Below are 258,398 nucleotides of genomic sequence, written 5' to 3'. Positions count from 1 at the left end.
CATCTCTTTTTTATTTTTGCCTTGACTCTCTCTTGATCATTTCATTTGAGTCAATGATTAAAGATCAAGTCATTATTTAACGGCAATCTTTCGGCACGCATTGCCTACCAAAGTCCCTTGCATTCCACAGCTCAGTTACTTTGATGGATTAAAAGAAAGAAAACATAATTACATAAGCCTTAAGGACACCAGTATGGGTGCGACTGCAAAGCTACACAACCACTGAAAATCCACACGGCAGAGGCTAGCACCCAAGGACAGCCATTGTCCTTGAAGGGTTTTCCTGGGGAAGCACCCAGACACACACACACAGACACACAGGTGGCTGCCACAGCACCAAACCTCCTTCCAACGTCTCTTCAGGGACCTGTTCCTTTGGAATCTTGGCTCATTGGTTGCAACATTCTCAGTGGTGGCGAGACTATGTTCTTTGAGTGAGAATGTGGCAGCTGGAAATAAAAAAAGCTGGTCATATAGTAGGAAGTCAAATTTGAGGATGCTGTTTGGGGGAAAAACAATACCACCAAAATGTTTTCCAGAAAGTGCACAGTAACCTGGAACATAGCAATGAAGCTCATCAGTAGGACACATTTTATTAATTTGAATTTGCACAGAATTTCTCAGACACATATTATTTTCTACTCTATTATCTCAAGCATCTGCTTGCCTTTATGGGGTGACCTTGGCTGAGAACTGAGCTCTCCACGTCCAACACATAAGACAGCCTTGCCTCCACCACACCATGGTCTTGGGGCTGTGAATTTGTCACAGCAGCATTTGGTTCTGGGCTGGAACACTGTCCTGGCAGCCATAACCTTCTTCTCAGAAACCCTTGACTTTGCTCATCTGTCCTCAAAAATGTCAAATGAACAAGCTTGATGGTTACAATTTTCACCAGAAGTCCATATTCTTCCCCAAAACTTTGAGTTTTTTCCCCTCAAGTTTTTCACCCCTTTATTCAAATGTAACACTTCCATAGTAATGCTTGGCACGTGGTATATCCGAGTGTCCCAAATGTGTTCTCACCAGTCCCGAGGACCACTCTCTTTATCTTTCTCAGTTTGCTTCTGTTGGATCTGTTAGACACTCTGGCTCTCAACAGTCCACCTCCCTGGGCACTGTTTACATGTGATGTAAAGATCTGCCTCAGTCGGCTACAAACAAGAGTCACTGTCGCACATCCACACGGAACAATGTGTGCTTTTCCTTGCCCCGTCCTCACCACTGCCTCTTGTGCTCAGACCAGCCACACACACACACACACACACACCCCTCATGACTTCTGGTCATATCTTGGATTTGCTGAGAACAAACAATACTCTTTCTGAATGCTTCATACAACTTCAAACATTTAATAGTCCATTTTAGACCCAGTGAAGGAGGTAGGACATGTCTAATTACTATACAAAAGACCCGAAAGCTCACTGAGGTTCAATGCCTCACCCAGTGTGACCCAGCGAGCCACTGCCGTGGGCGAGGTCTTTCCTGTCTGGCCAAGTGCTCTATCCCAGGAATTGACAACATGGGACTCTCATTGTGGAGCTGATCTTTATGTGCAATGGGTCAAGACCAGGGCCACCCAGAGAAGGTATGAGGCTGTGGGGGTGGAAGAAGTCTGTGAAGGCCCAGTGTGCTGCCAGAGGCCTGTTATTCAGGAGCTGAGCACACGGAATATGGATCCAGAAGGTAGAAACGATGTGAAGCAATCAGTCTAGAAGGAAAGGGCAGAGGGGTATGAATGCCACTCACCAAGACTAAAACCAGAGCCACAGGCCTGCTGTAGCAGGCTTGTAGGGACAAAGAGTTGGCCAAAAAACAGATTTGGGTGTGGCCAGGATTAAGAAATCTCAGAGAAAGGTCGAGGTGACTGAGCAAACGTGCCTAGCTGGGTTCAAAGTCCCCTACGCTCGTTATGATTGCGTCGCTGTGAGAAATGCCCAAACCTGTGGAGAATCTCTGTGAGAGCTTGTTTGAGCCAAACTGACCTCCTGTGCTGGGGAGCAAGATCTCAGATGCTGAGCTCTGTCCATGACGGGGGAGGGGTGGCGCGCCTCTTCTGGTCATTTTCCAAGGGCCTCGTGATGATTCTCGGGGGCCTGGCCCCCCCCCCGCTCTTCCCTGTGTAATAAAATGGCTAATCGGGGGCCTGGCAATGCGGTGCAGTTAGAGGAACAGGAAGAACCAATGGATGCTTCCAGAGTAACCAGCACACAACACTGCAAGACTCTGACAGGGGCAGAGGTGGCAGAAAGACTTGATGAAATACTTCAGACAGGACTGGCAGCTTACGTGGGTCTTGATGAAAGAGCAACTGATGCTCTCAGGGAGTTGAACGAAGAAGGGGCTCTGTCTGTGCTACAACAGTTCAAGGGGAGTCACTTATCGCATGTTCAGAACAAAAGTGCATCTTTACGTGGAGTTGTGAAGACCTACAGGCAGAGGGAGAAACAGGGGAGCAAGGCGCAGGAGTCTGCAGAGGGACCCGATGAAGCAGAGGTCAAGGCCTTGCTTGAGAGCACTGCTGTGCTCTGGGTGCAAGCTCAGGGCGGAGGAAGGGTGGTGGCCCTGCCCAGGCGGTGTGCACCCCGGCACGCAACCGGGCATGGGAGCAGAAGTCTTTGCAGGTAAGATACCAAGGGGTTTACATGAGGATGAGCTGGTGCCCCTTTTTGAAGAGGCTGGTCCCATTTGGGATCTACAGGTCTTATGATGGATCCTCTGGTCAGAACAGAGGGTAGGCATTTATCACCTTCTGTGGAAAGGAAGCGGCACAGGAAGCTGTGACACTGTGTGACAGCCAAGGAATGCGCCCTGGTCAACACCTCGGAGTGTGCATTTCCGTGGCAAACAGCAGGCTTTTTGTTGGATCAGTTCCGAAGAGTAAGACTGAAGAAGACATTGTGGAAGAATTCAGTAAAGTCACAGGTTTAACAGAGGGCTTGGCGGACGTTATTCTCTGTCATCGACCCAATGACAAAAAGAAGACTCGGGGGTTCTGCTCCCTTGAATATGAGGATCACGAGTCAGCAGCACAGGCCAGACGCCGGCTGAGGAGTGGAAGCGAAAGGCTGGGGCGGACCCAGTGGAAGAACCAGACCCAGAGGTCATGGCTAAGGCCATGGATGAAACGAATGGCACAGAAATAGAAGGGGGAGAAACTGAAATAGTCTTCGCCAAGCCACCAGCAGCAAAAGGGAAGCTCGCCAAGCTGTTGACAGGCCTCCAGGAGCACCATCGCCCTCCTCCAGCCGGGGCCGGGGTCGTGGGGGGGAGAGGTGCTCTGGCCACCCTCCAGATCGCTATGGCTCTGAGGACTACTGTGATGATTACTATGGTTACGGTCACCACGACTGCCGGGGGCTGCGAGGATCCCCACTGCGGCGTGACGATGGCCCTGCAGTAAGAGGGACAGGCGGAGGAGGCGGAGGGCAGGCGCTCCCCCCACCAAGGGGGCGGGGGCACCACCTCCAGGAGTAGAGCTGCCTATTCACAGAGGGGGCACCTGCGGGACCCCCGCGAGGCTCCAGGGGTGCAGAGGGCGTCCTGCACGACGGCAGAGGGGCGTGGGTCCCGTGGGAGGCAAGAGAAAGGCAGACGGGCGCCACCAACCTGAGTCCAAGCGCCGTCGGACCGTCAGCAACAGAACTGGGGCTCCCAGCCCAGCGCCCAGCGGCCGCCTCAGCAAGGTGGCGACTCTCCTGGGAACTACGGTTACAATAATGACACTCAGGAGGTTCATCAGGACACTGGTGGGCAACCGTGGAAACAGACAAGTGGGGGCTTGAAAATGACATTGGGGGGACACGACTGGCTCTAGGTCTACTCCATTCTTCAAAAACAAAATTGGCTTAACTGGCTCATCTTTAAGTAGCAGGCTGCTGCCATTTGTATTGGGCTGCAGAAATCACTATCGTGTATATATATACTCAAGTCTTTTTATATTTTCCTTGTTTCATAAATGCTCTTGACATGATTGGGCTTGCCGAGTTCCCTTATTCTGGGGATTACAGTGCTTTTACCATTTCAGGCTTCATTTTTAGCTCCCAAACAAGCTGAGCGCATTGTTAAATCATGATTTTGCAGAACCTTTGGTTTTGGACAGTTTCGTTTTTTTTGGATTTGAGATAGATTACGTAGGAGTATGGAGTATGCTGTAAATAAAAATATAAGCTAGTGCTTTGTCTTAGTAGTTTTAAGAAATTAAAGCAAACAAATGTAAGTTTTCTCGTATTGAAAATAACCTATGATTGTATGTTTCGCATTCCTAGAAGTAGGTTAACTGTGTTTTTAAATTGTTATAACTTCACACCTTTTTGAAATCTGCCCTACAAAATTTGTTTGGCTTAAACGTCAAAGCTGTGAAAATTTGTTCTTTGATGTGATTGTATTTCCAATTTCTTGTTCATGTAAGATTTCACTAAAACTCAAAAATCTATTCAAAACATCACCCATTTAAAAAAAAAAAAATCTCAAATGCTCCAGAGAATAAGTTTTTAGCTTCTTTTATGTATCTGAAATTAAGGAGGGGACATAAGAAAGATGACCTGAGGGTGGGACTAGGCAAGGTGGGGACGGGCTTACAGGATGGTCAACAAGATTATGTGCTCTCTGGAGGGTGTTTATTTAGCTTATTTCAAAGGTGTGTGAAGCTAGATGCCCAGAGACAATGGACAGAGCTTGTTTAAGGGAAAGATAAACCTTTTACTAAAAAGTTATATGCCTGGGGTGGACTGCCCATCAGGACTTGCCCAGTTAGAAATTTATGATCAGATCACCCTGTGAGGCTACTTTCCATAGAACCTTTTTCGTCCACAATTGCATTGTGTCTTCTTACAACAGGTAGGCATTGCTAGGATACCCATTTTATAGATGATAAAACTGAGGCTTTGAGAAGTTAAGTAATATGTTCAAAGTAACATAGCTAGTAAGAGACAGAACCCAGGACTGACAAAAGTGCAAACCTAGCTTCCCCCAGAGCTCTCTCCTGACTCCAGGTGGGCCACCACACAGGGCACCCAAAGGAGCCTGGAGGCTTGGCACTTGATGTTCTTGGAGCAAATAAACATTTGCTTGACCTTCACGTGGTTTTATCAGGAGAAAACAAAACTGTGATGGAGTTGCTATGTGGCCACACACCTGACTCACAGAGGCTGAATTAATGCTGAAGAGCCAGCGGCCATGTAAGTAGTAGGGCGTCTGCTGGAGTGGCTGGAGTCGGGGGTTTCCAGTTGAACGGTTGGCTGAGCTCTGGAAACCTGACTTGTAAGGATTTATACTGGGCTCGTCAGTGAAACTAAGGCAGGTAATCATTTTAAGGTCTTGGCTCATTGAGCCGAGAGACAAAGAGAGCTTTGTAGAGATCAGCAAACACCACGGGTCAGCAGAGCTCGCTGGGATCCTATACTGAGCGTTAGAGGCCTGCGGGCCTGAGAGTGGGCCCCGCACACTGGTCACCACTGTGATGATGACCCGGGCTAGAGCAGGAACGGTCGGGACCGGATACCAAGCAAAGCTCGAAACGCAGGGCAAGGGCACCCAGGAGCCCTTGGGAGCTGACTGTGGAGGGAGGTTCTGAGGGGTGGGTCTGATTCTCGGGGAGACGGGGCTGCACATCTGTCCACTGCAGGGCAGCTGGGGAAAGCGAGGGGCCTGGGAGGAAGTGCATAAGAAAGCACAGCAACGGATGAGCCCCGGGGAGTGAGGTTCAGGGCAGGACCCACACCCAGGGCCCCAGGGCCCCAGGCCCGAGGCAGGACCTGCTCCCGGGAAGGGTCAGCGAAGGGGAGAAGACGGTAATGGGACGGGGTAAAATATTGGGGCTCCCTCGCTGGGAAGTGGGGTTTGAGAGCAGGACCAGGGCAAGGTAGACGTGGTGAGGATTCAGCGTCTTCAGGTCCCCGGAGCAGGAGTCGGAGCGGGAAGCCACAGCTCTGGCGTCAGTCAGTGCTCCCCAAGGCAGGGGGGGGGGCAGGCGGCAAGCACACCCCACAGCCATAGTGTAGTTCACGGTCGGGATACAGTGGTTTCTTGTTCATTTAATATCTACTCAGCCAAACTAGACTCTTTAACAATCACCTGATCACCAAGCCAGACCCTCAGGGTGTTGTGGTCTCCACGTTAATATTGATTTGGCAACATTAATTGCACTGAGAAGATAAAAGCAGATTCCTGAAGGAGCCACGTGATTCATATTTTTTGTCAACACTGCTGTGACAAAAGACCACAAACTGGATGGTTTAGAAAAATAGAAATTCATCATCTCCCAGTTCTGCCACTGTGAAGTCGGACGTCAGGTATTGCCAGGGCCACCGTCCCTCTGAAACCAGTAGGGAAGGATCCTTCTTGCCTCTTCCAGACTCTGGTGGCCCCAGACATTCCTTGACTGTGGCAGCATATTTCTAATCTCTGTTCCTGTCTTCTCACGACCTCTTCTCTGTCTCTTCACATCGTCTTTCCTCTGTGTCTGTCTCCCTGTCCAAATTCCTCCTTTTTATAAGGATACCAGTCATATTGGATTAGGGACCACTTTGTGGGCTCACTTTAATTTTATTACCTTTGTAAAGACCTTATTTCCAATTAGGATCCAATTCTGAGCTACTGAGAGAGATTCCTCATACCTTCTTGAGGGGACACAATAATTGATAACACTATTCCCCCCTACCCATGTCATCATGGATTGTCTACACTCAGCCCTCCTCCAAATCTTCTCCCTGGAGGAGATAAGGGGGGCCCTCAGCTATGGCCACTGTCATGGGCTTCCCAGTCCCGCCGAGTGGACACACAAAGCCCACCTCCAGCAGGCGCCCCGTCCTGGTTTGATCACAGCTGCACAGAAGCTGTGCCAGTGGACACGATTAGACACTCCTCCTGAGAGGGTTCCTGGTTCTCAGGGTGGAGATCAAAGAGTTTTCTCCCTTGGAAATTGTCCCCACTGCTTTGTACACAGGAGGACTTCTTAACCCTGGTTTTCAAGTGGCCCTATGCTAGCTTTAACCTCTACAAGTTAATCATGTACCGGGCTTCAGCACCCAACTGCTAAAGAGCTTGCTGATTTCCCAAGGCTTGGAAGGACTTGACTTTGAGGTGCATTTCATAAGCCTGTGTCTGTCATGCTTTGCCACTGGTATCTCTTACTGCCAAGGTTGGCAGGAACCCTCCCTTCAACTGAGGCAGCGCTCATCGAGGTGCCTGCAGCCACCAGCAGTCCACAGGCTGACGGAGCCTGGTGGGTCCTGCACTTATGCCATTGTGTGCAATCAGGTGGCACATGGTTGTTCCAAGAACAATGTTCTGACACATGGTCTTCCTCCTCCAACCCTCCCATCCTTCACCCCTGGACACGGGAGACCCACCCTGGTCTTCTCCCGCTTCCTCACCCCCAGTATCTAAGCCATCACCCTGTCCACAGCACCCCTGGGATGGCCCTCAAGTCAGTTTTTCTCTTCCATCCAAACCGCTTGTCCTAGCGCAGGCCACCATCATCTCTCGACGGGTTTTTCTGGGGAGTTTTACTCTGGCTACACCACCCCAGTCTTCCCCGCCCACCCCGCCGCACAGAGAGGTCATTCTAAAGTGCTCATGTTAAAATCTGATCACACGTTTCCCTTAGTCTAAGGCTGGTTCTCCACACACGTGTCCTAACACGGCTGAAGGGCTCCTCTTGATCTGGCTCCCGAACCCCCCCCCCCCCCATATCATCCCTTGCTTTTGCATTCTGTCTGCAAACAGCCTGAACTGCTAGCAGTTCCCTGAAAGCTGCCTCCTCCTTCCAGCCTCGGGGCCTTTGTTAGGCTTCTCCCTCTGTCTGAGGAGTCCCTGGCCACCTCCTGCTGGGTCTGCTGTCCACCGAGCATAAAGGGCTTCTTGACCATGCCTATGGGATCCCTGAGACCCCCCGTGATGCGTGCATAGCGCTCGCCTCTCAGGAGGCTTTCCTGACAGTGTGACCGAGCTCAGCAAGCCTCTGGGTAACATCCCACAACTGCCCAGCTGCATCTCAGGCCCTGGCTCACCCTGCCAGTGGCTGCACCTTGGTTCTTGGGCTAAGACTAGAATGGGACGAAGTGAGATGATGAGACATTTGCCTGAAGTGAAATATGTGAGGAGTGCTACAACACTAAGTCATAAAGACAACATGTCGAAGCAATCTTTTTAAAAAAAATCAAAATTAATGCAAAAAATTTCCATGATAGAGAAACTGTCAAAATTTTAAATAAAAATAGGATCAGTCAGAGTGCTCAAAGGAAAAGTTATGGTTTGGGTGTTTATTTTAGAGAAGAAGAAAGGTCTAAAATCAGTGACTTAAGTTCCAGCCTCAGACAGTTAGAAAAATAAAAGCAAATTGAAACAAAAATAAATGGAAAGAAATACTAAAACAAGACAGAAATGAATGAAATAAAAAATATGCAAACAATAATTCTGCTTGTGGTAACAAAATTACCCTGCCTCAGAGAATAGGTATCTATATTGGAAAAAATACATGAAACCAACTACCCAAGGACTCAGAGTGAGGGAAAGCAAGTCAACTTCTGAGGTGGGTTGAACTCATAGGAAGCCCGGGCATGGGGGATGTTCCCGTCTTTCAGCCTTGCCCTCAGGACAGTTGCGGCTACGGTGTGTCGTAGGCCAACTAAAACTCCAATGGAATGTCACCATTTTTCTGGTTCAGGAAAAAAGGGAAGGTGTCCAGGGCAACCAGGACAACTATAAGATGGGGGATACTCAAGAAAGGAGAGAGCATGGGATGGGAATCCCTAATTCTGTGCATAAACTCTAGAAAGGTCCGTGGGTGACCACTGATCCGTATACACACATGGTTGACTGAAAGTCCAACTGAGAAGGGGCTACTGTGTAACCAACCATGGATCAAGTTTCAAGTTTAGCGTAACCAAGTTGATTGCCTGCTAAAAGACAAACATCAGTCCCTCCATGAGAACAGAACTCAAAGTCTCTACAGCATGGCTCTAAAAATGTTCAGGATTCAAGTCAAAAATAAAAGGCATATGAAGAACCAGGAATAAGTGACCTACTCTCAAGAGAAAAGACAAATTAACCAAGGCCAGCCCTGGGATGACAGTCATTAAAATTATGCTCAGTAAGTTAGAGAAAATAGAATGGAAATGAATGAAAACAATTTTTCAAAACTCAACAGAGATATAGAATATATAAATAAGAACCAAGTTGAAATTTTGGGACTGAAAAAAAATATATCTGGAATCAAAAATTTACCAGATGGGTTGAATAGCAAAATGGAAGTGAAAGAGGAAAGTATATGTAAACTTGAATATGAGTCAGTAGAATTATCGAAACTAAAGAGACAGAAAGAAGACAAGCAGTTAACAAACGTCAGAGGCCCACGGGATAAGGCTAAGTTCTGATGTCCAGGCAATCAGAGACCCGGTCATTCATTCTTAGACGTTACCCAAGTGAAATGAAGACATATATCCATTCAAAGACTCACGTGTCATTGTTAATAGAAGCTTTATTTCTAATAGCTGGAAAATCTGTAAATAGCCTAAATGTTCATCAGTAGGTGAACAGGTAAAATGTGATCTATCCATGCAAAGGAATACAATAAAAATTAGTGATCTCCTGATGAAGACGACCATACAGATGAAAATCAAGTCATGATGCGCAAAAGAAGCCAGACCAAAAGAGGACATGCTGTATGATTCCATCTATATAAACTTCTAAAGTATTCCAAGTAATCTACAGTGATAGTGAGCTAAACAGTCATTGCCTGGGGTCAGGGCTGGAGACACTGCAAAAGGGCCTGAGAGAACTATTGGGGGTGATGAAAGGTTCTGAATTTTATTTGTGGGGGGGTGACACTCAAAACTAAGTTCTAGAGATGGGCCGTATGACATAGCACTTAACAGTTAACATTACAGTTTTGTGCACTTAAAAGTAGGTTAATATGATAGATCTCATGTTAAGTGCCTTTACCAAAAAAATAAACAAAACAATAGAACACAGAAACATTTTTGGAAGTAATGAATAAATTCAGCACTTGGATTGTGGTAATAGTATCACGGGTGTAAGCGTACGTCCAAACTCATCAAGATATATATGTATAACTTTTTGTACGTCAATTATGCTTCAATGACCTAAACATACACACACACACCAGGACAATTTAAATGCATGCCGTTATTTTCTCCGAATTTTACTATAATAAATGGGATTAAAGAATTAATACGCATGCTAATCACTAGGGGGCTAGTTAAAATAGAGACTCTGATTCATTCGATCTGGGATGGGTCCTGAGATATCGCATTGGTGACAAACTCCCAGGAGACACCCAAGCCGCTAGTCCACGCTTAAGCTCCTAACGGAAGAGCATTTTATGAGTCTGCCTTCCACGTGTGACTAGCATCACCTCTCTCATTCTTGCAGAGCTGTGCCGTGTCCCACAACTTCCTCCTGGACGGTGTCATCAGCCTGGGAGTGTGCTAGTAACAGTGCACCTGGCGTTTATTAAGCATATACTAAGTGCTCACAGCTGCACATGAATTTACTCATTTAACCCGCAACGCCAAGGCAGGTGCTGTTATCACCCCATCACAGCAAGCGTCAAAACCAAAGCACACAACATTTAAGGGACTCGCCCAACGCCACCCAGCTGATACCCAGAAGAGACAGATTCCACCCTAAGATCCCACACCCTCCGCGGGGCTCATGGATCATCCTCAAAGAAATTATCATCCCCCAGGTGTGGCAGGTTCTGGCCCCAAAGTCAGAATGACTGACCAACCACGGCCCCGAATCTCCCCCACTGCCATGTTTTTACAGAGGCCTTCATTGCTGTCACATCAAATGCTTGGTAAGCACTTGCCTTGCGCCAGGCCTTCTCCACAAGGCGGTGGCTCGTGCGGTTCTGACCCCGCGTCCAGCAGCAGCGCCTGCTCTTCGAGCTGATGGCCGCGAGGGCCCACCGCTGCTCCTCTCCGGCTCCTCCGTCCGCCCGGGCCTGGGCTTGTGTTTGCAGAGCCAGCCCCACACTTCCCGCAGTGTCTCCTCTACCACAGAGCCACACGGTGGGAAAGCCACTCTAGGGACTTGCGAGGACTGGAGCTGCCCCGCCAATCCCTGAATCCCAAGGGAACGGAGTATTGTTCAGACATCCCTGCAACTGGAGGAAATTCCGTAGACTGAACGCCTGCTGGCTGCAAGTGAGCAGTTAGGCAGGACGACTCTGAAGTCCTATCTGCAGGCCTGTCCCACATTTCCACCCAGCCAGTCTCTAGGGGGAGAGCCGACGCCCTGGGCTCCCCACCCACCCTCCAGGAAGGCTCCTGATCGCTATTGTAACATTTTCAAAACTCCTAGTTTCCTGTGGCCTCAACGACCCAGGAACAGGCTGGGAGCACCCCATCTAGGTGACCCGGTGTACCAAGGTGACAAGGCAGGCCCGCCGGGAGTTTACCTTCTGCCCTCCCCTGCCTGGGACCTAATGCCCTTCAGATGCAACAGTGAAGCCCCCTCACACCTTTTGCTTGTGTACTCACCTGCCCCCAATAAAGGCACTTGCCCAGGTCCTCCCCCTCTCTCTGCCCCTCTCCATGGCCTGTGGTGCCTTCCCTCCAGGGCTGGGACTGTAAGTCTCCCACTTCCACATGCCTCTCTGGGGTGTTGCTCCATGTCTGCAGCAGACTGACCATCGAAAAACCCATGTCATGTAACAAAACTATTCCCATGTCATATAACAAAACTATTCCCTGCAATATGCGATCGCTCTCTCGGGCTGAGGGTAAGAGAACCCCAGGGCCCCCGGTGAGCCCCTAGCAGCACAGCTTGGAGAAGCGGAAGCTGGGGACAGAGAGCCGGCCAAAGGTGTCCAAGGACATCTGAGTGGCGCATCAGCAGTGTCCACTCCAGCGCACGAGCCTTCCGGGGCAGCTGTGAGGAGGGGTTTCCTGAAGGAAAGGTGGTAGATGACAGGACAGATTGGCAGTGAAGACAGAGCTGAACTGGTGTAACGGGGGCTCTGAGCGCCGATCTGCCCGAGGCAGGGGTGGATTGGTGGCCTCTCGGAGCCCTGATCCAAGTCCATGTCAGCAGGGTCGAGTCTATTGGGACTTTGTGGGTTCCGCGTGGAAGATCAACCACCAGAGAAACTGACCCAAGGGCACACTGGCCATGCCCACTTCCCAGCTGAGGACAACACGGCTGAAAACAGCCTGGACGCTAATGCAATACGGAATGTCAGCTGTAATTGAAAACAAAAATCAAAATAAAAATTGAACAGCCGGGCCAGTCCCGTCGCTAACCGAGCAGCACTCTGGTGAGCTGAGTGTAAATGCGTGAGAAGCACGTGGGTTTAATTTCCCTGGAAATTCGGGATGGCGAGCCCAGCCAGTTTGGAGTTGCTGGGTGTCTCCAGCGGCTGTTGTCAAGTGTTTTGGTCCAGAAAGAGCGAAACTATGGTCTGCGAAGCACGTCCTCCCTCGTGGTGGGACCCTCGCGTGCTCCAGGGGACTTCAGCCCGCATATTTCAGCTTCTGTCCACCTCAGTTACCCAAACGCTTAGTCAAGTTTCCTGGAGGTCTGGGAAATATTTTATAACATTTTTCTCAAACTATTTTTATGTAGACGAACAATGGGAAAGCTGGAAAGCGTGTATGCCAGACGTCTGTGCGGGTGAAAGTTCGCACTTTCAGGCAGGTGCAGGGCCCCGCATCACCCCGTATCAGGCAGGGGCGCAGGCACAGCGTGCGAAAGGACTGTATTTGAGCAGCTCTCGGAAAGTAAGGGGAACCATGGCCAAGTTCAACAGAGACAGGCTCGGGACCCCGGGAAACACCGCACAGTGCTCCGGGCCTCTCACCCCAATGTCAGCAGGCATCCCCAGTCGCCGCCCTGGAGTGCAGCAGACGGGCCGGTCCCAGCATCGCCACCCCCACTGCCCCATCGCCACCATGCTCCAGGTGTCCTTCCTTCTACAAGACACGTGATAAAGGAGATGCTTGTGGAACGCTGAGCAGGGGACGGCCGAGCAGCGATGGTGGAAGAAGCAGAGATGTGTCACAGGGGGGACGCCAGGTGCCATCTTTGTTTCAGGGACAGAGCCCAGACCACAGTACTTGTGGAACCCTAATGGGCCCAGCAGGAGAAGAGAGGACATGGCGGACCCCTCGGGTGTCTCATGATGTTCGTCTCAGGTGTATGGGAGACACACCTGGGGACTCCCAGAAAAGCAATTTGTGGCGGGGACTTAATACAGGGAGCACTTCAAGTGATGGAAATAATCCAGAGACTAAGGTTCATTAGGGTTTACTATCCCCAGGCTGGTGTGCAAAGAGCAAACAGGTTACATAGGTCTTTAAAACCACATTTATTCTGGATTTAAAATTAGAAGACCCAAGTAGGGTCACCTGGCCGTAACGATAGCAGCTGTCAACATTCCTTGGACTCCTCCGCATTTCCCAGTCTCCTGTGGGAGGCAACCAGTTGATGTCTCCCTCTCTCTCCCCTCCCCCTTCCACTCTCTCTGAAAAACAATGGAAAAAATATCCTCATGTGAGAATTAACGAATAATAATAATAATAATGTACATACTAGCTAAGGAGGAAAGAAAGTTCCAGAAAAGTTCCCTAGACACGCCTACACTAATGCTAAAGCTGAACACACCAACCTAACATCACTGAAAGAAAACCAGTGTCATCTTCCTCCAAACCAGTAAAACAGCAGCAAGAGCTAACATTTGTCCCCACAGTGAGGGATTCCCGCCCTAGGGTTGTGACCAAACGCAGAGCATCTGACTCTGGACAGATGAGAAGAGCAGTTTCATCTGTCACTCTCCTCACAGCCCCAGGCAGAAAGGTGCACACACCACGGGGGCCCACACAGGGCTTGCGCTGGGGGTCAGTGAACAAGCTGGAACTCCCGGGGCCCAGCTCTGCAGTAACAAAAAGGTGGCATGACCCCGGGTCCCACAGGCAACAGGATGGATGTGCTTGGCTCATTTGAATAATTGTGGCAGGGAACTGAATGATGCCCGCCGCTCGGGGATAGTCCAAGGTCAGGGTGCCAACATGGTCAGGTTCAGATAAGGGTCCCCTTCCGGGTTGCAGACCGCTAACGCCTTCTCATTGTATGGTCACTGGGTGGAAAACGGGCTAGAGAGCTCCTTGGGATCCCTTTTACAAGGGTGCCAATCCCTTTCACAAAAACTTCACCTTCATGACCTAATTACCTCCCAGAGGCCCCACCTCCTAACATTGTCACCTTAGGGTTAGGATTTCAACACATGGATTTCAGCAGGACACAGACATTCCGTTCATAGCAGATGCTAGTCTCCACCCAGCTCCTCCCCAGAGCAGACTCACTCATCTCTCAGCTGATGGGGGCAGTGGTTGCTGGTGGCTCTCAGCTGCACCCCTCAATGGGAAGCGCCACCAGCCACAGGACCTGCCTCGCCAACCTTATACCTCCTCCCAGGGGACGACTGTCACCAACGACTGGCTTCTGCAGGGACACATATATTCATGTCTCTTTCCTCCATTTGGAACAACTTTGAAGGGTCACTCTGGCTATGGAGCTCCTGTAGATAAACTGAGGCGCCAAATGTAGCTGCAATTTTGCATCAGTTTCTCCCTCTGCTCAATTCTTCCTTCTTCACTTCCTTAGATGGATGTCTCCCAAGAAAATTCCCCAGTAAACTTCCACAGCCAGCCCTCTGAATCTGTTTTCAAAGGCCCTATACAAAGACCCTTTCCTGAAACTGGTCTGATTGAGAGCCAGCCTGCTTTCAGCACAGTCCTTTCCCCCTGGAGAAACCAGTGCCCCTGACCCACTTCAAATACCACGTGTCTCACTGCCCTCCGCTGAAATACATCAGTGGCAATGTACAAAAATACCATTTCTCTGATTCAACGAGGCTCATTGAACCATAGGACTTCCTGACCTCCCCATCTGATAGACATTTCTCTTCGTGGTATTAGAAACAGTGCTGTGGCCGTGTGTTGGGATATCCTGAATATAAAATAGCCAAAGCAGTTTAGGTCACTGTTCTTATGGATGTATACAAAACGCTTTGCAAGGCTGCTGAATCCTTCAAGATGCAGTGTCTGAGCGTCAAGATGAAAATTGTATGAGATTCCTTTTAGACTTGGCGTGTTTTAGTCAATAAAATACTTAGAGCCTATTTTATAGAGTCACATAACCTTTATTCTAACTGTCATAAATCATCATCTCATTTCATCTTATGGAATACTGTATTTTGTCTTATTTGTTACCAAGAAATAGACTTTTTCAATCGTATGAGGAAACCATTTAGACATTAACTCAAAAATACACTCGGGAAGATGGATTTCTCATCATTCGTTTAAGGTGTATGTGAAGTATGGATATCAATGCAAAAAGTGATACCACCCATATCTGCCCATGTTTTCAAGAAATTAGTAAATAAGAAGAAAGAGTGAGGTACACAGGAGACCGAAGTATGTACTCTTTCCACGTGGGATGGGAAAGAAGCTTCGCCTCTCCTCCAGCACGACAGCCACACACTCGAGATTCCTGAGTAGGTCCTACCCTCCAGTGTGTTGATCTGTTACTCAGAAGAGCATGTAAGGCTGTCAGATAACGTGTCCTCTTCGGGGAGGGACCTGGCACAGAGTCCCCATAATGACTCACGCACCTTCCCGCCCAGTCTACAGAGGCTCCCCACGGAGGCTGAAGTGTCCCGGCTTCCTGACCAGGTGCCCTGGTGGCCCTGCCCCAGCACTTCCCAGCAGCCCTGGTTCCTGGCAGCCACGGTGCCTTTGCTTTCCTTCTGGGTCTATTTTTGGCCCCAGTTGTAGATTCCCCACCACAGGTTCCCGTTCCTTCTCCTCAAGGACCCTTATCTGTTTTCATAAGGGAGGTTTCCCTTGCCCGTCTCCTGGTGACTTTTGGGTCACAGCCAGTTTCCTTGCAGTGGGCCAACAGCCCACTCTGCTCACTAACCTAACAACCTTGTGTTTGCCTTTGAGGAAAAGAGCCTCATGTGATCATCGGAACTGCGGCTGGAGGACACACGCGGGCAGGGCCTCCAAGGGCCAAAGGCAACAAGGCCCATGTGAGGGCGGGGACGTGAGGTCACCAGCAGCCACCGCTGCCCCAAACACACCCTGGGTAGAGCCTGAGGTGCTCCTAAAGTGATCAAGGTTCCCATTCCCTCGTTACAGCAAAGTCAAGAGTCTCAGCCATGCAGAGGTCAGGCGGCTTAAACGGACACATCCAGGCTTGAGCCTTCCCCCCTGCATCTTGACCCCTGAGGTAATTAAGCTTGCAAAGTCTCATGCTCAGATCACATGTTTTCCACCGAAGGGTTTGAAGCCTGATAGAGCTCCAGAAAAATGCATGCTATTGTCTGTGGCAGCCATGCCTTTAACTGGCTAAGCATACAACAGCGCTTTAGTTCTGCGAGGTTATTTCATCCGTAGTGCCTAGATCTGTGGCCTAATAAGTGCTAACCAGGTATTGATAGAATGAATAACTACTCTGATTTGAAAGGACAGTTATAGAGCTCTTCACTCCTGCAAACAAAGAAAACCACTGGTTATCACCCCTGTCGCTCTAGCTTTTCAGAGTTTGCAAAGATTTCTTTGCAGAGCTTCATCGCCACCCCAAGGAGACATAAAGATCATCCCCATCAGCTCACCTGGACTGCCTTTCATCCCATGCCCCCCGACGTGTCTCATAGAAGACACGCGTCTACACAGTCAGGTAGACCAGAAGGACTGGAAATGCCGCCTCTGCGGGGTGAGCCTGTGTCTCCCAGGAGCATGCAAGGATAGGGTGGGAGGCATCCGAAGCCTCCCTCCCTGGCTAACGCCTCCCTTTCTGCCAGGCCAGCCTCAGGAGACCTGCAGGGACACATGCCGTCAGGTCAGGTATTTTGCCCCAGAGAAAACATCAGCCCCTTATTACAAGGATGTCGCTCATGGACCACCTCACTGTCTCTTACCCGCTTGTATGACGGGGTTGGGTCTCCCCCATCATCTTACTTCCCCTGTGGCTCTCGGAGCACGACCAGCAATACAAGGAGAGGGTCAGCCAGGACCCGAGCTGGCGGGGCGTGAACGTCCCTCCACAGCCATCATCGCAGCTTCCTTTCACGTTCCCCACCTCCAACTCCTCCCTTTCCCCAAACGATCACAAAACAGAAGCACGATTCAGGATTAGAGAGCCTCCGTGAAGCGCCCAGGCTGCCTACCGCAGCACATTGTCATCAGCGCATTTATAACCGCATTTATAACTAGAGTTTTGGCCTGGCTTTTTTCTTGGGACAGCTGACTTCATAAATGCCCCTCAGGCATCACAGACTAGAGTTAGGCCCCCGGAGCAGGGCAGGGATTGAGCAAGGATGAGAGAATCAGCCCCTTTCATCCGAAAGCCTCACAACCTGGCCCGTGCAGCAATCCCGCCAGTCTTTCCCGGTTCAGAATAACCAACAGTCCCTTCCTCACCCTCAATGAAGTCAAAGCGACAGCCTCACCCAGGGAAAAAGGCCACAGTTGACGTGGGTGAGAAATACCCTTTCCATCCGTGACAGTGGCCCGGGGGGAGTGGAGCCCCTGGTGAGCAGGAGGCTTACCACAGCTGAGAGAGGATGGGTCATTTCTGCTGACTCTGCCATCGCCCTCTCCCCCCAGAACTTCCTCTGTTATCAAACAGCGCAGAGCCAGGAAAAAGTCAGTGAATCGCGTGTTTACTTGGCAGCTGAGTGTTGATAAAATGTTGGCCTCGGAGTGGTTCTGGACCCGGCGACGGCGAGAGCCCAGGAGCAGGTGACAGCTCTCAAACAACCCCCGGTTCCGGGTGCCGCCCAGCGCCTGTCCACACCCCAGATGCCGGCCCTCGGGCTGTGCTTACGCGGAGTCCGCTTACGCAGGGTCACTTTGGCCGAGTGGCGTCCACTGGTGCGGGCCCCACAGCCAGAGCCCCGATGCCAGGAGAGATTAGCAGTCGGCCGACAGGAAAGGAAAGGAAGGGAAGGAACCAAAGGAGCAGCCCCAAGTCACAGACGCTGCCAGGTTGCTGGGCCGATAGGAGCTTGTGTCTACTTGTGGAAAATTAAAACCAGTCTCGAGTCCAGTGGAAATAATCTTCAGACCGTCTGAAAGCCAGAGACTGGAGCAGGGATTTATAGACATTTTTTTCGGATTGTGAATGCAGGAGCGCAGACTGTGAGTGGGGTAAAATAAGAGCCAACGTAAGGCTTCACTCTACTGAGACCAGTAATAATAATAACAATAACAATAATAATGACAGTAACTACTATTACGATTACTGTTATTATGATGACAGTGCATTAAATAAACCTCCACTGAGCTGTTTGCTCCCTTCGGCTGGTGTCTGCACTCTGGCTCCCTTGGAGTTTGCTGGGACCATGTGGCAAATACTAGATTCATGTCCCTCTGATGTCAAAAAGAAAGCAAGTTATCTCAAGTTTTACAGCCTGAATAATCTACTAGGGCATTAAAGGATTATTGATGTTTGCACAAAAGTTAAACCATCGCACAAAAGGGTATTCGCTCTCTGACTGATCTTCTCCCTGAAACCTAAAGGAATGAAAAGACCCGGAGTGTTGAGAAGCCCGTGTTTTCCTCCTGGCTGCGCCGTGAGTTGGCACCATGTGTTGGCACCGTGGCCTTGAGCATGGTACTGACCCGTCTGTGTCCTCTCGGGTCCAGGATGGAGCCGCTGTCTGCTGTGCCCACCCCGATGGGAGAGATGAAGTGTGCGTGAAGCCCTTCAAGAAGGATAGCGTGCCCCCCACAACCACCCCCCCGGGTCTGGTGTCACAGAGCAAGAGTCCACACACAGAGACACAGCCATCCCTGGATCGTCAGGATGCAGATCACTAGAGACTCTCTGGGAAATTCTTTCCAGATGGTGACTGAATCAGTGGGGCAAGAGTAAGGGAAAGGTAGAGCCATAAATGAGGCAGAGAGGGCAGGGAGCTAGGACTTGCACAGTAGATGCCATGATCCCGGCCCAGACCCCCCTCAATGAAGGACACTCTGCCCCAGCTGCAGGCGGAGCCACCCGCCCTTCCCAGGGGCCTCAGAGGCGGAGGGTGCCTGGCCAGGTGGCCCACGAGCAATGACAGGTCAGGAGGGAGTAGAAACGCCCAGCATCGGGTGTTTTTGCTCCCAGTCTCCACATAGCGTCAGCCGAGGCTGCCACCCGGGCATCGCCTCTTCCCACTCACGCTTTCCTCGCCCTCCTTCCACTAGCTGCAGTCTCTTCATGCACATTCTATACCCCAAATGCCACCTCGGAGTCTGCTCCCAACTGTGACAACTAGGAAGCGGGGCAGGTGGAATTATCCGAGACAGAGGGAAGGAGGGCAGGGACAGACGTCATCACCTTTCCTTGTCTGACTACGGCCAGACCCTGGCGCTCGGTGGGAAGGATACAGGAGTGAGGCTGCCACGGCTGGTGGCCATGCTAGCTGTCGCTCACCGCTGCGTGACCTCGGACCAATCGAACTCTCGGGGCCTCTGCTTGCCCCTTGGCCAGTGGGGACAGTAATGGTCTTATCTGAGACTTGAGCCCCTGTAAGGGTCTGTTCAGAGAATGGATGTGGATGTCCATGGGGAACCACAAAACTCCAATTGCTAGTGACCATTTCTCTCCCCTCCAACCAAAGCTTGGAAAGACATAGGAGCCTGAAAGGCAGAGTTTCCACCTGCCCTTCCATTCCCAGGTGGTAGTGTGATTGCAGGGAACATTAGGGGCTGGAATCGACGGGGAGGGGAGCACGTTGGTCATTAAACTCTCATGCAATGGGTAATATTGAGTACCTGCTACATGCCAGGCACCGTGCCAGTCCCTCACGGTGCTCACATGGGGATCATGGACACGAACTAAAATCCCCACAAACAAATAAAAACCTCCCACAGGGAAATGGGCCCTATAAGAGGAGTCACAGAGGGCCTCCCTGAGGAAGTGACTCTTGAACTGAGAGATGAATGATAGGTAGGAGTTATGTCGGCAAAGAAGGCAGGGAAGGTGACCCCTAAATCTGAGAAAATGCAAGTGCAGAGGAGTTCTACCCCCAACCTCTCACCCCCACCCCCATGTGGAGGGGAGCAGTGATCACAGGACCTAGAAGGGGGAGGGGGAAGCCCAGAGAAGCTGGGAGTGGGTTGTAGGACAGGGCTATAGAGGTGGGTGAGGACCATATGGGGCAATTCCTGGCAGGTGAGTTAAAGACTGTTGTCTCTATCATAAGTGCAATGGGGAGCCACAGATGGCTTTATGTAGAGCATTCAGATGATTATCCTGGCTGCACAGGGAAGGACAGGTGGGAGGGAGGCCAGAGTGGGTAACATTAATGAGAGCTGGCATTGTGCCTGGCACACTTATCAGTGTTTGAACGAAGTAGGCACCTACTTCAGGTACCATTAGGATCCTCATTTTAACCATGAAGAAACTGAAACACAAAGAGAATAAATAACTAGAATTCCAACCAGGTTATCTGGCTGCAAAGCTCCACATTTAACTACACAAAACTAGACAATGGGTAGACCAGATGGGTGGCTATTTCAGTCATCTAAGCTGGGTGACAGCAGTGGAGCTGAGAAGTGGGTGTATTTTGAAGATATGTAGGAGGTTAAAAGATAAGACAGAATTCAGTTGTGGATTGACCATAGGGACATGGGGGAGATGGTCTCAGGAACAGTGCTGAGCTGGAAGTCAGGGTTGTGGTGTTTTGGGGCTGGGACAGGAGGCATGGGATAGCATGAGTCCACTTGGACCTGCAGAGCACTGAGGTGTTTAGTGACATATGTTAGTATTGAATTCTTGAAAAGAGACATGGTTCTAACCTCCCACAAGATTGCAGCTCTCACTGCTTGGTTCTAGCCCATCTGTCAAATTCAGTTATTTAACATAAGATAGCTAGTGTGCAGACAGGGGAAGGGGCCACTACACTCCCTAAAGTCTCCTTCTGAGGAGTCCTCCCCCCCCCCCCAGCTGGATAGCAGCACCAGGCATGAAACCTCATCAAGCATGAAAGCACCTCCTGGGCAATGAGAGGGCAGGAGAGTGACGGGTGGTTAAGACCATAGACTTTGAGTCAGATTCTGTATTAGTTTGCTCAGGCTGCTATAACAAAATGTCAATGCTTGGGTGGCCTAAATGACAGAAATTTATATTTACATGGTTCTGGAGGCTGGAAGTTCAAATTGAGATGCCTTATGGTTGGGTTCTGGTGAAGGACTCTCTTTCTGGCTTGTAGACGGCCGCCTTCTCAATGTGTCCTCACATGGACTCTTCTCTGTGCGCCACGGAGAGAGAAAGATTTCAGATGTCTCTCTTCTTCCTATAAGGACACCAGCCCTATCAGATTAGGGCCCCACCCTTAGCATCTCATTTAACCTTGATTACCTCCTTAAAGGCTGTGTCTGCACGTTGGCCCTGTTTCAACACAACAGTGTTTGCAGCCTGCTTCCTTTAAAGGAAGCCCCACCTAAGACATTCGCTAGTGAGAGCAAGAGGTCAGGGCGGAAGGAGAGGAGTTTATTTGAAGAGAGTCTCAGATGCTGAAAGGTTGTTTTTCCATGTGAGTAATGAATGAAGCAACTCCCTCTGCTGCGAATCCCTCTCCTTCCCATCCCTGGGTCAGGGGAGGGTCAGCACCTCCTGTGACCCCCCCAAGGAGTTTCCTTGAGAAGGAACAACCACCGTGTTCTGCCTCCATTGAGGAGTTTTCTTTTCTGAGGCTCCCAGTCCCAGAGGCGCTGTACCCCATGTGTGTGGCCCTTCAGGGGTGATAAGACAGGCGGATGAGTCATACATCTTATCGCTGCCCAGGACACTAGGGACTTCTCACCTTGAGAGTAGGGCAGGAAATGGGGCAGCCGAGACCCTGATTTCATAGTCTGATGGCTGGAAGGAAAGAAGGATTCAGAGAGACCCCAGACCCTGGGAGGGGAAGTGTCTGCTTGTGAAAGCTTGGGGAGCACAACCGAGCCTGATTTGGGGACAGGGTTTCGTGGGGGAGGAAGACTTGGACGGACTGGTCTCCCCTTCCCCGCGGTCGGCTGCGCCAGCAACCCTCAAGGAAGGGACAGCATCCTTGCTGAGATGCCTCGAGGTTCTATCAGTTTGCATTTGAAACAAGTAGCTGTGGCTGCGTGTTTATCCATGTAAGAAGCATGTGTGGAGAATGCGTCATGTGTGTTGATTTGTCCCAAGCCTCCCACGCCTGCTGGGAATTGCCCCGTGCAAAAGCCCAGGCAGTGCTGGCAGCAACGTGCAGCCCCTTGTTCTGAACCTGTCGCCCTTTACATGAGCCTCCAAACGGATTTTAGAAAATAAAGCAGTCAATGAACGACATTCAGCAAACCTGGTCTAGACCTCCGGGACACTGCTGCCTAAACCTGTTCCTCTCTGCCTATAGTTTCACTGCGATACAGAAGTGGAAGTTCTTTTTATTTATTTTTTCAATAGATTTTTTAAAAAATTGATTTTTAGAGAGAGGAAGGGAGATGGAAAGAGAGAGAAACATTGATGTGAGAGCAAAACATCAAATGGTTGTCTCTTGCTCTCCCCCACCCCCCGCCTGGGGATGGAGCCCGCAACCTGGGCATGTGCCCTGACCGGGCATCAAACCAGCAACCCTTTGGTGCACAGGACGATGCACGACCAACTGAGCCACTCCAGCCAGGGCTCTTTTTATTTTTAAAATATGCTCCCCTGGGATATATTTAAAATATGCTCCCCTGGTGTTGAACAACTGGTCTAACAAGGGTAACACTATGAAAGGTACTTTAATGTTGAGTATTAATTCTCTAAAAAAATAAACAATTAAAAACTGGGCTCAAGTCTTGAGAGGGAGAGAAGAGACAAAAGAAACAAGTAGCTAAGTTTCCCAAGATTGTCACTGTCTGCACCTAAGTGGGTGGAAACATTCACGAGCACAGTTTTTTAAAAATAATAGTTTTTTTTTTTTAAGAAAAGAATAAAAGCTAAACTTATTTTGTGTGCCGGGAGGGATTGGAAAGAGAAAACCCCATGCACCTGACCCCTCGCTACCCTTTCACCCGATGGGCCGAGCCTCCCGTGTCTGGACCTCGCAGGCTGGGGCTCCTCAGGCACCCCTGCGCCCCTGTTTCCTGGAATCTGCTAAAAGAAAATGGCAAACTGGCCAAGATATTTGACTGAGGTTTGTTAAGAAAACATATTCTCCTTTTGGGCTGTTTTCTGAGAGGAGGGTCAGAGAGATGTGGTTTAAGTAAGAACATTGCTCGTGGACAGCTATGGAAATAATGACTCCTCGCTGTCCCGCGCGGCTCTGGCTGCCGCTGCAGGAAGCGGAGCGGAGCAGCGCCTGCAGATTACCTGGGACGGCGGGCAGGGTGCGCAGCGCCGAGAGGCCTGGAGCCACGGGAGCATCGCTCGGGGTCGCCCACCGGGCCGATTCCGCAGCCGAGCAGGCGCTGAGGTGCTTTCACGGGAGCTGGGAAGCTCTGCTTTCTGGGGCCTGGCTAGGCTTCAAACTGAAACAGGAGAACCTACTTTATCTGATCTGTCGCCCACACTCCCCAGAGAAGAACACAGTTCACGTCCCTGACATCTACCCAGAGTGAACCTCAAAGGGCTTATTTTCATGCTCTTTCTTAAGGTCATGTCAACCAAAGTCTAATCTGTTCAATTTGACCTTGAGCATAGTTTGAGGCAGTTAAAGTCCGTGGTATAAAAGCATGAATGGTTTCCGTAACTCGAAATCAACCCGATCAGTAATAGTAATGATTCTAAAGACGCAGATCATTTTAGTTGTTTGACCATCAGAATTAGTTTTTTCTCTCCGGTGTGTCTTTGCAGGAATCCTTTGTGGTTTGTTAGCGTAGGGAGCTAGCTATTGAAAAGGAAGGGAGCACAGGGAGTCAGACATCATCAAGCATAGTCAGCTGGGGAGCGGAAGCCTGCTTCACCGGGGAGCTACAGCTTCACGCACTCCTAGGGGGTCGCAGCATTGCCCCTGAGGGACTAACACCCCTCCCTGCCTCGTGTACCGAGGGAGGGCTGATTTTCAGTCTCCCCGGGGTACAGCCAGTCCATTCGCCCGGACTACGGGGGGGTGGGGGGAGACAAACAATAAAGGGAGATTCCTTTGCTCAGCACATGCCCAGTAGAAGCCATGATGGTGAAGGAGAAGGTCCTTCTACTCTGAGGCACACGCAGTAGGAACTAAGACGGCAATCATCAGGGGTAGGACCTAGCCTGCGAAAGGGATCGGATTGGATAAGGGACACAGGGCCCCAAAAGATCTAGGAAATGGGTATTCATTAGGGGGGATCCTGTGTAAGCCAAGGAAGAGTCGGGAAGTTGATTGGTTAGTTTGAAAGGGCACCTGGTCATTCTCAAGCCCGAGATAATACAATCCAAGTTTAACAAAGATCCCTCCCTCTCTCTCCCTCTCTCCCTCTCTCTCCCCCCCTTTCTCTCTCTCTCTCACACACACACACACACACACACACTCAGTAACGTCCGTGCTCATCCCGTTTGTTCACATGTTCTCGCTCCATAGCAGCCGTGTGGCCCTAGCAGCCACCTGTGGCCCAGCAGCCAGTTCATTCCCAGAGAGGGAGGGTATTGACGTTGGGCCTGGAAGGATGGGGAAGACTTTGGCAGGAAGAAATAAAGGGCCAAGGAGCTCTAGGTAGATGATTTTCCAAGTACCGTATGAGCCAACTGAGATATCGGGAAAACGGAGAAGCTAGAATGGTGGTGGTCTGGAAGACGCAGAATGGAGTGGCGGCGATTAGTGTCAAATGGCAAAGCATGAGCGTCTTCAGAAGCTAGGAGTTTGGACTTGTTTTAGAAAGCAGCTGGGAACAGAAAATGTATGAGCGAGGGCAGAGAAAGGGATCTGAAAGAAGCTTAGTCTGGTTTCGGCAAGGAGACTGGGGTAATGAGATGGATGGAGGCGCAGGCCACGGCAGAAGTCCGGGAGGGGCTAGAGAGGCGCTGGGGCGGCGGGGAAGGAAAGAGGAGGTGGCGCTGAGGAAGGTGCTCTAAGCTGGGAAGCCAAGCGCCTGGGCTTAGTCCCGTGTGACCAAGGTTTGACTCATCTGGCTCCCAGTTCCTCCAGGGCGAGGGGAAGAGGCTGGAGGAACCAGCATCCTGGACGGCAGAACCTCCTGTCATCCTGCCTGGACCTCGTGGGGAAGACAGCTTGACTAGTGTGGAAAAGAGGGACTCAGGGGGGAGATGACCTTGGGGATGGTGGTTCTCACAGTTTAGTGCAGGTCAGAATCACGTGGGCTGTTTGTCAAGAGGCGGGTCAAGAGCCCAGGACCCACCCCCGGAAATTCAGATGCCATCTGGGCCTGCCTTTGGCGCTGCAGACTTTGGGAAACCCTAACCTCACATCTGGAGTGTCATCCGGCCCCCTCAGATGAGAGGAATTTGAAGGCCAGCCTGGAAGGGGCACCTCCTACCGCCCCCGCCATCCAGTGTGAGGACTCCCCGCAAGGGGGAACCACCTCAACATCTCTCCTCTCCGCCTGCCTCGGTCATCCCCAGGTCTTGATGAGAGCCTGCTGAGCTCAGAGGATCCCCAAGAGCCAAGATGTGAAGCCGCAGAATTCAGAGCAGGGGGCGTGCCATGGCGAGGGGCCGCTGTCCCGGTGACGGCCAGGACGTACCACAGCCGGCAGCCCCTGCTGGCCCTCCTGAGAGCAAGGTGGGCTCAGCCAGCCCACATCCCTTCACCCTTTGACACCGCCTCCTGCCTTGTTGCCCAAAGCACCGCCCAGCACGGACACCCGGGAGCTGGCTGGAAACGCAGAACCTCGGGCTCACCCCAGACTCACGACTTAGAGTCTGAACCTTAACGAGATCCCCAAGTGGTTTCCTTGTGTGCACCCTACAACTTGAGAAGCTCTGCTCTCTGCCTCCGCCCGCGGCCCATGGTCTTCACGCCCGGGATAAAGCATGGAGGGTGCAGGAGGGGCGCGGACGGGGAGGGAGGGAGGAAGGGCCACTAGGCCTGGCCTCTTCCCGTCAGTCCTGCCACGACACACCTTTTCCTGTGTTCTCCTGCACGCTTTGATCACGTCAAGTAGGACCAGCGGGTGGGGAGTGTAAGGACCTCGAAATAAGAGCCCTCTTCTGTTTGCTTTCACTTCCTAAAAGGCAGGCGTAGGCCCTGTTCCTGTAAGAGATGCTAAGCTGCGTGGCTCAGGTGACGGGCTCAGCCACTGAGGACCGGAAGCACACTAAGCCCGGGCGGCCGGGCGCGGTCAGCAGGAAAGCCCGCTAAGCCGACGGGCTCCCACCTGCGAGAAAGCAAACACGGGAGCACACTGGCACCGGGGCTTTGTCCTGCCCTTTTCTTGATGGCCGCTCGCCAGCGGCTCCCTGCGCGGGCACAGACAGCTCCGCCTTCCCCGGCCGCGGGGTGTGGGCAGGGACGGCCGGCCCCGGGCCTCCATCCCAGGCTCCCGCTCATGTGCGCGCCGCTCCCAGAACCCGTTTCCTGGCGCGTGCGTTGGGCATTAAGATGACTAATGCCCGTCCGGCAGCGTGGCTGTGGAGAGGATTCGTTCTGGGACCTGCTCACCTGGTAGCCGCTCAACAGAAATGAGTCTCCTTTCTTAGCTCCTGCACAGAGCTGTGCTGGTCCAGGCAAAGGGCCTGGGGCTGGCCTCAAGGTCTCACGGGCTTCCTCAGCTAAGAAAGCTTTGATTCCCCGGCCAAGGCCTGGGCTAACACCAACGGAGCGGGTGGAGTGGTTTCCCTACGGTGGGGGAGCCCAGGAAAGGATTTCAGTGTTTTTGAAGCAAAAATACTAACAAAATAGGAGCCTAAAGACTTCAGGGGAGCCTCAGAGCGAGAGGAGCTGCATTAGCATCGTCTCTTTTAGGGAACGCCGGCGCCATCTCTTGGACAAAAGCAGCATTGACTCAGGTCCCTGGTAGGTTCAGCTGGTCCTCTCCTTTCTTCTCTCAACTGGAGTTAGAGCCCCTGGCTCCTCCCCAGAAATATGCTCTTAATTATTTCTTTATAAAGTTCTTGCATATCTTTTTCCACCCTCTCTTCCATCCAAACCTTTCTTTCTCTCTAGTTTCACTGGATCTTTGACTGGTATCTCCAAGTTTCACTCCTAGTTTCTAAAAATATAACTCCATCCAAACTTTCAAAGAACTAGCTCTCTAAAAGGGTTATGATTGTCATTTATCACATATAAATCCCAGAGCTGGGGCAGGGAGCACAGCCCTAAGATCCGGGACTCTGCTGCTAGACAGCTTGTGGCAGGGTCCCACCTCCACTCAGCCCTCCAGGCATGTGACCTTGGGTAAGTGACTTAACCTCTGTGTGCCTCGGTTTCATCTGTAAAACAAGGCTGACTGCAGAAACCATCTAGAATGGTGGTTGTCCTGTTAAATGAGTTAATACCTAAAGCACTGAGAACAGGTCCGTGATGTATTAAGGGCCAGGTGTTTGCTGTTGTTGGCTTTTGGAGGCTGTCCTCTCTCACAGCACTTACCTTAGTGGCATATGACTGCACTTGACTCGCAGGGTTACCCTCCAGGCCAGCGTCTTGTCTCTGCAGCGTGTGCAGTGGACGCGGTGGTCTGGGCCACACTGGGAAGCCCACATCATCAACACGCTGACAAGGCGATTTGGATGCAGGTGCTCTGCCAGCCTCGCTTTAAATCCACTGACTCAACCATGAGCCCCAGGGCCCATGACCAGCCACACCCACACCTGTGCAGAGGGAGCACCTGGCCCCTTGGAAGTGCTCAGCTCGTGGTTTTCTTCTCCATCTCTCTTAACACATGGGCTTCGAACGAACAAATGACAGACTGGATCTTAGGTTAAAATTACAGGACAATTTTCTCTCCTCTTTGACTCCACTCCTCAAGAATACACGTGTGCGCATTTCCCCTGTGTTTATAAACCACATCTGAAAAGGAGATGAAATAAAACATGGGTTTCACGGCCCTGGCTGAATAGCGCAGTTGGTTAAAGCATCGTCCTGATACATGAAGGTTGTGGATTCCATCCTTGTTCAGGGCACATACATGAACCAACCAATGAACGCACAAATAAGTGGGACAACAAATCAATGTTTTCCTCTTTCTCTCAAATTAATTAAAAAGTTAAAAAACTGCGAGAGTCTCACAACATGAACATATGTAAACAGGTTACAGGTGAGAGTGATGGGGATTCTGGCTCTGAAATGGATGACATTTTACTACAAAGGAATGATGTCTCCCTGTTGCACCAACTATCAAACATATAAACCTGTTCTTTAAACTTGAGGACACCTGGCAGAGAGGGTGAGAAAGCAAAACTGCCCTTCCCAGTGTGCAATGCTGCTGAGTCACAGACGCACCACACACAGTTACAACGGGGCAGGTCTGTGTGCTCTTTCCAAGGATCCGCAAAGGAAAGCGTTTTGTTTTTACTGGAAACATGACTGCAGCCCTCAGCCGGCTCTGGCTCTTCCGTGCACCTGACCCCTCTGTCCTGCGATAGAGGTGTCAGGAGAACACACAGTCACATGGAAGAGATTCCAACGCACCCAAGAGGGACCAGGCCTGGGTCCTGGAAGTCACAGCCTGGGCAGCATCTGCAGGGGGCTCAGGTTTCATTGACTGTCATGTCCCCCGTCCCAGCTCCCAAAGGCCCCCACTAGGTCTACTGACCTAAAGCTTCCAACATTGGCTCTTCTCTGGGGAACTGCCTCCAAATTCTCCTCATCAGTATGAACTGAAAGGACATTTCAAGGGCATTAGAGCTCTGAGATTGCAGCTCACAAGACCTACACACAGACACACACACACACACACACACACACACACACGCACACACAAAGTGTGCCCACAGGTCCAATCCTAGGCTCATGGGGGGAAGCCTGCCCACAGCACACTGGAGATGACCTAACAACTGGCCTGGAACTCATTCTAGAGAGATGAGTGATGCCTTAAAAATAAAATCTTTGACGTTGAGAAAGCTAGTGATGAGGGAGGCGTTGGGTCTGGGCTCCCAGCTGAAGCTGCAGCCAGTGCGTGCAGCTCCAGCGCCACCTGGTGGAAGCATGGGATTTTCCCCCAGCCCTTGAGCGTCAACCCATCACTCCCTGCCTGGCCCAGAATTCCTCTACACCAGTGGTTAAGGCCTGGTGACCGCGTAGTGTGTTCTAGAAATACTTCTCGCATTGTGTTTTCTTTGGGGAGGGGGGGTGTCTTCTCCAGTAATGAGGGGGAGAAACTCGGTCAATAAGAATTGGAAATATGTTTCAAAGGAATTAAGAGTTCTGAGATTGCAGGCCACAACCCACACATACACACACACACACAGATACACACACAGGTAGATACAGACAACAGACATGACACTCACATGCATAGACACACAAACAGGTACCATACACAGGGACATACACATTCAGAAACATAGACACACACACACAACATTCACAAACACAAGTGCGCCCAGTTTCTATCCCAAGTCCTCCCAGGCTCAGGGGGGCAGCCTGCCCCAGCACACTGGCTTCTCCTGATCTTACCATGTTCCAAGGGGGGGGGAGGGAAGCATGAACGTTGATGATTCTTGTTGGCCGAAGCTGCCTTATCAAGGTCCCGCCTCTGGTTTAAAAAAAACCCTCTCCTGTGCCGACCTCAGATAAGCCTGTGGGTCTGAGCTGTCCCAGGAGAGGGAACAATGGGACAAGCAGGAATCTCCAGTGGGAGGCAGCGTGGTTGACAGTTTACATTCACATCCTCTGCCTGCGGCCCTTATCAGGGCCATGGCAGAAGGTCCTGGGTCGGACTCCTCACACCTCCACCCCCGGCCCTCCTGAGGGGGCTGCTGACCCGCAGGCTGCAAAGATCTTCCTGGTGGGGGCCAGTGGCTCGCGGGGCTGATGACAGACTTGGAGGCTTTGAGCCTCTTTCCCAGCGAGGGAACAGGAAAGTGAGTGATGACGACCCCCAGATCACGACAGACACGGTTTCCCCACCCTGCGGGGCGCTGAGGTGAAGTTACAACAGGCCAGGCAGAGAGAGGATTCAGAGAAGATGCAGGGAAACTGTACAAACAACAGACCTAAGTGCCAAAAATCTGCGGGTCCTGACAGCTGCAGGGCAGGAAATGGCTCCCATCCGCAGGAAGCCTTGGCTTTAGGTGTGGGTGTGAATCCTGTCCTTCTGCGCTGGGTGACCTTGGGCAGGCCTCTTAACCTCTCTGAGCGTCAGCTTCTTCATCCACAAAAGAAGATGCTAATAGCATCTGCCTTGTCCTGGAGACCCGGGGAGTCAACAATACATGTTTATGGGAATAAAGTGGCTTCCCTCCCAGGCCCACCCTACAGGATAATACACCCAAGGGCAGGCACTGAACGCACACCCTGTGAAAAGTAATGTGGGCCTTTGTCAACACCACATGAAGGAGAGAGGGAGGCAGAGCTACAGGGTACATGATAGCAAAATTTACTACCAACCCCCGAACTTTACCCACTTGCCTGGCTCAAGTCCTCGGCGGCAGCAGCTATCCCAGCCTCCTTTCTTCTCCGGTCTCATCTCTCTCCCCCTAAAATGCCTCCCAAAATATATGCCACGTACAGTCAATTTCCCCATGACTCATGGCTCTCAGCCCTGGCTGCCCTGGATGTAGCTAAAAAAACCTTTAAAAAGACTGACACGTGGGCCCCAGGTCAGACCGGTGAAATCACAGTTTCAGTACTTTTGAGACAGGCTGAGGGACTTTATATGCATCTAGGGTTAGAATGAATCACTGTTCGAACTTTTTAAAATGTGAATCCATTTAGCACCTCTGGCTTCTGCGAATTCTCCTCCACGTGTCCATGCTTACTCACTGCAGTGGTACTTGTATCTGTGTAATCAACAGGTTGGAAATCATCACAATTCCTTCAACAGGGACAAGTCAAAGAAATCATGGTCCATCCAAGCAAAGGAATACCATGCAGCTATGAAAAAGGAACCAAGCAGCTTTCTCCAACTGATGGGGAAGGTCTCCGGGGCACATTTTTTAAGTGGAAAAAGCAAGATACACACCAGTGTGCGTGGGACGTATCCTGTGATACTTTGAGCAAAATGTCAAGGGAGATGTGAGTTTATATCCATGGTTTCTCGCATAGACATTTCAAAAACCATAAAAAGATACAAGAATTGAACAATAGCTGTTATATAGTTGAGAACTTCTGAATAGTTGTTGAGAAGAGACCTGGGAGGAGAGGGGACAGTGTGGGAATAAGGCTTGTCACTGTATACTATTTCATATGTTCAAATTTTCAAATGATTACTTATTCAAAAGTTGAGAATAGGTGAATTAAACAAGAGAGTAAAGCAAGGGAGGGGCACGGCTCACACCTGCATTGCCAGGGGCCCGTCAGGTGTGCATCGCACCTGGCACTGAGCCGTGGCTCAGGCATCGCCGCAGGCCGAGCAGCCCGTGGGTCCTGGGCCTTGCCTGCTCCCCCATGCAGAGAATACCCCCACCCTGTGGCTATGAACTTGGCCATGTGACTTGCTTTGGCTCAAGGGCTGCGAGCAGATGCCACCTCTGAGCAGTTTTACGGGCCCTGGCCTGGTTGGCTCTGGCTCTTTTCCCCTCTTCTACAAGAATGGATGTCCCAAATAGGGGGGCAGAGGGGGCTCTCCCTCAGCACAGGTCCTAGAACAAGAAGACACATGGAGCAAAGCCACACACGCACCTCAAGTCCTGCGTTTCAATAAATATGTTGGAGTTAGAGCACCTATCTCTGACCAGGATAACCACAGTGGGACCAGCTACAGAGATCCTGGATTCTCTGACGTCATGGGTGCCAGACGTCATCTACATTTGGATTTTGACATGGAAGTGACCCAAACTTCTACCTTGAATATGCCATTGTTTTTCTGTTATATATACAAACTTAGCCCCAAGTAACATATTTATCGGGTGACTAATATTTGCTCAACAGATAAAGAAGGAGAACTTCTGAGGGGCTAAATGTATACCCCAGGTCAAACGACCAGCCAGTGGCAGAGCTTAATGCCTGCCATTGGGGTTTGACAACCCACGGGAGTCCCAGTACAATCTTCAAAACCCATAATTTCAGGCTCCTGCGATGCCCCTTTATCACCTGGGGGAAAGTATTTCTTTAAGCAATATTCTTTAGCCTCAGAAAAACTGTGAGTCAACACAGATTTGTCAGTGGAATGAGAGAAGAATCAGCCAGAGATATTTCAGAAGCCGAGGGAGCACCGTGCAGGTCTGAGGTCAACCCCGGCTCTGTCAGCTTAGCCATTTGTAACGTCTACAGCAGTTTCCTAGCGTGGGCAGAACCACAGGCAGCAGTCCCAAGAAAGCAAGGTGCGTCGGTTATCTCTTGCTGTGTAACAAATCTGCCCTAAACTCAGTGGCTTAAAATAACAAATTTACTTTCTCCCAGTTTCTGTGGGTCAAGGATTCAGAAGCAGCCTAGTTGGGTGGACCTGGCTCAGGGTCTCTCATGAGATTTCAGTCAAACTGTTGACCAAGAGTGAGGTCATCTGAAGGCCTGACTGGGGCTGGCAGCCTGGCCAGGCCACAGTTCCTCACCCCACGTCCCTCTCCACAGGGCTGCTTGAGTGTCCTCATGACATTTCCCCAGAATGAGTTACCCAAGGGAGAGGGCGAGGGGAAGGTCACAACACCCTTTATCCCCTAACCTGAGAAGCCACGCACTGGCACATCTGCACCTGCTCCATTCTCTTTACTAGCAGCTGCTCACTGATCCTGGCCGCACTCCGCTCTAGCTCTTGAATGGGGGGGCCCCAGGGGACTCATATTAGAGACACGATGCTGCACAGGCACCATCGACAATAACTAGCTGACGGAGGGCGCTTGCAGAGGAAGCAAAGGCTGCTGGGGAGCACCGGGCCAAGGCCGCTGGGCGGGACGTGAGCTCTCGGCCACCTCCCCAAGGGAACCGGTGTCCCCTGCAAGAGCGGCCGGGGCTGCGTTTCCCGGCCCAGCCACTGCTCCCCGCGGGGCGAAATGGAGGCCTGCTCTGCGCTTTCTCTTGTTATCACACTATTCAAAAAACACTCGCATTGGCCGGTATGTCACACCTACAGAAGGGTGCTTACAATGAGCAACAGGGCAAATCAAGAAATCACCGCAGCGACGGGAAACGATGTTGCCCGGCCCTTAAAGCCCTATCATCCCTCCTTGACCCCCCTTCTTCCTGCTGAGAGACGGTCCCTATCTTGACTTTGAAATAACCAGCCCCCTGCTTTACTTCATATATTATTTTATTCACCATCGCATGATCTCTAAACAGGGTACTGTTTGTCTCTGCCTGCTCTTTGAAATCTAAATAAATAAAACCACACTGTATATGCTTTCCCACTTGCTTCTTTGACTCAGTATTAAGTTTTTGAGGGTCATTTATTGCTGTAAATACTTCCATTACACGGCTATACCAAGATTGGCTTATCTAATCTAATGTTGATGGGTTCTTGGGTTGTTTCCAGTTTTTATTATTGTAAGTATCTTGTAGGGACATTGTGGTTCGTGTATCCAAGTGGACTTGTGGGAGACTCCTCGTTTCCTTTGGAATTTCCCTACCAGAATTTTGGGTATACAGTTTATCTGTTCTCCAACGAATGCCAAAGAATGCCAAGCTGTTTTCCAAAGAGATCGTGCCAGTCTCCATTCCCAGCAGGCGTGCCCGAGGGCTTCGCCGTCGCTGCTCTCGATTGGACCTTATGTTTGTCAATATGGCAGGTGTCCAATGGACATCATTTCGGTCTTAATTTAAATATCCTTGATCCCCGGGAGCTTGAGTACTGTCCACGCATTTATTGTCCAGCATGTTTCCACTCTTAAGAAGGCATTCAATTCTTTTACATATTTTTCTGCTGTTTTTTTCTTATTGACTTATACATTCTAATACTGGTGCTTTGGTTAGATGGGTTACAAATATTTCTCTCAGTGCACAGTTTGTCTTTTCGCTCTAATGAAATCTTTTAATGAAAAGAAGTTTTTAATTTTAATGTAAAAATTTTGTCAGTATTTCTTTTATAGTTTATAGGTTTTGTGTCCCGGTTTTAAAAAATTCTTTTGCACCTCAAGGTCATCAAGACTTTTTCTGTAGTATCTTTGAAGTCTTTTTTACTTTTGCACTCTCAATTTTAGTTCCTGACCACATGTGAGGTGCTATGTAGCAGGGCAATGTATTTTTTCCCCAATACGGATGTCCAGTTGTTCTAGCTCCATCTATTAAAAAGTCCATTCTTTCTACACCGATATTCAGCCTCATTTCTGACTATATCAGATAGCCATCTATTTTAGACTTGTTTATGGACTTCTCTTCTGTTCTATTGATATAATTGTCTCTTTCTGAGCCATCTCCTACTGTGATTCCTAATTACTGTAACTTTATAATAAGATTTAGTATCTGGGCTTACTCTAGCTGGCGAGTGTGTATGCAGAACTGATGTTAGAAGCAGCTTAAAACAGAATAAATAAGTTCTCTTTTACAGTCTAGTTTAGAAAATGCAACCTAACTTTGGGTGGTCGTGTCACCCCACCCCATGTCCTGTCAATATGAGGCAAAATAGTTGAAGAGTAGAGCTTTGAGGGTCAGTACTCAGACAAGCATTAGTTCAGCCTCCTACACCTTGGGTGAGCTCAGAAAATTGTTCAATCTGAGGGTCAGGATTTTTCGTTTTTAATTTGTATCGTGAGGATGACTGGAAGGAGTCAGGAGACAATGCATCTGAAGGGCTCGCACAGTGTTGTCCCCTCAGCTCACGAATGCTGGGTCTTCCACATGTCACTGCGGTCATCTCCAATCCCTGGCGTGCTTTTCACATGGGCTTCTGCCCAGCCCAGCTCCCATGTGCTTTGAACTCGATGTGGATTCTGACATCATTGTTAAACTTGGCCCATCCCTTCAGCCCGGTCTTTGGGATCCTGAAATTGTCCTTTCAGCTCTCAGCATCTGGAGTGGTCTTCACTGTGCTGTCTATGGCCTCACTCTAGTAAGGTATGGACAAGGTCAAGGGCAGAGACCTGGGATCTGTCCCTAGGACCTCCCTTCCAGGTGGGTGTTGTCTTTAATTAGTACTCTTTGGCCAAGTCCACTCAGCCAGTCATGACCTTGTAAAACCCTCAAAACTGTTTTATGAAGTCCTCTCAAGATGAAATTCTGGCTACCATTTTTTTTTTTTTTTTAGGGAGCATGTTAGTGTCCAAGAAACATGAAAAACTCATTTCTTTCTTTCGTTTTTTATAAAGTTCTTACATTTAACATGCTTCCTGCATAATTCTGGCACAAATCATTATCAAGTAATATTATGTCTTGCCTTGCCAGGATAATATTTTATAAAAAATGTTTATGAGAAAAAATGAAGCTATTTTGCTTTACAAAGTTAGTTTAAAATAAAAAGTGTAAGTTAGAAGAGTCTGTATAACTCTCTCTCTATATATAGAACTTGGGCTGGCTTTTAAATAAAATCAAGAGAAAATTAAATACTATTGAAAAGCACTAGCCCTTACATTTTCAACATAAAAATTTGCAAATTGGTCAGAGAAAGACCATCAGACTTGCTCAGAGAGGTCCACATTGCTGGTGAGAAAAGGATCCATGGAGCACAGGGCTTCAGGTATATGGAACTTAGAAAACGACAGAAGATATACTTACCTGTAGTGTATGAGCAGAATTCAGATATGGACCCCGAGATTTCCATTCCCTGGTGCACATGCCTTACATAATCTTCTCTACTGGATGTGAGTGGGACCTGTGAATATGAGCGATTCTAACTCCCATGATTAGGTTACATTCTATGGAAAAAGTAATTTTTCAGATGTAATGAAGGCCCTAATAATTTACTGTGAGTTAATTTTTTTTTAAAAAGGAGATTATCCTGGGTGGGCCTGGCTTAATCAGGAGAACCCTTAAACGAAGTCAAAGACAGTCAAACTGAGAGAGTCTCCTGGTGGCCTTGAAGGAGCAACTGCCTTGCTGTGGAGATGGCCATGAGGGAAGGACCCTGGGTGGCCTCTAAGAGTTGAGAGTGGTTCCTGGCTGACAGCCAGTAAGGAAACGGGACCTCAGTCCTACAACCGCAAGCAACTGACTACTGCCAACAACCAGTGAGCTTAGAAAAGGATCCCAGCTTCAGATGAGATCACAGTCCTGGCTGACTCCTGCATCGCAGCTTGGTGAGATCCTGGGCAGAGGACCCAGTTACGTTGTGTCTGGACTTCTAACCCAAGGAAACTGAGATAACAGATGTGCGTTGTTTCATGCTGAGGAGTTTGTGTTCATTAATTACTCAGCAGCTGGTAACTAATACATACAGGAAGGTTATGTATAATAGTCGGAAGGAGAGTTGCTCAAAGGAAGCATAACCCAGGATGACACTTCCAGAGTAACCGGCTTAACCTCATGGTCGATCTCCATGTGGCCATAGAGAAAACTCGATGGGATTGAGATTTCACACTGAACATACCACACCTGGGCACAGGTCATCTCTTCCACGAACTTCATCAGGTGTCAGATCACCTGTAAGGGATGTGGGAACCGAGCTGGGTTAGAACTCATGCCTGAGCTTCTGCTTCAGCAGGTCTGGGGCAGGGTCTGAGGATACGCGTGTGTCTTACAAGTTCCCAGGGGGAGCTGGCGCTGCTGGTCCGGGGACCACACTTTGAGAACCACTGATCGTGATAAATGAAGAGGTCCTAGTTACCTTTACTATTTGATTTCTGTATCCAACCTTTTCCTCATTTGACATGAAAGCATTTTAACAAGATTTCTAAAAACAAGGTTAAGATAAATAGAGAAGGAACAGAACCTGATATACCTTCGATAGTGCAAAGTGTTTTTAATTCTCTAATTAGTCATCGGAAAACTTCTATTTGGAGGGTGTGATGAGAGACTAAACAAGGTTTTTAAAAAACTACATTGTCTGTTTCCACAGTTAAAGGTCCATTTCGGGACCAAGGGACACCCGTGTTTTCTCTTTGCCATCACCTTCCCAGCTCCAGAGCACCAGCTGTCTGCCCTGCACCTGTCATCCGAGGAGCGCCCCCCCAGCACCCCACTCCCAAGTTTTCTAACTGCACCAGTCCCTGCCTATGGCCTCACCTTGAACCCTGGGAGACGTGGCCAGGACATCCGCCTGGGAGCCAGAATGAAGTTCTGGCTGAGCCTTGGGAGTATACAGGTTCTGTGAAGTACCCCGAAGACTGAGATGAGAGAGAGGCCGCATCTCCTGCCAGCAGAAGTGAGACTACGAGGGGGTCACGAGAGCACATCAGGGCAAGGGAAGGTGTGGAAGGAGCAGGGAGAAAGGTTCCTCGTGGAATCAGGAGCACGAATTGGAAAGTGCTGTGAAACTAGATTACGACAGGGGCAGAGGGTCGACGTTCTTTCACGACACAATTTAAGAATGATTTATTGGGGAGGACTCGGCATTATCAACCTATCCAGAATCACCATGTGTGTCATGAGGCTTGCTAATAATCTGGGGGTGGGGTGCCGGGGAATCTAACGGAAAACATCTGGTGGAGTTGAATATGACCATCATGCCTTGTTTCTATTATTTTGCTTATGATGCAGCCCTGAAGGCGTGGAACTGAGTGATTATCCGAGCACATCTGTATTTCTATGCAGAATGTAGGTGCGCCTTGACTTTGCACCCAGAATAGAAATGACTGATCTTTTCCCTCGGAGCAGTGTGAGTCCCCCAGCTGCCAGCTCTTGTGCTTTTATTTATTTATATTTTCCCCCTAAGAGATAGAAGCACTTTGGGGGGCTTTCCCAGGCTCCTGGGAAATGATTGATGGTGGAACTTCTTTTAATCCAAGTAACACAGTGGGAATGGGATCCCACCAACTTTGAAGACCCTGCCAAAACATCCACAGCACCGAGGCCTGGCAACTTCACTTAATCACAGCTCAAGGACTGCAAAGTGCTCAAAGCAAGCCCCAAACCAGCTGTGCGAGGGCCCAGCTCAGAGACGGACTCAGGCTGAGAGGTTGGTCAGCTTTGCTCCCTCACATTGCTTCGTGTCCTGCCTCTCAAACTGCTGTCACCTTGGCCAAGGTTGGCACACAGGAGAGAAAGATGTCAAGGCAAACTGACTTTAGATCAGAGAAATACACAGTGCCTGGGAAGATCTCAGGCCCGGGGCTGGTGGATCCCACACCACGGCACCCAGACGATCCCAGGGAGGGAAGATCAAGGCCATGGGTAACCTGGCGAGATCCTTGGAAAGAGAAGGCAAGTGGGAAATGTAGAAGCTGTCCCTTGTTTCTTTAAAGTGAGGGGCTGCAGCTATCCATGGCGCTTTATTTTCCAACAGTAATAGAGTTGGAACCAAGAGTAACAGCTTGTTCACTGTTCAGCAAATGTTTCGTGATCACAGAAAGAAGTAAGGGTGATTTGTGTCCCGGTGCTAATCGGGAATGTCTCAACGACAATCTCAGCGTCAGAGGCATGACTACGGAGGCCCCAGGAGGAAATCTTTGGTCTTTCTGCTCCAGGAGGGACCAGGAATAAAAAAGAGTGGGCAAGGAGGGCCTGGAGAGCCGATGCTGTTTGGGTGCCAAACATCCTATTGGCTTGGCTCTCACTCCTCAAGTTCCTGGAGATGTTAAAAGTATAACACAAAACCCACAACATTCAGCACAGGTTTCTCTCAGGCAACTGCAGTCGCTAAAAAAGTGCCAAGGCAGACTCCCGGGTAAGTCGGATTCGCCATGCTAGGCCAAGCTTATTTTATTACATACATTCTGCACTCTAAGATCTAATAACTTCATATTGTAAACATTAAGCATACAGAGTTAAGTTTCAAGGCCACATTATATCACTGATTGTCTCTTTTGTCATGTATCTTTGGCTGGCCGAGATCAACTCGTAGTGTATAAATGCATAAGTTATATAATTATTATATAAAAAGGGGGGGAAAAAAACCGCATTGACGTGTGTACTTCATTCTGACAAACGCACAGCGTTCGCGACTCGAAGGGAACACTGGAGCCCGCCTGGCCCAGATGCCCGGGTGATGCCGGAGTGCGGCGGCCAAGAAGAGCGTCTCTTACCTGACCCCGTGGGGAACAGGGCCCCCACGAAACCATGCCGTCCCGAATGATTCTTTTAAATATCAGACTATTCCAGTTACAATTTTCTTTTGACAAACAAACAAACAAAAAGAAGAGATGCATGTTTTTGTGTCTGAATCCTACCGCCTCCCCTCGCTCCATTCCGCCGCGCCGCGTCCCCCCGGCCCCCGCTAACACTGGGTTTGGCGTGACACTGACCGCATTCAGCCTCAAGTCTCCGCGATGCCTTCTCCGCAGCCCCGACCCTGCCCTCAGTCCGGCCCGCACTGCTTGAGGAGCCCTTGCCCAGTCCCGCCTCGGCCCGCTCGGCCCCTCCGCTCGCTCGCACATCCCCCAGCCCTCGCTCTACAAACGCATCCTCTCCACGCACGTGCTCAGTCCCGCCGCTCGGCTCCTGTTCCCGGAAAACTGGAAAGGAGGTGGACCCTCTGGGTGGTCTTCACAGTTTGAGAGAGCTGGCCGCCCTCCAGCCAATGGAATGACTCCGATTTCACCCGAAACAGCCAAAGCCGATGAGTCCCGTATCAACGCCTGTTGCACAGTCTCTTTGTTTCTTTTTGATATGTTTCTACTTTTAAATACAGGTAGTTTTCCTTAAAATGACTTTACGAACGGTATGTTAGGTCCAGACTGTGTGACCTGTATTGCTTCAGTTCAACCCCGTTTGCGTTAGCAGGATCCCAGACTCTACTCTAAAGGGTATACACGTCTCAAGACCGCTCTCTTTGGCACTTCGTTCTATGACTTCATGCTTCTACGTACAATGTCCTTTACAAGGCTGGCCCACAGATTATCTGTCCGTATGCGTGACGTTTTTGGCGCCCTCTTATTTCTGCAGTAATACTTTGGTAATTCCCTCCCGCTAAGAGTCTTTGGATCTCGCCCCTGGCTTCCTTCCCCAGCCCCTGCCAAGCTCCCTCACTCCTCTCGAGGCACTTTTTGATTCCTGTTTTCCAATAGAGTTTGTGGCAATGTGTTGGCGACTGTGTGCTGTTGGGAAAGGCCTCTCTCGGGTCTTTAGTAGTAAGTGCCCAGGTGAGAAGGCATGTGGCTGGCCGGGAGCCTAGTGTTAGGGTAAATACCTCCAGTCGGTGAATTCCAGTATGGGTTTGGGGCGGCAAAAAAACTGGAGGACGTCACGGGGAGGGCCGGAGGGTGGGGAGCCACGAAGTTCATCTTCTGTGGGTGGGCGTGATAGGAGCCCATGTAAGGGAGGTCCGAGGGGTACTTGTAGAGAGATGATTCTGGGGGGTGGGGCTGGAGGGCCTGGGCGATCCCATGGAAGTCGAACTTGTAGGCGTAGCGCTTCCCGTGGACTTTGGTCATGATATTTTTGTCATAGTAGTAGCGGAGGGCGCGGCTGAGTTTATCGTAGTTCATGTTGGGTTTGCTTTTCCGTTCCCCCCAGCGCCGGGCCACCTCGTCGGGGTCCGTCATCTTGAATTCCCCGTTGGTGCCTTCCCAGGTGATGCAGTTGGAGTTGGAGCTGTCGGACAGGAGTTCCAGGAGGAACTGCCAGAGCTGGATCTGCCCGCTCCCTAAAGGGGGGACAGGAAACAGACCAGTGAGGACAGGTTCCACATAAAGGCGGTGTCTCTCTAGTGGCAGAAGTGGGCGCTACTGGTGCACCTGGGTCCCTCTGCCAGGTCGGTGCACCTGACCCTCAGATGCTGGGGCCTCCCCTGTCCTCCAGATAACTGCCTGTGGCTAGACAGGAGCAGCCCGTGGGCAGAGGGACAGACCAAAGCCCCTGGGGACAGGCCCCCCTGCCTCAGGGAGGGGCCTAGTCTGTGATGCTGTTCATGCTCCTGAGGTTCCCTGTGATCAGACTGAAGCAGGGGTCATCTAGGGCCCCAGTGTCCTCAGCTCTTCCCTGGCCTGCCCTCCTCTCCCCCCTAGAACACGCCCTTAGTTAATCACATTCATAAGGGTCCTTATTCCAACTGTGCATCTAGGGAACCTGCCCCAGACGATGATCCTTGGTGACTATCAGGCGGGTCACAGACCCAAGTCCTTCATAAAAAGCAGGGAATTCCCAGGGGCAAAAGGACGGCAGGTTGGTTCCGTCCATTCCTGACTTCCTTAGAAGAACAGCCAGGTCAACGTGGTGTTTTGGTGGGGGCGGGGAGGGCACATTTTTCCTATTTTGTGAGGAAGAATGTGCCATGATGCTGATGGCAATAGTGACTTCATGCCATTTATATTGGCCAGGTCAAGTGAAATAATAAAAGTCAGATTTAGGAAATGAACCTCTAAAAAGTTTATGGAAAGAAACAGAGAATGGAAGTAAACACCGTTATTTCTAACATAACACTTTGCTGGCACTCAGAAAGCCATTCTGTCAAAACTTTTCCTAGAACAGAATTAACCCCCTCAAAATGAGGAAGTTTAGAAAAGAGCTGGCACTTTTTCAAACCAGATCACCCATTTCCAGTATTCAGGCAAATGCATCGTAACGGAAACCCGCGAGTGTGCCCCGGGCTGCAAGGCCAACTGTGCTCAGAAGTTTCCACGAGAAGCACACAATGAGTGACTGCAAGTCCCCGCGGGGAGCGGAGACACACTCCAGCTCGGTGGAGGAGATCTCGTCTGGCTGGGGTGCACCGTCAGAATTTTCCTGACCCCACGGAGCCACACAGATGTAGCTTCTATGTTCCGTTAAATTCAGAGACAAATAGGGCACACCATTCTAGCCACTGTGTTATAATACTTTAAGATGATTTATGACGCACTGAAGGAGAGAAACGTAAATACTGACAGTAATACTGAACACCAGGAGAAACGGAGGTGTGTCCAACAGATTTTAGATGCTTTTAAAATGCATGGGAGGCAGGTCCTTCCTCCTAGACTCCAGCTGCAGCACTGCCTGGGGCTTATGACCACAGAGACTACTTTATATTGTACTATTAGTAAGAATCTACAGACAATTAAATGGTTAAAGTCCACAGACAGATCAGATGGTTAAAGTCGCTTTAACTCACAACCATTCAGGGAACTGATGTAATCCAAAAATCAATTACAGGCCCTGGCTGGTGTGGCTCAGTTGGTTGAGCACTGTCCCCTGCACCAAGAGGCTGCTGGTTTGATTCCCGGTCAGGGCACATGCCCGGGTTGTGGGCTCGATCCCCAGTAGGGGGCATGTAGGAGGCAGCCCATCAATGTTTCTCTCTCTCTCTCCCTCCCCCCTTCCTCTCTCTCTAAAAAAATCAATAACAACATATTTTAAAAACTCAATTACAAATTCATTTTTCACTCAATGCTTCTCACTAGCTCCCTCTATAAACTGTCCAACTCGTAACTCCCTGTTTCCACGTTGGTTACATGGAAATGGACGTGTTTGTGAATCCATCCACACAGGAGCTTCCTGAGAAAGGTAGGCCTCGGCTGACTGTGTTCTGGAAAGTGATCAGGTTCAGTCCAGCAACACATTTGAAAGGTATTAGCAGCTTGTAGTGCATCACAATGGGAGCCTTTGCTCTCTCAGGATGACATATTCAAACTGTTCTCAATCAAGTTTTCTTGCCCCCAACGTTTCATTAATATGCATTTTTAAAAACACAAGGAATGGGATGGGAGAACCATATGGTTTGAGTGTATATATTGTAACCAAAGGATTAATACTTGAAAAAAAAATCCCATATGTGACCTGGGAATAGGGGAAAACATGGATTTTTGATTTAGCATCTGACATATGCTTCAATATAAACAGAGATCATCTGAAAATAAATATTCACTGTCAGCCTCCTTCTGCGAAGAGAGCAATTCCACAGATTTGTATAAATACACAGACTGCCCTAAGCAGCCAAAAGAACACTCAGCATCTATTCAAAACTTGGCATTGCCTCTTAGGAACTGGTCCCTTGGCCACCTCCTTTATAGATGTGTATAACGGGACCAGTGGACAAAGCGGCTCCCATCTCTCCCACTCTGAAGCAGTAGAAAGTCAGGGAGTAACCCCCCCGGGACAGATGAGCACTCCTCACGATATACCCTAAATGAGCCTTCAGGACACGGGCCCGGGCCTCTGCGCGTTTCTAGGGTCTGTGGGAATAAGAGATCTGTAAATAAAGTCCACCGGTTTCTGAACCTGAGAACACCCCTGTAAATGCAAAATCAGAGACTGTTTATAAAATGGACCGTTATGCCCAGTTCATTAATCGTTAAATCTGACACCGGTCACCAAATCCACCGCATCCTGAGTCCAGAGCACAGCTTCCCACCGTGGGAGGCTTCTCAAGGCTGCGCCACGGTAGCCGAGAAATCCCAGGCAATGGGAAATGAAAGGAGTTTCTCACAGCCACAGAATTTCAAAAGCAAACTATTCAATTATTTTATTGTCAAAGCAATAACGGTGACTGTGCAGTAGGGTGCATTTCAGAATACCGGGTAGGCTCCAGGACATTAACACCCAGGCTTCGGAAACCTAAGAGCGCCTTGGGTTGCTCACTGGCCAAACCACAAGTACCGGGAGACGCTTTTATAGGCCACGATCCTCCAGCCCCGGCATCAGCATCGGGATTGGCATCGCCACCGGCACTCAGGAGCCCCACACCCGGCACACCTGTCTTCCCCCTCGGTCTTGGTGACACCCTTAACAACAGTAAGGAGCAGTTGCTTCTGCCCGGGGCAGGCCTGGACGGTGCGGGGAACCAAGGGGCGGGCTGCCCACCTCCAGGAGAGCCGGCGGGATGGGGGCCCGGGCTCAGGAGCGGCCGAGAGGCAGGCCTTTCATTTTTCAGAGGAAAGAAGAGAAACACGGCAGCAAAGGGGTGCAGGCTGAGCACGAAAGGGCAAAACGCCTGAACGGTTTGTAAACCACAGAGCAGAGCAGGGAGTGAGTCAGCAGTTGTGGCACAAGCAGGAGGACTGTCCCTGAGCTAGACACTGTGGGGACAGCTAACAGAGAGGCCCAGCAGGCGCCAGGGTGGCAGTTGCTTGGGGCCACTTTCTACAGTAGCTGGGGTCCCGAGAAAAACCCGAGTGCAGCGTCCACCATGTGAAAATTGAGGCAGCGGGCGTGTCCGGGGGAAGCTCAGCCTGGGCTGAGTGTGGCTCAGAAAGGACTTGCTGGAGGGGCAGGCTGCACAGTGGCTGCAAGGGCCACTTCGGTGTCAGCCCTGCCTGGCTGGATCCCGGCTCTGCTGCGTACGGGACCTGGGGCAGCTCACCCAGCTCGCTGCACCTCGATGTCCTCATCGGCAAAACGGGGGTGACGGTAAGAGCACTATCTTCAGGGTCACTGTGAGGATGAACTCAGCAGGTGGACGCTGTTATCATCATTGGTTTGGGCTGAAAACTCGAGTTTAAAGGAAGGTACGCCCCTGGCCCAGAGCTGGAGACGGCCACTGACAGCTCCCTGCGTGCCAGGCATTGTTCTGCACACTGTCCACGTGTTTATGTAACAAGTCCCCGAGGGCCACGTGATTGCCACTGAGAGATGAGGAAACTGGAGCCCAGAGAGGTAGGTGACTAATCTCACATAAGGCCGCCAAGGGTCGGAACCCTGCCCCAGGCTGCGATCCTGAACCACTGCGCAAACTTCTCTCTACCCGGTTTCTGCCCACACCTCCACAGTACCCTCGCGTGAGTCCTTCCCAGGTTGTCCCCTCCCTGGGCCTGGAGCTTGGATAGTTCGCAGTGGAAAAGTGGACACTCCTGAACGTCCTAACAAACAGCAAAGCATCCCTAAAACTACTGGTGTCTGGCTGTGCATGAAGCAGGATGCATTTTCACAGCCACCATGAAACTCTCCAGTTATCACCTGGCAGCCACCGAACAGAACATGACAGAGCTCTTTCCTGGAGCCACATGAAATGCTCCGCCAGCCTGGCGGGGCACAAAGGAGCCGTCTTATTCACGACATAGTAACACAGGGACACACTTTTTCCAACAGGAGCAATACGGGCCAAAGTGCATACCAAATGCATACTTGGGATGGAGATGCTGAGACGCGGGTATCACCTGTGCATTCATGCTGGGTGACATCATCTTTCCATTTAAAACGAGTGAAAAGAATCTGCATTGTGTAAAGAGCAAGGCAGCACTCGACGTGATGAAGGATTTATTTTCCAGAGAACGGAATACTAGCCTCAAACAGGAAGAAGCATTCATAGAAAGATAAAGGACATTCTGGTGTCGGGGGAAAGGCCACGTGGATACAGCCGAGGTGGCCTAAGGACAGATGGAGGGAAGGCCTAATTCATCACAAACTAAGTAAAATAAGTCTTTATATTCAGATCAGAAGCTGGATGCCACCACCTTCCCCAGGCCCACTGAGGAAGGTCTCAGGGGTAGAAGGGCCGTCCTTCGCTCGTGAGATAAGGGCCACTGACCAGTTAGATACCAAGACATCTTCCAGGCCTCCTGGCTCTGCCCCAGGTCCCAGGTGCCTCTACCTACAGTGGGCATCCCAGCTGTGGGGCAGAGTGTGCCACTGTGAGAGCTGAGGCTCTGCATACGGGTCGGCGCTCTCTGTGGCCCCACTGTCTCCCAAGACACACCTTTGAGTTGTGACAACATGGGAGTGGACATATGTTTCGTTTGGCCAACTTGTGTGAGTGGGAAGGCAAGTTTGGTCCGTTGGCGCCCCTGACCCTTTCCTCCCCTCCATCCCTGGCCTCAGATGCATCCCATGCAGCTAAACAGCTGTTAAACCGTGGCGATCCTCCTTTCTCTGCTCCCCATTCTCCAAGACCTCTCCCCACTCAGGGCAGTTCAGGGGGAGACAATGAAAACAGACTTTGCAGGTAGAGAGTCCAGGTTCAAATCTGGTCTCCCCTCTTATTAGCTCTGTGACCCAGGTAAAGTTACCCAACTTCTCTGGACCTGTGACTCCTTCTGTAGGATGGAGATAATGAACTCCCAGGGCTGCTAGGAGATGGGCCCACAGGCATAAGTGCCCACCCAGCATTATATGGGGGGGGGGGTCCATCAGAGTGTTATCTCACATTATTGTGTTAAAGTCCCCAATGTTTTGGCTTCCGTCTTTTCCTCTCTCTAATCTATCTTGGACACTGCTGCCAGATCAGTCTTCCTAAACATTACTGATCATAATCATCTCAAAACACAGTAACCATTTTTATTCAATGGCTATGGAGGCCACTGCAAATGGAAAGCTGACCACAGGGACGAGGAGGGGCCGAAGACCCAGGAGACATGGCCACCAGGTGGACGCTCACATATGAGGAAAGAGCCTGCGGCCTCCCTGGTTTGGACAGGATTGTAAATTACCTGTGTCTTTTTCTCCACTGGCATGTAGGCTCCTAGAGGGTCAGGACAATAGCTTATTGTTCTTGCACTTATTTATCCAACAAATAATTATTGAGCACCAGGTCTAGGCCCGGGGGAGGGTAGTAAACAAAACAGTCCCTTCTAACCGGTCAGATGCTTCAAGAATACTTGCTGAATTAGTTAACATTAAGTAAAATAGAATGCAAAGATGACGGACTCTCCATAATCGTATTTCATGTTCTCTAAGTATAGAGTCCTCTGTGGGGAATGTATGCTGATCGAATCTGAATTTTTCCATTTCCAGCCTTATTTGGCCTCAATGTTTAGGAAATATACATTCCAGCTTGTGCCTGAGACATCCTGGCATTGAATCTGCTGCTGAGAATATGCGGCCTGCGCTGCGAATTTCTGCAGCACAGCTGGCTTCAATCTGAATATAAGCGAATAAAACAACTTGGTTGGCACTGACAGTGACAACAGGTGGCGATCCTTGGCAAGGTACAGTTTACAAATGGGCCAATTACGAATCCGTACTTCTTCTAGCATCTAAATTGAGACACAGACCATTCATTGAAGATAATCCTAAATTTGAAAACTTATGGTGGTACTTAGCATTCTCCTTTTTGAAATATAATCTGACTGCTTGTGCAGTAGGTTGAATTGTGCCCCTCCCCCAAATTCACATATTAGCATCCTAACCCCCCAGAACCTCAGACAGTGACACCTTATTTGGACACAGGGTCTTTACAGAGGTGATCGAGTTAGAGTGAGGTTAGTAGGGTGACTGATGTTGTTATGAAAAGGTGAATTCAGATGCAGAGACACATATAGAGAGAAGACAAGTGAAGAGACACAGGCAGAAGGTGGCCGTCTACAAGCCAAGGAGAGAGGTGTGGACCAGGTCCTTCCCTCACGGCCCTCAGAAGGAACCAACCCTGCTGACACCTTGATCTTGGACTTCGCCCTTCAGAACTGTGAAACGATAAACATCTGTTGTCTAAACCTCTGTCACCCGTCTATGGTCCCTCGTTCTAGCAAACTAGGAAACTCAGGCTGCTTGGACTAGGTAATGGTGCTCTTTAAGGCAGCTAAAATCTTAATTTATAACCTGACCCATTTTTTTTCCCTTTGGGCAAATAATCCAGTGATACCTACACTTAAAATCTGTTCAGTTGAAGGAATTTGTCAACATGGCAAATTTATCTTTCACAATAGCCACTATCACAAGGGTAACTCTGCAAGAGCAACAGCATCAACCGTGTCTCACCTGGATTTGCAAGGCGGCTACTCGTTGGTCCAAGAATCTGATAGGGATCTACGGCAAAATGAAAAGAAGTCAAAACCCAAAGACACAGCCATGACTCGCTGAGCCGAAACTGCAGGCCTTATGCTGAGCCTCCTCTGCTTCCAGATTGCAGAGCTGAAAATGTGCCCCATACCAAGGTCGCCTAGCGCCACCGCCACTTCCTGTGTTAGATAAGATGCCACAGCGGATCTGAGAGAAGTCTCTTGCTAAGGGGCTCCTCATTTGGCTGAGCTCAGATTTGGCTTGGGATTCACCTAGCCCCGTGCTCCCTCCAGGACATAAACAGGGCAAACGTGTGTAAGTCCCCAGTCAGCAGGCACCATGTTGGCCATGCTGACACCACTGATAACATCAACCTCCCACCGTGTTTCCGAGTAGACTTGGCACCAGCATTGGTATTGCAGCACCTGGCTGTAAGGTGACATTAATAGAATTTGTGGGTCACAAAGAAGCAGCCTGTTGCAAGCAGAATGTTTCCCTCCACATTTATTGTATAGATTCTGGAGATGTTTTAACAACATCTCCAGTCATCCTACTTGAGGAGGCTGACCATTTAATTTGTCCCCATTTTATATATGAAGTAGTTGTAAAAAAGGCAACGTAATATGAGTCTCATTCAGAAAATGACACATTTTAGAAATATGCTACAAAACCTGTCCTTCTCTAATGGCCACTGAGAGGCTCCCTGAAACATACCTAACTGAGGCCGCTGGTCTTCAGTTTTGGGAACTGTGGAAGGAGACGGTTGAGCAGCTGAAAATGCAAAAATACGAGAGACAATTAGCTATCACTAATATCTAGCCACTAGTCCCTGATTCTGTTGTATCATCATTCCATCGACTATCTTAGTAACATAAGTCTTACTTTTATAATAAGAAACATCTTATGGTAAGGAAAAAATTTCCTTTCTCATGAAACCAAATGTAGTCCTTGTAGCAAAAAAAGAGCATTTTATATTATTTTAAAAATTTATTTGTACCCCACTTTTTCCAAAACTAAAAAAATGACAAGAATTTGAGATGGCTTACAAAACAGATTAAAGTGAATCAGTATAAAATAAGTAAAGCAAAACGAAATAAAGCAAGGGATGCTTTCAACATGGCCAAGGTTAGGAAATCGCTCAGTATTTAATCTGTACTCAAACATCCCATGAGACATGAGTGAGCGCCTGTTGAAATACATCACATCAGCCATTTTCCCTTTGTTGTATAAGTAGATATAACCCCAACAGAGAAAGAATTGTTGCATTTAAAGACTAGTTGTGCTTTTGCTGCCAATGGGACAAACACTTTCCATGTTGAAAAAGCACAGATTAGCTACAGAAATTATTATTTACTCCATCAAGAGGTACCCACTGTCTTGTGACACACAGATTCAAGGCAGTAGGGGCCAACACTATACCTTTTGACTGGGAGGTGGGGTGGCCATGACCGGTCCAGGCTGATCTCCTGGGTGGTTCATAAGGTAAATCTGTAAAGACAAATAAATTGACTAAAAGATCAATAACGCAATTTTACAACAGATATTTTATATGTTGCTTGTCTTGTGTTTATCTGAATAAATACTGTGCAAGAAAATCCAGTAACCCAAAGAAATTTTCAACCTGGATTCCACTAGATTTGGATTTTATTTACAACTTCTAATTTTGTATATTTTATTGACCTAACATTTCCACCCATTAATCTGAAAACTCCCAACGACAGATTCTCCCAGAGCTTGCTGACTCTTCCAAGGTAATCTCCTACAACCACAGGTCATGGCCATACAGAAAGTTCCTCCCAATTGAATTTGTCTGCCCTATATCCACCCCTTTTTTATCTTCAGGACGCATCCCGAACAGAGCCCACAACTCTGACGAATCGGCCAATCCTTGCCTGAGCTCGGCAGCTCAATCCACTAAATGATGCTCACGTTCCTTTCCCTTTTCCTCCCCTGAAAACGAGCACTGCCTTCTCCTTGTTTCCCAGCTGCCTCTCTCGGCCGCCCCTCACCTTCTGTTTATCATCTCATCCATCTATGTTAGATCGGTCCTAACTGTCTACTTACTTTTCTATGCAAACGTCTCCTTTTCTAAATGAATTTAGAATTTCTCTAAAATAAATTGCATGAAATAAATTGCAGGACTGAAATAGCAGTGTCCCCACAACATGTCAGCAATCATCATAAGAGTGTAAGTAGAGACCAATAATGTCTTTGTATCTGTCATGGGTTACCACGTGTCCCATAAATCCTTATGCACTTTGCATGTGCAAATTTAATAACTACTTCTGCATCCTCAGTGCATGCTCTATTAATGGTTATGAAGACTCTAAGTCATTTTAAGTTTCTTTCAAAAACATATTCCAGGAACATTATTATGCATGCTCGAACTGTGCATATACAAAACTGCTTCTACCTGCCATCTGATTACAGAACCATCGCAACACTAGGTCTCCTTGGATTGATGGGTCTCAGTTCAATGCCATGTGTCACTCTGGGCCAACTGAGAAGCCACAGCCAGATGTTTCAGCGTGAATCCCGCTGCCAGACGCCTGGAGATGGCTCCAAAATCGCACTTGGAGGGCAGCGCGATGTAACATGCTTTAAGCCTCTCTTTAAATAGATATTTAACCGTATTTAAAATTGGCAATTTGGTGGGTCAATCTTCAAAACGCTGGACTACGTTGCAGAAGATGTGTCTCTTCCTATTTTCCTATCCCAGAGAGAACAGCAGTGAAATGCAACGTGAAATTCAACACAGAGTCGCCGTAATTTATTTGGTCTGTCTGGCTACACGTGTCTCCAGTGGTGTGGTCGGTGAAATCCTACCCTCAGGGCTTTGGTTGAGCTGGATGATTTTTGTTTTTAAACTCCGCTGTTGCTCACCACTCCCTGTCGGCTGGCATTTTTGCATTTTTGGACCGCCAGCCTTTCCCACCCAGCTCCTCAAAAATCTCACTTTTCTGGTGTTGGGGTTGCACATAGGATTTAAATCAGCAGCTGCTATCAATTTATGACAACATTGCAACTTAAGTCTCTGGGAGCACTTTGCATACGGATTCTTATCCAGTTGCATTTTGTCTAAAAAATGGTTAACCAGAGTTTCAATTTGAGAACTGTCTCAGAGCAAAAAAAACCTATTAGTATGGCAACCATAACAGCATCTAGCCCAATCCAGGAGCAGAGACTTACACGCCTGCCCTATTTATGTCCCGGGATGGAGAGAGCTTGGGGCTGGGAATGCCAGGGGCTTCTGTTTACCAAATGAGAGCAAGATAATAGAGAAGTAAGTTCTAGATCCTTGTTGTTCAATGTGCGGTCCGCACACCAGCAATACTGGCAACATCTGGGAGCTTGTTAGAAATTCAGAACCTCACTCCAGATCTACTATTTCAGAACCTGTGTTTTAACAAGAGCCCAGGGGACTGGGGTGCACATTGACACTTGAGAAAGCCCGTTCTAGACCATTCCCATTGCTCTTTTTTAGAAGGCTGTGTCCCTGCAGACGATGATTTCAGAAATACTATCTTAAGTGTGTGAACACAAACAAATGTGTGGAGAGAATTCTAGATTGAATGGTTTCGCCTAAGATATAAGAACGCTAATAGAATTAACAGCAACTGTCAGTAGGTTAGTTTGCTACTCTTTCAAACATAAAAAAAGTATTGCTTTTTTTATGTTTTATGTTTATTCCAATGTGACTGGAAAAAATTAAACACTGAACTACTAATAGAAAAATATTTTTGAAACTTTCCTTTTTCATAAAATCCTCCTTTGGGTATACAACTACATCCACCCTCCCTTGAAAAGAAGTCAGGGCCTAAACAACACCAAGTCTGACTTTGGGCCAAGAATCTGAGCGGTTTACGTGAGCGATGACTACCACGTTCATAAGCACGTTGCCATGGAAGGTAAGCGGCTCTGTTTGCCTTCGTGACGTCCTGGTGCAGCGCTGCCTTATCAGCTGCCGATCACATGCTGGGGCCCCCAACCCCCCCCCCCAGGATGTGACATGAGGAACGCTGAGCTCAGCCTCGCCAAGATGCAGCAGGGCCGGCGGCGACCGCGTCAGCATGTCCGCCCCTCAGAGCAGGGACAGCAGAGCTCTGTTGAAAAATTACTGCTCCCTGCACACCGGCCGCTTGGCCCGGAGGGCTTCAGGTAAGGATGCATTTCACACTTAATTCTCAGTGGCCGCTTCAGTACACTCTCCACTTCTCTTCAACCTTGATCTTCAAGGCAATGAACTCTTGGCAGAAGGCCCTGCGTTGGGGAAGGTGGATATCTGGCAATGATCCAGCTATTATTTTCTATAAAAGACTGTGTGTAAAATCTGAACTTTGTAAAAGCCATTCCAGAGGCAGCCCAGGGTTACACAGAAGTATGTACATGCCATGATCTGGACCAAAAAACAAGAAGCTACAAATAGGGAGTTCGGTGTTGGCTCCTCCACACTGCGCCTCGTTTATTTACTGGGAGCCAGGATTGGTTCCTGATTCTCAATGCCTCTCCTTCCCCCACCAACCTCCTCCCTAGACATCGAGTGGCCAAGACAACATCCTCTGGGCCCTTCCTGCAGAGTTAGTTTCACCAGGTTTTATATTCTTTCTCAAGCTCACTGGAAAATGGCCTTCTGGCTCTCTTGACGTCCACCTACTCACTTTATTTTTAAAGGGCCAGAACCTGGATCATGGGAGAGTCATGCTCAATCTGCAGGACCCACCCGACATTTACAAGGCAACTCTGGAGGTGCCTAGCTGGGCTAGACGGGAAAGGGTGAGCCTTGCTGGCTCTCAGGAAACGTAGAACCAACGGCAAAGACAGAAAGACCAAAGGCTGCTGCCCAGAATGAATCTATAACCCCAGTTTAATGGGAGGAAGACTCAGAGTCAACCCTAAGATGATGAAGTTGCTCCTGTTTTCCTCCAGATCTCCCTACAGTCTTCTAAAATCCTCCATCAGTGACATGGCAATCTGGGGCATTTTACCTTCCCTTCTTGTCTAGGTTTGCAGACCTCTGGTGATATCATAGCTACAGGACAGCAACGAATGCACGCGCAGCCATTTGCTAAGACACAGGCCCTGCGAAGCACCCACTGGGGAGAAGGTGCGTCGCCTCACTGTCTGGCGGTGCCTGTGATGTTGAGTGGCCACTGCGCTGCGAACTCTAACGGAGGGATAATTTATAATCCAAGAAACCCTTGAAGAGCAGCCGCTGAAAAGTGAAAGTCAAGGCAGCACTTGCAGGCTCAGCTCTCCGTTTTCTTTTGATAACATCCTAGATGGGTACCATGATGCTTGAGTTGCCATGGTGATGGAGGAGGGGAGGAGGGGCTTACAGAATGTCCACTTCGGCACACGCGAGAGCTTTCACGGAAACTGCCCCTAAGATGCCGGGGGGGTGGCACATCTCCAGGTCAGAAACCAGCTTACAAGTTTCTGCGAGTCAGACCTGTCTCTGTTCACGCCACTGGAGACCTCAAGGGGCCTGGGCTCCGAACGCCTGTGTTTAGCAGGGGAGGAGGGATACGGGGAAAGGGAATCTGAGAGCAATAACTGACAACGTGAGCAACACGTGAAACATGTGTTTAAAAATGGGTAAAATAATGCTCATAAAAATGGAATGCAAAGTGATGTGCTATGTGCCAACACTTTGTAAGAGTGGAGGAGAGGCTGCTCTGAATCCTAATTTGTAACACAGGGATCAGGAAAGGGGGTGCATGTCGAATCAGGAACATTTGGGAAACGTTAATAGGAACAAGCATGGGAAGAGAGGGGTGGAGGGGTGGAGGACTGAAAGGTCCGTATGTGGTTATCCGAAAGGCCTGCCTCCAAAAAGTGCCAGCTGATTCCGGGGAAAACTGAAATGCCACAGCGACTTGACAGGGTGAGCAGTAAGGGGACTCTGGAATAAGTGACCCATTTGGGAAGTTCAGCCACAAAAGGGGAGACTGGGGGAAGCAGCCCAGGGATAGTTACTCAAGGCAGGAAGGAAGGAAGGAAGGAGGGAGGTGGGTGGGAAGCAGGACTGGGCGGCAGGACTCAGGGGGAAGGAGTACTGTTTCCATGGATGTGGGAGTGGGGAAGTGGAAAGGACACCATGACCACGACATAGCCAAGCAAGAGTGCAAGGGACAGAACTCGGGTCTTCATCCCAGGGGCTCAAGGACTCGCCCAAAGGAAGAGCCAACACTCACCTCTTCTGAAAGCAGAAAGATGCCCACAGACCAGAGGACACGGTCACACTCCCAGTGACCCCTCCCCCATGACTCCTGCAGCCTTGGGGATCAGCTCAGTAATGTCCACACCCCCTGAGCTGCCAAAGCGATCCCCACTTATACTATCACAGGCTGTCACACTCACAAGACCCTTCCTTCAAGGTTGGTCACTGCTCCGCCCAACGCACACAAATAATTCTCTTCTCCAAGGTCGAATCCCTGCATCTGGCTTACAGCAAATAGTTCTCTGCTGGTTCAGTCTGGCTGAAATTCTCTTTAGCTCCGACATCACTATTTTTATTTCCTTTCATAAGCACAGTATAGTCATCAAAACAGGCATATGTGACACAAACTGAGTCTCAGAAACATACTCCACTGCTAATGGAGATATGGAAGTGCGATCTCTCCCAGGTCACATTCTAATGATGGATGCAAGGAAAGACATTATCGGAGCCACAGGAGGTGCATCTGAATTTTCTGCCCTCGTCTGTCCCTTGGCTGAAGCAGAGAGCTGGTGACCCAGCTCTCACCCTCCCAGCCACTCATCACCTGGATGGGCCCTATCTTCCAAATCCACCATATCCTCAAATATGGAAAAAAGCAGTCCCAGGATGCACAGTTCTATCCATGTAGCAACAAGCAGCCGCCAGCTGCTCTGACCACTGGGCTGTACCAACTCCTTTGGCCGATGTTGTAGTCGTTTGATACAACTCAACACCCGCTCACAATCCCTGGCTTTTGTAACTCGGTCAGAAGCATCCGTGAGATAGCTTCAAACAAACAAACAGGCAAATCCTGGCCAATGGTCTACAGATAGCTTTTTTTTTAAGTAAAGATGGAAATATTTTTAAAATTGCTCACAAAACCCAAGGAAGCATTTAAGTGTAAACTCGGAACGCTCTAGAGCTGGAGGAAAATGGGCCCCTGTGTTTTCCACTCTCAGTACACAGGTGGGTTTCCAGAGGGCAGGTCTAGTTTATTCAGGACCCTGGGTCCTGTCCAAGATCGAGTGGCCTGTGCGATCTCCCACAGGACGGAGCTAACATTGCACTGGGCTGAGCCGCCCCGCCAGGCTTCTCAGGGCAGGGGAGCAAGGGTCTACTCAGTGGTTAGAGAGGAGATGGCCAGTGTGAAGCCACTAGGGCAGTGACAGGGCAGGGGCAGGCGGGCAAGGTAATATCTAGCTTATGGGGCTGTGGTATGTCTGGTGAGGGGACAGATGTCTAAGGCATACTGTCCCTTGTCCGAGATGCCCTCCCCTCCCTCTCCACCTGGCAAACATCCACCCCTCCCTGGCCATACCGGGTCCCCTCTGGGAAGCCCCCTTCCCCCTCCGATGGTGGGGTGAACTCCTTCCCCCCCTGCTCCTGCAGCGCTAGGGTTCGAGGTGGTGCCTCTGCGGTAAAATCAGGACCACTGCTTAAACATCACGACTTTCATGGGACTTCCTCTTGCTTTGTGCTGTTCCCTTAAGGAGCAATATTTACACTCAGGTCCTTCACTGAACTCAAAAGCGGATGGATTCCTGGTTGCCGGGCACCCATGAGGCCACCTTTGCCCATCTGCTTTCCAAGCAGCTAGTTAAGGGGCTGATCTGCTTTTAATTCCACAGGGATTAAAAGGGCCCGTGAGCATGATCTTTGAATGAAATTAGGCTCCAAACCCACAGAGGCAGAATAGGACTGTTTGGGATTCCCTTGGGGTCCAGGACCGGCTCTCTCGGCATCACGTGACTTAGGTCACGGACCTCACGGGCCATCCTGGGTTGTCTCTCAATGAACAGAGCGCACAGGGGTGTTTTCGTACCTGGCCTAGTTGTAATTCTTTGCGTAGCTTCAGGATATACTGAAGTATTGGGGAAAATAAAAGCTGCACCCCCTGCAGACAAAAGGAAAGACAAAACAAGTGAAGGTCTTTGGCTGTGGTTGTCGGTCCCTCTCAACAACAGTGCCCAGCCTACTCTGCCCAGTGACAGGAAGGGAGGACACCTGCTGGAACCTGCTGTGCCACATTCCAGCGGGAAAGGACAATACCCAGGTCAGAAGCAGATTCTGAAGGTGGAAGCAGACATGAAACTCCCTGAGCCCCGCTGGTTAGAAGGTGTCTCCTGTTTTGATTTTACGGTTTCTTACTGAAGCCCATCCTGGTGTCCTGCCACATGCCCAGCAATCTTGGTTTATTCAAAAAATTCTATGGTGGGTGTTTTAATTTTGAACTTGCACACACAAAAAAACCCGTAAAACATTTTACAGAGCCCTTGGAAAGCAGTACCAAAGAACTGTATGTATTTTGCCAAAGAATATATGGATTTTATTAAAAATAAATCCACATCTTCATTCGAATGCATGTTTTCCCTTTCTGTCTCTCAATCAACACTCATGTGTTAGCAGAAAATTTTCCCCTTTCTCAGCTCAGTCCACCTGGAGGTGGTTGTCCTGGTCTCTGGTTGCTTCTACGTTTAAGAACAACAAAAATAATGAAATCAGAGCTTTCTGGAAGCTTTCACTCCCGGTTCAATTTTTTTAAATGACTGAAATTATCACAAAATATGTGTAGCTCAAAGGTGTTTTCCTAAGAGGGGGAAATCACTTTGTCTAAGTTATTTGTTATTTCTGGCCACAAGGTCATTACTTTGCTAATGAGTGTAACCTACGCTGGTAAAGTATCCTACCCAGGCAAAGCATTTTTTCCCTTACTTTAGATTAAAAGCACAATGTTCTGAATACTGAGGAATAAGATCAAGTGGCAATTCCATTGTAATACTCAAACCTAGACTCCCGTGATACATTTTAAAATAAAAAGGCAAGTATCTGGAATACGGCTGCGTTTCTAGTGAGGGCTGACCATTAGTGGGCTGGCTGGCTTGCAGGGGTAACCTGAGCCTTGCGGGCACTTGGCTGTACCCCTGGCCTGGGTGGTGGCAGAGGGTCCCTGCAGGTTGAGCAGCTGGGGGGGGAGCCTGTGCCATGCTCCTGCAGCTGTCTCCATCGGGAGGGAGGAGAGGGGCTCCAACCTGGGGCACATTCATCCGCAGGAAGCGCAGCCTTAACTCTGAGCCTCTGCTACGAGGGCAGGGAGGGAGGTTAGCCTGGATGAAGCACTATGTTACACTCTACCGGGCTCAGGCAAACAGAAAAAATAAACAAATAAAATGTAAAATCCATGGTTAGAGACAGAAGAGCAGGTATTCGGTTAGTAACTCGTTTCTTGTCCTCCAAAATTGTAACACAGCTTCCCTTCCAACAGACGCTCACAAAAAGCACCGACATTCCCTCTGACTGAGTTTCCCAAATGCGCAAAGTCTGTGCCAAAAGATTAACATCCAGACACGTGGCCTAAAATTTAACCCAGAGGAAAAAAATAAAACTCCTGCTTGTCCTAGTCAACCTTCCTTTAAAAATAAAAAAATTTAAAAAAATAAAAAAGAATGCCACGGGCCCCTTTATTTTGGACATGCTCTTAGTTACCGCGGCCTGCACAGCGCGTGTTCCGGGACTGAGAGCGGAAAGCACCCGGCAAACCTGAGCTGAGGCTGCGGCTCAGGGCTGACCCTGCGCGTCTCCGGGTTAAAGGAGTCACGGAAAGTGGGGGGGTGCGGAAACCAAAGGGCGCCCCCTGCCTTTAGGCTGTGGCACCCCCAGCACAGCACCTCCTGCCTGTCAAAATCCCTCCACTGTCCGCCTCTGCCTCTCCTCCACCTCGCCTCTCCTCCACCTCGCCTCTCCTCCTCTCCTCTCCTCGCCTCTCCTCCACCTCGCCTCTCCTCCACCTCGCCTCTCCTCCACCTCGCCTCTCCTCCACCTCGCCTCTCCTCCACCTCGCCTCTCCTCCTCTCCTCTCCTCCGCCTCTGCTCTCCTCTCCTCCGCCTCGCCTCTCCTCCGCCTCGCCTCTCCTCCGCCTCTCCTCACCTCGCCTCTCCTCCTCTCCTCTCCTCTCCTCTCCTCTCCTCTCCTCTCCTCTCCTCTCCTCTCCTCTCCTCTCCTCTCCTCTCCTCTCCTCTCCTCTCCTCTCCTCTCCTCTCCTCTCCTCCGCCTCTGCTCTCCTCTCCTCTCCTCTCCTCCACCTCGCCTCTCCTCCTCTCCTCTCCTCGCCTCTCCTCTCCTCTCCTCGCCTCTCCTCTCCTCTCCTCTCCTCCGCCTCTGCTCTCCTCTCCTCCGCCTCTGCTCTCCTCCACCTCTGCTCTCCTCCACCTCGCCTCTCCTCCACCTCGCCTCTCCTCCTCTCCTCTCCTCGCCTCTCCTCTCCTCTCCTCGCCTCTCCTCTCCTCTCCTCGCCTCTCCTCTCCTCGCCTCTCCTCTCCTCCGCCTCTGCTCTCCTCTCCTCCGCCTCTGCTCTCCTCCACCTTGCCTCTCCTCCTCTCCTCTCCTCTCCTCTCCTCTCCTCTCCTCTCCTCTCCTCTCCTCTCCTCTCCTCTCCTCTCCTCTCCTCTCCTCTCCTCTCCTCTCCTCCGCCTCTGCTCTCCTCTCCTCTCCTCTCCTCTCCTCCACCTCGCCTCTCCTCCTCTCCTCTCCTCGCCTCTCCTCTCCTCTCCTCGCCTCTCCTCTCCTCTCCTCCGCCTCTGCTCTCCTCTCCTCCGCCTCTGCTCTCCTCCACCTCTGCTCTCCTCCACCTCGCCTCTCCTCCACCTCGCCTCTCCTCCTCTCCTCTCCTCGCCTCTCCTCTCCTCTCCTCGCCTCTCCTCTCCTCTCCTCGCCTCTCCTCTCCTCGCCTCTCCTCTCCTCCGCCTCTGCTCTCCTCTCCTCCGCCTCTGCTCTCCTCCACCTTGCCTCTCCTCCTCTCCTCTCCTCTCCTCTCCTCTCCTCTCCTCTCCTCTCCTCTCCTCTCCTCTCCTCTCCTCTCCTCTCCTCTCCTCTCCTCTCCTCTCCTCTCCTCTCCTCTCCTCTCCTCCGCCTCTGCTTCTCCTCCGCCTCTGCCTCTCCTCCGCCTCGCCTCTCCTCCGTCTCTCCTCTCCTCTCCTCTCCTCTCCTCTCCTCTCCTCTCCTCTCCTCTCCTCTCCTCTCCTCTCCTCTCCTCTCCTCTCCTCTCCTCTCCTCTCCTCTGCTTCCGCCTCCGCCTCCGCCTCCGCCTCTGCCTCCGCTTCTCCTCCACCTCTGCCTCTCCTCCACCTCTGCCTCGCCTCTCCTCTCCTCTCCTCCACCTCTGCCTCGCCTCTCCTCTCCTCTCCTCCACCTCTGCCTCGCCTCTCCTCTCCTCTGCCTCCGCCTCTGCCTCCACTTCTCCTCCACCTCTGCCTCGCCTCGCCTCTGCCTCTCCTCCACCTCTCCTCTCCTCTCCTCTCCTCTCCTCTCCTCTCCTCTCCTCTCCTCTCCTCTCCTCTCCTCTCCTCTCCTCTCCTCTCCTCTCCTCTCCTCTCCTCTCCTCTCCTCTCCTCTCCCCTGCCTCCGCCTCTCCCCTGCCTCCGCCTCTCCCCTGCCTCCGCCTCTCCCCTGCCTCCGCCTCTCCTCTCCTCCGCCTCTCCTCTCCTCCGCCTCTCCTCTGCCTCCGCCTCTCCCCTGCCTCCGCCTCCCTGGTGCACTGACCGTCCCGCGCTGGGCCTGTGAAGCACGCGCCCTGCGGCCCCCCTGCGCCTGTCCTGGGGGGCGGGGCCAGCATTACCTGTGTTTCTAGCATGCATTAACCGTGGAGAGTTTTGTAAGGCTTTATCAACATCATCTGAAGTCAAATGTGGAAGAGGAGCTACAAAACAAAACAGCAACATCAAAATGAAAAAAAAGAGAGAGTTACCTTCCTTAAAAAAAAAGAAAAAGAAAAGAAAAGAGAAAAACACCCCCCACCCCACCCTAACGGCACTGGCTGCCCGAGAGCTCCCCATGGCCCTGCTCCTGTTAGCGTGTTAAAACCGAGACGGGGGCCCACGTGTGATCCCGGGAGTGAGTGGTGGGGATGCCAGGCAAAGCATTTACACCAGTTTCCACCACCCCACGGTGCCACTGCGCTCGTCTCCCCGACCATGCTCGATGTCTGAGAAAGGAAAGCATGCAGCAGGCTGTGGGTTCATGCCTCTCGTCGCCCCTGCGCCACCTGCTTCTGCAAGGTCCAGCCGCCTCTCGTGAGACCAGGGGGAGAGGCCCCTCACATGTTCCAGCGGGACGTGACAGGGGAGTCGGTTCAGCTTTAGAAAAGATAAACCCGCACTCCCCATCCAGTGGGAGCTTTTCCATAGGCCTCTAGTTCATTTGGGGGCACCGTGGAGACAAATGACGTGTGACCAGATAAAGGGTCCTTTCCCTTTGATTTTCTCAGTGGAGGGGACCCTAGAGGAGGCAGCTGAATGCCAAGGTGACCTTCTGGCGTCTTGGAAAAGTGCCGAGTACGCCCCAGCCCACGTTCAGCTGTCCTATCACCCTCCAAGCGCCCAGTTCTCTAAGATCCTCAGTGGGAGCTGGGTTAGGGCGGAGGTGCTCTTGGCAGACTGAGCAGACTCTGCAGCTCGGGGCAACGAGACCTCGCCCACAGGGGCCTGTCCCGAGTGGGGCCGTCTTACTCTCTCTGAGGTAGTGGAGGTGGGAGAGTAGGATGTCGGCGTTGTAGCTGGGGGTGAGCCTCTGGAAGTCGTCCTTGGTCATCTTGCACAGCTCCTTGCCGTCGATGTTCTGGAACAGTAAGACGTCCACATCCGGGAGGCCGTACTCTTTCACTGCCCACTCCAGCCACTGTCGCACGTGGTCCGTGCTCCATAGCGTGGGATCTGAAAGGGGGTGGAAACATACGAGGATCAACTCCTGGAGACGGATTTTTGGGGCAGAGTCACGTCCCAGGGGGGCTTCCCGCCAGCCACAGTCCCTGCTGTGGCTCCAGAAGCATGGCCTGGGTCAGGCTCCGGAACAGGTCAGGGCCTGGGCAGGCTCCGGGACAGGTCACAAAGAACGTCTGGGGGAAAGGCAATGCCACCCGCTGACTCACACACACGGATCACTGTCCTTAAAGTGAGCGGTTCTGGAAGCTTAGGCTTCTTCACCCCACCTGCCCCTCTGTTGCTCAGATACTCCAGAGCGTCCTGCAGGGATGGGGGGGGTGGAGTGTTCTTCCCCCCCCCCCATTTATTTTCATTTTAATTTATTCACTTAAAATAAATATTAGTAAATGGAAAATTTCCTTGGAACACCGCTGGTATCTTTATAAGAAACTATGAGTTAGCAACACATATCAGGAAGATGCTAATTACAGATTACAAAACATCCAAAACAGTATTTATACAAAATACTGAAAAACACTGACCACAGAGTTGGAAAGAAAGTGCAGGGAAGCCAAAACCCTAGCTCCGCCTGGGAGCTGGTATTTCTGAGAGAAAGCTGTCAGTTACACGCTTTTCCTGCGGAGAACTTGGTTTTCAACTAACTCGCACCTGCAGGAACAGGGCTGGCCAGGGACTCGCATTCCACAGCTGTGGCGCCCAAACGCCCCCACAGGATGCAGGCAATGTCATCACGCTCCACCGAGTGTGAGGGAGGGGACCCTGGGAGGACCAGGAGGGCAGGGCCCTGGGGAGCAGGAGTAGGCGAGCCCCAACAGAAACACGAGCCAGGACACCCCACCCAAACACCTGGGGGCTGGGTATTCAGGTGCCCACTGGCGGGTGGGGCTCCTCCCTCATGTCCCTGAGTCCTGGGACACCTGGGCGGGGAGCAGGGGCCCAGAGCTGTAACCCCAGCGCCTCTCAACTCCGGAGGCTGCTTCTCTTTCCTATCTGTTTTACATGTAAAATGGGAGCCTTGACCTCAGTCTCTGGACAGGCCCTTAGGGGTCAGGATGCCCCGGTCACACTGAGTGAAAAATCCTGGCGTGGGAATCAGTCATCCTTTCGAATCACTTTTTAGCTAATCACTTTAGACCTTGCTTGGTCTCACTAACCGGGCTGCTCACGGACAGATGGGGCCTGCCGCGTGCTGCTGAACTGGGTTTTAAGTTTACAGAGGCAAAAAGTAACAGTAAAAATTGCCAGAGAGTCAGAGCACCGGAGCTCTCCTCCTTCCCTCCTCTCTCTGTTTTTTTAATTAAATGTACTTGGGTTACATGTAATTAAATGTATTGGTTAATAACGTTATACATTACGTAAGTTTCAGGTGTACGATTCTGTAATTCCTCACCTGTCTACTCCACTGTGTCTCACCACCCCAAGTCTAGAGTCTCCTTCGTCACCACATATTTGGCCCCCTTTACCCTCCCCCTCCCGCCGCCCCACCCCCTGTGGAAACCACACTGTCGTCTGTGTCTGTGAGTCTGTTTGTTTTGTTTCTTGCTTTCTGTTTTATATCTATCCCGTGTGGGTGAAATCATATGGTTCTTGTTTCATATTGTTTCATATCTTTTATAATAGAAAGAAATGATTTCAAGTCCAGTACAATCTACCCTCATCCCAGCCCCCACCCCCACCCCCGCCGCCCCGACACACACACACGCGCACACACACACACACACACTGAAGTTGGTGCTTATGTCATGGTTATCCAGATTTCAATACTTTTACCAAGTCAACTATACATATTGTTTTGTGTACTTAAAGTTAACACCCATGGCATCTGATTTGCTTCCGGCTCTCAGCACTGTTGTTTTCAAGATGCATCCAAGTTCATGTATGTAGGTCCATTCAACCACTTAACGGCTCCTTGGGCGCCCCTCCCGTATAAATATGTCCAATTTACTGATCAATGAACATATCCCTGTGCCCGCGTGCGTACATGTGAAGGGATCTACATGGGCTCACGGCCCCGGGTCCACACTGGATTCACGGGGAGATGGAAAAACTTCTGCTGCCTTGTCTCACCTTTGGAGATCCTGATTTAATGCTGGAGGGCAGCCCAGACACGAGGGTTGTGCAAAGCTCCCGGGGTAATTCTAATGTGCAGCCCAGGCTCAGCTCACGCACCCCAGGGCCTCACTACTCAGGTGTGATCCTGGGACCAGCAGCATTGCCATGGCCTGGGAGCTAATTGGAAATGCGGAGTCCCGAGCGCCACCCAGACCTGCTGCATCAGGTTCTGCATTTCCACATGCTCCTCAGGTGACCTACGTGCAGGCTAAGTGTGGGGAAGCTCTGGCCCGGGGTGCGTACCTAGATGTGCAATTGCTGGGTCACAGGGCGCGGGCACCGTCAATGTCACCAGCTATTCTGGATTTCAGCCAACATTCTAACCCTCACACTCTCGATTGGCAATCGGTGCACAGACTCCGAAGACTAAGGCGGAGGCCGGCCCTCCCGCGGAGACAAGAGCATCTAGGAGACCCCCAGCACTGACAGCAAGGCGTGCCTGCGCCTCTGCATCCAACACATGGGAACGCTCTGCGAGTGAAGCCCAACGGGAGGCACGCGGTTCGCTCTGCAGCTGGCTGGGGCGCACATGCCCTGTCACTGGGTCAGGATTCTGCTTTCAGGGACAAAAGGTGCACAACTCCAGTCTGCGGACACAGGTCTTTCTTCTACCTTCCCTCCTGGCCGGTCATGATACCTCCCACAGACGCACATGGCACTGTGGCCCCAGGCACCCTCACTCAGGTCCCCCTCGTCCTCGGCTCTGCAGGAGACAGTGACGACCTCTCAGCCAGAGCCTCCCCCACGCACCGTCCTCCCCAAGGCATGTCCTCGGAACTCCACCACGAGACATTGGCCAAACGTTGCTTCTTTTTGCTTTGTTTTGTTTCGCCTTTAACAACTCAGGAGGACTACGTGTTGGTGTCACTACTGCCTAGAAATCAGTTCATCCCGGGAATGCGTTTTCTCCTCTTAGTGGCAGAACCAGATGGCCTAAGGATGGTGCATAAACTCCTTCTGAAAGTCACTGGGTTCGTGCCACAATGGTGAAAAGACAGTCCAGTCTCTCCACCGTCCCTCCCTTGGTGCGCCGGTGCTGGGTTTCCCTCCCCTCGCCAGGTCGCCACGGCTCGCTCACTGCCCCGTGCGGGACGCCGAGGCTAATTCCTCCGCCTGCACGGTTCTCGTCTCTAAGCCGCTCTCTTCGGCGTTTGGTGGAACAGCCGTTCTCCTGCGCTGCGGGTGCGAGTGTAAGTGGAGACCACCTTTCCGGGGAACCCGATGGCAACACCTCTCAAACGTCTTCTTAAAGAAATGGGTGCACATTCTCTGACCTAAAAATTCCACTGCTAGAAATTTATCCTAAGGAAATAATAGGGGATGTAGGAAATGGTTTCTTTCCAAGGATGTCCTTTGTGGAGTTGTTTATAATTGCGCAACACTGGAAACACCCTAAATGTCCGACAGAAAGAGAACTGGTTACATCGTGCATTTAGGAGCGCTGCCTGTGATATTCAGGAACTAAAGCCTACGCTGCTAAACATATTTACTGATATGGACAAAAAACTCCAAAGTAGATTCAGCTAAAAAGTCTGAATACACTATGGCAGGAGCATTATGTTTTGCAAAGAAATAGAAATAAACATCTCCACGGAAAGAATTTTGGAGGAACATGCAGCCAAATGGCAACTATGAACACAACCACAAAGCAGAATTAAATCTGTGTTATCCAAGCAGGACGTGGAAGTCCCGAGAAGTAGCAACTAATGATGCCCGGGGAAAAGGCTTCGCCTGGGTGTGTGTCTTGAGCCTGCATGAACGAGAAGGGTTTTGACAGAGGCAGGAGAGAAACCCTTCATGTAGGGCAACAGGCTTGAGCCCAGCTTCATACCCGCATAGGCGTGAAACACCTGATGCGCAAGGGAGACGTGAGAAAGCGCGCGTGGCTGGAGAGGAGGGTTTACCAGGGGTCCCAGCCGCAGACTCATGGGGATGGGGATGGAGATGAAATTTGGGGTCAGACTGAGGGGAGCCTTGAGTATCTTGCTAAGAAGCCTGGTCTTTATGATCTAGGAATTTCAGAGTCCTTGACAATGTCTGAGGAATCAAAGAATGTTTTAAATCACACCAAGCGCCACAAACTTGGTGGTAAAATAAAAATCTCTCTCGGGAGCCAGAATACCCATAGTGAGGTCTCATTCAACCATTTACTAGATGTCAACGTTGACCTCTCTGGGATGCGTTTTCGTTTCCGGTGGGTAATTAAGTAGTGAACGGTTAGGGGGATAGAAAAGTAAATGAGATAATGTACGTGAAAGCACTTTGCCAACATAACATATTGCCCAGGGGGAACGCACCCCCACGCTGGCTTCTGCACTGCAAACTCGGCTAAAATGAAATAAACAATCTATTATCGCAGGGCAGCCTCTTCCTTTGAACGCAAAAGTCTGATTTATCACTTTATTTTAAGAAGCTCTTGGAGGTGCTTCTGTCAGATGAATCATGAGCCACCGAAGATAAGTTGTTTTGTTTCCAGCCTCCAGTCCAATTGTTTTGAAAACATCTGTGTCATCATTCCACATTTCATGGACATCCGTGTGGTAAATCCCGATACCGGGTAAGAGGGGGAAAGCAGCCACCTCTCTCTGAAGCCTCTTATTCGTGTCTTAGATGACATGGTTAATATCCCCAAGTTTTACGAATGCTATTTCAGTAAATTGGAATTTAAAGATTAAATAAAAGCAAAATGTAGAGTCCTGGAGTTGCACTGTTTTCTGTGCTGGGTGGCTGGGGGGTGGGGGACAGTGGGTGGGAAAAGGGTTGCATTTTTTTTTTACATTTCCCTGCAACTGGTTTCTGACCTAGTAGATTTCTGCTGTTGCCAGGAAAATATTAAGTAGACATTTAAATTAGCCAAAGGATATCGCATTGCTGAAGACATATTGTACACGGTCATGAAACGGTATCCCTCGTGCAGGCAGACATCCTGTCTCAGAGACCCCTCCAGGGGAATGAATAATAGTAATAAGCTTAAACAACAGCCACCTTGGTGATAACGTGAGCCCTGAGTGGCATTTTCCTTGAACAGCATCAATGCAAAATATTGTCTTCCAGATAGAAAAATTGCCCTTGATGTTGAAAAAAACTACCATAAAGTAAAACGTACCTCTAAGGCACATCACAACCCTATGAAATCTTTGTTTACAAAACCAAGCACTGAACAAGTCTGCCCATCTGCTGTCCAGCCTCTACTCAAGGTTGCTTCAGAACCTCTTGATTTCCAAAGATATGGATGGGGGTGTTATCATTCTGATCATTATTAATTTCTAACTTTGTTGCACTTCGGCTAGTGAATGAGGTCATATGACACTGATTTTTTTTTATATCGGTTGTTTCTTTTTTAGTGTCCAATTGTATGGTCAGTTTCTGCAAATGCGCCTTCAGTGTTTAAAAAAATTGCAAAATCTCTTACTGTTGGGTGCAGGTTTCTATTAATAACCATTGATTCAAAATAGGTAACGTATATATAATTTCATATCACTGGTTTATCAATTACTGAGAAGGGCAAATGAAAATCTCTCACTAAAGTGGATTCGTCTGTTTCTCCTGCCAGTTCTTTATGTATTTTGAGCCTATGTGATTAGGCATATACGAGTTTGTCACTGTCATATATTTTCGTGAAGGGAACCTTTTTTCATTATGTAATAATCCTCAATTATCGCCAATAGGGCTTTCTGCTTTCTATTTCCACTTCTGTCAGCTTTATTTTGATTAAAATTTGATAGTATGTCTTATTCAGTCTGTTTGCTGTCGCTCTTCGTGTTAGATGTTTTTGTAGATAGTACATGACTGGCTTAGAAGTGTTTTTAAGAAATCTCACTCTCTGTCTTTAATAGCCAGTTTAGTCTACTTACTACTTACATTTGTAACTTATTTAGCTGGTTTCTACAACCTTTTTTGTGCTTTCGATTTACCTTGCTTTGTCTGTTCTGTATTTCTCCTTCCCAAATGTCTAATTCGATCTATTTTTCTTCATTCCTTTTTTTTTTTTATTTCTCCACTGGTTTGGCTGTTTAACATTTTAGCTCTATTTCTTTACTTGTTAATCTTTAAACAAAATGCATTTAATCATCGAATATATCCTTTCCCCAAAGAATGCAAGGAATGTAGAAATATTGACCTCTTATCTCCCACCCCTGATCTCACATAATATTGTCCAATGTTTTTACCCTGCTTTATAGCTGTGCTCCCATGTTAGGAAGCTGTGGTTGTCATTTTATAGCTGTGTCTCTTTAATCTGCCCTCATAGTAACCAATGTCATTGGTCTCACTTCCTTCTTATATCTCATTCTTTCCCCTAGGATCCATTTTCTTTCTTTATTAAATCTTTCCTTTTCTGAACTGAGGGTAAGTTAGCAACAAACCCACTCTGAATCTTTACTTCGCTCTCAACTGACCTACTAGATTAGACTGCACTCTTAATAAATGTGTTTCCTTTGCTTTCCTCTGAAGTTTAGTTTATTCTCCTAAAGGCATATTCTAAAGCACCTATTGGCTTCACTTAGCTACTAAATGGGTCTGTGGCAGGAAAAACAATAAAAGGTTAAGAGCCCAGAAGATAAGCTCCAATTGTGTCCCTGTCTCCTGGGTCACTGGAGATTGCTCTCCTACCGCCCTCTGCTCTGTTTCGTTGCTGAGCAGTTTGCGGTCCTGATAACCGTCATTATTTGCAGCGAGTCTGAGCTTTGTCCTTAGCTGGCTTTACAGCGCTCTGTCTTTGCTCTCCCGCAGTCTCACCAGAATGTCATGGCTGCGACTTATTCTCATTTTTCCTTCCCTGACTAGTGCTTCCTGTATTTGGAAAACTGTCTCGTTCGTCAATTTTGGAAAAGTCAGCTTTTATCTCCAAGTATTTCATCTCTTTCGTCCTGTTTCCTCCTTTCTGGAACTTCCATTAGGTCTGCGCAGGACACGATCACGAGTCCTTCCCACTCTGACCTTCTCTCATTTGTTCCACCTCTTTGTTGCTGCTGCAGTCTGAGGGCAATCTCAAGTGTACTTTCCTTCATTCACTCTTTGTTTTTTTCCACATGTATTGTCTTATTTAATCCACTCAGCACCATGCACAGCAGGTATTACTGACATCCTCATTTTGGTGGCAAGAAAATGAAGGGACAGTGAGATTTAAGTGACTTCCCAGATCCCGGAGCTAGGAAACGCCAGAGTTTAGAGCTCAAGTGTGTAATTCCCGATCAAGGACTCTTAACCATGAGCTCTGTGTGTGCCCCCTGGGCTGCCGTGTGGGTCCCGCAGGTTGTCTTAAACACAGAATGAACCAAACCAAAACCATCTGGAACATTTTTTCCTACATTCATCAATAGCCACCCGACCAATCATGCTCAATCGAAGCTATTTTCAATTCCATTCTTCTCTTCGGTTTTCAAGAAAAACAGACAAAGCATCACCATGGTAGAAACGTAAAGGGTCAGTGTGAGCAGGCCTGGAGATTATCTGAGCATCTCCTCCACCCATCCTTCATCGTGGGCAACTTAGCTTCCCTAGTTTCAGCTCCTTTATCTGTAAAGTGAATAAATGCTACCTAAAATATAGGGGTGTGGGGCTTAAGTGAGATAGTACCTTTTTTACAAAGTGCATATGGCCAAGTGCCTGACACCTAGCGGGCACTCAGTAGGTGGTAGCTGTCTCCATTTCTATTTGCATGAGCTCAGTCACACACATCACCCAGTATCCTCAATAGCTACTCAGCTCATAGCTTAAAAATATAGTTAACACTGACTTTAGGATTTAAATTGTGGCTGATTTGCTTGTTTAGTTACTTTATTTATCATAGAAGGAATTTAAACAGAAGCTTTTAAAACACATTCTATAATGTAGACATAGTGGGAGGGATTATTGGGAGTGTTCAGTGGCACGAGAAAGAATAATAAAGAAACGTGTACTTTTACCGTCAAATTCTTTAAGTACAAATGAGCAATGGTGGGAAGTGGCTCTGTTCTTACCCGCCTGTGCACAAGTCCCTGGGAAAGTGATTTCACCTCCCTGGGGCTCAATTTTCTCGTGTTTAAAGGAAGAGACTTGTGATAGTATCTGTCAACGAGACCTGGTCACCAGAAGCCCAGATACTTGGTTCAACGTTATTTCTGGGTGTGTCTGTAAGGGTGTTTCCAGAAGAGATTAGCATTTCAATTGGGGAGAGGACCCTCCCCTATGTTGGTGGGAGTCCTCTGATGCGGGCCCTGAACCCGACAAAACCGTGGAGGGAGGGAGGATTCCAGTTCAGCCTGGCTGTGGAGCTGGGATGATCTCCTGCCTTCAGTCCTCTGGCTTTCATGCCTTAAGACTGGACTGAAAGCTCCACCATCCACTCTCGAGTCTCCAGTTTGCAGACGGTGGGTTGTGGATTTCAAGACTTCTCAGCCTCCGTAACCACCTGAGCCAATTCCCCGTAACAGATAAATGACAGATGAGAGATTGATGGAGAGATTGGCTCTGCTTCTGCGAAGAACCCTGACTAATACAAAATCGAACCAAGAGCGTCAAGCCTCTCGCAACCACAGCTCCTGTGATTCTGCGACTCCCACTGACTGAATCTGGACTACAGGACCATCGGCTCAACAAATGCCGCTTACTGACCTCTGCTTCTGCTGTCTGGTGATTAAGATCACCAACAAAAGACAGAGTCACCAACCCATGGAGCTTATAATCTAAGAGAACAGGCAGGCTCCTCAATGACTAGCTCTACTAAGCTGAGAGCAGAACGTGTTGGCCAGCCGGGCCCGGTCAGAAGCACGCTCTTCTATCACCCGTCGCTCCTCGCTTTCAGAGCCCAGCCCAGAGATGCCGCGCTCAGGGAGGGTCCTGTGGACGCGACGGGAGCCCTCTGCCGGTGTGAGAACCTGAAGTCCCGACTCCCGACCAACAGGCTCACCCTGGGCATGTGCTGGCTGTCACACCGGGCTGCTCTCTAATGTCACGCCCTCTGCTCATGGAGTATGTCACAAGAAAGGCTGGTGAAATGCGGTGTTGCAACCCTGGCAAGAAGGGGGTCAGTCTACAGCCTGGATGGGCTCTGAGTGGCAAGTCCTCTCTGAGAAACACACTGTTTTTGCCGGGACACTTCTATCTGAAAACAGGAATTGTTTCTCCAAGTGACTCTTTTTATCTTGGCTGCCGGGAAACTCAAAGCCATATTGGAAGCTTAGCCACAGCATCGTGGCAGAGCCTGTAGCCAAGAGCTGCATTCTCCTTCCTCCATGTGAGCTTGGCTTTCCACTAATATTTTATTTTTATTGATTGATCTGGGGGGGAGGGGGGGAGAGACAGATTGATTTGTTGCTCCACCTATTTATGCCTTCCTTGGTTGCTTCTTGTATGTGCCCTGACCCGTATCCAACCCACGACCTTAGTGTATTGGGACAATGCTCTAATCAACTGAGCTACCTGGCCAGGGCTCCACTAATATTTTGAATTGCCTTAGTGCTAATCCCTAATTTCTATTCGAACAAAAGTCTGGTTCATGTGTTTACCTGTAGTTTAGTTCACAAGGCATCTTGACTCCTCAATGGAATTAAATAGTATATCGTGTTTAAGTAAGGATATAGGTATATTATAGAATATAATTCGAAACAAAATAAAGTGTTGTAATGCAAGAATTGGTAAGATGTAAGAGAAGCAAGTTGTCAAAGGGTCAAGGGTGGCTTCCCAGACAGGGTGGGCTTCGAAGAGGCCTTGAAGGATGGGAAGGCTCTGTGGGCACAGAAGGGAGGGAGGGTCTCCACCCGGAGAACAGCACGGACCAAGACTCCAGGTTGTGGTAACGCAGCGTCCAGACTGAGCAATGTGAAGGGAGGGCAGGACAGGGCACAGGAAAATGGCAGAGGCCGCAAAGGGACTTAGGAATCAGATCGTGAGGGTTTGGTACAAAGGAAGGTCTTCTCAACCAGTCATGTTTATATTTGTCTCATTCCCCAGATGCCCTGAAACATCTGTCTGAGTCACTCACTGGAACCCTTAATCACACTGTCTCCTAATGCCCCCTGAGGATGGGCCCTACCTACTTGTCCTTACCTACTTCTGACAGGTGTGGGTCATTTCCTCTGTGACTAGGGTGAGTGACAAGTTCTCAATGAACTTCCACAGCATGGAGGGTCCGAGTAAGACACAGGCGAGTAGTTTCAACCAAGTGTTTGGGGGCCAAGAAGAGGGGATTTTAAGTTGCATAAAAGCTTTTACTCCTGGTGCCTGGAACATAGTAAGTGCTCAGTGAATGAATGAATGAATAAATGAATGAATGAATGAATGAATGATGAGAGTAAACCAGTGAAGAGATGAATGTGGCAGCTTTATATCTCCTAGACTCCTGATTACCACAAGAGTTTACGCTCAAGGTGGATATTTAGAAAATAAAAATCGAGTCTTTGAAAAGCCTGATGCATTAGCACCCATTTTAGGGAATAAAAACAGAGAAAAAGAAAAATCTTTCAAAATAATGCAAGCTGCTAAAACCAGAGCTCCTGTTGCACTCCAGTCAGCATTTTGCAATTTCTGAGAAAAGTGGACGAAGACCGTGCCTTCCTCTTCGTTGGGCCTCCTGGTTGGCACATCGCCGAGGGCAATGTCGATACCCACAAGCAGCAGGGACTGCCGGAGGCACACGGGGACATGCGGGGACAGCATCCCCAAGGTGGAGGCTTCATGAGGCATGAAGCGGACTTTCCTTAGAACCTATTGGTTCCGAGGTGCGATGGGGGCCCACTGTTTCTAAACACTGCCCTGCGTTCACAGCCCCGTGAGGCAGAGCTGGAAACATCTACAAGGCGGTTCCAGCCTTGAACTCACGTGGTCTCGCCGCTGCTAACACAGTGAACTGCACTCGGGCCTGGTGCTGCGCTGGATCCCACTTGTCCAAACGGAGCTGAGCGCGGACACCAGTGAACATTGCTGAGGTGCCTCCTCCCCTCTCATCCTGCATTTTGTCTTTAGTGGTCCCAGATGTCCTTGTGAATGCCTCGACATGTGGCCTTTTCCATATCTGCTGTGCCAGCCAATGATGAGCCCAAAAACACATCGTAAGGCAGAAGCCGTAGGAGGACAAAGTTCCTTCCTGCCAAGCGGATGAGTCTTTTTCCTTTGGATGCCAATGTGAAACTATTTTCTACCCTTCCTTTCTGCCATGTCTTCTTCTAAAAGGGACACCTCATGCCCTCATTAAGACTAGTTCACACGTAGTAAAATAAGCTTGGTTTAGTGTCTCCCATCTAGATTAGAGCGTCTTGTACCTCATTACACATGAAAACCATCCAGGAGTGTGTCCATGCAGAATCCTCACCCTCCCGCCTGGGTGCGGAAAACCTGGAAACGTGCATTTTAATATCATACGTTTCTAGTCAGGCTCCAAATTAAGCTGAGCCAACAAAGAGCCGTTTAACTAGGCCGCAGGTGTCGGGCCCTCTGATTACGATGGATGTCACTGAATGACGCTCTGATGTACAGCTGTGTAAGAAAGAGCCAACCCTGTGAGATGCAGACCTAGACACACAGGTATGCACACCAGATAAGTAGATGATGCTAGATAGATTGATAGATAGATAGACAGATAGATAGACAGATAGATAGATGATAGACAGAGAGATTAAAAGTACAGATGTGATTTATTGTCTAGCTAGTACACTGTGAGCAGCAGAGGTACAATCCAACAATTTTGCCAGGACAATAGGCATTAGCCAGGGCTTCCTAGAATGCCTGGTGCCCTACCAATAAGTGCTTCTCTCAGGACTTCCTGTAATCCTCCTATAACCAACCAAGAAACACATCTTTTTCTTAACTCAGAATTAATAGCTGGGATGTCTTTCCCACACTAGTTTTCTTTTATCTTATGGATTCAGAGTCACAAGTCCTCTGCGCACTGCCTGCTGACACCTTGGAGCCAAATAACACCCACTTTTTGCAACTGTGCAGGATTTCAATGTTTGCACATATATATATATCTCCTCACTCCTGGCTTCACTGTCTGTTCTTACTTCAGCCCATAAACCCTGTCCATTTATTTTTTAAACTGATTCCACCTTGCTCTTTGGTGTATATTTGTGTGAGCTAACCTTAAATTCATTCTGCAATAAGGAGGCAGAGTAAATATGTGAAATAAAGGAATACATATTTATCCATTAGGGATATTTTATGAGTTTCTTTATAGGTCTTGAGTTAAAGATAGTATCAAAAGCAAGGACTTCAAGAAGTGAGGAGTCCAAGTACAAAAATGCCCTCTGAGCCCAGACAGTCCCAGGTCCTGTTTTGTGCCCCTCAGTCTACCCACCAATTTTCTGGTCAGTACATATGAGGACTGTTTTTAGGTCTAGGACATGAACATTGGTATGTAGCTGATGGATGGTATAAATAGTTAGAAGTAATAATTTTTCATCTATCTTTATGATTTGAACTCCTGAATTAATCGGGCATCTAACTAGCGAAACTATATGAACCATCCGGAACCAGGTCTGGAGAATTCTATCTCTGTACGCAGACTACGATATGCCCAAAATGTGCCTGGGGGAGGCCTGGATCCCGGAGGGAGGGGGCAGGTGCAGCAGCTGACAGAGCTGCCCAGGTCCTGCAGCCCCACCACCAGCGTTGGGAAGTGATGTGGATTGTGCCATGCGGCCGTGTGTGTGCGTGCACGCGTGTTCACCTGTGTGTCTGTGTATGAGAACACATACATGAAGCTTGACCAATAACTGAAAGACACAGCTTGCAAAATCAGCCACAATTAGCTCTCTTACAAACACTATTAACTGAATAACTGCCTGCATTCGTATGAAGCAACCCTGGGCGGGAGCCGCTGAAAGAGGGCTTTCCTCAGGGCTGAAACCAGCTTTACACAAACACTGTGAGCCAATCTGCACGGCCGCCCTCCACCCGCCAACCGGCCGAGCGCGAGGGGCCGGCCTGCTGGACGCTCTCGGTTAACCGGTGCTCGGCCGCTTCCCGCGTGACTCTCTCCCGCTCTCTAAACATCTCACTAACACAGAAAGCCTCAGGTCTGGCCACTGGGAAGGACACTGATGACATCGAAGCATAGCGATGGCGAGGCAGAACCACGGCCTCCCTGGTTGGAGGGTGCAAGTGGCACCGGGCATTCCCTCGTGGGCCTGGACTCCGTGAGGAATCCCGACCCCAGGACAGCCTGAGATGCCGCCTCCGGATCGCTGCAGGAACACCCAGTCGAGGGCAAGGCCCACTGAGCAGCGACTGCGACGTGGCCTCATGAGATTTTCAGTTTTACGTCACCCATTTCCTCCCAGGAGCTTCAAGTCCTTCCTCCTGTCACCTTTAGTTGTGCTAAATAAATAAGTCCGTGGCATTTTCCTCAAGCTCAGGGTCACTGCTTTGGGCCAGGTTTAGAATAAATTCCGTGGTCAAGACTTACTCTGGCTCTCGAATCTCTATTGCAGGCCAGGGAGAGCTGGAATTTTAGATTCTAAGAACAAGCTGTATACTGCTCCTAACTGATTATTTTCCCAGGTAAGAAATTTTTTTTAAAAAACCAACAAGGTTACCATTTATTATAAATAGCACAACATAAAAGAAAAGATACTTAACACCAAATAATCTCAGAGAAAGGGCAATTCCTGCCTCTGGGTCACTTTCCATGGACATCCCCCCCACACACACACCTCTTGGGTGACTTTCCATGGACATCCCCCCCACACACACACCTCTGGGTCACTTGCCATGGACACCCCCCCACACACACCTCTTGGGTGACTTTCCATGGACATCCCCCCCACACACACACCTCTGGGTCACTTGCCATGGACACCCCCCCACACACACCTCTTGGGTGACTTTCCATGGACATCCCCCCCACACACACACCTCTGGGTCACTTGCCATGGACACCCCCCCACACACACCTCTGGGTCACTTGCCACGGACACCCCCACACACACCCGTGAACATTTCCCCACAGCCTCACAAACTTCTGCTGGCTTCCAGGTACCGCTCCTGCCCTGGACCAAGGAGGCGGCAGGCGCCCCAGGCAGGGAGGGACAGCTCAGCCACCCCTCGGGGGCACTTACCCGCCGGCACGATGACTCTGCGCTCGTTCGTGGTCATGTTGGGGGGCGGCACGTGCTTCTCCTCCATGTAGCTGCCGTAGCTCATCCCGACCACGTCCGGGCCGCTCACCATCTTCCCGCCCTTGGCCACGCCGCATTCGTCGGGGGAGTTTCTGGTGGAGAAGAGACAAATCCGTCCATTCCTGGGGCAACCACAAACCACGGCGCCCCGGCCTTGCAGGGAAGGCGGGGGGGGGAGGGGAGAAGCGACAAGGCAAGTATAGTGCCGTCGGGGACTGAAGGTGCCCCCCCAAAGTCGGTGTGTTGAAGCCCTAACGCCAACATGATGACCTTTGAAGATGGGGCCCTTCGAGGTAACTAAGTTTAGATGAAGGTGTGAGGCGAGGCCAACATATCGGACTAGTGGGTCCTTACGGAGGGCAGGGGACCGGCGAGCTCTCTGCGCCCCGGGAGGACACAGAGACGCCGGCCCTCCCAACCCAGGCGGAGGGCTCTCCCCAGGCACCAACCCAACTGGCACCCTGACCTTGGACCCCCAGCCGCCAGAACTGTCCTCACAGAATGAATGTCTGTTGTTTAAGCCCCTCGCCGATGGTATTTTGTTAGGGCAGCCTGAGCCGACTAGGACAGCGCCAGGCTCGGGCACAGCGCGGAGCAGGCACGTGGGGAGCAAAGCTGCCACCTGGCTTCTATTTCTTCACCCAAGTCCTCCTGAAGCTGTCATGTCAAAACTGCATCTGTGACAGCTGATTGGAAACACGTGCAGAAAACAGCGAACTGCCGTTTGTTCTCGCTGCGTGACGGTAAACAGGCCACGCACGCAGATGCTGGGGGCGACACTGGCACGCAGATGCCGGGGGCGACACTGGTACGCAGATGCTGTGGGGTGACACCGGCGCTCTCAGAGAGGCTCAGCCTAGAACAACGTTCCTCTTTTTCAAAACCTCAGAAGGAAATCCTTGTGCGGAATTTCAAACTCCAATTTCAAGCCAATCTTTAGCTATGTGAGACTCACGATGTCCCAAGCTCAGGTGCCAGCAGGCAGGCAGAGAAGGGGGTGGAAGCTGGTGCCCCGGGGGTTGGCCCCCCAGGGCCCTGGGGCTGGGGTGTACAGCCAGCTGTGGGGACACAGAAGGGCCTCAGCCACTGGGCCCTGGGAACAGTTCACTGGGCTGCTGTGAATAAGGAGGCCACAGCCATTAGGATATGGACAACCTGCCTTTCTGGGAAAGAAAAAAGGGAATTTTTTTGAAATTCGAAAGTTATAGGACATGGTAAAACTGTATCTAAAAAGTAAATTCCAAGTGGAAGATCCAGCTTAACCAGGAAACAGAAAAATCCGTCCCCTCCTTCTGAGATGGCTAACCCACAGAGGGTTAACCCAGGATCACTGCAGCAGGGGGTCTTGGCATTCAGGTAAATTGCCTCTCAAGTTCTACCCTACAGGTGACTTTTCTTCTTCTCAGGAACCCATGAGTCTCCCCTGGATTTTAGATTTCCCTCCCTATGTGGCAGGCCTGAGGTTGCGGGTCTCCTCCACACTGTTGGTGGGAGCTGTGCAGCCACCTGGCACGGACTTGACCTTCAAGTCCGAGAAGGTCACAACCATCCAAGGCAGGAGGGCACTCTCTGGGTGGCACAGGGCAGAGGTGGGATGAAGAAGGTCATTCCAGACCCAAAGGTCATAGCAGGGAAGTGGACAGGAAGGGCAGACCCAGGGGCTGCAAGGCTCTGGACTGTGTTTGTTCAGCATCTGCGAACTTTGAAAATATAGATTTGTTCTCAGCATCACTTGCTCATGTGTCCGGTGCTGATGGAGGGAGCCCAGGGCCGACCATAAGTGAGGAGCAGTTAACGTCTGTGGATGGAGGTTGCAGCTGGGGCCACCCAGCACTGAGGCTCGACCGCGGGCCGGGAAATACACTGCCCTGGTCCAGGGCATCCTCACAGCTGTACTAACATGAAGGAAATTTAAAAATAATAACAGCCTGCGTTCCCATGGTGCAGACCCGCTATATTTCCAACGCTGCCTACACATGCTTTATTTCCTCTTGAGGCAGTTTTTCCTGGCCTCAAACATTTATCTCTAAAAGACCCATCCTAGTATCAAAACATGGAGTGTCTTCACTTGAGCCTTAGTTTCCTATCCCTTTGGAAAATTCCATCAATTGAGCGGAGCGTATGTTTGGGTCTATTTGCCTCAAGGAGAGAAGTTACTAGGGGAGAGAGTTAAAGGGATTTGGTTCTTTAGGGAAAAGACTAGATGCAACTCAGGAGATGAGCGTAACTCAAGCAACAACTCTAAAGTCCAGGATGAGCACCGTTCCGGGCCATTTACTCACCCACTTAGATTGAGCACCTGCTGTATACCAGGCACCCTAAGTTTTCTTCTCCAGCAAGGCAGTTAACTATCTAAAAAGTTAATGGTCAAAGAGATGTACAGAATTATAGAAATAGGGGACTTTTGGGAATTATGGATGCTTCAGACCAATTCTTTCATTTTCTTATAATTCTTAACAGTTTAATTTCCATATCTGAGGACAAGTGCTCTAGGCATGGATCACAGTAGTTTTCCTATGGTTGTAAAATAGGGCTCCATCAAATCCAGAGATAAGATGAACTATTAAACTGCATTGTCTGGAGCTTTCCAAAACTATGTGTAAGTATTTCAAGTTGGGACAAATTTAGTAAAGTTCCTTTGTTTTCACGTTGTAACCACAAGACATAATTCATCTCACAACGCTTCCTCATCCCTGCTTTCACTGTAAAAACAGAAAATCAGACCCTAATTTCAAAAGTTGCACCTTCAGGACAATGAAAACATAGTCTTTTTTCCATTGTATTTTGTTTTAGTTTCAGAGGAAGACGGATTGGAACTATGTTTTTGACCATTTCAAATAGTTTTTGTAATAAATCTAAGGGAACTCCAAGCCCAGGGTGGGGAGAGGGTCACCCATAGGACCACATGCTGGACTCAAAGTAGGAGTTCAACAAATATCGGTTAAAGGGGCCCAAGGTGTTATGTTCTCACTTTTCAGTCACTTCCCCTTCCTTTCATTCTTGGCAATTTCAACAGCAGAAGAGTGGGATCTAATAGTCCTCACAAGAGCACTCTGGGATAGAGAACCTGTTTGAAGAAATAATGGCAGAAAACTTCCCTAACCTGGCCAAGGAAAACGTCACACAAGTTCAGGAAGCACAGAGAGATCCCAAAGAGGCCCACAGCCAGACACATCATAATTAAAATGCCAAAAATTCAAGACAAAGAGAGAATCTTAAAGGCAGCTAGAGAAAAGCAATGTTACCTACAAAGGAGCTCCCATAAGGCTGTCAGCTGACTTCTCATCAGAAACTGTACAGGCCAGAAGGGAATGGCAGGAAGTATTCAAGGTAATGCAAAACAAGGATCTGAAACTAAGACTACTCTATCCAGCAAGGCTGTCATTCAAAATACATGGTGAAATAAAGAACGTCCCAGAAAAGAAAAAAAAAAGGCTAAAGGAGTTTATCACCACCAGACCAGCACTGCAAGAAATGTTAAAGGGATGCTGTAATAAAAAGTAGAAATAGAGAGAGAAATATAAGCATAAAGAATTAAAATGGCAATAGATGACTGCCAATTAATAATAATCTTAATGTAAATGGATTAAATGCTCTAATCAAAAGATGTAGGGTGGCTGAACGGCTCAGAAAACATGACCCATACTTATGCTGTCTACAAGAGATCCACCTCAAAACAAAAGACTCACACAAGATGAGAGTGAAGGGATGGAAAAAATTTTTTCCATGGAAATGGAAATGAAAAAAAAGCTGGGGTAGCAACTCATATCTGACAAAATAGACTTCCAACTGAAGGCCTTAACTAATCACTCTTAAACATAATTTGGAGAATTACGGTCAGGTGAGTTGAGAGCATGAGCATTGACTTAAAATTGACTGTATTTTGAATAAATGGTAAAAGAACATGGTGAAAAATATCAAATAAATTGGAAATTTTACTAAATATAAACTAAGGTGAGAAGTCAGCTATATCACCAAACCCAACGGTCTCTTATAAGGCTACAGAATCAGAGGGCTCGAAGAACCCCCATTCCTGAGCCCCAGGAGTGACTCTCTAGAAGCTTCTCGGATACACCAGTGTTTAGCTATGTTAATACTTTGTTTAAGGAGATTCGATCATGTCCCTCTGCAGCTCCAGTGGTATATTTATGTGTATGTGTGGTGATTTTGAAGATATTTTATTCCTCTACCCATTCTCAAACTATGTGAAGTTTGTAGTGGGTTATAAAAACACATACAAAACAAAACGATAGCCTAACTCAATGATGGAATGGAATCGAATGGAACATAAGGGCAGAAGAGTCATTAATCAAGAGATAAAATCAGCACACTGAGTAAGCTTCCTATTATAGCTGCTGGAGGTAGGACATCAATGTGTCTCTGAGCTTCCTACCAGCCAAAGCAAAGAAGGCAGTGAGTGCATCCTGTCACCATGCAAGGACTCAAGAAGAGAAAACCAAACGAGTTATTTGGCAGAAGCAAAGCTTTTCCTGGGCTGAGACTAGAGAGGAGTTTCTCTCGTGGCTTCTCCTGAAGGGAACTGGTTGATATGGCAAGGCTGTTCCTCCTGGCATCCACAGCAGATCAAAGAACATTCCACACAGTGGGGAGGGGGGGCAAAACCAGGTGCTCCCAGCACGCAGCTCTCAGCTGCTTCAGTCACAAAACTCAAGGGACAGTGTGTCCTCAGCCAGCCCTTCATACGTGCCGTTTCTTGCTTTTGAAAAGAACTGGCTGACCAGAGAGATGAGTGCAGAAACATGAAAAGAATACATGAATAATTTTTAAAGTGAAACGATCTTGAGAGATCAAATGCTAGAGAGTCCAGTTTCTTCAATTTTCTGGTTTCTACATTTTAAATTCAAGTTTGCCTCCGAGAGCACCCAAAGTATTGTGGGAAAACACGTATTTGGTTGGTCTTCTCTCTGGTGTTTGACTCATGCGAGGGATGGCTCCAAACTCCTTTCATGTAGTATTTACTTTATAATAAATATTTAGGTAAAGCGTTTAAAATGGTGCCTCGCACATGATAAATGCTATGGGTTGGTTAGCTGTTACTCTTTCCATCAACACAACTCCATGAGGTCAATACCTGCAGCAGGGATGTTACAGGCGAAGCACAGAGAGGCTGATACAGGTCGTGCCCAAGGTCACCTGACCAGCAGTGCAGCAGCTGGATTTGAGCCTAGACCGCCAAGGCCCTGACTCTAAACACTTGACCGCCACACTATAGGATCTCACCTGGCAACTCCATCTGAGGAGTCTCTTTCACAGACATAAAACACAACTGAACGGACCCTCAGAAGACTCAGCGCAATGTTCACTGTGGAGTATTTTCAATAGAATATCGTGGGAGTAGCCCTGAGGACAGTCATGGAGAAGGTACAGATGGGAGCTCAGTGGGGGCAGCCACATGCAGGCAAAGGTGGAGCCTCCTCGGAGACGCAATATTTACTTGGATGTACATATGAATTTTGAGAAGTCCGGATATAAAAAAGTTGGTCACCTCAATTTACAGTTGAATGTCACATGCTCCGTCCCCAAACTTCCTTGAGGGCTCAGCATGGTGCACGCTCCGCACAGGTGATGGGCTAAGGCTCCTGAGTGTGAGAGGGGGTCAGAGAAGTCCCCGAGCTAAGGGGGCAGAGAGGGAAGGGTCTGACTCAGCTCGTGGGCCTGAGCAGAGAGGATCGAGGGCCAGGACGGGAGCTGGGCCACTGGGAAAGCAGTCAGTCTAATTTTGCAAGATTACGTGGAACACAGCCCAAGACAAAGCTCCCTTTAGCTGCTCCCATACGTAATAGCTTTTTTGAAAAGGAGTCATGTGCCTGTAAAAAAAATCTACCGAGAAATTAAAATCAGGGCTTTGGTTTATGAAAAGCAAAATGAACTTGGCACCTGACGTTGGTTTTTCTCGCATCAGAGTCTTCCTAGAGCAGGCGGGTCCCATCATGGAAAGAGCCCGCGGTGAAGTGGCGCAGACGTGGCCGCTCGCTTGGCCGCCTTTACCCAAGAACGTCAGGGCCCGGGCGCGCGGGCACGGTCAGCCCGCGATTCCCCCCAGCGGGGCACGGAAAGTCCACGGGAGTCAGCATCGGATCGGGGAAACCGGTACGACCTCTGGAGGGCGGAGCAGCCGCGGACCCCTAGGGCACCCAGCCTCCCTTCAAGACCGCCCTCCTGCCTGTCTCTCAATTCCTCCTGCGCCTGGGGACAGTTCGCCGCCGCCCTGCTGCCCAGCACACGCCGGCGGGGGGCCCCGGGCTGACGTCCGAGTGATCCCCAAATACAAACCCACGCCGGCCATGTGCAGCCCAGCCCTTCCTTGACCCGTGGCGCCTTCCGATCAGTTCACACTCCCCGGACTGGCCTCGGCCATCTGGCCCTGGACCTTGTCGATTCATTTTCACTTAACAAGTGTTTATAGAGCAAGGCCGTCTGCCAGGAACTGTCCAGGTGTTGGGGATACGAGAGTGTCCCTATTGTCCTAGTGGCTGGGGCTGCATGGCTAAAGCCCCTCTCCCCACACTCTGCCCCAGGACACCCCAACCCACGTCACCCCCAATTCCTATGTGGGTCAGCAAGCTCCTGGCAACTCCCATGCCGTCTCCGGCCCCTTCCTGTTTATTAGAATGTCACCGTCTTCACGTGCGTCCTGTAGTTTGTCGGGTGCTTTCACGGGATGAAGCTGCAGGGGAGCAATACAAAGGTTTCTTTGGCGGCTCGACCCTACGAGCCCAGGGGGTCAGCCGGGAGGGGGCTCACAGGAGGCTGCCAGGCAGGCATTCCAGGCCTGGCTCAACCCCGAGCACAAAAACTCCCTTCTCACGTGCTTTTCTCCCTAAGAATCCTGAAAGCACACCCTTGGTCCTAATCGCCCGAACAAACGCCTAATCAAGTTTTATAGCGTGAATGGAGGTAAGTCACCACAAAAGGTATTTTTAGGAGCTGAGACAAGGAGGGGATTGTCTGGAGAGCTCGGGGGTAATTCTCGGGCCTGTTTTATTTCTGAATCAGAGGCGATGGAAAAGCTGCTTCAGGGCCCACGGCCCGGGCAGCGGGTGGAGCTCGCAGTGATTCATGTTCGACTCCAGGCTCAGCCCACACTGTAGACGTCTGTGTTCACAGCTGAGCGTTACTCTCACCCTCACTCAATACCCTCCCCTACACCTGGCACCTCAGCCTCTTCCCACCGGCCCTGCTGCCTCCCCCTCTCCGAAGCACTGAAGACTAAATTAATTAAAAAGTCTCCACCAACTCACCGACAGGGAGTTCTTTGTCCCTAAGAGGGACTGGAAGTTTCCCTAGGAAAAGTCTCATTATTTAAGTATATATTTATATACAGGGTGGGGCAAAAGTAGGTTTACCATTGTACATACACAAAACAGAGTTTATTCTCGTATTATTACTTATTATTGTATTATTTCCCATACAAACAACTGTAAACCTACTTTCGCTCCACCCTGTATGTCTCTCCATAGCTGAAATAGGTATTCAAAAGACCACCTGACATTTAGACCTTGAAATCTGGGGGGAAACACATCCTTTTGGGACTCATCACTTGGAAAAGGAATGTTCTATAGAACGAGATCTCTACAAACAGTTATGTATTAAAGACAGGATGGGACTTATTTCCTAGCTTGTGAATTTTCTCTCTTTTTTTTTTTTTTGGCTCAAAACACTTTCATTTCTCGGAGAGGAAAGACTAAGCCTAATAGCCATTATGGTGCTTTGGGTTTTGTTTTCATAAGAGGCTATGTAAATTCTGGTTAACCAAAACAATTTCCCTTTCGAGACAAAAAAAAAAGAAAGGCAAAGCAGTCCCGGTGCCCACTGTCAACACCCACAGAGACCCTGTGGGATTCACCGGCCTCCTAGTGAGGAACACAGCTCCTGGGCTCTCTTCTCCTACTGAAGGGATGGTGCCTGTCATTTGTTTGACCTCCGAAGAGATGGCAAAGACAGACGGGCGGAGGGCCTCTGCCTCCCTCCCTCCCTTTCCCCCAAGTGAGGCTCTCTCAGCCCTCGTCTCAGCTCCGCAGTCCATGAACTGACCACTACAAAGACACAGGCCCCCAACAAGCTGGACACGCTTTCGCTCACTGACCTCACTATCACACTTTGGGGAAACCGCCAGCTTGCAGGTCTCCAGCCCTGGGCCACCCACAGCTTGGAAGGTGGCCGAGCTTGACTAGAAAACCGTCCCTGCCAATCCAATCCAGGGCCCTGGGGCAGAAAGGAGCAAATACAGCCGTAGTGGTGTATCTCACTGTCCTACACTAATCCATAGAGTCTTAGAGAAAATGTAAGAAAATATACATGGAGTCAAATCTCAGTGAGTCCAAGAAGGAAGGCATGGAGAGAGAGAGAGACTGGTCCCAGTGGGCCACTTTCAAATAGCAAATACTGAGTGTTGCAGGTAAAATGAGAAAACTCGATGGGAAAAGACCGTCAGCCAGGATTCCAGTCTGCAGCTGGGAGCTGGGCAAAGCACCTCTTCCATCACAGTGACAGACAGGTACTTGAGCAGCCACCACCCTAAAATTGAGAAGTCTTATTTTTAACTTCAGCCCGACAAACATTTAATGAATGACCGGCGCGCTCAGATTGCATGTCTTGCTCACACTTACTACTCTGAAGGGGTGGTGTGGTTGGGAGATACCTCACGAAGATAAGGTAAAGGTGAGAGCAGGTGAGTTGACCTGCTGCAATAAAATAAAATTTACTTCCGTTAGGAAATTTTTTACATGTGTAATATATACAGGAAATCAAAATAGTGTTTGGATTTAATGCCTCTCAGAATATAAGAGAACATGTTGCTTGTCCAACACCTGGAGAAAACCCCTGCTGTCCCAGCGGACACAGAAAAGACATCCAACTTTAGGAAGAACCCTGAGGGGGTGAGGAACCCCTCTCTCTCTGTCTCTCTCTCTCTCTCTCTCACACACACACACACACACACACACACACACACACACACACACACGTACACGCACACTCATCACCTCAATGCATTTCCTGCAGGCAGAAACTAGTGTTCGAAGAAGAAAGCTTGGGAAATGCATCTTGACTCTCCTGGTTTGCGTGGGATCAGGTGGCACCATCGAGATGGAACCCGTTCATTGACCCCAGGTTTACCTCCACTCCTCTTCCCCATCAACTCTGCTGCACCTTCACCGTATGACTATGCTCCAATCCTCTAAGTCTCAGAAATAAAGGGTGGGGCAAAAGTAGGTTTATAGCTGTGAGTATGGAAAATAATACAATAATTAATACATAATAATACAGGAATAAACTCTGCATTTCGTATACTCACAACCAGAATCCTATTTTTGCTCCACCCTGTCCATATAGTTAATGATCAGTGGGAACACTCTACCAAGATGGATAGGATTACCTGTGAGATATTTTACATGTAACAAATAATTGCCCGGGACGCTGGTATCCTGGACCCTAAGATGGCAGTTTCTACCAGGGACCTTCCAGAAGTCTGGGAATCAATCTCTTGATGAGGTTCACTACGGTCCTACGTTGGCTTGAATTCCACATGAAGTACCCACGCCATGGCAACGCTCAGCATCAGAGTGATCATCCCCAGTTTCAAGAAACTGGACGCACAGAAGCGAATGGACTTCGCGGAGCCCAGGAGAGTTACGGCATCGCCCAGCTCCCTTTCAGGCACGTCTAGCGTCACTGCTGATCGACATCCCCTCTAAGGTGCTGTGACTTGGCACCTAATGGAGGCCACACTCGAAGTTGACACAACAGTTTTCCAGCACTTATAAAAACATATTTGGCATAAAATATATATATATGTAGCAAAAAGGGCCTATTATAGATGCAAAAGAGTGGAGAACACCCTAGGTGTAGAGTCAAACACCCTTGGTTTGAATCCAAATTCTGAGTCCCTCTAAGTGGTGATCTTGACTTAACCAGAAAAAGCCTGAGCCTCAGTGTCCTCATCTAGCCAATGCGGACAAGCCCCCTTCACTGGGCTGCTTGGAGGGCGAACAGGGCACTGGGGGTAGAGGGCTTTGTAGGGAGAGAAACACTGGAACGTGTGAGCTGTTCTTAGGACTGTACGCCGGATCGTGTAACATGTTAAAAAATTATCCTTTCTTTGTTCTGAGATTTTATATTCTTCTTCCTGAATATATATGGGGTATGATATCATAATTGAAACCAACTTTGCTTTTCAAAACTACATCCGATGAAATGCTTTTGAGGGCCAAGGATCGCTCTGCATTTGATAATACATTCTATCTGACAGCACAGAGAAGTTCATGATTTTGGGCAATACGAGAGCTCGGTTTTAAGTGCAAGTCAAGATGAGAAGCAGTGGTGAGCACTGAGAGAAGGGGACAGAGGAGGGAAGGGGGGTGGGCGGGTGGGGGTGAAGGACGAGTGGCTATGACACTCCATGAGCAAGGGCATATGGCTTGGACGTGTGCTAGTGCCTGTCCACTAGTGACACTCTCCCTCCATGCAAACATAACACAGCATTATTTTCCAGACAATAAACCCTGCCATGTGTGTGCACGCCCCCCTCCCGCAGAGCCCTCACGCCTGGAAAACTGAATTGCACACCGCATCTTCAAAGCGGGTTCATGGTAAATATACTCCCACTTTTATCGCCTCTGTCCTCGATGCAGAACCATCGGGGAACACATTTTCTCAGCATTGGCCAATGTTACTGCTCAAGGGCCCCGCTTTCTGGAAAGACTCTTTGGAGAAGCAGGCCTGAGCCCCACTTGGCCTTTACAAGGGACAGGGGAACCAGGAGAACTGGAGTCAGCGGTCTCCTTACCTGGAGCCGTTCACCTGGTTCGGGTTACATTCCATCTTGATGGTGACCCTGGCCGGGGGTTGAGACAGCCAGTCCTGCTGAGGGACGCGTGGGCTCATCTTGGATGTCTGTCCATAGTCGCCGGAGGAGGACGCGGTCATGTCCGTCTTTGCCAGGTGCGGCGTCCCGTAGGCACACTCAAACAACGACTGGTCCTCGCTCACGACCGACAACGCTTCCTGCATGCCCAAAGAAACGCACAGTCAGGACGCAGCCGCACAGGCCCGCTTCCAGGAGCGGCGGACCCTGCATTCAGTTCTAACCGGGACCGCGTTTTAGGCAGTTTTACGGTCTACCTTTCAGAAGCAAAAAGTAGCTGGTCTCCCTCCCTCCCGACCATAGGAGTTGGAACTGGGCGGCCTGGGAAAACTTTTATGCAGGTCTCCAAGCAGCCCGGGCTGGACTGCAGCAGTGCAGAGAACACCCACTTTAATCTCAACTCAAGGAAGTTGAATTTCAAAGGTCTTCGAAGACATCCAATTGCACGTGTCACTATTTGACAAATGCAATCTATAATTCAAGCAGACAGGGTACAGGATGGCCACGAAGATTAAAAAAAGAAAAGCGACGGCTCACACCTACGCATCTGGCACAACTGCCACATTCCCCGGGGATTCTAAGGAAGAGGCACTTAGAAGGAGAGTGGGGGGGACATGGGGCACCAAAGGACAGGCGCACAAAGATATGAGTTTTCCCACTTCGAAGTTATTAGCTGCAATAGACTTGCAAGTGGTGCGTCCGTGATGGCGAACATCTGGATGATAAATGAACCAAAAAAAAAAAAAAAGAGCTGTGAATTATCCAGATGCCTTCAAATACCAGGATGTTTAAAATATTTGGATCACCGATTAGCGTTCTTTTTTTCCTTCCTTTCTATTGACATCTTTGCTCTTTCGCATGATTTGGTGAGAAGAAATAGAAATGTGTTATTGGTGGATCATTCTTCCGTGGTTTTAAGTCAAATAAGTGGCCAGCGTACGGCTGTGCTGACATTCTACCACCAACTCAGCAAACGCAAGTGTGATTCGGAAATTTCAACTGCGTGAAACATACACTGTGCCACAACTACACGAATAACTGTGAGACGATCCAGTGTTGGTTTCTATCATGCACACACAAAAAATCCACGTGATATCTCATTTTTTATTTCCGTCTGTTGGCGAGCTCAGTATTGCTCTCAACTCGTGAGATGCAAATGATGGTTGGATCCCACATTTTTTTTTAAACAGAAACTTTGGAGACAGAAGGAACTGTAAAGACCGGCTCATCCAAACTTCTCATCCCCAAATGAGAAAATCTGAGATCCAGAAAGATGCATACCTTGATGTGAGCTGCCCAAGGTCAACGGGGCGTCAGTGACGGAGCCGACTTGCGTGTCTGACCACCTGCCCTCCTGCCCTACAGCCCACGATGCCCTTCTCACATTACCCGGTTTCCGATACATGCTGACATTCACACTCCTTCATATTCCTTGAGTTTATATTTAAATAAACAAGGATGCTTCCCATTAGCAATAGAGCCTTAAGAAGCAGCCTTTCCAAAGATCTCGACCTCCCTCCTACCCAGAAGGGTCAGAATCTTTACGGAGCAATTTCACAAACTCGACCCGGAGCGCCCTCTGCCTCTCTACCCCCCACCTACCCGAGGACCGACTCCTCTCACAGCTTCCCACGCGTGTGAGCTTCAGGCCATGAATCGGTGAGTGGGGGGAACGACCCGAGCAAGCTCCGTGCTTTGGCTCTCGGAGTGATGGCCACGGGCCTGTGCCTATATAACACTCGCCACCTCGACTTCTTTAAACTCCCTAGAGTCCTAGCCCTGCGATACTTTGGGAAATGGTCAGCTAAGGGTTTACACGGTAACACAAAATGTACAAAGGATAGGTTGTGATGGCCAGAGCCAGGATCAGGCACAAGAAAGAAAAAAAAGAAGGCATTTCGGACGTACAGCAGCATCAAAGACATCCACCAACAGGCAGCGACTGCTTGGGGCACCGGCACAGTTTGAGGTGCAAAACCGGGCAGGGTGATGTGGAGGACCTGAGCTGCAGGGCTCTCTCTTCTGGCCACAAACAGAGCGAATGAGTTTAAGGAATCTAAACTCACAGATGCGGGTTTCGAAGTAAAATGGGTACCATGGATTTAGGTAGATGTGCTAATTAATCGAGACAAAAGTGACAGCTTCTTTAATCATTTTGGCAAAATAGACTCCCTTCCTGTAGTGGCACTGGAGAGGACGGTTTTACACACCAGGCCAGGCACGAGGCCGAGAGGGCCCCTTCTCCCGCCGGCCCGGGGGACTCCACCAGGGCTCGGAGGGGAGTCACACACTCGGTAACGTCCGCGTCGGCTCACCGACGAAGAGAAGCATGCACGCACGTGTGGTTTATATCAGAAATTAGCAAAAACAGGCTAGATACAAGAAACGGGCTCGTTTTAAAATTACAAACAAAAACGAAAATGGCTTTCACAACAAAAAGCGTAACGATGTTACAATATCAGTATCTCCCCAAGAGAAATTAGGATGTTCTTGCAAACCCATCTAATGACCACATAAATATAGCCTGAGATTTTGGCAATGGGCTGAAATATCAGAACTAAGACAAGGCCACAGTGTGTGCTCGGAGGGGGAGGAGCCCAGGCGCACATCTGGCAAAGCATCATTTCAGCACATGGCTTTCTAAAGAAAGGAATCAAAGTTAATTGAGATCGATTTAGAAAAAAAAAAAAAATGTATGAAAGCTAGAGATAAGGGAGACACACATCTTTTTCTTCCTATCTTGGAGTTCTCCTCAAAGTTAACATTGCGAAAAAATGAGAATGGTATTTACGATTCAGAGTATCAGGAGTTGCTTTTTCACCAGAGGAGAAACTGTCTGAAAACGAGGCTTCAGGATAAACATTTCCAAAGGAGTGAAACCTGGGCCGCATCTCAGAAAGACGGAGCCATCAAAGCAGCCCCACAGTGATTCTAACCAGCCCGGGGCTGTCCGACGCTCGGAATTAAGAACAGGCCAGGGAAAGAGCAAAGAGATGAACAAAATCTCTCTCTCTCTCTCTCTCTCTCTCACACACACACACACGGGCACCCCCCCAATGCAGCAGGGGGAGTAAGAGAAGCCGCAGGGTGATTCTGGAGACCTGCTTGGACAGGCTGATCTCTACAAGAACACACGCTACACACCGAGCGCATCTCTTCGTTCATCCACGTGACTCCGCTGTATCCTATGCAGGCTGCCCCGTCCCTTTGGTTCGAGTCTTAATGACAAAAGCGGATTCGGAGGATTCTCCAGCCCAGCGGCCCTGGGACTTCAAAGCTGGGAGCGGCTCTAGCCCAGCAGGATTAAAAGCAGAATGAACGAGAGCTCCGAACGCAGGCTGGTAACCAGGAGCACATGAGTCCCTCCACTCGGGCTCCGCAAGGGACTTCCCGGCCTCGAGCGGCGCTGTGCCTGCCTCCCTGCCTGCCTGCCTGCGGCCTGGCTTCCCTCCTCTCCAGGGCCACCTCGCCTACCTACCTCCTACCCGCCAAAGGTGTCGCCTTAGTTAACGGAACGGGTCTAGGATATTCTCCCAGAGCCTCCGGCCAGCCGCGGGACTTGGGAACTGCGCTGGTTGCTTTATAACAGAGAATTCAAAAGAGCCAAAACCTGGCAGGAACGTGGCATAATAATTTAATATGCCTGCCTCTACGCTGCTATAAAAAGACCTGAACTTTAGACTGGTGTGTGTGCGTGTGCGGGGGTGTTTTTTTCTGTAGCTCCGGGAGAGCTGGGATATTCTGATGTGGCGAGTGGCAGACGACCAATGCCATTTTTTATGAACTTACGAGAAACACATAAATTCTAAGCAAATTGCCCCCAAACAAAAGGGCCCGCTGTGTTCGTGTCCAGCGTGTGCGGTTTCATTTGAATACTAGGTATACCAGTAACGTGAAGATGCTTCCTCTGGATTCCGGTCACGATAGTTCCAGAAAGTGGAGAAGACGCAACTAGATTGTATTTCATACTGTAAGACTAAAATACGCTTTTATTTTTAAGTAACTAGATTTGGATACACCGAAGGATCCAAAATGTTTAGATTAAAATCTAAAAAAGAAAAGGAAAGTAATAAGTCGAATGCACTTTATACGCAAACTACCACTCCCAGCCGAAGGTCCGGCTGCCTTCCCAAAACAGATGGCTCTTCTGAGAGGCTCCCTTACGGCAAGTGAAAGAATCAGAAAATAAGGCTCTGGGCTCCGATTTGCTTCTAACGTGTGCCCGGTGGTTCATAAAAATGCTATCATGTTAATACAGAGAATCCAACACACTTAAGTTTTCATGACAAGCTGGGTGTGGTCAAGTGCCGAAAGCAAAAGCATCTTAAAGCAGGACGAGCTCCCTCCCGCGGCTGGAGCCGGTGAAGCCTCCAGGGGGAGTGGTCCTTAGGGAGTTTTCAACCATTCAGGAGAGGCCAGGACTGGGGACCCAGGGGCCTGGATTTCCAGATCACCCTCTGGTTTCCTCCAACGGTTACAGGAATGAATGGGAAAACTAAGAGTGACCAGCACGCTAAGATTGCGATCAGCGCCTCTGATGATAATTCTAATCAGTGTCCTTGCTATCACGACGCCGTGCCCACTTCAGGAAGCCGGGGTCATCGTCACCGTCACCCAACAGCCCGCCTCTCCACGGCAGTCATCTCATTACCACCCAATGCAAAGCCCTTCCTGAGACTCCCCCCAAACACACGGCCAAGCAGGACTCGGTCCGGCCTGGGGCTCCTCGCACGACATACACGCGAGGTCTTCAGCCACTGTCTCTGGACTCGGAAACAGCCCCTCCGGCGTGTAATGAACCAGGTGACCTGGTGGGCACTTGGCACGCAGTATCTTTTCATGTCCATTTCACCGCTTTTAAGACAACCCCGTTTCCCACGGTTCGCCGGCTCTGAAACCCGGGTGCACCTTATAATCAGTGGCGTGTCACCCCTCACTGGCAATGCTTCTTCCCCCTTCGTGGCAGATAAAATGATGGTTCGTTTTATAACCACCGGCTTCTCACATTTAGGAACTGCGGCCACTCCGTCCCGACAGTAGTCCTATGGGCTCGGTGGTCACTCCTGCCCACAGAGGACGCAGGACTGCGGAGGAAGTCAGCAGCGAGGGTGGGCACCGCAGGGTTTGTGTCCCTGAGAGGAGTCCCCCCGGCGGGACACTCACACTGCCGGGTGTGAGAAGAAAGAAGAGGCTGGGCTAAGGGAGGCCCCAGGCAGAACGTCTCCGCCCTGTCTTGTGGCTGTGGAAGGAGCAGAGCGGCTGTCACAGAGAAGGGATGGAACCACCTAGAAACCCAGAGAGGTCGGTAGCAGGAGAGGTGGGAGAAGGTAAGGGGGTAAACACCCCGACTCCCCGGATTCGGGATGGGGTTAAAGGGCCCGGAGAGTAAGTGGAAAGTCCTCCAAAACCAGTAAATGACCCTCTAAGTACAACATGCTCGCCTCTGAGCCTAAAGCATGCAGTGATGGGTCCCAGACACGCCTCACTATTTCTCACTTGATCGTTGAAATCAGCAAACTGCTCTTTTCTTTGGTTAATCAGACGACCCAGACCCAAACTGGCAGCCATATATTGGGGTGCATTCATTGTGGGTGGATGCCCGGCTTCTGTTAGCGAGTAACACACAGGACAAAGGGGGCAGGGAGGCCCACCGTTTATAAATATGCTTCGGCCAGTGCTACCTGGAGGCCTTAAGCGGGAGTCTGCAGACTAACGACACTGGAGACTGTTACGCTGTCTCCAGCCCACGTGTTCAGAGCTGCTCTTCACGGCAGAGCAAGTGCAAGAGAAGCTTCTGGGAAGTCTCCTCCTAATCCCATTTCAGGGAGAAAAAAGCAACATAAACGGCAGACAACACACCCGGGAAGGCCTCCCCCATCGCCATTCACCCAACGCCAGGCCAACCCACCCCCAGGAGGTTTAACTCTAAATACTCAGAGCCAGCATCTCGTGCGACGAGTAACTTCACCTGACCGGTGCGTCTGTTAATTATAGCGCTGGGAAGAGCGCCATACGCCACAGAGGCCTTGTCGAGCTGGCTGTGAATCATTTTGCCCCTTCTTGACATTATTTTCTTTTCTGCAGCGGAGGAGACATTAAACCATATATTAAATGCAGCATCTAGCTTTGCGCTCACGTTTTTCTCATTTAACACACTGCTATTTTAGTCCTTCAAAAACATAAAAAATCTTGGATTAACCTCAAAGGAAAAATGTACATAGGCAAATGAAGGCCATCGAAAGAGCGTATTTCTCCAATGTGGTATTACTTCAGTATCAATCAGGTTTACAACTTGTGATGGCAGCCCGGCGCTGGGAGAATGAGACCCGGGACTGGCCTGAAGGTGCGCGCATACACGCCTACACAAATGTGTGCACGTATACATACACGCATATACGTAAGTATACACGTATGCATAAACGTATACACGTATACACATATACATACACACGTATATACATATGCATAAATACACACACATATGAACACCTGTATACACATACATGCATATACACCCATATACATGCATACACAGATATATACACATATACAGACATATACACATATACATATATACACACATATACACACATAAACATATACACATACACATAAACACATATATACATGCATGCATATACACCCATATACATACACATGTGCATACGTGTACACATACATGCCCATCTATATGCGTCCCTATTTGTTTTGTTAACCCGGCACCTTAGAGGACCTTCCACGTCCTTGCCTTTTGGCTTATCCTCAGGGCAGGTGTTGCCTAGATGGGGGGAACCCGGATTCTTCCTTTTCGCCTCCCTCGCTCCTCCTTTCTGGCCCTGGGAGGCGCATTCCTTCCCCTCAGCACATCCCTTCAGCAGAGGATGTTCTGGAGACCGGTCCCCTCGGGACCCTGAGTGGAGTCTCCCTGCTCTGAACTCATGGATTTCTCCTTGGCTCCGAGCAGGCGTGGCGCCCCCGGAATCCTCCTCGCTCCCCCCTTTATCAAATATAAGCATTTTCAGGGCAGGATCCTGGCGTGTGTTCCTAGCATCGAAACAGCTTCTCACCATCACGTGTTTGTGGACACTCACAGTCACCACGGCACTAAGGCAAGGGGTCCACGCTGGGCGACGAGGGGGCTGTGCTACCTGCCCCTGGCCCGACGTCTGCAGCCACGTTAGCACAGGCGGCAGGCTGTCCCTGAAACCCCCGAGGCTGGAACTGGGGACCCCACACAGCCAGGGAACTGACAGGAAAACAGGACTGTGCTCCACGTCCTGCGAGCCAGGCGTAAGGGAGCCTGGCGGAACCAGAGGCCCAACAAGCCCGACTTCCAAGCAACTCTGTTTCCTCTCCGTGCTCTGCAGGGCGCGCTTTGCAACGCCTGACAGCAGGACGAGATGGGGCCACAGCCTGGCAAGCGGGGGTCCAGGGTCTCAGACACGCGAGGGAGCAGGTCCTAGAGAGCTACAGCTCGGCACAGTGCTGCAGTCAGCAATGCTGCGTCGCACCCCTAAAAATTTGCTGCGAGGTTAAATCTTATGCTAAGTCGTCTTACCCCAAAAAGAAAATAAAGAAGTACATAAGGGGAGAGGAAGTCAACGTTCAGAGGTGATGGATGTGTTTACGGCACTGATTGTGGGGACGGTTTCAGGGGTGAAGACACATCTCCACTCTCTGCAGGTTGCATACATTAGGCACGCACAGCGTTTGGTAGGTCAATCAAGCCTTCACAGGGAGGCTCAAAAACAAAAGGAACGCTGTGGAAGGGACGTTAATAGCTTCTTTGTTCTCCCGCAGAGGAACACACTTTTTTCCCACAAGCTTCTTTCCTTCGTTAGCGATGAACAGAAAGTGTAAAAACATGTGGGACAACATCCTGTTTGTGTGTTTCGAGTCTGGGTGCGCGCAAAGGGTGCAGCCCAGCGCCTCAGGTCCCTCTGCGCCCTGCTGGGTTTGTGCGGGGCTGACGGGCAAGGCTTATTGTTTTTCTAACCATACTCAGCAAATGACACTCAGAATATTCATCAAGAGCCTCCATCTTATTTATATACCTCGATTTAAATAACTCATTTGATATGCGAAGATCATTTTCATTTCCCTTTCTGTAACCAAATTTAGGATAAACATGGGGGTGCGCCCAAATGCAGGAGACGGCACCTATAACACAGTGGCCCTGCAGCTGAGATCAGGAAGACCGAGTGTGAAGCCCCATCCTGCCCTTGCTGTCTGGATCCCCTAAATCCACCTTCTAACAATGTCCCCAGTGGAAGAGGCGGGACAGCGCACATCTGCATATTCAGGTTTAAGTAGAGCTGCATTTTTCTCCTGTGAGCCTCAATCTCTTCAATGACAAAGGTGGTATTGATGACAGCTGCCCAGCCCCCAACCAGGGTTCCTAAATGGACCAAATATCCTAGGTACGTAAAAGGCTTTTTATTAACCTGACACTTGTATTTTAATTAGGACACGTCAGAGAAAGTTGATGTGATTGCCCCAAATTCTCCACGTGGTTCGAGGCAGTGGTTTGGACCATCCATTTTCAGTCTAATTATTCTAACGAGCCAGATGCCAGGAAGAAGTACATAGTCTCTGGTATGCAATTAGCCACTTACTTATGCTTTGTGAGCTCTAAACTTAAAAATCAAATGTCTTTCTCTAACGGGGGGGGGGGGGGGGGAACGAGCATCTTATTGTCATGAGCACATCTGACACTTTAGCCCCACGGGATACAGTCTCTTTGGTCCCTGGCCCAGTTCGACAAGTGGTTTTTTTTTTTTGGCTGTAATTCTGTTTTAGTTCATTTGATGCCTATTAAATGTATGTTTTGTGCGGGAAGGAACCTGGATGCCCTACTCAAAACTGTAGCCTCACTGCTGCTACACTCCCAGATGCTGTTTGGGTTCTCATAACTAGTGGATGGAGGGAGGGAGAGGGAGGGGGAGGGGGAGAGGAAGAGGAAGAGGGAGGGGGGAGAGACAGAGGGAAGGAAGGAGGGAGGGGGAGAGAGGGAAGATGTTCTTATAATCTTTATTTCCATCCCTAGCATCGTGCATGGCACACACGGATGTTCCTCAGACTCCCCCCCAAAAAATCTTTTCCAGGTTTTGGGATCCATGATGCTTTTTATTTTAAATTTTCCCTAAAATCTTATGGTGTTTTTAATAAACTTGTACAAGGAAGGGTCTCTACGCAGCCTTGCTAGGACGCTCCCAGGACTTCCCCACCTTTCTGGGCTGCTTACTCACCTAGGTGGGGTGCAGGTGCTTAGGTTTCAAGCCTCCTAGAGGACTCCCGAACAATGCCCGCAGGCCCACAGGGTGTCATAGTCATTGGCATCCTTTCTTTACTGAAACAGTCCTCGTGTGAGCACGGGGGGGGGGGGGGGGGGGGGGGGGCGGCGCCTGGGAATTATCCCTCTCATCCTCAGAAGGAGCTCCGTGAGAAACAGGCAGCTCTCTGCTTGGCCCTTTCAAAACACGTCCATCTGCTAAAAACACAGGGTGTTGCACATCTGGAACGCGTCTCACCGTGGGTCTCTGACACATGGATCCATTGTTCTCAATAAAATTCCAAGAATTTTATTCATGAGAAACCCTGGCACAATGGAAAACCCTGGCGAGCAAAGCAGATGTCTGGCCTCCACCCACCTCCCGAGGCTGGCTCAGTTCGTTTCATCAGGTGTCCGCGCCGTGCCTTCTCACTCTCAGGCCCAAATTTCCCATAACATGGGGGCATTTTAACAGCTTTAATTTGAAAAAAACATCGATGCAGTTCCCCCAAATGGGCATGTTATGCCAGATTCAATATGCCAGTGTCAGGATGGGCACCTGTGAATTTTAAAGGCGCTGTGGCAACACGGGGTCCCTGGTGTGAGACCCAGCTGTTGGCTCAGCTCAGCCACTCAGTGCCACTCATGCCCTGGGGCCTTGACCTCCTACCTACAAAGTGAGGGTCTGGTCTGCTGGGGCTTTCGAAGGTCCTTCTTGCAGCAAAATGAAACATAGCTTACTTAACTAGTGACAATCCCCTCCTGCCAGGACCAAACTGGGAGCCCTACCTTCTCCCCCTTGGAGCAGGGATGTGGGTAAGGTGGGCAGCTGTCACTGTGGACTGGCCAGAAAGGTCAGACATTAACTGTAGGCTCTTTCCATGACGCCCTGGAATTAGCTTCCCACGTGCCATGGACACCTTCCCTAATGATGAGACAGCAGCCGGGTCCCTGAGAGCCCATTTCTCGTCTTCAGGTGCGGCTGGGGCTCATCTCCTGCCTGGGAACTGGGCTGTTCTGCACATAAAGTCCACAGTGACAATAAAATATGGTTCTACTCACCAAAAGTCTTACAGAAACGGGGCTCTCGGGCCGGGAGAGGAGCACAGGCCTGGAGCCCCTACCCTCCTCCAGGTGCTCCAGGGACCCCCTTCCTTTCCTTTCCATCCCGTCCCCAAGTATTTGTTGGCACAGGCTGTGCACTGCATTAAGCTGACAGGAACGCGGACACTTTCTTTTTCTTGGACGCCAGCTCCCACTGTAGAGAGAGCCAAGCGCTCGCCCACTGTGAGGGTCCCATTGCTGCCAAGCTCTGATCCTGGCTCCGGGAGTGATGACGCCTCCCCCCCGCTGACGGGGCCCGGGAGGCCCCGCCTGAGCACTGCAGACTTTCCAGCACATAAATCTGCCCGGGGTGCAGCCCAGGAAGGGGACCGAGAAGCCAGGGTATCAGACCTTCGTTCACGCTCTGCCTGGGCTCGTGTCTCTCCCATGATGTAGCTCAGGGCTGTAGGGACACCCTGTTGTCGAACACGCTCGGGCCCCAGCGAGCTGGCTGCTGGCAACACTTGGATCATTTTTATGACTCTGGGACCGTTGATCTCCAAACCTAATACATTTGAATTATTAATTGAAAACGTGTCCAACAGTTTCAGACGACACCAGCGCACCCCTGGCACTGGAGCCCCTCTGGAAATGGGTCTCCTTGGGAAGCCAAAAGCAGAGTCTATGGATCCATTCATACCCAACCCAACCCAACCCAACCAGCAGAACCGTTCGGTGGCCTGAGAACCCTAATGAAGCCTCCAGAAGGGTCCACACCTCGGTTTTGGGTTGCCTCTTTATTTAGGACCTCTATACTTGTTACACTGAATGCCCCAGAGGAAGCAGAGCCAGGATGTCCATGTCTACCCGTCTTTTCCAGGAGAAAGAGGAAGTTTCCAGGGCCACAGGCTGTATGCGCCCCTGTACAGGCCCCAAGCTGCACAAAGACACTCACTGCACAGGTTAAGGGGTGGACACTTGGCCCTCCAGGCCTGTGACCTGAGCAGAGCCACCTCCTCTCAGGGGGACGGGGTCTTCTAAGTCACCTGCCCACCTAATTTGCATGATGAGCTTTATGAGGACGTCGCCTGTGGCTAAGTCTACTTAAAAGGGCAACTTATTGAAAACAAAAGATGCTGTGTGTTCCCTGTCGTCCAGCCTAGTGGACCGGCCCCGACCACTGTTGTAAGCACAGGTGCACTTTAAATGAACAATTAGCACAGGTGTGGAGGACTGTGCAGCCGAGGTCAGGGAGCCACAGCTGCCAGTGTCAGATCTGAAGCTTTAAGCTCCTGACCTGAAAACAAGCAGACGGGAGCCCCTCGAAAGTCCTGGCCAGTGGGGAATCAGACAGGTTCCCAGGAGCCCGCCATCTGAGGCTGGATTTTTTGTTAAGCATTTACTGCTGGTAGAGTCTTTCTAATCTCGCAAGGCACTTCCACGCATCTGTCCACCCATGTGGATCACTAAGGATCATTTATTTTCACTGAGGTCAATGTCTCTAACCTTCATTCTTCGCTTTCAAGCAAAAGAGTGTGTGTGTGTTCGTCTCGGTGTCAGCGGGTAGGGGGGGTAGCTGGTGATGAATGGGGCTGAGCATGCCCACACCCCAAGTCTTGCAGTGTGGTCCGGGGCTGCCCTGCCAAGATCAGCAGTGAGCTCTTTGTAACACCCTCAAATCTACACTCCCAGCCTTTCCCTTCATTATCCACTCAAGGGCAGGCAACAGAAAAATTTTTAAATTCAAAATAAACATGTAATTTCTAGAGTGAATTAGAACCTTGCTTTTCAAAGTCTGATGCCTGGACCAGCAGCACCGGCAGCACCTGGGACCTTGTTGGATGTGCAAAACCCCAGGCCCTACCCGAATCAGAGTCCGGGTTTAACAGGTTAACAAGTTGGTGAACTGCATGTACATTATGTTTTGAGAACTGGTTTAGAAGGCGGTAAGTGCTAGAAAAAGAAAGAAAAGGCAGAGCTGAATGAGGAGGGTCAGGAGGAGAGGTACAGATGGATGCTTTTACTATAGAGTGGTCAGGGAGGCCCTCACGGAGGAGGTGAGGCCTGAACAAACTTGAAAGGAAGGCCAGTGGATCCCTGGGGAATGAGCCTTCCAGGCAACAGCAGCAGCTAGAACAAGGCGAGAAGTAGTCACTGAGGTCTGCGGGTGGGACACTGGGTTCAGGGACCACCAGGGAGGAAATGTGGCCACTAGAAAGGAGGAAGCAAAAGTGGGTGAAGTGAGAAGGAGGTGAGCCAGGTGAGGCTGGGGCAGGAAGAGCCTGGAGGGCCACTGGCAGGGCCTGGGTTGTGCTGGGAGTGAAATGGGAACCTCACCAGATACTGTGGCTAAAAACCCAGGAATTGTCTTCTTTCCTGAGGTGTATCAGTATTTTCCACCTTGTAAGGTCTCCACAAAAGAAAATTCTTTTAAATTTTATTATTTGCAGAACTGAAAGGGATGGGAATGCAAGCACGCTGCATGCCGTGTGCACACCAAAGCCACACCTACCAGAATGTCAGCGACATCCTTTGTTCCCTGTGCAGCGGGAGCTTCCATCTTTCTTTACTTTGGGAAGTCAGAGTATGTGCTTTGCATTCAGAGAGGCTGTAAATGGCCATGACCACTTTTAAAGGGTTTTGCACACAAAGGAAAATACCTCTGGAGGTTTCCTGTATCCTTACAGAAGGTGGCCCTCAGGGAGACAGACCTCAAGGGGAGCAATAGCACCATAGTGTCCCCTGCCCCCGAGTCACTGCTGACCATGCGGCAGCCCTGGTGTGAGGTCTGCACAGTTTATGGAGCTGGGGGACAAATGGCAGTGGGTGGCCTCACTTCCTCTCTGCTCTCCTCGTGCTGGAGCTGGAGTGAAAGTGCCGTGGCTCCAGCAGTGAGGCAAATGAGCAGCCGTTTCCTCTTTAAACAAAATGATAAACTTGCTTTAGGAAGGAGGCATTTATTTTGTGTTTTTCATTTATGTAGAGCTGGCATACAGTATCGTATCGGTTTCAGGGGTGCAATGCAGTGATCGGATATTTATGCACCTTCGATGCAGTCACCACACTCAGTCTAGTAACCATCTGTCCACCTGCGAAGTTCCACTGTTACTATTTCCCTTCACTTTTCCGCCATCCGCCACCCCCACCCTCCTCTGGCAACCATCAGTTTGGCCTCTGTTTCGAGGAGTCTGTTTTTGTTTAAAAGAACTGCTTACTGCTCCACCTACCTATGGAGAGCCCAAAGCTAGAGCTCCACCTGGCAGGCGCGCCTCCCGTTAAGAAAGGGTGGCTCCCTTTTGCTGCTGAACTTTCCCCCGTCACCCACACAGGCCTCCAGGCTGCTCTGAAGCCAATTTTGACTTTCAGTCCATGGTCTGAGTGTTAGTTTCTTAGGGCTTCGAAAGAAAAAAACACAGACCAGGGACTTGATCAACAGAAATTTTTCTCATAGTCTGGAGGCCAGAATCTGAAATCAAGTTGTCAGCAGGGTTGGTCCCTGCGCCAGGCCTCCCTCCCCGGCTTATGTAAGACGGCCGTCTTCCCCATGTCTTCATGCCATTTCCCGCTTCGCGTGTCTATCCACATTCCCCTTTTTATAAGGACACCAGTCATGTTGGACTAGGGTCACCCCAAGGACCTCATCCTAACTACCTCTGTAAAAACCCGATCTCCAATAAGGTCACGTTCTGAGGCTCTGGGGTTATGGCTCCAACATATGAATGTGGGGGAACAAAATCCAGCCCACAACAGTCTGTAAGCTCCAGGAGAGCAGACGATATGTCCATTGCGGTCACTGCTGGACCCCTGGGCCTGGCACAGGGCCAGGTACCAGACTAAGCACCATAGGTCAGTAGTTCTCAAAGGGTGTTCCAGGAACCCCCAGGGGTCCCCAGACCCTTCGAGGGAGCCTGCTGCTCAGCACTGTTTTCAGGATACACGGTTATTTGCCTTTTCGGCTCACATCTTCTCACAGGAGTGCAATGATTTTTCCTGGGCCACACGACACCTGAGAGCACAGCAGACCTGGCGGCAGGTCTGAGAATCAGCTGCTCCTCAGCCAGATTAGCAAGCACGCGAAAGGCTGGGACTCTTATCACTCAGTATCTTTTTGGAAAATGTAGTTATTTTTCATAACATGTTATTAAAATTAACACATAATGGGTTTATTATTGTTATGCTTAAATAAGTTCGTAAATTAATGTCTCAGTAACATCTCGGTTTTGGTTTCTAATTCAGTGAATATCAACTGCTCTAACCCACCTAAGCAAAGGCTCTTTAGCATCCTCAATAATTGGTTGGAGTGTCAAGGGTCTGGGGACAAAAAGTTCAAGGGCCACTGCTGACAAAGTGGCTGAGACAGTCCATCTTCTCTGATGTAACCCACAGCCTTATAGCAACAAGAGGTTTTATAAAGAACATATTCTAAGTAGCCAAGTGTCACAAAAAAACGAAGCTTGTTGGCCAACCCCTTAAGTTGAAGACCAAATTCTCATTTAAAAAAAAAAAAAAGCCAATTTCAACTCTCCCACGATAACACTTAGTGATGTGTTAACTTCGGACCTTTCATACTTAAACCACCAAGAGTCAGGGGGTCGGCATTTTATGTACCCCAGCTGCTGAGGGCCAGCCCCCAGACTAACACTGGACGGAATCTCCCAGAGGCAGGCTGCCCTCCCCATCCTGGCTACCAACTACCTACATGCCTCCGTTTCCAGCTGAGCCTTCTCGAAAGTGCTGTGTCTATGGCAAAACAGGAGGTAACCTGTGAGGGACCCAAGATTAGCAGAAAATGAGCAGAGGCTACCACCTACCCACTGCCAAGCTTGAGACACTGGTCCCGGGGTGAGAGCTGGAGAGCCAGGCACAGACTCCCTGCCTTGGGACATTCAGTGCATCTCTGGATTGGCAGGTGGCACTCCCCAATGAATGACAGGGGCCAACAAATTATGAGGTCATGTGTACACCAAAATGCATGGCTCCTCTACAGGAATGCAATTCCCCCATGTCACCTTTCTGCCCCCAGATAAAATCCAACTTCCCAATGTGTTCTGGCCCCTAGAGACACTTATATCCTGCAAAGAGGGGTCTGGAGCTTGTCATTCTTACTACCTCCTCTTGCAGTCACTTGTTAGTGACCTGCACAATGAAGACAGCGTCCGATCACCCAGAAGGGGCAGGCGCACTTGGCAAGGCCTCGCCTGCACGATGTGGGCGCTGCTGGAGAATCCTGCTATTCCACTCACTCAAGAAACGCCTGGATGTGCTGCTGAGAATCGGCATCCACTCTTGGGATTCAAGCCACTGAGTTAAGGAGCTTGTTCTTTATCTGGATGAGGTCCCATCTTGTAGTTCAGAGAAAGAGCCATTAAATGAAAGTGGAAACAACGCGCCACATAGACCAAAAGCAAGAGGCGAGTCAGCGCAAAAGTCTTGTGCTGCACACGCTTCCGAGGAAACATGCCAGCTCCGAAGTGTGGCCGCAGGGAGGAGCTGAGGTCCTGCACTGTTGCCCCAAACAAACCTGTCTCCTCCTGGCAGGCCCTGCATCTTCCGTACACTACTCAGTTCCCAAAAAGCAGCTGAGCACCAAAGTGTGACATCAGAAACACACCTTTTCAAAGAACCAATAAATGCATTATCCTAACCAGTCAGGTGTGGCGGGGGCAGGTGTCTGCGGCATTGGAGGGGAAGCAGAGAGAGGCGGTCAGGAGGACGTGTGTCAGGATTTGGAACATGCAACTAAGAAAGAACCTCGACAGACACATGGAGAAGGTTCTATAGCCGTAAAAGCGCTCTCCTCAAATCGCCAGTTTCAAAGGACTTGGATCTCAGGCCAGACAGAAATCTAGTGACTTGTACCTTGACTTGGGGGCTCCCAAGAGTTAGCCAGTAGTTATACCTCAGGGCTCAAAGAGCAGAAAAACCATACAAATTCAATTCATACAATCAACTGGTTAATTCGAAGTAAAGGCTGCATATTGAAAAAAACAAGGTATACTTTTCTGGCATATGATGCAGACGTTGGCCTAACTGACGAAACATACAAGCACACATGCAGTGTATGTGTGCGTACGTCACCCATGTGCATGGCTTCACGCACACCCAAGTCTCAGCCATTCATGCCATGGCCTGTTTCCCGCTCTGGGAGTTGCTAAAGCCTTTGTTTTTCTCCTTCCAGCTTCCTGCCTTCTTAAAACCTGTCACTGGCCATCAGCCAGTGGCTCGAAGCTCGTATAGAAAGGGAGGAAAGGTGAAACCACTCGGAGTGCACATGGTGACTTGTCGGTGCTTTAAGTGGCAGGTCCTGGTGGGGGCCAGGAAGGCCAGGTTTGTGGTTGACAGCGATCAGGCTGGTTAATCAATAGAGCTTATGTCCCAACTTAACTGGCACGCCTGCCTGACTTCTTATTCTCTCCGGTTGGCCTGAAGCTGTGCAAAGGAAAAACGTGTGCTTCTGCCCTGGCCGGTGTTGCCCAGTGGTTGAGTATCATCCTGTGCACCGGAAGGTCGCCGGTTTGATTCCCAGTCAGGGCACAGGCCCAGGTTGCGGGTTTATTCCCTGGTTGGGGTGCGTGCAGGAGGCGACTGATTGATGTTTCTCTCTCACATCGATGTTATTCTCTCCCTCTCCCTTCCTCTCTCTCTAAAATCAATAAAAACATTTTAAAAATGGGTGCTTCTCTGGATGTGGGGGGCTCGGGGAGCACTGGGATTAGCATGGTCTCAATACCGTGAGCTCAATTGTTTTCTAAACGCACAAATTAAACTGAAGGGAAGCAGAGATTTTCAAAATGCCCAGAGCACTGGCCTCGGTTCCTAAAGATGTTCTCCTTGGCAAGGATAATGGAGTGACTTTGAGGGTCTCGCTGTCCCGGTGAGCACAGGTAACGGAACTTCAACGCATGTGCCAGCAGAGGCAAGAATGGAATGTTCTAAATTCCCTTTTGGCAACTGGAACCCAAAGCGAGCCTTGGAGGGTCTTCAGTTCGCCATCGGTCCACCCCAAATAAGCCTGCCAGCTCAGCAAAAGCAGTGTGCACTCACCATGAAGATGAGACTGGAAGGCCTGCTCCCAGCCCCTGGCCCAACCTGAGACCCCTGATGGAACTGACCCCACTAGGGTCACATGATCTGTTTCCCGTGTAGAAGCATTTCCAAGAAAAACGGTTTTGGTCAGAGAATCCAAGCCACTTGGACTGAAGTCCAATCCCTTCTTCAGTCTCTGGACATCCTTGTTTTTAATATTATAGCTATGAGTCCTAAACTCAATTAATTCACATGTCAAACATGTATCGACTCATTTTAATTATTCTCTTTCTTTTCTTTTAGGAAATATTATAAAATATTTCCTCTTAGGCAATATTAATTTGTAAGAAACTCATGTTGACGACATGATGTTAGGGTAGGAATTATAACCCCTCGTATCCCCTCCTATACGGCTCACAGAGTATGTTCACTTAACAATCTCATTTGGAGCCAACATAATCTTTATACATCACTGGTATTAGCTCTTGTCATATTTGTTGCAATGATTTCCCCAGTAATTTGTCTTTTTTCATCGTTTGTATTGCACAGAGATGTTTACAACTTGTGTACACCATCACTGCACCCTCACGGTTGATTGGTCTGCCTCAGGCCGTTAACCTGTGGGCTCCTGGAGGGCAGGGATGGAGCAGATTCACGTCTGTATCTCCAGGGCCCACCCGGAGTCAGTAAACGCCCGCAGCCCTACTTGGTGACTTCCCTTCTCTGCAGCTGTGTCCTGATGTGTGAAATGGGGATGATCACTGCACATCTGTCTCAGCCGCTCTGACCCATATAGCACAACACAATGTCTGGCACTTAGTAAGTACTTTATACTTGGTCTCTATTTTTATTGCTGTTGCTGCTGCGTTGTGATTAAAGTTTGTGAAGGTGAGCTCACATACACAAGTGAGTGGGACAAAAGCTGGCAGGAACAAAGGACTACCAAGGATCCTATACCCTGGTCCGTAGCTTTGTCTAATCGACTAAAGTTGTAGGATCGTTTTTTCTAAATTACTTCCATTAACATAATGTAAGTAACAAATAACAAAAAATCATTTACTTGGAAGAATTAGGTGTGCCGCTTTTCCCGTCCTAATTCCATTTACCTGACCAAACACATTGGACGCGCACACCCCGGATAGCTGAGGGGCTACAGGGGCGGCGGGATCTGCCCCCCACATTGCAGGGTCAGAATTCCGTTTGTGAATCTGCTTCCTAGGCCAAATCCCATAACGGGAACCAAAAGAAACCGCCCAGCTTTCAGAATATCAGGACGAAAGCTGGAAGTACAACCAGCTTGGGCAGCATTATAGTCTCTCCACTTCTTTTTCTATGAGGCTATTAAAATCGCCCTACAGTAAGAGCAGAAGGTTTAAAGCAATGCGCTTGTTGAATCCAGAGCAAGTTCTAAAACAAGAAAGGCCAGAGAAAGACAAATACCAAGCAATTCCACTTATATGAGGAATCTAAGAGACAAAATGAACAAACGAAACAGAAAGAGACTCACGGGGGGGTGCTGGGGGGCTGGGTGCAAAGGGGAAGGGACTGAGAGTACAGGTGGGTAGTTAGCGGATGGTCCTGGGATGTACAATGTGGCCCAGGGAGCACAGTCAGTGATATTCTAATAACCACATATGGCGCAGGTGGGTACTAGACTTCCCGGGGGATCACTCTGGCAATTATAGAAACGTATCATCACTACGCTGCATACCTGAAACTAATGTAATACTGTAGGTCAGCTATAATTCAAAAATAAATTTTAAAAACTTAAAAATTTAAATAAAACATGACAATTAGATTTAAAAATTAAAAAAAGAAAAGAAAGGCCAACATGGAAGACGGGACGGGGCTGGGTTTGGAGCAAGGATCAAGCGATCTGTTCAGAGCCTGTTGGGTCGGAGGTGTTTCTCGGACAGCGGAAAATCTGCAAGCTGCTCCCCTTTCCCACCCAGCCCCCCGTTTTTGCCATAGGTTACTGGGCACTGACGTTGCTTTGGGTCATGCATACTCGAAGAGGCCTGGGATCATGTTCACGTTTGGCCAATGAGTTCTCAGACTTTTAATCTTAATGTTCAAGTTCAGGAAAGAGGGAAATTAAACAAATAAAATGAAGCAATGATGCCAGAATACTTTTTTTACTTGTCGAAAGCTAATTGTAGTCTGGTCGTTGAACAATTTTGTTCCCGGATCAGGATCTTTAATTAGGTTTGAGACTCACTATGAATGTGTGACAGAAGTAGAGATGGGATAAAACATAAATGTTTAATGTGGTTGGGGATGTCCGGAAAGAATGAGACGGGTCTCTAACTGCTCCAGCAATCTGACACTCCTCTAGGTGTCACCCTTCTCAACAGGAGGCGCTGTCGGAACTTTGGGCGGGCCACCTCCCTCAATCACGTGGGACTAGGCCACATTTCGAAGGTATCCCTGGCTCTGCCCACTGACTGCCAAGCCGCTCCCTCCAAGATCATGCCAACCCCAAACGCCCACACATTCCCAACCGCCCGCCTGCATGGGAGGCAAGAGGCGTTTGCATCTAGTTGAGACCCAAGGTGTAGTCATTTCTTTGGAGCTTTCCTTACCTTGCCTTATTTTAATACTTAGATCAAGCAATAAAACTACCCATTTTTATCACTAAACTCCATAATCTAATTTTAGTCTTCATACAAATTAACATTTATTTTTAAAACTCTAATGTTCCTGTATCATTCACGGGCATCAGCTGTGATGAACACATAAGCTATAACAAACACATAAACCAGAGAGCTGACGTAGCACAGACTGCCAGCAATACAGGCGGGCTGCCGACAGCACGGAGTCCCCAGGACCCTCTCTAGCTCACAGTCTGGTCTCGTGAAAGTACACGCATCTCAATGAGAGTATGCATGGCTAGTGTGGACGCACACTGGACACACCCGAACGTAAACCCGGGAGGGCGGAGACTGTTTCCCCGGGACCAGAGCGACGCCGGGCACACACGAGGCAATGCGTATGAGTGAAATGACGCCCTATTATATGCTGCCTAAAGTGCTCAGATAATATATTTTGTTCTAGAGCTTTATGAAATGAATGTTAGATTGACCATTGTGCAGACATTTACTAGGTTATATGTGGAGAATTTTCCAGTTTAATGAACAGCTTTCGGCCATTATCTCAGGTGAGCCTTCTACCCACTCCACAGGGACCTAGGAGAGGTTTTAGGATCCCCAGTTTATAGATAAAGATGGGTTGTGTTCTAAAAGTTTGCTTGTGAGTCTGTTTGTCATTTCTAATGCTCTGACTGTCCCACAGACACGTGTCTGTTACCCCCACTGAGCTAAGCCTACTGTGCAGGCTCCTGAGAGAGCGGGAGCCCTAAGGTGAGGGAGACGGAGCGCTGAGAGCCAGGAGGGAAAGGAAAGAAGACGAACATGTCGAGAGAGGCATTCGTAAATCATACCGCTGGGGGAAGAAAGAAGTCACACTACTTATTGCTCTTTTTCATGACCTTAGAAGAAGGAAATGACTGCACAGGGACCAACCTTGAGCTCCGACCTGAGGGCCGATCCCAGCTTGTCTCCCATGTCTCGGTGTTCGCTGTGCTCCATCTCGAGGAGCCCCCTGGGAAGGCCACACTTGAACCTGGCTCCGTGGGCTGACCTCAGCTCCCAGCCTGCAGACCCGGCATGAGGCAGGGCAGCGGGGGTGGGGGGGAAGAGGGGGGCTGCCAATGACCCGAAGACCTGCCTACTTCCTTTGGAGCTGGGATTCTGAAGTACAGCATGTTTCCAGAATACAGAACAGTCTGCAAAAATGTGCTTCAAAATGAAATAGGAGAAGTGTTCGAGAAAGAAAAAGAGGCAGAGACGTGTCAAAAGGATGCGGGAACCAACGGGAAAGACAGAGAGCTCCCGGGAGCCAACATTAGGACAAAGTGAGCGACAAAGTAAACAACGAGAACTGGATTAAAACCCAAAGAACAACATAATATCCACATGCCTATACTGATATAAGTGAGCGATGGGGTTCGAGCAGTAAGCGGGGGGGAAGAGACAACTCTTCTTTATAGAAGAGTCCCAGATAATAGACATAGAAGGAACGTATAAAATCACCCCCAGAACTCAGGGTCCTAACCGCTGTCGGCAGGATACTCAAATTAGTGGGTGACACTTTAAGGAGAAACAGGATATCTGAGCACCCTTGAAGTATCTCCCGTAAAATATTGGTCAACTACTGTTGTTATGTTAACACATGTCCACAAAATCTCGGGTAATTCCCCCTCCAGGAGGCGGCATTTAACGCCCCTCCCCTCGAGTGGGGCTGCGCAGAGTGACCTGCTTCTCAGGCGTGAAGTATGGAGGGAAGAAGCAGTCACGCTGTGGTGGGGAAAAGGGGAGACGCCACCTCAGCCCAGCAGCCCCGGTCGGGCCACAAGCAAGATGACACATCGGCATCACGGAGCTCTGACTGACGCAGTGAGACGGGTACACGGCGGCCCAGGGACCGTCCCCGAGCACCCACAGCCTCCGCCTAGACGCGGAAACCCCAAGCGAGGGACGTCCCACCGGAGACCTGAGCAGGGCTCTTCAAGGACGTCAAGGCCATGGAAAAAAAGGACCCAAAATGACACTGGCACAGCTGGGAGACAAAGGCAATGCGGCCTCCTGCCCCGGAAGAAGGACACCAGTGGAAAATTGGGGGAATTTGAATAAAGCGCAGTTTCCTTAAAAGGCGGAGGTGGCAACTATTTTCCTATCCAGAGCCAATACTTAACGGTAAATATTTTCGGCTTTGCAAGCCACGAGGTCTCCTTGGAAACTATTCAACCCCGTCGCTGCAGCTGGACAGCAAGGGCAGCATGTAAATGAATGGGGGGCTGCGCCCCAATAAAACCTGACACACAGAGCCAGGCAGCGGCTGGGCTTAGCCCTCGAGCCGGGTTTCCTGACTCCTGACAGTAACGGGACCCACGTCAATCTCCTCGTTTTGACCCCTGCGCCTGGTTGTGCAGGATGGCAACACCGGGGAAGCGAGGCGCAGAGGACAGGGGCTCTGTGCTACCCGCAGGACTCTTCCGTAAATTGAAAATTTTTTTTCAAAAACAGTTTTTTAAATGAAGTAGAAATAATCTGGGGATTGTGGGCCATTTTTGGATGGTCTTGGTCACCCCTAGCCTGCACTCCATTCCCCCGGTGACTCCACGTATGGGTCATATCCTGCGAACGTGGCCAAGTCCGAGAACTGTTCTCGGTGTTTTTTCGGCACAGAATGAGAGGGAGCAGACTCATTACGTCACACGAGTGCTGAAAGCGGTAGCAGGACATTCTTCCTGAAAATGAGGGGGTCTGCGCCTCAGAATGGATCCCCAAAAGGCACAAGGAGGGGTGGCCCTGAACGGCGGCAGCCCCGGTGCCTCCGCTCACGGGAATGCCGGGCGGGCCCGGCGGGACCAGGTCAGGCTGCCGTCTCCCAGAAGCGGGACAGCAGCAGCGCGGAAAGTGCTCTCCTCTTCTAGTCTAACCCCTCCGAACAAAGCTGAGACCCGCTTCCCCACCGCCCAGGACCAGAACCACCAGAACTAGAATTCAGACCTCGGGGCGCTCATCCCTGACGATGATCCCCTTCTCCAAGCACAGCCCGAGGGGGGCTCAGTGTATGAAGCAGGCAGCCTCACGGAGGAGGGACACGGGCTGGGCCTGAGGGGACAAGGAAAGGTTTGCCAGCACACGAGCAGGGCCTGGAAGTCCCCACCACGCCGGAGAACCCTGCCTGTGGTCCCCGGGTGCGGGTGGTGGGATGCAGAGGGTCTCTGGTCTGAGCCCATATCTGCTTCACTGAGCTGCGTGACCTGTCCCGTGGCGTGGGGAGCTGGGAAAGGGACTTCTGCAGGGGACCGGCACGGCCAAGTCTGTGTTTTGGAGAGAGGACACCAAGAGTGGAGGTGGGTCACTGAAAGGAGGCTAACATGCCCGAGAACCAAGAGGATGAGCTGGCTGGACGCTGCGGGGTCCACAGCCCCAAGCCCGAGCCTCCAGGAGCAGGCGCCCCGCGGGGAGAAGGCAGCTCTGGTTCTTCCTCAGCAACGGCGGAGAGTGCAGGTCCCCGGCCCTCTTAGCGGGAAGGACCGCGGTCTCCAGCCTGGGGCGTAGCTGCAGCCATTGCAGCGGGTTCTGAACCTGAGGTCTGACACCGCCAGGAAGCGGATTTTTTCCTTGGTGTGTACCCCCTGGCTGCTCAGGTTGAGTTAAGGAGGTGCTAATTACCTCTGAAATGTAAATTTATGACTCAGATTTCATAACGCAGAGGCAAAGCCAAGTACACTCTGTCCTGACTGAGCCCCGTCGAGCAATTTCCTGCATTGGTTTTCCAATCACCCAGGCCCATCTTGACGTCACGCGCACTCTGTCTGGGCGGGGGGTCGATGAAGTCGCTTAGCCTCAGTAAATCCCTTCTTGTATCTTGCTTTTCTGTGGAACACTGAGCCCATTTTTTTATATTAACATGATCCTACGTTTAATTCCATACATGAAACTGTTTTGTGTGTCTTTTTTAAGAATCCTTTAAATAAGACGACAGTTATTGTCGCCACCAGAGTGTTGAGATAGGAATGATTCGAACTGAATCTTACCTTGACGAACGGGAAACTGACTCAACTTGGGGAGCGTGAAAAATTAAGAAGCATTTACAAACGTCTAGAAGGAAACATCCCTCACTTCACGGAAAAGGAAAAATAGTCGAGATTGCGGAAAGGGAGGGAGACAGTCTGGCGATACTGTTATTTTATGAAATGAGGTTGCATTTTAATGGGTGGTATAGATATTATTTTAAAGTTCACTTAAGTCCTACCTATGTAAAGCAAATGAGTTTGGAACAAAACAGGTATACACATATTTTTAAAATATTTTATACATAATAAATATATATAATAAGTAATAAACATGTATATATAACACCAGAAGAGGAAGGAAGTTGAAAAAATAAGCTAAGGGTGTTTTTTTTCCCTTCAGATGGAATGAGATCAGGGTTAACAAAGAATGGTTAGAAGCCTACTCGCAAGTAAGTCTATCTTTTAAGGAGTATTTCCTTCCCACAAACAGCAGTGAAGCTGGGAGGGAGGGGCAGTCCTTGGTGAGGCCTGAGTCATTCACGGACTAACTGTAAGAGGTGAGGCCCATTGTCGGTCTTGGAATCCACTGACAAAATGGTCATGCCTGACAATTTCCTGTCACTTCTCCCACCCCCACTGCCACCCCCACCCAGCACTCACTGCTGTGCATTCCTTAGAAGACCTTGGGACACGGGAAATGGCCAGTTTCTCAATAGGAAGGGAGAGCACCTGCAGATGGGTCCCACTCGGCACAACCTTTACAGGTGTTCGGAGACGATGCAGAGTCTGCCTGCTGGCCAAGCATCTTCGGCTCAGGTGAGCTCAGGCAACAGAGCCCTGACGGGCCCCTGGGGCGGGCCTGTCCCCTGCTCTCAGCGTCACAGTCCGTCAGAGGCCCAGAGGAGACCGTGCACCAGCAACTCGAACTCCATCCTGTCTCCTTTCTCTTCCTCAGCTTTTTGCCCTGAGAACCATGCACTTCTTGTGGGTTTAAAAATCTCACTGAGCCACGTGATGGCTTGTGGGACAGATAAAACAGTTGGTCTTGCAGGGCCACGGAAAACAGAGATTCCTGCCTGGGCGGAGGGCGGTGACTGTCTGCCCCTTGTTTGAAGAATACGGAAGCAGGGCACAGTGAAAGGCTTAGCTCCATCTATTTTATTCTGGAGAAACACTGTGATAAGTCTAACCAACCAAAATGTCTCTGGGCTTAATGATAACTTATCCTTCCTTTCTTCGGGGAAACAGGCGACTCTAAGCAAGGGAAACAGCCAATGCAGGATCTTCGTAAGAATAACCGCTAACGTTACTGACACGATCACAGCGTGGCCGGCTCTGTGAGAGCTGCCCATGTGAATTCATACATCTAACCTGCACGCTAGCTGTTTAAAGTAGGAACTGCCATTATGCCCACTTTAAAGATGTGGAAACTGAGGCTCAGCACGTTGCCTGGAGCATAATGCTAGTAAGCGTCAGAATCCTAACCCAGACGCCTAATTCCAAAGGGTGTGTGTTTGACCTCAGAGCACACTGCTCCAGTGGCCCAGGACTGAAATGTCTGCAAAGGCTCTATGGCACAGAGGAAACTGGAGACTACTGAAAACCAGCCCAGCCCGTGGAAAGAGGCAATGTATGGAGATGGGAAGAAGAGGGGAAGGGAACCTATATAAGTTTCTCCCCATGACTCTAGCTCTGGGTTCCCGAAAAGGGCACCTCATGGCCAAGTCATTTCCCAGTCTTTTCACACCTGGTACAAGTCTGCCCCTGGAGACAACATAAGCAGATGGTCCTCTTTGTTAGAGAAGAATTGTTTTTCTTACGGTTTCCTCTGAGAAATTAGGCTCCAAGAGCCTGTGGTGCCCACCACCTGTAAACAGCTCCCCTCCCCTCCCCTGCAAAATACAGTCGCTGTTCTCAAGACATCCAGGCCTATCCCTGCCTCTGGGCCCCTGTTGCTCCCTCTGCCCATGACACAGTTCCTGGGACATCCAAGCCTTGTTTTCACATTTCCTTAGGGGCGTCCTTCCCCCACCACTTGATCTTTACTGGGGCTCCTGCCCCCCTGTCACCAGCCTGGGTCATGCTTGCTCCTCACCTCCTGACATAGTCAGTTGTCATTGTTCCACAATGTTCTACTTGTCACACCCTCCCCCATCCCTACAGGCAACCAGTGAGCCTGTCCCGCATGCCCATGGCCACAGTGGGTGCCCAAGAGACAGTAAAAAAATAAATGAGTTGATTCGCACACTCCAAATCTCACAGGGATCAAAAGCTTCTTGGCCATGATTGTGGAAGAATGTCTTGAGACAAACCAAAGAAATGAAGCTACTAGTTATCAAAAAAAAAAATTAAAATCTGCCCACTGATTTTAGGCAAATACGTGGTGATGGTATCTCAGAAACCCGTTATTAAGCAGAAGCCTGAAATGCGCACAGGAATTAAATGCGGGGGGTGTCTCAGGAGAGGCATCTCCGGCCACAGAATTCACTGCAGACACTGCACAAAGCTCCCCACCACAGCAGTGGGGCCCAGGAGAAGATGTGATCAGAGCACAGTAATGAAACCTGCAGAAGCAGGCGCAGGCCTCCTGTCTCCCGTAAGAGCAGGTCCTGCACCGAAGAGGCGGCTGAGTGCCTCGCGCGATTTCAGGGAGCACTGGTCTAAGCGGCCCAGCTGTCCCCGCTGTTTAGAAGCCTTAGCCTTCGCAGCACCCCTGAGATGTGCTCTCCTGGAGATGTTCCCTGAGATAGGACACCGCTCGGCATTGTTTCCCCGCGCACCAGCATTCATATCCCAGAGTAATCCACCCTTCTTTCAACGGCTGCTGACAGCTCCAATCGCTGGGCAAAAATCAGTTGAAGGAAAGGGAAGTCTTGTCGGAAATGAGATTAATCTTGTAACGAGTGTTCAGCCCTGATAACCCATCTGGGCACACAACTGCTTAAACTGGAGAGCAATTAACCTTCACCCGACAAGCTCTGTCCAACCGTTATAAACATTAAAGAGACAGAGGCCTTCCCCCCCGCCTTGTAGACTAAACAACCAGATTTGAATTTCACGTAAACGGCCTCTTTCTGCAGATGTGCTGGGATGACAAAGTCCAGGGGGAAGGTGAGGCTCAGCTCTGCTCTAGCTCAGGTAGCTGGGCCGCCGTCTGAGCAAGCTGCAGCTATTCGCATGAAAACCGCTCGGGGCATTCTTACATAAAGCCACTAGCTCGGGGCGTTGGACAGAGTCGGTTTCATGTGGGAACACATCTGCTAATGGGAGCACACTTGGGTGGTGTGTTCTTTCCTTTTTTTCTTCTTGCCCAACAGCAGGAATATTTGCACTGAGCTATCTTCTCTCTTGACTCGATTCCTCTTGCAAGCCCGACAGGTATTTGCATGAGTGATGCAGTTGTGGTCACAGAAGGGAGGTGTTGGGGTTTTTTTATCTCTAATAAGTTATTCACTTTCACGGGGAGCAAACCTGTGATCTCACCTTATCTGTGTGCGCTGGCCCATGGGAAATGCTGAGTGGTTGGGACCCTACGGCTAAAAATAGCTTTCACAACACTGAAGAGAAATCTCGGAGGTCATACAACTTGCCACTCGGGCAATAGCTGGCTTTAGCATTACTTTATACTGAGCCGCTGCACCGTGTCCATGGTATTAATGATAAAGGATCAGACCCATCTACCTTACAGGTCGATACAGACCAATGTGGGTGCATGACACACCCCACACAGGGCCCTGAACACGAGCAGTTAAGCACAGATGCAAAGGAACCTGAGGGCAGATGCTCTGTGTAAACAACAGGTCTGTCTGCTAGTGTGACTGCACTTAGGTTTTACCATATTCTAAACAAATTTCTCTCTCCCCAGTCTTCATGATGGCCAAAGACAGCTCTCAAAACAGTCCATCTTAACACTAGATCTTCCGTCTCCTTCAAACCCTATTTCTCTTTTTCCAGAAGCTGAGTCATGACATCCAAGGCCGCAGGGATGTCTGTACTCGAAGGCTAAGTTTCCAAGGTCTGCCTCCCTCACGCTGGTCTCCAGCCCGGCCTCTAATAACAGCACTAGGGAGTGACAAGACAAAGGTGTACACCGAGGGCAAAGCGTCCTGGCCCAGGGTCTTGCGTTCCCGGCTTGCACTTGTGCGCGTCCCTGCCTCCTCCTGCGTGCAGTGGGAAAGAAGCCCTTACTCTCCAGAGCAGGAGCTGGGAAAAGAGAGCACATGGGACTGACGCCTGCTCACAGTAATTTATACCATCTCTGCATTGGCAGCAAGTTACATACAAGCAAAGGATTCCATGGTCCAACTCTCCCAGCCACGTGGGAGCTTCCTGGTGCCTTCGCCCAAGGTGAGGGGGGATGAGCTACAGGCACCTGAGCTGGCCAGCTTTCACCCCCAAGTGACCATCGTGTGTCCTTGGAGGAGACAGGGGCACACACAAACAGCATGGCAAGAGCCCCTGATCTGGTTCTCAATGTAAATCTACATTTCTTTCCCAAGTAAACCTTGCAGAGCCTTCCAAGTAAGCGGTTAGATGAAGTTCAATTTTTGGCTCGGAGTCAGATCCGTTTGACAACACCTAACACCAGAATGTCTGCGGGCAGCTCCAGTTCCTGGGCTCAAATCCTCTGTGTATGTAACTTCAGCAGGTACCAGAGGCAGAAGACAACAATGAAACCGTAGCGCCTGGGCAGAAACACAGGCCACGCCACCGTTTTACGAGTCCGTCTTAGAAGCATGTGCTCAACTGGAAGACTTGAGGGAAGACGGACACGTGCATAATTCTTAAAAGGTGCCAACAGCACCTTCACCCATTCGTCTGGACGGAGCAGGTGGCATGAGGATAACCGAGGATGACCGGCTGCCTGAGCAGCAAATCCCCACGGGACCGAGGGGCGGGCGGGGCCCTAACCTTGGTGCACTTCTTGACACTGACCGAGCAGCACTGTGAGATAAGGGAAACCGCAGCATCAAACTCGGTATCTTGTGAAACTGAAACGGCTGCGGGGTGAACACTCTGCCTGACAGTGATTTTTGTTTTGATCAGCGATGACATGCCTGACGTTCATGCTGTGAAGCTGTACAGTTTTTTCAATGAAACTCACTGCATTCTCATATTCCAAAATGGTATCTACACGTAAGTGATTTACCCGTACGGAGGAACGTAAGGCTCCCAGCATCAGCACCTCAGGGGCTAGGCCTCCTCAGCGAGCGGCGTCCTGCTCTGCTAACAGGAGAGCGCCGTCCAGAAGAGAAGCTGCCACCCTGGAAACCCATTTTGTCTCCTTCCTACCTGCAGTGGATTAAACAGTGTCCCCTCTGCCACATCCACCTGGAACCTCAGAAAGTGACCTTATTTGGAAAAATGATCTTCACAGGTGGAATTAAGGTAAGGACTGAGACGAGATCACACTAGAGGAGGGTAGTCCCTAAATCCAACAAGAGCATCCTCATAAGAGACCCAGGAGGACAAAGACTCAGAGAAGACGGCGACCTGAAGACAGACTGGAGTGATGCCGCTACAACCCAAGGAACACGAGGGCTGTGAGAACCACCAGGAGCTGGGAGGGGGCCTGGGACAGGTTGTCCCTCAAAGCCTCTGGGAGGACCCTGCTCTGCCAACACCCTGATTTGGACTGCTGACCTCCAAAACAGCAAGACAATAAATTTCCACCGTTTTAGGCCAGCCAGTTGTGGAAATTTGCTATGGCAGCCCTAGGAAACTAATATACTGCTGGGGATGGTGTTTTTAACAAAAGTGTTGCTGTTTTAGGGCACTCCAGGGCCCTTGCTTTGATTAATAGAATTAGTACAGCTTTCAGAAGTACGCCAGACTATGCCAAGAATCAGGGACCTTCCTGGTTCCAGAGACCCGAGAGCCTGAATTTTTCAGGATCCCACTGGTTTTGTAAAACCTTTTCACGGAAACTCCCCTGTCTGACCATGCCCTGATTTTTCTGCTTAGGAAAAAGGCTCCTGGTCCACTGCGGGGAAATGTCTAGTCCACATTCTAATGACAATCATGTGGGGATGTGTTTTGACAAATGTCTTTAAATCTCTCAAGGTTTTGTTTGAAAATAATGTTAGAAGTTTTAAAAATGGAAATTAAAATATAATTTCTTTAGCATGTTTTTCCGACCAACATTTGTGGGCAAATTAGTCCCAATTTGGATTGCTTCATGTCTACTCCCAACAAAAGCCCTTTTAATTATCCTAAAAGATATTAAGAGTGTAGTGATCCAAAGTATAATTGGGTTGGGAAACACTGGAATCCTAGATAATCAATCGGGTTTCTTCCAACTTTTTTTTTTTTAACATGTGTTTATTGATTTCAGAGAGAGGAAGGGAGAGGGAGAGAGAGAAACATCAATGATGAGAGAGAATCATCGATCAGTTGCCTCCTGCACGCCCCCTACTGGGGATCAAGCCCGAAACCCAGGCATACGCTCTGACCGGGAACAGAGCCATGATCTCCAGGTTCATGGGTTGACGCTCAACCACTGAGCCACACCTGCAGGCTCTTCCAACTTTTTGACTCCCAAATAAAAACTGCTTCCTTTTCTTCAACTCCTAAGCAACTAGATGATAGTTCTGCTGGGAGAGGGACCAAGTCTTTAGTCACATACACTGCTGAAGACATACTTCACCCAAGGAAAGATTTCCCTCCACACTTGGTCGTTCACTCACATGCTCATTCATTCAGCGAATATTTATGGAGAAGCACTTTATATGCCAAGAACTATGCTCGGCCCTGGGGAAACAAGGTGAGGCAGACTGTGAAATTGTTAGATTGAAACACAGTTCATAAAAAACAATCTCCCCAAGATAAAAGAATACTTCAGGTTTTACGAAGGTCACATTTTCTTTGGCTTATATATATAACAGTTTGACCAGTAAGGCTCGTTAAGTTAAATAATCTATTGGTTAAACAGAACATTTCAGTAGGAAATTCCATTTTATTATCTGGCTTAGCTAAATTGAATGTTAAAGGCTATTAAAGTTAATCATTATTATAAAGTGGATTATCTTGCAATTGGATACAAAGAGCTCAGCTTTTCATGAACATGTTCCAGCACATCGTTGCTATTGCAGATGCCATTTATATAACAATGACAGTGCTGGAGGCGCTGCCCAATCACCAATGAACATTGAAACCCTTGGTGTGGACCATACTGGACACCAGTAGATGTGTCCAAGAGATTAAGTTACAGCTTCACTGAGAATTCAAAGGCGTGGCTACAGCAGCAAAAGAAAAGCAAACAGTGCCCATCAGAGTCCATTAAACACAGCTTCTTATGACTTCAGGGGTTTGTAACACTTGAACAGTTAGATGACCCAATGCAAAGCCCCGATATGTAAACACTGGGAGGTGTGGCCTCTCAGTAAAAACAAAAAGCCTGCTTGGGTTGTGGCTTCATCCAGACAAGTGTCATGTAACAAAATGCAGGCTCTGAAGGCTGGATTTCTGCTTGTAGGTGTCAGTGGGAAGTGTCTCCAACTCTGGCCCAGCAGACACAGCGAGAGCTCGTAAGTCACGTGCTCACAAACGTTCAGAATCCAACTAGATTCTGGGCGGCTGCACCACCAGCCCGCCTTCCCAAACACGGGCAGCTCTTCAGGTCACACACGCACTGACGTCTCACTAGGCATTCGAATGTGACCACAGAAGCATGCAAGATACTGCTCCCAAGACACAGTGATAATTCTCTCCTGGTCAAGAAGCATAGCTTCTCTCATACCTTCTAGGGACCACTAACATGATGCTTTGCATGTAAGAAGTCAATAACTGCTCACTGGCCTGGCCGGCGTGGCTCAGGGGTTGAGTGTCAACCTATGAACCAGGAGGTCATGGTTCAATTCCCGGTCAGGGTACATGCTCGGGTGGAAGGGGTGTGCAGGAAGCAGCCGATCAATGACTCTCTTTCATCATTGATGTTTCTATCTCATCGTTGATGTTTCTCTCTCTCTCTCTCTCCCTCTCCCTTCCTCTCTCTGAAATCAATAAAAACAGATTTTAAAAAAATAACTCCTCACTGGATTAAGCGAATGAATTCTTTATGACATGGTATCAGGTACCACCTCACTAACAAATGCGCTCACTCATGCATTTATCATCCAAGCAGATGTTCACTCACTTATGGAATATTTATCGCATAGACATTGATTGTTTCTTACCAGGCATGGTCAGTGCAGATACAAGACTACAAGACAACAGCTGTATAACTTAAGGCGCGGAGCACTAAACTTTAACAACCGGTGTGGCGAGAGTCTCTGGTGGTCAGTAAGGTCCCATAGATTCTGAATGATGGACATTGACGGGCAATGTGATCACTCAGTAGATGCCTGCTCTCCTTCTCTAAAGAGAGTGCCAGCTCTAGTCTTTAGTTCAAAACAGCAGTTGACTCCTTCCTTCCAGTCCAGGGCCACTCCAGACACCAGCTGTCATTCCACATTGTATGAACTGGTCCCTTCACTGGCACAGGACAGAGATGAGGCTCAGGGAGAGACCATAGACATCTCACAGTCCCCTATCTTGGTTTTTTATTGGAGCCTCAAACTACTGGTCTCTTGAGCTCATGAAAATGCAGCTGAGTTCAGCTGCTCGAAGTCTGGTTAACATGTTGCTTAAACCAAGTAAATGGACTCTCGATGGTGACTCTACTATGTTTTCTCCACTATCCTCCAAGGAATAGCATGAGATAAAAACAGATAACATATAGGGAACTACTTGCATCTCTTTAGAAGAAACTATAAATACCCAAAGCATATTGGAGGAGTCCCTTCAAAAGATGACTCCCAAAATCCAAAAGAAGAAAGTCTTAAAAGACTCTCGATGATGTATTATCAATCATTTTAATTTTTTTCTAAATTTTTATTTCCTAATCGCCTACAAAAATTATTTTTGAAATGGGGGAAAAGAACACAGCTTGACTGTGGTTGTCTGAATAATATGTTACTCAGTGGATATACTGGACCTGTACTCACTTCAGGCTTAAAAAAAAAACAAGCCCAATCCTCAGGCGGACGGTGGTGATTCTCAGGGGGAATGCCAACAGGGGTGCCACTCCATCTGGCACCAAAGATGAGTGTGTCTGCTGGACGGCCCTGCCCCAGCATCACACACTGAGATTCCCAGGGCTCTGGAACCAGTACAGCCTCGGGAGGTCAGAGCAGTCATTGTGCAAAGCAGCAGCAGTGAGGAAGCATCTGGAAACATGTTGGGGGATTCAGGAGATGCCTCTCAGAGTTTCACTAACAGCTAACAAGGCTGCACCATAGAGGCATGGGGGGAACAAATGCAGAGGAAGAGAGCAGTCGTCACTCAAACAGAAGGACCCTGAGGTTGTACAGTGAGCCAAGGTATATAAACAAATGAGTCCCCCAAAGAGAATACCTCTTTGGGTCATTTCGTGTCAACTCAACCAAAGTACATGTACTGAGTGTGTAGATAAAATCACTGGCGTATATTCACGGACTAGCACCTTCCTAAGACATGACTGCATCTAACCTTGTCTGGCAGCTTCTCGGGGTCAGTCTCTCTGCCTCCCTGCCTGTCAGTCATCCTCACCTACAGAATCTGTGCTGAATGAAGACTGTCCCTTGGCCCTTTAGTCCATTGCAATGCAAAGCTCACAGGCACTTTCTCATCAGAGGAGGTGTTTTACCAAGACATGAGCCAACACTTCAGGGCCACTCTGTTTTCTGATTATCTCAGGGACCCACGGGCGATCTGGGTGGAGCCGCAGGTTTCCTTGCTTGCAGTAGGTAAACATCGCTCGGTGGCACTTTGCCAGTGCTTCAGTTGTGTGGCTTTCGGGTGCTATTTATTTTATTTAGTTTATTGTTCAGTGTTACTGTTTGTTGACTTGATGTATTTTTTCCCCTACAAAGGGGCCAGTCGGTAAGGGACACATCCTGTGGATGGATAATTGATGATTCCCTATTGTTCAGTGTTTGTGTGGTGTGCTTTTATTTGCTCTGGTTCAAAGGGCCTAAACAATGCACTCATTGGGATTTAATAACCAGTGTAAAATCAGCACAGAGAACAATCTGTGCCCTGAGATTTGTGTACCCAAATCTGGTGATGTTGGCTTGGCTAAGGAAAGAAAAAGCTAAAATGACCGTTACACTCAATAACCAGGGGAAAAAACTTCCCACTGGATCTCAAAGTGGCTCATTTCCCAGCAAATACAAAAGCAGACTCGTGCATCGTTCCCTGTGATAAAAAGGAGGCCGAGGTGCCTGCGGGGCACGCAGCTCACTCACAGACCTATCTAGTCCAGTTACACTCTTCTCCCTAGAAACCAGCAATGGACAAGACCAAGGATGAGGGCCAGGGGCTGAAGCCACTGCTTTAGAAACACCCTATTTTTACCTACTTCAAGACAGAGACTTCTGCCTGGGCATCTGCAGCCCGGCTACTCCCCTAGGAGAGGCCATAACGAGCGAGCGGCCGCTCCCGCAGAGGAAGTTTCCACCGGAGCCCTCCCCGCAGCCCGAGGCCCTGGCCGGCCTGGCTATCTGCGTCGGAAGCGGGCGCAGGAAGTATCTGTCTACAAGCCCTTTATCCTCAAGGTAATTGCTACAGCAGCATTTTACTGTTTACCAAAGCAGTAAACACGGGGTCTAAAAAAAGATGTTTTCCATCTCCCAAGAACAAGGCTTGAAAACACGCACGTGCACTTATTTCATAACCCGCTTCTTATCAAAACTGTTTGCAATCTGATTGTGCTTCCAGTAGTGAGCGAGCCCCTGCCACTGGCTTTCTGGGTAGGACAGAAGGGGCTGTCTCAGGGGCCCAAGACACAGGGTGGCCTGCTCCACTGGGAGCTACTCTAGCAACGCCAGGGCTATTTCTCTGCTCTGCTTAACACGCGCTTCACAGAGCTCACGGTCTTTGGCCTCACAGGTAAAGCCAGCAGGACTCTCCATGTTCACACACACCGGTGGCACGGATCATTCAGAAGTCACAACGTCACCTGCACTGGACCTTGGACAGTATTTTATAGGTGAATAGAAATGTGCTGCGAACTCTAGGAGTTCACACAAGATGAGGTTGAGAGGGAGGAAGCAGAAGTCGAGGTGTAGCTACTGCTTTGGATGATTCGCCCTCGCCCAGGCAGAGCCCCCCGCTCAATCTCTTTATTTCTTTAGTCCAGATTCAAGGTTTGCAGCCAAACTGTGCCAGATTTCCTGGGATGGGGGAAGGGACCCAGTGCCTGTGCGAGGCATCGCAAAGCGGGTGAAAGCGGGTCCGAGAGGAACCCCTGAGCATCTGGGGTGTTCTAGGAGCTCCTCCTCCTCCTCGTTACGTTATAAAACCTCCCGCTGGCTCGTCAGCTCTCCCAAAGCAGGAGAGAGAGGAGGGAAGGGACTCGAGAGTGAGACGCACAGAGGGAAGCAGAGGGCGACAAGGACTCGAAGGTCTCCCAGCACCGGCTGTGCAGAGGCCGGGGCAGGCTCGGCAGGGAGCGGCCCTCGCACCGAGCACGCGCCGTTCTGTAAGGGTTTTATTTCATAATAAAGAGACAAGAACATGTTAGTCAGAGGAACACTGGCTACCTAAAACAATCTCAATTCACAAACTGTAGCAGAAATGGAAAGAAAAGTAAAGCTTTTATGGATTTCCTGATTTTAGTCCTGCAGGGAAAATCTGACTTGAATGAATAATAAAATTCGCTGACACGTATTCAGGACTTCACATGTGGGCCAACTCCATTCATCTCACCATAACCCCGTGAAGCAGAAACTCCTGTTACAATGGAGAAAGACCCAGCTATTGTGAGCTAAGTGACTCGTCAAGGAAATGCGAGGAAGGCCATTTCCCTCGATCCCAAGAAGGGACAAGGCCAGGAGAGGTGAATCCACCTGCTGAGGGCCCACAGCATCAGGCTGCAGCTCCAGCCACCAGCTCCCAGGCCAGCCCCTTTCCCCTTCCCCTCACCAGCCTCTGCATCTCCGCCTCCCTTTCCTCGCGAGCAAGATAAGGCCAATCCCTTCCCCACAGAGGCTATTTTAAGGGTGCCGTGGAGAAATCGAGAATCAAGTGCCTCCCTGGGCGTAAGATAAATGCAGGCTGGGCCTGCTCCGGTTAACCTTCACGAGCCTGCCGCTCTCAGCGCACCAGGTAACACATACAGACGACACAGATCCAGAGAGGGCTTCGCAATATAAAACCACATACATTTCTTTTTAAAACTTGGAGCAACATCTTGGGAAATGTGCCTCAAATTGAGACACAAACTAATTGTGTTGGCAAATTCCAAAGTGTTGTTTCAACAGTTTCCTCTTCCTCAAAGGTGAGCATCGCATGCATACGGTTAACCTTAAACAATGAAACTGGGCAAGACCCAACGGGACCCCAAGGGGAGGGGATGGCAAACCCGCCATTGGCTGATGATTGGAATTCATGGCCTTGGGGGACTATGAAGGGGGGGAGGATTCTCTCTTTTGTGCTGGCTCTGTCGATAGTTGTTCAATGAAAAAAACCCAACAATTTGCTATGCTGTAACTTAAAAATGGGAAGAGAGACGTTAAATCATGGAGGCAGAATGGCTGAAAGGTGACTGTGCCCAACACAGGAGTATGGGTTCTTTGCATGATATGTTCTAAATGTTCTTTATTATATTCTCCAGAATTCCTGTTGTTGTTGTTAATCTGCACCCGGGGATGTTTTTTCCATTGATTTTTCAGAGAGAGTGGGAGGGAGGGGGAAGGACAGAGAGAGAGAAACATGAATATGAGAGAGACACATCGATTGGTCGCCTCCTGCACGTGCCCCGCCTGACCAGGGCCAGGGATCGAGCCTGCAACTGAGGTACGTGCCCTCGACCAGAATCAGACCCTCGACCCTGCAGTCTGTGGGCCCTCGCTCTAACCACTGGGCAGCACCAGCCAGGGCATATTCTCCAGAATTGGACACGCATCATCTTGAACAAACACCTCTGAAGAGGCAGCCCTGATGGTAATGTTATGATTGGACAATGATGTGGCTTTAAAAATAAATAATTCTGCTTGGCCTTGGCCTTTCTTTTCTAAATGTCTTGGGACTTATCTGTGCGCAACAGCAGATCACCCCTCTTCCCGGAGTGAGTTCCACAAACGCCCCCGAAGGGCTCAGTGAGGCCCGATGGAAAACTGTGAGCTGCACTTTCATGTTCGATGCCAAGAGGAGGGTGAGGAAGTTGACACTCGAGATGAGGAAACTTAAATCAGCAGCTGGTCTGGGATCTAGAACCACTGCCCCTTGGAAACTGCCAAATATGGAAAGAATTCTGGGCACCAGGCAAATATAGCATCTGGTGCTAGGCCTTCAGCTCCTGAGTTTTCTGGCACTTTTTCTCCATCAGCCACCAAGAGTACAATCATTGTTGCCTCTGGACCTTTTTTCATACAAGAGCAGTAACATGAATTCGCCAATTATAATATTTTCCATTATTCAATGAGCTGTATCACTATATCATTGAGGACATCGTTTTTTCCTGCACAGCAATTTAATCTTTGAGGCTAGGGCCAATAGCAGCAGGAAAAAGAGATCAACTGATGATAAATGGAGGGGAAGCGAAGAGATTTGTGTGACTTGAGCAATACTCTCAACCTCTTTAATCCTCTCTTGGTACAAAACCCAGCAGCATCCAGGTTGCGCGAGTACCACATGAGATCACAGGAGCGCCCAGCAGAGCAGGGCATGGAACCAGTGGTCCTGATGATGTTCATTGGGATTATAAACTCAAGATACAATAGCTACCTTTTAAAAATATTTTCCTGTGCTCTTTTAAACATCAACATAATTCTATTTAATTTTTACTTGACCAGGAGAACTAGGTCTAAAGAAACAGGACTTCTATTTAATGCCTACGATACCAACGTTACCCTGTTTAGAACTGCGGGATAAGCTGCCCTCCGGGAGAGTATACTCATTTTCTCTAGGACTTCAAAGGATCTTAACTAAAAGTTATTTTTTCGATGAATTTTCATTGAACCTCTACAGTTTGCCAGTCACTGCTGGGGACACAGAAGAGATGGACAGGACTGTCACTAAAGGCAGGCTGCACAGCTTACGCGGGTACACATGAAGGTCTGTGCAGGGCTCACAAACGCAAGCAGAGCCAGGAGAAGGTGCTGACAAGAAAGAAACGAAGCAGGAGCGAGTGGACAGGATGAGGAATGATCTTCAGCTTCGTGAAACACGCCTCAGCCAAGTTCAACAGGGGGAATACGTGGGAAAGAGGTCTGATAAACAGGAGTGAACGAATGAGGGAGAAAGGCTCCGGGGAGGCCCCAGGGGCCACCAGCTGAAATGGGACGAAGTGCTGTAATTAAGGAAACACAAATAAAAGTGAGATTCCATGCTTGCCGATCAGGATGGCAAAGATTCAAAGGGTAAAACATTCAGAGTTGTTATGCGTGCAGGGAGCCTGGCCTCATCTGTGGCTCAAAGACGTGGAAACTGGCACAACCCTTCCAGAGAGGAAACGGGCCAATTTTTTTTTAATTAGCAAATATTTAAATTTGGCAGAGACTTAAAAACTATGCATACCCATTGGTTCAATAAGTCCTTTCCTGAGCACCAGTACTAATAAAGTGAATTTTTAAAAATTAAAGAATGTATTGCAATGTAGTTAGTGAAAAACCGAAAGCAGTATTATTTCCTACAACATGATACTGGTTATATAAATTATTATTTTAGATGGAATATACTTAAGCATAAAAATTCTGTTTATCAAATATTTTGAGTGACACGGGGAACTGTTTGAAAAACAATGTTACTGAGAAAAGCAAGACAGGTAGGCAGAAAGACAGACAGAAACACAGTAGGGAGACACCAGATGTTAGTCATTTTCTCTGGCTGAGCGGGATTAGGAGCAATTTGTATTGACTTTGCAATTTTTTCCCCCTCATTTTCTCTACAATGAGAATGTTTTAGTACTATAATTTGTACAAAACAACAAAGTGCATTTTTCAAAATTACTGAGAATACAGAAGAGTGGAGGCCTTCCAGTACCCTGCTCCTGCCCCAGTCAGGATGGGGAGGCATCGCGGGCCTCTGCCCTTCAGCACAGAGCCCGCAGCCTGCCAGCTGCGTGGCGCCTGCCCAGTGTCACGCCCTTATTCAAGGGTGCGACAAGCTCCCGCCTCCTGACCTCCCCCGGCTGCGGCCTCCCAGGCCCAGTGTGCCTCCCTGACATGCACAAGGGTCCCTGTTATTCTGCCTCCTCAAAAGCTTTGGAACAAAATCTGTGTGGCTCTGGACTTCGCACCTGAAGCGGGGTAACGGAAAAATCGAGAGAGTTCAGAGCCGGGCCAGAAGGACAGCGCGAGTTCTTAGGAACGGACTGATGGCAGCTGCCGTGTATTGAGCACCTACCAGAGGCTCTCCCAACCTTCACTAGCACCAGCACGAGACAGGACAGGACAGCCATTATAATCCCATTTTATGGGTGAGGAAACTGAGGTCAGACAGGTTAGGTCCCTTGCCCAGGATGGTCACGTGACTTGCATGGCTTCAAATGCAGGTGTCTGTGGCCACAGAAGATAAGAACAGAGATCTCAGGGCCAGAGAACAGCTGTCCTCATCCTGCCCTAGCAAAAGGAGGGATGAGTCCCCTGTAGCATTTGAGTATCCCCTGGCCTTAGAGAAAAGATCCTGCCCCAGTGGAGCGTGCTACCAGCCCTGGAAGGGCTGGAGACTGTCACCATCCCTTCCATTGTCACAGAGCCCCCCCTCCCCCCCCCAGTGACAAGAGATGAAGCCATTCTCACTCCTCGTAAGCCGACGGGTTGATGAAAATCATAAACCTGGAGCTATTAACTCTCTGAGATCTTACACCTCAGAGAAGCTCCCTAGTTCCAGCTGTCCCAGGGCCCCAGAGCCCTGTGTCCCCTCTGCAGCGGCCGCCCAATCAGTTCCCGAGTTGCCAGGTGGGACTGTCTGCTGTGGGGCTGCACGCCCAAAGAGGGACGCTTATCCTGAAGCTCTAAGCAGCAATATTTTCCCTGATTTACTTCATTTTTATGTGTGCTTTTTCAAGAGACGTTAACAAGCACATGCAGGAGTGTGTTTGTGGGGTTTTCTTTTAAATAAAAGTGTGTTTTGCAAAAAAACAAATACTAATGAAATAATCACTTGAAAGAAAATAGAATTAAGAAATGGTTCAGACTTTCAGAACACTCTCTGAGAGCTTGGCAGTCCTCTGTCAGGGTATTTCATGGGAAAGGGTACCCACAAATCCAGTGGCTCCCCATTCCGCTCCCCGGGTGACTGAGTCAGGGAGCCCTGGCCGAGGGCACACGCAGGCTCAGGGAGCTGGGAGAAGCTGCTGCTTCCCCAGAAACCAAACCGTGTTTGGAGCCACCAGGAACGCACGAGGCGAGCCTTTTTAAACAGTGGCCTGAAATTCCACTTTTAGGCAAGGACAGGAGACCAGGGCTTCCTCTGGGGACATGGTATCTGCAGAGCAGAGCATCAGCAGCATCTTACATAGATACATCCCTTCCATTGTCACAGAGCCCCCCCGCCCAAGTGACAAAAGATGAAGCCGTTCTTACTCCTCGTAAGCCGACGGGTTGATGAAAATCACAAACCTGGAGCTATTAACTCATTCACCACGTCCATCAAAATCCTCTGCGGAGCTGAACTTTTTTCATAGAAACCTTAGTTTTTTAATAAGCGTCTGTGTTGACGCCTAATAGCCAATACTCCTGAGTGTCTGCTGGGTGCAGGGCATGCCGTATGTTCTTAAATTAACACTTCACGGTGCAGTTTCCATCAGACCCTCCAGCCCCTGTTAAGTCAGGGAGCAGCCTGTTTGAGCAGCTCATTGAAGCAGCCAAGCTTCTTGCTCAGCGAGCCTCTTCGTAACTTTCCACACCGGGCGGGACCCCAGCAGGCTGTGTGCTTGGCTGGCTCTCCACGTCCTTCAGCCCCAGATCGCTGGGATCAAGGAAAATCCCCACCCTCCCATTTTTTTTAAAGACTCGAGACCATTAAACTGTAGAATCAGGGGCTGTTACCGGGGGTTCCTGGACCACCCAAGGAGTCTGGGGACAGCAGGACTTTCACTAGAATTGGCTCCTCCTGTCCCAGGCCCTGCAGTGCACCGCCTGCCCGTAAACGCGGCCTTCTGAGGGGGCCTGCAGGCTTCGTCAGACTTCCCAAGAGGCCCGGCGCCTAACAAAGGGGTCAGGGAAGTCTCGGGGGGTTGGACTAAAAACCCTAACAGAAACACAATCAAGTTCCAGGGCTCACAGCAGGCCCTGGAGTCTACAGGAAAACGGGGGGCTGTTTTGGGGGAAGCGGGGGAGGGGAGTTGAGTACCCCTCAGTGTTGTCTGGTGGCACAGAACCAAAACTGACCCGTGAACTGCACGCGGGGACCTCACCCTCAACGCCTGTGTGTTTTATTACAACGCGTCATCTGACCTTAAAATCCAGGGCCACTTAGCGATAAACGGACACTGTCACGTAAGCTCCTAAAATTCCTTTACTTCTTCCAATAAACACCGTGTTCCCAATTCCAAACTGATGGGGGGAAATAACGGTGAGGATCACAGAGGCAGGGTGAAAACAGTTAGCTTTTCCCAGCTCCTCGTAGGGCCTCATATTAATGCGAAAAGGCCCCACTCCGGTGTGGAGCGCCAACTGCAAGTCAGTGCAGTTGATTCTTCATCGACTGATGGGTTTATTTACTGAAAGAACCAAACCTGGAGTGCGTGCGAGACTGGAGACTGCCTGTAGGAAAAACCGTTTCCTAATTCCAGGGCACAGCCTCAGCTTTCCCTGGGCCGAGTGAGCTTTGCACTCACATCATTAAAACATAAACAAGTCAGTAAAACCAACTCATGACTCTGCCCAGGAAGGTTAACAGAAACAAGTCCTAGAGGAAGTTACCTATAAAGGGGGGCGATTCTGTTTTAAGGGATTAAAAGGAATTCACTTGACGTCATTTTAAAAGCTCACTTGAGATACAGACAATGCACAGATAATGCACTGTAATAAAATGTGAAAGCAAGCATAGTATCCGAGACAAGTGGAAACTATTTCCCAAAATTTATTCTGAAAGTCACAAAACCTTCCACCTTCGAGAATAGCTTCAGATCTTCAGAAACGTAAAACCTGTGTTTTGCAAAAAGTACCCACCCACCCACACTCTGAAGAACGGCCTGTTATTTTCATGGTCTTTAATACACGGCTTTTTTGGAAATACACACACACACATAAAATCGTACTCAAGCTATTCAGGCTTTACAAAGAATATCTGATTCAATTGCTATGAAATATAAACTTAATTAAAGGAGAAAATACGGATAAAAAGGGTAGCATTCTGGGCTATAACGTAATTTCTGCTCAGATAGCTTTCTATGAGAGTTGCATTTCAGCAGGTTCCAATCCCTGAAGTGAAAGAAAAAAAAAAACTCTCTAAGGTGGAAGTCTTTGATGCATGAATTCTTTTCTGTATTATTGAACATACCTTGAAAAATAAAACATACCTTGAGAGAGAAAACGGAACGGAGCTTCTGAAAAACAGTTTATACGATGGATGTTCACTGAATCCCTTAATACAAACAATTTCAGATTACCAAAGGACCAAACCAAGGAAGATTTTTGAAAACGCCTTGGCCCAATTCTGGACAAACTTCCATTTTCATGAGCTTTCAAATGAACTAAAACCGCTGATGAAAACACAGCCTAGTGCCTCTCACCTCTGCGCCACCAAACAAAAGGCAAGCAGTCACTAAACCTACCTTTTCCCTCCTTTCAGGATCTGCTGCTGACTTTTCTCATTTCTACAAATGTCGCCAAGGCACGGTGGCCTTGAACATATTTTAACAGAGGGCACTTCATGGACTCTTTGCCGCTGAGTTGCACCAACAATTAATCGGTTTCACTTCCAGGAATGAGGCCACATTTAGGTTTCACCTATATAGATTTACACCCCCGTTCACCTCTGTATACTATACACCAGACACATCTGCAAGAAAAACACATCAGACCTCACACCCCCCGGCACAGAGAACTGAACGAACAGGCCATTCCTCTCCGGTTCCCGCAAACCAAACATCCCTGAGAAGAAAGTTTACTCACAGTGCTCAGAGAGGTAGGTATTTTATTAAAGACAAACACATAACCGAACAAACTGAGTCACCACCATTTGAGTTAGGAGAACGCTCCCTTCTCAGCATGAAGGATCCAAAAAATCAAGCCAACATCTGCACGTCCCATGACCAGCAGCCGCTGGCCAGGTACCTCTTCAGCTCCACCTGGACGGGCGGGCATCCCTGGTGCTCAGGACTCACTCCCCACAGCATCCGAAAGATCAACACTGACAAGCCCATCCTCGCCTTCGACCCTGCCCTCCAACCGCTCCGAGGCCACTGCCGTCCGGCAGAGACACGGCCGGACCGTTAGGGAGAGTCAAAGAAAATGGAAATTCGGACGCGCTCCGAAAAGCCTTCGCGGAAGGCATCCACGGCACTCAACAGTGAATTTAGAAACCCCAATTTTTTTCTGAGTTTGAAGTTTTTAAGCCGTGCGGATGGTTGGAGTAGGAAAAAGGAAATTTACTACGCAGTGCAAAGGAAATCTTGTTGTCCTCTATTGTGGCAGTGGGGGTGTTGCCCAATCCCAACTTATCTGCCTTGATAAAGGAAACCAAAGAAAAGAGCAACAAGCACAAGATTTTGTCAAACGAAAAGGAACCCTTTCCTTACCTTAATAGTGCTGGCCATAATGCGATCAAGTTTATTGATCGTTAATAAATGTTAATAATAATTATTGCTTCTCTCTGACCAGAAAGTAGTTTTGATGAGGTTGTTTAGAGCGGATGAGATTGTGCTAAGTCTGGGAAATGAAGTCAGCCAATGGCAGGAAGAGGTTTCTATTGGTCCTGGCCGCCCAACCCGAAGAAACAGGATATTTGGGAGTGGAGAGATAAGAGCCCCTGAAAACAATGTTGTTTTTCTTGATGATATGCAGCCAGGAGATTTTTTTTAATTATTAAAAATAAAGGCAGCCACTGCCTGTGACTAGGCCTGCCACAGCAGGTGTGACCTGGGGTGCCGCCGTGTGACACGCTGGGCCGAGGCAGGATGCAGGTGTGGCGGGACTCCGAGTGGCTTCACAGGGCTGCCTGCACCTCGGGGACCCGCAGCTGGGTGCCAGGCCCGCGCAGCCCCCAGCTCGGGATCTGCCACCCCACTGCGACCCAGGGCCGGAGCCTCCCCTCTGCCCCTTTCTCCTGAAAGGAAACCTCGCGGGTAGAACGGATTTCACGACGAGGTTTAATAATGGCCACTGGCTTGCTGGGTGTTCACCACCTTCACTTATTCTGTGTGTCCAGTGAGTGTCCTGAACCCTTTCATTTTTTTTCCCTCCAAACACGTCATTTTTATTTGCTCCACAGTAAACCCGCTGAAAACACAAAAGCGCTAGAATTAAAGCAGGCGAGAAAAATAGAGGAAAATGAACCTGTCAAATCCTTGCTCTCAAACGTCTAGTTAAAACCCAAATAACGAAAATCACTACAAATGCTTTAAAGTGTCAGCGAGCTGGTCCCACTCCGGCGAACGTCAGACCACAGCCCGACAGGACTGTTGCACACACAGACGCCACGCGGGGCCTCATCGGGGCGTTAGGATCCGCGCTGCGAGTTCAGGGCCACGCGTCTGTTTTCCACCGAAGGAAGTACAGCTCATGGAGGCCCGAACATTCCTTAGAGGGCTGCAGGCCTTTAATTACTCATTTTCAGGAAATTACTTGTTCTCTGGAAGAAACAACGTTTTGCTTTGAATCTAGCTACATAAAAGTTGGACCAGTAAAGAGGTGTGGTCTCAACAGGGGACCCGCAGAACACAATGGCCCGAGTCCTGAGTCATCCGGCAGCCCCTGCTTTCGGAGCTGCGTGTCGGAGAGTTGGTTTCACTCAGATTCCAGGCCTGCGTAGGTCAGAGCTCCCGAGCGTGTACGTCTTCTATTGTCCCATGACTTCCCCCTTGAGTTGAGGATCAGGAGGAAGAAAGAAGGAAGGAAAGAAGAGACCGAAAGACCTATAAGGACGCAAAGAAAGAAAAAATAAAGAGAAAATAAACGAAATCTCGTTCTGTGTTAAACTCAGAATCTGACAAATCCTCAGCATCCACAGTTCGAAGGGATGTTGATTTCCGCTCTTTTCATCTCCCAACAATGAATGAGATGGTGGCAGGCTGATTAAAATTTTGTTTCCCCTAAAATTTCAAAGTACTGAGCTGTTTTATCTGGGTAGCTTCCACTGGGAGTCAGGAGCCCTGAGAAAAATGCTCTCAGCTCCTCCAAGGTTCCTTGTCTTTTGCTCTCCTAAGAAGCATTAATTTAAAATGCCAACTGTGGTCCCGCAGTAAGGAGGGCTCTGTTATGGATTTCCCATCAAGCAGCCGTAAGTAGGATGACCCCTTCGCTAACAGAGTTGCCAGGGAAGGAAATTCTGCATGGAAGTGTCGCCGCGGACCCCTGGTTTCTAGGCCGTGGTCTCCGCAGCAGCAGGAAGCCCCAGCATTCACACGGGGAACAGGCCTTCTTCGAGGGTCTGCCCTCAACTCCTTGGTTCCTGCCTAATTCAAAGCCGTGAACAATGACGTTTTTTTAAACTCTCTCTTTGAACATAATTTCAAACTTACAGAAAAGTTATAGGATAATACAAAGAACTAATATCCTTCACCCAGTTCCTCCAACTGTTGGTAATTTACATCATTTGCTCTGCGTTTCCTCTCCCTCTTATTTATGTAAAATGCAGATATGTATGTATTTCTATTCCTTAATAACAATAAAGAAAAAAAGCACAAAACCAGATGCTATTGTTCGATCTATTTCCTGAAGAGTCTATCCATCAATTTCATTATGTCTGATTTTTAAAATGCATATAAATTTTAAAAAGTGATCTAGTAAAAAGCTAACTTTGAGATAATGAATTGTAAAATCGTCTTCATTTCGAACGACACGGTGTCTGGCTGATTCCTGTCCTCTTCAAAAAGAAGTCCTGAGTCTCAGAGGGGCAGAGCAGCCTCCAAGCCCAGTCTCTTCCCAATGTTTAATGCAAGGTTCTTTTATAAAAACAAAACAGAACACTCTGCTGGCTATTGATAGCAGAAGGCACAACTACTAATTAGAATATAGTAACGCAGAAACGGAAACCATTTCCCAAACATTCTTCCAGGCGAAAAGTCACCTGAAGATGAAGCTGTCACCTCAACCTCCCCTCTCCCCTACCCAGGCCTCTGCCACCTAATGGCCTCAGTGCCAGTTCACTCAGCACCGAAGGACTGGGCTTCCCTTCCAACTAGACACATCCCCTCCTTGGAGGCCACCCTTCGGGCCACCAGGCAGATGCTTTTCCAGCCCCCACGCTGGACAGGGCACTCCCCCTCCCAGCATGTGCGTGAGTGAATGGCACATTCCCACTTTGTACTTACGCATCACGGACTCGTGACCGTGACTTCACAAAGGCCTGCGTAAACCTGTTCACGTCTCACTCCAAATACAAAGAAGGGAACGATGTAACGCAGACCACACATTTACTGTAACGATGAAAGGGGCACCTTTCACAGTGGTCTGTCCTCAAACCACGTCTTCCCACTTTCTAAGGACTCAGCACAGTTGCACCCTGGGGCTCCTCCTCACTTCTGCACGTGGGGCCGACGGCAAGAAGGTGGGGAGGTGAGAAATCGGATGAGGGGGATGTAGTTCCAGAAACGAGGCGTGAGTGCAGCAAAGAGACGAGGGGCCACAACCTTAACTGGGACACAACAGGAGATTCGCGCACAACTGACTGGTCCCATGTTGAACATCCATTCAATGAAAAGCTCATCATCACTGAAAACACTGCGGGAAAGTGATACGGGGATGAACACTTGGTAATACGGTAAATTATGGTATGATGCCGGTAAGTTACAAATCAGGTTATAAAGGAGAATTAGATCACCGGCCATTGGTTAAAAATAATTTTTTAAGAATGTTGTAGTTTAGCCTGGCTGGGCGTGGCTCAGCGGTTGAGCATCGACCTAGGATCCAGGCGATCAGGGTTTGATTCCCGGTCAGGGCACATGCCCGGGTTGTGGGCTCGATCAATGACTCTGTCATCATTGATGTTTCTATCTCTCTCTCCTTCTCTCTTCCTCTCTCTGAAATCAATAAAGATATATTTAAAAAAAAAAAAAAAAAAAAGTTGTAGTTTATATACTACAATACTAATGGCAAAGAACCTTTCTTTTCTTTATTGCCCCCTCCCCCCGTCTCCTTAGGTTCATCTATATTTTCAAAACATTTACAATAAACATACATTACGGTTAATGTAAATGTTACATAAGTAACATGTATTATTCTATGTTTTTTGTAAAATATCTGCGTCACATGAGCCCATGAGCCCCACAGTTGTCCAGCTCCCTCTGCGTGCTCACCAAAACCCACACTCCTATTGTCTACAACGAGAACAGAGTAGCTCCTTTTGATTAACTGCAGTAAGGAAACCCAGGAGACACCTGTATTTTGTGACAGTCATCCCTCCAGCACTAACCCGTCCAGTCAATACCGATGATGAAGAGCCACTTTCCAGGCCAGGCGCTCCGGCCGGCACTAGGAAACCAGGGTGACAGGGCTTTGTCCAGTCGCGGGGAGTCTCCGCGCTCAGGAAGTCTGTTAGTCAACTTAAATTCCGCACACGCAGGACTGCAGGGCCTGGGGCCGGCCCCCGAAGCCCAGGCTTCGTGAGGGGAAAACAATAGGACAGAAGTGCTGGATAGCGTTCCTAAAATGACACATGAATCTTAAAATGCATGTCTGGACTATTCATGAGATCCCTGCGGAGGATGTCCCGAGGCTTTCTGCCAGGGCCGGGCCTGAGGCTGCGGATTAGGGTCAAGCCTCTGCACCGGCCCGCACAGTGGAAAACTCCATCCTTGGTGGGACTTTTCCACCTGTGGCAGCTGGAGGACTTGTCTGAGAACATATGCAGCGCAAGGCCCTCTGAGACCCCGAGGCCACTCACTTTACACTGCTCGAGGACAGGCCCTCCACGCATGAGACCGTGTGTGTGCACACGCGCGTGTGGCATATTCTCCAGCGCCACGTTAAGAAATAATCCGATTACAATTTAAATAACAATTGTTTCAACACTTTCTCGAGGTGGTTAATACTCCTCAGCGCCTTGGCTGATTTGAACGAATCCAAACCAAGGAAATTATCACATACTAAATCCTCGACTTCTCAACACCAGCCGCAATTTCCTTCATTGTGAAGCACGTGTCAGTTCAGCTCCAGAGGCTCCAATGGAGCAACGATTTCAATGAGCACAATTTCCTAAGCGTCGCACATACTCTCACATTCTGCCAACTCCGCTCTTACCCAATTCCATATGCCTCCAAAGGTGCGGGAGCATTAGAGCCTGCAGCAGGGATGCTAACTATGTCAATTTGTTACTCCTGGCTTAAAAAAAACCACAAAACTCTAAGGGCACAGTAATTATTTTGACATAATAAATTAGTTTAAAGGAACTTGTAAATTTCCTGTTTCAGTGATTGTGTTGCCATATACAGGAGTGGGCAAAAGTAGATTTACCGTTGTGAGTTGATTCTTATATTATTACTTATTATTTATTGTATTATTTTCCATAAGAACAGCTGCAAACCTACTTCTGCCCACCCTGTGGGATTTGGGAACCATTACACACATGTGAAGATCATTATCCACATAACTGGGCACACAGGAGCAGAGATGTGACAGTCACCAGATTGCCACAGGTCACGCCAGGCTTGCTCTAACACCCATGCCACACAAATTGAGGGTGCACAAAGGCATGTGGCCACCCTGCCTAGAGCTTGTCCTGCTCCCGTCCCCTATTCAGATCTGGAGCATTGTGTCCAGCTCCTGTCCTCGGCCGTCCTCCCTGGCCACCCTGAGAAGTTATCTGGGGCTGTTGAAATTAACTTACATTTTGATCACTAGTGAGACTTTCAATGTGTTTTTTTATTTAATGTATTGATCTCACTTATGAGATACTGGACATCAATATTTACAGTTGTCTTGGTCTGGAATTATTTTATAAATTAGCTTTTAAAGATATACATCCTCCTTCTTAAAGAAAGACATGAAGTTGCACTACAATGTCAGCAACTGCTGGAAACTTGCAGAGGAGCCTGGATTACAGAGCCACGCCCCCCTGTGCTGGCTGGAAAGGCTGCCTTTAGTCTGAGATTGGTGTGGCCATTCCTTCCACATCACTACATTTGTTTCTGTACGTGCGAACTTGTTTATCTCACAAACAGAATCGGAAGTGAGGCCCAGGAACAAGATGTGTGTTACAAATGCATTTACAATCGCAGGAGCATCGTCAGGCACCTGCAGACGAACTGGGTCCTACACCCACCAAGGCCAGGCCTGTGACAGCGCGGGAGCCTATCTCACCATGGGGGCTGCTGAAATGAGCCCTCTCTGCACTGTCCCCCCTCTGCACTGTCCCCCCTCTGCACTGTCCCCTCTCTGCACTGTCCGCCATCTGCACTGCCCCCTCTCTGCACTGCCCCCCCTCTGCACCATCCCCTCTCTGCATTGTCCCCACTCTGCACTGCCCGCCATCTGCACTGTCCCCTCTCTGCACTGTCCGCCATCTGCACTGTCCCCTCTCTGCACTGCCCCCCCTCTGCACCATCCCCTCTCTGCATTGTCCCCACTCTGCACTGCCCGCCATCTGCACTGTCCCCTCTCTGCACTGGTCCCTGTCTTCGCTGTCCCTTCTCTATTTTGTACCCGCTCTTTCTGCAAAGTGAGGTAGAGGATCCTTCCCTCTTGGGGGTATGAAGTGCCATTCAAGTCAAGGCAGGCCAGTTCCTTTCCAGTTCGCCCGTCTGCGAATGTGTTTAATCTGTGTAAATGCACTGAATGGAATCGAAACTCTCCCGTGGGTTAACTCATAGTTCTCATCTAATCCCAATACCGATCTCAGCACACACTGCGGGAAGACCTGCAGTAATCAGGGACTAGTGAAAATGTTCTTTCTGAAGGTCCTGTCACTGGGAGGCCAGGAGACAAGCCACCCTTTGCCTCGTGCCTATGATTTCATCCTTTACTTACAGCTACAAAAATGATCCTGCCTCAAGGATTTTAGGAACCAACCACCTATTGGCCAAAGCAGCGCACTGCTGTGTTTATCTGCCAGCCAGGCACCAGAAGTCAGCGGGCGGGCAACTTCCCTTTGACCGGCTTGCATCGCTGTCACTAGAGGGCGCTAAAGGTCCCTCTAAAAGGCCCTTAGAGGGACTGCGGGTATGCCTCCTCCTTGACTTCCCATTTCTGGAATTTCTATTATTATTCTACAAAGTTGTCTCATTTTCATCCATTAAAATTAAAGTCCAAATTTCATCCCTCAGAAGTTGCTTTTGAAAACTGTCACTCATTCATCACTGTGGGACGTAAGGAAATGCGCGTCCCAGGAGCAATGGTAAATCACGCAGGTCTGCACACGAGGCCACAGGCTCCCTTCTCCTCGGTGAGGCCTGACCATGGAAATCGTGTCACTGTTCTCCACAACTATGAGCAACTTCAAAACCTGACAAATATTCTGCTTCGCAACAATTCTAGATGGTTCAATCTGTCCCCAGGACAAGTTCCATTGAACAGACGGGTAAGTTTTGAGAGCGTTTGTTTTCTCTGTAGACAATACTGGGCCCCCTGCCTCAACTCAGGTAACGTAGACCCTTTCTAGAAATGAGAACTGGAAGAACATGGGTCACACTACATGCAGTCTGGGAGAGGTATTCTGCAGCACCTTCTTTTATTTAAAAATGTGGTGTAGCCCTGGCCAGGTGGCGAGCATCGTCCAAACCACCAAGAGGTTGTGGGTTCAATCCCAGTCGGGGCATGTAGGGGAGGCAACCGATCGATGTTTCTCTCTCACATTGGTTTTTTTCCCCCCTTCTCTCTCCGTCTCCCTTCCTCTCTCTAAAATCAATAATACATATATGTGTGTGTGTGTGTGTGTGTGTGTGTATGTATCCTCAGGTGAGGGTAACAAGGGTGTGGTATTTTGGGGTGTGCTTATAGTGCATCACTTATTAAAAGGGTATACAGCATTAAAGCATATATATGAAATTAAACAAGCTTTAAAACTAAATGTGAGGGCTTTCTTGGAAATAATTTTGCAGTCACACTGACATCAACAGGTTAAATACTTAAAGCAAAACGCAGTGCCCTGGAAATATTTGCGAAACCAAAAAGGTAACCAATTTTGCGACTTTGCTCTTTTTGTCCTCCCGTGTACTTAAAAATACCGGTAGTATTCCCTTCTGTCCCTGCACTTGGGTCCGTATACCAAGGAAGAGCGGGGTCAGTGGGTGACAGCCTGGCTGTGGGAGGCGCGCCCGTGTGCGCGGGGCTCGGACCGGCGCGGGGAGGCACCGGTGCTGCGCGTTTTCCTGGCTCTGCCGGTGGAGCAGAGGTTCATTTGCAGTGTGCTCCACGGAAGGACAGTCAAGGCGCAGTTCCATCTGCTGGTCTGTGACTTTTAAAGGGAAACAGCCCTTAGGTTTGCATGTAAATAGCGCAGCGTAGATGGGACGAGGTGCTGTGGACTCCGCCCAGCTTCACCGGGACACAGCTCTCGATCAGAGACACTGGCAGGAGAGAAGGGCGATGCCAGGCTCAGCACACCAGCACCCAGTGATCAGCTGGCTTAGGTGGCAACTGAGACTGTGAATGCAGAGCTGACTCCTGTGTCAGCAAGGGAAGGACACAAACGTACCCGGGGCAGAGAGGGCAGGAAGCCGGGTGACATCCTGGTCAGAGGCCTTGGCTCAGGATGGCAAGGTCTCAGCCCGGCTTCATGCTCACCTGCTCAATGACTGAATGAATTGTAATTCCTTGCCAACTGTCCATTTGCAAATCAGTGAGTAACTCTGCAGGTTCATTCACAGACTAAGAGCAGCAAACCCCCTGGAGCTCCCAGTGCTCTGTCACAGGGCTGGCACTCAGCAAGTATTTGATGAATGAATGAATGAATGAATGAATGAATGAATGAATTAATTAATGAAGCAAGCATGTCCCTAGAGCACTGGGGAAGGGCAGTACTGACTGCGCCAGTGGCCAGCCCAGTAGATGCCCTCAAGGGCCCAAAGTATGACTTGAACTTGAGACTCCACCAAGATAGGGAAGGTACTTCTGACAGTGAGAGGCCTTGTGAGAGGCCCAGCAGAGTTCCACACCATCCCAAGCCATCTGTGGCTCACCTGAGGAGGCTGACCAGGACCAGCTACGGCCAAACCACCACCTGTTCCTCAGTTCTGAACAGAATGTGCTCAGCATCTACCGGTCACCTGGTTTTCAACTGCTTGCTGACCAATTCCTGAGAAGATTTTCACTCGAAATTAAGATGAAAGCTGGTACTTAAGTTTTAAGCCACCTTTGTTCCCCCATCACACACACAAAATAGATGATGCCAATGATGATGATGGATGATGATGACAAATGAATGAATGGATAGATGAATAGACAGACAGATAGAGATGGATGGATGGACGGATGGATAGATAGACAGATATAGATAGATGGATGGATGGGTGGATGGATGGATGGACGGATAGATGGACAGACAGACAGGCAGACAAAGATAGATGGATAGATAGATACATAGATAGACAGAGATGGATGGATGGATGGACGGATGGATGGACGGATGGATGGATAAATGCAGAGAAGGAGACAGAGAGAGGCTGGCCATCTGCCCCACCACCGTGCTCTTTCCCCCAATAGTCTGCCAACTCCTCTCCTAAGTGCCCAGGCCACATGCACCGAGTAACTTTAGAGGTGACTTTCTTCAGCAATTTTTCCAGAAGGCAAATGGTCTCTAAGAGACTTTCCAATGCTAGAAGTTACAGAATTTCCATCTCAGTAACTGACCTAACAGTACCTGGCAGTGAGTGGATACTCAATAAAAAAAACACAATCTAACTGAATGAACAAATGACTGACGGACTGAATGAATGAATATGTGCCTTCTATTTTGCCTCCATCGGTGATGCATTTATAGCAAACTTACCGGAATTTCAAAAAAAAAAATTCCCTTTTGTATATTACTTAGCCGTTACAATCTTCCAAAGTAACACTGACTAAAATTATATCCAACTAAACTATTCCAGCAACTGGGTTGATTTTCACTTGTTAGAAACCATCAGGATGGCAGACTCACTGCATTTCTAGACACCTGCCATACCCCCATGGTCAACAGAGTTGCCAACATGGCCCAATAAGATTTCCCATCACACATTCCCTTCTTACAAGGTGACGCTGACACTGTTTCCATCAAAAGCTGGGGTCCATAGTCCCATCCCTCAAAGCTGGATGGGCCTGTGACTAAGCATAAGTTCAACTAGGTGACTTCCAAGGCTACCTATAAAGGTGACACAGCTTGTACCTGGTTTTCTTGGAAACAGCATTCTTCCACCTCACCCGCCATACTGGAAGGAAGCCCAGGCCACATGGAAAGGCCATTTGCAGGTATGCCAGCCACCGGTCACACCAACAGCCACCACCAACCTCCAGAGGTTGAAGGGAAGGAACCTTCTAGATGCCTCCAGCCCCAACCACCACCACTTGATTGCAACTATCTGAGAGACCCTGAGGGGAAAATGCCTACGGCAGCCCAGTCAACCCCCAAACCACGAGGAAACAAGGATTGACATTATCGTTGTGACTTTAAGCCAATACGTTTTGGAGCGATGTGCTACATAGTGAACGGTGACTGGGACGCCATCAGAAGTCGCCGTATGCAGGGAGATTTCTGCAGCAAGGCTGCAGGGAGCTGTGAGATGACCCGTCCATGCAGCGGATCTTCACTGGCGTCGGCTGTATGCACAGCTTGGTGTCAGGCCCTGGAGGCGCAGGAAAGAAGGAAGCGGCCTTCAGCCAAACAAACAAAAAACCTCACATATTTAGCTGGAGAGGGGGAAAAAAAAAGCCAAAATCACCACAGCACTTTGACCCAAGAGAAAAGACAAAAGTTATGACCATCGCAGCTCTTCCCCTCCTCTTCCGCCCCCTCCTCTCTCCGCTCATTAAATGTCTATGTGCCGCAGGGTCACTGGACCCCATCCGAGTGGGACACCCCCATCCCCGCAGTCTGCTCCCGACCTTCCTCCTCAGCCCCCAGGCATCAGACTGCTGGTGCCCCATGCCCGTTTTCTAGAAACATCTCTGCCCGTCAACCCCAGACTGCTTTCCCAGGGAGACGTGGGGAAGCTGATTTCTCCCTCTGTGACTCCCACAGCAATGCGGGCGCTGGATCAGAAGCAGGGGGCGGGGAGCTTCATGGCCCCGAGTTACCAAAAGAAAGCCCGAGTGTTCAGAAGGTGCTGTTCTTACACTCCCTGGAACGCCAGCTCCTAGAAATCAGGGGCCCCGTCCCGTGCGGTCTCCGAGGCCCCCAGACGCCAGGGGGCTCCCATCCGTCAATGTTGACTCTAACGAGAGCCGTCTGGAAGCCGCACTGGTGGCCCGGCCAGCCACCGGGCCAGAGCTTTCCCGTGGGCCCAGGACACACGGCCGGTCTCTTTTCCAAGAGCCACAGTCCCGGGTGCCCCTCCCCAAAAGAACAGGCGCTAAGCAGCCACCTGAGCAGAGCTGTCCCCAAACATCCACAAGGCTTCATCACGGCAGGTCAGCTACCTCTCTGCGAGTCTCACGTGCTGGACGCCGGGCGGAGACGCGCTGCTGCTCGGACCCGAGGCCGGGCGCCCACACTCGCCTCCCAGACTGCGCTGGGCCTGGCGGTGCTTGAGTCCACGCTACTTAAAGCTGTTCCCAGCGTTTTCATCGGGCATGGAAACCATTAATGTGTCTCACACGCCACTCTCGGTTTTATGGAATTCTTGCACCGGGGAGCTCTTTTTATTTTATTATTTGCTTTAACAGCCAGAAAACTGGGAAGTTCACAAAGAAATTTTTCAACTGCCTTAAGTGACCCTTAACCTAACAGGTTTTGCCTAATCTGTAAATTGGAGTTAAAAGTCTTTCAGTACCTTTGGAGTGGGGGGCTCTTTGTCTTTACCAGAGCGGGGAGACCGCTAACAATGGGGCTACACAGACCTGCGCCTCTCCGTCGGTTGCCGCAAACCAGAAACAGATGTGAAGTGTCGGCGGCTACCTCGTACTGACCCAGGGAAGCTGCAGCTAATCCGGATCAGTCTTAATAACTCAAAACTGCCACCCTGTAACTATCTAATTTTTTTCTCACTTACAAATGCAAAAGAGAATTGACAGGACGCATTAAAATCCATTTCCCTCTGAACACATACAGATTTTCTCCGATAAGGCCTGGGAATAAAAGCTTTCTCCACTGAACTGTGCGGCTGTCATCTGTGTTTTCGTTTAAGCGGTCGTTGCCTTTAACAAAATAAGACCTGGAAGGAGAGAAATTATACTGGAAATCAGATATTCCTGTTGTTACCTTTCCCCACGATGCTTGTAAATGTAAGAAAACCCAGAGGTTTAGGGTGAAGACTCGAGCAACCCAGAGTATTTCCCTAACGCGGAAACCATTTTAATCTTCATTCTCCTGAATGTTAAGCCGTGAATATAAGTGAAGGAAAAGCATCCATAGATACAGGAATGATTCATAACCTCCCAAATGAAGATAGACACCACCCTGCACTAAATATGAACATTCTATCAATAGTATGTCTATTTACTGCATCCGGGAGGGACTGTTTTAACACAGAATCAAATATAAGGTTGTTGCAGACACTGAATATTGTTTTTTACCTTAAAGCAGGCACAAGGTGGAGTGGCTTTAGGTGCCACTAGATGTTGATTGACTCTTAGCACTTGTAACGATGGCAGTTACACTGTCATGCTGTGGGACCCCCTAGTCCTACACCGAAATTAGCCTGACGCGTACGGAGAGGTAAGAGGAAGGGTGAGAGTCACACGGCCACATCATCAATGTAAGGCTGTGGGCAGGAAGACCTGAAACACACCAGGATTTAGTGTATCACTAGGAAAGAAAAGAAAAATTCTGCCAAACAAAATTAGCCATAACGCACTCTCATTCATCAATTATAAGACACATCGAATTTTTGAACACAGGTACGTGTCTTAGAATAGCTGCGATGCGGTGTACTTATGAAAGAACGAATCACGAAAGCGCTCAAATGTCACTTGGGAAGGACTGCAGGGACTCTCGGCCTCGGCACTATCGACGCGCTGGGCTGGATAATTCTTTGTTGTGGGGTCTGTCCTGTGCACTGTAGGCCGTTGGCTGGCATCCCTGGCTTCTTGATTCCAGTAGCACTTCCCTTACCCCTGGTTATGACAATCAAAACTGTCTTCAGACATTGCCCAATATCCCTGAGGGCAGAAGCAAAATCACCCCAGTTGAGAAACACCGTAACAGAGCAATTCACAACGTAATTCAGTCTGTGTGTAAATGACAGGCCACCAGCCAACTGGAGACGGTACTGCTGCGTGAGCCGTGGTGACCTAAAAAGCATCACACAAACAAGCGGGTGCACGTACAAGAGTGAGTGTCGGCCTTCCCAACCAACAGGGCGTAAAAAGAGTTGGAAAAGTGTTCAACCTCGCTCATCATCAGGAAAATGCAAATCAAAACCACAATGAGATGTCACCGCATACCTGTCACAATTTCTATTTTCAGAAAAAAGAAATAACAAGTATTGGTAAGGATGTGGAGAAAAGGGAACCCTCATGCACTGTTGTTGGGAATGTGAGTCAGCGCAGCCTCTACGGAAAACAGTGTAGAGGTTCCTCAAAAAGTTAAAAATAGAACTTATGATCCAGCTATTCCACTTCTGAGTATTTACTCCAAGGAAACAAACTATCTTCAAAAGGCATCTGCACTCCCATGTTCACGGGGGCATCATTCACAACAACCAAGACATGGAAACATCTTGAGTACACATCAAGAGATGAACAGATACAGAAAATGTGGTGTCTATATACCGTGGAATATTATTCAGCCATAAAAAAGGAAATCCTGCCATTTGCAACAACATGGATGTACTTGGAGGGCACTATGCTAAGTGAAACAATTCAGACAGAAAAAGATAAACACTGTATGGTATCACACTTATATGTGGAATCTAAAAAACAAAACAAAACCAAATCCATAGATAGAGAACAGGTTAGTGGTTGCCAGAGGCGGGAGGAGAGGGGTGGACACAATGGGTAAAGGTGATCAAAGGGCACAAACTTGCAGTTATAAGTCTGGGTCCAATGTAAAGCATGGTGACTATAGTCAACATTACTGTACTGTATATCTGAAAGTTGCTAAGAGAGTAAATTGTAAAAGTTCTCATCACAAGAAATGAAACATGTAACTATGTGTGGTGATGGATTTCAAATTTATTGTGGCAATCATTTATGATATATACATATGTCAAATCATTAGGTTGTACACCTAAAACCAAACAACATTATATGTCAATTATATCTCAATAATAAATACACAAAAGAAGTTGGATGAGAGCAAGTCACTATCACAAGATTTCACAGCTTATAAATTATCCAATAAATATGAAAAGAAATTAAAGAAAATCAAAGTAAAGAAGCCCAAAACACTATATCTGGGCCTATCCATATGACAAAAATGAAAAATAAAGATTAATGTTTGCAGCACTGGCAAGAATGTGGAGGAAAGAGCACTCGCATTCATGCCTTTTAAGAACATAGATCAATACCTCATCTTTGTCCTTTGACTCAGCAATCTCTATTCTAAAAATAATCTATAATTATTAAAGACATTGATTAAATCATCTAAATCCTTCTTAAAAGAAAACCAGAAAATGAAGAAGAAAAATTTCAGGCCCAGGTTGACTTATCAGCAAATACTAACACATTTAAAGAAGAATTATGCCGGCCTTACACAAATTTTTCCAAATAATATAAAAAAAGGCAATGCTGGTATCAAAATACTAGCACATAATGAGAAAGGAAAATCATAGGCTGATCTCACACATAAATACAGATGCAAAAAAACCTGAATAAAATCCCAGACAACCAAATCCAACAGCATCTAAAATGGAATAATGTATACCATGGTCAAGGTGGGTTTATTCTAAAAACACATGGTTATTTCAATCAATGTAAATTATCAAATTTACATTGTAAAAAAGAAAAATGATATGATAATCTCGCATAAGTGAGGAAAAAGCATTTGATAAAATCAATAACAATTCATGATAAAAGTTCTTAGTAAATTAGAAATGAAAGAATTGTATCAATCTCATAAAGGGCACCTATCAAACTACAGTAAAGCATGTATTTTAGTGGTGTAATGCTCAAATCCAGCCCTTTGAAGCTGGGAGAAAAGACAAAGAGGCTCCCTATTCCCACATCTGTCACAAATTGTACTGGAGTCATAGTCAGTACATAAGGCAAGAAAATGAAATAACATGCCAGGATTTGGGGAAAAATAGATAAACCTTTATTAGCAGATGACATCAGGGTTTTTTTTTTAGATAGAAAATGCAAGAAAATTTAGAAATGAATCATTAGAATTATGAGTTTAAGAAATCTGCTAACTATAGGTCAATACAGAAAACTCAATTTTATTTCTATATATCAGCACCAATAGAAAATGAAATTTTAAAATACTTTTCATTAACATCAAAAATATCTTAAAATATGGGAATAAGTCTATTACATGATGTGCAGGACCTTTACACAGAAAGTTACAAAATATTAATGAAAGACCTACATAAATAAATAGCTATACCATATTCATGGATTGAAAGACTTAATACTGTAAAGATCTGTCAATTCTCTTCAAAAATCAACAATAGATTCAATGGAGATCCTATCAGAATTACAACAATATTTTTGTGCAACTTGACAAACTGATTCTAAAATTTATACAGAAATGTATAGGGTCAAAAATAGATAGGATCAGGATGCTGTTAAAGAGTCAAGCAGGCTAACCTGTTCCACCAAACATTATTACAAAGGCACAGTGAGTAGGTCAGAGTGGATTCATGCACGCATAAACAATCAAAACAATGGGAAAGAAAAGAGAGCCCAGCAGTAGATTCACACATCTATGGGCACAGGTGATTTCTGGCAAAGGGGGCACACAAAGCACGAAGAAGGAAAGAAAATCTTAGAAAACTGGTGCTAGGGAAATGGGATATCCACATGGGAAAAAGAAACTTGACAACTAACTCATCCCATCACAAAAATCACTTCTGGGAAATTACAGCTATAAACGTGAGAGGCAAAAACAATAACATTTTTGGAATGTAACATGGAAGAATACCTTCATGACTCTGGGATGAAGGAGAGTTTGTAAGACACAAAACACTAAGTATAAAGGGAAAGAGTAATCAAAAGAAATGCAGTGTAATTTAGAAGTGTAAGAACTTCTTTTCATCAAAAGACACTATTAAGAGAATAAAAATATAAGCCCTGGAATGGAAAGTGACATTTTTAACACATCTGACCTACTATTCATATCCAGAATACATAAAGAACCCTTATAAATCAATAAGAAGACATACAACCCACTGGACAAACAGCGATGGAAAAGAGAGAATTTTGCCTCATGCAATGTATCAAGTCCACTTTTTCCAGGAGGGAGGAAGCGGGAGAAGGAATATGAAGCATCGCAAATACTTTTCATGGCCCTCACTACTCCTCAGTGGGGGTCACCTCCTCCGCGAGGACCCAGGAACTGGAAGGAGTGACCCTCAGGGACAAGTGACCCTCACCCAGAAGTGGCCCTCAACGAGGAGGTGGCATTAACTTAAAACCTACACAACAAATAGAAACCATTTAAGAAGTGGAGAAGCTGCCGTCCAGATGAGGGACCAGCTAGTTCAATATTCCTGAGCCAGGCATAAGCCTGGCACATCAGAGAAACAGACAGAATTCTGGAGCGCCGCGTGCCAGGGCCGCGTAATTTCATCCGGCGTCTGCAAGGTGGGCAAGGCCGCATCGTATTGAGGAGTTTGGACGTAGTCCCATGGCGGAAAGCCACTGGGCTGGAGATCAAGTAGAGATTGTGGGATCTGATTGACATGCTCTAGGGGCTCTCCAGCTGCTGCCTAAAGGAAGGTTTGTCAGCGTGCACCAAGGGAAGCTGGGAGAGCCCAGGTAAGATGCTACTGCATCCATCCAGGTGAGGGACCAGGAGCTGCGGGAGGGACAGCAGGCAGGACTGGCTGATACACTGGAAAGTAAACGACAGAGGATCAGAGGCGGTTTGTGGTTTCTGGCTGTTGTCTGGTTTTACTGCCTGGCCTTAGCAAGTGGGAAGAGAGCATTTCCATTTTACAGAGATGGGGGAGACTTGGAAGATACACGTTTGGGAAGATAGATCAGGATTTATACTTAAAAGTCGAAGGTGCTTAGAGATACGCACGTTCAGGTATCAATTCAGACACTGTTATAAGCGGGGAGGTGAGACTGAAATGTGGGTGGTTTTCAAGCCATGCGATTTTAGCGGGGAGAGGCTGAGTGCAGATGATGACTGAAAGGTGATTAAAGCTGAGCCCTGAGACTGTCCATCACTTAGAAGCCGAGCAGAGAGAGAAGAGCCAGCCCCCAATTCGGTAGCGCAGAAGGATTTCCACGCAGCGCTGAGTGCCCATCGGAGATTTGTGGTCACAGATGCAGACGGAGACCAGCAGCCTAGTCCTGCACGTTTTCTCAGCCAGCATTCAGCAGCTCACAGTGCAGCTGCTGTACACGGAGCAAAGGCCTGGCCAGTCATCATAAAGCCTGACCAGGTGTGTCTATTATTAGCCCAGCTTTACAGCTGAAGGGAAGAGGCACAGAGAAGTGAAAGTAACTTGCCCAGTCACGGCAACTTGAGAAATAATCACGAGATAGTTCTAAGTGGGGAGTAAGAATGGGAATTACTGACTCTGAAGCAAAATCTTTCTAACTCGGTATTTCACATCCTTAAACACCATTGTAGTGCTACCTCCAAAGTGGGAAAAAAGGTACTCGGGGACAAAAGCAGCTCATAAAAAGGAAACCTACAAAGGACAGACAAGTGTGGAACTTAAATGAAGAACAGTATCAGGGTTACGGGGAAAGGATCCTCTGTAAAAATACGACATGGTGCATCCCAGAGTGATGTATAAAACGAGAGAGGAAAAGGGACAGGAAAAACCCTCATTGAGTATGTTTGCGAGAAACCATAACCCAGGTTTAGAAACTTGGAAACCAAAATAAAATCGTAAACAACTTAAGAAATGTTTTAGGAATTTGCAGCTAAAATTAGACACGACAAAGCTCCTCTGAGCAGGCAAGAATTAGGGTCTTGCAACTCCAAGCACAAGGACTTCACTGGGCCATCGGGATCATGGTGAGTTTGACCAGGTGAGCATTAAAGGTGCTCCGGGGAACACCTGCAAATCCAGACACCTTTATGTGTGAAATTCTTCATCACACTTGCAATCTGTGGTTTGCACACGCCCAGGTTGCGGGTTTGATCCCTGGTTGGGGCGTGTGCCTGAGGAAGCCGATCAATGTTTCTCTCTCTCTCTCTCTGCCTCTCTCTCTCCCTTTCTCTCTTTCTAGAATCAATGAAAAACACATCCTCTGGTGAGGATTTTTTTAAAAACTGGTGTGAATGAAATTCAGATATCTGTGGGTAAATGTGATAATTAGTCCTGTCATCAGCCAAAGTTCTCAGTACATAGGGTTATAACTCATGTTATGTACAATAACTACCAATAGTACCAGATGCAAATGAAGAGTTTCTATTAAGAACGGCTAAACTCTAAACCTAGAGTGGCATTAATAACTTTTCATAATATGTGGTCCACTTTCTATGAATAACCTGCGAGTCCAAAAAAAAGGTTGGCTTTTTAAGAAGTGGTATGAACACGGCCTGTTTCATATGTAAATGTTGGAAAAATATAAATTAAAATACATAAAATAAGATTTGTATTTTTTCTCTAATGTAAGGAAAGATTTACTTGTGAATTAACGGTCTTCACAAAATATGCATTTTCTGTTTCCTGTTTCTTATTGTATCCATCAATTTACTAATAAAAGGTTTTGTCTTGATTTACTAACATTTGAAAAGATGGATTATATTGGTATTGCAAGAAAAGGATATCATAAATTAAAAATCCATACATAAACTGTATTCTCTTATTTGCAATATGACAAATGATTGTGTGAAATCACAATCAATAAAGGCTCTTTGAAAGTTATAAAATTGATTTGGCCAGGATGGCTCTACTAGCAATGTGAAGACACTCCACCTATTTTTAACTATCAATTTATAGTGCAGATCTAGCACATCAAACTATTTAATTTTAATCAAGCAATTATCTATATGTGGCTTCATATTACAATGTGAAAGTTCGATCAAATAGTCCCAAGGTATTTATCAAAGTTCAACACAGGCCCTGTTTCATAAATCAATTTCAGACTAGACAAAAGGAATGAGCGAGTTCTTGTTTATTTCATTATTTTCTAAGCCAATTCCACAGACAAAGGTACTATTTCTCATGTGAATTTTCGGTAGAAGTCTGAGCCCTCTTCCTCTGACAATCTGTTTAGATCCGATACGATGGCCATAAAGCAACAAAAAAGCATAAGCTCTATTGAACTATTTCTCTTGGACATAAAATATGTTTGGGGAAGAAATGAGTTGTTCCATATGAGCTACAGCAGTTATTTCTTATGTGGGAGCAACTTTGGCTCCGCAACATGGTTTATCAAAGGAGGCTTTGTATCCGGGTGAGACCAGTTTTCCACTCAAATCATTTCATTAAATTCCACTGGATCACACGCTTCCAGGTTCCCTCCCCGAAATAGGGCCGACGGTTCTTAAAAAACTCACAGAGGTGGCAGAGAGGGCATGCTAAAAATAACGCGGGCTGGTGTTTGTATCCTGTCTGCAGTAGCTCCTACCTGAGCATTCAACATCTCCTAATGAGTTATCAGACAGTTGGTCGTCTATGCAGATCAACAATCCATCGTTAGCCATAATTAGCACCGTCTCATAGAAGCCAGAGAGTAGTGTAATTGTTGCTATAGCTTATAATACACCAAGTCTGTATTTATAATAAACATTCCAATGAGTATCTGTCACTGACATCTCCTCCAAAAATACTCAGAAAAAAATTTCCAAGGAAACACCTTCTCTTTTCAATTTCATCTAGAGACTACTATTGGTTATGACAAAAATGATACCCACCACTAATTTGTCACAAGCCACGAATCAGTAAATGCTTTGTGTACATTAATCATCTGAGTTAATTCTTTCAACAATCTGATGAATTATGTGCTATTCTTCCCATTTTCCAGATAAAGAACCGGAGGCTCAGACAGGCTCTCAGTCCTTCACCCAAGATCAGAAAATAAGAGGCAGGGCCAGCACTGCAACACAGACGTCTCCGACCATGACTGGGGTGGTCATCCGGAACATCTTCTCGGAGCTTCCCCCCCGGTTTATGTTCTGTGCCTGATTCTCACTCCATTCATTATTGTAATTCTCAATAAAATCCCAGTTACCCATGTGGAATGCTCATCTACATCTAGCCCAATTTGCTACTGGGTTTCAATGTTATTTCATATGAAAACAATCAATAACAGAGAGGGTCTGGATCTGGTTTCAAACAACATAATTTGAAAGGAATTCACTGAAAGCTCCAAGCAGCCCAGTGATCTCCGACCGACCAGTACCGTGGAAGGGCTCCTCGGGTACCTCCACGCTCCTCTGGGTGCCTCCTTCCATCTAAAAATACACGTCTGGCTCCCTCTGCTCCCGAACAGAAACAGAGAGATCCAGTGTCCACAGGCGAGGCTGCGCTTCTAAGAGGCACTTTGTTTTTGTAGGTGTTCAAGGATTTGGAATCAAAGCAGCAGAATTATTAAAATTAATCCAATTTTCTTTCATTTATTTTGTTAGCTCATACCTCTAAAAGATATATTTTGGAAGGCACCGTTCAACCCGACCATTTACAAATCAAAGCCTTCTTTGGAATCCCGGGGACCTAACCGAAGCTAGACGGTGACACTCTGCCAGCTCCGAGCCCTCTCCACTGGAAGGGATATGGAATGTGCTCACATTTAATTACAGTGTCAAAAATCTAACTTAAATGGCTTTAATCAACTGCCAGAACTATGAGTCTTTTTGGCTTGAATTTCTATAAACACAGGATAAATTCAAATATGTCACAAAGTGGCGGCAACGCGTTGACCACTGGACTGGGAGTTATGCAACATCTCGCCGGGAGGAGAGTCGGTATCTGCATTTGCAAGGCCCTGCCGATCATTTCCAATGACTGTCCACAGAACTGGCCCCGAGCTCAACGCCCTCCCTGCCCTGAAACCCTTTGGCCACGGCCACAGAGCCTGAGCAAAGCTGTCGCTGACCCTTCCTGCCAAAAGGCCCCTAACGTGGAAGAGAGGCGAGGAAAGGTCCCATAGCCTCCTGCCAGGAATCTGTGGGCGAGACTCACTCACTGGGGTGAGGGATTGGCAGGGAGATCTCTAAAGTGCTCTCAGCCTGCAACACCCCCTGTCAGGGTCCTGGGGTGGAGGAGGCGTCTTCGCTTCCCTGAAGCTCTAAGCTGTGGACAGTCACCGCTCGGCTGGCGTGTGGCCGACGACAGCGATGCAGGCAGGCTGCAAAGCAAGCTTTCTCTACGCAGCGATCCGACTTCCATAGGATCCACTCCAGAGCTCACAAAAGTCTAAAAGGAAAGTTGAAAATGTAAAGACCTGCAAGAGCAAATGACCTTCAAGGTTTCCATCTAGGATTTCGCAGCTGAGCCTAACCATGACACTTCCCGTGTCAGAAAATGCTTATGGTATGAAACCGATCAACAGTGTTCTCCTGGGGTGGGGGCTGACCCACAGCCCGTGACGAACATTCAGGCCCGGAGAACGACGACTGGCCCATCCGCGCGAATATCGGTAATAAACGGTCATACACTGCAACTCCGTGCCCCTGGGTGGTGGGCAGGGCGAGTGGGCTTCCGGCTCCTTCCCCAGGCTGATGGTGGAGGCGGTCACCGCACACGTGCAGCCCACGCTCCGTCGGGAAGCTTGAAGCGCCTGCCGTCGCACATCTGGTGACCAGTGGTGTAGCTTCCCCATGAAAGAGATGTCAAGGCGTCGTTATTCAAAGTGACCCTCCCTGCATCGGGATAATCAGAAACAGCTCACAAATAAAATAAGATGCCTCGTCTCCGCTAGGTAACCTCCCACGCCTGGTGACATCAACCCGACATGTGGCGACACAATTTTTCCACAGCTTGTTGTGGGTTTTTTGTTTTTTTTTCCAAAATTGGAATCTGGCTAAAGACTAAAATTACCCCTTAAAACAAGGACTGACCCTTCCCTGACACTGTGAAGAGGGTCCGTGTAAAGAGCGCCTCGCACCCGGGACCTGCCGGAGGTGGCGTCCTCCCCCCTCCTTGGGTGGAACGTGCTGTCCCTTCGCTGGTCAAGGTCCTGCGAACGGCCTCCCCGCGTCGGGAGATGCAGTTCTTAATTGTTTTCTAAATCTGGCTCGGATCTATTAAGTCAATTGCTATTTTATATGTAGCACAGGGGCAAACAGATCTCAAGAGATTAAAAATCATGTTCTTGTGGTGTTTTTCATAAGGGCTGCAAATTTGAATCCAATTAGAAAAATCATGGCAGGCGGACAAAACAAGAACAAACAGAGCCGGGGGAAAGGGCCACCGCGTTCTTGAGAGTTCAGGGCCCCCGCGAGGGCGCCTGGCTCCAATTACCGCCCCGTCTCGGTGACTCCGGGAGGCGGCGTCCCCAGAGCCCGAGTGCGCGGCACAAACAGAACCCGGTCCAGAGAAAGCGGCACAGAGTCTTCCTCCCAACGGAAACAGCTGCGTAGACAATGCAGCTCGTTTCAAGGGAAAAGACTCAGGTGAAAAGGTAAGAACAGCGTATGATTTCTCTTTTGCCTCTCGATGCAAAGCCACGCTGTGTCCGCGGGAGCCACATTTTGTATTTTCTACATTGCTTTCAGAACGACAGTGGGTTGCAAAGAGAACAGAGCGAGACAGAAAGAGCTCAATCCTTGTTCAGACAACCCGAGGTGACAAAGGGGACCGGCTCCTCCCCGTTAGTCACAGGTATGGACGGAAAACCAGGGTCACTGCCCACATGGAAGTTTAGACAGGAGAAACTATTAGTATGTGAGTCAAAGGTGCTCGTTTCTGGCTTTGTTTGAGCTGCAGGGGAAAAAAATGCCTTTTTTTTTTTTTTTTTTGTATTAAGACATACCAAAAAAAACATAAGAGCTGGAGATGAAGAGTGTATTTAGGGGAGAGTGTTTGTGGGCTTCCATTTCAACTGGTGGAAAATCATTTCCAAAGCCGCTACTAAAGGTTATTTCATAAAAGTGAGAGAAGCCTCGACGCCTTGTGTTGTTTCTTTATCTGAAACAGGTGACTGCAGAGGATGCTGGGCTGGGGAGCGGTGCAGGAAAGGCCGGCAGGAGAGAGGCGACGGGGGAGCAGCTGAAAGCAAAGACTTCCGACCTCAGCCCCAGGCCGGGGAGGGCGCGCAGGCTGGGAAGGGACATCCCAGTCACCCGAGGGGCTGGAAAAAGAACAGAGCTTCGAAGACACTGCCTTCGGCACCCCCTCAGCCCCTCCCGCCTCCAAATACCTGCAATCCGATCATCTCTGCAGGTAGAAGGAACTGTCACCTGATTCTCCCTGGCGATTTACGCATGAGACAGACTCAAAAGAGATATAAAGAAATCAAGTGGCAAAATTACACCAACTGACCGGATACGCCTCCATCAGCTGCCATCTTACTTTAGATAATTTTTGGGTAAAAATTAACTTCATAGTGAGCTACAGTCTCCTGAGGGCACTATCTCTCTTTCGTCTCTGTGTTCCCCGAACCTGGAGGTCAGCAAAATACTTGTTGAACTGAGATAAAGTCAAGTGCCTTGAGATTTCAGATTTTTAAATTAAAGAACATACAGAAAGTCCTCCTTTTGAACTGGACTTATTCGAACCCAGGGTTAGTTCCCAGGTGACGTCCCAGAACACCTTTTTCTAGAACCGTCACCAGACAAGATCATCAGGAACCTTGAACTCAAGCCATCGCGTGGCCAAGGCGATGGAAGGGCCGCCCGATGCGGAGCCCGGGAGCCGTCCCCGCGTCCCGGCCCGGTCCTGCCGTCAGCAGGTCAGCCACGCTCCTGTGCAAACGCCAAGAAGTCAACCCGTTTGAAAACGCACCTCTTCCTATTTTCTCCTCTCTGTGCGAACTCAAAGAGGCCTCACATAAATGATCAAAGACTCCTCAGTGGTTCTTCCAAGTGCACATACCGGCGAGGGCGGCCACACTTCAGTACTTTTCAATGAATCTTCTCCAGGGAAGGTTTGAGGATGCCTGCCAACGGAGCGTCCTGCCTCACAGCTATAATATCCCTTTAAAAGGCATTCAGCTTAAATTAATATATTTGGCCAGACAACTGCATTAAAATTCTTGTTATTTTTTCTGTTATAATGGGAGCCTGTGGTATGACTAGTCTTCTTCAGAAATCTGGGGAGTTATTGCTTCTCTCTTGCCCGGGGAGCATCATGTGTTTTCCATTTGAGTGCGCTACATGGCAATAGCTCATTAAAACAAACAGGCTATGCGAGAGCCTTCGTATCAAGCCACAAAGGGCGTAAGCTCACTCAGGACGTTTCAGAGCCTCGTAACTCACTGCAAACCGCTCTTAGACCAGCTGCTCAACTGACATTTAACTCTGCTGGGTGATGTCACAGTATCCGCGCTCTTAAAATTGCCTGCCTTCGGCAAGTATATGCTTTTCTCATGCAGTAAGCCAGGGGAGTTTCAATAGTAAAGAGACAGTTTTTTCCTACACCACACGCACACTCACACACACCAAACTTCACTTCTACTTTTACTGCAACAAGGAGTCACAGTGCATTATGTGCAAATCAATCCTTTGCAGCGGCCTGTCTCCTGCTGGACAGCTCCTCGCTCCAGGGTTTCCGGACACAGACAATACCCAGGGTCGCTTCTGGTTCGCCTTCTCTGCGCACAGTCTTTGGCTGCCTTACCTACTAATCTTAACCTCTGCAAGGGCCTGTCGGTCATTATGGACAGAAGACCACTTTTAAGAAGAATTTCTATTCTTTTTCTCTTAAGGTTTGGGAGAGGAGGTAGTTGTGGGTGTCGCACCGACGTTGCTATTGCCAGAACAACGCTGATTCAAAGAGGTCTCCAGAGTCACACATAAGAAGCCTCTGACTTCAAAATATAGTTTGCTTCGAAGAATGATTTCTTAAAAGTCACCGACTGACTGAAGACAAGCAGGTGGCACCTCAGTAGCTTTGTTCATTAATCTTAAATAGAGTTTTGCACCTCACAGCCGTAAGGATGCTACTACAAAAACAAAAACAAACTGACAGGCATTGGCGAGGGTGTGGAGAAGCTGGAACCTTTGTGCACTGCGGGTGGGAAAGCAAAGTGGCACAGCTGCCACGGAAAACAGTTCCGCAAAAAATTAAAACAGAAGTAACCTACAACCCAGCAGTTCCACTTCTAGGTATATACCCCCCAAATTGAAAGCAGGGTCTTAAAGAGATATTTGCTTACTCATGTTCACAACAGCACTATTCACAACAGCCGAAAGGTGGGAGCAACCCAAGTGTCCATCAGCTGAATGAATGGATCAACCAAATGTGGTCTATCGGTGCAGTGGAATATTACTCAGCCTTGAAAAGGAAGCAAATTCTGACACATGCTACAACACGGATGAACCTTGAGCACATTACGCTAAGTGAAATAAGCCAGGCACAGAAAGACAAATACTGCTATGACCCCACTTCTCTGAGGCACCTGGAAAAGGCAAATTCGTAGAGCCAGGAAGTAGAATCATGGTTGCCAGGGGCTGGGGAGAGAAAGGAATATGACATTATTGACTCATGGGTATAGAGGTGCACTTTCGTGAGATGAAAACGTTGTGGAGATCGGTTGCAGACGATGGGAAGATATTTAACATTACTGAACTGTACACTGAAAAGTTAAGGCGGGAAACTTTATGTGATGTGTATTGTACCATAATTAAAAATAAAAGATTTTTTTTCACACCAATTATAGGCAACACCTGACGTATTACACTGGTGACTATTGCATGATTTTCAAAGCAGCTCGCCCTCCTTCCCTCATCCATTCCTTCAGATGGCAGGTATTTATGGGTAATAGCCCACAACGTGTAAGCCTATGAGCCTGCAAGACCCACGATGAACCAGGGGGGCACCCTCCACTTAAAGACCTTAAGCGACATAAATGCTGGTGATAAAAGTGTGATGTGTTCACCGCTGAGAGCTGCTATGCGTCCTAGGTTTTTCAGTTCAATCGCAACTTCAACGTTCTGCCATGTCGGCCCCAGAAGTTCACTTGCATTTACAAGTTAAAGTGCTTGATTTTGGTCCAGCCTCTGTTTTCATAAGAGAGATACAGACAAAATGCTATGAACTTCGTGGGTAGAAGAAGCTTCCTGTTAAATCCACATCTTCAACCAATAAGGAAACACAATTATTTTTTTTTAATCAACACCATCTTCTCGGGGCTTTTTCACATCTCATCTTCTCTGCTTCTCTGTCCTGCCCAAGCAAGCTGTCTCTGGGCCCAACCCTAGGTTATTACAGCCAAACCTCGTTTCTCGAATGCCTCCCATCTTGAACAATTTGCTTCTCAACCTGACGAAACCGTTCATGCTGATACCTGTATGACCAGTCAAGGGTCTCTCAGGCGACAAACAAAGGAGAGAGCTCAGGGGCAGACCAGACCATGGGGTTCTCATTTAAAAATGCTAGATAAATAAAAATTGTGCAGTTGGCCCTGGCCGGTGTTGTTCAGTGGTTAGAGCATTGGACTTCACATGGAAGGGTTGTGCATTCAATTCCTGGTCAAGGGCAGTACCTGGGTCACAGGTTTGCACCCTGTCCCCCCTCGGGGGGCCCATTCGGGAGGCAACCGGTCAAGGCGTCTCTCTCATATTGATGTTTCTCTCTCCCCCTCCCTCTTTTTCTTGCTGTTTCTCCCCCGCCCACTCCCTTCCTCCCTTCCACTCTCTGAAAAGCAATGGAAAAAAATATCCTCAGATGAAGATTAACAAAAACAAAACAAACCAAAAAACTGCAATTGGCTGTGCAATTGGCTGTGACCAATCTGTACTTAGAAACAACAAACTGGCTAGGCCGAAATGATTTCAATCCTGAAATTTCTTTTTGCAAGTTAAGTCTTCGCTTAACAACGACAACAAAATGCGTTGATAAATTTAACACATGTACTTTTTTTGGTCCGTAAAATCTCAGAGTTTAGTGCTATGGGAGGAAAATAGAATTAAAGGTATGCCTGAATATTCCTGGGTCGGGTCAGTCCTCCTGCCTTCCCAGCCCTCGGACGATGGAGAGAGGAATGTGTCCTGAGTGCCCTAGTGGCTTAATGAGAAACGGACCTACCCAGTCACTACTCCCTTTATGCCCGAGCTGCAGTGGGAGAGGCACTGTCTGGGGCAATTCCAGGTTCCTGCAATTGGTGTCCAGCCAGAGTTTGTCCCAGGACTAACTGGCTAAGGCAGGGACCGAGTCTGTCTGTTTCCATGGTTTCAATGTAGTCATTAGTCTTGCAAAGTCACCAAGTGCCATGCCCTTTGCTTTCAGCCACATGGCCTGGTACAGGCTGGGAGACTGAGGGACAAGAGATGTCCTGGGTTCCTGGCTGTGACCCAGATGTCAAAGGAGCTCTCCGTGTGGCTCTTGCCCGAGCTCACGGTTGACTATGTGACCGCCTGGGCAGCTGCTGTAGTTCTCTGAGGTTCACTTTCTACTCTGTAAAACGAGGCCGAGTTCCTCTCGCAGGTGCATTAACCCTTTCCCTCGGGAACAGACACTGAAGGTGAGGCTCTTCCCCAACCGTGACCGTGATCTTGATGTTCTCCTTCTACACCCACACCTTAGCTCACTAAACGTCTCCTGGGCCCACGGAGACCTCAACAAAAACAGGAACCTCCAGACCACCACTGTCCCTGCGGGAGCACCGGCCACGTGTGGCTACCGACCACTTGAGAGGTGGCTAATCCACACTCAGAGGCGCTGTAAGTGAAACGCACGCCGGATTGTGAAGACTCAGACAAAAGAGAAAGTAAAAATCTCATTAATCATTTTGATACCGATTAGGTACCGAAAAGATTCTACTTTGGATATAATGGACTTTCCAGGCAGGTACTTTTTAAAGAAAGTATTTAAAGAAAATACATGATTAAAATTAATTTCACCTAATTTTTTTTTTTTTTTTTTCTTTTACGTTTTGTAATGTGGCTACTAGAAAATGTAGAATCGCTTATGTGGCTGACATTCTATTTCTACTGGGCAGTGCCGCTTCTAGAAATAACTGAGTTATTTTTAAGCAGGGAAAACAGAGAGAAATCAATGAGTAAAGACAAACAGTTAAGAATTAGAGGCTTTTAGAAATCATCGCTGTGTTCTCTGGCGAGGCAGCTCAGAGCATCTTCCTGCCCATCGCCGCTGCTGGCTGCTGGCTTCCCCTCGCCTCGGGTGCGCAAAGTAACACCTCAAAGCCTGGTTTTTAAACATCACTCAAATTATCTAGTGAAATTCACGGAGCATGACAAAACCATTTTAAAGTGAGCGATTGAATTGCATGTACACATTCACCACGTTGGGCCACCACACGTCAATCCGCTTCCAGAACCTTCCTGTCATCGCAAAAGGAAACCTGTACCCATTAAGCAGTCACTCCCCATCTCCCTCCTCCCGGCCCTATGTTTTGTGCATAACTGAGATGCCCTTAGCTAGAAATCAAAATTTAAATAAAATTGTTGTCAACTATGAGCCCAAGGTGAGTGAACGATTCACTGTCTCTCAATGTCCTGACACGGCCCGATTCACCTGGAGCGCAACGGGAGACGCGACAAGAACACGCACCTACCTCTCTCCACTTCCATGGACTGAAACCCGCGCCACAGAGCGAGGCCCCCAGGGCTCAGGTCCCATGATCATCGGTGAGGCTCGCTGCCCCGACACGGCGCTGTGCGTGTAGACCCCGCCTTCTGGAGAGTTCCATCACCCCCGTTATCCCACCTAACCTCCGAGGAGCCGGGCTCTGCTCTGTGAGCCTCCTCCGTCTGCCTCCGCAGAGCATCTGCCACGTGCCGGCTGCCTCACTGCCCTCCGAGCTGCACGTGCGGGGATGGCGACGGTGGCAGGCAGCCCGGGCGGGCCGGGCCAGGAGGCCACCCGGGGCCCACGTCGCCAACGCAGCGATTCCCAGGCAGCAGCGGCGCTCGGGCTCTGGCCGGAGCGTCTTTCCTGGGCTGTCCCTGCAGCGCCCCGGCCGTGGCAGGGCGGGGGAGGCGGCTGCTTTGCACACTCAGGCTCACTTACCTGGACGCAATTGTGCGTGGAGCGCGCACGGAAGACCCATCCTGCCTTTGTAGGCGAGGTTTGCGAGTGCTGCCAAACCCATCTGGATGAAAGATGCCATCCAATTATAAATTCTTATTACTCTTTTTATTGCCTTGTAAGAATTCTGATGCTGGCTTTTACACGCCCATGTGTTTCTGTTTAAGGCGTTTCATTCAAATCAAATTTGAAGAAAAGTCCAGATTACCCAACCAAAATGACCGGAGTAAGAGTCCCTGCAATCGCTTCGTAATCCAGGTAAATTCAGAGCCCGAGGGCGGGCTGCCGGGCCTGGGCTCCCCTGCACCTCACATGACTGGCACTCACTCTCCCGCGCTCTGGTGGTAACAGGAAAGCCTGGTTTCACGCCCTGGATTGCTCCCGGCAGCCTGAAATGGCTGGCATATCGCTGATATTATCCGAGACGGCAATCACGGCATGAATTTTAAGGCAGTAAGTCAGGCTTAAATAGAATCTTGAACAATTTAAAATGTATTTTGTGAATCACTGAGATGAAACCAGCATCCAACTTATTCCCAAAGAAAAGTTTTACTTCTAACTGACTTGAAATCTTCATTGAATAAAATATATCATTTGAGGCATACTTAACAACAGAACTTGAGCAATTTAAGTCCAATTCAAGTCACGCTTCTTAAAAATAGATCATCTAAAAATAGCAATAGCTTTGAAGTAAAAATACTGTGCGTCACCCGTAGTTCTATTTCTTCATTTATCAATCCATCAAGACGCCCTGTGATTTTTCAACATAAATTACTCAAATTACTAACTTTTCTTTGCAGGTATTTTCCAATGGCTTGTTTACAAATTCTACTGATGGGGCTGTTATGATTCAGCAAAGGCTAAACGATGTTTACAGGACAAATGACATCATCACCATGACAGGCTTAACTGTGTTTATACCACTGGGTTTAGGGGGTCTTCAAAACAGGGCTTTAAAATCTTAGTTATTATGTAGCTTAATGTGTTCCTGATGTTTCTGAAGTAACACATTCTAAAAATAGAGAAGCCGTTCGTTAAAAGAAGATGAACTACTTGTCTGATCTCTTACACAGGACTAGCTCACGCACGCCCCTCCCAGGCAATCTGACACTTGAACCGTGAGTACCCTCAGAGTGAGCAAAGAAACCAAGAAATGACACAAGTCATTACTATCGAAGAAATAAATGGGTATTTTATAAAAAACGAAAAGGAGCCACAGGAGTATAAGAAATTTCTATTTTAGAAAACTTACTGTCCTCAGTTTAAAACTGTTACAAGTTTTTTAAATGTTTTTGCTCCCTGAGATCCTTTGGATGAAAGTCCTCGAGGAGAACCTACCCAACACGTGGCCAGAGAGTTTCTATCTGAACTCCAGTGATGGAAATTCTGTCCTTAAAACTTGGTCCCTGCCCTGGCAGGGTGGTTCGGTTGGTTGGAGCACTGCCCCATGCACCAAAAGGTTGCAGGTTCGATTCCCAATCAGGACCCGTATGGGAGGCAACCAATCGATGTATCTCTCTTGTGTTGATGTTTCTCTCTCTCAAATCAATTAAAAAATAAAAAATAAATAAAAACACACACAAAAGTACTTAGTCCCACTGGTGGGTGGCCAACTGGAGAGAAATGATCTCTCTACGGAGCTGAAATTACCCTTTCTGTAAGTATTCCCATGAATGTAGATCTGCCCCAGTCTAGGTTTACAGAGGACAAATATAATTTGTCTTAAACACTATAATATCTAAAATGTTTATCATGCTCCGCAAAGCCTCTAATCACCAGATCAAGCATCCCTCACAATGTCCTGGGTTGGTGTGATTTCAGATCCCTGCCCCTGGTCACATTCCTGCAATCACCTTCCATTCACCAACATCCCTACTGATGCACCGACTATGTATGCAGAGGCGAGGGAAAGCTAAGAGATTACACTGAAATGTCAGTGGAGATTATTTCTAGATAGAATTAAGAACCATTTTTATTTTCTTCTTTACGCTTCTCTGTGTTTTCCCAGCTTTCTACAATGGGCACATGTGACTTTTACAGCCAGGTAATTCAAGAGTCACTCATTCGTCGACCACTGAGCAGCCACCCTGCGTGGGAACTGCTGTGTAAAGTGTGTGAGGTCCCAGCCACAAGCGAGCGCAATGGAATCGCCCGCCCTGTGAACTCACCTCTTCATTGGAGGAAACACGCCGAAAAATAGAAAGAGTAAAGTTAACAGCATGTGAGGAGGCGATATAAACCCGAGAAGGGGAGTAGGGGTGCAGTGGTGGGGAACACTGCTAAACAGGATGGGCAGGGAAGGCCTCGCTATAAACATGGTAAAGGCCTAAGGGAAGCGAGGTTAGAGCCACAAAGCTATTGAGCAGAACATTCCAGAATAAAAGAACAGCAACTGCAAAGGCCCTGCGGTAGGAACATGCCTGGAATGTTTGAGAAACACAAAGAAAGCCTCTGTGGGTGGAGTCGAGAGGACCAAGGAGTCAGCATAGGAGATGGGGTCAAAGAAGCAATGGGGTCAGACAGTGCAGGGCCCCATGGGCCACAGGGAGGACTCGAGCCTTCACTCTCATTGGCGTGCAAGGCACTGCAAGGCTTGCAGCAGCGAAGCGATAAGGCCCAAGGATGTTTTAATAGGTCCCTTTAGCTGCCCATGGAGAACAGGCCCACAGAAGGTCAGAGCAGAAGAAGGGAGACTGGTAAGGGAAATGGAGTCAGGATCCACATGCGAGGCAGTGGGGGCCGGGCCAGCAAGACGCTGCAGAGGAGCGGTCATCCTCCGGATTTCCACGGCTCGGCCAACAGCATTTGTGGAGGAAACGCAGTTACAAGAAACGTCTGGAACTAAACACAACCGTCCAAATGTGGTCTTACCAAGGCAGAGGGGCGACGCGATTTTACATTTCCTTTCCCAGGGCATCCTATTTTAACACACACAGAAATCCCAGAGACAAGCCAACCGAACACAATGAAAATGACTAACCAAGGTACACAGCCCATGTGGGGTTTGACCTGAAGAGGGTAGAAAACCTCTGAAATTCCTCCCACTAACCGCAGCCTCCTCTCCTTCCATCCTGCCCTGGCCTCACTCTTTCCGAATCTCCCTGTCTCCTTGGTAAGGCCCCTTCATTGACTGGTCTCATATTTTCCCAGATCCTTTATCAGCTCATGGTTTCACTCACCTCCCAAGTCAACCCATTATCCTCTGACTCTACCCTGAACTCTCTCATCTCCTTACTAACCAGAGGCTTCCCGCCCCCCATCTTCTTTCCTTGTCATAAACCCAGAAACTAAGCATCGCTGGAGAAATCATACAGCTCTATCGGTTGGGTCTACCACAAACCCCGTCATTTTAAAAATTCATTTGGAATTTGTTCCCATTCCTTAACTTTATTTATTTCTAATTCACTTCCTATGTAATATCCAACACAGCTACTGGAAACCTATTTTCCTGCCTCCTTGCCCAAACCTACTGTCCCTTCACTCACAGAGGATGAATGATATTATTTTTTATTTTGTGGAGAAGAGTAAAGCCACAAAATTGAAGTTCCTTCAATGCGAACCTTTCGGGCTCAAGAATTCTCAGTAAGCTTCACCCATATCCTCGCCTCTTCTCTGGACTCAGGTACGTGCCTTTCAAAATGTAACCCCCCACCTGTGCCCTCGAAACAGGCCCTGGCAGAGTTTTCCGGCGCGGTCCCCTCCACGGCCTTTTCGCTTCTGGAGCTCCCACGTTTCCTTCTGCGCTGGCCACATTTGCCCCTGCACTAGAGAAATATCTTCTGTCCTGGAACAAATAATCCAAAACATCTCCTGCCTCCACTTAAGCCAACGTTTAATACCTCGCTTTTCCCGTGTCAACAAAAGCTAAGTGGGCCTGCAAGGCGCTGCAGCTCTCAGGCACAAGGACAAAGACGGGAGAGCCCTGCCTTCTCCACCCGATTTCTCCCAAGAACCGCCAACACATCTTGTCATCTGCCAGCTTTCCCTTTAGCTACTTGCAAGACGGCTTCCCGTGCGGCCCACTGGAAAAGCGTTCACAACGTGCCCACACCCTCACCAGGGTGAACCGCCCCTCGGTGGGTGACCTCAAAACCCCCACCTCCAGCTCTGCACTGTCTCCAAGGCTCCAGCCCCCGTCCTGCCCAACATCCCTCCTTAGCTCCTCAAAGCCAAAGGCCAGAACCAGTTCTCCCAACTGCCCTCCCTTCTCTTTTCCACCCATCACCACCCTCCTCTTCCTCACGAACCTCCTTCTTCCTAGAAACGGCTCCCCGGCCTTCCAGGCCTCCGGGGCCAGCCCGCGGGCACCCTCAGCTCCTCGCCTACCCTGGCGCCCTAGGCGCAGTGGGTTTTAGGGAGTCCTCTCTGCGGGTAGCTCCTGACTGCCATCGCCCCGCCCCATCTTCCATGCCCACGCCTTGTCCCTTCATGTATATATTCCTCTTGCTTTTACCCCTGATATGAGTGGCCACCCCCTTCAAGTCCCACAGATGTTTTGATTTTTTTCTTCTGTTACCACGTTAACTCAGAAGAACTTTCTGTGCTACGCCCAACCTTCCCCTCCTCACACAGAAGGGCTCCAGTTACAGGGACCCTGTTCTGTTCCTGCCTCTGTCCGTCACAGAGCCGCACACGCTATGCAGTAAGGACGGTCTTGTGCGTCCTTCAGTCCCACTGAGAATAAGACTGGCGTCAGGCAGAATGAACCGATGATGACTTATTTCTTGTCTTTGGGTGCCCATCTGAAGGGGCTCTCGACCCAGCTGACAACCATTAAGAATAATATTCCTCTTTTAGGCCTAGAAGCTGGTTTTGCCTGTCTGCAGCCATCCTGCCTGTCTGTATAATTGCTTCTCATAATTTCGTCGGAGTTCCTAGGGTGTTGGAAGGAGAAAGAGTCTAAGAAATGACTCACAGGGAATTTCCCACTGCCATTGGCCTACTCTGCCCTGGATAACTTCTGAGAATTTTCTGCCATCTCTGGATCTCAAATGTCCTGATCTGGCATTGATACCCGGCTTCCCATGCACGCGGCTATGGGTTTACTCTTGCCAAAATATTTGGAATCAAGTTAGTGATGAAAGAGGCTGTGTTCTGTGCTGCACAAGATCTGCGTGGCTGACAATCACAACATGTTTGTGCGCGACAGTTACAACCATCCATCAGTTCACTGCAATGAAGAGGGTAGTAAATTTATTAGCACAAGATGGGAGGGGATGCCGCCTCCAAGGGGCAGAGATGCCGCCTCCAAGGGGGAGAGGTGCCGCCTCCAAGGGGCAGAGGTGCCGCCTCCAAGGGGGAGAGGTGCCGCCTCCAAGGGGCAGAGGTGCTGCCTCCAAGGGGGAGAGGTGCCGCCTCCAAGGGGCAGAGGTGCTGCCTCCAAGGGGGAGAGGTGCCGCCTCCAAGGGGGAGATGCCGCCTCTAGGGGGAGAGATGCCGCCTCCAAGGGGGAGAGATGCCATATCAGGGCATCTAGAAGAGGTTCCCCTACAGTAAACAATAGAAAAGCAAAGGTGAGATTTTCACCATTACAAAGGGCAAAAGTCTACACCTAAACATGTCTCTCCATCTATCAGAGCTTAGGCTCCCCAGCCTAGACATGCAATATGCACACACACACACACACACTCACGGTAATGCAGTGCAGTGACTGCTGGGGGGGGCTTGTTGGGCATTTATGACTTCTTTAGTTGTACAACAGGACAATGTCCTGGGGGATGAGTCTTGAAACAAATACCTGTTTATGTGCATATATTTATTTTCGTGAGAAAAGGAAAGAGAACCAGCAGGAACATGGAACTAAGTGCCTTTGTTCAGCGTTTCCGCCTGGACATCTTAGTCTTGAGCATGAAGCAGAGACTGCATTTGGCTGCTCTCCTGGGGGTGGGAGCCCTGGGCAGTGAGAGGAGGGACGGGAGCGAGGAGGGGACCGTGGGGGGCAATGCGAGGTGATGCGTCACCGCTGGCTCCATGACGAGCCCTAATAACTATGAAAAAATGAGAAATGTGAGACTTTCTCTATTTTTAGTTGTTAATACATGCAGTCCTGAAAACTGTATTTAAAGCCAAAGGAAATATTTGCATATTGTATTTCAATAGTGCATTATGCTGTTTTAGAAGAAAATTCAAAGGCCCAGTACATAAAGCCCGGCGAAGTTATCCAGTCCCTACCGGGTTTCCCTCCGACGTGGCTCCTCCAGCTTGCAAGACAGAAGGGGGTCAAGGGAGACCTGTGTCAGGGCTGTTAGGAGACACCCTAGGCTTCTAGAGACACATGGGGATCTGAGAGGATCCGTGACCAAAAATATATCAGCTTGAGAAAAAAACTAATGTGTCCAAAAATATGGTTCAGTGTTTAACAACTTAGAAGTCCTGGGACTTTAACCAGAGAACAAGAGAATGACAATTTTAACGTAAAAGCCCTTAAAAGTGCAGATTACACCCTAACCACGTGGCGGAAAATTATGCTTCGGGGACAATCTCCCTGGATCCTCAGAAGGCTCTCAGCGTGTTCTAAGCATGTCTGTGGGGTGCCTGTCCCATGAAGACTTGTGCCCCTGTGCCCCGGCCCGCCTGTGCTCAGCTTTTTTCTTTGCTCCTAAAGACACAGGATGGACTGAGACTGGGACATGGACAGAGATTTTCCTTGTGTGTTAACAAGCGAACAAAACCTCTTTAATATTATGCATGATTTGGAACTATCACTATTTGACATCTGCTGTTGGCAACTGGCTTCTTAGGTTTCATTGTACCATTTTTTATTTTTTTAACTGTGGGAGGACGTCAAGCTCCAGAGTTTTGGTCTCAGACTTTCGGCAGAAGCCCTCATTCTAAAAAGAGGTACCAGACTCAGGGGTAGGACGGGCTTCCCCAAACCCGGCCTGGGGAACTCAGCTCATCATTGATTTCAAGGGTACGGGGGAGGCAGGAGATGACAGGAGGAAACGTGAACATGTAAGATGAGAAAAGGGGACCGACCACACCCGGCTCCCACACTGAGGTTTCTCAGCCGGGCAGGTCAGAGCCCAGGCAGGCAAGAAGCCTGAGGTTGAATAGGACACTGAAGTTTGTTTTAAGAATTAGATGGACTTCTTAATACCTGAAAATAAATTTGTGCATGAACAGTTATAAGTGACCATAAAAACTATGCATGGACCGGAGATACCACCTGAGAGTGAGACTGTTTTCCTCTAAGCCACTGGGAAGGAGCAATGGGTAAGAAAATACCTACGGTTTCCTGGGCACTTGACTGAGTCCAGCTCATTTAGTGAAATGGTTACAAAGGCATGTGCTGAGTAAAAATCACACTGGTAACAGTTTTAGGTTTCATTCTTCAAGGAGTAAATCATAATCCCTTCTACGTAGGTCCTATCAGGCTTTCTATTTTCCCAGAGGCATTCAAACACTTCCAGCCCAAAGGCAAAGATGACTGAGTGTGCCTCCAGCAAGAAATCGTCTTCCAGCGCTCTCCAAGTCCTCAAAGAGCGCACAGTGGAAGCGCAGAAATACAAGACAGAGTGGTGTTTAACGCTGGCATAGCATCCGCACGAGTCTGGGATGGGCGCGCCTTGGGAACTGCTTTATTTTCCATCAGATGTCAATAAAGATAGCAGTTTTATGTGAGCCGAAGTAAGAAGAGAAGAAACCTCCCCACACACAGAGGTGACAAAAATGACACCGCACAATGCGGGAAAGTCAACTGATTCCAACCAAAAAACCAAACGCTAAGGCCATGTAAATGAAGTCATGATGGCGATATTTGTAAACTGCTGAACCACCGGCCCAGAGAAAAGCGTGGCATGAACAGGGCCTTTCATCATGATGAAGGGAACCCAGAAGACAATGTTAAAGTCACTGACTACACAATCAGAACATACAGGGAAGATGAAAGTGCTCAGGGAGGGAGAGAGATGGAGATTCCGCCTCCTGGGCCCCCTGGCCATCAGAGCAAGAGTCAGGGCAGGAGGAGGTCCACGGGAGCGACAATGGCAAGAACTTCAGCAGCCCTGAAGCCTCAGACCCTGCTCTGGGAAGCCGAGGAGCAGCCTGGAGGGGAGACGTCAGGAGCAGCACAAGGAACCCATGTGCATATCCTCCCCCCATTCTTTTTTTCTGGTCCCCAAATTCCCAAATCTGGTCGAAGCAGAAGGCGGGAGCAGGAGCATGGCCAGAACGTGACGGAGCTGGCCCCTGGTGGCCCAGCCGAGGAGACCTGTCTGCTTTCTAGCACAGAACTCAGCAGGAAATAGATTCCCTCTCCTTGGTCCCATTTCATCCCAGCGCCAACGATCACAGCGGCACAGCCCAGGCCCCGGCAGCGCGAGGGGAGAGCCCGCATCCTGGGCTCAAATGCTTGGGGGCAAAGCTGATGTATGAGGAACATGACTTTAGTGTTCAGACTTGGGATCTGACACATCGATGACAGACTCACCCAAAAGCCCTAAGAGAAATTTAATGTCAACCTTCAACAATGCAAGAGTGAAAAATTGTTTATCCAGAGGTCTAGCCATAAGAAAGATCCCGGCGATGGAATGAGTAGGATTTTTCAAATAATAATCTACTTTCTTTCAGGATTCCAGTTTCCCATCATGGCCCCTGGATGGTGGTGAAACCGTCCGACAGCCAAGCGCCCCAGTCCCGGCACCGCGGGCCAGAGGCTACTCCGCGCTGTGCAATTCACGTCGATTTCATGATTTCATGAACAAGGGGCGCTGCTGCTAAGGAGAAGGCAGTCCTCCAAATGGCTAATTTGCCCCCCAACTCCCTGAAAAAAAGAGGGTGGAGTAACAACGTCAAGCGAACGATGACCCTGCTGGGCTTTTGAAAGGAGCCAGAGACATCCCGGAGCTCTTGCTTCTGCAGATGCTCATGGCATCCGGAGGTGCGCCACTCAGATGTCCCTTCAAGAGAATCCAGGACTCACTTGCACAGCCTCCAGCTGCTCGGGGCTCGGCCGGCCTCATCCCAGACACCCCGACCGATAACTGAACACAGCAGGGGTGGGGCGGCCCAGCGCCGGCCCCCTCCAAGGGCGATCTCTGCTCCAGGGCTCCCACTGGGTGAGCAAAGTGTCCATCAGCACCCAGGCCAGGGCGCTCCCTGCCTGGTCCTGCTTCACCCTCATTTTATCTTCATTCCCAGGCGCACCCCGCCCCTTCCAATAAACTTCTTGCATTCCTAATTCTGTCTCACCATCTGCTTCCCAGGGAACCCAACCAGCACAGTGCTCCTACAGCCAATACTAGTGAAGACTGACTTTCTGGAAGATAAAATATATCATTCCCATTCCCCACCGTGTTATTTGGCCATATCGGAGGAAATGAGCAGGCATCCCAAATCTTAATCGTCAGTGAGTGAATTGATGGTGAAAACGCTATTAGTGTCATAATGACACAAAATAGGGTTGTAGGTAACATTACTTTTACATTTTCGGGTAAATCTAAAAACTTACTTGATGCAAAAATAATTGCAGACACTTAATCCTTCAATTGATTTATATCATGAATTAATATCAATCAAGATATTTTCTAAGACATATTTTTTTAATTCTGTAAAATGTGTTTAAAAATAAAACCTGTGAAAGCATTATGCTGAGTGGAATAAATCAGACAAAGAAAGACAAATATTGTAAAATGTCACATATATGTGCAATCCAAAAACCAAACTCACAGAAACAGAGAGTGGAAGGGAGGTGGGCTGGGGGTGGGGAAACGGGGATTCTGGCCAAAGGGTACAATCTCCCCGAGATACGCTGAAGAGGTCCCGGGATGTAAAGAATAGCAGGGCGACTACAGTTAACAACACTGTATTGTAGAGTTGCAAGTTGCTAAAAGAGCAGATTTTAAATCTTTTCACCACACAAAAATAAACTGATAATTAATGTGAGGTGATGGAGATGTTAACTAACCCTACTGTGGTAATCACTTTCCAAAATATCCAGGCATCAAATCATGTACACTGTACACTTACACAGTGTGAAACACCAATTATATCGCAATAAACCTGGGGGCAAAAAACAGGCAAAAAATCCTGTGTCATTTTTTCTAGTTCATGCCCACATTTCTTCACCGGGTAAATCTTATGTCACATAAGGTCTGTTTGTTGGCTTTTAATTGCAGTTTTGAAGGATCAAATAATGGGTCTTTTTAAGTCTTTTTATTGGATATATGTGAATTTTCCATTCCTAAAGACGAAGAAATAAGAACAGAAGTATATTGTTTAAATTACTCCTAAGTTAAAAAGATCTTCTCTCTTTGGGTCTGTTTTCTTTCCTGATGTCTTTGTTCATTGCTAATATTGTCTATTTTAAGAATAATTTCTCCCCAAATAGAAAACCTGCCCATCCCCTCTGCAGGTTCTGCAATGTGCAGTGAAATATGAAAACTTACGCAGCGTTTTCTTCTAACAATTATGAAAATTAAGTATTCGAATCGAGAGCTTTTCAAACAACACACATCCTGAAAAATGTGATTTGCTTTTTACTTTTACATTAGGCACAAACTTACAAACGTTGGCTTGGTGACAATTAATCTTAAATACAAAGATTTTAAACACAGCCCATTTTAAACTTGGGTTTTAAAACAAAAGACATAGAATCACATGGTTAGAGTTACATGTTTTGTCAGCCTCAAGCTCAGTTGGCTCAATAACACCACTATCGTAAAATTTTATGGGACTAATTTGGAGGTCCATATAAATGGGTATTATTGTTTATTTTTGGATATTGATAATAGCAGCATATTAGCAGTAAACGTGCAATGCAAATGAATAGCACTTTCCAGAAAATCCACAAAGAATTGCTCAAAATATGAATAGCCCTGCTTCGGTTGGATTTGTTTACTTTTTTTTTAAAGTACATTCTCAGAAGTAACATGTATTCTCAATTAAGCCAAACACAACCGGGGTTTTAATTTAACCCTGGAATTTGATCTTTAAAATTAAAAAAAAAAAGAAAGAAAGAAAAAACTTTCTCTGCTATTTACAGTTCCTGCTTTGGATAAAGCCCAACATCTGGCCACCAGAGTCAGCAAAACACAATCCGTGGAGACACATGTGCGATTTTATGCCTGAGAACCCAGCTTCTTAGGGTAAAACTTCGTAGTGCTTCCCCCTCATTTCTTCCTCCACGGAGATCTTGAGCAGTGTTTGCTCAATGTACCCAGAGCAAGGAATCATATATTATACATCACAAGCCGGTAGACACACATACACATAGATAACTAAGTTTTCCAAACAGCCCTTTTCCTTCCTATGTGGGATGCACCCTGAGTTCCTAATCTGTTCCCTTCCACTGCGCTTCCTTTGGTTAATACTGGCCTTGACTCCCTCCCACGAGTGGGTCACGAGCTCAGTGTGAAAACCGTGGCTTTTAGCCTTGCTATAAAGAGACTGGTCTTCAGGCCAGCAGCACAGGGGTCGGGGGGCTCTTTTCAAGTGCAGACTCTCGGGGCCACCCCAGCCCCCAGGTGACTGGCGTCTGAGAAGATTTGCTCTAGAATACGAATCTACAGAGGGAATTTCATCATCTGAGCTGAATTTAGACCAAGAATGTGCCTCGAAACAATCTCTGTTCAAAGAAGCTCTGCCATTCATCCCACTCACTTCAAGAGGCAACACATTTTCTGGCAGGAGAGTGGGGGGCAAATGAAAATTCAGTTTCATCAGCTGCGTCCAACGGGATTTCCATCACCGGCACAGGGTTCCGACCTGGGATCCCTGGGCCCTGGTGGGGCGCAGTAGGGGGATCAGGGAAGGAAGGGGTGGAGAGTTGGCTGCAGTAGATCTGTGAGCATATAAGAGTGAGTGAGGAGTGTGTGTGTGTGTGTGTGTGTGTGTGTGTGTGTGTGTGTTTGTGTGCTTATGCTGGGGAGAAAAGATACGGCATTCATCAAATTTTTTAGAAGTTCCATGGTTCAAAAAAGTCAAGATGAGCTATCAAGCTGTGAAAAGACATAGAGGACGCTTAGATGCATGTGACTAAAGGGAAGGGGCCATCTGAGAAGGCTACATGCCGCATGATTCCAGCTCTGTGACATGCAGAGAAAGGCAACACCGTGGAGCCAGTGAGAAGGTCGGTGGTTGCCAGGGGCTGGGGTGGGGGGGGCAGGAATGCACAGTTGGAGCGCAGAGGATTTTTAGGGCCGTGCAACTCCTCTGCGTGATACTCCCGTGAGAGATACACGCAACGCACGGCCCAGAGAGGGAACCCACTGTAAACTGCGGGCTCTGGCGACAACAGCGTGTCAATGTAGGTTCATCAACTATTAACAAGTCTACCACCCGGGTGCGGGATGCTGATGATGGCATGAGGCTGAGGGTGTGTGAGAACAGCGGGCACATGGGAGCTGCGTCCTTTCCTGCTCGGTTTTGCTGTGAACCTAAAACTGCTCTAAAAAAATATGTCAAATATATACAACATAAAAGTGAGGACACGGCGCCTTTGAGGACACTTTCTCGCTGCCGACTGGCTGTGTGATTACAATCGTACCTACGAAGGAAGAGCGAAATGAATAGAGAGCAGGTGGAGAGTGAAGGGGGCATCTGTCCCACAGTAAAGTCCCTGGGTCCCTCTCACTTCATCATGACCCCTGCTTATTTGATTCAATCAACACGACATGTTAAGCATCTGCTAGGCACAGGTACAATGACAGAAACGGAAATGATCGTGTGGTCACGCTGAGTAATGTCAAGCCCAGGAAGCGGAGCAAACAGGACAGAGAGAGTCATTCTATGGTGAACAACCCTCCTCTACCCAATGGCAAGGAGCCGAATGTCAAGATGGGCAGGAGCGAAGACTCTAGCAAGAGGCCGAAGAGCAGCGGCAGGGATTCAGTTCCCGGGGTGAGTGTGGGCAGGAGACGTACAAGCCGGGTCCAACCAGGGCCTCCTCTGGCCGGGCTGTGCGCCATTCTGATGGGTGAGCCTGTGCTCGCTGTCACATATTTCAATTATCCAACCTTTCGGGAGGGGGTGGGCACTAGCAGGAAAAAATAACACTGCCAAGTTACGCTGGGTTCATTCTGCACAGACGGCAGGCCTGCGGATGAAAGCACCTGGACTGGATGCTCTGAGCAATTCTGCACGTCTCCTGTGAACGCTGAAGGACTTTATTGGTGGTTCTCAAGATAAAACATATTTTCTTTTATTTCTATTAACCAAGTTATACAGTAAAAAACAGAAAAATAGATAAGAATGTGCTAAGTTTAAACGCTAAGAAAGATCACAAAGGAAAATATCTATATCTGGGAACAAATAAAAATACTTAGCTTGTGGGGTAATCATAAAAATTAAAAGGCAGAATCAACATCAAAAACAATCTGAATGACAGATATGAAATACCTTGGGGTTAATGCCACTAAAATATAATTTATACAAGTTGTTGAGGAAAGCACTAACCCGCCTAACCCCGGCTGTGAGAGAGCGGCCTGCACCAGCGGTCTGCCCCTCTCCTCCCCTTAGGTGTGAACCCACCGCCGTGTGCCGTCTGTCCGTCCACTCCACGCATATCACACACCAGGGCCACCAGTGTCATCCCTGCTGCAAAGCTGATGGTCCTCACCCCTGCCGACCGGGCACTCTCTAGTCCCTCCTCTACCCACTGGCCCCTCCCCTCGGCCCCCGGGGGTTCCCCCTCTTCTTCCTGACCTCTGTGTGTCGAGAAGACTCAAGGCTCAAGTTCCCGGCTGCCCGGCCTCGGGGTCTAGGTGATCCCATCTCCTCACCAGCCCCGAACACACGCCTGTGACTCGCGAATGTCAACGATGCAACCAACGTAAACTACACTTCAGTGGGGTGCCGAAGAACTCCAATCGGATCATGTCACCCGTCCTGCTGAAAACCCAGCGGTCCCCGGCTTCCTGACATGCAGAAGATCTAAGTCCTATCCCCGCACATCAGAACCTAACACGCGACCTCAGGATCACCTCTCCAAGCCACATCCTGCAGCCCCTGACCAGGCCGAGCGAGCGCCTGCCTCACAGCCGCTGCACATGCTGTTCCCTCTCTCTGGACACTCTTCCCCCACATGACCTCACTTCCTCAGGTCTCTGCTTGAATTTCAGCTCCTCCCAGCAACCTTCCGTAACCTCCTGTGTAAAACGGCACCTCTCCCCTCCATTCTCTCTTGATTACCTCTTGCTTGCCTTACTTTTTGTTCTAGAGAATACCAACTAGCATTAATATATGAATATACATACACATATGTCATAATGCTGATTATATATATATATATATGTGCGTATATATATATATATATATATACACACACGTTTGAACATATCCTATCACAGCCCCTAGAATGTAAGTTTCATGTAAGCAGGGATCTTACCTGTTTGGTTCATGCTATCCCCCAACAACGTTAGTGATTTCATTGAAATGAGCAGAAAAGAAGTTACAAAAGAAGTAATAAAACCCGCTGGTCAGGGTAGGAGGAGCACAGGTTTCGAAATGAAGTAACATCCATAATACTGCACTTTCTACCCTTCAAATCAGCAACGGTTAAAATCGCAATAGAATGTGATAAAATGACACTTTCATAGACTTCTTGGAAAAGCACAGGAGGGCACCACTGGGTGGGGCGACACCGGATTCAAAAGCCCCTTTGAAAGGCCCGTGCTCCTTGCACTGATCAAGGCCTCTGATCCGAGGCGCTGAAGAACCCCGGCTCTCGGGAGGCCTCCCGTGGCAGGGACAAGAAACACGCGAGGACAGGGGTGCAGACAGCAGCCGCCGGAGAAGAGCGACCGCGTAACAGGGCCCGAGGGAGACCGGGTACCCCGCACTCGTACCCAGGGAAAGGGTGCTGTGAACAGACGGAAGGGAAGGAAGGAGAGAGAGAGAGAGAAGGGGGTTAAAGATACGCCCTAAGCGCTAAGTGCGAGTCACAGGGAGAGGCGGCCATCAGGAGAAAAGGGGAAGGAATTAACAAAACGTTTTCCATGACGGTGATGATGATGATGACACCTAAACGTTACTTACTGGGCGCTGCCCTAAGGCCTTCCCGGGAGCCCTCACCTGATCGCCCCACAACCCTCGGAGGCAGAGAACTGCGGCTCGGAGGGGCTCAGCGACTTGCCCAAGATCAGCTGGCAAATGTTGTGCCCGGGGCGGCAAAGCCGAGCCTGGCACCCAGGCTGCCTGCTCACCCTCCTCTAGGGCTGCCCGCCCCACGGGAGAGGTGCTAAGAGGTGCAGCTCTGCAGGACGCACAACCCTGGGCTCCCTGGGACCTGGGGAAATGGCGTAAGCCCTGGACTAAACGCACCAGCGCATGTGCCGATGCTCTGACGGCTCAGAGCGTCACACAAACGGGTACGTTCCCCTGGCCGCTTGCTGAGGTGAAGGCACTGTCCCCACATCCAGGTGAGATGTCTAACAGGCAGCTAGCAGCAGGAGGCAGCGGAGTCCCCCGAACCAAAGTGTAACGGAGGCCGTGGGGGTTGGGGATCAGAGGTAAGCAAGGTGCAAACCGGAAAGCAGAAGGTGGAATGAAACCACGGAGAACGCGCGAGGCTCGCGCCACCCGTTAGTAAGAACGGGCAGGAGCCTGGGTTTCTCATCAGGAAGCACACATTTAGCGTCCTGAACTCACTGTACCCCGAGCTGGCCTCCAACTCACGCCTCCCCCACGTCGGCGGTCCCACCTCGGAGTCCCGCGGCAGGGTGGCGCTGCTCAACCCCCCGCCGCACAAAGGGCGGTGTGGGCGCAGCAGCCGGCAGCCTCGCTCGCGTCCCCACCGCACGCGACTGCGGGGCCGACCTGAAAAACTCCTGGATTTCCCAAAGAGGCAACGAGTGGCACTTCTCTTCTGGACTCTCAATCACAGGGCCCAAAAGCATGCTGCCATTTGAAGGCCAAGTCCAAACAATGTTCTCCAAACCCTTACAGGCGTGACTGGGAGGGACATCCAGAGCAGCCATACAGAACAACGCAGCCTCCCGCGTGGACAGAAAAGAAATCAGCTGCTTTGAGAAACACCTACCTATTATCTCAGGCCAGCTTAATAAATGATAATTATTCATTGCCCTGGGCGGTGTGGCTCAGGTGGTCGGGCATTGTCCCGCACACCGAGAGGTCGCTGGTTCGGTTCCTGGTCAGGGCACAGACCTGGGTTATGGGCTCAATCCCTGGTAAGGGGTGTGCAGGGGGCGGACGATTGATGTTTTGCTCTCACATCGATATTTCTCTCCCTCTCCCTTTCCCTTCCTCTCTCTCTAAAAAAATCAATAAAAAATCTTTTAAAAAATTATTATTATTCATCATCTAAGCAAGAGCCACAGAAACACCTCACGCACTTGTTATAAATGCAGTTCCCTGCCCAAACTTACTGAAGCAGCAGCTTTGGGGGAAACCCAAGAATCCGCATTTTGAGCAGCTCTGCAGGCTGTTTGTGAACCACCTCTGGAGGAAAGGCCCAGAGGGTTTCTAGGTCAACCACACATGACTTATAACCTCTCTGCTGGGAAGTGACTTGACTCTCCTCCGACCCCAGCCTACACCTGGTAAAACTGGTGCCTCCCTGAATCGCTGAATCTTAACAAGGAGTCACCAGTGTGGGGGACCGTGCAGCAGACCAGGGAAGCAGGCCATTAAACCTTGCTGCAGGCACCCTGAGCACAGCCCCGAGGGACACGGGAAACCATCGAGGAGAGACAGAAAGTAGAGCCCAGCTCCAGCAAACCCCACGGAACAGAACGTATGTGTAGGCAGGGCCGGCAGACGTTAGAATTCTGTCTCCACTGTTTTGCAGTATGTTTTCATATTTTTAGACAATGTTAGTTTTCTGATTATAAAAATTATACGCACTCATCGCAGAAATGTTAGCAAATTTGCTCTTCTCTGTTTAATTAAGTGCCACCACCCTGCAGAGAAGCGAGCATGCAGCTAGGAACAGCCACAGAGTCGCCAGGCTTGTCGGGGTGTGCAAACCCTGCTGGAATCTGATCAAAGCTGATTTATTATGAAAAATTAGGCAGCGTATCAAAGGCTTACATCATCTTCACATCACATAGACTTTGGGGGGAAAACTGCGGTCTCTCCTCTCTGCTGAGTGTATCCTCAAAGGATAAGCCTTCTAACTTCCTGTGGAGCAGAGTGACTCTAAATCAGATTTGCAAGTACGTGTGAAATGCTTGCTACTCAATGGGTCTTTGGTCAGCCAGGTAGGGCCTAGGGGGTGAGACAGAGCTTTCTCCAGGCACTGGGCTCAGTCAGATGGGCCAGGAGAACTGGCCTAATCCCTCACTCAGACGCAGGCCGGGCACCTTCCCTGGGAGCTTGTGTCTGCATCTGCTTTTAGTCCTGCTCATCGGCTGGATTCTCAGGCTTCCTGGTGACCTTGCACTTAATGCACGCTACTTCCTAAAACTCTTTCAAACTCTCCCTTCTATGAAACACAAACAGTATTTAAGTTTAACATCTTTTATAGTCAGAAATGCTTAGCGTTACTTCCAGAGCTGCAGCTACAGAATCACGTGGGAGAGAAGTTCAGCGGTTTACTTCTTGGTAAGTACTGACCCTGTAGCTATCCAGTTCTTTCCAGAATATTCCCCCTTCTTCCTTCCTCCCTTCTACTGCTATTACCTAAGAGTATGCTAATGACACATATTAATAATATAACCATATATTATGCAATTGCTATAATATGTAATATTTATTCTGGCAGAAAAGAACTATGGTAAATGATGCGGAATAAATTTCTTTAATGCACAATGTTTCTTTCCCCCAGGGTCAGCCTAGGGAAGGACACGTGATCTGCGAGGCTGTCTCCCCGCACACCTGCACTGTTAGGTCACTTCTGTGCAGAACTGAAGTCCTTTCAGTAGAAATGAGCCAAAGACAAAGTCATCCAGTATTTACATTAACACATCAAGTGGAGCCATTCATGCGCCATTTATAAGGTTTCCCCTCCCAGAAATAGAAGCTGCCTCCTCAACCCAGGACCAGACACCTCTCAGCACACAAAAGTCTGCTGAATAGATTCCCCAAATCTGGGATTTTAAGGAAATACAGAAAGGCAATCTATTTTCCTAACTGTGTGGTCAAGGACATCAATTTCATATACCAAAAAAAAGGTTCAGGAATAATTAAATTCCAATAGGCAGAATTTGGTAGATTTACAAAGAAAACAAACATCTTTAATATAATTCTCTCTACCTCAGAGCCAACATCAAGTATGAGTAACTGCAGCTCTCTTTTGCCAGCTCATCTTCAAAACACACATAAGCAAACCTGAGTTGAAATTTAGTTTTTAAAAAACTCTCAGGGTTAACCACTTTTCAAAATTATCCTTCACTTACATTTACGCTAACCAATATGACGATGGTGTGATAAATCAGAACTGAAAACACAGCTCATTCCTGAGATCAAATCCAGGACAGTTCCCATAAACACATTTCCAGAGATCATGATTCTCAGATTCGTCTAAGACTGTTTGCACTTCATGAATTCACTTCTTAAAATCTGCAACAGTTTTTTACTGACTTCATCTTTTCCTTCTGGTGGGTCAGCAACAAAATGCCAACCAACATGGATTCTGGTTGTTGACCCGCCTCCTCTGAACTGCAGAAGATGCTTCTCCTACCACTTTCCCCAGGAGCTTTAGTTTGCATCTTGCAGATTCATGATCAACAGAGTGTAAAAAAAAAAAAAGTTTTTCCTGCCCCCAGTCTGTGGGCACACTTACCAGATATGTCCTAGATATTTCTGAAGAAAACTAACATCCACAAGAGATTTCCCCACTTGTACCATGGCCCAATAAAATGTCACAGAAATCCCCAAGAAGGAGCTGCTCCTCTCTACCGCTGCATAAAATTCAGAATCCTCAACACTCACAAGACATCCCCTATTTCTGAAATTTCATGAGCACCCACAAGCTCAAAGAATGAACTGAAGCTCATATTACTTCCAATTCCATTTCAGGAAATCAAATGTGTTTGGGTATAAGTTACACATGGTCCGGGTCCCTAACACTCCCAAGTATATTGCTTTTAAAGTGTGTGTGTGTGTGTGTGTGTGTGTGTGTGTGTGTGTGTGTGTGAGAGAGAGAGAGAGAGAGAGAGAGAGAGATTTTGGAGGGCATTTATATGTCAGTCCAAAAAAAAGTAAATTTTTCAATACCACAAACTTCCCTTTCAATGATAAGCCACTTTCCATTTCTTGGTAAATGTTTTAGGCAAAGAATATAAATGTGTAAAACTTACTAGGCCACTGAGGGCGAATGAATTACATGGAGAACACAAAGAGCTGGCAGTGTCGTGAACGGTCTGAGCCAGTGTAGACGGCTGAGCTAAACAGTACAGGTGTGGACGGCCAATCTGGATAACGCAGCTCCGGCCCCAGTTTTTTCTATAACAGTTATTTGGGTCAAGTCTATTAAAAACCATCGCTTCATTTCCTCCCTGCGGCTACACCTGCGTGGACGTGTGGGGCTGAAGGAACTGGGGCGCCTTCCTCCCCGACTTGCCTTGGCAGGAGCCTCCCTCCCTCACCCTCTCACCTCCAGGGCGCGGGAGGTGCTGTCGGGGGCAGCTGGGGGTGATGTGATGATGTGATGTGATGTGATGTGATGTGATGTGATGTGATGTGATGTGATGTGATGTGATGTGATGTGATATGCTGCGCTGCTGAAGGGCTGGCACCCGGATGGAACAGTGTCTGAGCGCCGCAGACCCCCCGCTCGCCCTCCGGTCCCTTCCTGGGCGACCCCGGCAGCGTAAAGGAGGCGGAATTAAGCAGAAGTCAGAGGATTTGGATGCGCGTCCTCCGCTAACTCAGAGCTCAGCAATGTCCTCTGCAAAGGGCCAGCAGTAACTATTTTCAGCTTTGCGGCCACGGGTCCGTCGCTGCTGCTCCGCCCAGCCATTCCCGCGCCCCGACGGCATGTGCGCGGGCGGCCACGGCTGTGTCCCAGGAAAACTGTCGTTACAGGCAGTGAAACGTACATTTCATATCATTTACATGCGTTATGAAACAGTCTTCTTCTCGATTTTTTTCAACCATTTCACAATGTGAAAACCATTTTCTTAGCTCACGGGCCGTATAAGACCAGTGGTGGGCGCGGTGGGCAGACCCCCGCACTGACTGATGTGTGGGCAGGCGCCCGTGCAGGTCCAGCTGGGGGGGAGCCCGCAGCTTCCTGGGCGAGGGGACCTACCTTGATATGAGCTGCTGGGTCTGGGACAGTCTGAATCATGTCCTTCAGGAGGCCAGCTCACTCACCGTCCACGGAGAAGCGGAGACAGCTGGGAGACAGAAAGGGACAGTGAGAACCGGAATGACAACCGTGCTTCTGTGTTTTCTTTACCCGAAGGAGTGAATACAATAAAGCCATGGTAAAACAAATTTCAAAATTTCAAAATAAATCACAGTTTTGCAGGAAGCATGTTTGCCCAAAAGTGTCCTTTAGGTCTGTGCAGTTCATGAAGTGACTAGAGAACTCACTTCCCTTCTTTCCGGAACATCACTTAATTTTATCCCAATAAAGCCCCACTGTGACATGCCCCCCCAAACCCACGTCACATGTCGTTCATACGGGTCATTTTACACGGACCGCGTCTACGAATGATCATTAATTAAAGAAGAAGTTAGACACACATACAAAAAAGAGACACATTCTCTTATATGGAGAACACTGGACTTTGGAAGTTCCCACCAAAACCAATGCCATCCACACATCTTGTTAGGCTTCAGCCTTAAGCTCTCCATAAAAGGCAGGCTGCCCTTCACGGAGTGGGGCACTTTTCATTTAATCCTGACAGTGACTGAGAGTTGGAATTCCCACAGTCAGGGCCATGGAGACCCAGGGAGGTCACAGGTCTGTCCAGGTTCACCTGGTTAGTCAGCAACGGAGCCAGGATTCAAGTCAGGGTGGTCTGGTTCCAAGGCTCATGAGAAATTCGTTTGACATAATAGATTTTGTCCTGTATTTTGAAAACACTTTAATTCACTTTAAAATTCAATTTAAATGGAATTCAACTTAAAGGTGTCCACACTGTAGGGTTATATACTTCATCCAACATTTTCCTTTTTTCAGATTATAAACTAGTGCATTCTGGTTATTGTCTGTTGGCCCTGCCCCATTCCCAAAGCCCACGTCCACCCTTCTCTGCCCTGGCCCACGACACTCCCCACCCCCGTGAGACCAACCCCTACAGACTTCCCCAGCAGGGCACCCTTGTCTTCTGGCTGCCCCCATCAATGTGACACTACCTGGAGGTCAGGGGGGAGGACAGAAGGGGTATTTCCTCCCCTTCCCGCCACCAACCCTAGGGACCTTCCGTATTTGGCCACGGTTCTGGCCACAGCTGGATTCTATGGTGGCCTCTCCCATTCTCGGGCCCTCCCACAGGGCTGCAGGCCCCAGTAACCGTTCCCACCCAGCCTTTGGCTCTCTGGAGCTCTTAGCCGTCAGCTGACACTGAAAATACCTTTTCTAATTTATACCTTTAGGTGCCATCACTTTTTTTTAGTCGACTGTCATTTTTTTCTTCTCATAAATCTGGCCCGTGACTAAGTAGTAGTTAACCCCAAATAAAAACGAACAGCCTGATTCCAGGACTATGGACACAGAGCTGCCTTTGAAGTCTGCTGTTGGACACGTTATTCTAGGGACATGCCCAAGATTCATGGGAGTCCCAGCCACGTCTGTATTGCGCCCTTTCTGACCCTCTCTGGTGCACACCATCCACCTCGAGCATAGACGGGCTGCTCATAGGAGCCCTCGCCTCCAGGTCTGTATGCTCGGGGTCTGTCCCCCACAAGGGCTCCAGGGAGTCCTGCCAAGGTCATGGCAGGCTTGAAGCCATAGGCATTATTTCTTATTACAGACAATTTTCTGGATCTTGGAACGCATGCAATTTTTCCCTTACATCTAAAGCTAGTCCTTTTGGGGGATAACATTTGCTTTAAAAATGCAAAAGGAGTGGAGCCCTGTCTTGAAACTGCATTGGGCAGCTGCTTGGTGCACCCATGACAGAGAGGCTAAGAGAGGAGGGGCCTGGCCAGAGGAGTGTTGGCACAGGAATTCTCCGACTCCCCAGGATGACCTGTTCTAGAGAGCAGCAGGCGCCCCAGGAAAACACCCTCTGCTCCTGGGGTCATTCAGCCCAGCAGAGGCCCATCCATAGGCCCTCCTCCCAACAGGAAGGCTCCCGGCTGCACCCCTCATGCTCAGGAACATTTCGGCATCTCTGGGATAGCTCACCCCTCACCACCGCTCCCTCCCCACACACATGCTGCTGCTCATACCGCAGGCTGAGTATGTCCCCACCCGCAATTCCGGGCTGATTTACAACCGCCTTTGATCCAGAGAACACAGCCGAAGGGATGTTCCGGGGGTTTCTGAGCCCAGGCCTCAAAAGAACCAGAGACTTCCCCTTCCTGCCTCCAGGAACCCAGTCCCCACGCCCTGGGCAGAACAGCAATGCGGCCATGGCCCAAGGTGGGTGCCCAGCTGACAACCAGCACCACGTGCAAGGCCTGCGAGGGATCAACCTGGACGCCAGAACAGTCATCTCTCTCTCAGGTGACCACAGCCCCTGTGGACATCAGGAAGGCAGAACTGTCCAGTTGAGTCCTGTGGGCCCACGTAACCATGAAGGATAACACACTGGTTGGTGTTTTAAGCTACTAGGATGGGACAGTTCAGGACACCTGTAGATCACTGAAACCTGCACGAGTTTCAGACAGAGAAGATAAAAGACGAAATGCCTGTTTGACTGGCACACTAGGGGGGATCACAATGAAGGCCCGGTTTCCCCCTCCCCCCTGCGCCCACACCTTCTGCCACGTGACTGTGGCTCCCCTCACCACAGAGAAAGAATCAGTTTGCCAAACCCGTTTTGGGGGATGTCCATGTGACCTGCTTCACCCAAAAGAACGCAGCCAAAAGACAGTGAGCCTGTTCCTAGCCCAGGTGTCCAGAGGCATGAAGTGTTTCCACTGCAGCTCCCACCGCCACGGGAGCGCGCCCGGGCCAGCAGGCTGGACGCCGACAGGCACGTGGAGCCAAGCAGAGTCCTCCCCTCTCCCCAGACAACACCATTCTAGATCATCTAACCAAACCCCAGGCACAGAAGGGAAACAGCAAAACCGAAACTGCCCAGCAGAGGCCAGCCTGCACGGCCAAGCCACAGGCTCGTAAGTGAAATAAATGCTTCTTGTTTTAGAGATTTGGGGGCAATTTGTTACACAGCACTTTGTGACAATGAATTATTAATATACGCAATAGGCCTTGAACAACCAGGTTATCTACATCCCCCATAAAACTTTCCACCTAGAAAGATCAAAGGAGACTCAAACAGGAATTTGAAAGGAAACTAACTTCATCCCAAGTCACAAACATACCATTTCCATCCAGCTATGGGGCAAGGCCTCACACCCTGGCCCCAGACTCAAAATGAGTTGGGAAACCGAACTGTAACCAAGAAACGTCTACCATAGGGCACTGCAAGTGTCCTGGAGCCCTTGCCAGGAGCAGTTGGTTCAGGCTTCCCATGGAGGGCCCAGCCAGCCCCTGGGGATTCCGAGTATAATGAAGTAGAATTGGCATCCTGGAGGTCCAAGAGCAAAGGAACATCAGGGGGGCGTTACAGCGGCCGTTCAGTCTATAACCAACCAAGACACAAACTTCATAGACAACCACTTATGTCTCCAGTCCTTTAGGGGGAAGTCTTGGATACTTCCAACGCATCAAAGATGGGTGGCTGGGAAGGGAACAGATTGGTGAATAGGTCACACAGATGCACCACAGTCCACCCCTCAAGCGATGGAGATGGAGAAACAACTCATGCAGACACGCGAGATCAGTCCCTCGAGCAGGCAGCCGGCGGCAGTGCCCGATGAGGGACGTGTGACAGGTAAAGGAGGGAGGGCGCTGGCTCACAGAGACAACCAACAAGGGGCAACGAAGGAGGCTGGAGGAACATGAGGCATGTGGATTGGCGGGAAGGCAGGGGAGCAGGGAACAAAGATGCCCCCAGCTCCCCACATCTGGGAGCTGGGCCGTGATCCTAACCCACTGCCGCCGCCACCAGGTCACCAATCACAGGAATTTATTAACCATTCAGTGTGAGTGGCGCTGCCACCCACCAAACCAGATCAGCAAATGCAATGCCCCTAAAGGCCGGGGGGATGAACTTTCTCCCATCCTTCCCAGGCCTCACCCTCGCAAATCTCCTTGGCTGTTTCCGCAGCCATGTGGGTCCTGCTCTTTTAGGCCATTCGGGAGGTATTTCATGGATTTTTTAAAGAGCACTTCTAATTTACTTTTGTGTCTCTAATGATCATGTCTGAAATATTTAGTATTTGATGAGTGACGCGATGGTTTGGCATCACCGTGGGAGCCTTTTTATTTCCTATTTTACCTGCCTTTGAACCCTTGCAGAACGTGCATCTGTGTTGTCTAAAATCTTCTCTTTAATATCTGTTTCTGATGATCAATTCACTTGGTAATGTGCATGTTCCTGATTTAGTGTTTCATGATCCAGCATTATTTCATTATTGGGTATCTTGGAAAACAAAATGCACTGACATTCAATGGGATTTTGCTTGTCTCTCCTTCATTCTTGCTTTTAAGATGCCAGGGGCTTACTAAGGAGACACGAATTTGATGTGGGTTACTTCAGCTGTAACCGCATAAAGTGTAGACGGGCACACAGTGCCAAAAAGAAAAGAAGTCCTTTGAAATTAGGGAGGCCGTCCCGCAAAAGAGTGAAGAGAAGATCGAAATATTTGGAGGGCTAGGGCAAGAATAAGAATGGAATTGAAATAAATTGTCTGCCCTGCAGGCAAGGGACCCCCTTACAGTCATGTGGACACCCCAGTCCACGTGGCCATGCTCCGTCCAACAGCTGCCCTGCCGGCCACCCTTCAGGTCTAGGGAAACGCACAGAGCATCTTCTCAAGGAGACGGGCTTCAGGAACAAGGCCTGTGCAGCCCCAAAGATGCTCAGGCCAGTCTGGGCAGGGGCTCCGGGCTCCAGGCACCCAGGTGTGGGGTAGGGTGGGGGCAGGGCTCTGGTGGAGGGGGTGCAGGAACTGACAGAGGTGCCAGGCCAGATGAAGGATGGAAGCCAGGGAAAGGCCACTTTACAATCTGTAAAATGGGCTCTTACTGTGGTATAATACAAAAGATAGTTGGTTCCTGTCCCCAGTTCCTGGCACAGAGCTCTTAAAACCTTCGGAGGTTTCTGCTAAGCGTGATAGGAGCATCTTTTGTTCTAATGAAGTAGCACTTGGAAGACACAAGACTGCTTTGGGGTGGCCTCAGGAAGCCCAAGCCTTCGCTGGAAGCCGGGAATTTCAGCCCCACCCCCCGTCCTCTGCAGAGGGGAGCAGAGCCAGAGACTGAGTTCATAATTGATGGCGCCTATGTGGGGAAACCCTCATCAAAACCCATAACCGCCAGGATTCCCAGAGCTTCCAGGTTGGCGAACACATCCATGTGCCAAGAGGGTGGTGCCCCCAAACCACCGGGACAGAAGCCTCAGGACCCTCGGGACCTCGCCCTGTAAACCTCTTCATCTGCCTGTTCCCTTGTGCCCTTTACAATAAACTATAGTAGTAAGTATAGCACTGTCCTGAGTTCCGTGAGTTCTTCTAACAAATTAGTGGATTGTGGAAGCTGGGTGGGTTGTGGGAACCCCCAAGTCTGTCTGTAGCCAAGTTGGACAGAAGTGTGGGTCACCTGAGGACCTGATACTTTAAACTGGTGTCTGAGGAGAGGGTCGTAGTCTTGTGCGACTGAGCACTCAACCTGTGAGGTCTGTCGCTCTCGCCAGGTAGAGTCAGAACTGAATTAAATTGTCGGATACGGGCATCCCCCACTTTTCAAAAGTTCGTGGCACGCCACTTTATTTTGACACAAGACCTACATTGGTACCTGCTTTCACTAACCAAAAGAAACCTAAAGAGGAGTTTCGCTTTTCTGGAAAAAAAAGTTAAAAACGAGAATAGTGTCAGCATTTGCCACACAGGCAGTCATCAGGGAGGCAGCTCACCCTGAGCAGCGAGAGGGGCCCGCCGAGCTCCCCGGGGCCACACGCAGCCTCACATCCAGCTGCGGGAGCTCTGAGCTGCGTCTGTGAACATCTGGGCTTTATCTCCACTTATTTTGTGCACCATTAGCCAGATGTGTCCCTAAGGTATCAGAAAGCCGAAGAGAGCTCGTAAGGGGTTACCCTTAACATAGAACTGTACGTAATTAAGCATTTCGATCCTGGAGAATGACATAAAGACACTGTGCCTGAGTTGAATTTTGGGCCTGGCAACTCTCAAAATTTTTTCCAAAGAAATTTAATTGCGACTGCTTCTTTGCTTTGTGACATTTTGGCTTATGAAAGATTTCATAGGAACGCTATCGTTTCAGATAGCAGGGGAAACCTGTACTCAGTTGGTGTTGGAGAGTCAGCAAATTGGTTGATGGTGTTGGAAAAGACACCACATATCTGATGTCAGGGAGGGGAAAAAAAACCCTCAATTACCTATCTCCAAATTAATGCTCAGTGGTTCACGCAGGTGTGAATGCAAGACTTGGCCAGCACCCGTCCCAACTGGCTAGAACCAGAGGTGAACCACTGTGAGGATTACGTTGAATTATGCCTAAGAAACCTTCCCAGTGCCAGGCACACAACAAGCAAACATCTTCATACTGTATCAAATGCAACTTTGATAAAAATAATTCTCAATAAATAAATTGCTAATTTTTATAAGGGCCCTTTGTCAATTGACTAAAAACATCCTCAGTTTTAAAGCTGAATTTTTAATTTAAAGCTAAACAGTCATTAAGTAAAAACATGTTAGGCAAAGTGGCTATAAGCAAACTCATTCTAATGACTCCATTCGTGAACGCGCCGGACGTTAGCACACTTGTTCTGGATGCGCGGATGTGAGGCGTGTCAGCCTGATCCGCTAATTCTACCATGAGAACCGTGTAGGTCTGAGTCCTGAGCACCCTTCCTGGGGCAGTGGTCTCCTACATGAAGTGGGAGGATGGGAAGGCAAGTGAGACACCCCCCTGGGGCCCATGACTTAGGGAGGCACCCCTCTCCAGGTTCCTGCAAGCGCAGGGCCGGCACCTGAGAGGGAGCAGCTCCTTAAATTTTACGCCTCGCCTGGCTCACCCTAGTCCCAGCCCCGGTGCCTTCAACCAGAAGTAAGCAAGAGAGACCGGAGAGAGGTGGAAGTAGGAGAACCCAAATGTACCTCTGAACTGAACTAAAAATAAGAAATTGAACTTCTTCAGTAGGATATGGCTTATCTTTCCACAGGAATACAACTCCCACTCTCAGTGGGTTGATCTACATCGATCCCCTGACCCCTCATATGCCGGAGTCCAAATCCCCAGTAGCTCAGAATGTGACCTTATGTGGAGATGGGGTCAGTACAGAGGTAATGGAGTTAAGTGAGGCCATTAGGATGGGCCCTAATGCAATATGGCCGGTGTCCTTATGTATTTATTTATTTATTTTAAAAAGGGAAATGCGGACACAGAGACCTGTGCAGAGGAAGACAGATGGTGTGAAGCCACAGGGAGAAGATGGAGCCACAAGCCGAGGAGAGGGGCCCGGAGCAGTTTCCCTCTTGGCCTCAGAATATGCCTCTTTAGAATACTGATTTTACTTTAAGCTGGTTATTTTAAAAAAATTTTTTTTGTTGATTTCAGAGAGAGGAAGGGAGAGGGAGAGAGAGAGAGATAGAAACATCAATCATGAGAGTTCTGCACGCCCCCCACCGGGGATCGAGCCCACAACCCGAGCACATGCCCTGACTGGGAATCAAACCCCGATCGCCTGGATCCTAGGTCGATGCTCAACCACTGAGCCACGCCTGTCCAGGCAAAGCTGGTTATTTTTAAGAACTAAAAGACTCATGAAGAACCTTTGATTTCCTGATTACCTACCTAAAGAAATTCAGAGAGAAAAAAATAAAACCGGCTTAAAGAAAGGGGACATCACCTTAGCATCCTGGGACAACCTGCAATGTCTGCTAGTTAGACACCCTTCTGTGTCCCATTATTCCTGGGTGGCTCCAGCAAGACTTGGTTTACCAAATGTTTGTCCTGTCTCGTCTACCTGTGAAGAGCCTGCCTTGCCTTTGAAGTCCAAACCACGGCTGCCTTTCTCCTTAACTCAAATGGCACCTGAGCCTCAACTGCTCAGATTGTCCTCGGGTCCTACATTTTTATGGAACACCTGTGTGTACGTATGTAATAAATTTGGTTATTTTTCCCTGTTAATCTGTTTCATGTCACTTTATCAGCCCAGCCAGAAAACCTAAGAGGGAAAAGAGGGGAAGTTTTTCCCTCTCCTTGATCTCAGATATCTATTCTCTAAAACCCGGGCAGTGGTCTCCTAGAATAAATGTTGTCTAACACCCCTCCCCCACCAGTCTGTGGGTCTTTGTTACAGCAGCCCTGGCAAACTAATACACCTTTATCAAGGGACTCGCTGTAATACTTTAACTCATGAAGATTAGCGGCCCCGATGGGGACATGGCCTCAGGAACCACATCCAATTTACCCAACCGCACTATTTCTTCCTGGACACCCACTCTGTTCAAGGGACATCCCAGGCACCACGTAATGTTGTCCCATATACTAATTGCTCCTGGCTTAATTTTGGCAAAGCAGAAACTCTTTTAAGCTCTGTGGCCTAAATGAGTATTACATGGGTCCCACCATAACCCCTTCCACCCACTGAAATGCTTTTCTGAGGGCAGTCTCAGCCCTGATGGGCTAAGGCTTGGGCATGTTTTGTGTATAAAATGCTAAAATCTTCCACCTTTTTTTTTTTTTTTTTTTGCATAGTTAATGAATGCAGAGACGTGTGCGTGCCTCTTGAAATGAGGTTTCAATTGAATGCAAGTAAAATGACTAGAAAATAACTTCAAACCAAATTTAGTAATAGGGCCAAAATTACTAGTATCATAAAAGCCCAGGTCTGTAGACACCGCCCATGGCCTTCCGGTTCTTCTGGAAGGAGTGGAAGAGAGTAGAAGACGGCGGGGAAAGAAGGAGCTGTGCTGACCACAATAATCACGAAGCAGGGATTTACAAAACTCTCTGTGCTGGGGCGGGGGCGGGGGGGGGGAGGCGCTGGGTGAGGGGCATCACACCTGGGGGGGAGAATGCATGGAACCAGCACAAGCCTTCCAAGCACGCCAGATGGTCCAAGGAAAGGTCTTTGGAGGTTTGGGACCACAAATATCAAATATTAAAGACACAAAATATTTACATAGTCACATTTTTCTAAAAAATCTTAACTCGGAAAGATAGGATTGTCTGGGTCTTTATTTTACCTCCAATTGCCCTTGGCTCCACCATCTTTTTTCTCTGTGAGTCATTTGTCTTGCTTTTGGTCAACACGGCTTTTCTTGGGTCTTCAAAGATCTTGGAACAACCTAAAAGAGAATGTAAATATATTGAACCTTGGGGTTTTTTCCCAAATATTAATATCAAGGAATAACTAGACATTTAGTGACAAAACCTATTCCTTAAACACTATTTTAGAATGTCCTAAAAGGGAAATGAAGTTAAAATCCTTCCCTTAAAAAGGGGGGCGTGGGTGGTCACATTCCTCAGCAGGAAGCTCAGCATTACGAAGAAAAAATTGGGGCTGAAATAAAGGCCAAGCCTGGACTGGCGTCCTGAAGCACACATATACTTTTGCAAAGAAAATATTTTTAAAATGTTTTCCTTTCCTCGCAGCCCCCAGCTTCAGTAATAATGGTTTTCCCAGATCATTCTTTCAGCGCTGTCTCTGCCCAGAACGAAGAGTAATGGGTTTATTAAACATCCCCGAGCCTGTAATTAGGCAATTGTTTCAGTCCCAGGAAAGCAACAACCCATTTAATCTGTGGATGCTAGGAGGACCCATATTTTTTAAAAGATTAGAACAGTACCCAACTAAAAGAGAGAAAAAAGAAGGAAAATAAATCTTTCCTGGAATAGGCCTGTCGGCACAGCTCTAAAATCCAATCTCTTTTTTTGGAGATATGAGAATTTCTGTGCCTATGCAACTTTCCAAGTAAAATATTCAGTCCCAAAATATTGCACTTAATAGAATCCTCACAACATGACAAATTGCAAATGGCAACCGTTTCAGTTGAAAATATTTTCAAGTTAGAAAATGTCTTAAGTATTGCATCAAAATCAATATTTGCAATGGGCAATATTACAGCTATTTATAAATGGACCCACAGCCAGCTGACCCTCCCACTCCACCTGAAGGCTGTGAGCCCGTGAATAGAGACATTTAATCCAAACTGCCCAACTGTCACAGCAAAGCGTTTATTGTGACATAGAAAATACAAATTCTTGGGAACAAAAACTGGGATACAGAACCATAGATATAGTATGATTCTGGTGTAGTTTAAAAAACAGATGAATAAAAGACGAGAGGGAAGGAGGAAAGAGAGGGAGGGGGACCCGAAGGGAGTGCATGAAATCGCCGACAGAAGCCTTCTTCGGGTTTCCAGTGTGAACTATGACAGAGTCTTCTTTTCTTCTGTATAGTTTTGGGTACTTTCCAAATTTTAAAAACCAAGAATACTCATCTTGATAATCAGGAAAAACAAAAAAAAACTAAGCAATAGCCAAGACACAGAAACAACCTGCCTATCAACAGATGAGTAGATAAATAAAATATGCACACAATGGAATATTATTTAGCCATAAAAAAGCATGAAACCATGCTGTTTGCAATAGCATGGATGGCCCTTGAGGGCATTATGCCAAGTGAATAAGTCAGACAAATATAAATACCATATGATCTCACTTTTGTGTAGAATCTAAAGGTAAAATAAAGTAAAAAACCTTATATATGCAGAGAACAGACTGGCGGTAGCCAGAGGCGGGAGTAGGAAGGTGAGTGAAATGGGTGAAGGGGGTCAAGAGGCACAAATTTCCAGTTGTAAAATAAGTAAGTCATGGTGGTGTAATGCACAGCACGGCGACTACAGTTAACGGTGCTGTACTGCGTATCTGAAAGTTGTTAAGAGAGTAAATATTAAAAAGTCCTCATCACAAGAAAAAAATCCTGTAACTATATGTGGTGATGGATTTTCACTTACCGTTGTGATCTTCAGCAACATACCCAAATACCAAAGCATTACACCGTACACCTGGAACCAATACACAGTAGCCCCCCTTATCCGTGGTTTCCCTTCCCAAGGTTTCGGTGAACTGAAGCCCAAAAGTATGAGGTGGTAAACTCCAGAAATAAACAATTCATAAGTTTTAAATTGATTGCCATTCTGAGTATCGTGATGAAATGTCCCGCCACCAGCTCCATCCGGCCCAGGAGGCGACTGGGCCCTCTGTCCAGCTGTGTACAGTCCCCTCCGCTACTCAGATCAGTCATCAGAGAGCGAGCGCATTCACATAACTCCTTTCACAGTACATTGTCATCATTGCTCTGTTTTATTACTAGCTACTGCTGTTAATCGCTTGCTGTGCCTGACTTACAAATTAAACTTTATCACAGGCAGCTATGTAGAGGAAAACACACAGTAAATATAAGCGTCAGTCCTACCCGTGGTTTCAGGCATCTACTTAGCCCAGTGCATAAGGCCTTGGTCTACTATAATGTTAAATGTCAATTATACCTCAATAGAAATAGAAAAAACTAAGTCATAATCATTGTATATCCTGCACATATTTTCAAAGTGTTTTCCTGACAGTGACGTGTGACTTGTAGCGTCCAGCGCTGGCCTCCCGTCTTCGGTGACAGGTGCTCAGCAAGGGAGGGGAGAGGGCAAGTCAGGTCATGCTTTGAGGGGCCGCACAGACCCGGGTAGTGAAGTGCTCCCAAACTTCTCTAAATCCAAAGCCGATACTGATTATCACTTAGTAAAACGCTTTCCATGGACAAGTGGTTCAAATGGTTTTGAGTTTCCATTGCTGCAAAGGGAGTAAGAGCTCCAAAGCCTGGCTGAGCTTTCCCACCCGATGTCGTCCTACAGCGTGTTTTTGTGCCAAACCTCTACTGTGCCAGATGAACAATTTGATATATGATTGCACTGTTGGGCTTCATTTAAAGACAGGAGTAAAGCCCAGAGAAGATTTGATTAAATATGTGCAAAGGGTATTTTAAAATTAGCATTATAGCGTTATTAATATTTCATTTATCCGGAGGGCATTTATCTGACAACGTCAATTATCCATAACACAGCTGAGGAGCCACAAAGGATCCAAAAAGATGTCATGAAGTCCAGGGAGAGCAGCTCTGCCAGTGACGGCACGTCACAGCCACCTGAGGTCACAGCTGGCCTGATCAAGCAAGAAAGTCAGAAAATTAGGCAACCCAGAGTCAAGAACCCCAAAAAATACAGCCATCTGAAAACTCTGGTGTGAGAGCAAGCTGCTCAGGCCAGCCCAACAGCCCCTAGTCCCTAAGAAAGCAGAGGTCGAAAAGCCAAGTGACCCACAAGAGGACCCCCAGCCCTGCCAGAGCCGAGGGCTACAAACCACGTCACCTGGGACTCAGTGAGGCTCTGTGTTCTGCGGTGAGAGGCAGAAGAATGACATGATTGTCAGAAAGTTCTCATCGGAAATGGTTAGAGCCAAACACATCTAAGCACCTGATTTAAACAGTTGGGATATGGCAGAAAGGCCCCTGAGCTCAAAGCCCAGATCTATGCTGACCCAGCAGAGTCCCCATCAGTCTCAGTTTGCTCCTCTGCAAGCTGTGAGTGAGGGGCAGGTGGTGCAAGTCCAGGGACATGCTGCTGTGATGGCGCCAAGTGCACAGGGAGATCAAGGCATTGCCATGTTCGGGACATGTGGCCTCCTTGTTCCCCAAACACAGTGGGCAAGGAGCTGCTCCCTGCACGCAGACAGTCCTGACCACCCTATGTCAGCAACAGCAAGTACTTCATATGTGAGGTCAAGGACAACTACTGGAAGGTGGAAAACTAAACGCCCAGAAGAGCTGCCTCCGTGACAGGAAAGAGCCTGGGTCCTGGGTGAACATGGGCAGCCCATCCTGAGAAGGCTCCCTTCCCAACAGGAATGGACAGTGGGGCCAATTCAACACGGGGGGGTGTGAGCAAGAGGATTTCTTGGAAAAGTCTCTTGGCTGACAAGGAAAGGTCATGTGACATTGCCCTGTCTGTGTGACACTTGGAACTGTGACAGCCATCTAGACCCACCAGAGCAGGTAGCCTGAGGATGAAAGCAGTGCACTGTGGGTGTCTGGGAATAAATGAAGGAAAGCCTGTAACTAGGGTGGGGAGGAGCATCACACTACAGAATCTATGGTCAAAAGAGTCACTCCCAGCTCTTTTGCCATCTGTATCTGCACTCAAACAGACATGCTGACTCTGTTCTTCAGTTCTAATTTTAAAATAAAATGATCTGCTGGAAATTCATTCAGCTCATAAATCTTCCTATTTATAACACTGTATTTAAGACTTAGGAAACAATCATTATCAAGGTAAGTAACCTATCTCAATCTATACATTGTTGAGTGTCCAGCACTCAAGGTGACATCAAACATGCCCTCAATAAACAAAGAGTTTGATGGGGGATTGTAATTTTAGTTAAACAATTGACTGAAGGCAGAATGTGGTGAGGGTCATCAGAGAGGTACAGAAAAGGCAGCAATTCCATCTAGCACCAGGGAACGGCGATGCCCCTTCGGGGGCATCAGTGCAGGATGGACACTTAGTATGCCATAGGTGGCAATGGGAAGGATACATGAGCAAAGGCATGAAGGTGAAAGAGTGCACTTGGGAGCGGCACTCTGTAGGGAGCATGGCTTCATCTTTATACCCAGACAGGCACAGAGTATGAGCTCAGAAATGTTACACGATTTGTCTCTATAATTAAGGAGAGGTTCCACTAGTATTTGTCTCCTTCCATGATCTAAACCTAACCTGCCCTTTAATCCAACCATCCATCCCTCATCCATTCATCCATCCATCATCCTTCCATCCACCCATCCATCATCCATCCATCCATCATCCATCCATCCATTATCCATCCATCATTCATCCATCCATTATCCATCCACCTATCCATCCATCATCCATCCATCATCCTTCCAACCATCCATCCATCATCCATTCATCCATCCATCATCCTTCCATCCACCCATCCATCATCCATCCATCCATCCATCCATCCATCCATCATCCACCCATCCATCATCCATCCATCCATCCATCCATCCATCATCCATCCATCCATCATCCATCCATCCATCACTCATCCATCCATTATCCATTCACCCATCCATCCATCAATCATCCTTCCATCCACCCATCCATCATCCATCCACCCATCCATCTATCCACCAATCCATTATCCACCCATCCGTCATCCATCCATCCAAGTATCCTCCATGTGTCAATTACTAAGCTAAGCCCTAACTAGGGGTGGGCTTTGCCCATGATTTCAGAGTCTATTGGAAGAGACAGAGTTCAAAGAAATAATCATAAATATCAACCCTACATTGCCTTGTTTGACCCCCAACTACAGAATAATTCACATAAGGGAGTTATGAAGGCAGAACACAATAGAGGACCTGAACTATTTGGGGGACTGAAGGAAAAAAATAAAACAGCCAAGAACGCAAGGAAGAGCTATAAAAGAATTAGGAGAAAGCTAGAAAAGATTCAAGGCCTGGAAGCCAAGAAGGGACACTCAGTAAGACAGAAATGGTTCACAGCATGTGATCTGCAGAGAGATAAAGAGAATGAGAAATGCATTCAGCAACCACGCGTATTGAGACCAGCTACCAGATCTGACTAGCCACAGCCTCTTGGTGGCCTCTAACAAGGCTGCAGAGCAATGATCGGAGTACGCCAGTTTCCAAATGGTTCAGCAATCACTGCCTTGGAGGTTACATGAAGGTCAATGTAGGCTATTCGTGAAAGGAGTTCAGCAGTAAAGAGAGGGAAGGGGAGAGTAGTTCGGGAAAAAAACACTGATGCATCCACCCACCCAACACTTGCTAGCAACAGAAATTGCTAGCAGCTAGGGATGCAACAGGGCGCTTCCTCCCCTCCAAAAGTTTACAATCCAATTAAAAGAAGGTTTTTCTTCTTTGTTTAGCTTGTTTGTTTTAGGGATGAGAAAAGCAGGTGTGTTTATAGGTAGGATAGAGGGAACCGGCGGAGGAGTAGACAGAGATTCTAGAAAGAGAGAAAGCAGAAAGGCGTGGTCTGGGAGAGACAGGAAAGGCGAGGCACAGCAGCAGGTCAGTGGGTTAGCTCTGGCACGTGGGTGGGACCCTCCGGTGTGCTGATGGTGGTTAACAACCGGCTCTCCATGGGGAGGCCGACTGGAAGCATTTGGCCATTTCTGTGGAGGAGCTATCCCCATCATGGCCAGTTTCAAGGGACCAACTGAAGCCCCCGAATGCTCAGCTGGATGGAGATGCTGAGGATGCTCCCCCAGGCCCGCGGGACCGCCCCAGCCCCCTGCGCTCCCCGGGGCCTGCAGCCACTGCGAGACTGGCCAGGACAGCTGCTCCCCTGATGGCTGAGTCCCTGCGACGAGTCACTTCTGGGAAAGGCAAAAACTAGAAAATACGGGAGGCCCGGGAGCTCTTAAATCACTTCCACATAAGCTCTCTGCTTCCTGAACGTGGTCAGCAGTCCAAAGCGTGTGTTGTTTATTGTGATTCCCCTTCGATCTGACATCGGTGGTGTGCCGCGCGTGTTTCCACTTGTAAATCACTGGGCTGCCTTATCCGCTATAACTTAGAAAACCCAGTGAGGCAATTCTTGGAGTCTTATAGAATTTCCCAAAGGGTCTGGTTTTGCTCTCAGTCATAGAGAAATGTTGCAAAAATAAACAAGAGCAGTTTTGCTGGAAGAAAGTAGCAAGCGTCTCCATGAATCATGTCTGAGCCATGCAATGGCTGTGACTGTATGCTTCCTGTCGGTTTGGTTGTGTCGTTGTTTGCTTTCATTTCATTTTATAATTAAATGCACTGGGTGACACTGGTTAATAAGGTTATATAGGTTTCAGGTGTACATTTCTATGATGCATCATCTGTATACTGCACTGTGTGCCCACCACCCAAAGTCAAACCCTCTTCCGTCACCATGTATTTGACCCCCTTTACCCTTCGCTACCCCCGCCCCCTTCCCTCTGGGAACCACCACACTGTTGTCTGTGTCTATGAGTTTCTGTTTGTTTTTCTTTTTTGTTCATTTGCTGCTTTCAGTTTTATATCCCACATGTGTGAAACCATATGGTTCCTAACTTTTTCTGACTGACTTATTTCGCTTAGCATGATACTCTCAAGGTCCACTGCCCAGCAAAAGAAACCACCAACAACAAAAAACACAACAAAAAGGCAACCAACCGAATGGGAGAAGGTATTTGCAAACAACAGCCCCAACGAGGGGTTAATATCCAAAATATATAAAGAACTCAACACCAAACAAGCAATCCAATTAAAAAAATGGGCAGAAGACCTGAACAGACACCTCTCCCAAAAAGACATAATCAATGGTCAACTTCACTAGCTATTAGGGAAATGCAAACCAGAACTACGATGAGATACCATCTCATTTGTGTTTGAGGGTGAATTTTTTTGCCTTCGCAACACTAAATCCACCTCTGTCCACAACGCTTCCCCCGTTCTTTTTCTTCTAGAATGAATACAGACGTGAACGGCGCATATGCACCGACTTGTAAAGCCCAGGATGCTGACCGAGGACAAACAGGGTCCCTCTCTCCGTCCCAGCCTCGGCATGGCAGGTGGACGCACTCAGGCTGGTGTCAGGGCGGAAGGCGCGGCCACCAGCTTCCACCAGAACAGAGCACGCAGCAGTCAACAGCCCCAGGGCCCCTCGGCGCAGGACCATGGCCGGCCTGGAGGTCCCAAGTAAAAATGAGACATCTGAAGGAACACAGGCTACATTTGAAAGGCGGGTGACATCAAGAAAGGGAAAACAACTATAAATACCCTTTTACACTGAGCCTTCTGTTAGAGGAAACACATTTACCAGAAGATTTTTTTTCCACTAAGTTCAACTGGAAAAACATAAATATTTAGTCATTTCATAACAGCAGACAACTGACAAGCAGGCCACAGATTAAAGGAACATTGTGTATGTCTAAGAAAGTTTATCAAACAAAATATATCTTTGAGAACAGAATCCCCAAGTTTGTTTTGGAAGCAAATTTGACCTTAATAATGAATTTGGTCTTGATATAATCACGAGGTCAAACCTCAAAGACAGCAAATGCATCAATGACCATCTTTGCAAATGGTCTGTTTTGTATTTTTAAATTTACAATATTGGGCAGAAAAAAAAATGAAAACATTGTTAATACTACATAATTGCTTTTGAGGTTGTCAATAAAAATAACTGATTGCCAGTTAAGTTAATCGCTAGTATCTTAACATCTTAATGTTATAAATAAGAAATGTGAAATTCCTGAGTGGCAAGACAATCTACAATGCAACAAAAATGGCAATTTACATTGATAGCAAGACCAGTTGTAAGGGGCCCCATGATCACAGCTCATCATTTTTAGGTGAAATTCCATCTTTCAACATCACTGATGCTTGTAGGAGGCAGACAGCTTTATTTTGAATACCGTTTGCAGAGGCAGATGGGGGGAATTAGAAGCTTTCTTGGGGAAAAAAAAATCAACTAGCAAAAAGGCAGAAAGAAAATGAAAAAATATTTGAGACCCTCTAATAATGCAGGTAAGTCTCTACATAATCTGCCACGATTGTTGTTTTAAAAAATACCTGCGAAAATACTTACAGGACACCAACAGGAAAGGGCTTCCCTGCGCTCTTTAAGGGTGAGAGACTCCAAGAACCTTGGACTCAGCATGGAAGCAGGTCTCTGCCCACTGGCTTTGCTAAACACCTGGCATCAGCGACGGACATCCCACACCAGGGCACTGAGCCGGCTGCTCCATGCCCACTGTGTCTGCCTAGTTTCAGAGACCTGCGTAAAGAGCGCCTCGTTTGTACTCGATTCGGAAATGAGGACGTTTCAATCCTCCTGTATATTTTAAATAAAAATCATAGGCCTCGCCACAAATGCCCTTCACCGACCCCCAGGCCCATGAGGTTTAGGACGTGCCTCTGGCTGTACAGCCCTGTATTCTGTGTATCCAGAACTTTCCATGAACTCCATCATCAGTAAGTATGAACTGAGCACCCCCTGCAAAGAGCTGTGTCCAGGGGTGACAGAGAACAAAAAGTTCGACCGTGTGCCCCACTCCCAAAGAGCCCACAGGTTTTGGGGACTGTAAGGTGGGGCCCAGGTTTTATGATCTCAAATAAGGGACACGTGGCAGCTCCAATAAGAAGCACTGGGTTCATTCAGGGGACAGGAAAGGGGAGCTCCGGCTTGGGGTGGTAGGGTTTAAATGAGACCATAAAAATAGGAAGGAATTATACAGACACTGGAGAGGAGGCAGGAGAACCTGCATCGCGACAGGCAGGTGAGATGCGGCTGCAGGAGATGCGCCCATGAAAGAGGGCGATGTCGCCACCTCTGCGTGAGGGGCTTAAGGGAGGCACGAGAGCGAGAGGCCCGTCTTCATCAGCTCTGCCCCCTCCTGAGGGGTCGCAGGGCTTTGCACAGCGCGACCGTGGCTGGGACAGAGGGTGTAGAGAGAAGCTGGGCTAGCCTCTCAGGCAGACGTTCTAGAAAAAGCAGAGAAGAGGGGGGGCCAAGGGCGGGGAGGCAGTGGGCACATCGGCTGGTCACGAAGGCTTGTGTGGATCACAGAGGGACCCTTGGGACAGCCTAGAAGCACAGGCTGTGCAGTGGGACCGTCATCTGAAACAGCAGCTGGAGCGTCCTGAGCATCTGTGGGATGGAGGCTCCTGAAGGGGCTGCGGGGAGGCCCGGGAGGCAGCTGACTGCGGGGGGACAGGCGAGCACAAAGGCGGGTCCAGCCGGACGAGGATGGCAGCCGAGGGAGCAGGAGACGGGGGGAGCGGGGAGGAAACGCCAGGGCCTGCCAACGGGATACGGACGGCAAAGGGGAGGGGGGGACGTTAAAAAGGCTGCGCGTGGGCTCTTGATGGACATGGCGAGTTCTGGTCCAGCCCCAGGAGCTATCTGGTCCTCAGGCCCTGACCTATGAAGCCGGTCCAGGTGGACGGGCGCTCCAGAGCCATCGAGAGAGGGCCTGTGACCCGGCCTGCCCCGGGGCCACCTCTGAGCAGGACCTGGAGGGGAGCTTCCCCGGGCCTCTCTGTGCATCATTCCCCCGGGGCCTCTCCCCAGATCCGTGATCCTCTTCAGTTAAAAGCCATGAAAAGTTACATAAAAGGGTTTATGGAGAAGAAGTTACAAGTTTGGGGGGATTTCTTGTGAGTTTTAAATACTTTGCCCACTGGAGTCATACTAATAATTACCAGTTAGAGGTCATTTAAAGGTGAGAGCCTCCGTGAACGTGAATTACGCACCCGGGGTAGCAAAGGCAGGGGGTGAAAGGACAGTCCGCTCCTGTGGCCCGGGTTTGTCAATGAACTGGCTTTGCAGGATGGGGTCCTGGGGAAATGGAACATGAGTTGAGGGTAAGCATGCAGGATGTTCAACAGGGCATGGTCTTGGGATCAACACCCATTGATGTGGGTATGGGGAAAGGCAGGCCCTAGAAAGGCCTCGGGTGACTCCCTAGGGCTCTCTGACCCTTCAGAACTGGGAGTCAGGGACAAGAGATCAGGCTTTAGCCCCTGCTGTGTGGTTAGCCCCATGTGCTAATTTGGCTAGGCTATGGTGCCCCACTGTTTGGTCAACACTAGTCCAGGTGCTGCTGTGATGGTATTTTTGTAGATGTGCCTAACATCTACAATCAGTTCACTTTAAGTAAAGCAGATTACCCTCCCCTATATAGGTGGGTCTCACCTAATCACTTGAAGAGCTTAACAGAAAAAGACTGAGACCTCTGTGGGGGAACAAATTCTGCCTCCAGACTTAACACAGGAATCCTGAGTGTCCAGACTGCCAGCCTGCCCCATGGACTCCCGAGTCAACACTGAAGTATCATCTCTCGCCTGAGTTTCCAACCTGCTGGCCCATGCTATAGATTTTGGACTTGTTGGCCCCCCACGACTGTGTGGGACAATCTTTTAAAATAAAACTAATTAAAACAATTTAGATAAAAATTATTAGAGATGAAAAGATGGAGATGGAGATACAGGTAGACATCTACATACATATCTCTCAATCCATCTTACTGGACCTGCTTCTCTGGAGAACCTTGATTAGTCATTGACAGTCCCAGGAAGAAGGCACTACCTTGGGCAGGACAGTCATCATCAGCTAGCACTCCCCAAAGGGGGCTGCCAGCTGAGGCATCCTCCAGCCACACTTTCGGGGCCTAAGGGACTAAGTCCTCTGTTCCTGAGGGGATGTGGGCAGCACATCCCCGAGTCCACGCCAACCAAACTGAATAGACGTAGAGTATATTACCAGAACTATCGAGAAAAACCAAGAATAATAAAATCACATAATTTAAAGCTGGGAAAGAACTTAGAAGTCATTAATAAGTGTGCAATAATCCAGCAAAAATGGGCAGCATCTGGCGTTCAAGGTACATTGACATGAATCTTGGCCGACCAGGGTCATCAGGGCTCCCTGCCTGAAGTTACGGAGATCCCAAAGAGCAGGCCATCCGGGACCTTCACATGCAACCTGACCCAGATGGGATCCTGACCCTCCCCCACCAGAGGATGGAGGGGGACCTCTTTAGAATCTGGAGTTGGAGTGAGAAGGGGCTGATCAGCAGGGTCTGCCGACCTCTGTGTGGGGTAACTATGTCCCCCACCATCATCTACCAGCCGCAGGAGTTGGGGAGAGGAGTGCACGGGCTCCTACAGCCCTCGACACTGGAAGGGGACACTAAGAAATAGGTCAGGGAGATCCGAGACCTGGCTTCTCTTTAGAGAGAGTGTTTGTTGTCAGACACTGGGCAGTGCCTCTCCCCATGCCAAGGGGGAGGGCAAAGGGATTTCCATGGTGAAACTGCATGAGGGCTTGCTCTCTCTCTCTCTCTCTCTCTCTCTCTCTCACACACACACACACACACACACAAACACACACACACTGAGGTCACAGTGGGAGGTGGAAGCTTCAGGAGAAGCATTTTTGGAGCTTCACAGGGTCCCCCAGAGTTCTACACAGTCGGGGCACAGAGATTGGTGCCTGGCCCCCAGGTGAAGAATTTCTCAGAGAGGTTGCCTGGAGCCACCTGAGAGCAGGTAAGTAGAAAGGGCATACTGGGAGCATGCTGATCTGCCTTCAATGGCCTGAGCATCCTCTAGTGTCATGAGACTCATGGAAGGTGCACCAACTTCAGGGGTGAATCAACCCTGAAAGAAAGAGGGTGGAGACATACCAGGGGTGGAGAAGCTGGGGGGAGGGTGTCATAAGCAGACCAACACGGGGCATCACCATGCCAAGGACAGCTGCAGTGGGATGTCCGTAAGAGAGCCCTCAGGAACCCTCCAACGCTCCGTGAGAGAGAGCCCGTGCTTGGAGCTCAGCCTCACAACTGACTATGCACTGGTTAGTTGCCTGTCAATAGCCCCTTGCTGTCCTCTCCCTTCCTGCTCCACCCTGGAGGACCAGAGACAATGGTCAGCGGGAACAGAGGAGACCAGCAAGGCTGGGGGACAGGGAGCTGGCCATGGACCAAGAGGAACTTCCAGTTCTGAGAAGGGGCCAAGAGGGGTGATCCCACCCTATGTGGCAGCCTGTCTCAGGCCAGGACTATAGGACCTCTTCAATCGTATCAACCACCCCTGCCCACTCTAGAGAGGAGTGAAGGCAGGTGGAAGAATCTCCATTGTATTGGACCCAGAAATGCAATAATAAGAAAGCTTATTAAAGGAGAAATCATAGCACCAGTTCAGGTGACAGAGCCCAAAACATGGCAGCCATATCAGGCAGGAATACAACTTAACGTTTAAGTAACACCAGTGATGGAAATCCTAACCGAAGGCTTGATTGTAAAGGTATCAGAGTCCCGAAGTAGCTACAAAGTTTTGGAAAGTCTAAAGGAAATCCAGGCAAACCTCTCGGGGGCAAGGACAGTACACTAAGGTAACTTGTGAAGCACTCCAACACTAAGTTATTACAGTAGACATGCCCAGCAGGAAAAATCAGAAAGACAGATGATGGGTGAATGGGTGGATGAATCGACGGAAGACAGACAGACAGACAGACAGACAGATGATAGATGATAGAGAGATAGTCGGGCTGATTTTACTTTGAGTTTTCACTGCCAAATGCTAACCAGAAAATCAGGATAGATACAGAGAGGGGGTAGAATCGGAACTAAAGCTTGTTTCCATGCAGAGGGAATTTCCCCCATTTCAATTCTTGGACAATCTGACTCGCATGTTTCTCACTCCCCCAACATGCTCCGTGGGCATCTCGCTCCAGCTCCCTATGTACCCACATTCGCTCACCCTCACCCACCCTCCTGCTCTGCGGGCATCTCACTCCAGCCCCTATGTACCCACATTCGCTCACCCTCACCCACCCTCCTGCTCCGCGGGCATCTCACTCCAGCCCCTATGTGCCCACACTCGCTCACCCGCACCCACCCTCCTGCTGTGGGCATCTCACTCCAGCCCCTATGTGCCCACACTCGCTCACCCACACCCACCCTCCTGCTCCATGGGCATCTCGCTCCAGCCCCTATGTGCCCACACTCGCTCACCCTCACCCACCCTCCTGCTCCATGGGCATCTCGCTCCAGCCCCTATGTGCCCACACTCGCTCACCCGCACCCACCCTCCTGCTCCATGGGCATCTCGCTCCAGCCCCTATGTGCCCACACTCGCTCACCCGCACCCACCCTCCTGCTGTGGGCATCTCACTCCAGCCCCTATGTGCCCACATTCGCTCACCTTCACCCACCCTCCTGCTCCATGGGCATCTCGCTCCAGCCCCTATGTGCCCACACTCGCTCACCTTCACCCACCCTCCTGCTCCATGGGCATCTCGCTCCAGCCCCTATGTGCCCACACTCGCTCACCCACACCCACCCTCCTGCTCCATGGGCATCTCGCTCCAGCCCCTATGTGCCCACATTCGCTCACCCGCACCCACCCTCCTGCTCCGTGGGCATCTTGCTCCAGCCCCTATGTGCCCACACTCGCTCACCCGCACCCCCCCTCCTGCTCCACGGCAGCGTCTCAGCCGCCACTCTAAGTAGAGAGGATAACAGTTTTCTCCTCGGGTCATAACAGGAACAACTTTAAAATAACTTCATAGACATTAAAAAATCAAAATGAGCAGAAGCCGGAGCCTAACAAGCCCTTTTGAAGAAGGAAGTTATTTATGGAGGCCGTTTTGAACTCGCGGAGCTTTGAAGGCCTCCGCGCCCCGTCCAGTGTCTCTCCCAACGCTTTTCATCCTGCTCTTCGCGCTTGGCACAAACCTCCTGCTTCTTGATTTAATTTCAGTTTTTAACTTTTGACACTTTCATTGCAAATATAGGAGCTTTTAAAAAATAAGCCAAAACAGCTGTACAAATATCAGACATTCAAAAATCAAATGATTTTAATAAATATTGACTTTAGGGGCTGGGGGAGGGGAGGACAGAAAGGCAGGCCTGATGGAGCCACAGCAACCGAAGGAAAAGCGTCGGCCTTTGTAAAGAGCACCCAAGAGCAACAGTGGTGAGACCGACGCTTCGCAGCGCTAGCAGGTGGGCTTCGTCCTGAGCCTCCCCCTCGCCCTTCCGAAGGTCTGAGCACCTAGCAGCGGCCTGATGCTTCATGCCGAACTCCTTTAAAAAGGCAGCTGGAAGTTTCCTGAACAAAACACATGAGCCTTTCATTCCTAGAACTCGAAAATCTGCTGAAAGCACTCAAAAAATTATGATTCCAGTTGGAATGAATTTCCTCCTGAGAAGTGAAAGATAAACCACATCAAAAAAGCCATTGAAGGGCTCTCGGCCTCTGCTGAGAACAGGTTAACCGAGCCGTGGCCCGGGCTGGAGCACAACGGTGCCATTGAGGCACGGGGAGCTCAAACATGCTTCATGGGGAACGCGGGCAGGGAGGCATTCGAAATCCTGCCCAGCCCACAGCTCGATGAATACTCACTGATGTTGATCTGAGCCAGTTCAAAAATGTTGAACTTGTAACTCATGTCATTAGCCCCTAAAAAACTTTCCTTTGAGAGCATCTCTCTGCCACATGCAGAGGCCCGAAACATGTCCCGGTCAAATCCTTTTCAACAAAAATGCATATGGCCAAAGATGTCAAGGTCCCCAGCCGTGGGCCTTATTTGAACACTTATGAGGATTTTCAGACAAAAGTTTATTAAGACAAACGTAAAAACTATAACCACCCTTTGAGGTCCCTCGTGCTGGGACTGCGTGGGGAAGCTCCACCTGTGCGGAGATATGGTATTTTGGGGGCTGCCATCAGAAACCCCCAACCTTCTCCCGGGTTCAGCTGGATTCATCAGCTATTTTGAAGCTAAGTCACAAACCCAGACAGCAGTAAGTTCCTGCAGACGTCATCAGTCCAGGAATCCTTGACCCTGTTCTGGGATCAAAAAAGGTCCCTGGTGAGGTTTTCAATCATCCTTGGAGAAATAAGGGGGAAAGTAGAAGAACAGTAATTTTATCAATAAAAATAATTCAAGTAACTGAAGACATTTCCCTTTCTTTTGAGATTATATCCATATTTGGAGGGGGAGGGGTTGGGTGTTAAAATGTCCTTTATTTGCTGAAATGCTGTGACTATGTCACTTGTCTAGTGTCTTAAGAGCAGGCTCCACTCTAAAATGTCCGCAAAACTATGAGAATTTGATTAGATCCCAGAAAACATGATAAAATAAATAGGGGGGGGATGCAAACTATTATATATAGTGTTACAACCAGGAAAGATAATACACGAAATACGACATAAAATATAAAATGAAAATAGTTGCGTAAGGATGGTAGAATTTGAACAATGTAGAATTTTTTAAAGTTCTTTTTAATATTCCTATAGAATTATCTTTTAAATTAAAATGAGTAAGTAGGAGATCAAAAGCCAAAAAATAAATAAAAATTCCCCATCAAAGCATACACGTTTCTCTCTAGAGCCACTGGAGTGTGTCCTCCCAAAACTATTCAAATAAATGTTAGCTCTTTCATCACTTTTATAATTTACACAGGAGTATCATTTATTGTATCCTAGCTAAGTACTAATCCAACCCACGTGTCCGTGTTGGGTGCTGAAGAACAGGCCACGCCGTCTTCAAAGACCCTCCTCTGACCGCGGCGGCCAGGATAGGCCGACATTAACATCCTCCAGCAATTTCTATCAGCCTCATGCCCCTGGCCAGAGTCACCGCCCATCTGCCCTCCTAGTGGGAGTCTGAAATGTTAACTAGAGAGTGTACTTATTACAGAAATTATCTTCCCTCTTTTCTTACCTAAATCTAATGGAAGATTCTGCTTTGGTTCCCCTTAAAACAATATCTACATTGTACTTACAATTTTTACAGTAATTAACAATACTGTACTGGACACTTAAAAAGTTGCTGAGAGCAGGTCTCATGTTCGGTGTTCTTACAACAGCAGCAGCAATAACAACAATAATAATAATAATAATACCATCTTCAGGGCTTAACAGATGAAAGTGTTTTCTCCTGTCCTCCCAACTTCCTCTTTCCCGTAGTTGAAGGTTTACTCTCTTGATGAATTCTCAGTTTTTCCTACCAGATGAATGGCATGATTTTTATTTTCTTCCTCCCCCCTTCCGCCCACTTTTTAAACTATCGAAAAGCTGTCTCTACTATCCCAATGCTTTCAACGCCAATACTACAAAATTACATAAAGAAAGTCATCTTCAAGTGGGACAGTACCCATTGTCAGCCAGTGAGATTTTTTAAAAATGACTTCACCTATTGAATATCCATTCTGTCCCTGGTCTTAACAAGAAGTATGAAAAACATTCTTCCTAAAAGCAACCCTAGGTCACCCGAGACATGGCAGATTCACCTGAGACGGTGAGGCCCTATTTCCATTACAAACACGAGAACATGCTATAGAAAATATAACCACTAGCGCCCATCGCCCACAAAAGGGATTTAAAGAACAGCCAAGAGCGAAAGAAAGAAAAAGAAATCCCCAAGGCCCAGAACCAAAGCGAGAAACTAAAGCAAGAGTAGTACGCCGGAATCGCAGGAACCCATGGGGATGTGGGTCCCAAAGAAGGGCAGTGGGTGGGTTTCTAAGGCCTATGGCCCAGGGAAGGCAGGGGAGGTAGAACTGGGACCCTCCCTAGCAGGAAAGCTTGCTATGTACCTGAGGCCATGTGCGGATAAAAAAGTTTTCCGTGAGAAATCCAAGCCACATCTGTTATCTAGTTTCTATAGTTTGTACCAGGATAGACAGATAAATAATCCCCACGAAAGATGAGCTCACAAGCAAATATTACAAAGTACATGAAAAAGGAACTAAAATGAATAGATATTAGCGGATACAGTAGGTGCCAAAGGGAGGAGGGCTGGCACCCCAAACATTCTGAATTTTAAAAAGATCAAACCCAAAAAGTCCACGAAATGAAATTAAAATGACTTTTTCAAAAAGTAATTAAAACCTTCGTGAAAAGCTGGACAGTATAAACCAGTAACAGGCAGAGCTGAAATAACTAAAAACAAACTTCCAGAAATAAGAAATATAATAGACGATTTTAAAAATTAATTATTCATAAATGATGGGGGAAAACAGCAAACTCTCTAGAAAGAAAAATATGGGGGGAGGGAGAGGGAGAAGTATGTTAAGGAGCATGGAGGCTGGAATGCAATTTCCAATGCTTATCAGGATTTCCATAATGAGTGAATAATAAAAATGGAAGTTAAAAAATATTCCAGATACTTGGGGGAAAACAATAAGCAGATTTGAGGAAATCAAATTAAGACTTCAGAATAAAAAATATAAAGAAATCCTGTGCAAAATAAATATAATTAAATCCACATCTAGTCATATCATAATGAAACATCAAAGACAAAGAGAAAGTATTAAAAGTGACCAGAGGACAAAAAAGAGATTATCTACAAAGCAGCCAAAGTGATGGATACAAGATTTCTCAGCAGCAGCAACAGATGCCAGAAGGCAATAAAATAACATCTTCAAAGTGCTAAGGGAAAATACTGGTAACCTACATAACTGTCAGGCGAAATGAGCCTTCATGGGTGAGGGTGAACTGAAGAAATGCGGAGAGAAAGGTTGAAAGGTTTTACTGCTCACAGACTTTTAGTTAAAGAACTGCAAGGAAATTAAGCCCAGAAGGAAAAAAAAAAATTAAATTCAAGAAGCAAAGGCACACAATTTAGTAAGTCGTTGATAAATCCAGATAAACGTTTAAATTAAATATGATAATAACGGTCAATTTTAGAAGGATTTTAAAGCAAAGTAGGACTGGAAAACTAAGCAACAATAACCTGAGAGACGAGGGGAGGGGATGGATATGAGACTTGTGTTGCGTGGAAAGAGGGTAGAGAGAACTGCTTAACGTTCCAACGGTGTTAGGTAAAGAATAGCTGTAAAACTGTAGGAGGAACCCAAAGTGACTAAAATGAGGATGTATACATTCCAAAAACGGTAGGTGTGTAAGGAGAAGTGAATAATCTGATAAAGTCAGAAAAGGGGTAAAATTGGGAAACACAAAATAAGTTAACAGTAACAAACACAAATACACACTGTAACTATATTATAAACGTACATTATATAGATTAAGCTCACTTGTCAAAACATAATTATTTCTCATTTTGGGTGATTCTGAAAAACCCAAGTTATTTTCTCTTTGTACCAGACATGTCCAAAACATAAATAAACAGAAAAGTTTTGTATAAATTTCTTGAGAAAGGTTATATCAAATATACCAAGAAAACAACTCAACCACTAACAACAACAACAAAAAAGCTGGAGTAGCCATTTTAATATCAGGAAAAAAACAGATTTTAAGAAAAAATTCACTATTAGGGATTAAGGTGGGCAACGGTTAATGATAAAAACAAGTAATTTCATCAAGAAAACTATAAAAATCCAGAAGCTATATGCGCCAAACAACAGAGCCTCAAAATAAGGTAAGCAAAAGTTAACAGCATTACAAAGAGAAACAGGAAAATCTATTATATGCTATAGAAAGAAATTGCCACTTTCTCCAAAACTGCTAGATCCAGCAGGCAAAAAAAAAAAAAAAAATAGTGTGGATGGTTCTCAGAAGATGCTTTGAGAGACTTTACCTGTTGCCTAAGATTTGGTGCCTAGGACCCAAGGCCAAGGCCAGGGAGAAATCTGGCACCCCACATTCTGAAGAGAAACATGAATCGTTGGGGCCTGGCTTCATTAAGACGTAGCTGACGTAGCCTCAGCCAGTTCCAATAGGGGACAGGATGGGTCCTACGTCTGCTGTGACGTCTTAAAACTTCTTGCTGATACAGAGCGGGCTTGGGAATCAGGAAGGGCTGCCTCTCAGCGCAGGGGCGGGGGACCAGGACAAGCCGAGGGAGCCCGAAAGCATCCAGGCCAAGGGGTCTCCCACGCCTGGGAACCTGCAGGTCCCCCGATACACTCACGCAGGGGCTGCCATCCAGAGGGCCTCGGTGGACGGTATGAGACAGACAGCGACAGCCAAGCTCCTACAGAAGCAGCCTGACACTTCATGTCACCCTATATAGACCCACCCACACACTGGGGAGCCAGAACCGGGTGGGGGGAATGAATACCTGTCCGTATCCCCACGGCCCACCCCTCAGGCCTTGGAGGGCAATTTAGGGAGAAAGGAAGGGCAAAATCATGGAGGAGTTTTTTTATTAGACGAGACTCAACTTTTTTCTATTATTATCTTAACTGTTAAAAGTATTACAGATGTCCCTTTTCCCCCCATTGATCCCCTCCACCCCGCATCGGGCCCCACCCAGGCCTTCCCCACACTATCGTCTGTGTCCCGGGGTTAAGCATACATGCATATAAGTTCTTTGACTAAACTCTCCCCACCCCACCTTCCCTCTGAGATGCGTCAGACTTTTAAAAGACTGACGGAGACCGGAAAGCCCCCCACTCTACCCGAGAGAGAGCAGTAAGGGGTGTGAAACACAGAGCCGTCCACACGCGACGCAGGCAGGGAGGAAAAAAACTGCCGAATTCACCAGTTAGGCGGAGACTGGAAAACACAGGGATCCAGCTGGATCTGACAGGCATTAAGAGTCCTGCAACTAATAAAAAATACACACTCTTTTCAGGCCCGTGTGGGAGATTTGTAAAAACTGACTAGGTAGCGAGCCCCTAAGAAATAATCCACAAACGCCAGAGAACAGATGTCCACACAACACACTCTCACCACAATGAAACAAGATGGGAAATCACACCCAAAAAAAACCTCAAAAAAAGACTTGGAACTAAAAACAAAATTCAAAATAATTATGCGTCAAAATTACGAAATCACTAGAACTGAGCCACCACAAATTTCGGCATATGGACTAGATCTACCATTATCGATGTTGAGTAAAGAAGCAAATTACAGAAGGATGTGTATGAAATAATGGTATTTGTGTAAAACTCTAAGGCATTTATAGAACACATGTGTGCATGTGCACGTGTGTGTGTGTGATGTGTGGCACATATGTGCAAAGAGAGAGACACATAAGCAGGAAGAATTCACGCCCGTTTCTGGGTATGAGTGGAGGAGAGATGGGACTACAAGGCATAAAAACCAATCACTGAGTCTATTTGTCAGTTGTATTTCTTTCCAAAGAGCCCGAAGGAAATACAGCTAAGCGCTGGCCTATGTTAAGTTTGGTCGGCGCAGACAGACTTTTACGTGTGTTATGATGACTGGGCTTTCGTGTATTGCAAGCACGCAGAACCAAGCACTAGAAGAGCCACTGCAACGCTCAGGCCGGCTTCTAACACAGCTTCTGCTCCTCTGAGGGGGCCCTGGCGGCCCTTCCGTGTGGGGACAGACAGACTAGAGGACGTGGTGAGGGGACGGAGGGAGGGATATTCGAGTCCACAGAGATTTTGTGATCTGGCAGGAAAGCGTTGTCACCAGCACTCAGACACACAGTAACTGACGGCAGCTAATAATTCAGTTTCTCCCAGCCCCAAACTAACGCCTCCCAGAGAGATGAGAACCAGGGTGCCTTCCTGCAGCGATGCTGGATTCCTACAAGTCAGGCCCGGCTCGGGCCGCAAGGAGCGCAGGGCAAATACAGCGCAAACACGCCGGGTCTCCGTCGGCCCCCTGCCTGGCCCGCCCCGCGCCCTGGCAGCCGGCAGGACCCTCAGCCCGGTCCGCTCCCCGGGCCTGGCCCGCGTCCACGCACTTCTCCGCTTTGCAGCGTCCCCACCAGCAAACCTGCCCCGAGCAGCAGCGTGCGCGCCGCAGCGGGGCTGGGTTCCTCGAAGGCTCCGCGAAAACCCTGCACGCAGACCAAGCCGGCGATATTGAATTGCAATTGTACCAGTGCTGAAGGACAATGAACTTTTGATCCGAGCGATGGGCCTGCTCTGCGGTGTGAGAAAGGAAACCTCAGCACCGGCCCCCCTGCCTCGCTGTGACCGCACAGGAACGCGCACTGGGCACCGGCAGCCTCTGGCCGGCCCGCACCGCGCCTCTGCCCAGAGCAGGGACACGCTTCCCGAGCTGGCCACCGGCCACGAGCACGAGGAGGCCAAGGAGAGGCTGAAAGAGAGGAAGAAGGCGCTCCCCGTGAAGGAGGCGAGATGCTGAGATGAGAAAGCCTTCCTCCCTGTCCCCAGCACTGCCCCACGCCTACCACCCAGGAGCCACCAAGATTGGCGGGCGGTGGCATGCAGCCACAAAACCCCGCCGGCCGCTCAGACCCCAACGCTGGCCTCATCCGGATCCCTCTCCTCCTCTCACGCCACAGGCCACACGTCCAAACCACATCCAGAACCGGCCACCCCCTGCCCCCACCCTCCAGGGCCACACCCTGGTCCAAGCCGAGGTCATTTCTCATCCGGACTATTCCGGGCTTCTTGCGCTCCCTGCTCCAAACCTTGAAACTGCTGTCCACACAGCAACCAGCCTAACCTCGTGAAATCGCACATGAGATCACGGCACTCCAGTTACCCAAACCCTCAGTGTCGGGCTCCCCATCTCACAGAGCTGAAAAACCAGGGGCCGAGTCCTCACAGGGACCGGTCAGCGGCCTTCGTGACCCGTCCCCCCCGCATTTCTCTGACCTCATTTCCACTCCTCCCCGGCCCTCTGTCCAGCTGCACTGGCCTCTGCACCGCTCCTCAAACTCAGAAGGGACTGGCTGTTCCCTCCGTCTGGAATGTTCCTTCCCCAAATAGCTGGTGCTCTCTGCTGCAGGCCATCACTCAAGTGTCACCCGCCCACTTCTGGCCACTATAAATCTCACCCCAACACCCCTTATCCCCGGCCCCTGCTTGTTTTCTCCTGACTACTCGCTGCCACCCAATTAGGACTCTTCCTGTTTATCTCACTTATTTTTTTTATCGTCACCCTAGGATATGTTTTTATGGATTTTTAGAGAAAAAGGAAAGGGGGGGGAGAGAGAGAAACATTGCTGTATGCACCTGACCAGGGATCAAACCCACAACCTTGTGGTGCTCAGGAGGATGCCCCAGCCACTGAGCCCCCGGGCCAGGGCCTGCTGATCACATTCGTGACTGTCTGTTGGGGGGGAATGGAAGCTCCTGAGGGCAGGGGCCTTCCTCTGCCGGAGCAAGGGCCCGGCGTGCGGTTAAGCAGCGATAAATATCTCGCGCGGTTAAGCAGCGATAAATATCTGTTCCCTGAATTCTGAAAGCCCGGGAGAAAAGGGACACGGAGGGGGGGGCGCGCTTCCGTCTCCTGTTTGGGAAATTAGTGCGGGTCGGGGAAGAAAGGTTCCAGGCCGCCCTTCTTCCCTGAGTCAGAATGCTAATGGCTTTGGTTTTTAAATAAACTAAATGGAGGTGGAGACATTCTAAGTCATTTCTCTCAAGTTGTTCCACGTACTCAGGCTCGTGAACCAGGGAGATGGACTCGAGTGACGTTTCAAAACAGCAGCACACGACCGCCAAGGAGGAAGCACAGGGCCCTCCCGAGGTCCCGCACCGCACACGGAGAGTCCCGCTTCACTAAGGCAGCCAGGCCGCTCAGAGAGGTTCACAGCATGTTTAAAACTTAGACGCCTTCTCAAAAATCGCTTTCTGAAAACGGAGTCCATTTGGACTAATTTTGTTTTTTCATTTTTCTAGAAATAAAATAATGGGAATAGCTTTACGATTCAAGTATATTAGTTAAACTTGGATATTTTATTTGGTTTTAAAATATTTTCCAACTTCTATCATTATACATGGTAGCTCCTTTGTAGCATGTTTATTTTTATTTTTAAATTTTTTTATTTTTTTATTTTTTTAATATATCTTTATTGATTTCAGAGAGAGGAAAGGAGAGGGAGAGAGATAAAAACATCAATGATGAGAGAGTCATTGCCTAGCCTGCCACCCGGGCACGTGCCCTGACCGGGAATCGAACCCCGATCGCCTGGATCCTAGGTCGATGCTCAACTGCTGAGCCACACCTAGCTGGGCAAGATGATTATCTTTTTAAAGGCTAAAATCATGTGTAATGGGTCGACTTCATGTACACCAAAAGCATCTGCTCATATTAAGTCTTATTAATATGAGAGTCTTATTATTTTTCCTTTTGAAAATGTCCCCTTGCCTTTCTCCATCTTCCATTTCCAGTAAAGAACTACTTAAATCTTCATGAATAAACTGATAAAGAAATGAAACAGCAACGAGGATCCATTATGGTGATTTTCTCTGAGATGTCGAAGCAGCAGATTGTACTTGCCAAGGATGCTGTTTGTAGATGATGTCAAGTCTAGGCAGGGTGGGCACATCCAAGTCCAGACTCATCTTGATTTGTTTGCGGGTTCTTATGGCATAAATAACGCTCATCTCATCAATCACATTTCGAGCACACTGCTGGATTGGCGTAGCAGGACCTCTGTCCGGATGTGCCCATCCGGAGAGCCCTGGACATGGGTCATCTCACTGAAGACCCTTCAGTCAACTCACCAATGAGATCAAGCTGTTTAACTGCCATCGGTTTAAATAAGAAATCACAGGCCTTTACTCAGACTGAGCTTCCAAAATAGAAGTTTGCATAAGCAGCTACTTTCTAGTCTATTGTTGATGCGTATTTTCGAAGAAGTAACTAGAATATGAAATCCGATGACCTTGCTGTCATCAGTAGTTGGATGAATTCATTAACTCAGAGCCAGTCACGGAAGCACACGCATGACCACATTGAACGAAATGAGAAGCGGTCCTCCTGATCGCATGGATTCTCCTTCTTCCCTGTTGCAGTGGGTGGTTCATCATTTCCCCGAGAACATAAGCATCCTCTCCCAAACGGCACTGTCCCCGAGTGCAGCGGGCAGCGGGCAGCGGGCAGTGCACCTGGAGGCTGGCGTTCTTCACTGCTCACCGTGAAGGCGAGCAAGTAACAGTATCCATTCTTCTTCCCTCTTTCTCCTCTGGTCCCTTCCCACCGACACCCACATCACTGGATAAACCGCTGTCCTGGTGAAACAGCGAAGGTGACAAATGGCCCTGAAGTTGTCATCGGGATAGGCAAGGAAGTGCAGATGGCTCCCAAGAAACAAGGGATGTTCTACCTAGAAGGGGACCCCATCCATACCCAACAGCAAGCTTAGGTTCACCTCCACAGCCAGCCCTGCGCAGCCCTGCTGCCCAAGCTTCCTCGGGACACAAGGTCAATGGGGGACGTCAGTATCTGCATCACTTGCCTCCAGCCGCCTGAGTGAAGGTGCTTTAGAAACAGAGAACCATGGGCTTCAGGATCCCAGAGATCATATTCTGCTCAATGGACAACTGAGGAAACTAGGCTCAGGGGACAGAGAACGTCTTTCCTTCAGGTTTCACGAGCAATGGAAGAGCAGCAGCTAGGAGCCAAGTGTCTGCACGCAGAGCCCAGAGCCCACTCTTCTTTCCAACACCTTCCTCCCTCCCCAGAATAACAATAATGCACGAGCTATATACGAGAAGACCAGTTTTTACCCACTCCACGGTCCACAGGAGGAGTGCGACGGGACAATGTTGGCTATCACAAACACCGAGTCAACACCCAGTCTTCCCTTGTCCTTACGACAGAAGCCAAGGCCATCTGGGGCAGCAATGACCCCAGGCTCCCTTGCAGGTGAACGAGGAGTGGGCAGAAGGTCACATGTGCCATGTATAACTTCTGCTTACCTGTCCATGGGAGAGGACAAGGGGGATCGAGGCTTCCAGACCACTGGCATCCAGATTAGAAAAAAAAAGGTTCAGAAAATCAAGTCCAAGCCATGTGTGGGAAACGCAGAAACAAATGCGACAACCCAGCCCCGACCAGAAGCTGAGAGCCAAGCACAGAATAAGACCATATCGTGCGAGATGCTTTGAGTAGTGACAGTGACTCTGTATCCTGTGCAAACACAGGGCCGACAGATCACCTGAGAATCAACAGATTCATTCAGGAGAAGGTGAGAGTAGAAATAGCAAACTTCAGGACTGTAAACTGGAAGAACAACAGGTGTCCCTTAAAATCACAGCTGACCACAAACAGCACAGAGGGACCATCATGTGGCAACTTAGATCACATGGACTCTAACAGACATTCTCTGGCCCCCAAAGCAAGAGGCTTAGCTGGTGACAGTTTAAATCACCGTAACTATGAGGGGGGCAAGAATGACCAAGTTGTCTCATCTGAGGGGAAGGAGAAAAATGAAAAAAAAACTTTAAAAACATAACTAGCCCGGACGGCATGGCTCAGCGGTTGAGCGTCGACCTATGATCCAGGAGATCGAGGCTCAGTTCCCGATCAGGGCACATGCCCAGGTTGCAGGCTCGATCCCCAGTCGGGGGCGTGCAGGAGGCATCTGATCAATGACTCTCCCCATTGATGTTTCTATATCTCTCCCTCTCCCTTTCTCTCTCTGAAATCAATAACGATATATTTTTAAAAAAAAATAGTAACTTAATAAAATGAGTAATCGTGAACTCTTGAGAAGATTCTTCTAGAGAAAGGCAGTGGTCTACGGACAAGGCAGTCCTACTGTCCCTAGACACAGTGCGAACACCATCTCCTCCACAGTACGGTCATGTCCAGGACCACCCAGCATGGCCTCTGTACTGAAAAAGTCACGCAGGGCCCCCGAGATGAGAGACAGAGTCCACGTGGATGGAGCACGCTGAGGGGGGAGTCCCAGTTCCCCTCCGCCACTCAGTCGCAGCATGACACTGGCTCAGTTACAGCTCTGTGCCTTGGGGTCACCAACTCTCAAATGAGAAAGAAATTACGCTTACCCCCAAGACGGCTGATACGGCTAAGTGAGTCAAGAGCAAAGCCCAGTTCTGAACATTTAGCAAGTATTTAATGAGTCAAAGTCGGCATCTGAGGAAGGAACTGAAAGGAACCTGCAACACTAAGTAGATGGACTTCAACAGCGCTCCTGCAAAGCTGGGTGAGGTGGGAAGACTACCGGGTCTGCGGGTATTTCAAACCCAATCAAATCCATTGTTGGCATCTGCTGCCATCCACTCCCCCGACTTCTCCAGATGGCACCGATGACAGACTCTACCTGGAGACCCAGTTCCTTCCCCCTCCCTCAGGCAGTCCCGATACTAAGCTGGCAGCATCTGAATGACTCTGGCTGCATAAGGCAATGGGGTCTGGAATCAGGACCCCACACCTGGGTCCCAGAGAGCCAGGGAGGCTTGGGCACCAGTGTCTTCTCCAACACGGACAGTTTCCTGGCTCTCCCCTTTCTCTCCCTTCTCCCCCTTTCCTCCCTCCTCCTCTCCCACGTACTCTCACTGCAATCCTAGCCTACTTCACTCCCTGGCCTCAAGGTTCATTAAAACCCTGGCCCTGAGTCATTCACATAAAGAAACAAAACGGCGCACGAGACCTTCCAGCAAACCCAGGAGCACAGCGTTCCTGAGATCCTAGCTAATGGGGATCGCTGAGGAGGCCCTGCCTGCACAGCGTGCCAGGTGAATCTATTATATTTCACCCTGCCTGGCCTGACAGTTGATCAGGCCAGAATTTATCACCAGCCTCACGGCTTCATAAATTAGCTAGTCAGGCTATCGCCCCATCCCAGTGTGCCGCTGTACCTGTGAATTTATGGTACCCTGCCATCACTTTGCAGTACTGTGAGCATTAATTTTATCCTGGGACACAATCCATCACGGTTATGATGAGAACACCAACATAAACAAGAGAGGAAGAAACATATGTAGGCTATGGTCTAATTGCCCGAATCAATCCCCAGAGGAAAGGAGACACTCGATAAAGTCTGTCGTCTTCGGGGGAGTCTTGAATGTGCTCAGTGTTATTCCAGCTCACAAAGCTTCACACGCTTGAAGGGGAAAATATGCGGTGAAAGACAGCCCATTGCAAATCTGCAGATCGCCGGCCAAGCAAAAGTTCTGCTCTCTGTCGGAGCGTCTGGGTGGAGTTCCCTCTGTACAGAAGCACTGTAAGCGTGTGATAGAGGATCCATAAATCACTATTATATTCCTTCAGCATGGCCCGGTGTCTTCAGAAAGCATCTTCCGCTACGTGGCTGTTCGGTCAGGTTTGGTTTGATGTGGTCAGTTGTGAGTTTGGTCTGATTTGGGGACAAGGGGGTGTTGAGAAGCCGTGCAGCATAAAAGCTATGACTTGCTCTTTTGTTCTTGCTCACGACTCCAAGGACCAAAAACAATGACAGCTCACCCCTGCTGCCCACGTGCGGTAGCCAAAACGGAGCCCCGGCTTCTGGCTACACAGCCCCAGCGCATTCCACAGCTCTGCAGCCAGCGCTCTGCTCAGGAAGGAACACCACCGTGATGTGAAAACGACCAATGAAAGGGAACACTGGTATTATTTATTTTAAAATACAGGTTGCATTGTCTCACAGGGAAGGAAGTGATTTTTTAAAATAAGTTAAAAAATAGAGATTCTGAACCATTCAAATGTTCCATCGCCAAGATTTTAAGGATGCCGCAGGCAGCTGGTATCATCCATGACATCTGTGTTGGGAGAAAAGCATAGATTTTTGGAGACAGAAAGATATGGGTTCAAATGTGGACTCTACCATTCACTGCTGTCCAAGGGCTAAGTCAAGTTTCCTATGGCAGGGGTCTGGGGGTGGGATGGACAGCAGGCTGGTAAGTTTGGTCCTGAAATGTCAGGTCTGGAAAGCTTGGGAGGTGGGATCTGTTTGGAAACCACTTACACACAGTCATCTAAGCAGAGACTTTGAAGTGAGAAGGACCTCAGACACATTCTAATATATCGTATCTCTGGTCTCCCGGGAAAGGGTTGAGGATGACTCTGAGGGTTGTCACCATTTATTAAGAGAGCAAAGATTATTGAAGGAATGATTTTAAAGATGCCCATGAGGTGTCCGCGTAAGATGTCGCGCCAGCAGCTGCAGGCAGGAATCTGAGTGCAAAGGGATGGTCAGGGATGGAGATATCTGGGAGTCATCCGCACATGGTGGTATCAGAAGCTGTGGAACTGGCCAAGGCCACTCGGGGAGTAGACTACCCCCTCTGTGATAAATGAATGATGGACGATTACTGAGGATTGCTTCCCCAACCCTCAGCCCCCTCCCTCCTGTAACAGGCCAATGCAACTCCACTCAGTGTCTTGTGACTTATACTTGCCACCCAGTGGACAGAGTGTACCTGCCTCCCCATTGACTTCAGGCTCGGCCATGTGCCTTGCTTTGAGCAATAAATGGGCAAAAGTAAAAGTGTACCAGTTCCAGGTGGCAACCTGAAGAAGAATCACAGGTTTCTGCCGGCCCTTGAGCTTCTGCCCACTGCCATGAGACAAGCATGCCCCAGAAAGCAGCTGCAACTTCAACCTGGGACCCAGAACGGAGCCCAGTCAAACTCAGCTGAGCCCACGAGAGCTACATCTGACTTGCAGTCTTCACAGTGAGAAATAAGTATGTGTTGCTCTAAGCCACTGAGGTGTTTAGGCCTGTTTGTTACTACATCAAAGCTGACTGATGCATACATGAAACCTATCACCCCCAGGAAACAGTTCCTATAAAGCAGGGTAGGCCTAACTCAAAGGTGCCAGACTCCAAGCCTAACAAGAGTGCAAGGTTGGCCCACGGTCACCACTGGAACCTTCAGACTTTGCTTAGGTGCTCTCCACCCCACTGACATGACTGTCTTTGCCACTGCGAACCCTGCCCTGAAGGAAGGTTCTGATAGGGGCCACTGTAATGTCTCATTTCAACACTTACAAGATTGATGATCCAGTAGAGCTGCTTACATACAAAGATTGACACTCACACTCACGCACTGACACGGACACAGAGACACACTCACATACTCACACTCACACACACACAAGCTCATGCACACACTTTCACACACATGCTCATATTCTCATACACACACACACACACACACACACACACACATGCTCATACTCTCACACACTCACACACACAGAGTTTGCATGAAGTAACAGAAAGGAAATAGAAACAAAGATTCATTTCTCTCTCGGTGCAGTTTGGATTAAAAATTAGAGAAGACTAGTCAGATCTCGGATCTTTATCTCCTGAATGCCCATCGTGCTCCAAATAGGATTTCATTCGTCTCTGCACCCGCGAGGTGGTGTTCGGGCGGCGGCCTCCTGCATGATAATAGCGTGTTTGCAGCACTACGGTGCATGGAGCCGTGTACATGAGCTTGTTTGTACATCACCGCAGCAGAGAACATAAGTCCTAGACTCTGAGGAGGTCTGTCCTTCAGAAATGAAACACATGTCCTGCTTTGCACTGACAGCGAACACGTCACTAAGGCGTAGGCTTCACCTGCCTGGGAGGAACTGAACTGGAAACAGTCTGCACTCGGGCCCCTCGCCTCTGACACACAAGAAGCATCCTTCTGTAAATAAATGATGCAGCATAACATCGGGCCATTAAGTATCTTAAAGGGCATCTCCACCGCATCTTTGATAAAACACAATTCAAGTGAGTCATTTCCTCCCAAGCAAATTTTTTACAGTACTTTTTAAATTCCCAGAGTTGCAGTGATCACATATCAAATAAAAACATTCTTGAGATGCTTCTTCATTTTTAATAGTGAAACTATTTATTAAAGCGTCTTGGCTTTCTGCAGCCTTCAGGCAATACCTGAAGCTTGGAGAAAAGCTCTGAGTGAAGCCAGGCACGTAACTCCGAGGCCCTCATTCCCACCTTCTGGGTCATTTCTGGCCACTTCCCACCAGCCTCAGTGGACCACTGGCTATCTCCACGATGCACCGAGCACTCCGGCTACATGCTCTGCTCACACCTCTCAGAGAGCTCCTCCCTGCACGTCCCAGCTACCTTGGGTTTGCCCCTGGACCCAATGCATGCGCCAACTCACCCCTGACCCCCAGGCAGTCTTGGTGAAACACCCTTCCCATGGGTCCTGCTAAACCACCTCTCTACCTCCATCCTGATATGGAGTTAGGAGCAGGGCTCTGCAGAGTGACTCCCTGGGTATGAATCTCAGCCCCACCCCTCACTATCCCTGTGACATTGGTAGGATTCTACTGAATTTGGTTTTGTAGCCATAAATGGTGGGGAAGTTTTAAAAACACCATACATCGTTTGAAAAGATGCACTGGCAAATAAAACTATCAAAACTTATGCAGCATTTTACACACAAAACATTTTTTTTAATTCAACACAAAATATGCAAGGAAGAGCATTCACTGAAAAAGTGTCCAGAGCAGAGTCCAGCATGTCCTATATAAGAATAAATGTTTTTGAAGGCTTCTTGGGAAGTAGTACTTGGGTTGTGACAACTGAAAACAAACAAAATCATAAAACTGGGAGGACATGTAAATGAAACTGCATCAAAGAAGTCTACTTGGAAATCGTAGGGGAATCTGTGACCCAAAAAAGGTAGATAGAGTGCCACTTCCCAATGACACCAACCCTCCTTTTTCCCGGGTAGCTGACAGCGTGGCCACAGGGACAGGGGCGCGCTGTGCAAGTTTCCCAGCCTAAGGTGCACACATCTAAACAGAACTCAGCAAACTTAAGGAAAAGAAATGTCAGCTGGTCAACAGGCTTAGTGACATAGTATGTGGACACTAACTTACTACGTTCGACATTTCATGGGGGATGAGCACAAATGAACTCTGTCTAAGAAACCAGTGTTCTCCCAGCTTTTTAAAGAGGTGAGTTAGTTAGACTTGTTTATCTGTCTCATCTCCTTGGTATTTTTAAATATCGTAATACTCCCAAACAAGAAAGAGATGCAGCCTTAGCCAGTGTGGCTCAGTGGTTAGAGCATCCGCTCAGAGACTAAAGGGTCCTGGGTTCGATTCAGGTCAGGGAGCGTGCGGGAGGCAGCCAATCGATGTGTCCCTCTCACATCGATGCTTCTCTCTGGGTCTCTCCCCCTCCCTTCCACTTTCTCTAAAAAAATCAATGGAAAAAAATATCCTCGGTTGAGGACCAACCAAAAAAAGAGAGAGATGCAGTGTTTTCAATGCATAATTTTATGTACTTTATATACCTATGCACAAAGAAGTCTGGAAATAAATAAAACAAAATGGTAGTAGCGGCTAAGTCTACAGGGAAATTATAGGGAGCATTTTTTTCTTCCTTTTGCTTCTCTGTATTTATAATTCTTTTCTACACTGAAATCCAGTCATGTCACAAAGAAACAAAAAAACACAGTCATAAAAGGGTCACATGAGTTCAGCCATTTAAAAAAATTCTCAAGAGCTTTGCCCATCTAAGGACCACGTGAGCCGTCAATTATTGATGGGCCCCATACACTACCCAGAACCACAAACACATCCACTATGAATGTGATGACCTCAGGACCGAGAAAGGTTTAATTAAAACACACAGTGTCCCTGCTCAGTGGCCACCTGCACACCCACAGCTCCTGGGCCAAGCAGAGAGTCAGAGCATTCACTCCAGGCGTATCTACAACAGATCAGCTGCGAACACAGCAGGGTCTGCCAGCCTGGCAGCTGAAAGGGCGCGGTCCCTTCCACCCAGGGCCTGCTTCCCATGGATGAGGGCCCCTCGGAGCACCGCTATCCTCCTGCCCCCACCTTTCTTCCAGCCTCTTCTCCCCACATGCTCTGAGCTCTCAGAATAATACCTGTCATGTTCCAGAGTCCCCAGGCTAAGCTCAGTATTTTTACATAATTTCTCATAAACTACCACTTTACGAGCTATTTGCAGTGTAACCGTTTTCTCTTTTATCAAGAGAGAAAGAGAGCAGCAATGCACAGCTTTGTTTATAAATGACGGGTCCTATGAAACTAATTATCATCATCGTTGTTGCTGTTATATTATTATCACTAGTAAGGTGACCTCTTTGTAGGTAGATAACATTCACGGTTCAGGAGTCGAGTATTCCATGCTGAGTGCACAGCTTGCAGCCCCCAACGGCCCGGGACACGCGTGTACAGAGCTCACAGGTGCCTGTTTCTCAAATTCTCCCGGGGGAGGCAGAGATGTAAATCCCTGGACAAAGACGTAGGAGACCTAAGTCCCTGTCATTGCTCAACCTCCAAGCAGGTAATTTGAGGCAAATCAAGCACCTCTCTGCTCCTAGACCAGAGGCAATTTATGTTATGTATATTTTACCAGAATATAATTTTTTTAAAAAATAACGGTGGCTTATCAAAACAGACATACGATTATCAGAGACCTTGGCTCCTTCTGTCTTGAGGTCCTGCCACTTGAACAAGCAGCTGCTTCTCTGTGACTCAAGACGGCTGCTCCGAGTCCAGCCATCGCATCAGCAATCCAGCAGGTACAACAGGGAAAGGCATGGGGAAGGGCACACCCTTCCCTTTCAAGGCTCTACCTGGAAGTTCAGCTTCCTAGAAGTTGCACGCAGCACCTCCGCTCACATTCTATTGGCCAGAACGTAGTCACATGGCTGCACTCGGCTGCAAAGGACACTGGGAAATGTAGTCTTTGTTCTGGGCACCAGCCTTCAGAGCTAAGGCGCAGGAATTCGACTACCGAGGAAGGAGGGAAGGGTAGGCACTGAGAAATGAGCCATCTCTGCGCAAGGGGAACATCTCCTTGCAAATGCATTTTGGAGCAAAGCTGCAAACATACGAGGCATCCAGACCCTTAGAGGATGCACAGCACAAAGAGAGTCATTCACCTCGGAGCTGGACTCCGAGGAAGGACAGCTAAACTGAGAAGCCCTGCAAAGGAAAAAAGAATGAAAAGACACCAAAAAAGATGAAGATGAGGATCACTTTCTTAATGCCTCACCCCATCCATTTTGCAGAATGAAACACCTGGGGCAACTGAACGCAATAAGGCTCTTATCACCCGAGCTACACTCAGCTTTGGCGGTGACCGGGAAGCAGCCACTGGCACATTCCTAACATTTCGGGGGGCTAACAAACATCTGCCTCATCCAGGGCACCGCCCCCACTCGTCACCTACCCCAAGTGTACCCTGCCCTCCAGGAAAAAGATGCGGCGCCGCCCTGACGCGTTGTTCCCCGTTGGGTTGTCTCTGGTTGAAAATGTCAGAGGCAAGTACAAGGTTTCACGTATTCACACGGTCAAGAGAGAGAATGGGAGTTCTTCTGAGTCGCAGAAAATTTGGTTTTGCAGAAACGGCACCAGGAAGAATCGGTACCCATAAGCGCCCCGTGTCTCGTCTCTTTAAAACACACGGGAGGCAACTTCGCTTTCAGGGGTAATTTAACGTCCTCCTGCTGCTGTATGTGTCGTCTGCCGCAGAGCCGCGGTAACCAGCGGCCTGGGAAGCCGTCGCTGGCCTCCCCACCCTCCGTGGGGAGGGCGCGGTCCTGGCTCTGGCCTCCCTCTTGCTACCTCCCCTCCTTCCTTCAGACAGCATCCCGGTCCCGTCCTCCTAGCAGCTCTACACGCCTGCTCCCGCATGTGCACGCGTCATCCAGGCAGAGACGTGCACATAGAGGCAAAAAGCCCCCCACTCCCCTCCTGGCCTCCCGACAGCCAGGCCTCACCCCAACTCCGCCTGGCACCTCCTGTCTCCTGCCAGGTCCTCCGCCTCAGTCAGGAAACACTTCAGACCCGAGGCCTGTGACGGAGTCGCCGGGACGGTCCTAGAGGGTGCACTTGGCCCATGAGCCGCAGCTCAAACAGCTTGAAACATCAATCACTCCATCGGCACCACCGCTACAGAGTCAACTCTCAGGTCCTTGAATACTCTGAACCCTCCTTTTGAGCATTTATTTTCCATCTCGTATCACAGCTTTCCACGTTTTCTCTCTAAGGGGATCACATACGCTAGCTTGTCCAAGACAGTTTTCATTTCGCCTGTTGTCAGTATAATTATTAACTGTGCCTTCTATTACTCCAGCTGTAGAAGGAAGACTATGACACCCAACTAATCTCTCAAATGTGTCTGTTGCTTCCTTGATAACAGGAGAGACTCTGTCCCAGTCACCTTTCCATTCTCAAGGGCCCTCATACAGCGCCTGACCTCAGTAGGTAGGCAGCGAGTATTTGTTAAAAGAAAGGAATGAGCCGTGAAAGAGACATGGAGAAGCCTTAAGTGCACATTACTGAGTGAAAGAAGCCGATTTTAAAAGGCTACACTCTGTATGATTCCAACCATGTGACATTCTGGAAGAAGCAAAACTAGGGAGATGGTAAAAAAGGTGAGTGTTTGCCAGGGGTTGAGGAGGGAGGGCAGGAGGGACGAAATGGTGGGGCACAGAGGGGTTTAGGGCAGTGACACTATTCAGTCCGATACTGGAATGTCATCATACGTTTGTCAAAACCCACAGAACAGAGAGAACATGTAACACAAAGAGTGAGCACGAACGTAAACAATGGAATTCAGTTAATAATAATGTACCAATATTGGCTCATCAATTATAAGGAATGTACCATAATTTTTTTTAACCCTCTCTTGAGGATATATTTTTGTTGATTTTTAGATAGAGGGGAAGGGAAAGGGAGAGAGAGAGAAACATCAGTGAGAGAGAGAAAAACATCGATTGGTTGCCTCCCATGTGCACCCCAACCGGGGATCGAACCCACAACCTAGGTATATGCTTTGACCCGGAATCGAACCCGCAACCTTTTGGTGTATGAGACAATGCTGCAACCAACTGAGCTACCGGGCCAGAGCAGGAATGTACTACAATTTTTTTAAATCAAACAACAAACCTGTATGAGATAGCAAAAAAAAAAATTAGATACATAGATAAATAGTGAGTGACTAAAAAAATGGGAAAAAATCATAAGGAAACTTCACAAGCATGTCTCTCTTTAAGGAAAAAAAGTTCTCATTTCTAAAACTCCAAAAACTGTTATAAAAGGACTCAAGGTGATATTTTTAAAGCACAATTATCAAGCATAAAATACAATGTGATGGCACACGACTCTGCAATAACCTTTCTGTGTCTAAGTAGGGACGACTGTACAGTTGAGAGCCGAGGGGTACACAGCGGGGTCATGGCGGCAGAGCCCCCATCTGGCTAGTGCCACTTACTTCAAACATGATTGAGCCCGTGTCACCAAGGTTAGAACTTGGGTGCCAGCTTCGCCATTCACTGGCTCTGCAATATTGGGCCATTGCAGCATCTTTCCTCAGAGGCGAATGAGCAGAACAGAGCAGCCGGCAGCCTTCACACCGGCCTCCAGGGGAAGTGGAGGCCTGGAGATGGGGGGGCAGGTGGGGAAGGGCAAGAAGGGACTGTCTTCCACCACAAGAGCTCCACTCTTTGGGGGTGGATTTACTTATTGGGCTTTTATGTACAATTTTATTCGAACAAAGGGCTCCTCAGCTAAAATAATTTAAGAAAAAAAAGACATCTTGTTCCCTTTCCCTGTAGGTATTTGCTCGAGCCAAGCATAAGGCACCCGTGGGCGAGATGCAGCTGAAAGCTGGAAACATAAAAACCTGGAGGGAAGCTTTTTCCATTTGGAGGGGGATTATTGGGAGGGGAATATGCTGTGGCTCCCGTAGACCATCCCTATCTCATTCCCCAACCTCAGCCACTGATGCAATTCTGCAGAATGCCATCCACCGAGTTCCTTGCCCACCCCAGTGGCCTAAAGGGAAAGGATTCCACCTGGATGGCTAGGGCCCCGCGTTTGGAGGGTTGAGTGGGCACTGTCTGGGTAATCGCCCTGCTTAGAAGGCAGCAGATGTTTATTTAAAATTATTTATTAGATAACAAAACAAACTACCAAGAAGGAAAGAGGCAAAAAACTCATTATAGTTTACATATAAGAATCGTGGACTCTTAAATTCTAAGAGCCTTTAAACGTGGAGAGAAATAGAGCCATGGAGGGGAAGAAATTATGGAAAGTTACACAATGGGAGGCAGAGCGCGGACCCAAAGCTGATCCTGCCAGTGACTTGTTCTGAATCTGAACAAACACGCAAGGACCACAGACATGAGGAAGACTTCCAACCTGCGACGCAGTGACCAAACAACAACAACGAAAATTTAAAGCCAAAAGAGATGTCAGGAAGCAAGTATGTTTTTAATTTTTTAAAAACTATCATTAAGGTCCTGGAGATAAGAACAGGCACTGCATCCATAAAAAAGAAAAAAAAGATGCTACAAAAAGTCAGAGATTCAACTTCTAATTAATAAGAGTTCCAAGAACAGAGCACATTTGAAAAACGGGAGGGAAAATTATCAAAGCAAGAATACAGGAAACCTTCCCACACCCGAAGAGCGTGCATTCCAGGCAGAAGGGCCCAGTGAGCACCCGCCACAGTAAATGGAAGACATTCACCAGTACTGTGAAATTTCAGGACAGCAGGAATAAAGAAAGAGAAAAACCCAGAAAAGGGGAACCAGAATGCACTGAGCTTCTCAACAAAGAGTGAGAAGTCAATGAAGCATCGCTTTCCAAATAGTGAGGGAAATGATTTTTATTGAGAGCTGAATGCCCAAGCAAACCGCCAACCTGAGACCAAGATGAGGCTGACGGGATGACGCCAAGACAGGGAGTCCCGCACAAGAGGTCCCCAGGGTGCCAGCGGGCGAAGACACCAGGACAGCAGCGTGCCTGTAAGCAGCCAGTTCAGCTGCAGCCTGAGAGCACAAGACTCCCACGGGTCTTCCTCCTCCATCCCTCCCTCCCTCCAAAAACCTGAGAGATGACTGAGGACACTCTGCCCCCCTGAGAGGAGATGCCGTCCTGCTGAGGAGTTCAGGGAGTCTTACTGAGAAGTACAGAGAAACACTAAGGCAACACTTAAGTCCCAGATACTAAGTCTGGGAAAAGACACAAGGAGCTCACAGCACACCATATGGCTCACCCCTGCCTGACACTGCCATAGTTACAATGTTATAAGTGAACACTAATTTCACCCACTCTGTTGTTTAACTGCTTTGGCAGGATGGAGAAACAGGAGATGGAGGGAGGAGGCTTGAGCTAGATTCTCTTTTTCCACAATAGAAAACTGAAGACTCATGATGGAGCAGCATGAGCCCAGGACTCACAGATGTGGGAGTAAAGGACAGGAGGACAGCTAAGAGGACAGGGCGACCCTCAGGGAAGGTATTTTTCATTAGGAGCCTAGAAATACTACTTGACTTTTAAAACTATGTCTGTGTATTATTTTGAGAAAAATAACGATTACATTAGGAGAGTAATGAAATATGTAGGGGAGCTTGAAAGTGAATAAAGAATGGACAGATGTGCAGCAATGTCTGAGGACAGACCAGGAGTCCAGACAAGGCATAAAGCTTGGTCCTGCAGGACTGTCCCATGCTCGTCGGGGCTGTGGCATCCACCCCTTGGTCTGACCAAAGCACCACCCTTGGGGAGGAAGAGGCACCAAATAAACTCCCCTTCATTATTTAGTAAAATGCTCAGTTGTTTATTTTGGTCAAGTTACCATATAAAATGACTAAGCAAAAGCCAAGCAGCTTGGTGTACTTTTTAGGTGTTATACATACATGCAAATTTTTTCAACTTTCACCATTAGTTAAAAAAAAAACTAGTCTGGCCCGGCCGATGCGGCTCCATGGTTGACTAGCGGACCCATGAAACAAGAGGTAATCAGATTGATTCCTGGTCAGGGCACATGCCGGGGTTGTGAGCTCGATCCCCAGTAGGGGGCATGCCGATCGATGTTTCTCTCTCATCGATGTTTCTATCTCTATCCCTCTTCCTTCCTCTCTCTAAAAAATAATAATAATAAAAACATTTTTTAAAAAACTACTCTGAATGGTAATTTGGCAGTATATTTCAAAAGATTAAAGACACATGCCCTTGATCCCACAATTCCACTTCCAAGAATGTATCCTAATCTTCTGTAAACTTCTGTAGTTTGCAACAGTGATCTTCAACCCTAAAAGCATGTGAGAGTGCTGATTCCTTGGCCTCACCTCCTAAGAGAGCCTGTTTTCATTGGGGCCTGGGAATCCATATTATGCAGCCAAGATGGAGAACTCTTGGTTTATAACAAAGAAAACTGGAAACAGGCTAAGTACTCAACAGAGGACTGACTCAATCTATCATGATAGGGCCAATGGAATCCTAGATAGTATTAAAATAATGTGGCAGAAAAAAATATAGTTCATTAAGCATATTTATTGACATACACAGATACTTGCAATGAACTGTTAAGTTAAAAAACCAGATTATTAAAATGAATAGGTAATATAATCAATTTTGGAAAAAAAGTATATATAAAAGAATTACCACTATTTTGGAATTAAATGCATCACTGTCAACAGCCATGTCTGGGTGTGGAAAGATTTAATTTAAATATTTATCTGTATGTTCTAATATTTCCACAATGAGCCAAGTATTATAGATACTACCTTCTGAAGTCCAAAAATGCTTAGACACGTCACTTGTAAGTTTTAAACATTTTAACACTGTTTGTATAGGTCTCAGCTCACACCCCACCCATGCCCCAACCAATAAATCTGTACACACAGATACACCCAAACACCCACCAGCAGGTTTCCAGGGCACAGTCTCCTGCCAAGTCTCCAGGGCCAAAGAACAACTTTCCCATGGGTTTCATCTTGCCTTTGTAGGTAACGAAGTGGGGCTGCCTCAAACCCAGGATATCCTCCCAGCTTTGTTACACCCGCCGACCTTCTGACTTCACCTCCACAAAAGTGGGAAGGACGAGAAGGGGCTGTGGTTACTGTAGTAACATCAGGAAAGCGGCGCTGGATTCACGACTGTGAGGAAGACAGCGAGGAAGTCATTGGCACACTGCCCAGTCCCTGAACCATTCGGCGTCACTGGTGGAAGGTGCTGGGCACTGAAGAGGGGAGGTGACAGAAGAACCGGTTCCAACAGACATTCAGAATGTGGATGTGTTTTCCTATGAAGCTTCCAACAGGAGGAAGGGGCTGAGTTACGGATCACGGAGTATGAAACGCCAGGAGGGTGCAGCTCCTTGTATCCTCAGCAAAGACGGCAGAGGTGCCATCAGCTTTGTTCCCCACCTTACCCATCCTGATGCCCACTCCTTTCCCAGTGCCCCCTTCCCCTATTTTTCGCATCAAAGTTATCTTCAGAAGTTTTGGAAACCTAAGATAAAAGCAGTCAGGGAATTAAGACCAAACCCCAAATATGTGAGAAAAAGGCTCTCATGCATGGCATAGCATGAACCGTCTGCCTCCCAGGTCCGGCCTCCCACCAGCCAGTAGCAATCGGGACACTGGGGCAGGCAGGAAATCTAAAATTAGGCTTTACTACCTATAATGAAGGATTTATGGGACGGTTTAATTGGTAGTCTCAGGACTAAAACCTGGAGAGGGGAAACAAAAACATCTTTCTGGACATCCCGGGGAGCCCGCAAGCCCTCCATGGACCTTTCTACAGTGCGTGGAGGCCCAAGTCTGCCAGGGACAGAGGGAGGGCGCAATTCCTCCTCCTCCTAACCCTGACACGCGCCAGGGCCAGGCAGATCCTGGTCTTTTTATTTAAGAGGTAAAAGGTTTCATGTGGCAGAGGCCTCCAGACCATACACGGACACTCAGGTGCTCTGAAGAACAAAACAGCCCACTCCACTCAGCCCTCTCCTGAAATAGACCCAATCACAACGCTCAAAAGGCCAAAAGGAGACTCGACTCAGCCACGACCGTGTTGGCCCCGAGAAGAAATACACACCTGCCAAAAAGGACTCCTTACAGTCAGCTGCGCCTAAATTTATCATCAGGGCCCAGCAGCCTTGTTCGAAGGGGGCCTCTCACCTATGCTGCATTTCAGGGAAAACCCACACACTGAGCTGCAAGCCCCCTACACGGAGTTCCTGCCCCACCGGGGCTGGTTCCTCTAAATAAGTTTCTGGAAGGGCATTCAGGCGGGGGCTGAGACCTGCCCCAGCTAACTGGAGCTCTACAACGACACCCTCGTTTGCATCTTTACTGACCTGTCAGGGCGGCTCCATAATGACCAATCAGAACACGCAATTCTGGTCAATCAGGACAGTGCTATTTGGACCAATCAAACTGTGTATCTGGATTGCTCATTTGCATAAAATGAGGCAATCAGGGACCGCAGGGTAACAAACTCCCCACCCTCTGCAGTGGGGGACTCACAGCTAAGTGTCCAAAGAAAGTCAGGGACCCAAGGGACCAGCGTGTCCCTTCTGCTGCTCACCCATGTCCCTTTCCATCCCACTCTCTCCACAAATGTTAGTGGAGTTGGTCTTCCTCCTTAGAAGGGTCTTTCCAGCCACAGTCTCTCCCCTCTCCAGGTGGCACCCCTGAGTCCCCTTTGGAGATGATGCCAGCCTGAACGGAGACCAAGCCAGAAAGAGAGGAGTGACGGCAAAGCAGGGACAATGACTGGCTTTCTGACTCCAGGGGAAAATGTGGCTCCGTTTATCAGGGTGGCATGCTGTCTGCAAACCGACCTGACAACATTCTTACTGAGAGAAAAGTCCCTTCAAAAGAAGCCTCTATTTATTACAACAAGATGGAAAGACATGTTTGCTTTTTAAAATGCTTTTTTAAAGAGGATTTCAACTTTGCGAAGATAAACTCACTTTTCCTGCGTCTCTCCTGTCTGGGGAAGGCTTCTGTTTAGCTATGGCTTCTTAGCACACTGGAGCGTTCCCGTATGCTGACCACACGTGCTGCAGTCTGTGGAAGGAGATCAGCATATAACGTGGTCTTTGTCTACCTGACTGATGAGCCGTAGACTGAAGTTTGGTAGGACAGGGGTTCCACCTGGATCTCTTTGAATGTCTAAGTCATTTAAGAGACAACTTATCCTAAATTCTATGTTCTGGTGGTGAAGTTATCACAATATTTACAGAATTATTGTAAATACTGTAATCTGTATAATAAATTATATATACAGGGTAGGCAAAAGTAGATTTACATTTGTGGGGACACAAAACACATAGTTAATTCTTGTATTATTATTTATTAATTATTGTATTATTTTCCATACAAACAACGGAAACCTACTTTTACCCCACCCTGTATAATACGTGCAATAGCTTACATGCATTAAAAAATTGGAGGGGGGAAATGCCACACAAAAATCATATTAAATAAAAATGAGCCAAGCAGTGAGACAACTCTGAAATGGCCCAGGAAACAAAATAGTATTTGATGTATACTTCTGGGTACAGACATGGACTTCATGTCATCCATCATTGACCCTGGTTGGTCAAGATCATCAATGTTTCCTAAATTCCTAGACTGCTTTGTAGTCAGCAGTCCCAATTATTAAGTTCAACAGCAATTCCCCAGAAAAGGAACAAAATAGGTGTCAACTCTAGCTGCAGAATATCAAGTATATAGCTTATAATATAAATTTAATGTAAATAAGTGTTTAGGCAGACATTGTGTTGTGTCATCTAATCTGACCCTTTCACCAAGAAAAGAGAAAAGTAACATGATTTTACTACTATGGCATCCACTGTGAGAGCAGTCATGGTTCAAAGAGGTATTTGTAGTGATTTTTAAGGGCAAGCACGCATGAACTTCCAAATCTGTGCTCCACATGACCATTACAGCACTTGGTCAGTTCTCCCGCTTTATTTTCAAAGTTCTAACTGTGAGTCGCCACTGACTCTAACTAATGTCTATCTGTAAGAAATTAAAAAGAGGCAATTTGAAAAGAAGAAGGGAAAAGGTTCAGGAAGAAAGGGGGCTTTCATAACTAAATGTTACTTGCTTGGAGTTAAGCACCTCTTAACTTCTTAAAAGGCAAACAACTAAAAGCAGCAATGAAAATGTGCCTTTTCAGTCAAATTAGAAAGGAAGAAATAAAACTGTCATTATTTGCAGGTGACATGATACTGTATATAGAGAGCCCTAAAGATTCCACCAAAAACTACTAGAACTGATAAATGAATTCAGTAAAGTAGCAGGATACAAAATAAATATCCAGAGGTCAGTTGCACTTTTATAGACCAATAATGAACTATCAGAAAGGGAAACTGAGAAAACAATCCCATTCACAACTGAAGAAAGAAACTGAGGAAGATACAAATAAGTGGGAGCATATACCATGTTCATGGATAGGAAGAATTGACATCATTAAAATGTCCATACCACCCAAAGCAATCTACAGAGCCAACACAATTCCTATCAAGGTACCAATGGTATATTTCACAAAACTAGAACAAATATTCCAAAAATTTATATGGAACCACAAAAGACCCTGAATAGCCACAGTGATCTTGAGAAAGAAGAACAAAGTTGGTGGAATCCCACTACCTGACATCAAACTATACTACAAGGCCACAGTGATCAAAACAGCATGGTACTGGCATAAAAACAGACATATGGATCGATGGAACAGAACAGAGAGCCCAGAAATAAACCCACGCCTATATGGTCAATTAATATTTGACAAAGGAAGCAAGAACAGACAATGGGGTAAAGATAGTCTATAAAAAAATGATGTTGGGAAAATTGGACAGATATGTGCAAAAAATGAAACTAGACACCTTCTTACACCATACACAAGAATAACCTCAAAATGAATTAAAAACTTAAATGTTAGACTCAAAACCATTAAAATCCTAGGAGAAAAATAGGCAGTAAAATCTCAGACATCTCTCACAGCAGTATTTTTTCTGATATGTCTTCTTGGGCAAGGGAAATGAAAGAAAAAATAAACAAATGGGACTACATCAAACTAAAAAGGTTTTGCACAGCAAAGGAAACTATCAGCAAAATGAAAAGACAACTCACTGAATGGGAGAACATATTCGCCAATGACATATCTGATACAGGGTTAATATCCAAAATTTATAAAGACCTTAGACGCTCAACACCAAAAAACACCCCAAACAATCCAATTAAAAAATGAGCAAAAGACCTGAATAGACACTTCTCCAAAGAAGACATACAGATGGCCAGTAGACATATGAAAAGGTGCTCAAAGTTACTAATCATCAGAGAGATACAAATTAAAACCACAATGAGATACCACCTCACACCTGCCAGAATGGCTGCCATCAATAAATCAGCAAACAAGTGTTGGTGAGGATATGGGAATGCAGATTGGTAGAGCGATTGTGGAAAGCAGTATGAAGTTCCTCAAAAAATTAAAAATGGAACTGCCTTCTGACCCAGCAATTCCACTTCTGGGAATATATCCGAAAAGACCTGAAACACTAATTCGAAAGAATATATGCTCCCCTATGTTCACTGCAGCGTTATTTACAGTAGCCAAGTCTTGGAAGCAGCCCAAGTGCCCACCAGTAGATGAGTCGATAAAAAAGCTGTGGGGCATTTACACAGTGGAACACTGCTCAGCTGTAAAAAATAAAGAAGGAAATCTTCTTACCTTTTGCGGCCGCCTGGATGGACCTGGAGAGTATTATGCTGAGTGAAATAAGCCAGTCAGAGAAAGACAAGTACCATATGTGGAATGGTAAAGGGGGAATAAATGGTGATGGAAGGAGACTTGACTTGGGGTAGTGAACACACAATACAATATACAGATGATGTATTATAGAATTGTACACCTGAAACCTATATAATTTTATTAGCCAATGTCACCCCAATAAATTCAATAAAAATAAAAAATTAAAATTAAATTTTTAAATATAGAAAACGTGCCTTTTACCTTCCAAATACAGGGCACAGACAGTGACAGGGGAGGGGCTCTGCGTCCTGGACCCAGAGAAGTTCAGGGCAAGATGACCACATGAACCTCCTACCTCATATAGAAGCAAATTCCCTTGCAATGTTCCAGAAATAAATCTACCACCAGAAGATCTAAAGGGGACCAAAGTTTTCCTGCCCCAAAATATGCCTTTTGGGATACTGATTTTTAAGCTGGCTATTAAGAAACAAAAGACTCAGAAAGAAACGTCAACCCTCCCTCTTTAGCTGCCTAAAAGAATTCAGACAGAAAAGTCTGCTTAAAGGAAGGGGCCGTCACCTTCGCATCATAATATAAACTCCACGTGGCCGACAGGGAGGAATCCAGCAGAGCTGTTTGTCAGACTCCCCTTTGGGTCCCACTGCTTCTGGGTGGCTGGCAAGAATTTGTTTATTCCGTGTTTGTTCTTTCCTACCCACCTGCAAATTATCTGCTTTCCCTTTGAAATCCCAGACTCCTGTCTCCTCCTTTGTCCAAAATGTCACATAAACCGCAACTGTCCAATGCATCTTCAAGTCTCATATCCTTACGGCACCCCCTCAGGCACATCCCTAATAAATGTAGAACATTCTCTCCTGCTAAATATCCCTCATGTTAATTTGAATATCAGCCCATCCAGAAGAACTCAGAGAGGTGGGAGGCAAATTGTTCGTTTGACCCCCACCCTCTCGTAGCACCTCCTGCACCAGGAGCCCCAGGTAAGCCTCTGCCTTTCCCGCTCACAGCAACACCATTATCACTGACTTTCCTAGAAGATAAGGAACTCTGCCACCCCGTTACTCACTGGGAGAACCAGGGCAGTTGGTACAACCGCTGGTGATGAGGAGAGGCTCCAACACATGTCAGATTCTTACCAAACCGCTCCGGTTTCACAGCCCACGTCTCTGCCTCCCCACGAACCTGGAGCGCTCCTCCCAGCTTCCAGTCCCGCCCGTCCCGTCGAGTAACTGCCTGAGCCCATCGGCGGGCGTGGGCGGCCGCTCAGGCTGCCTCCCAGAGCACTCACCCTCATCTGAGTCAGTTGCCTTTTCATGGAAATACTATTCAACGATCATTTTCATAAAACTCTGCTGGCGCAGTTTTGTTTCTCTTGACACGGGCCCAAGTGTTTTTCTCTCCTGATTGATTTTTGGTTGAAACTCAACGTGTCCTTTTGGGTTGTTTATTTTTTAATATATTTCCATTTTTACTGGAGGGGAAACATTGGCATCGATGTGACCCAGCTGCGTTAAATCAGCCACAGGACCTGCACGTAGACATCCCAGACGAGGGGAAACGCCGCCTGCGGGAGCCCCGGGCTGCTCCCTTGCCTACCGGGGGTGCAGGGGACACTGTCCCTCTCATGGCAACGTGTGTCTGCACAGGCCATCACATCCACTACACACTAATTCTCAGAAGCTCCCTGTCACCGTCTCTCCAGGGGAAAGCCTGTGGCCAGCCACTCTGCGCGTGTATGGAGCCCTCTGAGGGACACACTGGGGCGCTCAACTGCCTGTTGCTTTGTCGCTATCGGTTTCCAGGCCACACTCTACACAATGGTCAGAACACAATGCCCGGGCATGACATCCTGAGTTCACTTGGATGTCCTTCCATCCCTTCTGAGATCCTGTCCTAGCATCTGTCACCTCTTCTCTGAAACAGAACAGTTTCTTTTTTTTTTTCCTTTTTAAATATATTTTTATTGATTTTTAGAAAGAGAGGAAGGGAGAGGGAGGCGGAGAGAGAAACATCAACACTGATTGGCTGCCTCCTGCAATCTGGACATGTGCCCTGACTGGGAATCGAACCTGTGACCTCTTGGTGCATGGGTTGGGCTCAACCGCTGAGCCACACCGGCTGGGCTGAAACTGAACCTTTTCAAAGGTGAGTACTGGCATTGAGTATGGAAGCTGTGCATTCCCAAGGAGGCTAACCCTACTTCTTGCAAGATGAAAGTCACTTTTTATGTGCAGATTTACCTAAATGTAGGTATGCGTACCTGTGTGTAATGTAAAAATACCTAAAGAGATATGCACTATACCTATGGTATTAAATTTTCATGGGGAGGAGACATAATCAGGAAAGAGCTGTCTGAAAAGACTCCTTAGAGGGTTGGTCATGAAAAGGGGTTTAAAAAGCACTAATTTAATGACTGCATCAGAAAATATCATTACTTCTTGTTGTGTTTGGCACCAATGTCTCAGTGATAGATCTATACTCAAAAGACTGAGTTTATCCCAACCTCTTTAGGATAGTCCCACAATTATTTATATAAGCCGGGAATTGAAAGAGTTACAATACACTGACAACTCTTTACAATTCACATACACGATACGACTTGTTATAAAAGCCAATAGAAGTTGCCCTAGCCAGTTTGGCTCAGTGGTTAGAGTGTCAGCCCTTGGACTGAAGGGTCACGGGTTCGACTGCGGCCAAGGGCACATACCTCAGTTGCAGGCTCCATCCCTGGCCCCTATCAGGGCACGTGCAGAAGGCAACCAATTGATGCGTCTCTCTCACATCACTGTTTCTCTCTTTCCCCGCCCCCCCACCTTCCACTCTCTTTGAAAAGCAATGGAAAAAATATCCTCGGGTGAGGATTTTAAAAAATAAATAAAATAAAAGCCAATAGGTGTCAAGCACAAAAAACAAAACCAAAAACCGAAAAATAAAAAAAGGAAAGAAATAAAGACTGATACACCGACGCAGATGAAGCAGATGACGGCACTTCTTCGCAAACAGATGGTTTGCAAATGTCTACGAAGGAAAGCGTTCTCAGGACATCTTTTCATTCCACAGTAAGTATCCAAGCTGCGAACCATCCTTGCCTTGCATGAGTCTGTTTCAAATCTTGCTTATTCCAAAAAGGAGGCCTGCATTTAACTTTCTCAAATAAATGATATGCAACTCTCGTTTTCACTTGCTTGGAGCAAAGACTAAAATATAGTGTTTAACCTTGCCTCCTTTGCCAGTGCAAACACAACTCCTTCTGAGCCTCATCTCCACTCCTTTAACCTGGGCTGAGCCCAAATTTATTCCCACTCTTTATAGGGGGGGAGCCCATGCTCCCAACACCGCCACCATGACGCCGCTGGACCTTCTCCTGACCTGTCCTGGCCATGCCCTTGCACGGTAAAGAAATGGAATCATTTTACTCATAATCTCAGACGTTACGTACACCAGCATCAGAGACTATAGACATAACTTTGTGACAACTTCAAAGGGTGAATTCGCAGAGCAGGGACAGTAAGTGGAGTGTGTTTTCTGTCCTCAAAATCCCAGGCTAGGGCAGACGTATGAATAATTTTCAAAAATCAGGAAGTCTGCGGAAATCCCCACTGTTTTATAAAGATTGCATGGCGCTCATCGAATCTCCTAAGGCCTCTGTCTCCCTCCCCTCCGCGGAGGTCCCTGGACCTGACTCCTCGTGGCCAGGGCCAAAGAACGCAGGCACCTGCCTCCAGCAAATCCACGCTGCTTCCCCCTCATTCCCAGACACAAATTTCCATGAAAACCAGACACAGGAGAGAAAGTGAGGGCAGGCCTTTCCAAAATCGCTGCAGATCGGCAGCCTGGTTTCATTAGATCCGCGGGCTTGTTTCTTTTAGCCCCGGCCTGTGCACTGCAGGTGAAACTTCCCCACGGTGACATTTCCAACCCCTGCAGGTAAGGAAGGAAGACCAGGCAGGAGGGAGAGGGGACGGGGGGGGGGGGGGGGGGTGTTTAGAGACCAGGAGGAGAGGGAAACACTGAGCAATGCTTAAGGAGGTGACTCGACTGGGTGTTACTTGTCATGTGGCTGAATCCACCCACACATCCCTATAGCATGGAAGTTGTTTGGCCTCATGGGACAAGGCTCTACAGTTGTCATTATTAACCCGAGCTGGACTAAATGTAGCAGCTCCCACAAACACCCAAACTGAGAAGCTGGTGGGGGATCCATGTGGGGCTGGGGGAGGCAGCCCCCTTGGGTTCCTGTCATCTTCGCTGTGCCACAGCTGGGAGCAGCACCCACGAGCTGACAGTCCTGCACTTAGCAGTTTCTCTCCAAGGTCCTCCTTGACCACGTGGCAAATCCTAAGGACCAGCGCAGAAGCAACTGGACGTTAACCTTCCCTTGGGCCGCGCGGCCGGCCCGGGCTCCAGCTGCCAGCGATGACTCGGCTTTTCCTCCCGGAGCCCGAGCACATGTGGCTCACATCAGCGTGCTCTCGATTCATTCTGTGTTCAGACCACTTGCCTCTCACGTTCTCATATTTACACATGTTCACTGAACGTAACCCCAAGTGAATTATTTAAGAAGTCTTAATGTGCTTCAGGCTTCTCAAATAGAATTTAGACTTTAAATTAAATTTGTTCTCCTGTGGGAGCCGAGGAGGTGGAACGCAGCACAGAGCATCGGGCGGACGTGCAGCGGGCCTCTGAACAGGAGCTCAGGGCCCTGGCCGGTGTGGCTCAGTGGTTAGAGCGTCAGCCCACGCACCAAAGGGTCGAGGGTTCGGTTCCAGGTCAAGGGCACCTACCTGGGTTGCAGGCTCTGATCCCCGGCCCCAGCGAGGGCATAGGCAGGAGGCCACTTATCAGTGTGTCTCTCTCATATCGACGTTTCTCTCTCTCTCCCCTCCCTCCATCTCTTCCACTCTCTCTAAAAATCAATGGGGGGAAAAAAATACCCTCCAGTGAGGATTAACAACAACAGAAACAACAGGCGCTCAGGTACCTCTGAAGGATTTCACCTGGTGGCTGTCACTCCGTGGAGGGCGAAACAGGACTGCAAAGTTCAACTTGACAGCAGCAGAGCCTGCCCTGCACGAGATAAACAGGCTGATGAGGCTCCGTGGGCAGGAGTGGGCGCGGAGAGATTGAGCAGAGGACTGATATGCGTATATGCACAACCCAGGGCCACAGACAATAGTGTGGGGAAGGCCTGGGGGGCTGGGGGGAGGGGATCAATGGGGGGGGAAAGGGGGGGTACCTGTAGTATTTTCAACAATAAACTTAAAAAAAAAAAAAATTCTTGCTTTTCTGTTTGTCCCTGGACAGCCCACAACCAGAGATGTATAATGGTATAGACGAGACCACACAGCCACGCTCGTTAGTTTTGAGGTTGGTTTTTGTTTTGTTTTTAAATAAGTCATGGTATTTTTTTTGTCCGTCGATATTTGGTTACCAATAACTACGCCGAATTAGCTGTTAAATTTGATAGGGCAATTAGAGTTGAGAAAAGCCACACGTATTTTACTTAACAGTTTTGTTTTGTTTAGTTTTTTTACAGTAAGCACTGTCCACGGGGAAAAATAAACCAGAACAAAGAAAGTGAGTGGAATTCCCTTATTATGCACTAGTGATCATGAAAACAAGCCATCTACAAGAAAGCCCGGCGAGGAGTTTGCTGCAGACCAGGCCCTGAACTGAAAACAAATTTCTTATTCACGGAACTGAGAGTAAGAACCTACAGTGGGGTGTTTTTTTTAACTTTGCAGAAAAATGAAATTAAATCCACTCTGCAACATGCACACGGTAAAGGGGTTAAGTTACTCAATGACACGTTACACATAGCACTGATAATCACAAGTGGCATGTGAGCTACGAGACTGGCTTTATAAGACTTTGCAGTGCAGCTCAGTGTTCCACAGAGGGAAAGGCCGGGTTAGATGTAGTCTCATTACCAAATCTGAGTGTGAGCTCTTAGAAGCTAATTCTGTGGCAATCCATCAGATAGTCACTCTTTCTCTGCGCTGCTAGCCCCTGGAGAAGGCTGTTCTTGACCCGGCCAGCGTGGCTCAGTGGTTGAGCATTGACCCATGAACCAGGAGGTCGAGGTTCAATTCCTGGTCAGGGCACATACTGGAGTTTCGGGCTATGTCCCCAGTGGGGGGCATGCAGAAGGCAGCTGATCTATGACTCCCTCTCATCACTGATGTTTCTATCTTTCTCTCCTCCCTTCCTCTCTCTGAAATCAATAATATATATATATTTTTTTTAAAAAAAAGAAGGCTGTTCTTCAAAATGATAAAATATATCATTCTCAAGAAACTAACTGTCCACAGGCAAAACAGAAAATGTGGCCCGGCCGGGCATGGCTCAGTGGTTAAGCGTCGACCTAGGATCCAGGCGATCAGGGTTCGATTCCCAGTCAGGGCACATGCCCGGGTAGCGGGCTGCAGCCGATCAATGACTCTGTCATCATTGATGTTTCTATCTCTCTCTCTCCCTCTCCTTTCCTCTCTCTGAAATCAATAAAGATATATTTAAAAAAACAAACAAAAAAAAAACAGAAAATGTGTTATGATGCCAGGAGTATCTGTAAGTGGGGAACGCACAAATAAGATGTTTATGCATGAAGGTGTCAGAGCGGGGTTGAGATGAAAACAGCACTATTGCTACCAGGCATACAAAGTTTCAGTGTAAACGCAGATATTTCATTCTGCCCTTTAAAAAAGCATGAAGCGAGTCAACAGGAAGTTATATATACATATTCCCTCCAATCTGAAAACTGCAGATTCAGAACTGAACTTATGCAAACTTCAGCTTTCTAGTGCCATCATATCTGGTTCCATGGTGATATTTTGGGCGACATGGCCAATGGAGACACAAAGCCCTACTCCTGGGACGAGCTATCTACCAATGTTATGGTTACTAATTCTATTAAATCTGAGCCCTTCTGCGGAACAGTCTACACGTGACCGTCCAATACAGTATCTACCAGACACATGTGGCCACTGAGCATTTGAAATGTGCTGTACATGTAAAGTACACACTGGATTTCAAAGAATCGCTATAGAAAAAAATAATGTAAAATATCTCACCAATATTTTGTATTAATTACATTTGAAGTGTTTTAGACACGTGTTACACAAAGTAGATTATTAAAATTAACTTCACTTGTTTTTCTTTTTTCATGTGGCTACTAGAAAATTTAAAACTAGACATGAGACTCCTTCTATTTCCTTTGCTCGGCTCCCTTCTTGTCATCTGGGACATCTGTAAGTGGGCTTTCCACTCTGACCAAGAAGACTCCAGCCAGCAGAGCCCACGCGCGGATTTCAGAGTGTGTCTGCCCGAGTTTCAGTTCCACCCTGGCTCTCACTACCTGGAGTCCCGAGTCTCACTCTGCTATTCTGGAAAGTGGGGGCAATGCGGGCACCTCTTTCAAAGGGCTGTGGTGAGGATCACCTGTGCCTGCACCACCTGGTGAAGTCAACGTCAGTGACCAGCATGCACACATCGTACTCTCCCGTCCCCTTTGCAAGATTACTTTATTCCAGACCTTTTACCTCCACGCTTGGGTTATTGAAATCGGTATCTAGACTGGTCCCTCCAAAACCCGGGGAGGGTTGGACAGGACCTACACCAGGGCCTCCCTGCCCTTTGGGAGGCATTTTCTGATCTTCATGCATTAGATTTAGATCACTTTTCCATTCTATGATTCTTATGAGATGGACTACTCTATTTATATTCTACCTTGTTCCAAAGGAAGGATATAAGGCAGTTTACAGGGGTATATGCAATTAACAAGTTTTTTGTTTTTTTAAATTCAGAAATAAATAATAGAGATGAGGGTAGAGAGAAACAAGAACACACTGGAGCTAAGAATGTGGAGGCCACGGGGGAGCTGGGCACACACAGGCCTCCGAGTGATGACCTCACCCAAATGCTCAGACAATTGCTCCTGATGCTAAGACTAAAAGCAATGTGCTCCCGTGGGTCCCTAAGAGAGAAGGACCCGTGTGATTGTATAGCAAGCTTGCCCAACAGCGGCCCTACGGTGAGCCCCGTGTGTTGCATGGGTGGGTTGCCTGTCAAGGCCTCCAACGCAGCACACAGAGCACTTGAGTAGAAGGCCCTGGGGGCCAATGCCTCCATCACCCTACAGTGTAGGGTCCTGGCTCACTGGCACAGTGGCCTGGTCCAAGCAGGTGCCACTTTTGTTAGAATATGCACTCACTCCCTTTCTAGATTTCATGGCATATGCATTCACCCTCTTTCTAGATTTCATAGCATTTTGCATTCACTCCCTTTCTAGATTTAACAGCATATTCACTCACCCCTTTCTATATTCCGGGACAGGTTCACTCATCTCCTTTCTAGATTCCACGGCACCTGCACTCACTTCCTGCTTATATTTTTCAGCTCCCTGAACGCAGGACGCGAGTCCCCTGCGGTGCCCCCTGCGTGGCGTCCTGCACAAACAATAAGGCAATGACATGGACTAAAGGGCACCTTGCCATTCCCCATACAGTCTGCACTTTCCAGTCTCTTCCTTCTACTTGCCTTTCTGTGACCCAGAAGCTCTGCTCCGCTGGAGTCCTGAACCTCGCAACCTGCGTTAAATCTGACCACAGACCAACCTCTGCCAGTTGGGGATTCCCTACATTCCTGGGCAGCCACTTGTCCTCCACTAATCGCCACCTGCGGATACTCATCCTAAGGACGCTGCATAAAGAGTGGAAGCTATTAGCTCTCTGGAGTGAAAAGGGGTGTAGTGTTGTTTACATGTCGTCAACACAACTTGTAACTCAGGCAAGCAGATAGGCAAGAACCACAGTGGAATATTCTGGCTTTTCCCTTTAATTTGCAGTTGTTTTCCTAACCTCTAGATCTGTCCAGTGTCTTAAGAGTCCCTCACTAACCCTGGTCCCATCTCTTTTAGGACAGTGCTCTCATTTAGTAGGTGATCAATACATTTTGATTGAGAAATGTCTTTCCAGGTTGCTTAAAATTAATAAAGAAAATTTAACATGACCGAATGCTTAATTTTTGCAAAGAAAAAATTATACTGGTGCTCAACGTCGTTGTAAATACGATCTTAATATGCATACACATGAAATGCCTTCTATGTCTCCTGGTACTTAAGTTTACTGTGGGTTCGATGGACTCATGGTTGAACTTGACCTACCTCTGCTTTTGCAGTTTGGGCGTAGAGTACTCAGGAGAAACTGTTCTTGTGGGGCGTTCTGGTTAATCACCTATAAGTCTTAGAAACCTGCAAAAACAAGTCAAATTCCCTCATGACGTAGGACTGTAAGCCACTTCAGGGCGGGTGCACCTTCTGCTGTGAACTGCCCAGGGAGATACCTCAGGCAGCCGTCAGTGATCTCTCCGCCTCCACAGGCCTGTCCTGGGGTGTCAGAGACGGGGCGAGTGCTGGTGATCTGGAGGCCGAAATCCCTCCTCCAGAGAAGCCTGCGCCACTCCCGGGTCTGATCTTTGCTGTCATTGTTTCTATTCCAAAACGCCGCAGGGAAGTAATTTTACGGCCAGGGTCAAATACACTGAGAACTTTTTGATACTGAAGAAGCCGACTTTCCCTCTCCTGTCGCTTACTCTGTCCTCTTGCCGCTGTACCTCGCACGGCCGACAGAGCCAGCCCCGCACAAGACAAGTTCAAGTGTGGTGCAGAGAGAGCCCAGATCTGTGAGGATGAGCCCTGGCTTTGGGAGGCTGGCTGTGATTTTAATGAGAATCCATTCGACATACAAGATTTTGTTAGAACGTTCCTAGGCCAGCCGCTGGTTTCTTTTCTACATGATTTTACCTTGTTTCCTACTAGAAGAAACCTCAGCTTTCTAATACATTTAAACTTAAAAGGTTGAGATTGTGAGTAAGTAAGGTTTGCATTTCCAAGCATTTCGTTTTTCTTCTTTGGTTATTGTTTATACTCTGCTTAGATCTCCGTTCGCCAGGGAAGAATCGTGGAACGCACCTCACTCTCTACTGGGGTCCGAGGCCTTCCCTCCTGCCCTCGTGGTGCGGGGGGCCTCCCTCCCTGTCCCACCAGGCCCCTCAGAGCGGCTCCTTTCAATCCCTCCCGATTTTAATGAGAATCCATTCGACAGACATGATTTTGTTAGAACGTTCAGCGGCCTGAGACCTCCATTCACTCCCGCTTCCAGCAGCGTCCGAGCCTCAGGGGCACAGAGAGGAAGGAACCTCACTTTTCCCCTCGCCAACCCAGTCAACGTGTTAGACTAAGGCAATGGGGAGTCGACAGGGATCTCGGCTTTCTCCTGCGGCAGCCGAGTCCACAGCCATGTCCACGGTTGCTCAGATAGAAGGGGAACACCACCCACTAATCCATTTCCAAGACACAGCAATGACTGCGACCCCACAAATACGTCCTCAAGCTGGCCTCGCACACCCCTCTGCCCAGGGCGCAGGAAAACGTGCCCAAGCCAATTCGGTCTTTTACTTTGCAACTTTGTTACTGAACCCCAAGAATCCACAACCCACACGTCCACTCCGCCAAAAGCCCCAAGAATCCGTAGCCCACATGTCCGCTCCATCGCAGAGAGAATGAATCTTCCCACCAAGAGCGGAGAGGGACCTAAGGCAGCGATTTTCCACCAGGGTGCCTGGCACAGCGTTTAAAACATGCAGCACTGACTGTTCAGCCAGGGCCACTGACCTCTTTTCCCTCAGACTGTCAAGTTAAAAAATGACAACGGCCAACACAATGATAGCCATCCGGTGTGAATCATTCCAAATTATACCTATTTTTGGCTAAAAATAATAATACATTTTTTGGTGTGCCATGGAATTTTAGTAAATTAGTTTACATGCCATGAGCTGAAAAAGCTTGAAAATCTCTGACTTAATAGAGTAAGGCAACAATGCTACTGCCCCCTGCTCAAACACTCAGGTGCACGCACACTTCTCCGCCTTTAAATGAAGATTTGGGAACCTTCGCTGAGCTAACCCTTACTCAGATGAAAATAAGGGTTTCCTGCTTTTTTTTGAAAATCACCAGAGATGTGCCTGTTTTCTTTCCTAGTCATTGGAGGGATGTTCTCCCCCTTGAGCGTGTTTTCCAGGGGGATCATTATTGGAATAATATTACTCCTAAAAGGAATCCCATATGAGACACCAGCTGTGTGCAAATCTCATTTCCACTGAAACAATTCAAAACGTTAGGCTATGTTTTAAAGGGAGGCAGCTACAGATCTAGGTTTTCAAAGCCTTTACACACGCTAACGGTCTGTCCTAGATCAGATCTCACGTCTAGTTCTCCCAAATTGTAATTTAAAAGCGACAAGTTCATTCAGAAGGCCCATTTATACACGCTTTAAGGTTATTTCGGTCTTCACACCCAGCCGTTTTCAAATAGGAAACGGTCACATGACCAAAGTCCCTCTGCACGCACTTCTGAGCGCGCACCCCGTCAAGGTAACCGCACCCCTTGCTTTCACTGTCAAATTACTGTTTCTCAGACACAGCCAGGGTCCTCCGGATGATGGCATGCCACTGTAAAAATAGAAGGACTTAAAAGTTAGTTTAAATCGAAGACTGAGACCAGAGCTCCCTTTGGAGCACACCCTTTAATTTCTTGCTGTTGTCTACATTTCACTTACACTTAAATTTAGCAAAGTAATTTTAGATCACCCGCCTTCACCACCTTCCCTAGACTTGCAAAGTTACAAACATGAAGCATGAATCCTCTCTTTTGTAAATACTAAAATATTCAAAATAAAAGGTAACATTTTATTGTGAAAAGGGGAGAAATACACACACCCCCCACACCCCCGCTATTTTGAAAAGCTGGTTCAGATGCTTCGTCTAGCCATGGGAAATGCCTGCTCATCTGCAGAAGGACTGCTTGGAATGACTAACGTGAGAAGGTGTGTGCTGACAATGCGTAACGTGCAACTAATCGGCTCACTGCTAACAAGCCCACTGAGGGGCAAAGAAGGACCAGCAAGAACGTCGCCGTGACCATCAACAACACAGACCTGCTGTGTCAGCACCAATTACTGCAGTGACTTTCAAAGTCCCCCCACAACTCCAACTCACCCTGCCACCATCAGGGATCAAAATGACCTGAAATTGGGTTCAAAATGTTTAAATACCTCCGTTGTGCCGGCTTGTTTCTCCAACAAATGCTACTGCAAAGGGTTTAAGAACTTCCAAGTTCAAGGTGCAGACCACAGACAAAAGCTGTATGTTGAAGAAATACTCCCTGGGAATGCCCAAGTAGCTTCACACGCTGGGGAAAGAAAATCGCACCCCTCTGGCATTCTCCTCCTCACTGAACCATCTGCCTGGGAAGCAGAGGATAGTGAAGCCAGGAGGTGACAAAGGGACCTGCCTTCAGACAGATCAACTCCCAACTTAGACCCAGAACTGACTTGCAGTCCCAAGAAGCCAGGGTTCTGCTAACAGCAGCTCACTTCTCACGGACGCTCCCTTGAAGGCATCTAGCTTCGCAGGCTCCCTAAGTCTCATCAGCAACGTGTAGGTGGCCCTAGGCTGACACGGCCTGAATGGAGATCTATGAAACAGCACCGATATTCATTCAACATGACAGTGTCTGCCCGCCGCCCACATCCTAGGACTCACGCCGACCTGCTATCGCTTCCACTGGGAAACAGGAAAAGATTTTAGAAACATTAGCTCCTCTGTCTCGCGAAGAAATAAATCCCACCCACTCCTCGATTATTCTTTTGTTATTTAAGGACAGCTCACAAGAAGAAAACAGCTAATATTAACTTTAGGGGAAAATGTTGAACATGTTCTATCACCCACTTATGAGATATAACATATTCCATATAGGCACGCAGGTAACGTTTTAGGATACTGTATGTTAAAAGTCAATACCGACACCTTTCACAGATGCTTTACTTCTTATACATCCAGCATTCCCCTGGGACCTTAGCCCTTTCTGCAAATAAAATATCTAATTTTATGAGAATAAGAAATTCGACAAAATTTTTCTTTAATATCAAAACAAACATTAGGAGTGGGGTGGGGGGAATATATATATACACGTGTACAAGCAGCCCTACCACACAACCCATTCAACTCATGTTCAAACATTTAGCTAAAGATGACAGGCACATCAAATTAATTTGCCAAGAAGTCGTCAGGAAAGAACAGGTACATGTGAAATTATGTGCCGCAAGTCTACATGAATTTTAAAAATAAAACTAAATAATTACAAAGTGTTAGAAAGAGAAAAAATCGAAATGTTAAGTGCAATTGGAATTGTATTTTCTTAAACAAAAAACTCAAAAGATATTAATACCCATCGATGAGTTTCTTGTAATTTCCAGAAGTCATTGACTAAATTGAAACTAGGATGACCCAACGGCAAGCAGCACTTGTGATGTGTGCAGCACTCATAACACCTTTCTTTAGGATAATAAAGCTTTGCTTATTAAACACAAGTTTGCATAGCTTGTTCTGTTTCCGGCAGAACTGTGATTTCAATGGTACGATCAGTTCATCCATCACTTGACACACAGTGAATTAACTTATCTGGTGGAGTTTTGTATAACTGCTACTGCCTGGCTCTGCCACTGATGAAGGAGCCGCACGAGCTGATGCCAGCAGAGCAGGGGTTAAACCCAGGAATGTGACAGTCCTGCGGGTGATAAGGTGACAGGGAGCTGAGGCCAGCACGGGGCTCTAACTTACTCGGAGAGAATTGGAAATACTCAGAAATAGTCCCAGTGGTAAATAAACCTCTATGCCCTATGTTATGTCACCCTGGGAAGAATAAAAAGTTTTGTGGTGTGTGTTTTTTTAACTCACATTGAAAGTTTTTGAACTACAGAAGCTCCAGAAACATGCCGAGTGTGAAATGTGGCACATATGAGCATGTTCTTTGGAAGAATAAACGACGTCGTTGTATCAACGACAACTTGCATTAAATCCGTATTTGCATTGAAATTGTTTACCCACTTTACTGGGCAGCTTAGTCTGCTAATAATAATAGTATCTAAGTCTGATCCTTAAAAATATCAAGCGTAACTCCACGCAGCACCTTTGGAAAAGCATCTATACAATATAGAACAGCAATATATGGCAGATGGACTTCGGATAGAAGCAAAAGAGACTAGCTGGTTAAAAAAATGACAGTCTACATTTTAAACACGCCGACTTTTCCAATTAAGGCGCAACCCTGGAGGCGCAGAGGCATGACTGCTGCAGGCTGAGGTGTCAGAGGTGAAAAGACAGACCAGCCAGACAGACGGCGGCGAGGACAGAGACGCAGCGGGTCGGAGCGCGCGCCCTGGCGCCGTCGGAGGGCGAGTCCACGCGCTGAAGGACGCACCGGGCAGTGACAACCAAGCCCGCATCTGGTCTCCACTTTCAGCCAAGCGTGGGCTTTCATTCAACCCTGATTTCCACTCCAGACAAGAACAAATAACCTCTTGCTCAGCGCCCCAGCTGAGGCCCCCGCGGTTTGCTCTCCTGACCCCAGCCGATTTTGGTGCGCCTGCTCCTCTCCAGGCGTCCCCTACCACGCGCGTTTTCCAAAGTCCCTCCCCGGGTCGCACGCCCCACCTGTCCCGGAGCCGTCGGAAGAGCCGGACGCCCGCCGCCACCGTCCCCGCCGCCGCCAGCACGGGGACCCGGCAGAGCGCCCGGAGCGCAGGACTTACCGGGAGGCGAGCGCCGCCGTCGGGGGAGGGCGTGCCCGGCACGTGTCCGTCCGCGCGTGTCCGCGCGCGCCTGTGCCCGCGCGCGAGCCTGGCCGTGCGCGCCGAGCCGGCCGCACTGACTCCCGGGCGCCGACGGGCTCAGCCCATGGTGTGGGCGCCGGCTCGGGGAGGCTCCCTCAGCCGCCAATCGCCGCGCAGGGCGGCCGCCCCGACGCGCTCCTCTGGATCCCGGAGTACGCGCCGGGGGCGGGGCGGGGGCGCGTGTCCAAGGGCGCGTGGGGGCGCGCGCTCCAGTCCAGGTGCGCGTGGGTGCGCCGGAGCGCTCGCGTCCGTGCGCGCGCGCCCTCGGGCCGGGGTCGCGGGGGGCGCGGGCGGAGAGGGGGGATCTGGACACCGCTTGGGTTGCGCACCGAGTTGGCGGCTCCGCGGAGGAAAAGGAGGAGGAGCGGAGCCTGGGACGACGTGAGCATCCAGCGAGGCCAGGCCCCGGCGGGAGAGGAGCCCGGGACGCACTGCCGGGCGGGGAGAGGAGCGCGACCGCAGCGCAGCGGAGGGCGGGGAGGGTCGGGGACCGCGAGATGGGGAAGCGCGGCGGGGCTGGCTCCCGGGCGCTCGGCGTCGCTTCCAGTGAGAAGTAATTTCTCCCCGGCCTCGGCCGGTACAGACATCAAAAATAACAAAAGTTAAAACGGGTTGTCGCAGAAGTTTAAAATGACCACCGACTGCCTTGGAAGCTACTCAGAATTAAGACGACGTCGCTCGCGGACTATTGAAGAAGAGACAGCCGCCTAGGTGCCCGGGCTTTAGTGATCCTGGAGTCACCACTTGCGCGTGCCCAGCTGGGACAGGACGGCGGGGGCGCAGGAGGAGCGGGGAGCGGTCGCGAGGATGTCAGGATGCAGAGGAGACACCCCAGCCTGAGGGACGCGGTGACAGCAGCCCTGTGCCGATACTGTCCCCAGGAAACAGCTTCCAAAAGGCGGAGCCTCACGGTTCCTCTCACTGACCCTGGGGGCACCTTGCTAAGCCCCTCCAGATGTTTTCGTTTGAAAAGGAATTCTGGCATCAAAATCGCGCTTACCTGAGTGCCGCTCCTCTGGACTCCTGTCGCCCTGGCACCGTCACGACAGTCCCTGCGCGGATCGCCAGGAACCCATCCCAGAGCGTCCTCTTGCACACTCTGCCCTTCCGACCAAGTGAAAACTACTCATGTCCCTCCCTCTCCAAACTTTAACAGCCAAGAATTTCAGCAAACAGCCAGAAAGAAAGCTAAGTCCCCCCACCCCAAGGGAAGGGAGGGAATAAGCACTCCTTTAATTTGAAAAATAATAATTAAAACTCCCTCAACCTTTAAGGCCGGGCAACACAATCTATTAATTGGTCGCTATTAACATGCAGTTTTATTGACCATAGCACACAGAAGTCTGATTGTGAAGGAGGAGTGTTTTCAATGAGAGTGGAGTTATTTTAGCTGCAGACGTGTTTACATTTCTGTGGTTTAGTCTATAACTTTCTCTTTTTCTTGCTTCAGAATTCTGCTCCATGAAGCAAAGCCCTTAGCTCCCAGACATTCCAAAAAGTCTGCCAAAATAATAGAAAAAAAGAGAGGGAAGAAAAAACACACAGAGACCCCCAAGTCTGGGTCAGGCTCAGGGTTGTAAGTGGGCATCTTAGGTATGCCCCCTTCCCACACACTTTCCAGTTTCAAAAAAAAAAAAAAAAAAGCCTTCAGGGCTCCATTTCCTGTTTGCTGGGGAAAAATAAAATGGGTCTAAGCAGCTGAGTCTAGAAATTGCCTTCTCCAGGACCTATAGATTCTGAGAGGGTCTTTAACCCTAGAAATGCCAAAATAGGCTCATTCATTTGAGAATCTATGGTTACAAACTCTGCAAGGGAGTGCTTCTCTTTTAAATGGACAGCCTTCATGAAACTACAAATGCATTCCTAGGAAATTTCTTGAACAAGCAGGCACATCCTGGTAGATCAGATACAAGCCCACCTCTCCACAGGAGGCCAAGAGTTGAAACAAATAAAAGTAAATACTGAAAACAGTGCAGGCTGCGGACAAGGTGCATCCCTTTCTTTCTGAGCTGGTAAGAAAAAATAGCAGACTGCACGTTCAAAGGTGCCTATTTACTCACAGGATCATGCCAGTTTATTTCGTCCGTGCTAGATGTATCATTTGCAAAACTGATTTTTTTAGAATTGCTCCCCAGTCACCCAGAAGTCACAGTGCCGCTGTTCACAGGGTCTTCAAAATATATTCAACCTGCCTCTCCCCCTGACTGACTACCAATTGCATATTTTGGTTCATTTTTCTCTCTATTCTCCAAATATTCCAGATCCAAGAAACCTCACTGTATTTTGAAATTTTTCTCTTAGCCACTAATTTCCAAACCTCACCACGGGGAGCCCTTAACATTTCGGGGAGCGCTTTAAAGTGAACAGATAGAGTCTCGACCTGTCCCAACGATCTTGGCAGGCCACTGGGCAGTGGCTCTGCTCCACAATACTACGTTACCCTGGCGACGTTCCCCGATTATCCTCACTAGTGCCTAATATTATAATAATATAGAACAGTACTGAAAATTATATTGTGTGCCAGCTGACAGAGCGTGTTTTATGCATGAAGAACTGCACTTTAATAGTAGAAAGAGCATGATGTCAACAACCCAAGTTACCACGATTGAGAACAGGAAAAAATGTGTTCAGAAGAAAACACAGTATTTGAAACAATGTCATTGCTACCTAGATGATAGATGACAGAGATCGATGAGAGAGAATTTTTTTAAAGGCACACACTGAGCCCGCTCACAAAGCTGAGGTCATTAACTTTGGAAATTCCCAGAGTATTGCAGGGTTCGGACATCATCTCCTCCAACCGACTGTATCTTGTTGAAGTTAGGAAGTTCTTTCTATTGTCTAATCTAATCCCCACCTACTACTACAGCATTCCCTCAGCCTGCTCCATAATCAAGGCCAAATATAGAAAATCAGTTTCAGCTAGTTAAATGGATTGAGTTAATTTGAGAGGCCGACAGCACACAAGTAATGGAGACACATTTACTATCTGTCTGTTTTGCAGGACAAATAAGAGATACGGTAATTCTAAATTCATAAAAATATCACTTAAAAGGAAGGTTTTTTTTATAAACATGCCACTGGACACACTTTATAAGAATTAGTAGTTTTAAGTATTTCATACATGAGATAATCTTCTTTCTATATAAGGTTTTGTGGTCGACTTAATTCTTTTTGAAATCCCTTTTATCCGAAAGATGTTTTGGATTAATTTAAGTATTTGTTACTGGATAATGTCAAGTTCTTGTTCAATGAAATGTCCTGTGCTGGGTTGTCACACCTGTTAAATATAAGCCTCCTTTCCTTTTGATATTCTGAGAAGGGCCTTAAAAGGTTTACATCCTTCAATATGGAGATTTAATTGCTTTACCTATAATAAAAATAATCCCTATAAAATTCAGATTGTGGCTATTTCAAAGCCGAAAGAACTATTGGGTTGGGATGTAGAGGTTGCAGTTCAAAAAGCCTTCCACTTTTAATATAACAGGCACGGAGTTATGAGTTATAAACTCCTGGTTATCATTTCGTAAGGTCTGGTCTTTGTTGTCCTTGCACGGCGCGCCTGCGAGCTCTCTTTATGGCTTAGCAGTTAGCTGTGCGTGTGCGCGTGTTAAATGTGGAAAGGGTAGCGGATCCCTCTGCGGTAAGTGCTCACCAGGGAGGAAGTCTCACATTCTGCTTTAAATGAGGTACTGGAGTGAGATCCCCGCACCGACTGCCACGGTCACGTCTTCGGCGAGCTCACCGGGGCCCGAGGCCATCGTGAAGGGTAGCCGTGGCTCGAGAAAGGAGGCAGCGGGCAGGCCTCACTTTTCAGTTGGTCACTTTTCAGTTGTCCAGGCCATGGGCGCCCTTCAGCATTCCTCTGGGCTTCCCGAGCCCTTCACCCCACGGCCTGACTCAGTCCACTGGGACCTTCTTGCCATCGTGGAGGTTGGGGGACAGGACCTTCCACTCCAAGATCCACCTTCCTTCAGGGCGATCCAAGACAGGGAAGGGAGGGGAACATGTGTCAGGACTCTAGCCTTGGCTTCTAAAAGTAGCCTCCCCGGGTCCCCCTGTCCGCACCGCAATCCTCACCCCACTCCCTGACGCCTGTCCTTGATTTTGAGTGAACACGGAAGGACAGAGACGCACATTCTCTCGGAAGAGTCCGGGACCTACTACACAAGCGTTACTGTTATATTTTATCACCAACTGCTAAGAACTCCGTTTTCTGTGTTCTTTACCCCCCAGACTAGTTCCACACAGCCCTTTCCATCCACGTCAGATGCAGTTCGTCTCCAGTGCACACAGCAGTTCCTAATAACACGTGCTGACCACAAACTGCTCCGTAAAATTGCATAATGCATAATTCCTATCAACTTGCATAATTCACAAAACAAGTTGATAAGAAACACATTGTTCTTCTGTCAGTGAGCGTTGGTGACAAAGGTTGTACAAATGAATCAGGAGACTGGATTTGTATTTTTTAAATGGAATTACATGCAGCACATCGGGAGATTTACTCCAGCTCCTCTGGCGATTATATTTAGGCAATTTTGCTTTTGAGCTTCATGTACTATGACACAATCTATCAATGAACAACTTTGTCATGTACGTTTTCCTCCACGCGATTACTCATGAGTGCAAAAGCAGCTGCCTTTTTAGAAAATAGAGACAATTTCTCAGTGATTTTTGAACTGATAAAGGCATTGGCCTCACAATGCATCAATGCAAATGAAATCAATATCTTAATGACTTCCTTTTAAGTAGCAAATGATTATCTTATGATTATGGATGGCTTGATATAATTTTAATGGGTGAAAAGTCAATTTCAGGTAGAACGCACAGACCGTGGGTAAGGAATGCATGCGAACAGGCATCCGGCACTTACCTTGACCTTGGCCAAGTCACAGCCTCTTGACTGAAGCCTCAATTTTCTTATCTACAGACTGGGGCTGTTGGAGTGGATGACCTGAGGCTAAACACAGGACCTCCCAGAGGAGAACCTGGGGTATTCATCTTCACATCCCTATTTTTGGTATTGTGACTCATTGATTGATTAACTGGTAGCCTATTAGGAATCACACTCCTCTTGGATAAGCCCTGAGCACACACACACCTCTTGCTTCTCTCAGGCATGCATGCAGCAAGAGCAGAGCCCCCTGGGATGGGTTCCCTTACCTTGGGGTGCTATGCCCACCTGGTGCTGGGTGGGGAGCTGCAGTCTGCACACCAGTGAGCAGAGCCTTGCGTCCACAACAAATCACCTTGGCAGCTTCAGAAGTAAGGCCATGGTCTGGGCCCCACCTCGGACTGAGTGAATCAGAATTGGGACAGTGGGATTGTGGCACTGATATGGATGCTTGCAGCTCCCCAGGTGATTGGAAGGAACAACCACAGTTGAGGGTCAGAACTGTCAAAATTATGGTCATTAAACGAGTAATGAAATCTGAAATCTTCTGAGATAATTCTAGAAAAATGCACTTTAAAGATAAATTCTGTCACCCCAAACAGTTGCCTGGCCAGGGTCCCCTCTTCCTGTGGTTAGTGTCACTTTCTGCTCTGTCACTAAGTCCTGGAGTCTTGGAATTTCTTTCTCATTTTGGACTTCCCCTCCTGGAACGGCCTTCCCACCTGCATGCGGTTTGCCATGTACGAAGCACTTACACACACATTTGCCAGACAGGTGCCCTTCAGTCACCTCACGCAGTAGTACAGGCCTGAGATGCCCCAAGTTCAAAAGGCGCCAAAGTGAGTCAAGACTCAAACCCAGACCTTAGGAGCTTTCGCCACATGGCCAGTTGGCCACCCTTCCTATTCAGAGGGCCTTCTGGACCCCTCCCGGGCGGCGCTGGGCCTGCTTTAGTTCCTGCCCTCCAGCCAGCCTTCGCTCCTCTCAGACAACACGCGTGTCTCGCAACCTCCTCCTTCCCACAGTGGAACTATGACCATGTTTAGCTTCTGGTTCGGACCGTGAGCTTCTCGAAGCAACTTCAGTTTCCCACAACTTATATACAGCAGCTACTCAACGAGAACCGGTCTTTGAACCCTGCCCCTCGCTTGCCCCATAGCTAGTCACCATGGGCCACACTGACCGCAGCTCCCACGGACACCCCGTTTGTCTATTCCCAGGGCCCAGGCCTGGGAGTTCAAGGTTTATGGCCTCATAGCTGGCCACTGGGGCACCTCCTAACCACCCATCCGCCACCTGGGCACCACACCAAGCACTATCTTGCCAAAGAGCCCTCACCTCATCACTCCGCAGCGCCTTCAGAGGCTTTCGGGAGCATCTCCTGCCTGTTGGGGAGATTCCAGATGCATGGCTACCTGTCCCCAGGTGAGACTTTGACAATCATGAACACATTTTGCAGAGGGACAGCTGCTCACCCCCAGACAACCTTCCCTGTCTACCTGCCTGCCTGGAGTGGGGAGGGAAGTTAGGATTTATGGAAGAAAGTCCAGGAAGAAGATTCTGACATGCAGAACAGGACCGTGGAGCAGGAGGAGAGCTTCTCTTTCTAAGACCCCAGAACTTACCTGGCACTGAGCAAGCCCGGCACCCTATCTAGGGCACTCTCCCATGGTGTCAAGAACAGAGTCCCATGTGCCATTGAGATCTAGCTGGCGCCCCAGCTAGTTTGGCTCAGTGGTTAGAGCATGGGCCCACGGACTGAAGGGTCACAGGCTCCATTCCAGGCAGGGCACATGCGGGAGGCAACCAATGGGTGTGTCTCTGTCACATCGATGTTTCTCTCTCTCTCTCTGTGTCTCTCCCCCTCCCTTCCACTCTCTCTAAAAAAAATAAAAAATAAATGGAAAAAATATCCTCAGGTGAGGATTAATAAGACAACAAAAAGAGATCTAGCTGGGGAATTAGGATTCAGAAGAGCGGGTGATGTAGGGGAAAGCCCACTGCCCTGAGGCCCCAGGATGGGTGGGAGAGACGGGAGGAAGTTGTGAACCAGAAAGTCTGAGTCCCTGTGGCCTCCTCCGGCTGCTGCCTGGCGGTGCAGGGAAGGCGAGGCCAACAGCAGTGCAGAGGGCTTCTTGTACCCAATTCCCAGTGAGGGGCCAGGAAGCTCCCACACCCCAGAGCCTAAGGTGTCGGAGGGGGACCTGCGTGTCCCCCTGTGGTGTGAATTCTCAGTTATGATCCCAGGAGCCTGCTGCGGTGAGGTACGGTCACTCTCAGTGTTGGAAGTCAGCCTCTGGGCTTGCAGGCCCAACACCTACCGCTTCCTTGCATGACCCCTCTTACACCCAGGGTCTCTCCCACTTCTGACGGTGCGCAGCCACCATTTTCACTTTGTAGCATCGATCACAGCGCTGGAAAGATAATCCTTCGTAACGAATGTCCATTGATTCATTGGCCTTTAGTGTCACCTCCTAAACCTCAGGTAGCACTCTCTGTGGCCCAACTCACCTCATTGTACCTAAATATGATCAACACAGTTGACACTCTGCATGGGACCCACTGGCTCACCTGAGTTCACCCCCAGATGCGGGGACTGCTCCCACATATCCCAACACCTTCCCTCCCCAGCATCTCATTGTGCAAGGCAGCCCAGATGTGCCAGGGGCTGTGCAGAGGCGCAACCCTCAGCCGATGAGGAACCAGCAGTGGGCAAGCCCGTCCCAGATCCCCGCTCCCCAGAGGCACAACTCGGAAGCATATTACACAAGGGCCTTTCGAGGTTTCCGTGGACTTGAGCTCGACCTCCCTGGTGCAGTAACCAGCTGGGCCCCTCCTTTGTTCCCCCACCACCACCTCCTGGGCTCACTTCCCAGATAAACTACTGAATCCAAACCCTGTCTCAAGTCACTGTGGGTCCCTTGCTGTCCCTACAAGCGGGTCACTTGCTTGTGTTTGCCCCGACCCTCATTCTGCACCAGATGCAGAACTGGCCTGTGGACCTGACCCAGGGGTGGACTGAGGGCCAGGTGGCACTGCCAGCCTTAGGCTTTAGAACTAGAATGAGCTGGAAGACCACCTCTGTGGGGAATCAGGCATTGAGAGATTTGGAGGCCTCGCCCTCTTGCAACCTGACCAATGATGCAGCTTGTGTCAAGAAGGTGGCAGCTGTGTCACTTGTTGTCTAAAAATGTCCAAAGCTGCTGTTGTCCAAGGAAGGACCTCATCCTTCTAACCATCGCCACAGGCAAACAGGACAGCCCTGGCCCCTCATACACCATCTGATTTGGTTTTTCTTTGCATCTCTTTAAAAGTCACTTTGACCAAAGAGAGCAAAAAAAAAAGTGGTAGAAAAAAGTGCTGGGAGGTCAGGGTAAAATGCACATGGTGTCACCCTGCATCCCATGGGTGACCATGACTGAGGGAGCAAGTCCCCATCCAGCACTGAGCCCAAGTCACAGGCGCTGTGGACCCTGGAGCAGGATGAAGGCCGGTGCGCCTCCGTCTGTGCAAGTCAGAGAAAGGGGTGGGCAGCAGGCACAGAGCAGCAGGTAAATCTGGTGCCGTCTCCCACGGGGCACACGTGTTCCCACTCCGGGTCACAGGCCCTTCCATGGCGGAACTCAGCACACGGTGTGATTAAGTGAGTCTCCGCCTCCTGCCAGCCCTGCAGCCTTGACGGTCGGTTTTGTCCCATTTATCTTAGTGCTCAGAGCCTGGCACATGGGAGATACTGAATAAACGCTTTTGAAATTGAGTTGAATTATATTGGGTGTGCTTTGTCTTGGATTAAGATACACTGGAGCTAAAAGCAAAACATAATGTAGTCTGTGTGAGTAGATAGATGATAGATAGAATATAAATATAACATATATTTATGTGTAAGCACACTCACTGTCTCTTCCAAATTCGCCTGAGTTTTACGTTCATTCCATTCATCAATCAGGCCCAGAGCTTGGTTCAGTTGTAACAACTTTCAACCGAGGATTTCAAATCATTGTCATGGAACGACACCCCAGGAACCCAGGGCCTTGCAGCCCAGTTCCAAAGAGAAGAAAATGCGGCCTTTCTCTCCCAGGCATTTCACTTTAAGAGGCGGTTTTCCTCGTGCATATTGTTTCTGGGCCTGCAATTGAGCACCAGATTGCTAATGAATAGGCAGATTTAGCTGTCCGCTTACTCTGGGCAATTACGATTAAAGTTACACACTTTTTATGGTATCCTCCCCCCCCCCCGAGAAGCGGGGGAGCTATGCCTCCCCCTCCGGCCCCCCTGGTTTCCCACTGGCCCCCTGGCTGCTCCAGGGACCAAGCTCCCTTTCATGAGCTCCAGCAGAGCCCGCCAGCCCCAGTTCCTCTGCGGGCCACATCGCCAGACCAGACCACTTCTGTTGAGTTAGCTGTCTGTTTCTATGGGGTCTATCACCAAAGTACTTAAATTCTTTCACTACCAAAGTCACTGGGCTTTTTTTTTTAACAATCCTTGGAAATGATCCCAGCTTAAGAAGGAACGAAACTCAACATTCAGCCAAATACAACTTTTGAATAATTTAAATGAGAGCTACTTAAGTCTTCTGAAAACAACGCCAACCCTGTGTTCTCTGATGTGAAGAGAAAAAAAAATTTATGCACCAATGTGCAGAATTTGAGCCCATGCAGATGGCATGTTCTGCACCATAGACGGTTGTTACTGTTTTGGCAGAGGCGTTCCTGCGACTGGCTCCGCAGAGGGTTTCCACGGCCACTCGCCTGGCAGGTCGGGCTTTGGGTTTTGGCTTGCGGGGAGATCTCTAAGTTACATTACAGCTACATCCATCATCAGATTTTCCTGGGTTTTTGTTTCTCCTCATTTTAAGTAGATACATCAGAGACAGCTACAGCCAGGAGCCAGGTTTCTCAGTCTCTGTTTGGCCACAACATCCTCTGGCTTCTAGAAGAGTCTCCGATGGCTGTTTGACATGTAAAGACAGACTACAGCATTAAGATATTTTCTAGAGAAAAATAAAGCCACGAGCACAACAAAAAGAAACATGGGAGCAGATGACTTGCTTTCCGGCCCCTTGTGATGTGAAGGAGAGATCCGAGGGCTTATTACTCAGCACCCACAACATACACTGTCTGGGGCCTTATAGAAGGAGGGTACAAATCTGCAGAACTAAAGGATCCCAGTTTTCCTTGAGCTAAATTCCTTATAAAGATGTTAAGGCACCTACCCAAGGATCTACAGAAAGGACGTATATGTAAGATAAGGGCTGTAGAACAGAGCAGAGTCCTATTACAGAGTTTAGCTGCATGCGATATTTTTTCCTATCTATACGAGAAACCAAGGTGGGCTTCCTGTAAGTGGTTCAAACTTATGTGCCCTTGTTTTCTCTTCATTCCACTGGAGGTGGATCAGGCACCAACGAGAGAAGCACACTTGTTTACACATTTGGCACACACATGTTGAGCACCTAGTGCACGCATCGTGCCAGGCACTGAGGGTGAAAAGATGACATGACTTCTTCCCTCCAGGAACTGGGATCTGCTGGGGGGGGGGGGATGCAAATGCAGCCTCCCCAGCTCTGTGATCAGCGTACTGGGAGAAACTGTCTCCATTTCCAAGATGCACTCCCCTGCAGCCAGATGCAATACAGATGGAGCTAAGATCTCTTCTGTTGGGCAGAGCAATTTAATTTCAAGTAGACTCAAACCACATCTGTCTGGGAAGCTATATTTAGATGTCCAAGCAAAATCACAGTGAGGCAGATGAGTCCCATTGACACACACATTGTAAATAAGGTCACCCTGTGAATGAGCGGGGTGAAATTCTGATAAATCGTGTAATACAAATTTCATGGATTAAAGTTGAACCCCACCTCGTAGAAGTATTGTGCTAATCAGATTAAATCTGAAAATATGTTGAAATCGAGATTCAAAAAAATGTAGTTGACACAATTCATTTAGCACATATGTGGGGGTTTTTCTTGTGTTGATTCGAGAGTTGCGAATTTAACCCAAATTCTATAACATAAGCATGATTTTGCATATCTTTAGTAAAGTTTAGCCATACTTGCCAAAGAGTTTATGATATTTTTAGCAAGAAATTAAGTGCTGGGGTCTGACTAACCCTGTTAAGAAAATTGGATATAAATTCAAAAGTGAAATTATGTGGTGAGGCCTCCCAGCCCACCTTGGCCCACGAAAATCTTTCATTTCCTTGTGATTATTTCAAGGCATCAGAAATCCCCTCCTTCTCATATAGCTTGTCTCTTTCTGCCTCATGCAACCAGCATTTCCCTGTCTCTCTACAGGAGTCATTACTCAGCTGTCAGGACCTCATCTCTTCCCTGAGGTTGAGGACTTTTCAAACTCAAGAGTCCGCTGCCCCTCTTTTCTCTTTTCTGTTTCTCAGAGTCTCTAGAACACCAGTGAATGCAGGCATTTAAGATTATCGCTAGATCATTTGTTTCAGGGAAGTTGTTGCTAAGTTGCCTTTGGAACAATTACAACACAGTTGATTTCTCTACAGTGCACATAATACCAATGTATAAAGTAGATGCTCAGAAAAACTGGTAGGCGAATTAACAGATTCTGAAGAACTGAGAATTCCACCCGAGTTCTATAAGACAATTTTGCATATTTTTAGGAAAAGGCCAGCATAGCCTCTAAAGAGCTCATCATACAAACTTCAAAAATGCGGTACCCACGGGCTGTTAATCAGAGGTATCACATTGCTGAATATATATATATATACATATATATATATACACACACACACACATATACACATATATATGTATATATATATACATTTTAATCCTTACCTAAGGATATGTTTATTTTTTATTTTTAGAGAGAGGCAGGAGGGGAGAAAGGGGGAGAGAGAGAAACATTGATGTGAGAGAGAAACATCGATCGGTTTTGCCTCCCATATGCGCCACGACTGGGGATTGGACCCAAAACCTAGGTATGTACCCTGACCAGGAAGCAAACCTTTCGGTGTACAGGACAATGCTCCAACCAACTAAGCCACCGGGTCGGGCTGTTGGGTATGTTTTAGACTAGAATAGAGAGGGAGAGAGAAACAGGCAATGCGCAGGAGTTTGAGTCGTCTGACTGCTTACTTATCTGAAGCTTATTTCCACACCGCGGATGTACTACTTCTGTTTTGCTTTGTTTCCATAGGAACCGGAACCCACCTTCAACTTTCTGAAAAGCGATCGTCTTATTTCTGATGTGCAATAGCAGCATGATTTTATTCTTCCTTTACTTTAAAAATCTTTTCTATTTTATTGTCTTTATTTGTTCATTACATAGGGAAGCAGCTTGTTAAACAGAAGAAAGCAGTTTCATCTCCATAGAAACTGCAGGTATCTGGGAGGAGACAAGGTAGCTTTAAACAACCAAAAGGGGGCTCTCCCACCCCCCACACGCCCTCTCCCCAACTCCCTGCCTTTGTTGGACAATCACGTGGGCCTTCAACCGCCCCTCTGTCTTTCCAGCATCTCATCTGATTAAATAAATTCAGTTGTAATAATGTTTCTGTAAGTCTAAGTCAGAAAAAAGCCTCTTTACCCCCCAAGAGTGGGTTATAGAAAGATTCTTACAATTAATAAGGAAAAGCATTTGTGCCCTAAGAGTTTCTCCGTCTTCTTTCATTGAGGGACTATATTTTCACTTGAATTATCAGCACACTCAACAAGATAGGCCCCTGGTAACAGGATGACAATTTTTCACTCCCCCAGATCCGTTTTATAAGACGATGCAGATTTCAGCGGCGGCATAAATAACGGCGTTGTTTGAAAACTCCTGAGGCAGCTCTCCCGGTTCCCCGCCTCTCCCCACCCGCCCACGGCCCCCCGCCTCCCCGGCCACACCTCTCTAGAAATACTCGCTCTCCTAATGAAAACCATATTGCAAAAAAAAAAAAGAAAGAAAGGAAAAAGTGCTCGCATGACCCGCCGAAACGCCTGGACAATCTTTACTGTCAGCTTCAGACGACACGTGTCTTATGAAAGTCTGGGCCCTGCTTGTCTGGCAGAGCGAGCCCTGTCCCACGTCTTTATGAGAAAGAGGGACAA

At 48.4% G+C, this 258,398-nt stretch overlaps 1 protein-coding gene and 2 pseudogenes across 10 annotated transcripts; 2 read left to right on the top strand and 1 right to left on the bottom strand.

The window, feature by feature from the left end:
* The first annotated feature begins 2,130 nt into the window (after positions 1 to 2,130).
* On the top strand, positions 2,131 to 3,101 carry LOC308557932 (heterogeneous nuclear ribonucleoprotein R pseudogene; annotated as a pseudogene). The gene has a single exon. The product of its transcript is annotated as a heterogeneous nuclear ribonucleoprotein R pseudogene (transcript).
* A 5-nt stretch (positions 3,102 to 3,106) lies between these two features.
* LOC308557931 (heterogeneous nuclear ribonucleoprotein R pseudogene) lies at positions 3,107 to 3,817 on the top strand (annotated as a pseudogene). The gene has a single exon. The product of its transcript is annotated as a heterogeneous nuclear ribonucleoprotein R pseudogene (transcript).
* Positions 3,818 to 38,691: 34,874 nt separating this feature from the next.
* ERG (ETS transcription factor ERG) lies at positions 38,692 to 247,538 on the bottom strand. 8 transcript variants are annotated; one of them, XM_081137718.1, is made up of 12 exons: positions 246,440 to 247,536; positions 187,233 to 187,334; positions 178,090 to 178,177; positions 85,515 to 85,732; positions 74,648 to 74,799; positions 60,288 to 60,491; positions 59,399 to 59,479; positions 55,609 to 55,680; positions 49,007 to 49,075; positions 48,302 to 48,358; positions 47,567 to 47,614; positions 38,692 to 40,607 (listed from the first exon to the last, which is right to left on the bottom strand). In XM_081137718.1, exons 3-12 carry the CDS (start codon positions 178,126 to 178,128, stop codon positions 40,087 to 40,089), a joined length of 1,461 nt encoding a protein of 486 aa, XP_080993844.1. In that variant the 5' UTR covers positions 178,129 to 178,177; positions 187,233 to 187,334; positions 246,440 to 247,536; the 3' UTR covers positions 38,692 to 40,086. The 8 variants fall into 8 exon arrangements, with proteins under 8 accessions (XP_080993844.1, XP_080993845.1, XP_080993846.1 ...); XM_081137719.1 differs by lacking the exon at positions 246,440 to 247,536 and adding an exon at positions 245,359 to 245,776; XM_081137720.1 differs by lacking the exon at positions 246,440 to 247,536 and adding an exon at positions 245,261 to 245,280.
* Between the last annotated feature and the right edge of the window lie 10,860 nt (positions 247,539 to 258,398).

This window comes from Miniopterus schreibersii, assembly GCF_964146895.1.
Source record: "Miniopterus schreibersii genome assembly, chromosome: 5".
Classification (NCBI taxonomy): Eukaryota; Metazoa; Chordata; class Mammalia; order Chiroptera; family Miniopteridae; genus Miniopterus; species Miniopterus schreibersii.
Note: the sequence above shows the minus strand (reverse complement) of the source record. Positions and strands in the feature narration are given on the sequence as shown.

Bases quoted from the DNA above. Each gene is read 5' to 3' on its own strand.
- ERG (XM_081137718.1), bottom strand. From the start codon at position 178,128: ATGATTCAGACTGTCCCAGACCCAGCAGCTCATATCAAG. The intron at 59,480-60,287 runs GTAAGACGGCCC...TTTGTTTTGTAG, and splicing joins CCTCCACTACCTCAGAGAGA to CTCCTCTTCCACATTTGACT. The intron at 40,608-47,566 runs GTGAGACACGGT...TCCCCCCTTTAG, and splicing joins TAGCCGCCTTGCAAATCCAG to GGAGCGGGCAGATCCAGCTC.